This window comes from Saccopteryx leptura, chromosome 2 (assembly GCF_036850995.1).
Source record: "Saccopteryx leptura isolate mSacLep1 chromosome 2, mSacLep1_pri_phased_curated, whole genome shotgun sequence".
In the NCBI taxonomy this organism is placed as follows: Eukaryota; Metazoa; Chordata; class Mammalia; order Chiroptera; family Emballonuridae; genus Saccopteryx; species Saccopteryx leptura.
Genome location: NC_089504.1, coordinates 238,548,183 through 238,756,888, shown reverse-complemented (window position 1 = coordinate 238,756,888; position 208,706 = coordinate 238,548,183). Strand labels below are relative to the sequence as shown.

General features: G+C 46.7%; 1 protein-coding gene across 2 annotated transcripts; it reads left to right on the top strand.

Moving 5' to 3' along the window:
• Positions 1 to 60,310: 60,310 nt before the first annotated feature.
• On the top strand, positions 60,311 to 204,016 carry CCDC60 (coiled-coil domain containing 60). 2 transcript variants are annotated; one of them, XM_066365977.1, is made up of 15 exons: positions 60,311 to 60,540; positions 60,652 to 60,814; positions 121,787 to 121,866; positions 163,415 to 163,525; positions 168,251 to 168,358; positions 179,519 to 179,609; positions 183,311 to 183,358; positions 184,530 to 184,764; positions 189,829 to 189,913; positions 192,857 to 192,928; positions 196,613 to 196,675; positions 197,330 to 197,452; positions 199,801 to 199,932; positions 201,737 to 201,926; positions 203,699 to 204,016. In XM_066365977.1, exons 2-15 carry the CDS (start codon positions 60,725 to 60,727, stop codon positions 203,798 to 203,800), a joined length of 1,530 nt encoding a protein of 509 aa, XP_066222074.1. In that variant the 5' UTR covers positions 60,311 to 60,540; positions 60,652 to 60,724; the 3' UTR covers positions 203,801 to 204,016. The 2 variants fall into 2 exon arrangements, with proteins under 2 accessions (XP_066222074.1, XP_066222075.1); XM_066365978.1 differs by lacking the exon at positions 168,251 to 168,358 and having other exon boundaries at positions 60,311 to 60,814.
• The last annotated feature ends 4,690 nt before the right edge of the window (positions 204,017 to 208,706 follow it).

Here is a 208,706-nt window from a genome sequence, read left to right as displayed (position 1 = left end):
TTTTCAGGAGTGCAAAAGGGTCCAGAGGCCACAAAGTCTGAGAAGAAGCTGGGGTTTTTATGTGCCAGCAGCCATTCTGGTGCTCATTCTTCATTCATTCTACAACAGATATTTAATGAGTGCTTCCTGTGTGCCAGGCACTTCTAGGTGCTGGGGATCTAATGAGGAACGAGACACAGTTCCTGGCAGGGGACAGACTGACATGACTGTCCGTTGAGTGACAGGCACAAGACCTTATGATAGTCCTTAGAAGAGGGGGAGACGAGTGTGGGCTTGGGGGCAGGAAGGGGATGGCACCACAGGTGGGGAGACCGGTGTCGGCAAAGCAAGGCCATGAGAATGCTCGGTTTGGTTTCTGAAACACACTTGGCGTGCAGAGGAAGGCTCGAGCAAAGAATGAAGACGAGGGTGGCAGCTCCACATAGGACAAGGGTCCAAACAGCTCAGGTCTTGATTCAGGAATGATGATCTCTGCTTTTAGGCCAGGTGACAGCAGTGCCTCCGAGAGTGGCGACCAGAACAGATGGGGGTTACCTGGAATATCACAGACTAGGCAATGTAAACAGCAGATATTTATTTCCCACTGTTTTGGAGGCTGGGAAGTCCAAGGGCAAAGTGCCACTGACTTGGTTTCTGGTGAGCTCTCTTTCCCTGGCTTGCAGACAGCTGCCTTCTCACCATGTCTTCACATGGCCTTTCCTCCATGCATGTGCACCAAAAACCAGACTTTATAAGGGCACTAATTCTGGCCTGACCAGGCGGTGGCACAGTGGATAGAGCATCAGACTGGGACACAGAGGACCCAGGTTCAAGACTCAGAGGTCGCTGGCTTGAGCATGGGCTCACCAGTTTGAGCATGGGGTCACAGACTGGAGCGTGAGATCATAGACATGACCGCATGGTCACTGTCTTGAGCTCAAAGGTTGCTGGCTTGAAGCCTAAGGTTGCTGGTTTGAGCAAGGGGGTCACTTGCTCTGCTGTAGCCCCCCAGTCAAGGTACACATGAGAAAGCAGTCAATGAACAACTAAGGTGCCACAATGAAGAACTGATGCTTCTCATCTCTCTCCCTTTCTGTCTGTCTGTCCCTATCTCCCTATCTGTTCCTCTCTCTCTCTCTCTGTCAATAAATAAATTAATTAATTAATTAATAAAGGCACTAATCCTGTAAGATCAGGGCTCCACCCTTACGACCTCATTTAATTTTAATGATTCCTTAGAGGTCCCATCCCCAAAGGTAGCTATGCTGGGGGTTAGGGCCTCAACATATGAATCTGGAGGAACACAAACCCTCACCCCATAACAGAGCCATTTCATTGCCAAGTATCACTACCGCCCCGCTCTGAGAAAGAAACCACTGGTGGTGGACACGAAGCTTCCTCCCTCTGACAGGGCACAGAGAGTAAAGACAAAAGGAAAAAAAATATTCACCCAAGCAGCAAATATTTACACACTTGGCAAAGCCTTTCCTGACTTCCCACACAAATGCAAACAGACACTGCTGAGCTCAGTTTTTTGAGCTAAAAATATTTGCTGCCGAAATACTTTTTATTGTATTAGTACTGTGATTACAATGTTGTTGTTTTTCAACCAAGTCATTACAGGAGCGGGAGCCCGTGGACCACAGAGACACCACAGAGGAAGCCAGTGCTGGTGGCCTGTCTTTATATCTCTCACAGGATCTACATCAATTCCCCCCCCAATCTTGTTACTTTTCCAACCACATAAAAATATTTTATTGAAGGAGAATCCGAAACACAGAAGAAAACAAATATTGCCCGCATTCCTCCTCTACAGAGAAGGAGATAACTTACTATTACATTTCATTGGTTTCCCTTTAACATTTATATGTTGAATATACACAGACGTTATTAGTATTACTACTGTTTTTATTTTAAAGAAAAAAAATAGAATCATGTTTAGGTTGTATGCTCCTCTTCATAATTATACACCATGAGTATCCTCCTATGATGACAAACGTCAACCTTGTTTTTAATGTCTGCCTACTCGACTATTCTATACATGGATGTCTTAACATTTCAGCACCCTCCAATTGATGCACATTTAAATGCTTTCTAATTTTTTTTCCATTTGTATTAGCAAAGCTGAGGTGAGCATCCTGGTAACTAAATACGTATCTCCTTTCTTTCTTTCTCTGGATAAATCCTCAGAACCAGCATTTCTGAATTAACGGGTCTACATTGTTTTGCTGGTATTGGTGCATGTCCATAAATTACATGCATATATATTTTCACAATTAAAATATAGAGTCCTTTTCTCTCTTTCCTTACATTCCTTGTTAGGAGAGATCTTTAGAAAGACACAAAAAATAGAGGTTTTTAAAAATATAACAATACCTCAATGCTATTCCGTGAGACTGAATCGATCATTAAGTTGAAACAGCATCACACATATTTTACACACTTGAATTCAATGCCCTTTCATGAAATGTGAAACATCATCGAGTTTAAGATCCACTGTTACCTGATATAAAATGAAGAAGTTTAAAAAAAATAAAACCTTTCCAGTTAAGACTACCCAATGCCGGCCCTGGCCGGTTGGCTTAGTGGTAGAGCGTCAGCCTGGCATGCAAGAGTCTCGGGTTCAATTCCCGGCCAGGGCACACAGGAGAAGCACCCATCTGCTTCTCCACCCCTCCCCCTCTCCTTTCTCTCTGTCTCTCTGTTCCCCTCCTGCAGCCAAGGCTCCATTGGATCAAAGTTGGCCAGGGCGCTGAGGATGGCTCTGTGGCCTCTGCCTCAGGCGCTAGAATAGCTCTGGTTGCAGCAGAGCGACGCCCCAGATGGGCAGAGCATCGCCCCCTGTTGGGCACACCGGGTGGATCCCGGTCGGGCGCATGCGGGAGTCTGTCTGACTGCCTCCCTGTTTCCAAGTTCAGAAAAATACAAAAAAAAAAAAAAAAAAAAAAAGACTACCCAATGCCTGCAGAGTGCTGTCCAATTAAGTGACCTTAATTGGTTACCACCTTTTTTGTTTAAAATTTCTTTCATCTATTTTGAGTGATGTGACGATTTCTCTTGCCTCCCAGAGCCTGGCTTGGTCTATGACAGGGAACCCTTCGGTCCTTTTCTCAGAGACACTGTGCAAAAAACCTCATCTACTTGTGTTTCTCTCTTTCCTTCCGGGGAGTTTAGTAAAGATTTGGTTGTTACTTCACGCGAAAATACTGGGGTCGTTTCCCAAAGACAAGGGTTTGCTCCGCTAATACCCAACTCCCGCCCCATTGCTCTGTTACGGGGGCCTTTCTGTGCACACAGAAACCTTCCATTACAAATCACATCACATCACAGGGCCATCATTCTGAAGACATTGTAAGTAGCAGTTAAAACCAACATGTGAAAGACTGGCCATGTGTATAACGCATCTGAAGTTATGGCAGGAGGAACAGCTATGACCAAGTGTATGCACAACACAGAGAGCGACCACAGAATGTCAACTCTTTGTCAGCTATTCAGAATGTACCCACCTACACTGGCTCATCAACTGTAACCAATGTACCACACTGATGCAAGACATTAATCATAGGGGAGATTGCTGGGGTGGGGGTGGATGGAAACTCTCTATACTTTCTGTTCAACTTTTCAGTAAATCTAAAATTGCTCAATACTTGTCTATTAACTTAAAAAAACATGTAGCCATAAAACCTACTGTGTAGGCCCTGGCTGGTTGGCTCAGCGGTAGAGCATCGGCCTGGCGTGCGGGGGACCCGGGTTCGATTCCCGGCCAGGGCACATAGGAGAAGCGCCCATTTGCTTCTCCACCCCCACCCCCTCCTTCCTCTCTGTCTCTCTCTTCCCCTCCCGCAGCCAAGGCTCCATTGGAGCAAAGATGGCCCGGGCGCTGGGGATGGCTCCTCGGCCTCTGCCCCAGGCGCTAGAGTGGCTCTGGTCGGCAGAGCGACCCCCCCCCCCTGAGGGGCAGAGCATCACCCCCTGGTGGGCAGAGCGTGGCCCCTGGTGGACGTGCCGGGTGGATCCCGGTCAGGCGCATGCGGGAGTCTGTCTGACTGTCTCTCCCCGTTTCCAGCTTCAGAAAAATACAAAAAAAAAAAAAAAAAAAAAACCTACCGTGTAAAAACTACTGTTCTACTGTTGCTGTTCAATGGCTAAACTTCCAGTCTTGCTTCGTGCAAATACATTGTATATTTAATAAGAACATCATCAATAAGGACATGTGCATTTTTAAAAGTTTCAGACCATGTGGCTAAGTTTTCCTCCAGCAAGATGCGGGTTTCACACACTCATACACACTCACACACACACTCACACTCACACACACACAGCAGGCGCAGTCTTCTCCCTGCACCCTGACCAACACAAAACTCCAGTGGGGCCCAGAGGCAACCACATGGCCTCTCCTGTTTGTTTTATTTCCTGCAGCAGGTGGCAGGGGCTCAGGGACGCCCTGCCGCTGCCAGCTCTGCACGCAGTGCAGGAGATAAAGTTCGCCTTGGCTGAACCACCCACGCCCCAGGCCTGGCTGTCTCCCATGACTGTAGCCGCAGAAAATCCGAGGAGGGGAAGCCAAGAGGGCCCTGAGACAGGATGAGCTCTGGCTTTTCTCCAGGGTATGACTTATCGATAAAGCTGTTGAAAAATCTTGTCAAGTTCAAGTCCTCATGCTCCCACGTCTGCCCCAGACTCTGGCCCTCATGAGACAATACCAATCAAAGTCAGTTCTACAGAGGGCCATACAGACCAAGGGCAAGACAGCCCACAGGTTGGGAGAGCAAGCCGGGCATCAGACTCACATTTTGGGATTGCAGACCTAACAATATAATCTTTCCCAAACTGTCAGGTTAAAAATAGTCCAAAACCTCATGAGTACTGATAAGAAACCTAAAAACAGAATAATGGAGACTGTAAACTCCATTGCTGGTGTCCAAAGCCTGACCTAGCACTCAGCTGTGTCACCTGGAACAAGTTGCCTAACCTCTCTGAGCCTCAGTTTCCTAATCTGCAAAACGGGCTTAATAACACTTCTTCGGATTCTTGGGGGGGAGGGAATTATATGAGATAACCCACGTAAAGTGCTCAGCACATCACAAGCCCTCCACAGAAAGAGCAGTGAGTGCCCCCCAATGTCCACCAGTTTGCAGATGGGGTGACTAAAGCCCAGAGAAGGAAATATCTTACTGTGACAAAGTCACACAGTGAGTTGCTGCTCCTGCCTGGAAGTTTGGCTTTGGAAGCCCCAGTGCAATGGCCTTTGGCCTGAGGCCCCAGGCCCCTCTTGCAGGATGCAACCTGCTCAGGCCATGACCCCTTCCCACTTCTTTGGCTGTTTCAACTCTGAGTCTGTTCAGCATGAAAGTTAATCACTCGATCAATATTGTGACATAACTTGCCAGGAAGCTGGTTTCTCCTTTGCCTCTTAAAGCGCCAGTCCTGCAGTGGGGACCAGGGAGGTGTCCACGCCCTGGGAGGGGCAGCTGGTCTCCAACGCACAGAAAACCCCCAGACCTTCCTGTGCACTCACCTCTTGCCACTCCCTAAAAGGAAGGCGAGCTATTCACAGTCTCTGATGATCCCTGGGGAGACCTACTTCCGCACCTTTGGTGACAGGGGTCCCCTACCTGGACAGTCACCCCCCGCCAGATCTTTCTAGCTTATCTCTCTGCTTCCACTGTGACTCCTTCCCCCCATCCATCCATAGAATGGCTTCATTGCGGCCACATGAAAAGGAGTTTATTTTCTGAGCTACAGTGGCGAGCTGCCTTGCCCAGGGTCATGCTCGCTTTCCAAGCTGGCATAGAGACTGGTCATTGTAAGAGCCTCCTCGCCCCATGTGGAATAGCTCCGAGGCCTGGTCCCTGGTTCAGAGCTCCCCGTGGGGTCGGCTGAGCCCTCTCTGTGATGTATCACAACCCAGCTTCTCCCTCTGTCCAACCCCACTTCTGTTGCTTCCTTCGTACCAGCGTGGACCCCAGAGCACCCCCTAATACATTTCCTGTCCTTGTTCTCTGTCTCAAAGCCTGCTCCTTCAGAACCCAACAGCCAGAGTGATTGATCCTTCTAAACACAGGTCCAGTTGCGTTGCTTCTCCATTTAAAATCCTCCCATGATTTCCCCTGGCACTTAGGATAAAATTCAAACTTCTCACAAAACTCATAAGAGGCTCCAGATAAGCGCTGTCCAATAGAACTATATTGCAAACTGTATATGTATGTAGTATATTTTAAAGGTTTTTTCTAAATCAAGTGACATTAATTTCAATAATATATTTTATTTAACCTAATCTCAAAAGTATTACCATTCCAATGTACTTTCAAAATAGAAATGTGAATATTTTACCTTTTTTTTTCATACTAGGTCCCTGCAATCTGCCATGTATGTTGTAATTATAGCACATTTCATTTGGATTTGCCACATTTCAAGTGTTCAATGGCCAAAGTGGTTAATGGCTATGAGGTAGGCATGGGAGTTCTGAATGATGAGGTCCCTTGCCGCCTCCCACCCTCATCTCTTCTGCGATCCCTATTGCTACCTATGCCTACACCTTCCTGTTTCTCCTTCCATCCCTCAAATACACTGATCTCATCTGTGCCTCAGGGACTTTGCACCTGCTGTATCCTCTGCCTGAAATACCATGTTCCCAATACTTCACATAGCTGGCTCTGTCTTACCTCCTCAGAGACTCTAAAGAGCTTCCCCTCTTCCACCATCACTAATTAACAACTTATGCCAAGTTATTTCCCATGCAGCACAGATCCCCTTCTCAAATGATCATACTGAATTTGTTTAGGTGTGTTGCTATCTGCCTTCCTCCAAAAGATAAGCTGCAGAAGACCAGAGGTTTGGGGCCATTCTTTTTTTTTTTTTTTTTTTTTTTTTTTTTTGTATTTTTCTGAAGCTGGAAACGGGGAGAGACAGTCAGACAGACTCCCGCATGTGCCCGACCGGGATCCACCCAGCACGCCCACCAGGGGCGACACTCTTCCCACCAGGGGGCGATGCTCTGCCCCTCCGGGGCGTCACTCTGTCGCGACCAGAGCCACTCTAGCGCCTGGGGCAGAGGCCAAGGAGCCATCCCCAGCGCCCGAGCCATCTTTGCTCCAATGGAGCCTTGGCTGCGGGAGGGGAAGAGAGAAACAGAGAGGAAGGAGGGGGGGGTGGAGAAGCAAATGGGCGCTTCTCCTGTGTGCCCTGGCTGGGAATCGAACCAGGGTCCCCCGCACGCCAGGCCAACGCTCTACCGCTGAGCCAACGGGCCAGGGCCATGGGGCCATTTTATTCATCGTTGCATCGCTGCTTTGGCCCAGGATAGTCTGTCATTTGTAGGAAGGAGGTTATCAGTTTTTGTAGATATACACATGTGCCACACACACACATGAACACTCACACTTGGATCCAACAAAAATTTCTGCCTTTGTGGGGCTTACATTCTAATGGGTGAGAAGGACAATAAATTAAATCAAACACACCACATGTATATAGTACTATGGAGGAAAATCAGAGGAAGGGAGTTAAAGAGGGTTAAGGGATGGAATTGCCATCTTAATGGGGTGGTGGCACTTGAGGAGGGGAGGGGATGGATACCTATTGTAAGAATATTTCAGGCAGAAGGTAAGCACATGCAAAGGCCCTGAGGTGAGAGCATGCCTGACATGTTTGAGGAAGACACAGGCTAGGGTGGCTGAAGAATGAGCAAGGAGAAGAGTGATATTTGAAGTTAGACATGGGTGAGAGCTGGGAATCAGGTAGGTCCTGCTGAGTGATTCCAAAGACTTTAGCTTTTACTCAGAACATAAGGCAGGCCAGTGGAGAATTTTGAGTAGAGAACATGTTTCTAAATACTGATATTCAGAATATACTGATGGGAGCAAGGGTACCTTTGGGAGACCATCACAATAATCCAAGTAAGAAACAATGGTGGCTCAGACCAAGTCTAAGACTGCAATAGATGCTGTTAGCTTTCTAACAAATTCCATCCCCCCTTTCTTCCAGAGTAGGAGCTGAGCACATGGCTGCTCACCTGGGGACTACATTTCCCAACCACTCCTGGGGCAAAGTGGGACCATATGACTAATTCTAACCAATGGAATATGAGCAAAAGTAATGTGTTTAACAGGGCTACTTTTGCTTAAAAGAAAATTGTACCTTGTGTTCTTTATCTTCCTTCTTCCTTATACAAAAGCACGTGGATGTGCTTGGATGCCCCTGAGTGAGGGTATGGAGAGCAGCCCAGCAGACTCTGAACCACTCACCTCAGGGCGGTTTTGTGAATAAGAGATAAACTTGTCTTCTTTAATCCACTGCATTTGGGGTTCTTTGTTACAGCAGCTTAACCTTTACCTCAACTAATACACAGACTTTTGTGGGAGGTATAGGGATATCCAGAGTGAGTTATGACACAGTGTGGGAAAAGAAACAACCGAAAATGTAATACTCAACCACCTCCATCCTTAAATCTCCTTAACTGAGACTCTCAGGGGACTCTCCACACACGTCTTTCCCCTTAGGCCCCTGCTGTAGCCCTGCTGTACACACCTCCCCGACTCCCTGTGCCAGAGGACATCTACGAAATTTTATTCTATTAAGCAAATGAATACTTTTTCCCAGCTCTACTGCAGGCAAGCTCCAGTTACTCCGCGTTACTCAAAATTCTCGGTGATGCATCCTCAGAAAAGGAAGATGCATTTCATCCAGGGCTCCATCTTAACCCAAGAATGAGCAGAAATCTCACAACCACAGTTTTCCTTTCATCTATCTCACAGTATACGTGTTGGTCGTTTTTTTCCTTAAAAATACCCTCCCATAAGCAGAAGGGAGGGGAGGCAAAATGCAGGAGAAAATACATTTTCCTCTGGCCTGGGGAAAACCTTGGAGTTTGCTCCTGGGGTTTTAGATTTCCTCTCCCATTTACTCGGACACAAATATTTACAGAGTGGGCCCCCCCCCTCCCAAGGTAGGCATGCGCATGGCTGTTTCTCACGTATGCGCACTCAGGCACGTGCAAACACGGAGACAGCTGAGTGGTACGTCCTGGGTTGTCCTTTCTGTTCTTTTCTGCTGTCACACCCCAGCTGCCAAGCACACTGCCCTGGGCACCAGCCTGTGTTCTTCCCGCCCACTGATTCCTCGGGTGTCTCACCAAAACTCACAGTGAGGACATTATGCAGCCTCATTGCCTTCCTGTTTTTACGGACTGTTATACTCATTAACGACACTGTGAAATGTGTTGTAAAATGAAAAGAAACAAGACCTCATCTCGGGACCTCCGGACGCCAAGCCTGAGTCGGGCACAGTCAGGCTTTGCTATCGTATTGGAAAGGGCCACCTTCTCCCCGGGGGATGGCCGTGGTGTGCTCGGAGATGGCCCCAGCCCACCTTTGAAGCGAACGGGGCAAACCCGGCACATGGGGTCATGGAGAAGGTTCCCCAAAGCCCTGCTCAGGTCTGACCAGAATTCACCTTGCTGCCTCCTGAGGTGTGAGGGCATGGAGGGGAATTAATTAGTAGGCTTTGACATGTAGTTCTTTTGTGTCTCTGTATGGATAGATGTGAATGCGTATTGTATGTTGACTGGGTGAGGTCTCTCTCTCTCCCCTCCACCCTGTTACAGGTCCCTGATTATGTCTCCAGCCCATCTCACACCATTCCTCTAACAGTCTATGTTCTAAACACATGCTCTTATTAAATTCCTTAATTCTCTCCAGTCTGTCCCTCTCTCTGACATTCTCTTTACTTCTTTCCTTCTCTGCCTCCGTTGCTGTCTATACCTGTCTATCCTACCTTCCTTCTCTTTTCCTCTCTCTCTCTTCCCCCATCTTCTGTCCCCAGCCCCCTTTTTTCCTCTCTCTTCTCTCTCTCTGGCTCTGCACGCTAATTTCTTCCACTATGCCCACCTCGCCCCATGTGGCTCCTTCTTCCTCTCCACTCCTCAGCTTAGCCACTGCCTCTTTCTGCCTGAGCTCCTAGACCACCCTGGCTGCCCTGCTGGGCGAGCACCCTGAGCCCCCCCCCCCCCCGTCCCCTTCTATACCCCTTATATCTGTACTGTCCTCCCTACTTCACTCTGTCGCCCCTGTCTGCGGGAACTTTGCACGGTGTCGTCTTAGTTAATTGAAACTATTTCCCCAGACTGCCCTCCCTGCAGAGTTTGACATTTGAGTTGGCCCCAGGAGACATATGGGTGAGCTTTGGAAGGTGGCCGCGAAGAGGCAGCCGACAGTGTTTATGCTCAGAGGGGCCGTGCAAGTTCGGGCACTGTCGGCTTTGCTTTTCAGGATCCCGATCTGCATATTATCGCAGAGACCTGGACCCCAGGTCCTGTCCCAGCACTGGCACTGGGCACTGTCTTTCACACCACCCTGCACCCTGCCTCGGTGTCTGTGTCACAATTCACGCTCCTCTGTGTTGCTTTTCCTACACCTAGCTAGCTCCAGAGGTAGCAATGAATAGGAATTGTTTGTTTGTCTAAAAGCAGAGTGGAAATGAACTGTTTTAGACTGCGAGGGAGTGTAACTGTGCCTGTTACATTCCATTTTATGGTTTTATAGCAATTACATTGCATTTGATGGTGTCATAACATATTACATTTTATGGCTTAATATCAGCTTTAATGCAAGACCACCATGGCCCAGAATTTTAACAAGGAGAGGCTTCTCCTGGTGGGATGGGAACGGGCTTGCCACATGACCACATGCCTTGCAGTAAGAGGCCAGGAAAGGTGAAGCAGGGACTGATCGCCATTGGGCCTCACCACCACCCCATCCTGTGCCTCCTCAGGCCAGCCCGGATCTCTCGCTAAGGGTCCTAGTGCAGACTAGTTGGCTAGAGGCTACTCTGAGCTCCCAGCACCCCCAACTCTCCCTCACCCCACTTTCTTCTCCATACCACAGACAGTATGATCTTTCTATAGACAAAGGACCTTCATGTTCTGATCCCCAGCCCGTGAATGCTGTGCTAAAGCCCCAGTGAATTTCCTGCCATTCTCAAATGTGCTGTGTGTATTTTTTTTTTTTTACCTCATCTGTTTGTACATGCTGTTCTTTTGGCCTAGAATCCCTTCCTGGACCTTTATTTTTCTATGTATTCACTCAGTAACTAGTTATTGAGCATCTACCTACAATGCTGGGCATTGTTCTGACTGTTAGAGATGTAGCAGTAAATGAAACACTTAGTCTCTACTCTCATAGAGCTCACCTTCTAATGGGAAGGGGTGATATTGTATCAGTTCAAAACCCAACTCATGTCACCTCCTCCAGGAAGCCCACACTGATAAGCCTAGGTAGGGAAGTATGCATTCCATGCTGGTACAATAACACTTATCACCACAAGTGTGGTCTGTGGTCATCAACTCATTGTTCTACCTAATTATTTCACCTAGTTGTTCCAATGATTGCTTCTCATGTGTGCCCTGACTGGGGCTCAAACCAGCAACCTTGGGGATCAAACCTGCGACCCCAGGATCTAACCAGTGACCCCACAATTGAACCAGCAACTCCAGGCTCAAACGGGCACCTTGGCACTCCAGGCCAGCACTCTATCCACTGCGCCACTGGCCAGGGTCGCTCTTAAATATTTTTCAATCCCCACCCATCTGCCTCTCCCGCAGCGAATCCAACCACACATATCTTACACTGCTTGATGTCCCATAGCTCACTGATGTTCTGTCCTTTTCCAAAAAATTATTCTTTCTTCTCTGTGATACACCTTGCACAGTTCCTATTACTAAAATTTCAAGTTCACTAATCTTTTCTCCTGCACTATCTTATCTGATGTTAATCCCATTCAGTGTATTTTTCATTTCACACATGCAATTTTAATTTCCAGCAGTTAATTTAGGGTTTTGGGGTTTGTTTTTGTTTTTTTTATGTCTTCCATATCCCTACCTAACATTTTCTATTTATGGAGTACAGTTAGAAGGACTGTTCTAATGTTCTTATTAGCTCATTCTAATTCTGTATCTGTTCTGGGCCAGTTTCTCGATATTCCTCCTCACTATGGTTTTTATTCTCCTGCTTGTTTGCATGCTTGATAATCTTTGATTGGATACCAGTCAGGAGTGGTCATGTGACCCAATTCTGGTTAACGAACCACTGGTCTAAGCAAGTCACAGAAATTCCATTTGCCTAGCAAGTGACCTGTTTAGAAGTAAGCATGTGACCCAATTCTGGCCAATGAACTGTAAGAAGAAATCTACAGGGAGAATTTTGGGAAAGATTTCCTTTTAGGAAAAAAGGCCATTTCATTTAGATGGGACCATTTTTGGATGAGACACTAGGAACCTTTGCTGTTATTAAACACAGCGCCCCAGGCCCTGTGCTAGATACATTAAGTCATGTGATCATGACAGCACACCTCTGAAGTATCGATTATCATAATGCCCATTTCACAGAAAAGGAAACTGAGGCACAGAGTGGTGAGTAACCTTTCCCAAGGTTACCTGGGTAGCAAAGGGCAGAAATGGGATTAGAAGCCAAGTCTCTCTGCCTGCAAAACAAATGACCTTAAAAATCCTATTCTATACTGTCTGTTTAAAACATCAAACCCAGATGAGCCTCCTTCCTCTCCCTGATCCATATTCATGCTGCTCAGAGCCAAGTAATTGGGGCTGCCAGAGGATACTGCTCTGCCGTCCTAATGAGTTTGCTCAGCTCCCCTTCTGAAACTGCATCCCCTGCTGGGCCGGGGGGCCTCTTCTGTCAATATTGACGCCTGCCTGAGACGCTTGGAACCTGCCATGGACAGCGGAGCAGCTGCTGCTGAGATTTCAAGGGAGAAATGGGAAGAAAGGTACAAATCCCCTCCACAACACTGCCACTTGGCACTGCAGGCCCTGCCACCCCATGCCTCCGGGGGAACCGGGGAAGAAAAGGCTGGATCAGATGCCAGCCGGTGTGCGAGGTGCATGGCTGGGCTGGTGCCCTCACGGCCTGCTCCCTGCCCAGTCAGCAGCACATTGGGGAGCGAGGGAACCGGCTCTGGCAAGGGGCTGGGGCCTCCCCGCCAGGCACGCTCCTGGGGGAGCTGAGAGGCTGACAGTTACTGCCCAGCCCGCAGCCCCTGGAGGGCCACAGTCACACTCCAGGAGGACATTTGGGGGCAAGGGGGGCTGGCGGGGTGGCACAGGAAGCTAAGAAATCAGGGCTTGGAGAAACAAGCCCTGCTCTTCAAGAAGGATGTTGTATGGCTGTGAAGTCATAGAGCACTGGGTTTGAATCTCACAATAAGCGAGCTACCCACCCTGGTACATGAGATTTATTCACTGGGCAGGCACTCAGACTTCTGGAGACACTGGCAGTACCAGGTGATGGGGATATAAGTGCAATGCCACACACGGGAGCCGGGCCCCTCGGATGTCCTCAGGAAAGGCAGAAGCTCCAGCTGGGTCACACAGGTGTCACCACCCACGGCTGTCTTGTCAGTAGAGGCAGTCACAGGGCTGTGTAAAAAGAGCCCTGGAGACAGTCTGTACTCCGGCTCTGTCACAGACACTGTCATGAGACCTTGGGCGATTATCCCATGTGGTGGTTAATTTCATGTCTACATGCCTGGGCCACAGGGCGCCCGGATATTTCACCATATATTATTCCAGGGGCGTCTGTGAGGGTGTCTCTGGATGAGGCGAACATTGGAATGCATTGGCTCAACGCAGCAGATTGCCCTCCAGACGTGGGTGGGCCTCCGTCAATCAAGTGGAGACGGAACAGAATAAAAGGCTGAGTAAGGAAGGAACTTGGGCCTGTCTGAGCCGGGATTTTAGTAATTTCTATCCAGCCTTCGAACATGGGCTGAAACATCAGTTCTTCTTAGATCTTGAGCTTAGTGGCTTTTGTTTTTTTAATTGATTGATTTGAGAGAGAGAGAGAGAAAGATTCATCTTGTTATTCCACTCAGTTGTGCATTCACTGGTGGTACATGCCCTGACCAGGGACCGAACCTTTGAAGTATCTATTATCATAACGCCCATTTCACATCTTGGTGCCTCAAGATGACACCCCAACCGACTGAGCTAACTGGCCAGGGCTGAACCTAGTGGTTTGGAACTGGAACTTCCACCCTTGGCTCCTCTGATTCTCATGCCTTTGAACTCAGACAGGAACTACATGTTGGCTCTCCTGAGTCTCTAGCTTGCCAACCATAAATCATGGGACTTATCAGCCTTCATAATTACTTGAGTCAGTTCTTATGATATCTATATCCTATTGGCTCTGTTTCTCTGGAGAACCCTGATGAATACACTCCACTTTACTGATGCTGTTCCTTCACCTATACCCGATGACAATCATCCCTACTTAGTGGAGTTGTGAGGACAGACAATTACAATATAAGTTACCATCTAGTTTGCAATTTGCTATGAAATGGGTAAGTACAAAAAGTTGGGAGTGGGTCGGGGTGGCAAAGGAATATATGACCCAGTCTTAAATAATAGCTTCTTAAAGGAAGAAAGTGGATGGATGAGTACCTGATACCAGCAGAATATATGGAAGGGCATTTCAGGAAGAGGAAACAGCATGTGCAAAGGCCAGGAGGCCAAATAGTAGGTGGTGTTATTGGAGCACTAAACACAGCCCGATATGCCTCGTGCCAGACCACAGATCCCTTTTGCATCACATTTATAGCTTGGCCTTTATCTTGAAGGCAATGGGGAGCCATTGAAAATTTTTTTAGGCACAGCAGTAACATGAGTCTATGGGACTTTAAACAATTCATTTTAAGCTCTCCAGTTATTGGTCTCCTTACTACTGATATCAAATAAGTCCACCTGCCTCACTGCATTTTTGTGAAGACAGGATCAAGTTATAAACCTTAAAGAACTTTGTAAATCATTGAGTGCTTGGCAAATAGAAGGCAGGGTTATCAACCAATAAGTCAATATTGTTACACCAACTTCAAGGTTTTTCCACCCCTAGCAGTTTCCCTAAGCAAAGCCACAAGCCAAAGAAGACATTGGGTAAGAACATTTTTGGCAAACCCTAGAGTTTTTGATTAAAGGTGGAGATTCGTTAGTTGCCTGCCTCGCATCTGGGTTAACTTGGGTCTTCCAAGAAGCTGATGTCAAATGGGGTTAGTCATGCAAGAGGTTTGTTAGGGACGTGGGAGAGGCTAGGCAAGCCACCACCTCAACGCAGGTCTGATTCCAAGTGAAGGGTAGAGAGAAGAAAGAGAGTAGATGGAAGCATCTTAGATCACTATGCCAAGCCATTCGGCAAGGCCCCTAGGGAGTCTGTGAGCCAAGAGTACCTGTCAGGGGATTCCTATGGTCTCCCAGGAATGAGCTCCTGTTAGTATTCTTTCTGCACCAGCCACTAGCCGGGGGCATCCCAAGGGAGGTGTGACCCCTGCACAAACACAGTGATGGATTTCAGGGCTCAGCAGCTGAGACCCCCCCCAATCCATCATGCTTCCTGTGGAGGTCTGAGAGGTGCATTATTGTGGTCACTGCAGTATATATTACCCTTCTTGTGACTACGGCCCTGCTTTTTTTTTTTTTTTTTTTTTTATCTGTTTCTTTCCTGTCCTCACCCCAGATGACCCAGACCGGAGTCGACTAGAGCATCATAGTCTCCTGGCTGCATCTCAAGCTTGGAATAAAGCCTGGATGACTTCGATATTTGTGCGTCGTAGACTCAACACCTCCACCCCCCAAAATTATGTGAGTTAGGGTATCACCCCAAAGATCAGTGAGGATCAACAATGGCCTAACTTATTGGATCAGAGCAGAGAACAAAGACATAGATAGAATCTGGTTCCCATGTGGATATGTGGGCCCTGGATTATTCAAATTATTTTACTAGACTGTTGTGCAGAAGATGTCTATATCATTGTGACTGCCTAAACCATACAGCCTCATAAAGGGAAACATTTCACCCCCCACCCCCTGGTGAAAAGATGGGCCTGGGCAACCTTGATCTTGGCCCACTATTGATTGGACCACACCACATCAGACCTAATCTGCAGGACTGCATGGTGATTTGGTATACAACAGGCACTCAACGTGCTGGCTGACCCAAACCGAAGTCACAGGGAGTGACTGACGAGCCCTTCCCTTCTTGAGCTAACTCAAGGGGGTCTTGTGATCCTTGCAGTCACTATCTCCCAGCATGCTCTTCTTTGGGGAAACAACCATTTCTAATTTCTCAGGGAACACAGAATCAATAGGCAGCAAGCAGCTCTAAGCCAGAGACCCTGCCCTTTGAGTCCATGACAAGCGCCCCAAGAACAGAGTCTGTTCTTTCCTCCCTCTGAAACCTTCAACTGAGTTGGGAAAGAAGACAACGAGACAGATGGAGAGCTCATTAAAACAATCAATTATTTCGACGCACTTGGACATGACGAAAGTATACCAGGGCGTGTGTGGTTTTAATAAGGCTTGTGCCGCGGGACCGGCTGGCGGAGAGCGGGGCGCCGCTCTGTAGAAGGCGCCTACTGTGATAATGTTACCTGCCACTCGGGCTGCGCTGAAAATAGACACGGAATCAGAGAACGTTAAATCTGAGATAATGGGTTTTTTAATTGTTTTCAAATTTGGGATGAGCGTTTTAATTGAAGTGGTTGGGAGGTTAATATAACTTTTGCATTTGAGGATCTGGCGAGGAGAGGGGAAAAGGGAGAAAAGTAGGGGAAATTGAGGTAGTCTTGGGGAAAATAATTTCTCATAGCACGTTGCATGATAAATTCCATTTCTCTTACAATCGTTTTCATTATATGTGGCAGAGGCAAAGTGATTTCTGTACATAATTAGCACCAAGATCAGAGAAATGCTGACAGCCTGGGGTTCTAAGTTAACCCTCTGTGTACAGAGAAGGAAGGGAAATCGTCATTCTTCCAATAAATTTGTATTATGAGTCGAGAAGGACCTAGTGCTTTGGAGTGGCCACTGTCGGCAGACACGATGCGGGGCACTTTCCGTGTTTTCTTTTATGTATCTTACAACAGCTCTATGAGAGACTGTACTATCTCTGTTCGGTACGATCTCTGTTCCACAGACGAGGGGGCTCAGGCCGAGAAAGGATAAGTGACTTGCTCAAGGCCATACAGCTGGTAAGAGAAGGCTGGGGCTCTCTTACCTAAGTGACTTGAGTTCAGCATAACGTCAACATAACAGGGTGGAGCCACATATACCTACGTTCAAATCCCCTCTATCATCGCCTCAATTTTATCTTCTATAAAACAGTAATAATAACCTAAAATAAAAATAGTACTTACCACCTGGGCTTTGTTTCTCACTTTTTTTGGTGGTGGTGGGGGTATTTATTTGTTTGTTCTTCACTTTTTATTTGGGGCATTTGCTGAGATGTTGATTATCAAGTACTGAGCATGGTTCCTGGAATACAGTAGATGCTTAATAAAACAACAGGAATCTGCCTGTCTCTGTACCAAGCTTCTTTCCAACGTCCTGTGGGGTCAGGAAGTTTTTGAAGTTCTGGCTCCCAACCTGAGGGACTTTACCATCTGTTGTGTCAAGGTAATGGACCAGGATTGCCAAATTCCCAAATGGCTCTGGTCTGTGCGTAGACAGAAGGCTGGTGAACAAAACACTCCCATGCCCCTAGCCGTCCAGGATTTCAAATATTCTATCTTAACATCAAAACATGTCCATATGCCCCTCTTCCCACATCTGCCATAGATCACAATTCTTTATTTTGAAAAACACAATCACTTTTATCACTGTCCTAGAGAAGTATCTAGAGTATCAGACTTCATCATCTGTAGATAGTGACATTCAACAGTGAAATGGAAAGGCTTTAACAACCATGGAAGGTTTTACATTAATTACTGCGTCTGAAGAGATTTTCTCTGGCAGGGCTTAAGGGAGCAGCAGATGAGGAGCTCTGCCAACTCGCTGGGGTCAGAGGACCACTCCATATGTAAAAATTTAGGAGCTTCCTTTTTCCCCCAAAACTGATGCCTCAGGCAAAGGGGGTTCAGGGCAGAATTTTTATCTTGTTTTTATACTGAGGCTCCATGATCCACTCAGTAATAATAGTGGTCATTTATGGACTACTCACCCTGCGTCAAACTGTGGCCCCATCTATCCAGTGCTAGACACCAGAGAAAATATGGGTCACTAAGCTGGTCACTGGTGAACATGGGATTTGAACCCCTTTTTGCCTGACACTACAACAATGCCTTCCTGCTGCTGCTTCCACCACTCAAGCACCAATGAGTCAAGGATTAAGTCCCATTTCCTACTCTATCCCTTCCTCTTAAGGGGTAGCCCAGAATCCCCTCCAAATACCCAAAATGAAATAGAACCCATCTCTTTACTCGTCTGTTTCCCACGACAGACAGTGAACTCTTTGGCCTGAGATATATTAGGTTCTCAATAAATGTGTGTGTTGAATGACTAAATGAATGGTTACTTCAGATGCAGCCCCAGTATGTCCAAGATTTTAAATACAAATGTTCCAATGTTGAATATTCTGCACCAGGTGTCCCCAAACTACAGCCCCGCAGGCTGCATGCAGCCCCCTGAGGCCATTTATCTGGCCCCCGCTGCACTTCCGGAAGGGGCACCTCTTTCATTGGTGGTCAGTGAGAGGAGCACATTGGCCATCTCATTAGCCAAAAGCAGGCCCATAGTTCCCATTGAAATACTGGTCAGTTTCTTGATTTAAATTTACTTGTTCTTTATTTTAAATATTGTATTTGTTCCCGTTTTGTTTTTTTACTTTAAAATAAGATATGTGCAGTGTGCATAGGGATTTGTTCATAGTTTTTTTTATAGTGCAGCCCTCCAACGGTCTGAGGGACAGTGAACTGGCCCCCTGTGTAAAAAGTTTGGGGACCCCTGTTCTGCACCATTATTAATCATTTCATGTCATCTTGGATTTGATAAAAATGGGCACTGTGGGACTAGGGTCTTCATGTCACAAAGGAAAAGGTGACACTAGGGGATTTGAATGCAAAAGCAATGGTCCTGGGAAAATCACGAAACCTTTATGAGATTCCATGGAAACAGATAACAGCATTAACTGGTCCCCCTGGACCTGAGGCCTGGAATGAGCCCCTAGGCTTGAGAGAATGAAGGCCCAAAGCTGATGGAAACTTATGAAAGCTCGTGTTACCTGGGGGCACAAGCAACCAGCTAAGAAGCCCAGTGGCCTTTCTCCTCACCACTGCATGGCACGAGGTACCATCCTGGCATCCCCAAGGCTGGAAGCTTTGGGAGCACCAGGAGCTGACTCCCTGGTGAGGAAAGAGTGAAGACACAAAATGGAGCCACTATAGTCAAGCTAACAAAACTACTTAAATCAGAGTGTACTGGAACATGAAGAGACCATTTTACTTTACTTTGACTAGCCTGAGGACTTAACCTCCTGAACTTTTCAGTTGTGCGTCAATGCCTGGATGTACATAGATTCCACAGATAACCATCTAAAGAATTTAGGGAAGAATGTTCCAATCCAGATCACCAGACATCTGGAGTATCACCGTCTTGGACCAATCCAGAGACCAAGAATGGCAAGGCTGGTTTTTCTTAAGAATATACTTTTTAAAACAAAACAAAAAAAAACCACTATAAAACCTAAACTTTTTTATTATTATTATTCATAGGAACACTATTTGGGTTTCTTCCTGGATCAGTGCTTCCAGAATAGCTATCCTTTGGGTCTCAAATTGATGCCTGTTGCCTCTCTGACCTTTTATTTTTAGGTGGCGTGGCCATTGTTGTTCTCATAATGAGCACAGTGGTGCCCAGGTCACTATTCCCAGGGGCTTTAGTGGCCAAGGACATACAGAGTCAGAATAGGAGACAAGAACAGCCTGAAGCCACGTGGTAAGGGCACCTGCCTTCTGGCTTCCTGGGCACCGGGGAGAGCTGGAGGATATGTGGGGGAAGCAGGGCGCGGCTTCCTATGTAGATAGGTAGGTTGGGACGTGGGCTAATCCAAACTGGGTATAAAATCCCACCGCTTTTGCCCACCTCACTGTTGCCATCATCTGTCACCTGGATCCTTGCAGAAACCTCCTGACTAGTCAGTCACCCAGCTTCCTCCCTTGTCCCCAACAGATTCCTCTCAACAGAACAACCAGAGGAATTGTTAAAACCAAAGTCAAGTCAAATTACTTTCCCGCTCGAGATTCTGCAAAAGATCACCATTTCCTTCAGAAGAAAAGCCGGAGCCCTTACAACGGCCATGGGGCCCACATGATCCGACACCTGTGCCTTCCTCGCCCTCAAACACTTCTGCCCTGGACGCTGGCTTCCTCTCTGTTCCCCGAACACACCGGCCATGTTCCCGCCCCGAGCCTTCACACTTGCTGTTCTCCCTTCCTGTTACACTCGTCTCCCAACCACAGACCCGGTTTTCTTTTTTGCCTTTTCCAGGTCTTGTTCAAATGTCACCTCTTCGGGGAGGCTTTTTCCTGACCATGCTTCTTAAAACTGCATCTTCCCCTCCCCCCACACTAACACCCCACCCCCTCGTGCCTTGTTTTTCTCACAGCACTCCTCCGCATCTGACATTATCAGATAGACTTGTTTATCTGTTATTGCTGGTCGACCTGCCGCCCATGAAAATGTCAGCTTCCTGTGCAGGGAGTATGGTCTCGTGGTCTGCTGTTCTGCTGTAGCTGCAGTGCCTAGAACAGCACCTGCCCTGTGCTAGGTACTCAGCGGACAGTTTTGAATGAATCAATGAAATGAATGAATGTATGCATGAATACAGAAAGTGTGACCTTTTATTTATCAACGACAGGTTGATGAGGGCTGACACACATGGGTTATGCTGCCAAATAGGGTCGCCGTGAGCATTAAACGAGCTAAGGTGTACATAGAGAACCTAGTTCACCGTAGGCACTTACCATGTTTCCCATGTATAAGACGCAGCCTTTTTGAAAAATTTGGGGTTTAAAAACTGGGTGTGTCTTGTACAGTGGTTATAGATTTTTTTTACTTGCATTTCTCACTTTTTCACACGGATGAGGAGTTGTATGAATTTTATGATGAATAGAACTTGAGTTCAGTAACTTTATGTAATACATATTTTTTTAGATTTCGGGCCCCAAAATTAAGGTGCGTCTTATACATGGGAGCGTCTTATACATGGGAAAATATGGTATTTGCAGTAGCTATTATTATTGCCATTGTTGTTGTTACTCTCGGCCTTTTAGGCACTAAACCTCTCTGTCCCTCTCTGATGCTCTCTGATCTCTTGCTCCTATTCCCAGCCTGTCTTCCTCCCTGATTGGATTTAACTGGGTCTTCTCTCTTCATTTCTCAATTCCAATCAGCCTCTTGATTTTCTCTTTTCCTGCTACTCAGGGGAGCAATCTCGTCCTGCACGTCCCCTACTCTGTCCCTCCACTGGGTCTGCTTCACTCCCTGGAAAAGCAAAATCATTGTGGATCACTCCCTCCCTGGACCAAAGACCAAAAGCATCCTTGACAACACGCACTGGTTCCGGCAACCGACAGACCTTTATAGATGGGACGAGCTTCAGATCAATTCTCATTTCTTCCAGGTGAGAGAGAAAGGCTGTTCGGTGACTCCAGGGTCGCCCCACCCCCCGTGAACCTCCCACAAGAAATCACTTTGGTTTCTACTTTCCTGATCAGATGAGCTGCTGGCTTCTCCGCAAACTTGGATTTTTCTCCAAACGATTCACAGAAACAAACACTCCCAGAGGCGGGGGTAGGTCCACCCCGGTGTGCTGACATCCGTGACTGAGTGGCATCGATGAAAAACAACAGCCAAGTGATGACGGTAATAATAATAGCTAATCCAGATGAGCACTAACCAAGTGCCAGGCACTGGACAGGATAGTAGCTTATTTAACCCTCACCACAATGCTTTCTGGTGGATATACTATTCCTTACTTTATGGAGGAGGAAAACGAGGCACAGAAAAGTTAAACACTTTGCTCAAGGTCACACAGCCAATGAGTAGAGAAGCCAGGATTTCAACTCAGGCAGTCTGGCTCCAATTATTTAACAGATGCCATCTGGTCTGACTCTGGACTGGGTAGTGGGAATATAGCCAAGAACAACAGGAGACATAGCCCCTGCCCTCATGGAGTTCACGGGTGGGTGCAAGTATTCAACCATTAAATGTATAAATCAGTACATTTCAGTACAGTCCACGGAGGGAAAAGAGCATGACAATCTCTTCGGGTTTCCTCTTAGAGTAAAGGACAGCTTTGGAATTCACTTTTACCAGGCAGGACCCATGGATCGCTTTTATACAGAAGCCTGGGCTTAGAAAAGTCAAGTGCCTCTTGTTTCTTGGGACCACTGTGTGACGGGTACCAAATGGCATTATTTATGCCCAAACTCCCTTCAATCATTACAAAGAGGGAACTCTTTTTGTCCCCTCTGATAGACAGTAAACTAAAACTCAAAGAGGTGGACAGACGCACTTGAGGCCATCTGTCAGGGACAGATAGAGCCACCACGGACACAGTGGAGGCCAATTCTTTGAACCTCAGTCCCGTTGACATATTAAGGCAGATAATGCCTGGTTATGGGGCTGCCCTGTGCATTGGAAGATACTCAGCAGCACCCCTGGCCTCCACCCACTAGATGTCAGTAGTAGCACCCCCCCTCCCCAGTTGTGGCAACCAAAAATGCCTCCAGATGTGTCCCCCGTGGGAAGGGAGAAATCACTCCTGTTTGAAAAATCACAGCTCTAGATGCCTACCCATCCCCACCCCCAAACTGTTGACTCATCTCGGACTGCCTCACACCCAGCTCAGTGTCCAGCCCGTAACAGGTGCTCTACTAAAGTTTGTTAAATGAAAGGACGAAAGAAAGGAGGGGGGATGGAGGTGAGACAAGAAAAGAGGAAGAAAGAGAGGGAAGAAAGAAAGAAGACCTAAGTTCACTCAGTGTGTGTCTTTACTGGGAGTCTGTAGATAAATCAACCCAAATTGATTGTTACACAAATTGTATTTGAAGTACCCTGAAGGAAAGGCAGGGCTTGGGGGAATCTTGTGAGAAATTCTTACATGACATGAGCAGTCTTCCTGTGATATGATTCTGGCATCACACACACACACACACACACACACACACACACACACACACACACACCTGGTAGGTCTAGCTTTTCTACACTAATTTTACCTAGAGACCACCACTCCAAGTGCTCCCTCCTAGAAGGAATTCAATTATCCATTTGACAAAACACCCCAGTGACTCCTCGAAGCTTTTTCATGAATAATATTTATTAGTGATTGCTTGTTATGTTGAAGAGAGTCCCAGTGGGGAAGCCACCCAGCCTCTCCCATTTCCAGCTCCGTGGGATGTGGCTGATGATATTGTAATCTCAGCTCAGAATGTCCCCGAGCTCAAGGACAGCTCCTCCATGTGTACGTTTCAATTGGCAGCAGCACTGGTGTTTCCAGGGCAGATGTTTCCTGTCGGGACTTCCTGTGTCCTGAGCAGGTGGCCCCGTTAAAGCTCTATTGCTGGACAAGCCCTTCAGTCAAGGCTTTTCTTCCCAGATTGGATCCGAGCGATGGGTGACAGGAAGGGGGCACTGATGTCAAATCCAGGCAGGAGAGAACTGAGCAATCTACTGTCTTCCACATGCTCCCAAATAAAACCAAAACGTGTCCTTGTGTTGGGCGCCAGCTAAAGAGCATGATCCACACGTGGCCTCAAACCCCACCTTCCACACTTACTAATTGAGTGACTTTGAAGGAGCTACTATCGCTCTTTGGGTCACAGTGTCTTCGTTTGTAAAACAGAGATACTAACATTACCTACCTTGTAGAGGGCCACATGTTATTGTTGGCCAGTTCCCAGCACTGTAGTAGTAGGCAATTCCTATTAAAGTGAATGGGAATCCTAGAAAAAGCAGTGTGATGGAGGAGGTGACTGTGGATGGACTTTTAAGTCACCCTGACTTAGGAGGGTGTAGGACCGTGAAACTTCCTTCCGCCTAGCTGCTTCCATGGGAAGGGAATTCCTATGAACTCAGGACAATGTCAAGTACGATCTCACTTCCTTTAGTGTCTGGACTTTGGGCTCTATGTTTTGAATGTTCATGGACAGGAAGTTCCTGGCTCAGAATGATGCTCATTTGTTTGCCAATGTTTTTCTAAGAACAGAGCTGGGTTAGTGAGGTTGAAGGATTAGTGGGGAAATTCTTCAGGTTTCCAGAGAAGCCTGGTGTTTATAGTACAAGATTTGAGGCAAAACACTGAATCTATTATATATCTTGGTGCCACGAGTCAGAGTCCATGGGACTTTGCACATGCCTCTGAACCCCTTCAAATCATCGGGCAATGGACACTTTGGGGTATTTCTCCAGATCACGTCCCCCTTTCCCAACAAGAGCACTCATTCACATTTTCCTGTGGGTACCGCCACCCCCTTCCCTCACTTTCAGCCCTGTTGTTTGCAGTGAATTCATCCCTCCCTCTCAGCTCTAGAGTGGGCCCTGATTGACTTAAACTTAATAAGTGCTTATATCCATCAACCATTGTGATTGGTTGAGGGATGAGCACCAATGAGATATGAGGAGAGGATTCTGAGACAGGCAACGATTTTGCCCTCCATAAGACCTGTCAGAAGAGGTCATCTGCCTTGCTTTTGGGTATTGTGATTGTGAGGATATGAGAATAGAGGCCGCTATGAGTTAATCTCAGGATGAAGCCAACAAAGCAGCAGAGAGAGTCATCCAGAAACAAAGCCAGCACCTTCATGACAGCATGAACCCCTGGATCAAACCATTCCTGAAGGAGAATATCCCAGGGCAATTCAATTATGTGAACCAGCAATCTTACCACCACCAACAACAACCCCAATTTACTTTTCCTTATGTTGATGGAGATTGGGCTTTCTGTTGTTTGCAACCAAAATGTTCTCAACTAGTGCACTGTTTTCTCTGCCCTGCTCCCTCTCTAAATTCCTGGAAGAATAAAATGAGATAAAAAGGGATGTGGACACGACATGTAAACTGTAAAGCACTGTACCAATTAGATGTGACAAAAATCAGAACAACTATTATCGCTACTTCAAGGACTTCCTAGCCAAGAGCACTGGTGGCCAATGTGGAATATTTCCGTCCATTCCTGTGAAATACATTAGTTTCATTATGTTGAAATTATTAGATCACACGTTGATAATGGTGCTTAATGGCATTAACAGTATTATTCTCCTATAAACAGAAAGGTATATAATTAATAACTCCATTAAGATTTTTTATACTTGCTGGTGGTAATCACACCCCAGCCCTCATCGGAATGAGTCCAAGCTGAGTGGCCTGAATGACAACGGACGCACAGTTGTTGTGGAGAGAATGATGGGGCCTCAGCATCTGCAGTGACTACCAGTCGGCAACCCTTGTTTGGAGAAGAGTGCTTCCTCAAGGTCCCTGTGGGTGCTGGACAATCTCCCCTCTCCATCTCTACCTTGACCTCTGACATTTTACTACATGACTTCTGTTGACCTGGACAAGCCTGATCGTGTTGGAACATTCGCACGCTCACCTATGTTACCGATGAGCCCAACACCAGCTCAAACAGTGAAGGAGTATCTCGAGGGTCCCACAGCTAGTGAGTGGCAGGATCAGAAACCAGAGCTGAGGTCTTTCCTACGCTCTGCACACCAGACTGCCACCATTGTGTGGCTCACTACTCTCTAACAAGCAAGGATGGACAGAGAGAAAAAAAGCTCCAGTCATTCCGAAAGCCGAGTCCAGTGCAGGGTTTATTAAACCCACTGGACAAAAGCCTGCCCATCACTCCTTGCTGGGCCCTCCCTCCCACCTTTTCTTCCCACTTCCTAGAGGAACTTGATTAATCCATTAGGGTTAACCTCTCTTTAACTTCCTGATTAGTTACATTTATAAGACTCCATTTGTTTTTGCCTTTTCATCAAGTCAAGTCAAGCCAACACCCCCAGAATAAAAAAAAAAAAAAAAATAGGCCAATTTTCAGAGCCACTGATTTACTATAATTTCTGAAAATCAGACCGAACTGAGGAGAGACACGACTGGAATTTCAATTCTTCCTGTTCACAGTGCGGGGCATCTTGGCGGCACAGGAGAGAAGTGTGACAGGGAGGAAAACTCAGGAATGGCAGGCTCCCAGACGCGACCAAGGTGGCAAAAACACCAAGCCTGCTAACAAAGCAGATTAATAAATCCTGTCATTTCCATTCCCTGGTCGAGTCATGAAGCCACCGAGTACAATGACAACAATAACAAAATTTAAAGCTAAGAGATTATACATTTTTATCGGCCAAGTGAAATACTCCTAATGATAGTATCAGTTTCCCTGCTTCCATTTCCTGCCCCACAGACCATGGTTCACAACAGCCGCAGGAAGGGATATTTAAACAGTAAATTAAGCCCTGGCCCGGTGGCTCAATGGATAAAGCATCATTCTGGCACACTGAGGTTGCAGGTTCGATCCCCAGTCAGGGCACATACAAGAAGCAATCAAAGAGTATAGAGCTAAATGGAACAACTAAGTGGAACAATGAGTAGATGCTTCTCTCTCTGTGTCCCTGCATCTGTTTCCTCCTCTCAGAACTTCCCAGCAGCAATTAAGTCCCATCTGGGGACCCGTATTTCTCTGGGAAAGATGACACCATCCCTGACTGCTGGCATACATGACCCAGGAGAAGCCAATGAGTACATTCAACCCTTTAACTTCAGTGACTGATTCCAGGGCTGGCATGTGACCCAAAGTGATCCAGTCAGCCAACTGGAGTGAATCTCAAAGCATTTCCTTGAAATGTAGGGGGAAGCTACTCTCTTCCCCTGGATCTGTGATATGTGGATGTGGGCCTGGTTATGCAGAAGTGAATTCTGATACCATGAGGCAAGCCACCCCTGAGGATGAGGACACTAGGGGGGATAGGGGTGAGAAAACTGTAATCAAGTGAAATCACCACCTAGATCACATCATGAACCTCTAAACCAAAACATGTCACAGCCCACCTTATTTCTGAACACTTAGCTTTTTCCTGAAGCTACCCGTAGATGGATTTCCTCTCCCAAGTCACTGAAAGTGTCCCTTTTGATCCTTTGCTTCATGTGTGTTTTTCAAGAGGCATCTGTTAAAGATCTATGGTATCTCAAGCTAAGTCTAGGAAGAGGACGTCTCACAAAAGCAATTGTGAATGAATCCACTGAGGGACGGGTGGCCGATGTACCTGGAAGTCTTCACAGGTAGCACCAGGCTCACTTCAAGAATTCTACATAATTTTAAGTCCCTGGCCAGGTAGCTCCATTGGTGAGAGCATCATCCTCATACACCAACGTTATAGGTTCAATCCCTAGTCAGGGCACATACAAGAAACAACCAATGAATGCATAAATTAGTAAAACAACAAACTGACATTTCTCTCTCTCTCTCCTTTCCTCTCTCTAAAATCAATTAAAAATTAAAAGAAAAAAAAGAATCCTATGTGATTTTAGGATAATATTTAAAACACAGATGTTTGGGCCCTGGCCGGTTGGCTCAGCGGTAGAGCGTCGGCCTGGCGTGCGGGGGACCCGGGTTCAATGCCTGGCCAGGGCACATAGGAGAGGCGCCCATTTGCTTCTCCACCTCCCCCCTCCTTCCTCTCTGTCTCTCTCTTCCCCTCCCGCAGCCGAGGCTCCATTGGAGCAAGGATGGCCCAGGCGCTGGGGATGGCTCCTTGGCCTCTGCCCCAGGCGCTGGAGTGGCTCTGGTCGCGGCAGAACGGCGCCCCGGAGGGGCAGAGCATCGCCCCCTGGTGGGCAGAGCGTCACCCCTGGTGGACGTGCCGGGTGGATCCCGGTCGGGCGCATGCGGGAGTCTGTCTGACCGTCTCTCCCCGTTTCCAGCTTTGGAAAAATACAAAAAAAAAACCACACACACACAGATGTTTGCAAATTATTAGCTTTGCAAAAAAAATAGAGTGATCTTTAAGGCTGTCCCTGGAAGACAGCCTGACATCTCTGTATTACTATACCTGATAATTTCATGATATTTGCCATTTTCGCCTAACATCTACCCATTTTTATTTTAACATTTTAAAATTGATTCACTTAACAGAACTTAAGTTATTTTAGGAGGAAACTTATATATACAATACCACTATCCATGGAAAACTAGTATCATTTTACGTGGATAGAAAGTAATCATTAAATAAATAACAGTGAAATGATAAAATGTTACTAAATTCTGAGTATTGCAACTCCATCAAGACGTTGACTCTATGGAGGACTCTGTCTTTTGTGAAAAGGGAAATTAGAAAGCATTCAAAAGGTGTTAAAGAAATGTTAGCACTGAAACTGAGGCTTATTCCTTGCTGTGTTTGAAAGGATTAAAAGGAAATTGAAAAAAAGGGGGGGGGTCAATTAATCATCAAGCAATTCGCTGTAATTTAGTGATGACTATGTGTATAACCGCAAATTACCCCCTTTACACAAAAGGGGGTACTCTTACACTCTCTGAGAAACACTGTTCTGGCCAAATCCCATTCTGGAGCTGAGCAAACTTCAAGCTTAGGCAAGGGGGCTCTCCTGATTCCCAGCCTGCTCAGCTCCCAGCAGTCAGTAATACTTGACTACTTTCATTGGATTCATATTGTCATTACCTTCTAATTATGGCAAGTGACTCTGGATTTTTTAATTTATGGTAATGCTACTGAATTCCCTTTGGTGATAAGCTTTGATTATTGTCAAAACATCCCACTGTTGAGACGAACTTGAAACAAGGCCCTTAACAATGGCAATGGCTCTGTGTGTTCCCACAAACACACACACACAACTGTCTGACCCCTGAAGCAAAAACAGACCCAGAGGATTTCAGTGTCCTCTGCTGCCCTGTGCTAGAAGCCCCAGAAAGGCCCCATGATCTGAGTTCTTCCCTCCCCAAGCCCGGGGGACAGATAGAAGCTGGGTGCAGAGACTCGCCCAACGCAGGGTCTCCCACTACTGATCCTGGGGCTGATCGCCCTGTGTGGTGCCCCCGCCCTGTGCACGCAGGAGGCGGAGCAGCGTCTCTGGCCTCTGCCCACTGGTTGCAGCAGCACTTCCCTCTGTCATGCCGAAAACATCTTCAGACATTGTCCGGTGTCTCTTGGGTGCAAAGTCACCCTTGGTCGAGAACCACAGGGTTACTCTGGGTGGCTGACATGTTCCTATCCCAGCCCTCCAAATCTTCCCAATAAACATAAAATATAGAACATTTCTTTGCCACTAAAGTTGGGGTATTTGAAGGTCACTATTTTTTTTAAAAAACACCAGGATATTGTTTAAAAAATAAAAAAGTTTAAAAAAACCCTCAACTCCACACCAGCCACAAAGCTCACTCCCTTTAGACGAATCATGAGCACACGCCGAGGCCACGGAAGCCTAAATGTTGACACCTTCGATGAGCCCTTGTCCTTGCCCCCAGCACGGATCAAGGCTGACGGATGGGGCCCCCTGGAGTGGATACTCCATTTGCTCAGCACCCTCTGTGTCTTGACTTTGGACATTTAAAACCAGGGGCAGTTCCAAGCCTCCCCTTGGCATGTGGGGTCTGCTCATGTCAACAGTGTCGATGACTAAACGCTCCACCTGAGAAAGCTTGAGTAGGACTCGGGGTCCCACTGAGCTATCTACTCTTTTTAAAGGCCCATTCGTGTGAAAAATACAGTACCAGCGTATAACATGAACGGATGAACATGTACGTGTATGCGTATCCAGTCAGTGTAAGATAGAATGATAATAAAATGCCGTTGCCTTGTTTTGGGTGCCTCTAAAAACAGGCTGAGAGAAGAATTGGACTGCAAGAAATTTATTTGGAAAGGACCCCAGGATGCACCATGAGGGCGTGGGGCAAACGGGACAGGAAAGGGAGGACGACAATCGAGGACACCATCATGAGCCGATGACGACTGGGCTGCTGTGGTCTGACCCCACGGGGGACTTCCAGCAGACATGGTAGAACACGCTTCAGAAGTGTCCCACTGTGGGGCAAGGTAGCTGGGGTACTTGCCCTATTCCTGTTCCTCACTGGTCAACGGGTACTCCTAAGGCGCCTTCTCTGAGGGGTCCCAAGCACACTGCTATAGCCAGAGGACACCCTGAGGCTGAGAGGGACAGGTAGCCATCAGAGCACACAGGGGCAGTCTGCAGACGGTCTAAGGGGCAGGCCTAGGGGAGACAGGTGGGCACCCATGGCATCTGCCCAGAATAAGCACAAAAAGCTGCAAAGCCTGGGGGCATTCTGCACCTGGACCACAACCCCGCCCCCCCTCCAGCACAGGCTACTCTCTGGGAGGATTGTCACAGCCTCCTAGTCTTCTTGTCTCTGTTGGTCCACTCTCCACGTGGCAGCCAGAGCGAGCTCCGGAAAACACAATCGGATTATTTCACTCCCTCCTCTTAAAGCTCCGCAGGGCCTTTAAGATGAAGCCCACACCTTCAAGAATCAGTGTCAGTTCCTCTGTGTACTCATTTCTCAGCACTCCCTCACTTCTCACGGAACTACCTGAAGTCTCCAAACAGAGCCGCTGTGCCCAGAACTGCGCTAGGTAAGAAGAGGTGGAGAAGACAGGGAGATAGCCCCTCAATCTGGGGTGCAGTCCACCAGCGTGGAGCAGGATGAGGGGGACAGAGATGAAAACCAGGAATTCCCATACTGTGCGCCCGGATGTCACCCACAAACAGAGATGTGCTTATGCTAGGATTACCCCTCTCTCCTCTGGAGCTCCCTCACAGAAGGGTGGGGGAAGGGGGTACACAGGGCTGCTACCTTTGAAGAGAGTCTCTCTTCATAGGGGCCACAGGTAGCGCGTGGAGAAACGGCCGGTGGCTGCAGAAAAACAGAGGGTGCCCAGTTTTGCCCCTTCCGACCGACCGCCTCCCCAGAGCCTGCCACCCTGGCTCAGCCCGCAGGGGACCCTCACAGCCCTGCAGGGCGCCCAGCAGGGTGCCAAGACCTTCCACTGATTAGCTTCTGAGGTGGCGGGGCAGCCCTAGGCGGAGAGCGGAGAGCGGGGGAGTAGGGGTGGGGGTGGATGGGTCTACTTATATGCAGAAGCCATGTTCTGTTTACATAAAAATATCTTGAGTAATCAGCAGTGATGAGAGAGAGGAGGAAAGAGCCTGCCTGAGAGGCTGAGCATGTTATGATCAATTAAATACCGTCTTGCCAAGCATTTGCAGAGGGGAATTTTAAGGTGGAATTGACTTTAATTTGGCAAAGAAAACGTGAAGTGCTTTTCCTTGGGCCTCCAAAATACATGCATGCCAGCTCAGCCTCTGTCACTAACTGGATATTCCCTGAGTATCGTCGCCTCTATAGTTTTTAGGCTGAATTTAAAAACAAAAACAATAAAAAAAAAACCCAAAACTTCTCTAAGTGACGAGGGCCTACTAGGTGCCAGGTGATTTGCAACTATTATTTCTAACCTCATAGACATCCCATAGAGATGGGCATCTTTAACTCTATTTTACAGGTAAAAAAAATATTACTAATAATACTAAGGCTTCATGAGTGACGCGACTTGCCTGTGATGACCCCGGACGTCCGTGGGGGAGGGTCTGTTTTCACAGCTGGGCGAAGTTGGTACTACCTCCGGGTCTCACGTCCAAAGCCAGAGACGGGGCTGGGGAGCTGCAAGCTCACTGCTGTCCCAGAGGACAGAGCTGGCTTAGAACAAGGACACTAAGGGCCCGGCCAGACCCTTCCTCCAGCTCCACCGTAAGGCCAGGCTGGATGTAATGATTCATAAGCCCTTCCACACTCCCATGACCTCTGCTTACCAGTGCGGTTGGCCACGGCCTTGCTGCTAAGAAGAAGTAGGTATTCTAAGGGAGAGCAAGGTGAAAAACATAGGCATTTGGAGCCAGATGAGCTCCGCTTATAAGCTAGGTGACCGTAAGTTACTCAGCCTCTCTGAGCTTCAGTGTTCACACGTTTGGGTTGGAGGTAACATCCACTCTGCATAATCAGTGCAAGAATAGTCCATGCGACCACATGTCTTAAGGGCCGGGCACAGAGTGGGTACTCATCAAGGTTAGGCACCTCCCTGTCCCTTTTCTATTTTTCTCAGGTCAGCCACATGTTGGGGTCCTTCTCGCCTTCATGCAGTAATAGTGGCCTCATGGGACTGTGCTGAGTTCAAAATGGGTCGGGTCTGTGAATTGAGCTGAGTTGAGCTTATTATTAGAACAGCCACACACACAGCTCATAGTAAGAGCACAATGAGAATTATTACCATCTCATAAGAGCCTATTGGAAGAGTTACTCTAATTATTATTGCTTAAAAATGTACCCCTATCACCCGACGATAACCCTATGACATTTTTACATACATCCTTACAGACATGGAGTAAAAGACAGAGATCGTGCCACATGTATTCGATTCACTGCATTGTCCCCTTGGTTTCTAGATCGCGAACCCCTGTCTGGGTCCATCAATACCGATCTGCATCGTTCTTTCAAAACACAATGTAGAGCCCTGGCCGGTTGGCTCAGCGGTAGAGCGTCGGCCTAGCGTGCGGAGGACCCGGGTTCGATTCCCGGCCAGGGCACACAGGAGAAGCGCCCATTTGCTTCTCCACCCCTCCGCCGCGCTTTCCTCTCTGTCTCTCTCTTCCCCTCCCGCAGCCAAGGCTCCATTGGAGCAAAGATGGCCCGGGCGCTGGGGATGGCTCTGTGGCCTCTGCCTCAGGCGCTAGAGTGGCTCTGGTCGCAACATGGCGACGCCCAGGATGGGCAGAGCATCGCCCCCTGGTGGGCAGAGCGTCGCCCCTGGTGGGCGTGCCGGGTGGATCCCGGTCGGGCGCATGCGGGAGTCTGTCTGACTGTCTCTCCCCGTTTCCAGCTTCAGAAAAATGGAAAGAAAAAAAAAAAAAAAAAAAGGAAAACACAATGTAGGATTCCAGTGTGTTCACACCTCCAAACCCTTGTTGGACATCTAAGTTTCCGTTCTTTTTGCCCTTTAAAGAAGGCTGCAATAAAACTGCTGTAGCTGCACCTTCTAGCTCTCCTTCATTGAACACACTGTTTGAAAACCCAGGAAATAGGCATGCCATAATGCTCAGATCCATTCACAGATATAAACCTATGTCCTACCCTTGGATATGTAGGTGATATACACTTTCTTGGCTCCTATAGATGATATCGATATGAGCCTCTGGATGTCATCTTTCCACATCTTATCTGCTTATTTCATTAGGATAGAGTCATAAAAATGGGAATGGATGAGGCCAGCGGAAATCTGAATGTTTAAGGCTTTTGACACACTCGGGGAAACTGTTCCTGGGAAGTGTTATGAGAATGGATCCGCCGACCATCTTACTCCATCACCTGCATTCATTCAACAAACATTGACTTTTCTGGGAAGGGCTCTTGGCCTACCCTTTCCTTCTCAGCACAATAATACAGTGATGCTGCTTGGATCTAGCTACATGTGTGTTGGAGACTGCCCCTTGGAGGCTGTGTGGCCTTGGGCCAGTCGCTTAACTTCCCTGATCCTGGGTGGCCACCCCGTTCCCAGCCTCCAGGTTTGTTGGGACAATCGCATGAGATTGGAAAGAGCTTTGAGGATGCAATACATAGACGGGACTCACTGCCAACACCAAGGGAATTTCTCATGCAGCATTCTCATTATTTTGTTTTCTGCAAACACATTAAGTTTGCCTTGAGACTCTTTATTAGGTTTCCTTAACTCTCCCCTGCTGTGGTTACCAAGACACAGCCTGAATATCATTTCTTAGGGAGAAAACGGGCCCAGAGAGACTCCGTGGCTTTCTCGACACCACATCAGTCTCAGCACTGCTACCCAACTCATCAGCAGCCTGCTCCCTGAGCCGTATTTCCTTTTGAGATTAGTGGCATAAAAATGGCTATTATCCCAAAAAGATACACTTGTATTCATATGAGTTGGATGGTGCCAGCAATTTACAACGTAAAGGCAATTTACCATCTCATGCTTTGTAGCCAAATAAAATGCAGTGATCATTTCTTTTGCTTTCCAGAAGGTTTGGGATTCTCTCTGAGGGTTGGAGGGGAGGAGAGAAAGGAAATAAGACTGCAGGTTCCTTGGGCGTTGAGATTGGTACTGACTTCCGCACTCACCATGGCATCCGGCACAGCTCTAGGCCCTCCTCAGAAGCATCGGCGGCACCAAGGTTTAAGCATTCGTTTTAAAGCCTAAAACCTGCAGCCTGAATGGTTTACTAGCTGATCAATCAACATATAACTTGTCAGTTGCCTATTAGATGTCAGACACAAGCTGGGAAGCATTGAGCAAGTCAATTCACCGCTCAGAACCTTTGTTTCCTCTTTGAGATGCCTAAAAAAGATCACTTCAATGATAAAGCAACATCTCTGTGCAGATATGTAGTTGTCATGCTATATGGAGGCATCTGTGAGGTACAACCCAAACCCTCACAACGGGAAGTGTGACTGCCCTCCTAGAGCACCACTTCAAAGCATCTAAATAATGCAGGGTCCGTGACATGTGTCATACATGCCCATCTGCCCCTCCCCTCGCCCACAGCAGACACTGCTAATCAAACACATTGGTCTTTGCCAAAATCCTTCTCAATAAAGATTTCCAGCCACAAACAACCAACAGAACAAGGTTGGTGATAAACCCTAACCAACCCTAGATTTCATTGATCAGAGCACAATTATTTTAAATAATTCTCCTAGGAGGATTTTCTTCTTATGGTTGCTAAGAACACAATATCCCTTTAAGGAAAACGCCAGAAAAATGTCATTTCCTCCACATGAAGATCATGAAAGCAGCCCTTTCAAGAGTGACTTGGCAGCCAATGGGTCGCAAGAGCAGCTTCTCACAAATGCCATGAAATGCCGGAAACTCCTCAAGCCAGAAGCCACCCACGCTCAGGCTTCTGACAGACTGGGGTGTGGTCCAATCTCAAAGTGGCCCTCTGTTCTGCCTCCCACCCCTCCTGCAGGGAATGTGCCCAGCCCCAAGAGAGACTAACCTTTCTATTAGACATTTGACCTTGGATACCTTGCGTAACCTCTCTGCCCCTCAGTTTCCTATAAAATGAGACAATAAACAGAACTCACCCCTTAAGAGTTGACAAGAATATTAAGTGACCGGATGGATCGAAAGCCTGGAACATGTTATGGGCTCAGGAGAGCTGTGCTGATCATTAGCTATTATTATTATTAAGTGCTACCAACTGCAAGGCATCATTGAGCATTGTCTTAACCATCTTGGAAACAATCGTGGGAGGCAGGTGTCACAGTAGAGTTTTTTTAGACTAATTGTTGTTGATTGATTTGCACAAGCATATGGTGCTTGTTGCTATAAAGCATTTAATGATGAGTCTGTTTGGTTCCCGTGCCCACACACTCTTTCCTGGCAGTCCTAGCCCAGCGCTGCAGCAACACGGCGCGGTAGGTAGGACGACCTGAAATTCACATGACTTTCAACAAGTGGCACAGCAATGACCCACTGGAGTCAGAACTGGACCCACCCGTGTGGTTTCGGTTCTGTGGTGCCACAGGGCCTCCTCTGGTGTTCCAACTACCCCCCACGCTTCACAAACGCTCAGGAGAAAACAAAGACAACAAACAAAACTAAAAACAAACACCGATGTGGGGAACCTAGCATCTGTGTTACTACGTACCAGGTCGTTGCCTAGGTGTTTATCTATCTTCTCTGCTTTACATAGTTGTCACAACCACCCCATGGGGTAGCTACTCTTACCATCTCCACCTTTCGGGAGTCCCAGAGATGATGCCAGCACTCGAGGAGGTAACGGCCCTTGAAAGCAGTCTCCCTGGTGTCATCTCCTTCCCCACTCACTGGCTGTGGGAGCCTGGGTCGGGCAAGGTTCCTCCACTTCTGGGTCATAAAGATGGGAATAATTACGTCTACCCCACAAGACTGTCATCCAGTCAGATGTTCACTAAATGTTCACTGAACGTCTACCACCAAGAATCATGCTGCGTGCTTGGTGTGTACTATAAAACCAAATGGGTATCATCATCTCTGACTTCAGGGGGTGCCTATCCAGGCTTAAATGAGATAATTTATAATCAGACTCCTAGCCCAAAGCCTGGAAAATAAAACACGCTTAATAATAGTCTATGTCATTATGATTACTGTTTTTGTTTATTTTTCTTTCCCAAGTGAGAGGAGGGGAAAGACAGACAGACTTCCACATGCACCAGTACTGGAATCTACCTGGTAACCCCTGCCTGGGGCTGATGCTCTGCCAGGCTAGGGCCATGCTTACAACTGAGCTATTTTTAGCACCTGAGGTGGAGGCTCCATGGAGCCATCCTCAGTGCCGAGGCCAATGTGCTCAAAGCAATCGAGCCAAGTCTGCAGGAGGAGAATAGAAAGAGAGAGAGAGAATAGGGAGGGGTGGAGAAGCAGATGGTTGCTTCTCGTGTGTTCCCTGACTAGAAATCAAACCTAGGACATCCACACGCTGGGCCAACGCTCTACCACTGAGCCAACCAGCCAAGGCCTATGATTACTCTTAGAGTGGCCCAGTCAGGATCGGAACAAAAGTCTTTTTGACTCCAAAATCCTTTCCATAAAGATAGGGTTTTGTAGGGGGTGGGGCAGCATGAGATAAGACTAGAAGGGGACTTGGAACTGGCCAGGGGAGACTTCAAATGCCAGATTCTTATTACGCACGATGGCAATCTGTGTGGTTTCTTATACTTACTATTATTCCAAAGCATTCTGGGTCTTCTCATTCTCTCTCTCATCTACCCCTGTCTGACGTACACATGTCTTTACATTTCCATAAGCATACCCCTCTCTGTGGGAATAAATGCACGTTCCCTTGGAAGTAGACCCCATGTGTTTGATTCTCCTGGATAGGTGTGGAAACCACCCAGACATGGTGCTAATGGGATGTGACAGAACTCACAGCTCCTCCAGGCCTGGAAGGAAGAATGCTAAGGAAAGGGAGCTTAATGAGCTTCCACCCACATTTCAATTATCCTAACAAGCTGCCAGAGGAAGCCCTGCTTTCGGGACAGGAATCTGGAAAGTTTTGACAAGCCTAGGAGCGATCTATCTGGGTGGCAGCTGAGAATGCTTGAGGGAGAGAGGTATACAGATGACAAGGCCAAGCTGGCCATCAGCTCTGTCACCTGCAACTGGAGAGAACCCTTTGCTCAAAAGCACCTCCCTCATTAGCGATGTTGACAAATTGTATCAGCTATCACCTGCTACCTTGATGTTGCATAACAAACAAGCATAAAGCCTGCGTGGCCTATGATAACAATTATTTTTAATCACAAGTCAGTGGGTCAGCTAGGCATATCTGATTATCTGAGCCGATTTCAGTGGAATTAATGCATGTCACTGTGGTCAGGTAGGTGGCTTTACTGATCTACATTGGGTTTTGTCACACGTCCAAGACAACTGGGCCGACTCAGTTCTTCTCCACCTGGACTCTCATCCTACTCACAGGTTTGTTCACAGGGCAACAAGAGGATGCTGGGAGAAAGGCCACAATTATACAAGGTTTCTTAACCCCAGGCTCAGAAAATGTATAATGTTACTTCTGCCACATTCTATTGGTCCAAGCAATGATAAGGTTAGCTGCAACCCAAGGTCTGGGAAACAGACTCTATCCTTTGATGGGAGGGGCTGCAAAGTCACATAGCAAAGAGATTGGAGACAGGAAGGACACTGATTTGGGCCCATCAGTGTATTCAATCTCTCAAAACAATGTAAAAATAACAACCACCATTGTTGAACAGCACCTCTATGCCTGTTTTATGTATAGAAAAGTATGTCAAAACGTGGTGCTTGAGATTTGGTTTCAGCTGAGATGTTCAAATACCCGATATTTCCCGTCGAGACACTGGCCTTGCAGAGGCTCCAGGTGAAAAGGTTTCTGTGTCCCTTGGTCCAACACCCACCCCTGGGGAATAAAAAGATTGAGGTTGGGAACTGGGGAGAGGGCTTTTTGGAGGAAGTAGCCCAGTGTGAAGTGAGCCTCCTGGGGAGGGGACGATGACTCCTGGCCACAGCCTTGTGAGAGGAACGTCAGGAGATGCCTCTAGCTTGCGGAATGTTCCCTGGATCTGGGAGGCTGATACCTGACTCAGACCTGACTAATGTATAGATTAGCAGATGGTGGCTGGAGGCTGTCAAGACCAGAGGGTGAGGGCGGAGGGTAGCAGTAGAAGCAGATGCCATGCCCATCTTGGGGTACCAAGGGTATATGAGTTTCCCGGGAGTTGAATAGATGTGTAGATGTGTAGAAGCTGGGATGGAAACATCTTAAAAAATATTCTTCCTAAAATGAATAGAAAAAGACACTGACATCTATCACCTGGCCCACCCTGCCCACCATGTCAGGGGACTGGGCCATGTGGAAGCCACTAGAAGGGGTCTCAAAGAACACCTAACACACTTCAAAAAACAGACTCAGCTGTGAACACCTGCCAAACCCAGAGGAACTTTAAATTCCTGCCAAGCCGAGAGTGCCAACACCATTCCTGCCCGCATCATTCTCCCCGTTCCCTCAGGCCTTGAGGGAGATAGGCAAGCCCCTTTCCAATGCCTGAGCTGAGAGAGAGGCAAAGCAGGGCTACAAATACCCCCACTAATACTCTACCTTTGTTTGAACGAGGAAAAGGTGCCCCCCACTATAAGAAACTTTACTTCCCTCTGTCTGAAGTTTGTCCTAATACACTGTATGAGTGATCTATCACAGCATAAAATATTCCCAAAACCTAGTAGTTAAAAAAAAAAAAAAACAAAACAAAACACCATTTATTACCTCCCAGTTTTTATGGGTCAGAAATCTAGGCACAGCTTAACTGGGTCCTCTGGCTCAGGGTTTCTCACCAAGTTACAATCAAGATGCCAACTGGGCTGTGGTCTCAACAGAAGGCTTGACTGGGGAAGGACCCAGTTCTAAGCTCACTCACATGGTGGTTGGAAGGCCACTGGCCTGAGGCCACACTCTTATTTCCTGCCATGTAGGCCTCTCCATAGAGTGATTCAATATGGCAGCTTGCTTCATCCACCAGAACTAGCACAAAAGAAAAGCAGAAAGGAGAGTATCAGCCAGATGGAAGACTCTTATAATATCATCTCAGAAATGATATTCCATCACTTTTACTGTACTCTATTAGTTAGAAGCAATTCAGTAGGTCTAGCCCCAAAGGTTAGGGATCAGACAGGGTGTAAATACCAAGAGGAGAAGCTAACTGGGGGAGGGGCAACACAGAAGTTTGCCTACCACATCTACTGATTTTACTAGAGCAGCACACCACTGCGATTGGCCAAAGATTGGTTATAATTAATACTTACATCTATGTCTATGACATGAACAGTACGCTTTAGTCTTATGTACAATACAACCTGCTGTATGTGGTTGCCTGGAGGAGATGCTTCAACAGCTTTTTTCAAATGTTTCATTGTAGAAGTTTTCAACCATTTATAAAATCAGAGGAAATAATAAAAGACACATGGACATTCTTGTTTCACATGTGCCCCAACCCCTTTTCCGCAAGCCAGAAGTTATTGAATGTGAATGAAAAGCCACTCTCAGGCCATCGCTGGGTGGCTCATTTGGTTAGAGTACTGTCTCGATATGCCAAGATTGGGGGTTCGATCCCCAGTCAGGGCACAAACAAGAAACAACCAATGAATGCATAAATAGGTAGAAGAACAAATTGATGTTTCTCTCTCTCTCCCCCCTCTTCTCTCTCTCTAAAGTCAATAAAATTAAGAAAATAAAAATGAAAGCCAAATCTCACACATCACATTATCTCATCTTTAGTAACTCAATCATTATACAACTAGCAAGAATTCCTTAATTTCACCTACTATTATTCAGTCAGACTTCTCCAATTTTTTCAGAAAGGTTTCTGTTACAGTGGTTTGTTTGAAAGAACCTTTAACTTTTGACAAAACCCCAACTTTTAACCATGAGTTCAGAGCTGGCATTTTAATTACTGAGATGGAACTATTCTGTGCATAAGAATGGCACAGGACAGTTTAGTCTCTAGAGATGACCACGATTTTACCCAGGGGCAGAGAGAGCTTTCGCCTACCACGGCTTATCTCTGATCCTCACTACCGTCCTTGGAGGTGGGCGCTACAATCCCCATTCCTACCGATAAGATGTAGGTGCAGGAGAATGACCTTGTCTGAAGTCACACAGCTATTCCTGGATACTGCTGGTACTTTGACTCAAGTCTGTCTGACCTTCCCAAGGGACTCAGGGAGCAAACGAAAACTGACACTGTCATCGCTCCCAGGACATGGTGATACCATGAAAGCTTTTTTACCCGATGTTGGCAAAAACGGAACCATATCTGCTAACCACTTTTGTTTCCTAGCACCTGGCACAGAACTGGGCACACAGAAGGTACCTAATATATGCAGCCTGTGTAAGGCCTGGCTGGCCTGCTTTCAGCCCTGCCTGACGTCACCATCACACGGAACCCTTCATGGAGAAGCCCCGGTTTTGACAGCTGGACCACCTGTCTGGAGAGCGGCCACCCTCAGCTTCGTCTCAGCTCTTATCCACCTGACAATGGTGGCGGCTGCAGAGGGAGCAGCAGATGAGGCAAGGGAGACAGCTGCGTGCCCACGCTCGCAAATTCTGAGAACACTCCATTTTACTGGCTTGCTGGAAATCAGGTCTTGAGAAGAGTCTGGTGGAGGATTTCCCAGAATTACTTCTTTGGATGGGGCAGCGATGGCCAAGTGAACTGCATTCTTTCGTTTTGTGAAACCTTCTCAAAAGCCATCTGAATCTCTCCATACACCCCGCCCCCTTCTCCTCGCCTGACAAGCAGGATCCTGAGCCTTCAGGCCTGAGCACAAAGCTTCTTCAGTCCCTCTGGGCACCTATCATGTGCTCAGTCTGTCTTCCCCTCAGAACTCTAAGCCCAATAAGGCAAGGACAGCGTCTGTCTTGCACCTGGAACATAGTAGGTGCTCAATAAATACTTATTCATTGCTTGATTGGTTATCTTAAAAAATAAATAAAGCCATTTAAAAGTGCATTTTCTGAAGTCTCATGAAATACTCACAGAGACCAGAGGCATTCCATTCATAAAACAGAGCAAAACTTGAAATTCGCTTTTTACTCTCCATTACTATTCCCCCTCCACCAAATTCCTCTCCTCTCTTTTGTAAACTCCCTCCATCTGCAAACCGAGCTATGCAAGCTGTTTTGTTCTCTTGCTCTATGTCAGTGGTTCTTAACCTTTCTAATGCCGTGACCCCACAATACAGTTCCTCATGTTGCAGTGACCCCAAACCAAAAAATAATTTTGGTGGCTACTTCATAACTGTAATTTTGCTACAGTTATGATTTGGAATGCAAATACCTGATATGCATTATGTATTTTCCGATGGCTTTAGGCGACCCCGCCGGGGTCACGACCCACAGGTTGAGAACTGCTGCTCTATGTTGACTGTTCTCTTAGAATTAACATATAATTTCTCTGATAATCCCTTCTGTCTCCTTTGAGTTTTTGTAGCCACCCATCACCCAGATTCCAGAAATCAAAGGACTAGAGATGCCCCAGAGTGATGTGACCTCCTTAGAATGTGGGGCAGGACTGTAAACTTCTGCAGGCTCGGAGGTCTGCCCACTCTTCTCTGCTGCGTTCTCCACGCCTGGTTAGGATACTGCCTGGCCCACAGTTGGTGCTCCATCAAGATTTATTGGTTGAATAATATACATTCTTTTAAATTTGTTGCCTATTTTTGTAGTTGTTAAACAAATGGATGGATAGGTAAGCAACAAGAGGTGTTTCCAGAGAAAAAAGAAGCAAGAAAAAGATGAAAATATAATAATAATAAAAGGAAAATGTTTACTCAATTTGGAAGTCTAAGATGGAAAGTTTGCCTGAAGAAGCTAAGAGCCATACCAAGGAGAACATGGCCCCTGGTCCTTCTCAGACTAGCAGGGCGGCCTCAGCCCGGAACAGCACTGGGGACACAGGCACGGTGCGCTCAGCAGCATGGCAGCAATGTGGCCGCCAATCTCCTTCTATGTCTCAGCATAATTGAATGAGCATCCATGGAGACCGGCTCCCAGACATCCGCAGACGCGATGCCACGAAGCAGGCGCCACAATTCATCTGGCATTATGAGGCTCTGAATTGCCTTCCAATCCCGCACCTCTCCTCGCCGTGGCTTTTGTGTGTGCTCGTTAGAGGAAATTAGGTGGCTGCGACAAGCCCGGAAACAATTAAAACCTTCCCACTTAGCCGACTCCCAGCACAGCAGTAGTGCTCAAGTTCTCCAGATAAGCACTCGGGCTTGTGGAGCTAGTGTGCCCGGCATTCTGGAGGTGCTTTCAAATCCTGAGCAATGGACAACAATTCATTTTGCTCCAACCAAGGGTATGGAGTGATAGGGCGTTGAGAATGAGGGCAGCCATGATATGAACCAACCAGAACAGCATCTAGAAATGTAAGCATTAGGAGGAAGATTTCTTTAGAGAGAGCTGATGGAGTGCTGAGACTCCACGGGGAAGAGAAGGGGTGTGCTCCCCTCACCTGAAGCCCAGGTGGGGGGCTTTGAAGAGAACACTGGGAGCATGATTTGTATCCTCTGAAGGTTGGAGGACCCTATGGACTGGAGTCTGACTTGTGCCTAAGAAATCTAAGGGACTCAGGGGCTGCAGTCTGGCAAGCAACTACACTCTCACTAAAGGCTAGTCTAGTGTTTTCCTTGGGGGAGGAAAGGAAGAAGGAGATGGGGAAGGAGATGGGGTGGGGAAGGAGGATAGGAAAGGGGAAAGGAATGGGGATGGGGAAAGGGGAGGGGATGGGAGGGGATAGGGATAGGGATGTGGATGGAGGAATGGGGAGGGAAGGGGAAGAGGGGGGAAGAAAGAGGGAGGAAGAAAGAGAGAGAGAGAGCAGAAGCAGCCAGCTGACCTACAGATAAATGAAAAATGCCCTGCCTAAGCAGACCTCCAAGAGGGGTGATGAGACCCCAGGTTGGGGTAGCGGGCCACAGAGAACCAAGGTCAGAGGGAACACGCTTAGCAGACAACTGGAGAGTGCGTCGCGAGTGCCAGGGAACTAACTGCAGGTGAGACGTGCACCCAGAGTCCCCGCAGACAGGTGTCACTCCGTGCACCGAGCAAAGGCTCTGGCTCAGGAGGGCGTGAGTTGCAGACACCCCACCCTGTTCCGCTCTCAAGTGTACACACGCACATTCCCGGGAGGGGCTGAAAATGCAATTATGTCTTGGTTTGTTGTCCTGAGAGCAACCGACTCCACCTTGTCTCTGTTTCTTTTTCTTAACCATCGTCATTATTTTCTACTGACATCTTCTCATTTCCTCACAGTCATGTTCAGACAGTTGTGGTTCTCGCACAGAATTTAGTGCCACAACAGCCGGATCATTTATCGACTGGAGACACTTCCCATTTTGGGTCCAAACCCTTCATTACAAAGCCTGTAGACATTGCCAGGGCTGAAAATAAATTTTCCATGATCAGATAAGATCTGTTGTCCCTTCTGCAGTCTCCTCCAGCTCTCATTCTGTTCCCAATTGGTCCTGGGGGCAAGTAATCTGTGACACTCCAGCTTTAAAGCCAAGATGACATTTAGCATTCCAGTTCCCAATGGGGTAAATTAGACATTTTCACATGCTTCCAAAATGCCAACAAGAAGGGGCACATCTTCTGTCTCAAGCCAGTTTCTTTCAAGTCCGTTTACTACTGAGTAATTTATTTGAGCCTTAGTTGTTCTATCTGTAAAATGGAACCAATGATACCATCTTCCCTCTTAGGGTTGCTCCAAAGATGGATGAGTGACCAGAGAATTCGTGTGATTCCCACTGTTCCTTCCATAGACCCTGTGTGTTCATGGAGGACATCAGTGGGTCTAGTCCATGACAGCTAGTTGCCAACATTACATCCAGGCTGAAATGATCAAATTTGTTCTGTTGAGCAAAACTAACCAACGATGACACTCTGCATGAATTTCAATCAACTACCCCATCTGGTATGACTGCCAGGTTCAGTTTTGTTTTGGCTGTTCAACCATTTCCGAACTCTGAAAGCTATAGAAAAAACATGAAAGGGTGGCAGGGCGCTTTAGGGGAGTGGAGGGGCCAAGCCGCAGGTTTGCTGGCGAGAGTGGTTACAGACAAGGCTAAAAGGAAGCAGGACAGCACTGTGAAGGTGAAGAGGCTGGCTGCCAAGTGGAGGTGTCCGAACACTCTCCCCATAGCATCAGAGAATGCGGAGGGAAATCAAACAAGACAAAGAGTGCCTGTCCTTTGTCTCACTCAACCAGTGATCACACGAGGAAAATGTGCATTTATGGTGTGGAAAATCCCAAAAGAAGGAAAATGGAGAGGTAAGAAGACCTCACCCCCTGGAGCCCCAGGGCCCCCCTCTGTAGAATGGGAACTGTATCCCAGGGTGATGGTGAGGACCTCACAGGGAGCCTCATACACAGGAAATGTACACAGGAAATGCTGTGTACAGGGGGCCTCATACACAGGAAATGCTGTCCACACACCTCCCCTCTGTGGGGGGGGTGGGGTGTCTCCCACCCCACCCTCACTGCTTTGTAGGCAAAACAAAGACCCAGAAGGCTCTGGAATGGTGAAGGGCAGGCCACTAGACTGCAGGACCCAGGGGCCATGTTGGGGTCTCATTCGTTATCCCTTTCCCAATTCTTAAAACTCGCGCACACACGGACGATATGAAAAGGAAGCGCATCAGCACGTTCCCCGTCGTCTCTGAGCTGTGGCACCTTCTCTTTTTATTTACTTATTTTTGCTTCTCTGCATTTCCTGACTTTCCTAGGACACACGTTTTGTGTTCTTTGTGGCGTTATTCACAGTCTTGAAAGACACATGCCCACTGGTGCTAGAGGGTACCTCGGGGACATGGGCTGGGAAGACTAATTAGGATAGGTTTTTTTTGTTTTTTTGTGTTTTTTTTTTTGTATTTTTCTGAAGCTGGAAACGGGGAGAGGCAGTCAGACAGACTCCCACATGCGCCTGACGGGGATCCACCAGGCACGCCCACCAGGGGCAACGCTCTTCCCACCAGGGGGCGATGCTCTGCCCCTCGGGGGCGTCGCTCTGCCGCGACCAGAGCCACTCTAGCGCCTGGGGCAGAGGCCAAGGAGCCATCCCCAGCGCCCGGGCCATCTTTGCTCCAATGGAGCCTTGGCTGCGGGAGGGGAAGAGAGAGACAGAGAGGAAGGGGGAGGGTGGAGAAGCAAATGGACGCTTCTCCTATGTGCTCTGGCCGGGAATCGAACCCGGGTCCTCCGCACGCCAGGCCGACGCTCTACCGCTGAGCCAACCAGCCAGGGCTAGGATAGGTTTTGTGGTTTGGTTGGTTGGTTTTGTTTTTGTTTTACTTTACGCGCATCCTTACTTTTGTAATTTTTTAAAAGATAAAAATTAAGCAATGCGCGGATGATGGCAGAAGCAGCATCTGCGCTGGCATGTGAAAGACCTGCCTTCGAATCCCGGCTCATCCACACGGCGACCTCTCTGAATCTCCGTCCCTTGTCTGTGAACTGGGGGTCAAATGCTGCTGTGTCAAGTTTGTTGTAAGAATTAAGACGAAGTGTGTAAAAGATACTCAGCATATACAGAAAGTGACTGACAACTTAAAGCAGTTATCCAGGGTTTGTTCGGGGGTCATGATCTTGTCTGTGCAAAACAGGTGTGTCTCTAGGGGCTGATGTGATGGGAAAATAAACCTTTACCGGATACCTCATCGAAATGCTACATCTCACTGTGGTGAAAACACAGTAGAAAACGTCAGGTGCACCTTGGGCCTCCTTGAGGCTCAGGAGTGAGTGACAGATCTTGGATTTCTTCTTCAGGATGGGCAGAAAAACCGGGCATGTTGTATTTTGTTTTGTTTGCGTTTCTTCCTTCCTTTTTTGATTCCACCACAAAGTCTTCCTCTGGCAGGAAAATTCATCAAGATCCTCTCCACCATCCACAAAAGACCACCAGGAAATGAGCTTTGTCCCAGACACAATGGCAGAGCTGAGCTATTGTCTCCGGGAATGTGCTTGCCTGCTCTCCCGGTGTCCTGCACACGCTCACTAAAGCCTTCTACCAAACTTTGTTTCCCATTTAGGCTTCTGGGATGCTATTCTGAGCCTCTTATCTTCTGGAATTGATCTGAAACATTTCCTCACCTCTGTTGGCAGGCTTCCATGAGTTACAGGCTTACAAAAAAGAACTGCGACAAATTTTTGTCACAAATTGCCTAAACTCCAAATGTTTGGTTCCATTTCCTATTTCATTTCTAAATGATTAAGCTGTAGCTGCCTCTTACGCCTGTTAGGAAGGACTCTGAGACCATTTCCAGCCTAAACAAAACAAATAACAACAACCAAAAAAACACCACAGACTTATCAATTGCTGTTTTCTACTAAAGAATGACTGATGTCTGCCAAGGGCTAGTGACATGTCTGACATCCCAAATCTAATAAACCACTTTCTCTGTTCATCACCTCAAAGAAAAGAACTGGTGTGGATTCCCTGTGATACAATATGGCAGTAACAACAGCTGTTATTTATGGAGTGCCCAACAAACCAGGCATTTTCCATATACAATGTATCTTATAGTAACTCCCAGTTATCAGGACAGTTTTGGTAACAAGTGTCAGACAACCAACTCACATGAGCTTAAGCAAAAAGGGAATCTGTTGGGCTCATGTAACTACAAGAACTGAGTTAATGCTTAAAATCACAGGAAATGTTTCAGAAACCAATCTCTGAGACTGGCTCCAGAAACTTCCTTTCCCCATCTTCCCTTTTTACTTTACCCTATTTGTCTTTGCCTGTCAATCACATTGTCTGCTACAAACAGGCCAATTCCATGCGAAGAGGAACATGGCTACCATCCTCCCAATGAATATAAAGTGCTCCTTTCTCCCAACATGTATATAGCAGTCCCAGGGAAAAACTCTGATTGGACCATTTGGGTCACATGTGCATTCCTTGGACCAATCGCTATTTGTTGCCAGATTAATTGGCCAGAACTGGGTAAAAGCCTCATCCTTTTGGCCAAGGGGTCTGTGTCTGTTCATAGGAAGAATGTTTAAAAAGCTTAATGGGCAGATAAAAAACAAGATCACTATGAATAGTTGTGTAGGTTGCATACTGCCCAAGGGTGCCAGCTCAGGGGCTAAATAGGAAATAAAATCCTGCCTATGATCCGCTCAGCAAGCCACGCACCTGGCCCCAGACGCATCCACTAGAAGAAGGGAATGCCTTTTTCTAGCTCACACCAATGTATCATATGGTCCAGCAGCAACCCTGAGCAAAAGCAACAGCAACATCAGGCCACTACAGTCTCTAGGGAGCTAATAATAATTATCCCATTTTCAAGTAAGGAAAACAGAGGTCCACATAGGCAAAGTGATAAAGTGATGTTCAAGGCTAGACAAACAGGGAACAGTGGAGTCAGGACTGGAACTCGTGCCTGTCGGGCTCCAAAGCCCGTAATAACCCACTCGGCTGCCTCTGGCAAGAGTTGAGCTCTCTGGGCTCCTAAAAGCATGAGGAAGAAGTGATAAAAGTGAATTCTTTGTGCCTCTTCTCTCTTCCCAACTAACTGCACGGGGACAGACCATCTAACGAAGGAAAATAAGCCAAGTCCAAGACGAAACACTCCACAAAAACTCTGTTTGCAAGCAGCTGGAAAGCCATGATGTTTCCCTTAAAAAGGTAATTTCTTGCTTGGAACAGTGAGAAATTAGATGCAATCTGTTTTGATTTTTTCCCAGTTTAAGACACGCTTTGGTGACCAATTTGAAGACATGTCCGCGTCCTTGTGTCTGGAGGATACATTAGCTTAGTTTATGTCTCTGTTCATAAAGGACATCTAAATCATCTCACAGGAAAAGTGGCCCAGGATTTACACCGCGGGCATGGAGGCAGGTCGAGCTGCCTCCTCCTGGATATTATTATTAATAATAATAATTACTGTTCACTGGGCATTTACCGTGTGTCATGCCTGGTGCTGAAGACATCTATCACCTCGCAGTTCTATTAGAAGGTTTGGACAGGGGGCGGAGGCAGGGGCAAGGTTTTGCTATTCAGCATCTGAACACGTCCTTTTAGAAAATTCTTCACTGGGAGATTCTTGGTAGGAGCCGGACCCATTCCCCCCACAGAATCAGAAGAGACCAGACCCCGAAAGCCTTCCAGAACATTCCATTCTGCTTAAATGTCTATTTCTGTTGTTTACATCCAAGCACCTGCTACCTAAAAGTGTTGTTAATGATGTTTTATAGAGAGACTGAAACTCGGAGAGCACAAGACTTAGTCAAAGAATAAAATATGTAGTTGGGCAAAGCAGAACTACACGAAGGGACTAGGGGCATAATGCCTTCAACACAGTGCAGCTTCAGAGTCAGGTCGACTTGGCTATGTATGAATGTCAGCATCATCAATACTGCTGGGGGACCTCTCTGTGTGACACCATCTCTTCATCTAAAAATCATTCAATTACTTATGTCAATAACATGGGATTCCTGAGAGCATTAAAAGAAATCATGGCTGTCCTGCTCTCAACACAGTGTCCAGCATGTAGAAAGCACTTAACACATTAGCTGTCATAGCTGTTATTACTATTAGTGTCCGTGTTCATTAACCCCTTCCTAGCCCATCGTGTTATGAGTGAGGGTCATCTGATCGTCTAGTAGGGTGGTTGGCTTTATTTTTGTCCTCCCTTCCACCTCCCAGAGACGCGGTTGAAGGAAAGCGGAGGGCGAGGAATAATCCTACTGGGAGTAATACTCCACCTCTTGACATGAAGGTGACTTCTGAAACCAGACCTGTTCTCTGGTTCTCTTCTACGTCTCAGGAGGACTCCGGCACGGACCGGCAGAGGTTTAGCCTGAGCTCATCCATCACACTAACGACGATGGATTTCCACCCCTTTGCCACGGATCACCGGCAGCCTAGGGTTTTATCACCATGTCCCAGGGCAGAGCAGACCCCCCCCACTCCTGCTCAGGAGGGATTTTTTTTTTCCTTACTCCATGTCACCCAGAACAGAGCCAATTAAAGAACCCATTCATTTCTCTACGTTCTGCCCCTTTAATTACAAGCAGTGCTGAGAGTTGAATAACACAGAACAAAAGGCCGATTTATTTACTCCAGAATACAAACAAGAGATGATCTGAAATAAGCATTCAGATGCCCTGAGCTCCTGTGAGAATTTTAATTTGCTGACCCCTGCCTTACAGAAATCTCAGGTCTTTTCACATAATTATAAAACCCCAAGAGCTTCGCCTGCTTGAGTTACCTGTTGGCACACATCCATCACACTGGCTCCTTGCTCTCATTGGCCAATTATGACCCTCTCTCATTTTTCTAGCCTCAGTCTAGGATAAAGGTCCAGTAACAATATTAAATGCTTCCAGATTCCAAGCACCAACAGTTTAACCAGCTCCCTACAATGTCCTTTTCCTGTATCACTGCTATTCCTGTCCTCAACTCAATGACCTAAGTATTATCATTATGCCCATTTTACAGATGTGAAGACAGAGGCTTGGCAGGAATTTCTTATAATAAACAGATGCTATTGGTTCTGTTTCTTTAATAATACCGAGGTGCACAGGACAACATCATCAACCTGATGACAGGGCCAGGTTTTCCCTGAAGCGAGTGGAAATTTCCACTGAAGGACATCCTGAAAGAAGGTCAGACCATGAGGACGTAGAGAAGCCGGCCTAAACCTGGTTGGGTGGTGGGTGTCAGCTCCCAGGCAGGCAAAGCCCCCAGTGCTGCAGGTGCCAACAGGATGGGGGCACCTCTCTAAATATGGGGTCTCTGGGCTCCGAGCCCGTGACCTCCCTTCACAGTTAGAAGCCACATGCTAACCTCTGCCTCTCTCCTACCATCCTGGAACAGGCAGTCAGCATAAAAGTTGTAGCCTGGTCTCTGCTGCCGCCATGGGTGGCAAAGTTTGTCCCGCGCTTGAGGGGCGGTGCCCAGGGCAGAGTGGCAGCTGCAGCAGAAGGAAGAGAAATGAGGCAGAGAGAGCAGCACCCTGTGGGAGCAGGGACCCGCGGCCCAGAGACCGCAGCAGGCTGAAGTGCTAAGCAAGATGAAGCTGGGAAACACTCATGTGCTTCCCCGGTGGGGGAAACCTGGTTTTACAAAAGAAAATAAAAACAAGAGAGGAGAGGAAGAAGAAGAAAAAAACAAAACAGAAAGAAGGAAAGGAGAGAGGGAGAGAAGCTTCTAGAAACTGCGTGGGATGGGAGCTTGAATATCACCATTAATTAATTAACCCTTTAAAAGGAAAGCAGCACCACAGACTAGTAAAATCTACTGGCAAATGAATGAATGAATGACAAATCTGTGTGTCCAGGTGCTGACACCCTTCCCATGGCTCATTTAATTTACTCCTCACGACAGCTCTGAGGCCTATACGATGATCTCATTCAGCCCCAGATGCCAGGGGAGCAGATAGAGGTCCCACCCCTCAGGGGAGGAGTGTGAAAGATTTTATATCCCAGTTATAAAACCACCCTAAAGCCCCTATGAAATAAAGACATCTGTTTGATTTTGCTTAACCCAACTTTTCTCAAGATCCCACTATTACTAAGGGTCGAGCTGCATCTCCCCAAATTCATAAGGTCAAGCCTGACCCCCTCAGCACCCCAGAATGCGACCTTATTTGGAAATAGGGTTGTAGTAGATGTAATTAGTAGTAGTTGATGAGTTAAGATGAGGTTATACTGGAGTAGGGTGGGTCCCTAATCCAAAGATTAAGCCCTTTTTATAAACGAGAAATTCAGACACAGACACAGACACGCACACAGGGAGAATGCCATGGGAAGATCAAGGCAGCTAGCGGCTTATGCATTTACAAGCCAAGGAGCATCAAAGATCGCCTGCAAACCACCAGATGCTAGTTGACAGGCACAGAACAGATCCTTCAGCCCTCAGACGAAATTAACCTTGCCAACACCTTGATCTTGGACGGCAAGCCTCCAGAACTTTGAAATATGTAATAAATTTCTGCTGTTTTAAGCCACCTAGTGCATGCTACTTTATTACTGTGGCCCTGGGAAACTAATGCAAATGTTAATTCCATTCCCTCACTTGATTATTCAGCCAAGTTCAAGGCCCTTCCCAGCATGGCCCCTCCTGATTGCCACTCCCTTCCCTTCCCCTCACTTGCTGTTTTCTAAAATTAGAATTTTGTGGCCTGACCTGTGGTGGCGCAGTGGATAAAGTGTCAACCTGGAACGCTGAGGTTGCCGGTTCAAAACCCCAGGCTTGCCTGGTCAAGGCACATATGGGAGTTGATGCTTCCTGCTCCTTCCCCTTCTCTCTCTCCTCTCTCTCTAAAAGTGAATAAATAAAAATTTTTAATTAGAATTTTGTGAAGATGTAATAAATAATATACTCAAAATGCCTGGTAAATAGGCAAGGTACAATAACTTATTACTCCCCTTTCCTTAGCTGGTTGTCCTCTCTCGGTCGTTCCGGCTGGTTCCACTGACCCTGCTAGGTCCTGCACAGTGGGCCTCTCTTCCAGACACCTGAGCTTCCAGTCTCCTAAAGAGGCTGGAGCTGGTCCATCCCTCCTCATTGCGAGCCCCTCCTTCTGGCTCCCTGCAGAGCCCCCAGGCAGGCAGCCCCAAGGACTGCAGAGGGCCCTGCTCACAATGGCAAGTGTCCTGGGAAGGCTGGGGCTGGGCGTGGGGGTGGCCGACAAGCCTTTGGGACATACTGGGTTTGGTGGAAGCAGCAGAGAGAGAGAATGCTCCATGAGCCACATGGAAGGAACACCTCTGAGCTGTGGCAGGAGACGGTACCCAGTCCAGGCTCTAATAAAAGTTTAGCTGTGTGTCTTTGGGCAGGTCTCTGAGCCTCTCTAGGCCTCAATTACCACATTTAGGTAACCCGGGTATGAGCAGGGATCCTCTTTCCCTTAAAGTCCAGACAAGATTGATACAGACACCTTTTGTACAAACTGTAGGAAACTTGGCGCCCTCCCCAAGATTTCGGTAACCTCCTAGGAGGGCTTTCCTTTAGTACTAGTTTTATTTGAGGGTCTCATTAATGGGGTCCCTTTCAGCTCTGGGGCAGGCAGGGAAGGAAGTCAGCTTCTTCCTTAACCTGCACCAACTTAACTGCCCACATGAGGTATTTATGTGAACAGACACATACATTGTGTTTGCTGCTCACCACTGATTCTCCCTATGTGAACCCAATATTCTGGAAAAACCCCTCGTCCACCTCAAACCAAGTGAATGTGGACATGACACCCTCTCTGATTCCAAGGGTGACCACGTGATCCAGTCCTGGCCAATCAGAGTGTCCTACTGCTCTGGCCATCATGATTGGGTCAAAGATGGTCATCTGATCCCAGTCAATCATATGCGAATTCATCCTGAGTCATTTTTGGAAAAACTATTGGAAATTAACACCTGAGAATGAAACAAAGACAAGAAAAGAGGTGTAAAGACATCAAGTGTCAATGACATTATGTAAAGCCCTGGGATCCAGTCATGCCTGGTGTATTGAATTTCATAAGCACATAAATACTCCTAGCTAATTCTTTTCTTAATCCAATCCGAGTTTTATTTCTATCACTTGCTCCTGAAAGAGACCTAATACGAAACCAGGATGAAACCTTGAGAGGGCAGATGAATTTACAGCACAGCAATGCCAGTAGTATAAATCCAATATTAGCCACGCTTATTTCTGGAAGTTTCTTATTTGTTTTGTTAACTCAGGTTCTACCCCCTCTGCCATGTGGCTTAAGTACTCCATTCCAAGTTCCTATCTTGGGCAGAGTGGTGTGTGGCAATGCCCACTGCAGCACCCCAACCCCCCGACAAGAAGTTATAAAGACACTTCTCCAAAGAAAATTCCCTTCCCGCCAGGAATTCTTGTACCAGCTATTGAGAAAATACCATTTCCACTCCTCTGCATGTAAAATGAAGAGGCTGGATGTGACCTCCGCCGAAGGTTCTTGCAACTTAAAAAACTACGGAGCTTGAGATACAATGAAGACATTAAAATTGTGGCCTAGGAGACTATTTTTTCAAAATGCAAGTCACAACCCATTAGTGGGACTGAAAATCAATTTACTGAGACCTAGATGCCATTTTTTTTAAAAATGAAAAAGAATGAAACAGAAAATAACAGGGTACATCCTTCATAATAGAGGTGAGCAGTGGTTCATGAAACTTTTATTTCAATTACAAATATAGAGGTATTGTACATACACTGTACTGGACCACAGTTTAAAACATAGTTTTCACTGTGGTCCCACAGTGTGAAAGCTAAGGGCATATGTCAGTACTCGCTGACAGGGGAAAACATCAATAAGTTAAAAATTAGCATATTTATTTACTGTTTTAAAGATTTTATATATTCAATTTTTAGAGAGAGAGGAGAGAGAGAGAAGGGGGGAGGAGCAGGAAGCATCAACTCCCATATGTGCCTTGACCAGGCAAGCCCAGGGTTTTGAACCAGCGACCTCAGTGTTCCGGGTCAACGCTTTATCCACTGTGCCACCACAGGTCAGGCAAAATCAGCATATTTAATGGGATTTAATTTCTGTCAAGCAACAGAAGGGATAAGACATACCTGCACCTGGAAAAACTATGAAATTGTGTATACCAAAAAGCTAAATTATTAGCCCTGGGTGGAGAGAATATGGTGTTGTTTTTTTCCTTTTTTTCTTTTCTTTTTTACAGAGACAGAGAGAAAGAGTCAGAGAGAGGGATAGATAGGGACAGACAGACAGGAATGGAAAGAGATGAGAAGCATCAATCATCAGTTTTTTGTTGCAACCCCTTTGTTGTTCATTGATTGCTTTCTCATATGTGCCTTAACCATAGGCCTTCAGCAGACCAAGTAACCCCTTGCTCGAGCCAGCGACCTAGGGTCCAAGCCGGCTTTGCTCAAACCAGATGAGCCTGCGCTCAAGCTGGTGACCTCGGGGTCTCGAACCTGGGTCCTCCACTTCCCAGAACGACGCTCAATCCACTGTGCCACCACCTGGTCAGGCGAGTTTTTTTATTTTCATGTGAATACTCTTTCTGTTATTTTTTTTTTAAGTGAGAGTAGTGGGGAGAGACAGACTCCCGTATGCGCCACAACCGGGATCTACCCAGCAAGCCCACTAGGGGGTGATGCTCTGCCCATCTGGGGCCCTTGTTCTGTTGTATCCAGAGCAATTTTTTAGCACCTGAGGCAGACGTCATTGACTCATCCTCAGTGCCTGGGGCCAACTCACTTCATGGCTACAAGAGGAGAAGAAGAGAGGAAGAAGGAAAGGGGGAGGGGGAGAGAGATTGAGAGAGAGAGAGGGAAAGAAACAAGAGGGGGAGGGGTGGAGAAGCTGATGGGCACATCTCCTGTGTGCCCTGGCCGGGAATTGAACCTGGGACATCCACATGCTGGGCTGACACTCTACCACTGAGCCAACAGGCCAGGGCTTAATTTTTTAAAACAAACATCTTATTTCTACGGTCAAAATTTCTTCCAGCTTATTTTTATTAGTAAAGGTAAGTATACCTCTAAAAACTCTCTAAAAAAAAATCTAAAAGAAATATTTCCAAATATATTAACCATGCTGTTTTGGCTTGGTTTAATTTCCTAATTCTTCAGTGAGAAAAACATTCACAAGCAAAACCTGGAAAATCGGAAAACATGATGAGGGGTGGGTCGAGGTGAGGAGCTTCAGTTGGGAGGATATGCTAATTCTCTGAATGGATTTTCCACATCAGTGTGTTCCTTTCCTTCTCTTAGCTACTGTCTTATGAAGGTATACACGAGAATGCAGCTATTATATATTCCAAATGTCATATACCTCAACACCTGTTTAAAAGAGCATATTTGAGTGAGCAAGAAGTGTCACTGAAGCTATGAGAAAGAAAGACAGTTTCTACCAAAGTGGCAGGAGTCGGGTGATGGCTAGACAAGAATCCATTGTGTCTTTCTGAGGCTGCCCTTGAAGAGGATGCAGACAGCCACAGAGGACAGAACCAGAAAGGAGACAGAGAGGAGAAGTCTCTTCAGGGAAGAAATTGTCAGGAAATTGAAAAATTGAGCCACCCTGTCCAGACTATCTAAACAACGACGCCTGAAAGAAGGCAAGAGGGGGGAAATTGCCTTCCAAATGGTTAGCTGAATTGCAAGTTCAAAATTATAAGTTATATAGAGAAATTATAGGGAGAAAAAGTGGTGGGGTTGGTCAGACAGAAAGGAGGGAAAGAAAGAGGCAACAATATTGGTGAACGAAATTCTTAGCTGGCGCTTCTCAGAAGAGCAGAGAGACACGCACGGTGGGGAAGAGGGGACTCTGGGTCAGACAGACACGAAGAGATGGACACATCAACCTTGTCTTGGTAACGGCCCATGCAGCCGCCTCATCGAGGATGTTCAAGCTTTGTGCCTATTTGTTCTTGTCAGAGAACACTTTTTCTCTTTGCTTCTGTGTGCAAAGTGGGGGAAAGAAAGGACATTTAGTTTCATTTGTATTTTTTTAAGTAAATCACCTACATGGGTTAGCGGGGGAATGTCAAACTGTACAAAAGGCTCTCCGGGGTAAATGAGTTACACTTTATGCTAGACATCTTCGACTTGCCCACCCCCAACCCAAGCCAGTTTCTACCTCTACTGCACCAACGGGCTCCCATGCCCTCTGGTTTGTCGGTGAGTTGAGCCAATGGGAGGCACTGGCAGGTCAGAGTCAAGAACCAGGGCATGTTGAGAGCATCCTTCCTGCAAGGTTGCCTCAGATTGGCTGTATCCCTCAACTGCACATCACTGCTTCTTACCAGGACGCCGGCAAGACATAATATCTCTGTCCTTTTAAAGGCTGGTAACCACTCCCTCCCCGTATCCCATAGAAATGGTCACAGCATCATTGGTCCTAGCCCTTGGTTACCACACGTCTGCCTCTGTTCCACTTGCCCCACACCCTGTCAGTGGCCCCTTTGTAAATAAACCCTTCTGATATCACTATAACTTGAGTCTGCCCTCTGTGCCCTGACTCTACACCCTTCGGTTCTCAATTCCTCCCCCATGCTACTGTTCCCCCACGTCAAGGTGAACACTGGCACAATTTCCAGCTCTCTCTCTCTGCCCCCTCCTTCCCTTTCTCTCTCTCCCTCCCCCCCACCTTCTCTTTCTAGTAAAAAGCCAGCACATAACATACAGTGTTTTCCTCTCTTTTGCTTTTTAAACTTAATATATCTTGAAGATAGTGCTGGATGCTTCCTAAATGCACCACTTCTGCCCGATCCACCCCCACCACCACCACCACTTCTCCATGCTGCTCGGCACGGATGGGCTCCCCCGCCCCATGGCACGGAGGTTGCCTTGCCCATGGGATGGGAGGGAGGAAAGTGAGCTCTGGACATGCGTCCCCCTGGCTCCCTCCATGCCAGGTTGCTAGGCTTGGCGGCTCCCCTCTTCAGAAGGGCACAGCTCTGTTGTTGGAGGCCCTCTTTGCAGCCTTCCTCGTTCTGCTAACTGCCCCACCCTCTGCCCCCCCCCCCATTCTGTCCTGCAGCCCAGTATGCTGTGAGACAAAGCCATGAAAGACACACAAAGTATTACGCATGAAAATCGCTTGGACCACACCCTAGATTTCCAGTGGGGGAAATTCACCAAGAATATTCCTGGAAGCACCAACTCCTTCCTGCACCCAAGTCCAGAGAGAAAGAGGAGGGGAAGGTTAACATCACATGTTCTTCTCTTCCTTTACAAAGACCCAAAGTCACCTCCTCTTGGGGTGTGGTCTGCAGGGTGGGCTAGGAATGCTATGTGGCACCACAGAGTCTCCAAGGGGTAAGGAAGCAAGGAGTTATCCTAATCTGAGGAAGGACAGGAACCCGTCTGTGGAGGTGGTGCAGAAACACATTACCCGCTGCTGTTCCATCTGGGTAGCAACTCATCACCAGGCTGCCAGTTACCAGGTGTCAGGGGAGCCCCAAGTTTTACTCTTGCCCTGGGCTACATAATTTGCAAACCCAATGCTGACATTTCAGCAACAATACCCAGAAGGAGTTCCCTGGGTGCTAGATGCAACACAGAGAAGTATTTTAAAGATTTTTTTTTTTTAAATGATGACTTTTCCAATAGGTTTTTAATGCCAAACATATGTATTATTGACTGAAACCCTCATGTTGGAGCAGAGTTTGAGATTTCACTTCAGCTACCCCAGCTGGTGTCAGATGTGTTCCAAAAGCTTTCTTCCACTCGACACATCCATTTCTAATGCAGTTGGAAGCCTTTCCTTTTGGCAAGTTGGGAGGAGAGAACGCCTGTCCCTTCATGTCTTTCAGGCTGAATTTTTGCATAAATCAACTAGGAATTAAGAATTAAACAATCCCTTCCTATTTTAGTTGTCAAATATTCTGCTGTTGGGGGGGGGGGTGTTTGCATCTCTGAAAACATGTTGTCCTTGCGGTGTTTAAGGAATGTGGAGAATATCAAGAAATTCCTTGAGATAACCAGGAGAGCAATGGTGAATGCTGATTACGGGGCTGGGCAATCAAAGGCAGCAAGTTCCTGAACAAGATGAGGGACGGGCAAACATCAGGGCCTGACTCCGTTTTGCTCTTCCTACTTACTCCAGTCAGCGCTGACCTAGGTCGAGTTCTCCAGAAGCAGACCCAGGAACAAGATTTCGGATTTCAGTGGTTTATCTGGGAGGCCACCGGGCAGTACCAGGAGGGGGTGGGGAAGCTTGACAGGAAGAGGGACGGAGCCCAGGCTGGGCCGCTGGTGAGGAGGCCGTAGGGCAGTCCTGAAGAAGCCTCTGGAGAGGATCTAGAACCTGTCCAGACATGTCCTACCTGGTGGGTGAGGAGGTGAGGACTCTATCCACATACTCCCAGTAGCCTTCACTCAATGCCTGCTCCTTTGGGTTTTAACTGCTTGAGTGACCAGGCTGCTCAGCCGAAGGATGGAAACCATGCTGATAACCCTGTGGTTCCCAAGCTGTACACCAAGGTGCCCCACGATGCCACAGAAAATTCACAGGAGAAGACAGGGATATTTTAAATCTTTGAGGGAAACATAACAACACCTATCTAATACTGTGTGCGCTATTAGCTTGAGATACCTCAGTCCTGTGGGTTGATCTGTGCCTTCCACTCTACCCCATTCATATGTTATGACTTAAGACACTAAGTCTTAACCCTTAGTGTCTCAGAATGTGACCTTGTTTAGTTAAACATTTCTGGTATCTGACTTTGGGTGATGGGTATGCAACATAATTGAACGACAAGATAACCTGGACTTGTTATCTTTGAATATATGTATCCTGATTTATTGATGTCATCCCATTAAAAAAATAAAATTATTTAAAAAAAAAAACAAAAAACATTTCTGGTGCTGGGAGCTCATTTTCTCCATATGGTCTGTATCCCTTCATGAACAGAAAAGGGAAGTAGTACGCTCTGAGCCCTCAGAGATGCTGAGCTCTCTCCATTCATCCTTTTCCCTAGTCCTCCCCACTGTCACAGGTGGGCATAACCATCATTATTTATATACATGATGAAATTGAGCCTCAGAGAAGTGGAGTGACTTGACCAAGATCTCCCTAACAGTAAATGGCAGAGCCAGGATTTGAACACAGGTCTTTTTGATTCCAGAGCCCTTTCTACTTCCAATGCTTACCTGGCTCTGACAGGTGGGTCTTAGTAACAAAAGAAATGAGTTAACGCTTATTGAGCACTTTCTTTTTGTTGGGCACTGTACTTCTCGTGGGTTATCCATTTGGTTTTCATCACAGTCCTCTGAGACGAACATTGAGGCTGCTCAGTGGCCGAGTCAGTCTGACTCCAGAGCTCCGACCTTGGAAAGTCATGCTCTGCTGGGGATTTCCTCATCTTGAGCCAAAACCCTCTCCCTATCCGTTGGGCTCATATAGAACTAGTTGATTCCTTCTTCCCCAAGCCTGTCCTTCAAAGCCATGGGAAGACAACTCTTTGTGTGTTCTACTCAGGGCTAAACATGTCCCATTCTGTCTTGTTTTCTTATCTTTTCTCTCCCCAGCCTCATCTTCTGAACACGGTTCAGTTTATCTGCAATCCTTCCAAAAGCGCTGGCTGATTTCTAATGCTACCCACCAAGGACGCAGGAGGGAGTGAAACTTCCCATGAAAGGGAAGGTCAGACTCAGTCTTCAGACAAACGCATGAAAATAATGACTCCCAGGCATCAGCCTCTGGAGCTGTGTGGTAGGCATTCTGCATTCTGTGGAGGGTCACCTTGCAGCATTCGCCTTCGAAAGAGGTGAGCTCACCATGTGGCCATGATGACATCATAATCCTCAGCAGTTCAAGGTTTCGAGAAAAGCATGAATCAGACTGATCAGTGTAAAATAATGCCAAGGATAAAGCATGCAAATCAGAGCATTGTGTAATAAATCCTCCCCAAGCTGGCAGCCTACCCCACAGGGTTATTGGAAGCATTAAATAAATTAATGTATGTAAAGTGCTCAGTAGAGCACCTGGCACAGAGCGAGTGATCGATAAATATTAGTATTAATATATGCTGTGAAATGAACACTGCCCTGTAAAAATGGCTAATTCTTCCAGGGGATAGGGTGTCCAAAGATGATAAGCGTGGCCACATAACAAGGACTCCTCATGATCTGTTTGAATCCTCGACAACCTGGAGTAAAATTGTTTTCCCCATGTTAAAGCTGTGGAAACCAAGGATCAGGAAAACTAGGCCTCTTATCTGGAATCATGTAGCGAAGAGGTTAAGAACTTGGGTTTTAGAAAGCAAACAGGTCTGGCTTTGAATCCCAGCGTGGGCACTTTTTGTGTGACCTTCCGCATGTCATTCAATCTCTCTGTGCCTCGGTTTCTTAGTTTGTAGAAGAGTCATAAAATAGCATCCTTAAAAGCTGTTTAGTGAGGACTGAGTTAATAATATGTTTAAAACAGAGCAGTGTCTAGCACAATCTAAGCACTCAATAAATGTCATACACACCTGTGTGTGTGCGTGTGGTGTGTGTGTGTGTGTGTGTGTGTGTGTGTGTGTGTGTGTGTGTGTGTGTAAGTTTTGAAGAATGAATTGGAGTTTGTCAGCTTGAAAAAGAAGAGAAATAGGCACCTCCAGTTAAGGTCATTGCAGAGCTAAAAGCATACATTGAGCTACTCAACCCAAGACACAAGAAATCACTAATGGGTTAGTGGCGGGACAGAACAGAGTGCAAAAGGAATCAGTCACGTGTAGTTAGCAAAGAGTTGAGGTACTCAGGCCTAAGAGGAGAAAGGAGAATTTGGAGAATGTGGCTCCCTCGCCAACCGCCTGGTTCCCCAGCATCATCCCAGCAGCCGGTTAGCGTTCATAGCCCCGCCCCCACCAACCCCAACCAATCAGGAAGCTCTCAATGGCGTCCCATTGCCAGGCAACCAAATTGGCCCAGCCTTGTAGCTTGCGGCCTGTTTTCTCTCCCTTGGAGTGGGAACCTGAGCCGCACCCTGGAGCCGCCTTAAAATGGGGATCTGGGGGCCCCTCCGTGGGCCCCCCTTGGACTTTATCAGTGGAGTTCTGTTGTTTTAGTTCATATTTTATTTATGTTTATAAGAGATAAAGATACTCCTTTTCAAAGAGGGAAAGAGCTCATACAACTTTGTAACTTTCTAAAAACTGAATAATTCCAGGCTCTCCTTAACCTCTCCGTCTGGACTTCCTTTTCCTGTTGGTGAGAAACCCAGATGACTTGTTTTCCATTATTTCTGGGTCAGAAACCAGTTTGGAGTCTGTAATTGGCACTTGGCAGTCAGGGTGAAATTGCTGGATCTTCTCACACCAGTGGCTGCAGACCTGGAAGATTCTGGAGAAACTCTTCCCTTGGGGGAACAGGCTATGCCTGAAGGCTTGCCAAGATGAGCAAGTCACAAAGCACCAAGAAGATGCAGACTTGCCCCGACTTAGGGGACCTCTGGCCCTTTTACTCCTCAGAACTTCCATCCCAGGTAAGTCTCCCCTCTCAGGCAAAAGCAAACCCGTTTTCAAGACCAAGTGAAACGGGATGAGCCTCCAACTTGACAAGGGCGGGGGAAAGAGGAGAGTTGTGGTGTAATTAAAGTGTCGAGACACATCCCAGTCGCTATCAGTGGTTGGCTTCTCGTGAAGAACGAGAACAGCAGCCAGAATGGTGAGCTAGGCCATCCTATTAGCCAGTAATTCTGAAATGATGGGATAAATCGGCGGCAACACTGTAGAACATCAGGGGGAAATTAAGATGAATTGTAGGTTGGCCGCCGCAGAAATGATTTGCAGAGATCCGCTGGGCTTGAGGTGCGTAAACCTCCTCTCTCTTACAGAGAGAGAGTGCAGAGTGCCACGCTTTGGGTTTTGAAGCCTGACCTTGCTACAATAATTGGTGACAATTATTGACAGGAGACTAGTTGCTCAGCATCCCTGAACCTTTATTTCCATGTTTGCAAATGGAGTACAGGAACATCAACTTGGGCAGAAACAGGATGAGGACTAAGTAAAGTAAGATAGGAAAATTGTTTAGTGTGATACTGACACTTGGATAATGTGTACAAGTGACATGAGATGCCAATGTTGATTTGAAAGACAAAGAAGAATCATTGGTGTGTATTTAAGGACCAGAGTCAAGTGTTTCTGTTTTTAAATGATCGTAACTGGGGAGACCAGATATGTCTTTGTTAAGTGTGTTGGTTATTGTATCCACAAACCCTGATATCACCATTGATTGGCCAAGGTAGGTGAACAGCAGGGGAGAGGGTCAAAAGCCACAGTGGCCCACTGTGGTTCACTCAAAATCCTGTCCCAGGGAGGAGGACCTGGGGGTAAGTCAGTGCACAAAAGACAGCCTAAAATTCAGCCATGCTTTCGTGGGAGTCCAAAGTGTTCCTGAGCTTCGAGTTTCTAAGGATTAACACGCCTTTATGCACCGCTCATAGTGAGCTTGCTCAGCAAGATGCAGTCTTCACAGGCCTCCTTTCATCTCAAAATGCTACACAGAAGCGGGTTTCATCCAGAGCAGCCCCTTCAGGGACTGAACTTCCTGGCACAGTGGGCGGAGGGGGGGGGGGGATGAGGGAGAGGCTGAGGAGCAAAGGTGGCCACTGAAGAGGCAGAGGTGAGTGTGAGAGCATGGGCAGTGGACCCAAAGAGCCTGGGCCTGCTTCCTAGTGTCCAGTGATCTTGGGCACATCACAGCACTCCTCTGCTCCTGTGTTGGCATGTGTAAATGACCAACAAGACCTCCTCGTGGGATGGCTGTGAGCATGAAATGATATCCCCAAAGCTCCTAAAACAGCTCCTAGAACAGCTCCAAAGCTCCTAAAACAGCTCCTAGAACAGCTCCTGCCACATAGTCAGCATGCCCTACATGTTAGTTATATTGTGATTTCATTCATTTAGCAAACATTTATTGAACCCTTGTTATGTGCTCTTGTAACAAATAAGACCTGCCTTTAAAAAATTCATACTCTATAGTGTGTATGTTTGGGATGGGGAGTAAAAGACATAATAGGCATGTACTTACAATGCAGAATAACGAATGATGCTGGGGATGTATCATTGGGTGTCATGGGAACTCAGAGAAAGATAGCTAACTCAGTGTGCGTGCATGTGTGTGCATGTGCATGTGTGTATGTGTGTGTGTGTGTGTGTGTGTGTGTGTGTGAGAGAGAGAGAGAGAGAGAGAGAGAGAGAGAGAAACCATGTATTCAAGTAAATGCAAATGCAACAGAGTTTCCCATCTTGAGAGAAGAAAGTTGAGGAAGATACAAAGGTTGGAATGCTATCTCTTTCTTGGGATGAGGGTAGCTGAGATTCAGGCAGGGAGCCAGGAGAAAGGGAGAAGGCAAATGAACTAAGACCTCAGGCACTAAAGCCTCATTTTAATCCTGCTGACACCGCACCCTTTTTTAAGGAAATAATGAAGACCTCCAGGTGCCCCCAGTTCACATCTGAAGGATATGGTTCACATCACAAATTTCAACTTTTTGAGCTACTGTAAAGCACTGATTAACCGAAACCAGGCTAACTAGAAACTGACAAGCCACAAGGAAACATGCAAAGATCAGGATCAACTTCTGGTGCGAATGAAACCAATAAATATGATAGTTGGTGTGTACTGAGTATTCACCATGTGCCAGGTTCTGAGTAGTCATCTTTATGGGTGATGCTTCAGAACCACCTACAATACTTCAAGATATGAACGGTCACCTCCTCACCAGAGACATGGCAACCCTAAGTTTTAGGGAGGCCAGGCCCCTTACCCAAGGACAACCTACCAGCAAGGAACTGAGGAGGGACTCGAACTCTCCATTCTGTCTGGCTCCAAAATTTAAGCCCTTTCCGCCTGCCATGCTAACGAGCAGTGATTATTTGCATATGCCATGATGCCACCAGCTGAGGGTGGGGGAGAAGGTATGAGGCACAACCACTGGCTTCAAATAATTTTTATGTTTGTTTGGGGGGGTTAACATGAAAATGGGGAATAACAAAAGTCAGGCAGCTCAGGTAGCTGTCCAGTGAGAATTGTTCTGGAGAAAGATCTGGCTTCTCAGGAGAGGAAACTGAGGTTACACTGAGCTGCATGGTAATGTCGCTTACGCTGAGAACACCATGCATTAGTGTCATAGGTGACACTTGGGAGGGGGACTCCAGAATGGGTCTTGAGGCCCCCTGCTGCTCTCATCTTCTTTCTCCAGAGACGGAGGTTGCAATAGGTAACTAATGTTGCAGTGGCACCTGCCTTGTACAACATCTTCAGGTAGTTTTTTTCTTCAAGGGAAGGAATAGGAATAATATATGTAAATGCTCTGCTTGAATGTCTTCTCTTGATGAAACCGTATGTGGGGCTCTGGCTCCCTAATCTGTCACCCAGTTCCCTCTCCCTTTGTTTCCCAAGGCAGCAAACGACAAGTCTAATAGGATTGCTACAGAGGAGGGAGGGCGTAGGGGATGTGGAGATACCATGGACCCAGAGGTGGATTAAGGTCAGTTGAAGCCCCGGGTGCAGAAGAAAATATTGGGCCCCTTAAAAAAGAGAGAGAGAGAGAGACAGGGGAAATAAAAATACATGCTAGCCATATTTTTAAATAAATAAAAAATATTATGTACTATTAATATTAAAATTGCACATATGAAACCAAAATTGGTGTCATTAGAATAAAGCGTAAAGTTGGGGTTTTGCAGGGCCCTTCAGAAGTTGGGGCCCAGGGCGCACACCCAATGCGCCTACGATTAAATCCGCCTCTGCGTGGACCCCCATTTTCTTCCGTGGGAACGGGGAAAAAAGTGTGACAGGGGCACTTAGAATACCACCTCCATGTTCTAGAATGGAAATGCAGAAATGAGACTTGGCAAAAACTTTATAAAAGTGTAGAATCCTTTATACAAGCCCTGCCTCTTGGTGCCTGAAGTTTCTATATTGTTGTCATTAAAAACCCAGACAGACAGAGCTTCCCCAACTGGGGGCAGCCAGGCATCATATTGAGTGCTTTGTCATATCCTGGCTTGGTGATTAAAAGAGCAGGTTCTTCAGACAATGTGGGGTTCACACGCCAGCTCCACCTCTGTACTAGACTGTGTGACCCTGGAGAAATCAGTTCCTCTCTGCACCTCAGTTTCCTCGTGTGTGAAAGCAGCATGCCATATTTATCTCATCTTAGACACCTTCTATCTCAAGATACATCACAGTTGCTTTATCTTTGGGGGGTGGGGGTCCACTAAGAATAAAAGGGAAGTCTGACCTGTGGTGGCGCAGTGGATAAAGCATCGACCTGAAACACTGAGGTCGTGAGTTCGAAACCCTGGCCTTGCCTGGTCAAGGCATATATGGGAATTGATGCTTCCTGCCCCTCCCCCCTTCTCTCTCTCCTCCTCTCTAAAATGAATAAATAAAATATTTTTTTAAAAAAAAAGAAAGAAAGAAGGGGAAAAAGCTCTACTAATTAAACTGTAACCTGTTTCAATTATCAAATGTACCCCAGTTTTCAGAGGTGTTAGAATGTGGGGAGATAACGGGCTTCTTGGAATAGATGAAATACAGCTAAAAATACTCCTCTCTCACGGGTAGTTGTGAGGATCTGGTGAGCTAACGTGGGCAGAGCTCTCAGAACAGAGCCTGGCACGCCGTAAAGACAAATGTGATGCTTTAGTTCAGCCTTTCATCGACCCTATGGTAGAGGTGTTATTATTAGCCCCCTTTTGCACCTGGGTAGACTAAGGCTTAAAGAGCCCCCAGGGTCTGGTGCTCTGCTAAGAAGTTCGGGGAGAAGGAGACCCAGGCGTCAGGATACTCAACATGGAGAAGACCTTGGCCCGAACACCTCTGGCCCTCAGCCCGTGGGGAGAACGGCGATTCTCCCGGAAAGTCACTGTCGTCCCGCCCACTGTACACCTCCCACCACTGTCTGCCCCGCCCACTGTACACCTCCCACCACTGTCTGCCCCGCCCACTGTACACCTCCCACCACTGTCTGCCCCGCCCACTGTACACCTTTCTCCACTATCCGCCTCCCCCGCAGTCCACCCAGCCGGGCCACCTAGAGGCAGAAAAGGAGAATCAAGGTATTTTAGAAAGATTCCCCCTCAAAGAAACTTTGACTCCCGGCACAATATGTTTCCACGGCAAACAGGAACCGATTTTCCTCCTTGTCCAGATAGGAGAAATTGTGGCCTGAAGAGGTAAGCAGGAGCCACTGGCCTTTGTTCAAAGGGAGCTGGGGCTGGGCGATTTTTCTGGCCTCTAATCAGCGAGGCCACGCCCCCTGCACTGAATCACTGATCACCCTAAAAAATAAAATTCTATCCACCTCGTGAAATTCCATTCTGAAGAATCTCAGCCAGCCTCACCTCATGTTTACATCACTCAAGACTTAGGCTGGAACACAGCAGTGAGTCTTTTTCGCTCCCCTGTTACAGCCTGAGACAACTGCAGAAGTCAATTTGTTGCTTTCTTTTTAACTTTAGCCCCTTGCTTTCACTGGTAATGCTTTGCCTAGGCAAATCTTGCTGTGTCTAATTGCAGGCCCATGACAGTCCTGGCTCCCCACTGGGATAAATCAGGATGCAGGCAAGGCTCGTGTTCATTACCTCCCGACACAGGAAGAGCAACAGGCAGTTTCTTCATGCCAGACAGAAGACTGCAAAGAGGCCGCTGGTCCACACGGGGTGAGGGTGGGGAGGGGGACAGAAGAAACACATCAAAGAGTACTGTGGCTGTGATGGTGACTAAGTAGGGGTTCCGCCCTTGATGTCAGACAGAGGTGGGTTCAAAGCCCCTCTTTGACACTCTCTAATACAAGGTTCTGTGAAATGGGTTGATAATAATAGTAGGATCTACTACATAGATGTTTTGGAAGGATTAAATAATGGATGTGAACTAGTGAGCACAATACTCGGTATGCAGTTAACACATAGTAAGTAATGACAGTGACTGCTGTTATGATTCAGGCTCCTCTCTCTCCTCTGACTGCACACGAGTGCCACCATATCCATTCTGAAGACACGGTCAAGCCCAGAAATGAAGTCTGGAGGAAACTGAGCATTAAACTGACTGTAAAGTCACATGAGGAGGGTAGAGTCCATCATTAGAGAGGTCATGCCCCAGTTGAAGGGTTGGAGGGAAGACACAGGTCTAGGGATAACTTTCAGAACAGGTACAGGAGTATATTTGCATGAAGGATGTGGTACCTTGCAGGAGAGAGTTCATCCTGATGGCAAAAATTCTTGACCCAGTTAAAAACCTTGATTATAAAAAAAGGGGTGCCCCTGGGCATGATTTTATTCCCTTGGAGTTAACTCTCTGCCCAGTCCCATTACTCATCTTTGAATCTTATGGAGAATCAGAAGGAAGGGAGAAATTAGGATCATTTTTGGCTGTGTATCAATTAGGATCATTTTTGGCTGTGAGAGAAAAACTGAAAAGCAGGGACATAAACAAAATAAATTTATTTTTCTCATACAACAAGTCTAGAGGTGGATGACTGCTGGCATTGGTTCAGGAGCTCACTAATGTCAGGACTGGCAGGACCTTTTCTCTCATGATCACAGAATGGCTGCCCCAGCTCCAGGCATCACAACTCATTCCAGCAGAAAGAGGAAAAAGTGAGAAGTAAAAGCCATGGTTGTCCCTTTTATGGAGCAAATAAAGGCTGTTGAGAAACCTTCACAGCATATTTCCTATTATGTCTCACTTGCCAGAATAGTGTCACCTGCCTTTTCTAATTGCAAGAATGACAGGGAACGGGTGTATCTAACATGATGGTGGAAGGCAGTGGCAAGGGGGAGAAATGAAGGTACTGAAGAGGAGTATTAAACTGACTAATCAGCAGTGACTGGCACAAATGATTCTACAGAAACTCACACATTGGATGTCCCAAGCAATACACTGACAGCGACCTAAAAAAGAGAGACATCCCTTACCCTACACAACAATTGCTTAGTATTCTCAAGAGCGTTTATGCATCGTGGTATTTTAAAAAACAGAACAGTATCCATCAGAGAGAATATAGAGGCCCGGGAACATTCATTCATTCAACTAATACAGGGTGGAGCAAAAGTAGGTCTACAGTTGTTTGCATGGAAGATAATACAATAATTCATAAATACTAATACAAGAATAAATTCTGTTTCACGTACTCACAACTGTAAACCTACTTTTGCCCCACCCTGTATTTACTGAGCTCCAAGAATGTGCCAAGCATGATGTTAAGTGTTGGGGATACTGACATGAACACAGAACCCCCACCCCTTCTGGAAACTTTGAAAAATATGTACTTAGAGCAAATAACATGAAGAGCTGAGACCGTGGAATGGGCACCATCCATATTCCTATGACTTCCATCCATTTCCACTGCGTGGAGGGGCTCTAAGAAACTGTGGGTAGACAAGCATTTGCACAACTATAGGAAGAGACCTATTCTTGAACCCCTTTCAGCATTTCCACAGCCTCCAAAGACTCAGCTGTTGGCTGTTAAATTCAGAAGCTGCAGAACCCACGTGGGGTTCAGTGGCAAGGGGCACTTACATAATCTGACAGAAGCCAATTAAACCCTTCTTGGACTGAATAAACCAGCATGTTTTTCTCAGAGAGCTTTCTGACAGCTAAATTCAAAACCATCATCACCGGTAATGGGATACCTTCTATCAGGAGATGGTGGCATTTTCCCTTCTAAATCCCTGTTTTCAAACTATGCCGAGAAAATTTCTTACGAGGCTCAGTTTTGATCTAACGCATTTCTGCCTACATTGGGATGTGTGCAATCGGTAGTTTTATTTAATAACTTGAAAATTAGCCACATCTAGTGATCTGCAAGCCTGGAAGTGCCTTGGGGTTTTAGGATCTCATGAAGTGGGAAGATTATACAGCTGGGATGGTTTAGGGTTGTCACGGGATTCAAAGGGTACATGGTGGACTGAAGCTCAGTGGTGGACATGACAGAAAATAATGTCCACTGTAGCCTGGTACATGGTCAGGGTCTATATTTAACAGCTACTGTGACAGATGTTGGGGGTGCTAATATGACTCAGACCTGAGGTCTTCTCCTAAAGAACCCACAATTCCATTGGAGAGAAAATTCATAAATAACCACAAATCAAGATAGCAAATAGGAAGTACCAAAAAAATAAAGGTGAAAAATATATAGGAGCTATATAAGTTCTATTATTTACACATATACAAATAAGAAAGTATAGGTTATATAAGTTCTACCATGGGAATGTGCTGTGATGCCATGAAATCTGAATCTTCAGCATTGCTGGATGTAGACTTGTCTCCTACCAACAAGACATGGAACCAAAGCTAGAACTTGTTTTCTAATATATAAGGGATGGGTGTATATTACCATTCTCCTGCAAGACACAAGTTCTTTCTTGGTACCCTGACAAAATGCTCCCCTACAGAACTCCAAATTAATCTTTTTAAAAAATTGGTGGGAAAGAGGATGAGGAGAGGGGGAGGGGGAGGGGAGAGAGAGAGGGAGAGGGAGAGGGAGAGAGAGAGAGGGATCAATTTGTTGTTCTACTTGTCTATGCATTCATGGGCTGATTCTTGTATGTGCCCTGACTAGGAATCGAACTCGCATCCATGGGGTATAAAGGTGATGCTCAGATTAACTGCACTACCTGGCCAGGGCCAGATCAATTTTTTTTAATTTTTTTTTTTTTTACAGGGACAGAGAGAGAGTCAGAGAGAGGGATAGACAGGGACAGACAGACAGGAACGGAGAAAGATGAGAAGCATCAATCATCGGTTTTTTGTTGCAAGACCTTGGTTGTTCACTGATTGCTTTCTCATATGTGCCTTGACCGCAGGCCTTTAGCAGATCGAGTAACCCCTTGCTCAAGCCAGCGACCTTGGGTCCAAGCTGGTGAGCTTTGCTCAAACCAGATGAGCCGCGCTTAAGCTGGTGACCTCAGAGTCTTGAACCTGGGTCCTCTGCATCCCAGTCCAATGCTTTATCCACTGAGCCACCGCCTGGTCAGGCCAGATCAATCTTTTAATACTGTTTCTCTCTCCATACACAAAGTTGCCCAAGTTTTCTACCCCAAGAGGTTGTCAAATGAGGGAGGCCTTTGCTCCATGAATTCCCACTAACGTTTTCCATAACCAGAAGGGTCTAATGTGTTATTTCTTTCAAGGCTTTGCATCTCAGCGGGGCAGGGTTTCTCAGCCTTGCGCCCCTGACATCTAGTACCCACAGGCTGCCCGGTGCATTGTAGCATGTTGAGCAGCATCCCGACCTCTATCCACTAGATGCCAGTAGCATCTCCAGCTGTGGCAACTAAAAATGTATCCAGATATTGCCAAATGTTTCCTGGGGGCAAAATTATTCCCAGTGGAGAACCACTGCAATGGAGGACGCCTGAAGTCCTGAATACATTTCCCTAGTTAAATGCATATCCCCTTATAAATAAATAATGCTATTGTGTATCCAAATGTTCAGGCAGAAACCTGAGCTTCCTCTAGACCTCGCCTTGTCTATCATCCCTTATGTCCAATCAGCTGCCTCCCAGTAGCTGTTTTGTGGACACTGCCTCCTTCCTTAAGGTCACTACCTTGTCCAGGGCACAATCATCTCTAGCCTGGACTATTATATCTTCCCCCTAACTGTCCTCTTTACCTTCAATCTGACCTTCTTTCAACCCATTCTCATTCAATGCCAATATGACATCATTCCCCTGGTTGTTGGGAGGATTGTTGAGATAATGCCAAAAACAGCCCCTGGCACATAGTAAGTGCTCATTAAATGTTATCTCTTCATATTTCCACTTAGGGAGGGAAGCTATTGGCTCCCAAATATCAAGATCACAACATTTAAAAACTGACATTTCCAGAGATGATAACTCTCGTGTCGATTATGTTTCATGCATTCAGGAAAAGGCAGCCGAAAGGGTAACATGACTAAAATGTTGCCTTTCCAAGAGCCCTTGAAGAAAATACCCAAAAGGCAATTACACATGACTGTCGCCTATGTTGCTATTGCTCATTAGCTGATTTTATCCTCTAATCAACCTGCTCCTTGATATTTTTAGACCTTTTAGAAGAGGCCTTTCAAAATACATGAAGCAATGCCTATTGACAGGTAGCAAGGAATTTGAGAGAGCATGAATCTGGCATTTTTGGAGGATAAGGGAAAATTATAGAGTTGGGGGAGAGCGCTGAGTTCCGTGGGAAGCAGGGAGCGCAGCCTGGATGATTCTATAGCCCCAACCAGCCACCTTGCCTGTTCCCTTTCTGCCCCAAACCAAGAAATAGCCCTTTTCCTGATGTTCTGGGGCTTGAGGTTTAAACAGTCTCAATGAAAGATAATTCCCGAGTCTCCTTGGCTGATCAGACAGACTCTCATCAGGGCTGACTGACACAGCACCTGGGCCACGGAGCATTCCAGGGTCCTGCTGCTGCTTGCCTGGTCTGTGACCATAGTCTCTCTGCTTCCTTTTCCTGATGCTGCGTCTTCTCGCCTGTGATTGAATCTTGTGAAGATTTAAGAGAATATCTAGGAAGATTGGATTAAGAATAATAACTGAGGTGGATTTATGATTAATGTTACTGCAGCTTTTAATGTTCTATGTACATCCCACCCACCCCACCCACACACACACATGTTCTTTGTGTGTAATGCCAACATTAGTTTTTTGCTTAAAAGAAAAAAAGATGGTATAGTATGGAGGAAAAAAATCTATCTCTTCGTGAACTGTCATTCTCTCAAAGTTGTCCTGGGATAGCAAAATGAAGGACGCTTTTGTATCCTCCATGAGGTTAAAAAAGATGTCGATGTTCTAAAATTAACTAAATGGCACATTAGATATATAAATGGCTTGTGATGATAATAAAAATAGCAGGTATTACTGGTTGAGTACTTAGTAAGGACCGTGTGCCCTTATGTGAATTATCCAAAACCATTCACTCTACAAGGCTAAGAGACGGATACTATTAACCCCAGTTGGCAGGCGAGAGAGACTACCTTGTTATCCTTCCATTTTCTGAGGCTTCAGTAAGCCAGGTGACTTACAATTATTACCTTATGACCTTGTGACAACCCTTTGAGGAAGGTGTTATCATCTCCATTTTGCAGAAAAGAAAACCAAGCCTCAGAGACAAAAAAATGACTTGTGTGATGGCGAAGCCGAGACTCAAAGCTAGGCCGGTGTGGCCACAAAGACCCATTCCTCCCACCCCCTGCACCACGCCGGGAGCCGCTAACATGGGCTGGGAGGGAGGCCTGGCTTCGTTCTCAAGTGTCCAAATTCAGTTCAGATGGCTGCGTCCAGCATTGCCAAAGTGTCCTGAGCTCATCAGCAGTTACAAGAGCATTCTGGAGGAGGGCATCACACTGTCCTCAGAAGTCGCATAAAATCAGCCATCTCATGGTTACTCACAAAACAAAGTGTCCCTTTTCTTCCTTTTTGATAGAACACGGTGCTACTGCAAACTGACTTGAAAGAAAGCCAAACCCCATTGTCCCTTGTCTACCTGCGATGGAAGATAGCCACTTCTGTCCCCTAAAGGACCTGTATTTAATCCTTAATGGATGGTGGGGGTGGCGGTCAGAGGTCAGACACCTCCTACCTAGGCAGACAGCCCTGAATCTGGAATCATCAAAACCTCTCTCTCCCCTCCCCCCGCACTTACTCTCCCTCTTCCTCCTCCCTCTCCCTGTCTCTCTCCATCCCTCCCCTTTGCATTATGACACACTATTTGTTATCTCTTCCTATACTTCCTTTTAGCTTCTTTAATTGTTACAACAACTTCATCTGTATCAAAAGAGAAACCAAACACCCTGGACAGCGACAGTGCTGGCCACTTGGACAGCAGGAGAGGCAGCTTCTCAGACCAATTGCTCAGCCATCCAATCCCAAAGACTCAGCACCCTCAGTGTTCTCCTGTCTGGTCTGCCCTGGGTGGTAACAGCCTGTTCTGTCATTTCATACTTTAGGTACATAGATCGTTAGATAAGATTGATAACAGAGTGGCCCAGGTAATGTTTTAAACCAAAAGCAGACGAGCGTGAGGGCGTCTCTAGCTGCAAATGACAGGACCGTAATTCACGCAGTTTCAGTTAAGGGCGTGTCGGGGGTTTTCAGCATAAATTGCCATTTTCTGAAGGCTCACTTTTCTGCTTTAACAAAGAATTCAGAGGCTTTCTTTCCAGGTATCCACAGGGCACAGGGCTTCGGGCACATGGGGGTTCTGTTTTGACAGTGAACTTGACATTGAGTTATAATTCATTAATATAGACCAGACAATGGCATTGCAGCTAATTTCTTCATTTTACAAAGCCTGGGTCTCAACAAAGCACAGTATTGGCTTCAAATGGATTTAAAAAAAGGAGTAGATGCAACAAAGGCCCAGCGGGGTTCAAGGCAGAAGTGGTGCAGCCATGTGGAAGGATGAACTGACCGGCACGCAGTTGCTGCTGATTCACCGGCGTCACAGAGCACCCAGACACAGTCTCTGTTTTCACAGAGAGCTAGATTCAGGCCACTGAGCCCAAGCCAAAGGATTCCCCTGTACGGTTCAGGAGGCAAGGCAGCCCAGACCAACAGATGTCCCAGTTCGGAGAAACTGAAGATGAGGACCCACCACCTAGAGCCCAGAAACACCCTAAAGGGCGTCTGAGTGGCTTTTCATCCAAAGCAGGAGAATACCATGGTAACATTCCTGACTCTGGAGTCGGACACAGGATGAGCCCTGGCCCTGCTATGTCCCAGCTGTGTGACCTTGGGCAAATCACCTTGTACTCCAAACCTCAGTTTCCATATCAGCAAAATGGATGGAGATAAAAGTAGTCTCTGCTTTTAGGATCCTTGTCATTTAGGTAGCCTGAGTATCCTGTTCTCTCTAACAAAAGACTGGGGAAAGAGAGAGAGAGAGAGAGAGAGATAAAGGGATATGTTTAGTTTTATCAGAAACTGCCCGCATCCGAAGTGTCAGTCATAGATGAGAGTTCCAGTAGCTCCACGTCCTCATCAAAACAGTCTAAGTTTAGCCCTCCTCATGATGCACAGTGATAGCTGATTGGAGTTTTAATTTCCATTTCCCTGATGAATAGTTATCTCGATCATCTTTTCATATCTTGATTAGCCATTTAAATTCCTCCTTTGTGAAGTATCTGTTTGAGATTTCTTTTTTTAATTCATTTTTTTCGTCACTTTATTATTGACTTGGAGGAATTCTTTATATAGCCTATATCATACATCTGTCACATGGATGAACCCATCCATCCAGGCTCCTTTTATTCCTTTAACGTCTTTTGATGAGCAGAAGTTCTTAAACTTAACAAAGTCAAATTTAGTAATGCTTTTATAAATCACAGTTGTTGCTTTTTTTCCCTATGCTTATTATAAAGCCACAATACACAGTTACTAGTATTGCTTTAAACAGCCAATTTTCTGTCAATTTAAACACGCATTTATTCTCCTGGTCTCTTCATCCTTTCCTGTGGGCCCTATTTCCAGCTGGGATCAACTTCAACAGCCCGGAGACTAGTTTCAGTATGTCTCCCGGTGCAGAGCTGCTGGTGAGAAATCCCCCAGCTTTCGTACACCTGTAGTTAATCTGCTGTCATTTTTGATGGATATTTTTATTGGATATAGAACCATAGGTGGTCAGGGTTTTTGTTTAGAGAACTTTAAAGATGTCATTCTATTGTCTTACTGGCTTTCATAAGGATCTAGGAAAGATCTTTCCCGCTGTGGAATTTTAGTTTATCTGGTCTTTTATTTTCCATAATGTTCCAGTGTCTTTGAAAATATGATTTTGTAATTTACCTTTTTTTTTTTTGACAGAGAGAGAAAGAGATAGAAAGAGGGACAGATAGGGAGACAGACAGAAAGGGAGAGAGATGAGAAACATTAATTCTTCATTGTGGCACGTTAGTTGTTCATTGATTGCTTTCTCATATGTTCCTTGACCGGGGGGCTACAGCAGAGCAAGTGACCCCTTGCTTAAGCCAGCAACCTTGGGCTCAAGCCAGTGACCATGGGGTCATCATGTCTATGATCCCAGGCTCAAGCCAGTGACCCCGCGCTCAAGCCAGCAACCTCGAGGTTTTGAACCTAGGTTCTCTGTGTCCCAGTCCAACGCTCTATCCACTGTGCCATCACCTGGTCAGGCTATAATTCACCTTTTTTTCTTCTTGTTGCAATCAGACATGGGTTCCCACTAACTGCTACTCCTACTCAGGAAATGAAGTCAAGCTCTTATTTGGAGAGAATTCCAGCTAGTACCCTCCCTCCCTCCTTCCCTCCCTCCTCCTCTCCTTTCTTTTCTTCCTTCATTGTTTATGCTTTTTGGTTTTATTGATTTGTTTTTTAACCAATTTTGGGGGGTACATATCATAAAATGCACACATTTTAAGCCTCCAGTTTCATCAGACTTGTCAAGTGTGTGCATCTGTGCAGCCACCACCCCATTCGGGCTAGAAAGCAGTTCCTTCACCCCTAAAAGCTCCCTCCTGCCCCTCTGACATCAGTCCCTTCCTCTCACCCCCGCTCCAGGTAACCACTGACCTACTTCCAAACACTGCCGATGAGCTTCGCCTGCTTTCAAATTCCCTGTGAATGGAATCACACAGTATATACTCTTCTGTCTCTGGCGTCTTCCACTCAGCACACTTCTGAGACATCCATGTTGTTGGGTATACCAGTAGCTTGTTCCCTGTGATATTGAATTGTGTCCCATCGTGTGACTCGATCAAAGCTGATCCATTCACCTGTTGATGGACTTCGGGGTTGGTTCCAGTTTTTCTTTCTTTTTAATATCTGAGCTGCTCTGAGACATTTGCTGGTGCATCCTATAATTGCTGCACAGCCTGATGAACAAAGCACAGTCCCCATCCTCGCATCAGCCCTGGCGGAGAGATTCATGTCAGACAAGTAATTTCAAGCATGATGAGTGTTGCAGAAAGGCAGGCACAGGCTGCCACAGAAGCAAACCACAGGAACACCTGGTGTAGGCCAGGGCTTCCGGAAAGGCTCCCCAGAGAAGCACGTGAACTGAGCATCAAGGATGACGCAGAGAACAAAGTGAAGACTGAGGCCAGCTCTGAGGCAGAACAGAAAACCCGGTGGACACGGAGGGAAGACGAAAAATTGGTACAGACATTGCTGAACATCTACTCAGTGAGAGGGACATGACAGACATAAAAAAAAAAAAAAGCATATTAAGCTCCATTTTATCAACGAGGAGCCTGAGATTCAAGGAGATTGGATAACTTGTCCCAGATGACACCAGCAGCGGTAAATCAAGACTTGAACCTGGTTCTGTCTGGCTCTTCCTGGTCATGCTTCCTCCCTGACCCGAGGCCACGCCCTCCCTGGTTAGACTCATTTCCAGGGAGGTGGAAAGAAAGAGACAGAGAAGTACCAACACGCCCCTGGCATGTAACGGACGTTAAAAAATATATACCTGTTTATTAAATGAATATATGTCTAAGAAAAGGAAACCCTTTAGCGTATTGTTTGCATTTCCTCCCTTGTATTTACTTAATTGCTTAAAAGTAAAAGAGGCATCTCTTCCCAATTGATCAAATGCAATCCATTCTGCCCTCACAATGTCCCATTATATTATATAAATGCGTGTGTGTGCGTTTTGTTTTGAGAGGCAAGAGCCAGAAGAAAAGTGGGATCAGAGAAACACCTAGAGGTGTTTACAAACTAAAGGGCAGAGGGGATCTCTCAGTTATTTAAAGTGAGATAAACAGCTCTGCCAATTAACTTGCCGTTTTCAGAAGCACGGAGCAGAGGACGCTGCCGGAACAATGGGAGCGTCACTGGAAGCTTTCGTATTTGATGCTGACTGCATGTAATTTGTTCCCCTTTACATAGAAATATGTGGCATTAACTGAGGGGTGTGATTAGGATACGGGCAGAGGCTCACTTTGATGGGAGGCACACAGGCAGGCGCCTGATAGCCAGTGGAGATCAGAGACCGTCTCCCTTCAAAAAAATCACAAATTGCAGGCCCCCCAGTCTGCTTACTAAGTGAAGGGGATTGGGGCCGAGATCACAATGTTGAAAAGACCCAGACCTCCCATCAGGGGGTCCTGGCTTCACAATAATAATAATAATAACAGCTAAGAGGCATCGAGAGCTTACCAACTGCAGGCCGACTGCACTGAGGCGCTTGACGTGAACTCTCATTTCATCCTGAAACAAACATAGAAGGGAGGTGCTCTTATTATCCCCATTATAGAGGCAAGAAAACTGAGGATAAGGAGGGTCAATGACTTGGTCAAGGAGGCCCTTGATTTTGACCTTTGCTCCATCCTTCATCCACACACTGTAGGGCAGAGGACTCGGGCAGAGATGGGGTGGGGCACAGGAGGACAGACTTGCCCCGACTGGAGGTCCTGAGAAACCCCACTCCTGGGTAGGCAAAGGAATCTGCTCTGCAGGGGGGGGGGCACTCCATGAGGAAATGTAAGTAGTCAGAGAGAATCTTAACATTCCCATAAAAGGGAACACACTGCATGCAGGCGGCACCGAAGAGCACCGCTCCCAGAGACACTTTCATCGTGCAAGCAGTGTTCTCTGTTCACGGCTTTGGAGAATGTGAAACTAATTGGCAGAGAATGTACCCAGTCTCCTAATTGTATATACAGGAAAACTGAGGTCCAGAGCAAGGACAGTGAGGCCATGAGGGTCTCTTGGACACATACAGTCTCCAGGGACTCAGCTCCATGTACTTGTGGGATCAAAGTGAGCCACCCCAGGAGACGTCCCCTAGGTAATATCAGAAGTAACAGCAAACACTCCTACCGTACTCACTATGAGCCAGGTTAATACCTGCACAAGTAACTAACCTGCTCAAAATGAACCACCTGCACAAAAATGAACTCATGGCCTCCAAACAGCCCTAAGGGGGTAAGTACTATTAGCATCTCCCTATTACACAGGAGGAAACAGGCACAGAGAGGTTAAGAAGCTTAACCAAGGCTCATGTCCCACTCTCTGGAGCAAGTCCATCCTTCCCCATTCGCACAAGAGCCTTCTACCTCTCCAGAAAGAGCCCCCAAGTCTCTTTCTTTTCCTGTTCCCTCCACACCCACAGCTTTCTTTTCCTACATGACCATCCCACATCCCACATCCCCAGAGGCCCCCAAATTCTGTGTTTGTTGTATAGGAGCTTCACATCATTCCTCAACAATATGGCACAGAGGTCCATTTCTGTGTTGTGTGCATGAGCTAAGGAAGAAGACCTGGGTCTGAGTCCCAGGCCTGCCCTTAACTGTGACCCTCAATCAGCTTATTCAACGCAGAGGTCAGCACGTGGGCTCTGCTCAAATGTCCAACAGCTGACAAATGGATAAACAAGCTGTAGCATGTCCATGTGATAGAATATTACTTGACCATGAAAAGGAATGAAGTCCTGACACACACTATGTCATGGATGCACCCTGCAAACAGTCTGCTCAGTGACAGAAGCCACAAACTAAAGGACGCATATTGTACCACTCTACTTACATGAAATCTCCAGAAAAGGCAAATGCATAGAGACAGAAAGATGAGCAGATTCCAGGGGCCGGGAGACTGTAGGATAATGGGTTGATATCTAGAGAGTTTCTTTTTGAGCTAGTGAAAATGTATTAAAATTGACTGTGGTGATGGTTGCACGTATCTGTGAATATACTAAAAACCACTGAATTGTACACTTTAAATGGATGAATCATATGGTATGTGAATCGTCTGGTATATCACAATAAAGATGAGAAAGAAGGAGGATAAGGAGGGGGAAGCGGGGGAGGGGGAGGGGAAGGAGAGAAGGGGGAAGGAAGGGGGGGAGAGGAGGGATGAGGAGGAAGAGGAAGGAGAGAGGGAAGGGAGGGGGAGGAGAAGGAAGCTCTAGAGCAAGACTGCTGGGGTTCAAACCCCAAAGAGTCCCTTCATAGCTGTACAGCCTGGAGCTAGTTGCCTGAGCCTCCCTTTTCCCTTCTATGTAGTAATAGCTGAGGATGGGTAAAGAACATTAAATTATTTTACAGTCACCGTAGCAGGCACTCTGGACCAGCTCTTAAACTCATGTGCTGCTGGACTGTGTAGAAGTCCAAGGAGGCTAAGGGGGAGGACTGGGGTGGCGGGCGCCACAGGGCATAACTCTTTGCCAACTGAGAAAGAATGACACCTAGGTGTAGGAGTCTGCAACCATGAGAGAAGCCACCTGAAATTCGGTTTGTCATCGGCGGCAACCAAAGCCTTGACTTGGGCGAAGGCATCAGGGTGGCCAGAGCACCATTTTCCAGTGCGGAGATTTCCCTGTAATTAACACAAGTTCATAAATGTGCCCAACTTGGGTTTCCATGGAGACTCCCTGCGCTTAATTAACCTGGCCCAGGCTGCACCTGTTCCTGCATCCCAGCTAACCTCACTTGCTCATCATTTTATTTTTCATACCTCAAATTTGATCTGCGCTAATTATTCCTCCTGCTCTATGCGTGTTACCCTGATCACTGTGCCATTTTTTCGCCTTCTTCCTTCTTGCTTTTCCTAATTAATATCCTGAGAGGAGAAAGAAAAGAGAGAGGGAGGAAAAGACAAAACCTGTTCTCTTCGGAGACAGAGGGACCCGTGGGGAAAGGGGAAGTGTCACCTCCCAGCACACACTGACTTCTCGGCTGGCTGAGAGAAGTCGCCAGGCTGCAGGCTGCAGAATTAGGGAATCTGGGGAGCAAACCAGGCAGGCAGGTTTGCACAAGGAGATGAAAGCTACATAAGCATGACCTTATATGGGCCCTGCTCGCCTCTGCTGGAGGAGCAGACTGCTAAATCCAGGCCCGAGAAGTCACCATATTTGGAAAGACACCAGGAAGGTGTTAAAAAGATTTACAGTGCACCAAGGAACAGCCTCCCTTCACATCCAGAAAGGGGTGAAAATTACACACAGAGGGCTGACAAATGGCATCCCTCCGTGGAAAAGAGGGAGCAGTTTTCCAGTCTTCCTGGGCTAGGAAACACATGCATCACCCTGAACTTCTCAAATCTGCAGAGATTCAGGGGGTGTTAGGAGTGCAAAGCCAGACTAATCCTGGAAAGCTAATGCAAGCTCCCCTGGGAATCGGTCTTGCCAGAGAAAGGGATATGTGGTGTTTGAGAACATGGTCTCGCCAGCTGTGCAACTCTAGGCAAGTTTCTTTGCCTCTCTGGGCCTCAGCGTCCCCATCCATACAAGGAGGACAATACTAGGACTTATGTGAGGGGGTCGTTATGAGGATAAGTGGGTCGGTGCTGAAGCAAGGAGAACCATCACTGAGCGTTAATTACCATTGCCCTCTCCCTCCCTGGTGCCCAGTACCAAGGCCTAGAGTAGGTGCTAGTAAATAGCTATCGAATGAATGAACATGATGGAATGGGCATCCAGAGGCCAGCCAAGGGCATCAATAAGTGCCTCTGTTGTGCAGACTTTTGTGTGTTAATCCACTTCCTGAAAGCAGGGATTTCAAATCAAAATGCCTTCAAAGTCCAAGCAAGAAGTACAAATGAGGAAAGTTGGCTTGGGGATGTGGACACGCCCCTCTCTGTCAAATACTAGGCAAGCCCAGGCCAGACCCAGCCCTGAGAGCCCATCAGAAGCCACGGTCACTCAACCTGTCCAAACCTGCCTGAACCTGCTGAAATCCGCCTGACGTCTGCCTCCATCCCACACCCCACCCCTGAACTTAGTCCCACACAACACAATCCATTTTTAAAGTTCAACTTCTCTCCAACCCACAGTATCTGTAATGAATCAAGAAAAGCATATGAAATGTAATCACGCATTGTTGTGAAGTTCCTGGCAAAGTTGCCAGACATTGGCAATTGCGTGCCTGTGGTGCACTCCGCGTCTGGCACCATGGTTTTAGTTATCGCGATAATGGACTGCCACGGTCACTTAGGCTTGGGAATGAATCCAGGATATCACGTGAGGTTGAGAAAAGAAGCCTGTTGCAAAGGTGACACCTTGTGCCTCATTTACAAGGCAATAATCCGAAACATGAATCACAGTTGGATGGGTGACAGAGGTTCTTTTCAACACCTAAGGGGTCGCATGGGGGGAGCCTTCTGCTCCTCCCTGACCACCTCAGCAAGGTCTCTGACATCCCACCATCAGCCTAAGACCTGAAGGCTGAAATGCAGATGTTGGTAATAATAACGTGAGCCTGGAAGTATGCGGGCAGCTTTTTAATCAGCTAGAGTCCTAGAACCTAGAGGTCGGGCGCTTTGACTCTCCCTACCTGATTTCATTTCTTGAAACATCCTCATATTTCTTCATTAAGCAGCTGTCACTGGGAAATTGATTCCTTCTCTACAAGAGCAAGATCATGAGGTGTGTCTATATTAGCAAAATAGATACTTGAGAAAATTAACAAAATATCAAGACATACCCTCCTTCCGGAAGGAAGGAAAGGAGGGAGGCAGGGAGGGTGGGTGGGAGGATGGACCTCTGTGTCAAGAAAAAAACTGCCTTTATTGTCCGACCTAGCTTAGAATCCCAGGTCTGCCACTTACAAGCTATAAAATCTTGGTCGAGCCACTTAACTTTTCTGAGCCTCAGTTTTCCCACTGTCAGAATGTCAGCATCTCTCCTAAGCTGCTACTTAGATTTTCTAAAACAAACCCCAGCATCCCCAAGGTCATTCATCTCTTCAGGAGTTAATGTGTCTCCAGACCTTAGGAAAAAGACTGCCTTGGAATTCTTCCTCTCCCTCCTGCAGAACCTGGCTGGGTCCCCACCCCACCATCTCTAGAAAGATCCCAACAGCTACACTTTCAAATGTGATCTGGGAAGATCCCTACACCCACTTTTCAAATGCGCTTCTGCTGGGTTCCTGTGATGGTCCCACCCAGAGACCCTCCCAGGTCTGGTGATCCAAGGTGGGCGATGACATCAGGACAGGGGCCAGGATGGCTGCTAAGCACAATACTATCTAAGAGCCTGGGTTTTGATGTTGGGCTAACCTGGCCAGAAGCTGGGCTCCTCATCTTGCTAGCTGTGCCACTGTGGCTCATGAGTTCTCATCTGTGAAGTTCAGGGTATAATATTAATCTTTCAAGAGGCTGTGCAGTTTCGAGCTTATGCATAAGGAGTATGGTGACTAGGAGACATCCTCCCATTGCCATGACCTCCAAGGATCCAGGGTAACGTAATCAAGAGACTATCATCTGGCAAAATCTGAGATCTGCCACACGAAGAACCCTCCATACCATGGAATCAGGCAGTGTCCTAATTTTAACCTCCTTCTTGAAAGTCTTCAACGATCATCAAAGAATCCCTCCTCTAAGAGACATCTTGGTGCTTGGCCCCTTCCACCTTGTCAGCAGGCATGACATCCAGGCCATGTTGCCTAGAGTTTGCTATACAAGCCACCAGTGGTAAACAGGATGGTTTTATATGTTAATGATAATATGGGCCTGACCAGGCAGTGGCACGGTGGATAAGAGCATCGGACTGGGGTACAGAGGATCCAGGTTCAAATCCCCAATGTCGCTGGCTTGAGCTGTGGCTCATCTGGCTTGAGCATGGGCTCATGAGCTTGAGCACAGTGTCGCTGGCTTGAGCATGGGATCATGGACATGACCCCATGGTTGCTGGCTTGAAGCCCAAGGTCACTGGCTTGAGCAAGGGGTTACTCGCTCTGTTGTAGCCCCCAGTCAAGGCACACATGAGAAAGCAATCACTGAACTAAGGGGCTACAACGAAGAATTGATGCTTCTTATCTCTCTCCCTCCCTGTCTATCCCTATCTGTCCCTCTCTCTGTCTCTTTGTCACAAAATGATAGTAATAATAATAATAACAATAATGATATGGTAATTTTGCTGGTGCATCAGGAAAACTCCAATGAGCACTTCAAAGGCACAGTGTCTGGCCCTGGCCGGTTGGCTCAGCGGTAGAGCGTCGGCCTGGCGTGCGGGGGACCCGGGTTCGATTCCCGGCCAGGGCACACAGGAGAAGCGCCCATTTGCTTCTCCACCCCCACCCCCTCCTTCCTCTCTGTCTCTCTCTTCCCCTCCCGCAGCCAAGGCTCCATTGGAGCAAAGATGGCCCGGGCGCTGGGGATGGCTCCTTGGCCTCTGCCCCAGGCGCTAGAGTGGCTCTGGTCGCGGCAGAGCGACGCCCCAGAGGGGCAGAGCATCGCCCCCTGGTGGGCAGAGCGGTTGCCCCTGGTGGGTGTGCCGGGTGGATCCCGGTCGGGCGCATGCGGGAGTCTGTCTGACTGTTTCTCCCCGTTTCCAGCTTCAAAAAATACAAAAAAAAAAAAAAAAAAGGCACAGTGTCATGGATATTATTGCTTAGGAAGAAACTTAAGTAGGTATGGTTTTTGGTTTAATGTCACTGTAAAGAAAAATATTAATAGTAAAGAGGTGGTATATAGATAGCACAATAGATTAGGATGATTTATGTGAATTTTGGAAAATTTGGAATCGGGCAGAGGGAAAATGTGAGGTTTAAGTGGCAAAGTGGGCAGTGGTGCCTTTACAAAGCAAGCAAGATGACTGACCTTGACCCAACCCCAGAGCAACCTTAACTCCCCAATACTAAATGGGGAGCTCAGACTATGCCTCTCACTTCTTTTCAGTCATGAAATGCCTAGCACATAATCTGCACTCGATAAACAATCATGGTTCTTATCCTGGTGCTTAAGAGGAGGTGTTTGCAGTCAATTGACCTAATGCAAAGCTGGGTTCCAATCCCATTCAACCCCATCAGCAGTTTTGTGATCCTGAGCAAGTGACTTAACATCTCTGAGCCTCAGTTCCTTCATAAGCAGATGGGGGTTTTCATCAGACCTGCTCTGCTTATCAGCGTTAAGGCACTTTCATGAGAAGCTTGCTCCCAAACCATTCATGGCATGCTTATTCATGTGGGACCATGTGCCTGGCACCAGATTAAGCAATTTCTGCCAAAGTCAGGCAGTGTGGTGGACTCAAAACCCCACTGATGAGAGTTTAGACTGTCAACCAATGGTCATTGGTGCCAATTCAAAGCCAACGAGTATCTCCAATTTGGGGTACAGAGAAGGATACTTTATTCAGTGCAAAACAGCTCAATAGTGATACAGCATAGCTGTGAACACAGCATGGCTGAAGAACAGCTCTGGGGCTGGCTAGGTGGCCCTGGGGCGACGCACCTCTCCAGCTAGATAGCTCTGCTCCACTTGCTCCATGCTAGTGCGCTTCACTCTTCTCTGGCCAGAAACCAGTGTGTCAGCTCCGCCAGGGAGAGCTAGGGACACGCAATCTTCACTCTTTGGTGGGAATGGAAAGGGTGCTCCTGGAGCCAGATGGGAGCTGGCTTAAAGGGACAGAAGTCCCCACCCCTGTTCCTGATTGGTCCATCCTCATGCAAATGAGGACTCCAATTCTCTCATTTGATTGGTTAGGAATAGAGACACTCTGATTGGTCAGAGATGCACATCTCTGATTGGATGGGAAAAGTCTCAGTCCTATTGGTTGAAATAGAACTCCAGAAACTCCTTTATAAGAGCTGGCTCAGATGGTAGAAACACAGTACAGGCAGACATGAAGGAGGCAGTGTAATGTAGAGGCTTCCCTGTAAAGTGCAGTATGTATGGAGAGACCCCTGGGCAGAAATGACTGCTAGGCTCTTTTTTAATTTGAGCCCAGTTAGCCACCAGGGGCCCTTCTTAGTAAGTGTCCTTTTTTTCTTTATCCTCAATGTTCACAAGACCCCAGCTGTGCCACCAAAAATCAATGTAAATTTAGTCAAAGTATCTCGGTTTGCTCATCTGTAAAATGGAGGAGGTCTCCTTCATTTCCACAAGTTCTCATTAAGAAAAGTTTGGCTTGACCCCTTTTCTAGCCATCCAGATGTTTCTATAATATACCAGTTCTGACATTGCAGGGACCAAACATGTGGGTGATGGACGACATTTTCCACATTGCATTTGTCATCTAGACAGGCTTTCAGGACATAGATAATGAACTCAGAATTCCAAATGAACTTAAACCAATTCCTTTCTCATTATCCCTTTGAGGCAAGAAAGGTTTCTTTGAAGGAAATGAGGAAAACTTCATCTTTTTTCTGCTCCTGGCAGAACACCTGTGCTTGCCCATATATGAGTGGTGGGAAGCTGACTTGCCAATGGGAGAAGACAGATGCTACAGAGGGAGCTTAATGCGGTGGTTAGACACAGGGCCTGGAATTCCCAAAGGCCCTGAGTTCCAATGCCGCCTCTGCCACTTACTGGCTGTGACACTTTCATCTGGTTACTTAAAATTCTGGGGGCTTCCTTTTCTCATGTGGATAATAATACCTATGTCCTTGGGTTATTGTGAGGACTGGATGTATTAAAACATTGAATACAAGAAATTACATCACTCCTCCATGGCAACCATGAAGAAACTACCTGATAAGGTTTGAAGCTCTTATAATCCCCACTTTATAGATGAGAAAACTGAGGCCCAGAGAGTTTAACTAATTTACCCAACTTCAGAGGTAGTACATAGTAGAGCTAGGAAAGGAAACATTGTAGAAATAATAAATACAGGGTAGGGCAAAAGTAGATTTAAAGTTGTTTGTATGGAAAATAATACAATAATTACTAATAATACAAGAATAAACTGTGTTTCACATACTCACACTGGTAAACCTACTTTTGCCCCATCCTATATATAGATGATTACAATTTGGGAAGGAAAGGGTGTGACAAGAAATGCTTTTAAGGGATGGCCCAGTTTAGGAATAATGCATCTTAGGAATGGGTTTATACAGACAGAAATATTTGCCCCGGTGATGTGCTGGTAAATGTTTAACCAGCTCTCTTCGAAAAACAAACATACAAATGACGACAACAAAAAAAAACACCCTTCTTTGTAGTGCCTGCCAATTTCTGTGGCATAAATACTCCCACTGTGACTCATTTTAAATAACCAGTGTGACATCACTGAGCACAGAGTCGGGAAGGAGATGGGTATGGTCACTCATATACAGTTGCTCTCATAGCTGGTACCTCATTTTCTGTCCCCACCTGACTCTTGACCATTTCCCTTGAAAGAGCCCCTTTGCTGTATGCCCTGGGCCGCGTCCACCTCAGCTAGCAACCATCACAGAAGGTGCTGATGCAAATGAAATGTGCCCACAAGGCCCGCCCTGGCTCTCTCTGGGCAGTCACTGAGGGTTGTTGGATTTTACCTGTCAGAATAATGGGGGGTAAACTCAGGGGGCGGGGGAACAGCGTCCTTCCTCGACCTGAACTGCTCTTTGCATATGACAAAGAGGTTTTTTGGCAGAATGGACAGCAATGGAGCTGTGCAGAGAGGTGGCTCTGATGTGATTTAAATTTCATGTTCTCCTTGGGGCACGCAAAATGCAGTGTTAGAAGGCCCAGGGACCAGTCTTCAGAATGAATCAAGTCCATAGCTCTTTCATACCATGGCTACCCTCTCCCTCAGAGCACTTAACGTAAAGCCTAACAAATGGAAAGCTGCCTAATTAACTTGCCTATTGTCTCCTAAAAATACCTCTTCCCCTGGCTTTCCTTTGGCAAAAAGAGCAAAGTGGTAATCAGAATGAAAGGTCACATTATACCAAGAGATGTGACTTTATTGGAAGAAGGCCAGAACACTTCCCTCCCCAGCCACCCCTGTGTGTGTATTGGACACATGTCCTCTCGTATTTCATTAGTAACTAAGGAAGCATGGCCGCCTTCACAGAAACTCACTTGCTGCTACCCCAGCAGAGCTTAGCAGAGGGACCCCTCTCCAAGCTGAAGACTGGGGTTTCCCAAGCTCCCTTATACCACGGGGGCTCTTCCTCAACCACCACCTTGCTTCCGCTTGTCCTGCATTTCCAGGGTTACCTGCAGGCATCCAATAAACCAGAATGAAGACACTGGCTCACTGCGCCTAAGGAAAATGGGCAGCCATGTCCACTGGGTTCTTTGGGAAGCACCAATGATCCTCTCACTGTTGCAACAGGGATAAGGGCAAGAGATGTGTTGGAGTTAATGCATGTGGTGGTTTAAAAATGGGGGAGGGGATTGAGCAGGGAAGGCATGATGAGGTCTGACACCTGGAGCAGAGGGGAGGACGGGGGATTGAGTAGAAAGAGCCCTGGGTTGTACTGCAGCTTGGAGAAAGTCTTGGCCAGCCCCGGTGGAGAACCCCCAAGCAAGGACCGCCCTCTGGAGGAGGACTGACCTAAGTACAAAGCAAAGTCATCTCAGGGTGCTGGCTCTGTCAGGTCCATTCTCAATCCTCCTTAGGTTCTTGTCCTTCCAGGAATTTTCCCTGTGTATTCCCAACAGTGGAGCCACTCGATAAGCAACAGGCTTCCAGTAGCTGGGGGTGGGCATGACCTCCCCGTTTCAGAACATGGGGGTGTTCTGTAGCTGCAAGGACTTGCAACCAGAGAAAGACCTGGCCGTGCTCTGGGTGCGGGCTGCCACCAGACTGGCGGGGTGGAGACCATCCTCTCTATATTGAACCCAAGTCACAAGAGACGTAAAAGTAAAATCCGAATGATTTCTCAACTATCCTAAGCCTTGTCTATGTGGCCCATGAAAATCTGGGAAACTCAAATAACCAGATGTGTTTTCTTTTCATTCTCTGTGTTTTATGTGCACAAATAATGTCAACACATTAACCTTATAAACAGGTACAGTATTATGAATGAGGATGGCATGTCTTTGACCATCATCCCCTACCAGTTCTTACCCCAGAGGTAGGAGTCAATGACTGCGCAGTGCAATTTCTTCCCTAGCCCCCCTTTTACGCGCAAGTAGTAAATGGAAACACTTGTACTCAAACCTAGGTGATTTGGTTCCAAAGTCTTTCCACTTGACCTCTCCACGTTGTCTTCTACATCAACTGAAACTGACTGTGAACACAGGCTCTTAAACACTTTGCCAAGTAGCATAAAGAAGTGCTTGCTGCCTGCCAGGCACTGTGCTTAGTACCTGAATTAATCTTTATAACAATCCTGTGATGGGGTGGTGATGTTTTCCCATTTTATAGATACATAAACTGAGGCTCAGAAAGATCCAGTAATTGGTCATAGAGCTAATAAGTGCCAGAGGTGGGATTTGAACTCAGGTCTGTCCATGCTCTTAACAAATACTGCACCAGCCTTCCAGGACATGGCTGAAACTTGATCTCCCTCCAACAAGGGACAATACATTGCTGAAATTGATTTCTTTTGCCAAACTCCCAAGGCACAAGCCTAGACAGCATCACAGGCAAAGCCGTATGCACGGGCCAAGCTTGACACAGGCTTGTCAGGTGGCAGGCCGTGGGCTTGCTGGACGTGGGCAGACAGCCAGGCCCAAGGATGAAATCCTCCCTCTACCTGATGACAAGCCACTAATCTAGGATGTCGGTAACAATTAATGCTCCACCCATAGTCAACACATGCTGGTGAGTCTGGGACCAGCGGGCACAGCCATCAGACTGCCTGCTTTAACCAACAGGTCCCCATTCATTCTGGAAACCCCCAGCTTGGTCTGGAGAGGTCATACCAGAGAGCGGCCAGTTCCAGCATTGAAGAGGGAAAGAAAAAAATAATAACAGGAGCTGGTCCAAACCTTTGCTAGGAAGCTAAAAATAGCTGTGCCTTCGGATGGCCACAGATCACAAAACACATATGCCAACATAATATGCCGGTGTAAAATCGCCCCATGCGGTGTGTCCTCCAAGCCACTCACAATTAAGCTTAAGTGATGATACACAGAACATCATTTTCCAGGTGGAGGACGCCCAAATGCTTTGTGGCCTGGGTACCCAGGGAGGTGTTGGGAGGGCCGGGCTGGACTGAACAATGGCCAGGGCTTGCATCTGGAGCCATTGGCAGCCCCACTGCCATCAATGAGCGTTGACTAGGGGCCCACGGGACCCACAGCACCATTCTGGGCTTTGTTGATTACAGGATTAGCACAGGATAGCATGGCAGAAGTGGGTCAGCATCTTATTTCATCCTCCCCGCAAACCTGTGAAACACACTCTAATAATCACATAGTGCCTGGCACATAGTGGGTCCTCAATAAAATGTTATTGAGACCTGAGTCTTCCTTGAAAATATTAACAGTGAAATGTGCAGACAGATCAGACGAGGATTTAATTGCCATAGTAACGCCCAGTCATTCACCTGCATCTAGATGCAGATGGTGATTGACATGTGGGAGATGCCAGCCTTGAAAGGTGATGACTGGTGTGAACTGGCCCAGGGAGGCTACTGGAGGGGGTGATAACTTGAAAGCTAAGCAGGCAGGAGTCTGAACACCTTCCATACATACAAAGCACAGCTACAGCTAAGAATGTACAGAAGGTGAAATGCAGCTGTGAATTAAATACAGATGTGTGTAAAGTGGACAAATGCAAAGTCAAGCCCAACTCTGGCGGTTATTCGAATGTCTGTACAGGGTGAGGGGAGGCAGGTAGGAATGTACCTCTGAAATGGGCATGAATGAACCCATATAGTGAAGTGGGGCAACAGGAAGTTTTCTCATTTCTCTCTCTCATACTCATGCTCTAGGGCAGGCGTCCCCAAACTATGGCCTGCGGGCCGCATGAAGTCCCCTGAGGCCATTTATCCAGCCCCCCACCACACTTCCAGAAGGGGCACCTCTTTCTTTCTTTTTGTTTGTATTTTTCTGAAGTTGGAAACGGGGAGGCAGTCAGACAGACTCCCACATGCGCCTGACTGGGATCCACCCGGCACGCCCACCAGGGGGTGATGCTCTGCCCATCTGGGGCATCCCTCTGTTGCGACCAGAACCACTCTAGCACCTGAGGTAGAGGCCATGGAGCCTTCCTCAGTGCCCAGGCCAACTTTGCTCCAATGGAGCCTTGGCTGTGGGAGGGGAAGAGAGAGACAGAGAGGAAGGAGAGGGGGAGGGGTGGAGAAGCAGATGGGTGCTTCTCCTGTGTGCCCTGGCCGGGAATCGAACCTGGGACTCCTGCACACCAGGCCAATGCTCTACCACTGAGCCAAACAGCCAGGGCCAGGGGCACCTCTTTCATTGGTGGTCAGTGAGAGGAGCACTGTATGTGGCAGCCCTCCAACGGTCTGAGGGACAGTGAACTAGCCCCCTGTGTAAAAAGTTTGGGGACCCCTGCTCTAGGGAGTGGCCAAGTAGCTTAGAGGCATTTTGGAAATTTCCAATATTGGATCTAAATCTCTTGGTTGCTTTACCACAGTGAAGGTTGTGAGAGAGGAGGAGGACAGAGTGAACCAAGTGTGGTGAGAGCGCCTAACTGGTGAACAGGTGCAGGAAAAAGTGTTCCTGGCACGGGGAATAGTATCTGTTAAGTCCCTGAGGCATGAGAAAGCAGGAGAAGCTGGAAGGGGACCAGGATGGCCCACACTGCAGGGCTGGCCCACAGCAGGCATTCAGTAAGGAGTGGGTGAGTGAGTGAATGAATGAGCAGAGAGCACAGGAGGAGCAGAAGATAAGGCTGGAGATGTGTATTGGGCTAACTGTGTCTTTGAAGTCTGCTACAAAGAATTTTGACCTTGACCATGACTTCAAAGAGAGGCCATGGAAACATCCTAAGCAACTGTGATGTGATCATATGCATGCTTCTCCAGAAATACTGGGACACTGAGCTGTGACTACTGTGTCACCACCCACCTGTCCTGACACCGTTGAATGTTAATAGAAAGCTTTATTTCTCCCCTGGGCCACCAGGCAGCTGACAATGCCACTACCCTTGGGAACAGTCTCTCCTTTGCTACAAGCCATCCTTCAACAGCCAAAAAGTTTTACATGTGGGGGAATGACCTTGCACCTGCTGTTAGTCATGTTCCCGAACTTCTGCTGGCAGATGTGGCTCTGGGTGGGGACTACACTAGACCCTTCTCATAGGTCAATTAACCAAGTAACTGAACCATTTGCTTTAATTTTTGTTTCTGCAAAACAGAGCCTAAGATTTGAGTGCCGAGGTGTATTTGGCAGGTGACCCAGGAAACAGGAATGGAGGGTGGGAAGAGAGCGAGCGGAAGACCAGCCAATAAAGGGTGTGTCCCTGAGCCCTTTTCTATCGTGGGCCAACTAGAGTGCACGCTTTCTGGGAAAACACCATGGAATGGGAAGCTGGAGTTTTTATCCACCTGCTTCCATCCTCCATTGGCTGGGGGTTGCTCCAGAGATGTTAACTCCTGCAAACTTGCGTGCTATGCCTGCCTGCAGGCTCAGCAGACTCCCAAGGCTCTGGAGAAAGACTTGAGGAGTTGCAGATGCTGGAGGTGGGGTACTGCCAAAGTGCACAGGAACTGTCCCACTGTAGCAGCTGAAGTTGGAGGCAGGCCGGAGGATGTAGTGTGTGCCATTTACTGAGCATTTAGCACATGCCAGATACAATTCACCCACATGTAGACGTGTCGAGCCATTCAACCCACCCCCAAACATAGTAGAGTAAAATCTTAACACCTCCATGTGTCCAATGAAGACCTTAAGGCAGGGGTCCCCAAACTATGGCCCCCGGGCCGCATGCAGCCCCGAGGCCATTTATCCAGCCCCGCTGCACTTCCGGAAGGGGCACCTCTTTCATTGGTGATCAGTGAGAGGAGCATAGTTCCCATTGAAATACTGGTCAGTCTGTTGATTTAAATTTACTTGTTCTTTATTTTAAATATTGTATTTGTTCCTGTTTCGTTTTTTTACTTTAAAATAAGATATGTGCAGTGTGCATAGGGATTTGTTCATAGTTTATTTTATAGTCCGGCCCTCCAACGGCCTACGGGACAGTGAACTGGCCCCGTGTAAAAAGTTTGGGGACTCCTGCCTTAAGGCTTAGAGAAATTAAATAACTTATCAAAGGGCACACATCTGCAAGTGGTTTGACGGAAAGGGATTGAAATCCAGATCTGTTTTGCCACCATGGCATCTCCTCCTGGAACTTCTAGAGAAGGCACTCAGGCTCGAGCCACACATTCCCTGCTTCTGAGTTGGGGAGCTCTGCAACCAGAGTCCCACCCTCAAAGTCACACATTATTGGACCAGAGGAAACCACCTGATCCAGGCTGCACCAATCAGTCTCTTATCTGGGAATTTGGACTTTGGACACTGATCCAGATAGCCACCGAGTATCCAATAATCTCCACAGTTGGGAGCTCCATGCTGGCACAGCTATTATGAGTTCTGTAAGGGAACAGAAGGAGCCGGGATGCAGAGAGAGAGATTAAAGAATCAGAAATAGCAGACCTGAATGCCCGTGCCCTTTTTGAAGAGCCAAAGAGACAAAGCAAGCAGCTGAGCTTTCCTGCCATTAGATTCCTTTTCCGTTTTTTGTTTTTTCACTTGAGTTTTATGATTGCATTTCCATTTCTGCTAACCTCAGATCCCTGAATAAAACACAAGCTGAGAAAGACGAGCTGTACGAGAGGGCAGTGCTCATGAGATGGGTGACCGGTTTGTAGGCAGACGAGAAGATCTGGAGCCTGTGGATTTCTCTGTAATCTCTCTGCCTGGCCGCTTTAAAGAGACAAAGATCACATGCAGACGCACGCGAGAAAAAAAGTAATGAGATAAAGCTGTCAAATGCCCGACTGCAACATGAAAGATGCTTCATTAGGAGTTCGGTGTCTGCTTCGTAAAAAAGAAAAGAAAAGAAAGGAGCACAGCCCGGGCCTCATCTCTCACCACAGCTTTACCATTAATAAACGCAGCCGCGTGATGGGTTGCCGCATTCGGTGATTCCCACCCCATGTTTCGCCCTTCTTCTGGCTGCCACATAAGACAGCTTGAGAAGAAATTAACACTCGGAGTCGCTGACCGCCGATCGAGGCTGACAGACAAATTGCTCACTGCCATTCTGGGGAGCCGGAGCCAGGAGAAGACGGCCCCACCATCCCCACCGGGCCAGCTCCACATGGTTCCCACCAGGGACTTCACTTGGGCTGAGGACCCAGCCTGGCTTCTGCCTGCCTGTGAGGTCCAGAGGGGCTGGTTCTGGACCATCAGCCTGTTTGGACCTTCTCAAAGCCCCTATTTGTATCACATCATTGGTGTGGCCAAGCCTAAAAGGTTGGAAAAGCTGCTTGTGTGGGTCATCTGTCACCTGCTCATCCTGGGTCATGGTGGTGACCCTCGGTGGCAGCGGAGCTACCAGGAAGGCAGAGGACACTGGAACAATGAGAACGCAAACGGGGACAGAATCCCCACAGTCTCCCCTTGCCTTGTGCTCTCTATCACCCCCTCTGATGTCTTTATTTATGCCTCCCTGACTACTTGGCAGGGACATGGTGTTTGTGGGTTGAGTGCCACAAAAGCCCCTGACCTAAAGGGCAAATGAGAGCTGATGTCCAGCCCATGCTGCAGGCAGGAACCACATGCCCTGGCACAGGGCTGCATCTATTTGCAGAGAGTGTGGCTTTTTAAATTTTTCACAAAGGGGCTTCTTAGATTTATGAAGGTCCCAGCAACATCATAATTTAAAGATGACGGCTGACATGTTTGTCTCTGCCGAGTGGAACATAAGCTGCATGAGGGCAGGGATGATGGTGGAACTATTTCACTTGCCTCTCTAGGTCTGACTGCAGCTCTCTCCTCCTAATCTGCTTTGCTCCCTGAAGGGTGACTCAACCAAGGGCCGCCGCCCCTGTCCCTCAGAGCCCCCTCCTCAGGCCTAAGGGCAGGAAGGCTCCCTACTGGCACGAGCCCAGGGCGCTGCACTGTTCATTTCTCTTCGGTTTCTTTACATCCTGCTCATATCTTTGCAAAGAGTCCCTTCAGTCAACTGTCCTCAAATTTGCAATTTAAATACACCATCTCTTTCCTAGGATGCCCAACTTGGGACACTTGCCCAATCCACTGCCATACCCCCAGCAGCTCGAAGAGTGCTGGCACAGAGCAACCGCCTGATCCCCAAAGCAGGGACAGGCCTCAGTCCCTCGGTGCTCTGCCCAAGGCTCACCGCTTCCTCTATTCAGCTGGGCTATTGGAAATTGGTCACCGGGACCATCCCTGCCACCTCATTTTTCTGTGTTCAACAGCCCCCAAATCCCCCTGTTCTCAACCATTTATTTCAGATGACAATTGCACCCTGTCTGGAAAATGTTTGCTTTTCGCTCTTGCTGGAAGGTAAAGAGAATAAGTGATACGCTTAACAGAAGCATCCGTCCTAATTTTCAGAAAAGTATTTCCTCTACTATTCTTCTTTCCTTTGTCCCTGTTCACCAGACCGCTTTTCCTGAATGACTGCTAGTGGGTGCTCCCCCACCAGGACCGCCTTGCTCTGAACAAGCGTGGGGCCACGCAGCGCAGCGGAGCTGTTTAGCCTGGGGAGACGCTCACTGTGCAGTCGCCACAAAGGCACGTGTCTGCCCTGGCAGCCGATCAAGGGCTGTCGGGCATAATGACCAGGCGGCGGCATTCCAGTCCTGCAGACTCTGCCCTATCCTCCCACCAGGGTTTGACAGAAATGACGCTGTCAAAGAAAACAACGATTTAATGGCCGCATGACAGGAGCCTTAAGACAAATAGTACCCAACCCAGCAATGAGAGCTGAGCAAACACAGGCAACAACAGAAAGGCAATTACGACACAGCCTGTGCCTACCTTTCTGTCATTACTGTAGGAAGCCTCTCCCCTCTGCAAGGTCAAGTTTGTACGGTGCCAAATAGTGGGGGAAAAGAGTTGGTATTGAGAGACACAGGGCAGATCTTTCTATACAGAATTCTCTAGAATCACCCATCTCTACCCCTCTCTCCCTCTCCCTCTTTCTCTCCCTCTCTCTCTCACACACATACACAGACAGACACACACACACACACATTCAAATGATACAGCCCTTCCACTCTGCACACCCAGTTCCCACAAGGCTTTGTTTAGGCAGGAGAGGAAAAATGACCCTGCCTACCAGACCAGTAGCTTTTGATGAAAACCACTGAACTCTGCCCAAGTAATTGCACCACACACAAGACAAACATTTGAGGGCCTGAGAAGAAGCTCCTCTTTGATCCCAGGAAGCCTGAAATAGTGGTTAAACACAATAATAATAAAAGACCTCTGGCTTGCATAGTTTGAAACTTACATCTGTACCTTCTAGCGCTTGCAAGGTTTTTCTATAATGAGCATGTGGAATGTTTCCTGTCTATGATTTTTCATGACAAAAGTCATGAACGAAAGCCATTCGTGTTGTCAAAAGGGCGACTGCTATACATACATTTAATTTTTTTTAAAAAAGCGAAGTCTCTTGACTCTTTCTTCCTGTCCATCTGCCATCTCTGGAGTTAATACTTTTATGTATTAATGTGTGTGTGTGTGTGTGTGTGCACGTGTGTGTATGAATCTTTACACATACTTTATTTTTAAGATTATTTTACTTGTCATAAATGGGGTTCTACCACATGTATTATATCACAACTTTTTGAAACTCAAGAATATGCTTTGGAGATCTTTGCATGATAGAGTCAGTACATAAAAACGTAATTTATGATTTTTAACGGCCGCCTAGAATTCCATACTGTTACCCAACCATAGGTTATGGTCCCTCCCAACGCACATTCAGGTGCCTCTAACCATCTCATTATTACTTTCAGTGCTCTAATGAAATACCTGTGCATTGTTTACTTGGACATGTGAGCCCCTACTTCTATACGTGAGAGGCAATTATATGAGTTAGGATATGCTGAGCTCCAAATAAAAGAAGACCCAATGGCTAAACCAGCAGGGCTTGATTTCCTCGTGTTATTGAGAAGTCTAATGTAGATGAGGCCCAAGGATAGTTCATTGAGGGCTCGGGGCCATCATCAGGGCCCCATGTGTAGGATCTGTCATCCTTAGTGAGTTGGGAAGTCCTCCCCCAGTGGTTACGTGATAGCTGAAGATGTTCTAGGTGTCACATGCAGGCACGTCCTCAGCTTCCTGTGGTCCCATTAACCAGGACTGGGCTGCAAGCCAGTGCACCAGTCCCTGGCGCGGGGAGTGGAAACACCCTGATTGAATAAGGAGACAGAAACCTGAGAACCATTTTCTCCACACAGTCACCTACTCTTAGTAAGGTGTTTAAATTTTTGCCAATATGATGAGAAAAGAAGGCATCCCATTGCTGTGTTCTTGCATTTACCTCATTTCTAATGAGACTGACAATCATCTACATATCTGTTGTCCATCTGTATTTTCTCTTCTAAGAATTACTTATTTTTTGTTGGGTAGTTTGCTGTGTTTTTGTTGCTTTTAAAAGGCTGTGAAGAACAAAGAGCACTTAGATCGTCTACCTTTGTTCTTCCTTGGAATCTCAAGGGCTTCTGTAACGTCTCAGGAAACAAAGGAAGAAATGCGATTTCATAGAAAAGGTTACAGTGACATGCTTTGCAAACCGTGTGCTTCAGAATGAAAGTTCCTCACCAGATGGTACAATGCAATTTGGAAACACCACATAAAATGTCTGTCTATCTTTCTGAGTCTCACGGTGCATAAACAGCATAGGGACCGGTTCCGTCTTGACTGACCACCTCGCTGTGCAACCTCTCTGAGCCTCATTTTACTCCTTGTAAAATAGTGCTCACCGGGCTGGTAGGGGCTGTAGCAGGTGCATCCATGTTCATCCTGTATCCGCGTGCCCATGTACAACTATGGCTTCCTGCAGCAGCACCTGTGCTCCCCACCTGGGGCTTGGGGCTGCCCAGAAGGGGCAGGAAGGGGAGCAGCCCTTCTTCAATGGCAGGTAAATGCTGGTGGGTAAGTACCTGGGTCGCACTGGCTGCCAGATACAACTCTTGAGTCATGTTCTATACCAGAAGTCTATAAACTATATTTGCCAGCCCAATCCAGCCCTCCACCTGCTATTATAACTAAAGTTTTATTGGAAAACAGCCACGCCTGTTTGCTGGCACATGGTACATATTGTCTGTGGGGCTGTCACACTACAAGGGTGGGTTGTGTAATGAACTGTCTGCCCTACAAAGTCTAGAATATTTACTGTATGTTCCTTTCCAGACACGTTTGCCGACTCCTACCCTCGGCTACCCTACAGTGGTCCCAGCAGGATGTGGCCAGATTGCCCGCAAAAGTAAACGCCTGCACATTAACACACATCCACTCCTTGTCTCACTGGCACTCTCCGGAATCACCTCCCAAGCACATTACTTGTGCTCATAAAGCTGTCACGCTCCAGGCAGACTTGGAAAAGAAGTAGACAGAATGGGAAATAGCAGGGGATTCAGATGGTGGGTCTGAGGTCCAGGGCCAAGACATCTGAAGGGTTAGGGGGCCTCCCTCACTTCCACAAATCACACATACACATGCACACAGACGCATGTACAGCAAGCTTGCCATTTGTTTGGGGGGCGATGCTTCTGCTCACATTCCCAGTAGTAGTTGGGAATGCAAACTAAATGGAAAACGCAAATAGGAAGGAGAAGGTGCCTTTCTGTCCCCTGCTCCAAGGAGAACAACCCAACTCCCATCTGGTGAGGAGCCACGTGAAAGACGAGTTTCTCCATCGGAAAGCATGTCTGTTTAGTCTGTAACTGCACATATATTTTTAACTTTATTAATTGACAGATTGATTTTAGAGAGGAAGGGAGGGAGAGAGTGAGAGAGAGAGAGCATGACAGAGAGACAGAGAGAGAGAGACGGAGAGAAATATCAACATGTTGTTCCACTTATTTATATGATACATTCCTCAAGTTGATTCCTGTATGTGCCCTGACAGGGGGGATCAAACCCACAACCTTGGCCTATGGGATAACACTCTAACCCACTGAGCTAACCGGCCAGGAATTTACAAATATTTTTATATACAAAACAGAAAGTTCGTCAAACACCTCTCCAGAGGGGTAAGGGCTCCTAATATCTCACTCTTACATTCAATGCTACAAAAATGCTACTCTCCAAATTCAGGGGACAAGGTGATAGTGTCTCAAATGCACCCATCATGTTCCAACCTCCAGACATCAGCACGAGCTGCTCCTGCTGCTAGGATGTGCCTTTAATTAAATCACAGTTGTCATTACTGGGGGCCCAGTTTAGAATTCTCTGCTCCAAAGAAACCCTCCCTAGTCCTCCCTCCAGGCATCAGAAGCAGGCCTGGCCCCTCCATAACACCGTGCTTATAGACTTTTCCATTGTGCTACTTACCATAATAACTAAGAAATGTTTATTATCTCCCTCTCCCACAAGACTATAAGCATTTAAGCTTCTTTGGGGTATATACCCAGGGGTGGAATTTCAGGGTCATACAGTGATTCTAGTTTTAATTTTTTTAAGGAGCCCATCATACTGGTTTCCACAGCCACTGTCCCGTTTCCGTTTTTACATCCTGTTTATTTTAAATGCCACCATCTACATCAGAGTGCTTTCAAGATTTATCAAAGATATTCTGAGCTCCTGTCCCAAGGACTTGGATACTAAACAACTAATTATTGGAACATCAGACCACAGCTCAATGCTTCCAGCACAGAAATCAAGGTTAGAGCGTGGACTCTAGCCTCAGACCCATCTGGACAGGAATACCGACTCCCACACTTCATAGCTGTGTGTCTCTGGGCAAGTTACTTAAACATTCTGAGCCTCAGTTCCTGCCTATGTATGATGACAGTGATAATAATCACTGCCTGAAAGGGCTGTTGGGAATGTCACATGGAAAAGTGTGCATAAAGTGCGTGGTGCGGGGTCTGACACAGAACAAGTGTCAGTGACTGAGAGCTGCTGTTATTGTACCTCTTTCCTCATTGTCGGGGCCCCTGGAGAAAGCTAAGAGCATTTTGAAGTGGAGGTTGAAGCAGCCTTTCCGCATTAGGATAAGTGAATGTCTGGTGTCTGTCTTTCAACCTTGAAACATTGGTCAGTTTGGGGTGGCCGCCACTAGAAGCCTTAGGCAGTGGGTCCTGCAGCGTGCCCAAGGCTTGCTTGGCATGACTGAGTGCTCAAGGCACCCACCTGTGCACTCTGCTGCTTTGCTCCACGAGAGGGCACAGTACTGCAAAGGGTAGAGGCCAGAACTCAGAAGATGGTGCTGGATATGCTCAGAGAGCTGCAATTTCAAGATCAGCCAACCCAGGCCCTCCTGGCGAGTAACACAAACTGTTTCACAGATGCTTGATCAAATGGGGGGACTGCACTCTAAGAACAAGGGAGGGCCTGTGGAGTTCAGTGCAGAAGGTGCAGTGGAGGCTGCTAGGAGCGGTCCCAGGACTGGCAGGTCCTGGTCTCCTCCCAGCCCTTTGCCCCTCCCACATCCACTCTCTGCAGACCAGCGTGTGTGGCAGAAGGTGGACTGCTCCTGGACTCCACGCTTTTGTGGAGAACTGCATTCTCCCAGACTGCAGCCAACTTTGAACTATGGGACACAGATCCACCCCCACTCCCTCACCTCCATCAGTTCTTTTTTTTTTTTTTTTTTTTCTGTATTTTTCTGAAGCCGAAAATGGGGAGAGACAGTCAGACAGACTCCCGCATGCGCCCGACCGGGATCCACCCGGCACGCCCACCAGGGGGCGACGCTCTGCCCCTCCGGGGCATCGCTCTGTTGCGACCAGAGCCACTCTAGCGCCTGGGGCAGAGGCCCAGGAGCCATCCCCAGCGCCCGGGCCATCCCTGCTCCAGTGGAGCCTCAGCTGTCGGAGGGGAAGAGAGAGACAGAGAGGAAGGAGAGGGGGAGGGGTGGAGAAGCAGATGGGCGCTTCTCCTGTGTGCCCTGGCCGGGAATTGAACCTGGGACTTCTGCACGCCAGGCCAACGCTCCACCACTGAGCCAACCAGCCAGGGCCACCTCCGTCAGTTCTTGCCTAGGAATTTAGAATTGAGCATGCATGGCTGGTTTTCTCCTCGGCAAAATGGTGATGGTAATATTAATACTTACCTTGTAGGACTGTGGTAAAATTAAATAAGAAAATTCATTCTAAGTTCTTAGCCCAACACAGGGCACCTAGCAAGTACTCGGTAAAGTATGACTGATACAACTGTCATCCCTAACCAAACACCCTAGCAGAGGACCTAGCACATAGTAGTGTTCAATAAATATATATTGGATGAATCAATCAATCAACCAACCAACCAACAAGAGAATGCCATAGGCTGCAGTCACCCAAGCAATTTTTTTTTTAATTTTTCCATTGATTTGAAAGAAGAGGGATTGGGGGGAAGAAAGAGAACTATCAACTCACTCCTTTAGTTGTTCCATTTAGTTGTGCACTCATTGGTTGTTTCTCACATGTGCCCTGACCAGGGATTGAACCCACAACTTCAGCATGCCCAGACAATGCTCTGTCTACTGAACCACCCAGCCATGGCCCACCCACGCCATTTGATGATGCTCAGTTACAGCAATACATGGACTGCAAATTTATGCAGACTTTCTCTCTCCCAAACACAGACTTTGTCTCCTACCTATAGCCAAGTCGAACATCCCACAACCCAGGACCTTGCGTTGGGAGGTGTGGGTGCTAGAGAAAAGTTTTGATTGCTGCCAGGTGCTCGTGGTACATTTTACAGGTCATTAAACCTCTAGTTAGACAAACTCAATTGTGTGTATTTGTGACAATGAGATTTGAGCCATTTCAAAGATCAGGCTCATCGTGCAGGAAATATGGTTTAAGTTCTCCTCTGACAGGGAGGAGGGAAATGCATTCTGCAGTCACAGCGGGGAGTTCCACAGCGCCTTTCTCATTTTATTGTTCTCGCAATTGTTCCCTCTCTCCTGAATGATTCGTTCTCTGCTGTCGCTGTTCCTACATAGTATTTATTTTGTCTGTGTCTCCACCTACACCACAGGTTCAAAACTGCACATCCTGGAGATGTGTACCGCACTAAACGGGAGAATGTTTGTATTTTTAAAATGTGGCTGCAATAAACGACATTTGGAATGTACCTTGAATGAACACAGACAAGTGTGATTAATTGGCTCGTCCTTGGAGAGCAAGTCCCAGGGAAGTTCTGCAAGTGGGACTTTCTCCCAGGGGTTTAGATGAGAGCATTCGATGTAGCATTTGTGTCCATACCTGGGCAGGTTTCCAGAGAAGAGAAATGTCAGCTTGGAGCTTCCTGCACCTGGCTGACATTTTCACTGAAGGGATTCAGCAAGGAAAACAGGACTCAGTGGAACTCCCCTCAAAGGAGCAGGCAGCATGAGAAAAGTCAGATGGCCTTCTCTGGGCCAGCCGGGGCACAATGAAGCCATCAGGCATCAACAAGCACTTTGAGGTAGACAGCGCCCAGATACAATTTCTTTGGTCTTGCAAACAGTGTTTACCAGCCCAAGGCACCTTAGGCTGAAACAGCTTTGAGCCCCAAGACCCTGGAACAATGGCACATCCTTAAACAGAACCCCAGAAAGGATTTGTTGAATTATACTTCCATTACACACACACACACACACACACACATACACACACACACACACACACACACACACACACACACACACCCTCTTCACAGGTGAGGACGGAGAGGCCCAGAGAGGATGAAGGGCTCCCCCAAGGTGACTCCACAGGAAGCAGGAGCTTGAGGGTTTGAAACCTATGTCTGCGGGACACTGAAGTCCATACTCTTGCCTCTTGTCCCCCCCCCACACACACCTCTTTAGCTTCTTACATGTGTTTCCTCCAATTCTCTCTGCCTGTCGTGAGAAGGTGGGGGAGAGGGGTTATTTCATAGCCAGAACAGTCCACAGTCTTAGCATCCACGCACAACCTGGTAGTTCATGCAGGGACCACACTCCTTGGTGCTTGCAAAGCCTGAAGAGGCCTCCAGTTACTCTCTGAAAAACACAGTGTGCTTTCTAATTGCCCGTAGAGGCAGTAGGGTTCTGGCTGTGCAGAAAACAGTCGTTCTTGTGGACAACCAAGTTCATGGCATGTGTGACAACATGGGCAACTGGTCTCCCAAGGCCGTTAGGGCACTGGCTGTCTTGATCCTTTATGTCCTTTTCATCTTTGCAAATATCCTGCCACCTCCCTGCTGTTGCATCTCCTAGTAAATGACATCAGTTCCCTCGGTCTTCTCTGATATGTTCCATAAAGTCCTTTAGTCAAGTCACAAACACTCACTGATCCCTTACAAAGACCCGACCATCTGATCTCAGGAGCACACAACTGGTACAGAAGCAGATGCCTCAAACAAATAACTGTGGTGCAGGAGCTGTGTTCTAAGGAGAGAGGCTTTCCCACTATGCTATGGGAACAAATAGAGGCACAACTGACTTGGCCATCAGAGGGAGACGTGAAGAAGGGGGTGCTTGGGAAGGCTTCCTGGTGGTGTTGACATTTATATTGGGTCTTGAAGGATGAGCAGGAGTTTTCCAATGGGAGAGGAGAGAGGGCATCCCTTGCAGGGGATATAACATGTTCCTAGGCGCACAGGTTTTGATGGTGTTTAGAGTGATCAGCACACAGGGTGTGTGTGGGAAGAGTTGCAGCCAGCAGACTGAGTTGTGAAAGGCTCTATTGAATACCTCTCCCAAATCAGGGCTTTCCTTTGAGGTCAGTGGGCAACCACAGAATGTTCTGGGTAAGAAGGGGTAGTCAGGTTTACTTTATAGAAGGATGGTATATTAGTTTCCTAGAGCTGTCATATAAATTATCACAAACTCAGTGAAATTTTTCTAAACAACAGAAATTGTTTTTTTCTTTTACCACTCAGGAGGTCAGAAATGCAAAATCAAGGTGTCTGAAGGGTTGGTTTCTTCTGGAGGCTCAGGGAGAATCTGTCCCGTGCCTCTCCTAGCTCCTGGTAGCTGCCAGCAATCCTTGGCTTGTAGACACATCACTCCATCTTCACATGGCCTTCTCCTCCACTGTCCTCTCCTTTCTTATGAGGATACCAGTCAATGTATTCAGGGTTCACCCCAATCAAGTATGACCTTATCTTATCTAATTACGTAGGCAAAGACTCTAGTTCCAAGTAAGGGCACATTCTGAGGTTGCCGGTGAACATGAATTTTGGGGAGCACACTATTCAGCCCGTTATAGACTGCGAAGCGATGAGAATGTCAGTGGGAACCCAGCCAAGAAGCCAGCCCCACAGAGAGAACGAGGCCTGAATGTTACAATGAAAGAGGGACCCATCGCCACAGCAATGACTTGTTCACATGAGTCTTTTCTCAAGTGGAGGGAGGAGGTAATGGCATAGTAACTCCTGTCAGAAGGGACCTTGAGGATCGAATCATCCCCTTTTCCTCTGTTTACTGAGGAAGGTGGCCACAGACGCCATTAAGTGGCAGGACCAGTACTATGCAAATACAACCAGACCAGCTGTCTTGAGGATCCCTTCGCATTCTTAAATTTGGCTGAATGCGTACTGGCTATTTCTAGTAAGGTTTCATTTGGACGAGGTCTTCAGGAGCTGAGGAGCTTATTGGCAGAGCTCATAATTACCTTAATAGTTAACATTTATCAAGCACACACTAAATGCCAGGTGCTATGTGACATGCCCTAAATTCATGAGCTGTGGTTCTCACAACATCTCTAGAAGAGAAAAGCCGTGTTCTGAACCTCGTTCTATAGTGGAGGAAACGGGTGCCCAGGGAGGCTGGCACCGCCCAGGGTCTCAAGGTGGTAATGCTGAGCTGCAAGCCAGGGCCATGTGATGACAGTTTTTAAAATAATAGTAATAATAATAACCCTGCATTAATTAAAAAATATATAGAGGAGAATGGGTTGTGAAAATTTGATCAATTCCAGTGGTCCCAATTTATCTTGATCCCAAAGAAGAAGTCTCCGTGTCCCTTGCTTGGGATTAAGGACCAGCTCTAGAAGCGTGGATGACAAACTAGGGCCATCCCCCCATTTGTGGGTGACTCAAAAGGAGATGTGCGCAGGTCCCTGGACGGGTATCCTCCTGTCAAGCGAGTGGCGGAGGCTCCAACTTAATTAATCCCCATCTCCCTCTCAATGTTGGCCTTGCCCTCCCGTCTGTTCAAAAGAAGCCTTGTCCTTCTCCGGGGATTAAGGGACATTTTCAGTTCTAGCTCATTCAGAATAACGTTCCCTCAAACGGGTGGCGAATTTCCTTTCTTCCTTTGAGCCCGCCGTGCAGAGCCAGCTGTTGAATCAGGAAACTCTGCCAACAGAGCCTGTTGTGCCCAGAGCTCATCTGGTGTCTGTCTGCTTGAGTGGGTATGTTTTTTCTTTTTTAATATTTGCAAGGGTTTTTTTCCTTTTAATTATTCTTCTTCTTCAAAGGGGACCTGGGACTGGCAAGTCCAAAGATCAAAGCCCCAAGAAGCACTCACTGTGTCCCTCCCTAACGGCCCCAACAAGACTCTGAAGACACAGGGAGGAGGGTGACGCCATCAGCCTGAGTGACATCAGCCCGGCCTCATCCCACAGCTTCCTCTGCTGACCTGCCTGTGCCCATGATACTGCCCCTGGACACCCGGGTCAGCCCTGTTGGTCCCGTCGGTGTGGCCAGCCTGGGAGCTTACCTATGGGGTGTAATCTGAGGATAAAGCCAGTATGGTCTCACTCGAAGACATTCCCCAACACACTAACCTGGCACATACCTGAAATTACACCATTTACTAAGCATCCCACTGGGTTAAGCACTGCCTGCTCCCTGCACGCCCATTTTCAGAATGAAAATGCTACTAGCCCGAGCGATACCTTATGTCACTCCCACCTTAGTGTAAATTTGTCTGCAGGTTAAGCCATCTTACAAACACAAGAGAAAGATATCCAAGAAGGAAGCTGGTTCTGTGGACAGCTGACTCTCTGGGCAGCTCAGTGAGATAATACAACCTCTAAGCCAACCCTGAACCCTACCCTGGACTCCCCCCTTCACGAAATCATAAATCTCCTAGTGCGTAAGCAATGGTGGATGGAGTTTCCTGTTACTTTCTGCTCAAAGCATCCAGGCATTCTCATTTTCAAAATAAGAAGGGTTCAGTCCAAGCCCAAGGTTACACACCTGGTAATGCAGGTCTGTCCAATGCCAAATATGTTTCTAATTTGTCACACTGCCTAAGTGGCTTTTTTCTCTAGTACCTGAGGTGATTCCCCACTGATGTTAGTCCAAGTATTTGGGTCCATAGCCATCTAATCTCCTATCACCAAGAAGTTAACAATTCCATCCATCCATCTGTCCATCCATCTGTCCGCTCACCCATCCACCATCCATCTATCCATCCATCCACCATCCATCCATGCATCTCTTCATCAAGCATTCATTCAGTGCTTACTGCACATCAAGCTCTGTGCTCCATGCCGGTGGTCCACTGGAAGACAAGATTCAGTCTTAACCCTGAAGGAGCACAAATCTAAAGAGACAGCCCCACAATCTCAGCTCCTCCTACATTTCCGAAATGCTGGCGTTGCACTCTGCCCACTGATGCCCAGATGCCCAGTCCTACTGAGCTGGCAGATAACAAAAAACCATTCTCTTACACAGCTCGGATGTATACACCTTTGGAAATCTGGAATTTTTTTTTAAACATCACTAAAGCAATTCAAAATCTCAGTAATAGAGATTATATAAATATTCAGCCATCGCATTTCCATGTTTATAGAGCATCAAAGTGCACCGCACATTATAAAATTTCTAATTAATCCTCCTAATGCTCTGGTGTCATGAGTAAAGGGCGGATAATAACCGTTTTACCAGTGGGACCCATGGCCACTGTAATTCAGCGACTTCCCCGTGGTCCTGTGGCAGCTCACCTGCATTTTACACCTTCATTAACAGCATAGCTTATTAATTATAACAATTACAGTAACAACTAGCATTTATTGGGAGACCCCATAAACCAGCTCTGTCCTGAGACCTGACACTCATTAACGTGTTGAATCTCCATCCCCACCGTATGAAGCAGGCTCTGTGCACTGGGAAACTGAAGCTCACAGAGGCGTTGTAAATACAAAGACCTGGCCAGACAACTCAGGTCTATGTGGCTCCGAATCCCATACACTGGCCTTCAACTGTACCTGCTGGTGGCATGCTGGGGAGTGAGCACCTGGGTCTTCTTGTCCTAAGCCTTCTCCCGCTTTGCTGTGTGGCCTCAGGAAAAGGCACAGCCTCTCTGGTGTTTGGGTTGCTCACCTGTTCATGGAGCAGGGAGAGTACAGATTTTGGAACCAAACTGCAGTTTGGATCTGAGCTCTGCCTCTGTCCTTTGCCTGTCAGGAGACTGGGGAACTGAACTTAGCCTTTCTGTAACTCCAGTTTCTATCTGCGAAATGAAGTTAGTAACAGTTCTTATCCAAACCCTGGGCCGGCACCCTCAGATGGGCTAAAGTCTTTTTTGAATGAAAAAATATCTAAATATGCCCTGGATGGTGGGGATGACTCACTGACAAGTCCAAGGGGCAGAGGACCAGGAGCAAGGCCCAAAGAGTGAGAGCAAAGCGAGAGGACCCTAACAATTGTCAAGAGACACCCAACGCTGATAGAGACAGGGAGGAAGGTCAGCACGAGGTTAGGCAAATAGGGCGCACTTGAATCTCAGCTCTAGATCGGGTCTGAATCCAGCCCAAATGCCATGTCCCAGAAAGATCTAGAAGGTGTGCCCAGTAGGGATCCTTTGGAACGAGGATCTTCCCCACGTCCCCACCGAAGGCACACCCAAGATGGTTTTACAGACATCTTTGCAGTTCCCACACAGAATCTTGTGCTCTGAAAACACATGCTCGCTCCCCTACCTCTGCTCCGTGGGGCTCACCTCCCTCTAATTTGCTGGCTTCTCCCATGCTTAGCCCCAGGAAAACATGAAAATGAACATCTGACGCCCGCCAGGGCATCCAATGCTTTCTTTGAAGACAGGGCTCTCTGTTCAGGCTGTCACATTTAAAAATAATAAGCAGGCTTGGTTCATTATCTCCCCACCCCATGCTGCCAGCCAGCCCTCTCCCGCCTCTCCTACCCCAGGAACAGCGCTCACTAACTATGAGAAGGAAAGTGTTCTGCTTTTCCAAACAAGCCTGAACCCCAATTCGTTTCTCAGCAACCTGATACTCGGTGGTGGCGGCCGGCTGCGGTTTCTCATCTAGTGTCGTTATTGATTTGGTCAGAAGTAATTAAGGAGATAATTCTTACTCAATTACATTTCCCTGAATTTCCCGAGGTTGCTAACTCAGCTCCGCGGCTGTATAGTTTTGTGGGTTTTTTTTTTTTTTTTATCCAAATTAATTTTGTCTTGACTCCGAAATGATAATGGATTATTGGTGTTTGTTATTTTCCATGGGAAGGAAGTGGGGCTCTGTATTTTTATTCTAGCTAGAGCTCTCACACTCCTGCAATTTCTTTTTTTGTTGTGGTTGTTTTTTAAAGTTCATATAAAATATACACAGGTTAAAAAAAAAAACAGCCCAGAAAGTCTTTTACCAAAGAGAAGGGGGTCCCTCTTTCTGGACCACTTCTTACTTGTAATACAATTCCCTGGGCAGCCACTTCTCACGCTTTTCTCTATTTCTTCCAATGATCCGCATTCTCAAAGTGTTTAAGTTTTACCTCCATGTCTCAGTGTACACATTTAAGACATTAATGACTGTCTGTTCCGGAAGAGGAGGACCTGGCTCCTTCTATCCTTACACCTGCCCCACCCCCACCTCCCATGGCCACCAAAACTCCAAGTTCCTCACCTGCTTAATTATGTAACTTTTAAGAAAATATGTTAGCAGGGCAGTGAGACAATTCTGTACGATACAATCACAATGGACACATTATCTATGTGTCCCAACTCACAGAATGTACACCACCAAGAGTGAACCGGAATGTAAACCCTAGACTCCTGATGCAGGCTCGCCCGTGGTCACAAACAGCGCGCCCTGGCGGGGGATACTGATAAACGCGTGGAGGTCAGGCGCCTGTCAGAAACCTCTGTACCTGCTGCTCGATTTTGCTGTGAACCTGAAACTGCTCTAAAAACAAAAAAGTCTACAAACCAAACAAAACCAAAAAAAAAAAAAAACCCCAACTGTGCTACACTTGCATTTTGCCCCGCCCACCACAGAGAGTGTCTTTGGCCCCTTCCTTTGTAGAAGAGGAGGCTAGCTAGCTCCTCATCATCTGTCTGTGTGTCACAACTGCCACCTTTGCATTGTCAAGGCTGAGCTCCGGCCCCGCAGTTCAGTTCTCCAGCCTTTGTTTATGAGCTGAGTCTAAAAGTCAAAAATCAAGGCGTGCTGTGGTTCTGTTCCCACCTAGCTGTCCACTCCCTCAGCAAACAACTGCCAGGAAGCCACTCTGTGGTCGGTATTGTGCCAGCGACCAAAGATGCAGCCAGACAGGTCACACTCCCTGCATGCACCACAAGGCTAGAATTTAGATAAGAGGGAAAACACACAATTTACTACGTAAGTGTAATAGCTGCTTAAATCAGTGGCTTTGAACTTTATGTTAAAAATACGAAAACTAAACATCATCAAGAGGCAAGCTGAATACAACAACAAAACATTTTTTTAATGGAAGCTGCTTGATTTTCTTTTAACCTTGTGATTACAAGCAGAGCCCTGCTGCTCAAAGCTTGGCCCACGTGCCCTCGCCACTGACCCTTCGGATGCAGCCAGAACCCCAGGGGCGCCTGCACACTGGGGGGTTTGTCCTTTCCTCAGGGACAGAGAAACGGTGAGAGGCATCATGGTGGCAGTTTCGCTTCTCATTTGCAAAGCTCCTCCACCGAGAGGAAGTCTTTGCAGCATTGGACACATTTGTCCAGAACGCAGTGACTGGAAATGTCACCCTGAGGACAGCTGGGAACAAACATCAGCTTATCATGAGAGGGGCCAGACCAGTCACCACAACGCCCAGAGGGCCAGCGTAGGACACCAAGGAGAGCTCCAGGGCCATGGAGGAGAATATTCTGAATGTCCCATCCAGATGAGTGTGTGTGTGTGTGTGTGTGTGTGTGTGTGTGTGTGTGTGTGTGTGTGTGTGAGAGAGAGAGAGAGAGAGAGAGAGAGAGAGAGAGAAGAGAGAGAGAGAGAGAGAAAGAGAGAAAGAAAGAGTTGGGCATGACAACACTAGAAGCCAGATTGCCAAGTGCACTGGGAAAATTCAAATTATGAGACAGAGTCTCTATCCAAACATACATACCTGTATACATGCCAATTAAGAAAGTCCCAGATTGTTCCTTTATTTACTTACCTTGCAAACAACTCAGTAGTTTGGTTTGCACTTTGGATCATCACCACTGGGTCTCTTTCCTGACTACATGGCCTTGATCTGTCATTCTACCCCTATCTGCTTTGGGGTGTTTTTTAAACCTGTAAAATGAGCGTTTAAGAGCATGCATTTCTTATGGCTCTTGCCTGAAATTAACAGCAAGTGGCAGAGCTGGGATTTGAACCCAAGTCTGCCTGATTCTAAAGTCTGTGCTCTTCAATAATACAAGCTACGGCCACCTGCGGTCACTCAGTTATGGAATTATCTTGTTGCAACCAAGTTATATGGGAGCCAATTCACACCTTGCAATGGGCCAATGCTTTTTCCTCGCCAATGGGCAAGATTGAGTTATATGGTCAAAGCAATTCTATTAATTCTATGACCAGGCCCTAAAGAGAAATTAAATGAGTTTGTGTAACCTGAATCACCCACTGTGTCCTTTGGCAAGTGGACTCCTCTATGGATGGACATTAGTTATCTATTGCTGTGGAACAAGTTGCCCTGAAACTTAGCGGCTTCAGACAGCAAACAGCTATTAGCTCAGTTTCTGAAGCTTAGCTAGGGACCACGGGCTCAAGGAATCTCTGGACACCACAACCCAGATGCCTGTGGGGATCGCAGTTCTCTCTTAACCGTCCTCTTCTCTCCACCTCCCTCTCTGACACTTAATTCAGCACATCACACCTGAATCTCCCAGTCCAACCTCTTCTCCGAACCCCAGTCCGGGTATCCGCTACCCGCCTCTCGGCCACCACTCACGGAGACTCAAGAGCTTGTTGTCGTCCTTGTTCCGATCTCCTCATGTACCCACAGCACTCAGACACTCTCCCAGACATAATGTGACATGGGAGGAAATTGAGGCACAGATAATACTGCCATTTGTACGAAAAGGAATGCTTGTGGTGGGGAAAGGTGTGTGTGCATGTGTGCGTGTATGTGTGCTAATTAAAGTATACTGCTCACAGAAGTATTTTACCGCTTCATATTCATGTTGAAGTATCCCCTAGTTTTTGTGAGTGGTATATAAACTCTCTCTGGAAGGACACACAGACCTTGGTAATGCCAGTCATCTCCACGGAGGGAGAGGAATGGCTTGGGGACAAGGTGCAAGTAATACTTTTTAAAACTGCACACCCTTCTGTGTGTTCTTAAAACCATATGAAAACACCCCCTGTTCAAAAAAAATAAAATAAATGAAATGAAAACTAATGCTTCGTCTTTGGTCCTTAGCTAGGACCCTCACCTTTAAGCCAATTTTGCTGAAGTGGCTTCTGGTGGCTTCTCAGCAACATTACCAGGCTTAGGATGTCTCCTGTGTCCGAAAGTCAGCGGGGCCTTCATCGCTGCCCCCTCCCCGTCACCCTCGACATTGCAAGTCCTCACGATCCCCTCTGAAAGACTTTTCCCTCCCCTTTTCCATTCAGCTCAGTCTGAACCTCTGAACCGTCAGCCCCAGGCTGGGTCTGATGCCTGCACTTAACCAAGCCACACTGTGGAAAGACCCATTTCGTACATGTCTCCTCCACTAGCCTGTGAGCTCCTTGAGGACAAGAATGATGTCTTGCTCAGGGTCCAATCCCGCCCAGTTTCTAACTCATGGTAGGTAACTAAGAAATGGTTGAGGTAGTCTTGCCCATCACCCAGACTCGTGACATGGTCCCTGTAACAGGGCATCAAATGGCTTCCTGAAGACAGCATCACAGAGTTCCTATCACAGCAGCCTTGGGACGTTCACTCCCAGAGGGACTCAAGCCACAACCTGACCTTCTGCGCCTTGGCTCTTCCCCTTCACCATTGGCTTAAACTTGGCTGTTTCTACTCCTCAGGTGGTAAATCACATTAATAGTTACTAACCAATGGGGGCCTGGGTTTCTTTGACCTCCAGGGACTTCATTTGAATTCTGCAAAGAAGTCAACTTTATCTTCTCCAAGGAGAGAGAAGCTGAAGCCACATGAGGACGTAGCCCCACCTCAACCCACACACACTCCCCACAAGAACTCTGACAACCTGGAAGGGGACTGACTTTCCTGGGTGACGACTTGTTTCATTTCTCTGCAATGAATTGTTAAATAGCTTGTTTTACTTCCAAGAAAGGAAGTCAGTTGTATGATAGAGGGAGCCCCACAGCGACCTAGACTGGCCAGACCTCTCATTCCCCCTCCTACCAGCTGGGTGACCTCAGACAAGTTAGTTAGTTAATCTGGGTCTCAGTTTCCTCAATCATAAAAAAGGGGGGGGGGATAATAATAATAATTACAGCACTTAGCTTTGGGGGTGGTCATAAGGATTCGATGAGAAAAGACAGATAAAGTGCCCAGCATGGGAACAGCAGCTGTATGTCATGATGCTGCCTTCCCTTCCTGGGACCATGGCAGACATTGCTAATCAACCAAAGAACTCTTTTTCTGATGAGATTGGGCTGCAGGGAGCTCCAGGCAGCTACTGCCACTGATGGGTAGACTGATGCAGGCACTCAAGTTGGAGCCCATTTGCTCCAGCTAGCCTTGCACATTTCCAGACATGCAGGAGATGTTGAAAATTTAGGCGCTGATATTCATTGGTCATTCAGTGGAAGTGCCATTGGCAAAGTGGTTGTTACATACTGGGGCCCGTGTCCTGAAACTAGTTCCTCCAGGACTTAGAACACCAGCCCATACGGATTCTTATTGGCTACTGGTGCTCAACAGCTGGACTGCTGGCCACGCATATCAATCTTTCAAAGGAGCTTATGAGATTAATGTATTTGATTAAAGTTTCTCTCTCCCTCCTTTTTTTTTTTTTTTTTTTTTTTTACTGGGTGGATAGTACATTGGCTGCTGCTTAATCCCACAGCTAATGGGAACTTCTTGATGCTGACAGCCAATTTCCATTTCAATCAAGTTAAAGAGAGGTGGTAAACCAGAACTTGATTGAAAGCTATGGCATCTAGCGCCACCTACTGTTCTACTGCTGCATCGCTACCACTGCTGAGGAGTTTGGGGTTCGTGTATCTGGTACTATTTTCCTAATCTCACTCACGCTATATTTTTCATTTATAAATTGTGACCCCAATTTTGTGAAAACTCCAGAGACTTGATGTAGTGACAAGGACAGTAACACATTCAGTTCACAAAGCCGTCTGTATCAAGCATGCCTCTTCCTCTCTGCGCCCTCACAGCTGGTCGGCGAAGACTGGTCCAGTGCCAGGTGGGAGCCCTGGGGTACAGAGGAAGTGACTGACCTGATGTCACACAGCTAGTGGAACAAGAAGCTGGGACTCTGAATCCACATCCTGCTCTCCCCCTGCACCTGCCCCTCCTCCACCTCCGGTTCACACCCTGTCAAGCCCCTCAGCACACAATTCCCATGCCTGCCAGGAACGCCAGCGCCTAATGTAGATCTCACTAGAAGTGAGGAGGAGGTTGAGGGGAGGGCGATGTCGCCTCCCACGGAAGAAAAACCAGTAATACAGTCCTTTCAACTTGGACTTGCTCTGCACCTGGATGTCGGTTCCTCCTCCCCCAGGTCCGAGGCGCCCTGCCCACCCACCATCCATAATAACGACTCTGCCTTTGTCAGCCTGGACTATCCGCCCTCTCTCCATGTTCCTTCAGTACCATCTTTCTCACTCATCTTCCTTCTCAGCACACGGGGATGCTGTAAGAAACAAAGAATGGGATAATGTCTTTCCCGCTGATGTGAAGGATTGGAAAAGACCGTCTTTTCAGGGAGGCTAAAGAGTTAAGAACCCAAGTTTTAAATACAAAGAGGCTGAATGTACCAGTCAGAGCTCTTCAGAGAAACAAAACCAACAGCATGCGTTTGGATGCTAGATATCGACACAGACACAAAGAGATTTATGATAAAGAACCGGTTCCCACAGTTACAGAGGCTTCACAAGTCCCAAGATCTGCAGGTGGCAAACTAGAGACCCAGAAGAGCGGATGGTGTAAGTTCCAGTCTGAAAGCTTGCAGGCTCAAGACCCAGAAAGAGTCAATGTTTCAAGTTCAAGTCTGAAAGCAGGAAAAACACTGCTGTCCTAGCTCTATCTCAAAGGCAGTCAAGCAAGACGAGTTCCCTCTTATCCGGGGCAGCCTCGGGGACCTGGGCTCTCCCCGTATTTCCCACCTCCGCCCATGCTCCCACTCTGAACGTCAGCAGGAAGCCGGGCCCTGCCTGTACGCCCAGAGCACCCAGTCCTCGAGGTTCTCCTGTTTTCCTCACACTGAAAGATAACCCCAAGGAAATCAACTGCAGCGAAGAAAAATTTGAGAGCGAGCTTGCAGCCATTTTGTCCCCCCTCCAATTTTATATTATATACGATCCCAAATCTATATATAAATTGCAAGACTAGTCAATGGACAATCATATAGATTTAACCTAAATTCACTGTTATCATTTTGCCTTGCTTTCACATTTTGCCATGGTATATATATATAGATATTTAAGTGTATATGTGTGTTTATATGTGCATATATAACATATATATATGTATATCATATATTTTAACTGAGCCCTTGGAGAGTTAGTTGCAGTCACTTCATACCTAAATACTTCAGCATGTGTTACCTAAGGACCTCTTCTTCATAAACACAATACAATTAATACAGAAATGTCCCAAACCCAATACCCTTCCCTAATATTCAGTTCATATATGAATTTCCCCACTTGCCCCAGGAATGCCCTCTCTAGTTTTGTCTTTTCCGTCCAGCATCCAATGGGGGGAGGGGGTTACACATTGCATCTTCGTCTCATGTCCCCTTATTTTGCCTTTTTTCCTCTTTCATGACACTGTGGAAGCCACAGAGGTGTGTCCCTTGGATCTCTCTCCAGGAAAGCAGTTGACATTCAGCCACAAGGAGTGCAGGAAGCCGAGAGCTTCCAGCTGTTGGAGCTTCTGGGATCCGCTGTGGCTTTGATGCTGAGGCCAGGGTCCACCTAGCAACCCCTGGTCAGTGAGCTCTGGCCACTTCTGCCCTACGCCTGCGCTCCCACAGTGGGTGACCGTGCTCTGAGCTCCCTGCTGCCTTGGCTGAGAGTTCTGTCATCTCCCCGTCACGATCCCGGTCTCCCTCTGCGCGACCCTGCTCTCTCCCTCTTTTCTCTCTCACAGGCTTACCCAGTTAGCCTTTGCCTTCCCGCCTCAGCGCCTGCGTCCCAGAGGCCCCAACCCTTAGGGAAAAGGTTGACGTTTTCTAAGAGTCCAGGGCATCTGTTCTCCAGAACAACCCTCACTTTTTATTTCTCGGGTTGTTCCCTCGTGATCCGATCCAGACTGGGCATTATGGGCAGGAAGATTGTCAGGGGTCACCAGGTCCTCCCCAGTACATCACTTGGGGGCACGTGGCGTCTGTCTGTCCCAGTCACTGGCGATGCTAAGTGTGCTCACATTAGTTCAGGTGGTGTCTGCCAGACCTCACCATTATGTACACAACTCATTCCACTCATAATTAGTAATTAACCTACAGAGTTTAACCCTGAGGCTGTGACGCCATCACCTCTTCACTCATTCAGTAATGACAAGCTGAACTCAGGGCCAGGCACCATGCCAGGAGTTAGAGGTGAGCAGCTTCTGTCCCAGGGGTCCCCATAATCACCTCTCTTCCCCCAGAGGATTCTCAGCGAAGGACCCAGTGACCTTCCCCAGAGGAGTCCCCTTTTCCACCACCCCTCCCCACCAATCCCTAACCTCCTTTCTCCTGGGTCCACAGGACAATGAGAGAAAGACAGAGTGTGACTCAGAGTACTCTCTAAAGGATGCAACCTGCCTTCAGCAAAGAGAGTCTTTAAAGAATTCAATAGCACACTCCATCATATTTCCGCCTGAAGGGGCTACATATGAGCAAGGTCACTAGTTCCAAGTTATCCCTACAGAGGTAGGGCCCTGCCTTATACCCTTATGAGAACAGAACCGGACTCTCCCCAAAGGAAAGTGACCATCACCACCATTAAACCAACAAAAGCTTCAATATCAGTGCGCACGCTCAGCTCTCCCGGCTGGCGTGTAGATCTTTGCCTTGGAGATCCGGCCCACTCTCTGCCTCATTCTGTTCAGCCTCTCCATAACGAGTCTGAAATTTGTCAACAACCCTACTGCTCGCTCCCAGTTCTCTCTTGCAAACACTCTCCCCTCCCCCTCACCACTTGGCAGAACATCCCAGCTGTTCCCCTGATGTCTGTATCAGCCCGAGTACATTTAGCAGGAATTCATTTCCATCTTAATCTGATTCTGGGAAGTAGATCATATTATAAGAAATAACAAAGATGGGTTTGGAACAGTCTCACATAAAAGACAAGAGAACAGCAGATATTTAAAAGATTGGCTTTCCGGCCATGACCTCCGACAAGTCATTCTGATTTTCTGTCGTAGGAAAATGGTTGTGGCGAAATCTAACAAAACTCAGCAGGCAAGCTTTGGAGGTAATGTCTGTAAATTAACAACTAGTAACCTCTGCCCCTTATTTAGTTCCCCGTATGCAAGATGCTGGGGGAGGGGTGCAGAATGAGGTAGAATTAAGAACACATGCCTTGATGCCACTTGAACTTGAGTGCAGAACCAGACTCAGCCTCTTGACAGCATGTTGCTTTTACCTTTAGAAGCCTCAGGTTGCTCCTCTATAAAATGGGAAGAGTAAGATGGCAAGGGCTGAACAGAATCATGCGTTTCAAATACGAGCACACTCAGTAGGACCATGGGCCACGTAGATGAACAATAGGGTTACCGGTAGACAGTCGTAGCTCCATTTCACAGATGGGGAAACAGACTCAGGAAGGATATGTAACTTACCCAAGACTACCGAACACATAAGTGACAGAGCCTGGACCCCAACCTGAGTCTTTCCGACAACAAAGCTCTTTCTGTTTCTTCCCGCCACCCCCCACTTCTCGGCCGTCACGCTAAACCAGATCACTTCCAAATGCTACTGTTTAAACCAGGGGTCTCAAACTCAACTCAGCATGTGGGCTGCAGAGCAAGATCACAGCCATTTGGCGGGCCGCACTAGGTCTACAAAAGGCAACTGTTACGCAACACTTCTCACTGCAGTTGAAAACAAAAAAAAAAATCAGTACAAAATTGTTTGGCGGGCCGTGAATTTGAGACCCCTGGTTTAAACAGTCCCAGCATATGAATATTAAATGTGCATATACCGCCCCCCCAAAATCATCCCCACCTAAGTCTTCACTGTGAGTCTGCGCCCTTCCCGTCCCCACACACATATCAGCCTGTACCCAGACATGGCACAGAGCGTCGTGTGGCCCTGCTCGCAGAGACCCACTCACAGGTCAGTCGGAGAAAGGACACATGCTGTGGGGGAAAGCAGGGAAGGCAGGGACTTGACTTTGTTTTCCAGGAAACAAAAAAATGAAGGCATCCCCCACGCTTTGCAAAGCATTGGAGAAATGGAAAGCTCTTAAGGCCAAGGACACTCCCACAGGAAGCAAGGACAGAAAATTCAAGTCAACCATACTATGAAGGCTTTTATGAAACCCGGCTGGGAGCAGCCACAGAATGCAAGACAAATGCAAGACAAAGGACAAAGGAAGAGATGGTGATGGAGTTACACTGAGCTTTTTATTTTCTCCTAATTTATTTTTTAAATCTTTTCCTGATTTTCTACAACGTCCATTCGTTAGTCTCAGAACCGGAACACAATCTGAAATGCAGAGTTGAACTGCAAGTGTGTTACCTGGTCAGAGAGACGCATATATCAACATCAGTAGGGAGGAAATACGTAACCCCAGGCTCCTTATCAATGATAAGGACCCAAAGGGCCTGAGACATGCAACAGCCAAGTCCTCAGGCACCAGGAGGTGGTCTTGAAAGAGCTGCCATATACAACGCTTCCCAGGGAAAGAAACTGGCAGAAGTCAGAGGATTCTGGATCCCGGGTTTTATTAATGAGGTTGGGGGTTAGGAGGAAGGTAGAAGGGAGAAAGAATTCTGGATATGTACCACAGCCATGGAAAATTCTGGGAATCTCAGGCTTAGCATCAAATGATAAGACATACACAAAGTGTAAAGGTGTCCTTCATTAAAGAAAGAACCAGCTTGATAGCCCAAAAGTAGCTGGTCAGCACCTCCAGCCAAAGAATTTGCATAAGCTATAACCATGGTCACTTGTTTTTGACCTTCATTTCCATTTCCTGCGCCACACGGGGGCTGATCCTTGTGAGCTGCATTTCCCAGGCACCCTTGCAGCGGGCTTCCAGGGAGGTGGGAGCACCTGCCCTCTTTGCTAACATCTAGCTTGTCCTGCCATCCCTCACTGGGCCTTTCAGCTCTTCCAACACCTTTGGAACTGCTCCCCTGTGTAAAATTCCCTGTATGGAACCCCCTTGCATGATTTCCTGCATAGACACTGCATGATACAGTGTCGCAAAACCATCATTCCAAACACGTGGATGACTCAATTTAAAATCGCATTGAAAAACTACATTTTGCTTATAGTGTTAGAATTAGTCAGAACTGCTTTACAAACATGAAAAACACTATTATTTTATTACAGAAGTAATACATATATGTAAATTATATTAAAATTAGGGAAAAAGGATAACCAAAATTAAAAATAATTTATGTATAACTCAAACACCTGAGATAATATCACTATTGATAGTTCGTTACATTTACTTCCAGCTTTTTAAATTACACATATACTTTGCCATATGTCAATATTTTAAATTATTTTGATTGATTGATTTGAGAAAGAGAGAGAGAAACATTGATTTGTTGTTCCACTTATTCTGCATTCACTGTGGCGTATCGAACGACACTCTAACCTACTGAGCTACCTGGCCGGGGCCACCATATATCAATGTTTCAAGATGTAATTTGTATCAGGTTATATAAACTTTTAGAAATTTCTATAGCTTTTATAAATATAAATTTTAAAACTCTCTATTATTTAAGTTCTTTATGTTTTGTAACATGTACATTGATAGCAACATTAAATAGTCACACCAAATTCGGCCCTGGCCGGTTGGCTCAACGGTAGAGCGTCGGCCTGGCGTGCGGGGGACCCGGGTTCAATTCCCGACCAGGGCACATAGGAGAAGCGCCCATTTGCTTCTCCACCCCCCCCCTCCTTCCTCTCTGTCTCTCTCTTCCCCTCCCGCAGCCAAGGCTCCATTGGAGCAAGGATGGCCCAGGCGCTGGGGATGGCTCCTTGGCCTCTGCCCCAGGTGCTAGAGTGGCTCTGGTCGCAGCAGAGCGATGCCCCGGAGGGGCAGAGCATCTGGGCAGAGCGTTGCCCCTGGTGGGCGTGCCGGGTGGATCCCGGTCGGGCGCATGCGGGAGTCTGTCTGACTGTCTCTCCCTGTTTCCAGCTTAAAAAAAAAAACAAAAGAAAACAACAAATAGTCACACCAAATTCAAAGGCATCGTAGACCGTTGTCTGGCTAGACCATAATCTATCCCCCCAGTGCCTACTGCTCAGCATTAAGATGTTTTTCACTATTGTTCACACTGCTGTAATAGACATCCTCATGGCGGTCTTTTCATCCTTGCTGCACAATTCCCTTGGATAGAAGTAGAATTGCTGGTGCAAAAGGAAGTTATTTTTAAGGCTTGTCATACATATGGTGAAAAGTGCCACCCAGCAAGGCTTGTAAAGACAGTGATTCTTGGATGCTCTGTAAACTTTTCATTGTGTTAGCATCAAAGGTTGCTTGTAAGTGTCCTGGCAAGAAGAACTCCCTCACTCAAAGCCAGTTATTACTGCTGGCTTGTTATAATGGTAATTAAACAGGTCATGACACAAATGGTTTTCTGAGAATCCAACGAAATGCTGATATAACTGCAGGGCTGGAAGCTCTTATCCCGCTAAAGTTTTGTGCCACATCGAGGACACAACCTGGCTTTGCTGCTATAAATTGCTCAGCACCACTTCCAGCCAATACAAATTCACTCTCTTCCAATTGTGTGAATTCCTGGTGCACAGGCAACTAAAATTAGATGGGATTTGTTGGGATGAGGTGGGGGAATTGCTTGAAATTTGGACAGTGTAGTAGTTTCTTCATGAGGGTAAAACTTGGGACATTTAAGAGCCTGATGGGTTCACAACCACGACATCAAGCAGGGCTTGCTTCGGTCATGTATTTTCAAATTATCTGGCAGGGAAATTTGGCTGTGTTTGTTTTTTTCTTTGTTCATAAATATGTTTTCTCATTGCTGTCCCTACAAAATGCACCAGGCTAGGGGGCATCTGCTTGTGACAGCCTGAGAGGGGAAATGGAGGGGAAAGAGGACTAGTTAAAATCATTCTTGATCTGTTGACTGCCTCAGCGCACCAGGGGACATATTTCAAAGAGAAATTTTATGGTTGCAGAAAATAGAAAAGCCACTTCAAACTGGCTTAAATAATAAAGGAACTGTTATAAAAGGTCCAGGTTCCAGTGAAGCCTGACCAGTTCAATGAGGTACCATATGACAACCTCTCCTTTGGTTCTCCTCTCTGTTTTTCCCGACATTATTTTTCAACTGGGGGATGGCTCCCTTCATGGTCACAAATTGGCTGCCAGCAACTCCCATAAATGTCTTCCCCTCTCTTCATAGTCAATAATGAAAGAAAACTTCTCTGGCTGTGATTCCATACCATAGCTAGGAATTGTGCTTCCTAGAAGCCCCTGGCAAACGTCTGCTTACATCTCATTAGCTAAACTGGGTCACATGACCATCCCCAGACCAATCACTGGATGCTTGATCTTTTTGGCAATGGGACCCTGGTATTGGTACCATGGGTATCTCCCTAGGTGCAGAAGGTCTCAGCAGGGAACTGGTATCAAGAGGGAGGGTGAAGGGATATTGGGAGCATGAGAAAAGCAAATGTCTATTACCTAGAATTTTTTAAAAGGTACTCATGGAGATCTTTACATGCCTCCTTGGAGGTCTGTCTCTGCACCCACTTCATCCATCCCTCAAGTGAAAACTGATGGTTTTGCCATCAATTTTCAGCCTAGGGTTCAAGTTGAAACACCTTGGTATACTGAGATGAGCAAGATGTATTACCTATGTCATTTCTAATAATAGCTAAAGAGATAAAGTTTATAAACGATTTCATTGTTTCATATCTAGTTCCACTTATGCAAGGCGATCCCAGATACTTTCTTTTGTATCCTATCTACACTATTTAGTGGAGGAAAAGGAGCTGCAATTATGAGACACTCTGGGGAACTGCCACGGACTCTACACCAGTGATCTGAGCTGCCACGCACAGGACTGGGTGAACCAGGAATAAAGTGGCTGAGAATCAAACAGCTCCCTCCCCTGCTGCAGACTCCAAGCAACCCCCACACACACACACACACACATCATTCAACTCTGACACAGCTACACGCCTCACCTTCCATTGAAAAGCCCAGAGAAGCAGGCAGCATGCCCAATCTCGTTGCAGAGACCATGAGCAATGACAGCCGTGGGGAAGACACTGTGTCTCCTGACGCATGTCCACGTTATGATCTGTTAGTGAGTGCCTGACCTCCCTCTGATCTTCAGGGTTAACACAACACCGACACCCTCACTACAGTACCTGCCATCAGCCTTTGTCAAATTTCACCTGGCCATTTACTTTAAAAAGTCTTTTCTCTTTGTTATACAACTGATTAATACCTGTTGCAGACTGATAGGAAACTCACATAAGCGAAGAAGAAATGAAATTTGTCATAATTTTACCCCAAGAGATAATCACTGCATTTGGGGGGCCTGGGCTTTCCATATCTTTTGATATGTGTACATCCACATAGGTCATTAAAAAGAAACCAGAATTATCTGATATATATGACTTTGGAACATGTCTTCCCACTCAAAAACTCAAACAGCTCTGTTTATATCAGTGGTAGTCAACCTGGTCCCTACTGCCCACTAATGGGCGTTCCAGCTTTCATGGTGGGTGGTAATGGAGCAACCAAAGTATAAATAAAAAGATAGATTTAACTATAGTAAGTTGTTTTATAAAGATTTATTCTGCCAAACTTAGCGAAAATCCGACATAAAGTACTTGGTAAGTAATTATTATTATATGCTTTAACTTGCTGTAACTCTGCTTTATAAATTTTATAAAGTAAAGTTACTTCCCTACTTTATAAATCACCATTACTGTGGAACCGGTGGGCGGTTAGAAAATGTTACTACTAACAGAGATACAAAAGTGAGCGGTGGGTATAAAAAGGTTGACTACCCCTGGTTTATATCAATAAATATACTTACATAATCATACTGTCATTATATTTAATTGCTGCATGCATTCTATTGTTCAGATGCAGCATGATTATTTAAAGTAAATAGGTGGCTTCCAGGAGTTTGCTCTTACAAGCAGCGTCCAGCGAGCAGTTTGTGGATGCGCCTCTGTGCCCTGCGGGGGTACTCCCAGAGGGCGCCTGACAGCAGACTTGTTTGTCCACGGGCAGGCACGCTCTTACAGCATTTAGTTCGCACTGATGGATCATCCTTCAGAAAAGTTGTTGCAGAGTAGTCTCCCACCAGCTTCACCTGAAAGCACTAATTTCTTGGCATTTCCTTTTCTTAAAAAGAAAATAATAACCCTGCCCTGGCCGGGTACTCAGTTGGTTAGAGCATCTTCTCGATATGCCAAGGACGTGGGTTCAATCCCCATTCAGAGCACAGACAAGAATCAACCAATGAATGCATAAATAAGTAGAACAATAAATCAAAGTCTCTCTCTCTCTCTCTCTCTCTCCTTTCCTCTCTCTAAAATCAGTCGATCAATAAAAATTTTAAATCCTAATGTTGTAGGAATTAATCTCAGGACAGAATAATCCAGGTAATAGTTTTGTTCTTGTTTCACCAAAATGGTGGCTGAAAAAAGTGACTTATATTAAAATATGGCTAATTTAACTCTCTTTTTTTATGGTGAGCTGGTATCAACTTCTGGGTAATGAAGTTAAGTCTTGGGAGGTTTCCCCTACGACCAGGCAAGGGGAAAGGGAAAGATACACAAGGAAAACCCATGAGCAACTACCTGGATGATTCGCTCATGCTCATTAAGTCCTGGGGGGGGGGGGGGGGAGAAAGCCTATTTGCATTTTTACAATAAGGAGCTTCAGCTCTGAATCAGCTGCCCTTGCCACCAACAATGACTAACCTTTATTTGCATATTACACTAATAATAGAAGCCTTCATTTTTCAAATGCTTGCTATGAGTCAGGAATTCGGCAATTCATCTAACTGTCAAAACAGGTGGAATTAGTCCATGCCCCCCACCCCACTCCCATCCTGTTGATGAAACTGAGACCCAGAGAGGTTGAGTAATTTGTCCAGGGTCACACAGCCAGTCACCAGACAAAAACAGGGTCAGAGTTCAGGTGTGTCAGTCTGCAAAACCCTTGCTATTTGCACTGCCCCACATGGCCCTTCTGTGGTGTAGACAAGGTTGCTGGGCTGCCCAGGACCCCTCCAACCTCATCAGACGGGCTTCACGCAGCCTGGCTCCGCTCGTGACAGTTGTACTGACACTTTTTTTCTTTCACTTCTTGGCTTCCCTTCAGGTCCCAGAGAAGCCAGTGAAAAGCATCAGGTATACAGAGAAGGAAATACTGAACCTCAAAAAGAACCTCATACGAAGCCGGTAGGTGAGCCCAACATGGAATAACCCATAGACAGCCTGGCAGAGAAGAGCAGGCTACCGGGTGGTCCCTACAAGTCCTTGCCAAGCCCTGTGCCCTGCCCCCCAACCCTGAACATTAAGCAGAAGACTTTCAAGAGGGTCATCCTGTAAGGATCCATTTCCTGTTAGGACTTTTCAAAGAGTACTTGTACCAGACTTATGTCCCCGCTCCAGCACATGCCAGTCCCCTACCCAGAATCCCCTCTGCTTTCCCTCCTGGAACCTAATGCAACTCAAGAGAGTCCCAGATGCTCCAGAAAAGTCTGTCCTCTTCACCCAGGCCCACAGCATGGTAGACGAGAGTCAGGCAGGCTTGGTCTCAGATATCGGCCCTGTGACCTACCAGCTGGTGACACTGGAGGAGTTCTGTACTCTCCCCGAGTCTGTCTCCTTACCTGTAACATGAATATACTGTACTGTGAGGCTGTCAGAAGGACTGGGTGTCATACCGCAGCTCAGGTGCCCTGGTGCAGCCTGCATCCAGACAGTGCCATTAGCGTCTCTCCCAGGCCCACACTTCCTTCCTCCGCGATCATGTGAGCACATTCCGGTCTAGGACCATATTCAACTCATCCCTATGGGGGGAGATGGGACTTGTTTTCCTCTCCCCTGAACTCCTTCCCAGGAGCTGGAATGATCCAAAGTGGGATCATAAATAGGACCTGGGCAAAGCAACTCAAGGCAGAGTACGAGACAGAGACTCTCAGCACAAAATGTGCAAGGCCGTGCTCAGGGGTTAATGCAGGCAGCGCGGAAGGTCTACGCCAGCACCCCCCTCCCCCGGAGCCAGACCACAGTGAAAATCACAGTGGGACGTTGACTCCCTTCACCTCCATCATTTGGAAGCTCCTCCTCCTCCACTGCCCACCCGCACCCCGCCCTTGACCTGTTCAGCGGCACAGCCTGACGGACCTGGATGACTAAGCCCAAGAGGAGGTGGGAAGGTGTGGGCGAGGGTGGGGAGAATGTAAGGGGGTGAAAGGGACAAAGACAGGACCCCAGACCACAGGAGGAATGGCCATGTCAGCTCCTGGATGGTCTCTGGACACCCACGGTCCATCAGAAACATAACACAAGCCATACGTGTCTTTTAAAACTTCTGAGTAGCCATACTAAAAAAAGTAAAAAAAGCCTGACCAGCCAGTGGCGCAGTGGATAGAGCATTGGACTGGGACACAGAGGACCCAGGTTTGAAACCCTGAGGTCACCAGCTTGAGTGCAGGCTCATCTGGTTTGAGCAAAGCTCACCAGCTTGAGCCCAAGGTCGCTGGCTTGAGCAAGGTGTCACTCAGTCTGCTGTAGCCTCCCCCCCCCCCCCAGGTCGAGGCATATATGAGAAAGCAATCAATGAACAACTAAGGAGACTAAGGAGCCGCAACAAAGAATTGATATTTCTCATCTCTCTCCCTTCCTTTCTGTCTGTCCCTATCTGACTCTCTCTGTCTCTGTCGCAAAAAAAAAAAAGTAAAAAGAAACTGGTGAAAATCATTCTAATAATATATTTTACTTAGTCTAATAAGTAATATTATCAATCTATCATTCATATCAATATAAAAATGTAATAAGATACTTTATTTTGTTTTGAATACATGATAAAAAGTGATTAAAAATGACAATGAAAAATTCACAGCATATTTTACCCTTAAAGCACATCTCAGTTTGAACCAAACATATTTCAAGTACTCAATAGTTGTTAATGAATTGAATTGTGCCCCTTTTAAAATTCATAGGTTGAAGACCTAACTCCCAGCGTGACTGCATATAAATATTGGACCATTAAAGAGGTCATTAAGGTTAAATGAGGTCATAATGTTAGGGTCCTAATCTAATAAGACTGGTGTCCCTATAAGAAGAGACACCAGGAATATAAGACGCAGAGGAAAGGCCATGTGAGGACCCAGCAAGAAGGTGCCCTCTGCAAGGAGAGAAGCTTCAGGAGAAACCAACCTTCCTGACACTTCGATCTTGAGCTTCCAGCCTCCCACAGTGCGAGACGAATGTCTGTTGTTTAAGCCACTCAGTCTGTGCTGCTTTGTGACAGCCTGATCACACTAACAGTCAAGATTGAGATAGTATTGCAGAAAATGTCCCCAGCTCGAGGGGTCTGATGCACCATCTCAGAGTCTTACACAAAGCCAAGCTCGGGACTGGCATGAGAACTAACTACCTGCCCATCAGACGAGAGCTGGGACCCACAAGGACTTCTGTTCGTTGTGGACATGTTGGCCTCTACAGTGTTTGAAAGCAGGCTGGAGGGCTTTTGAGGCTGATGCCTCGGGAACCTTAATGCCCCAGGGACAGGCAAGAAGTAGGGTCAGGAGGCCAAGAGTTATCTGAGTGGGGACAGCATTCATGCTAGGCAGCAAAGAGAGAGGACTGCATGGGTGAAGATGAGCCTCCCAACAGGATTTGTACTTGGAGGATATGCCAGGCTTTAGAACAGGGGTCGGGAACCTTTTTGGCTGAGAGAGCTATGAACGCCATATATTTTAAAATGTAATTCCATGAGAGCCATACAATGACCTGTGTACTTTATACATTATCCAATAAAAAATTGGTGTTGTGGCCCTGGCCGGTTGGCTCAGTGGTAGAGCGTCGGCCTGGCGTGCAGGGGTCCCGGGTTCGATTCAAGGCCAGGGCACACAGGAGAAGTGCCCATCTGCTTCTCCACCCCTCCCCCTCTCCTTCCTCTCTGTCTCTCTCTTCTCCTCCTGCAGCAAGGCTCCATTGGAGCAGAGATGGCCCAGGCGCTGGGGATGGCTCCTTGGCCTCTGCCCCAGGCGCTAGAGTGGCTCTGGTCGCAGCAGAGCGATGCCTCGGAGGGGCAGAGCATCGCCCCCTGGTGGGCAGAGCGTCGCCCCTGGTGGGCGTGCCGGGTGGATCCCGGTCGGGCACATGTGGGAGTCTGTCTGACTGTCTCTCCCCATTTCCAGTTTCAGAAAAATACCAAAAAAAAAAAAAAAAATTGGTGTTGTCCTGGAGTACAGCTGTGATTGGCTCCAGCCACCCACAACCATGAACATGAGTGGTAGGAAATGAATGGATTGTAATATATGAGAATGTTTTATATTTTTAACATTATTTTTTATTAAAGATTTGTCTGCGAGCCAAATGCAGCCATCAAAAGAGCCACATCTGGCTTGCAAGCCATAGGTTCCCGACCCCTGCTTTAGAAGAAAAGGTGCAGAGGAAAACTGGATTAGAGGTTCTGAATACAGAACTATTTGTGTGTCATGAACATTAGTCAATCAGAACAGACACTGGCCATACACAACTACTATGACCATGACAGTTCTTAATAGCTGAATTTTGTCACCCTTAAGGTACATGATTCTAACCCAGATTCCCCACCTGCGAATGCATACCAGAATCTCTAGAGCCTGGGAACTGAGAGTTTCGCAATAATCTTTATAGCAAACAGGAGCTGATAAGGGAGGTACCAACTGATACATTGATCGGTGTTAAGTCCTAGATACCAAGTCTCATTCGACCCAGCCCGAGGAGGGCAACAAGCAGTGGTGAGTCAGCTTATAACCAGAACCCACTGCTAAATTTTTAGGGCATTTGCAAGCTAATCATTAAACATAGCTATTGTTAAAAATTAAATTACATAAACTTACAATTAAATACATGATATTAAAACAAAGGTAATAATCGTTTCTCAGTCTTTTGGCTAAGATCAACAAAGGTAATAAAAACTCGAAACTCATCACTTCCTAATGATTTTATAAAATTTACTGTTGTTCTCTATGCTCTTGAGGTTACTTCTGGTTACAGTATCAGTGTGGCGGGAACAGTATAAATGGGGGGCCACTAAAAATCTCTTCCAAGCACCCCATTCACTGACACTGCGTTGGTAGCTCAGAATTAACCACGGAGGGAATAATTATGTCATCAAAATCAGCAAACACAACAAATCAGGGCTTACTTGTCCCCCACCCCCACCACACCCCACCCCAATACATGGCTGTTAACCCCCAAAATAACCAAGGTTGAATTTCCCACTAACCCAGAATAATGGAGGGGGCTTGATTCAAAGGTGATGAAGACAGCCGCTTTTCCGCATCCTTGAGTTGGCAAGGTGAGTGTGTCTCTCCTGCCAGACACACTCACCACGGCTCTAACACGAGCTCGAATTTAGCATCCTTATCGAACAGGTTAGCCTGTCCAAGGTCTGGACACGAAAGAAAATGTGGGGAAAGCCAGACAGAAAAGCCACAAGCAAAACACACACACACACACACACACACACACACACACACTCACACACACAACAACAACAACAAACAAGAAAATGTTCCACCTGGCCACTCGCCCGAATTCCACTGACATTTAAGGAATGGGCAATCCCACTTCAAAAAGAAACAACCTGTTTTCCAGCGGAAATCACCTCTTGAAAGAGATGCAAACCCCATGGCCCCATCTCCCGATATTAAATGAGGCGAATTATTAGCAAAGAAGATGTTGTCTTTTCCATTTAATGTTTTCCAAATCTGCTTTGCCTTCTCTTAGAATCTAGCCAAACACCTTGACTGTCTACAAGACTTTTATTTAATACTTCAGCCCTCTTATGATTCAATCGCACCATCCCTGGTTTCATGGCCAATTTAACATGATGATAAGAAGAATAAAAATCTAACTGCTTTCCTCTTCGCCTGTTCCACCAGATGTTCTGTGGCACTGAGCAGCACGCTGTGCCCTTACTTGCCGAATTTCTCCTAGCTGAGGCTCGCATGGGGGCATCTGCACATACCTGGTTCTTTGACTGGGTTGACTGCTGAAGCCAACAACATACCTTCCTCCAAAGCTGCCCAGTGCTTTTTACTGGGAGTGTTTTAAAGAAAATAAATGCCTCTGCAACTGAAACAGTGAAAAGTTGAGCCTGAAGCCATAGTTAAGATACAGGCAATTGCAAATGAACAGTAATGAATGAAGCCCCTCCCCCAGTGGACCCTAGCAGGATACAGACCATGCAAGTGCTTATGAGGTCTAAGACTCTGCCTTCTAGCTCATTTGATAGACAGCTGAAGCAAGGCAATTAGAAATAACAATGGTGGGTTTTGGCAAGGGAAGAAGCTATTTCCTTTGTATGAGGTTGGACACTTCTCAATTCCTCCTTAGTTTTCTGTGCTCATTAATTTTCTTTAACAAATATTTATTGAGAACTAGGTATCGCCAGGTGTGCACACCAGGCATTACTGACTGTATATACTGGAGACACAGCACTGAACAAAACAGACAAGCTTCCTGTGAATGAGAGCCAGTGATGTGTGTCATAATGGGGCAAAGACAACAAACATGACAAATAGACAGGAGTGGGGGCAGGGGGGGAGATGTTGGCTCTAGATTGTGACACAAGATGATGTGACAGTATGGTGATGTGGAGAAAGCTGCTCTTCAGTGAGAGTGGTTGGGGGCGGCCATTCTGTAAAGGGTACCCAGGACCTGGTACTTGAATCGTGAGAAAAAACCATTCTCATAAAGATATTGAGGGGAGAGAGAGAATATTTCAGAAGACAAGAGGTCGGTGGGTGCCATCGTTGAAATAAGATGGAAACATTGGAGAAACTGAAAGAAGGCCGTGTGGCTGGAGCAGAGTGAGAGAGGGTGAGAGGACCAGCAGATGAAATTAGAGAGATGGGCAAGGGACAGACCATACAAGGCCTTGGGCCTCCTAGGCCAAGGTGAAAAGTTTGGGTTTTGGTCTAAGTGCAATGAGAACCCACTGGAGGGATCTGGACAAGAAAAGGAGAGAATCAGATTTTTATTTTATTTTATTTTATTTTTTTGTATTTCTCCGAAGCTGGAAACGGGGAGAGACAGCCAGACAGACTCCCACATGTGCCCGACAGGGATCCACCGGCACGCCCACCAGGGGCGACGCTCTGCCCACCAGGGGGCGATGCTCTGCCCCTCCGGGGCGCCGCTCTGCCGCGACCAGAGCCACTCTAGCACCTGAGACAGAGGCCAAGGAGCCATCCCCAGCGCCCGGGCCATCTTTGCTCCAGTGGAGCCCCGGCCGCGGGAGGGGAAGAGAGAGACAGAGAGGAAGGGGGGGGGGTGGAGAAGCAAATGGGCACTTCTCCTATGTGCCCTGGCCAGGAATCGAACCTGGGTCCCCCGCACGCCAGGCCGACGCTCCACCACTGAGCCAACCGGCCAGGGCCAGAGAATCAGATTTTTAAAAGAATATTCCACCTGCCGCATAGAGACCAGCTGGGAGGATATGGTATGAGCTGACCATTGCTTGCAAATAGCAGTGAACTAGACAGTAGTAGATGAATTCAGGATTTATTTGGAGCCACCAGACTAGCTAACGGATTGGATGTAGGAGATGAGGGAAAAGGCAGGATCATCGTGCTACCGCGACATGTTTTTCTTCTTTCTGCCTCCCCTCACTGGGATATAAAATCTGTCACCTCCTAGATTATACAATGTCTACTTTCATGGTCCCCGAGATGAATTCTTTTGTCCATCCGTAGAACTTAGTTAACAATAAGGGGGAAGCCTGTATATTAACTTAGAGGGGAAGTGAGTAAGGGAGATGGATTAGATATAAATCTGTGGGATGAATCAGTTGATGAGATGGCTGGCCCATTGCTATCTCTATCAGACTTTTTAGGTGAGCCCACTGAGCTCTCCCTTCCCACTGCATGCAAGCAGGACTGTCCACTCAGGTTTATTGGTTAATGGCCCTACAACAGAGCCTGCCTGGCCTCTGAATATTTGGTCATAAAATAGGCGCTCAATAAATATTTGCTGACGCTTCCCTGAGGGAGGCAGGAACGGTCTTGTTGACCCATTTCCTAGATGAGAAAACTGAGACCCAGAGAAGTTCAGAGATTTGCTTGAAGTCATTGTATCAGTTAGTTATAGCCACACAACATCACTTCAAAAGCTCAGGGACTTAAAATAAGCATTTATTACTGATTACGAGTCTACAGTTTAGCTGGGAGATTCTCCGGTCTCAGTTGGGCTCCCCTGAGCGCCTGTAATCAGCTGAGGGCTGGGTAGGAGACTCAGCTGATCTTGGTTGGGCTCCCTCATATGTTTGGAGGACACCAGCCAAAGGCAGGTCTAGGATGGCTTTGGCCCAAGCAACATAGTCTCTCATTCTCAAGCAGGTTAGCCGGGGCTTGTTCTGGGGTGGCAGGATTGTGGGAGAAAAAGGAAGTGTGTTGGTTCTCTTGAGCTTCAGGCGAGGAACTGACCAAACAGCACTTCCACCATACTCCTGCAGCCACAGTGAGTCATAGACCCAGCCCAGATTACAGGGGGGAAGACAGACCCCACTTCTTTGGCAAAGTCACACCGCAAAAGGGTAGAGATTTAGGGTCTTGTTTCCACCAGAGAGCCAATCTGAGCTGGCCTTTGACACAGGAGCTGGCTGGTATCACAAAGATAACCTGTTGAAGGCACTCTAGGGAATGTAAAGTGGGAAGCACATCGAGAACCAAGCAGGCAGCAGTGAGAGTAGAAGCTGCACGGCTAAGAGGAAGGGAGGCCAGGGGGGCTGTGGGGAGTGGAGCGGAAGCCCAAGGCGGAAGGGTAGAATGGCTGCCCGTGATCAGACACTACAACTAGAGGAAAGACAGGCAAGAAACCAATGGGAAGTTGGAGGAGAACAGACCAAGCACAAAAGAAGAAAGCCCTTGAGTAATACTCAACTTGAAGACTTTCAAACGCCTGCTACTGAGCTTCCTGCAGCTTCTGTCTTCTGGAGGAACTCTCCTTACGGGGTGCCTGATCTTTGATCTTAGACTCCCATGCGGTATCTCAGATCCTCTGTCACCCTCACATGTACTCTTACAATAAACCCCCCTCCTGACTGTGCTAGCTGCCAACCATGGAGCTTGACTAAAATGATTTCTTAGTCCACAAAGACAGAGAAATCAAGAGGCAATGTGACACTTTGATCACCTCACCCTATTTCTTGGGCTGTTCTATGAGCTAACGGTGTGTTAGAGGGGACATTCACTTTGAGATGTGGTTGTATCTGAGCTAGCAGGTAGACTGAGCTTCTCCCAACTAATTTTTTAAACCAGAACACATGAAACTAATAATTTCATAAAAGTTAGGTCCAGAATGATAGCTGAATATATACTCACACTCCACTCCTGTGCCCCATACAGACTAATGGATCGCAGCACTCTTTCCATTTGAACCCAGAGTTGGTCTCACAATTTCTCTAAACCCAGCACTCCAAGCAGCCACCACTATTGATTAGAGTTGTAACATGGGGTTTAATTTATTTGTCATCTCTAAATTAGAAGACTCAAAATACACTTTGGTATCTGTAATGACACCTTATTAACCCAAATTGAGGGTTGAAGTATAAGAGACCAGCAGGAGAAATAGACCTAAGTCAAATCCCTTTATGAATGAGGCTGCTTTTAATTAGTGAATTTAAAATAGTTGGAAAATCTGTCAGCTTTTTTTTTTTTTTTTTTTTTTTTGGATTTTTCTGAAGTTGGAAATGGGGAGGCAGTCAGACTGACTCCCGCATGCGCCCGACCGGGATCCACCCGGCATGCCCACCAGGGGGCAATGCTCTGCCCATCTGGGGCGTTGCTCTGTTGCAACCAGAGCCATTCTAGCACCTGAGGCAGAGGCCACAGAGCCATCTTCAGCACCCGGGCCAACTTTGCTCCAATGGAGCCTTGGCTGCAGGAGGGGAAGAGAGAGACAGAGCAAAAGGAGAGGGGGAGGGGTGGAGAAGCAGATGGGTGCTTCTCCTGTGTGCCCTGGCCGGGAATCGAACCCAGGACTCCTGCACGCCAGGCCGACGCTCTACCACAGAGCCAACTGGCCAGGGCCGAAAATTTGTCATTGATCTCAGACATTTACTGACTGTTCTCAGTCACTTCTACATCTCGTCATTCAACACCTAGAACCTCTGCATCCATAGCCTGTAAGCCAGAACTTTGTCATTTAGAAGTTCAAACCTGATTCTTCCCACTGCCCCCTACCCTACCTAGACTTGCCTCAAAGCCCCAGCATGGTTGAAGAACATGGATTTATATACTGGTCAATACCTTGGATGCAGGCATAGCAAAGGCTTCTGAATTGTGCCTTATGAATCATTCAAAGACCTTAGTCTCCCCACCTTGCATCACCCCCACAGACTGCAGCCAGCAGGCAGACATCAGTACAGGCAAATGCTCGACCCCACATCCTTAGCCCAGAACTGATAAACACAGCCACACACCCAAAGGGTAAGTCACTGCTGAGGGCTGGAGCAACCTGGCTCAAGTTAATTGCATTTTTATCATCTTGAATGTGACCTGGGTCCCTGCCCATTTTTTCTTTGTTTCTGGTGTCATCCTGTGTCTTTGAGACCTCTAGTTAACCACAGTTCCAGGGTAAGTTTCTGTCTCCGCTCTCCCACTGAAGGCAAATATCCTTCTAATTCCTTTCCCTGTGGCTAGGGCTGCCTAGGAGGACCCCACATAAAAGAGAATTTAACTAGGAGATCAGGTATTCAAATTTAAGCATCAAGATATCTTGAACATCTTGAGCTCTTTGCCACATATAAGGGTTTACACAAAATCTTTCTGGAATTCTCTTCCAGATGACAGGCTTGGAGGACTCACGTAGTACAGCTGAAAATTCACTGGCTTTGGAGTCAGCTGTGGGTTCAAGTCCCAACTCTACTAGTTATTAGTAGGGTGGCCATGGAGCAAACCAATTCATTTCTGTAGATCTCAGTTTCTTCATCTGCATCATGGGATATAACCTACTGGGTGATTAATAGCTATTGTTGTTTGAATGAATGAACAGATGCATGCCTCAAAATTCCTCCGCCACTTTCTAGGCATCAGGCTAAGGGGGGGCAAGGAGGTGACTAGATGCAACCTTGAAAAGATCACGTGGCCAGGCTGGGCCAGGAAGGAACCTAGCTCAGAGCAGCAAGCATAGGCCGGCTTCTGTTCCACAAGCCCATACAGGCTCTGGGCCAGACTGCCTGGGTTCAAATCCCAGCCCCGCCATTTACAAGCCACATAGTGGTGAATGACCTGACTAATTTCTCTGATCCCCAAAGTGGGGATTACAGAAATGCTTTCTCCCTCTCACAGGGCTGTTGTGAGGATTAAATGTGTTAATATAAATAAAGCACTTAGCACAGTGCTTGACCAGTGGTAAGTTTTTAGCTGTGTATATTATATCATTCATGCTCCCTAAGTGACTGTAACTATTTTACCGATAAGATGATGAGCTCATGGATTCCTCCCTGTCCCCAGTCATGGGGCTACAGCCAGCATGTCATACCTGATCCCAGATGCTGAACCTTGGAAGGCTATGCTTCAGGCACAAATGGAACAAATATGATGGGGGTAGAAAGTCAATTTCCTAAGTGGAGGTTGTTGCAAATGCAGCTGTTAGTACTGAATTTCCATATTCACTTTAAATCTCTTCCTATCGGGATTGTTTAGCAAGCCATTACTCTAATGGACGGAACCACAGGCTGGACAAGAAAGCACTAATCCACCACTTAGCACAGACGCCACATGCATTAAGCCCTGTAATTTTTTTTTGAACTTTTTATTGAAATATAACATAATACAGGAAAGCACATAAATCATTAAGCATACAACTCAACAGATTTTCATAAAATGAACACACCCACATCAAGAAAGGGAGCATGACCAAGGCCCCCCAGACAAGCTCCGCAAATCCCCCTTCCAGCACTCCCCCCGCCAAAGATAACCACTATCCTGATTTCTAAGACTTGGGTTCGTTTGTCCTGTTTGGAACTTAAAACACGTGAAATCGTACTGTTGGCTTTTCCTCACTCAGTATTGTTTCTGAGAGTGACCCACACTGTCTCGTACAGTTCAGGTTTTCTCTCGGTTTGTGTAGTTTCCGCTGTGTGAAGACAGCACAGCATATCCATTCTAGTATTGATGGACACATGGGCTGTTTCCACTTTGGGGCTATTATGATGAAGCTGCTATGAACATTCTTACACGTGTTTTGTTTTTTTGTTTTGTTTTATTTCGTTTTTTTCTGAACATATGTATGCACTTCTGGTGGGAATACACCTAAAAGTGGAATTGTTGGCTCACACAGTTTGCATATGCTGTTTCCAAACTACCAAACAAGACTTAGGGGTTTTGTTTATTTTTTTATTCAGTGAGAGGAGGGGAGGCAGAGGCAGACTCCCGCATGCACCCTGACCGAGATCCACCCGGCAAGCCCAATAGGGGGCGATGCTTTGCCCATCTAGGGTGTTGCTCCGTTGCTCAGCAACTAGCTCTTCTTAGAGCATGAGGCAGAGGCCATGGAGTCATCCTCAGCACCCAGGGCCAGCCAACTCACTCCAATCGAGCCATGGCTGCAGGAGGGGAAGAGAGGGGAAGAGAGAGAGAAAGAGAGAATGAGAGAGAGAGAAGCAAGAGAGGGAGAGGTGGAGAAGCAGGTAGTTACTTCTCCTGTGTGCCCTGACCAGGAATCAAAACCGGACATCCATACACCGGGTTGATGTTCTACCACTGAGCCAACTGGCCAGGGCCAAGACTTAGGTTTTAAAGAACTTTTTAAAATACACAAATAAAACAATCTAGAAAATTCAGATAAGTAGACATAAATAAAACCCCTCTCAAATTACTGAGCCACAGACAGAGCCAGCTGCATCAGTGAGACCATTTCCTGCCCCAGGGTCCTTCGCATAAAATCTTTGTCCTATTCAGCACTTCTTTAATCCCAGCCCTTCCATAAAGCAATTGTTGTGATGGTTTTCATGCAGCTGAGCCTATTGCCAATGGCTATAATCCGTTCACCTTTTTCAGTACAGGTGGAGGCTTCCATTTTTCCTGAACAGACTAGAGGCTTTGACCACATCATTGTCTGGGTCTTCTGTATAATATTAACCAACATTTTGCAGTCCTGATTTCACTTAAAAGTAAAATAGAATAGCCTGGCCAGGAGGTGGCACAGTGGATAAGCATCGGACTGGGAAGCAGAGGACCCAGGTTCAAAACCCTGAGGTTGCCACCTTGAGTATGGGGTTACTGGCTTGAGCATGGAATCATAGACATGACCTCGTGGTTGCCCAAAGGTCACTGGCTTGAGCCCAAGGTCGCTGGCTTGAGCAAGGGGTCACTCGGTCTGCTATAGCCCCCCCCCCCCCGGTCAAGGCACATATGAGAAAGCAATCAATGAACAACTAAGGTGCTGCAACAAAGAATTGATGTTTTCAATCTCTCTCCCTTCCTGTCTATCTGTCCCTCTCTCTGTCACAAAAAAAAAAAAAGAGGTAAAATAAAATAAACTTATATTAAAAAGTCAGAAACCCTACAAGTTTGCCAAGCTTATCTCAGAACACCTGTGCAGTGCTCAGGAACAACATAGATGCGAGACTGAAAAACTGTCTTGCAGCCCACCAAAAGTGACACTGTCATCTGTCCAGCCCACGACCCACAGGAGTGCAGAGCAATTATAGCAATAAAATAGCAGGCAGTTTAAACCCTGTTATTCCAAAATTAATGCTTGTAAATATATTTCAACAGGTATTAGTTTCCTCATGTTTCTATTCCTAAAGTAATTAAGAACAAGTATCTGGCCCAGGCCGAGTGGCTCAGTGGATAAAGCGTCATCCCAATGCACCAAGGTCATGGGTTTGATCTCTGGTCAGGGCACATACAAGAAGCAATTAATGAATGCACAACTAAATGGAACAACTAAGTGGAGTGAGTTAATGCTTCTCTCTCTCTCTCTCTCCTTCCCTCGCCTTTCTCTCTCTCAATGGAAAAATTTTTAAAAAATAAACAGGAACCATCTTTAAAGCCAGTTTCCAGGCCCCTATCCCTCACCTGTTCTGACAGGTAGTATGCTCTATCTTGGCTTTTGGAACCAGCCTGAATCCTGGCTCCACCATGAACAAGCTGTTTAAACATAGGCAGGTCCCCTCATCTCCCTGAGTCTCATTGTTCTCATCTGTAAAATGAGGATAATAAAATCTACCTCACAGGGGCTTGCGAGAATTAAATGAGTTAAGATGCATGTGTCTGGCACTTGGACTACATCAGTGTTAAACACATAAATACAACCAGTAGGCCAATCCCAATGGCTGGTATCTATACCTCACCCCAGATGCGTGACTGTGCCACTCTGCAAGGGAGATTTTCTTCTCGTCTGTTAGGGGACCAAAAGTTGTGTCATTGCTGTCTGACTGCAAAGTCAGATGTGGGGGAGTATAGAGCTAAGAAGCTTAGTGTGCCGTAGTCTGTTCTTTGCCTTGAGAGACAAAGGACTATAATAGATACTTTTTTAAGAATATTTTTATTTTTTTATTTTAGAGCAAAGGAGAGAGACAGACAGAGACACACACACAGACAGACAGACTTCTATTTGTAGTTGCACTTATTTATGTATTCATTGGTTGATTTTTGTATGTGCTCTGACCAGGGATTGAACCCGCAACCTTGGAGTATCAGGACGACTCTCTAACCAGCTGAGCTACCCAAGCAGGGCTAGATACATTTCAGATGCTGTTTTTAAGGTAACATTAAGTCAGTATCTGGAAAGCATTTAGAATAAAGTTTTCACAGTGACTGTTGACTCTTGTTATTAGTGTTTTTCTTATTACCATTGCTTTTGTTGGAGGTACAGTCAACAGCTTGACTCAATGGGAAGAGAAAAGGCTGGAAAAGAGCTGAATCAACCTATGTCCCTCTTGCATACCCACAATCTCACCATGGAGGAAAAACTGAGCAGCTACATCGTACAGACCATTCCTTTTTTTTTTGTTTGTTTGTTTTTTTGTTTTTATTTATTTATTCATTTTTAGAGAGGAGAGAGAGAGGGAGAGAGAGAGACAGAGAGGGAGAAAGAGACAGAGAGAGAGAAGGGGGGAGGAGCTGGAAGCATAAACTCCCATATGTGCCTTGACCAGACAAGCCCAGGGTTTCGAACCAGCGACCTCAGCATTTCCAGGTCAACGCTTGATCCACTGCGCCACCACAGGTCAGGCAGACCATTCCTTTTGTAACATGAACGAGGCTACACATTTAAGTCACACTTAGAAAACCAGTTACCTATATGAGCCATTACATGAACTATTTACAAGAAGACTAGTATCTCCTCCAAGGAGTCTCACCTCCCCTTTAACTGTCTCATAAACAAGTTTATTGCTTACCTTCCACACCCAAAGGAGAAGTAAAACCACCCCTTACTTTTTGTCTTCCACTGATATTGCTACTCACTGCCACAAGGTGTCACTGCAGAGAACAAGTCCTTCAAGATCCTAGAGACCATACTGGCCTTTCTTCACTGACATCTCACTGATCCACATTATTATAGCTCTCAAAACCCAGAGGGTTTGATTAGATGACTTACCCCAGACAATGAGGCTAGCTGCATCTGGGCAGTTATCTTTAGGGGCTCTAGAATGCCTTATTCATGTTCAACCTGAGAAGCTGCCCTACATCTAATCCAAATGGTTTTCTGGCTCTTTTCCTAGAGAAAAACTTGCAAGGAGGAAGAGTACTCTTTTTTTTGAGACACTCAGATATAGCATATAGATCATTTCAATAGATTGGCAATGATGTGAACTGAAATGTTTCCCCAAAGTCAAACCTCACCACAGCCCCACCTTGCCATACCCTACTGGACTAGAGAGACCCCCTTACAGACTTGTTTGGGCTCTGACCTCCCCAAAGTTCTCAAACTAATGAGAACAAAGCCAGCAAGAATGTTCACAGAAGTGTTTATCTGTCCTGAGCTAAGGAAATTCAGGACAACCAACTCAAACAGCCCAAGAAGTGTTGAGAACGATGCTTCCGCGAATTCCCTTAGATTGCATCTGAGGCAGACAGAATTTCAGGATCAGAAAATTCTGCCTGTCTTGGTGCTGCTGTGTCAGCCCATGGGTCGCATTTAAAGAAAGTGGGTGGCCTGGCCCTTCCACATATCTGGCTGTGGGTTTAGCTTTAGGAATCGTCCTGAGCTGGATTGGTTCCAAACAAGAGCTTCCTGGCAGAATGTGGGTGCAAAGTTAAAAAAAAGCCGATTAGAACACTGTTTTTTCAAGATTGTCTTTAAATCAGAAGAGCTTAAGCAGGAATCCATTCAATAAAGCCAGACCCAAACAACTAGTTACAGAAGAATCTGAATCTCCATCTCTGCCCTGAGACAACCCCAAAGTGCCTACTAGCTGCAAAGAGACCCTGAGAATCTGTGAACTGTTGCTAAGGTCTACTATTCCCCACATACAGGACTGGCTGGGGCAGTATATGCTCGGAGCAGGGCGGCCCCTTCGCACAATTCCAGGGGCCACCATTCACAAAGGGTGCTGCTCCTGGCTCAGTGATGACCCCAAAATGCAATTTGTGCAATACAATGTTAATAGTGCTCCTGGAGTTGTACAGTTGAGCAGCCCTTTCGTGGAAGTGACGCAAATATAAAGTAAGAGCTTAAAGAGCTCTGGGGAGAGGGGAAGGGAGAGGAAATCACAGGCCAAATGATTGGTGAGAGTGTCTACAGTAGTTTGCAAACTAGATACAGCCTTAAAAGGTGTGTGTTCAGGCTCCGTGTTCACCTTTCACTAGCAATATCAGTTCTTCGAGTTTGCACCTGTTTGGTCTAGAAAAGTAAACAGGAAATGACCAGGTAAAAGGCATATAGGGAGTTAGGAGGAGTGGGGGGTAGTATCCCAGGGAGAGAAAACAGTCTACACATGATCATGGTCAGGATAAGACATGGAAGGCTGGGTGACCACAGACGCCTTTTAGCAAGTTCCTGCTGTGTCAGGCATGGGGCGGCTAGAAATTGATATAAGGGTGTCTCAATGGGAGAGGAAGATGAGAGGTGATTGCCTAACTTGGGGGACTAGACAGTTAAGAGAACCGTTTCAGACTGATACAGCTCCGTGGGCCCTGGGGGGATGGGAGGGAGCTGGTCAGCCGTCCTGGGCAGAGGTTTTGCATCTTCTGGGATCCCTCTGAATGTACCGTGACAAGGATAAGCCGTCGCAGATGGCCACCCCATGTTCAGGAGGCATTCAGAAGCTTCTTCTCACGGTGACAGGCAACACCCAAGTTGTAAATTCAGAAAGGAAGCCTTTAGCCACACGCCCCCTCCAACTGCACTGCGTGTCAGACCTGCCCCCTTCAACTTCCCCTGTGCTGACAAGTAGTGACAGTGCCATTGCCGACTCCTGAAGCGTTCTGAGTCTCCCACGAGTCCTCCCCGCCATCCATCAAACACAAGAGCATGGGCCAAAAGATCACAGGCTGGTGGTCTTGTGCCTTATTCCACTGTCTGCTGTCTCTCTCGACATTATAAGCTAGGAGTGCTCTGCAAATTGTCGGTGTGCTCTAGCCAGAGCCGCCCTCTCTGCTAATGCATTTTTTATGTCCCCACTGGCAGGTCCATGAAGAATAATCCCGTTCATTCCATTTAGCCATTAAGCACAATAGGTATTGATGGGTATCACAGGGTGGTGGGGTTTGCATTCTTAAAAAAAAAAAATACTCCACCAATTTATCTCAGAACTGCCTCCAAACGCCATGCTCCATCTTCTCAGGTGGCATGACCGTCTGTGTGCTGACAGGTGACCTAAGGGGCAGTGGTGCAGACAGACCAGAGTGCAAACACTGACCTTGCCACTGTCTTATTTGGTGACATTAGGCAAGTGGCTTCAATAGTGTGAGCCTCAGTTTCCCCATCTTGGACACTGCAACACCTGCCCTGCAGGTCTGCTGTAGGGGCTAAATGAAGTAATGGGTGTGGGGCACCAGGGCCCTGGCAACACAGAGTAAGTGTTCTGTAACTAGTGGCTATCATTAGGATGATTTTATAAGTCTGAGTCCTCCCCGAGGCTTTTGCCCTCAAGGATAGTTAGTGCTTTCCGCAACCTCTCTAAGCCGTAATTTGCTACTAAGTAAGATGGGCTAAACAGACCAGAAGAGCGATGGAGAGGTGAGGGGGGCGGGAAGGGGGCACATCGGACTCCTCCGCAAGGCAGACGTGCCAATATTCCCTTTCCAATCAGGTCCAGCACTCCTAACAGGAGTTGCCTAGAAACCGGAGCTACAGTGGGCTTCTGCGGCCTCCCAGAGATCACCCTAATTGGGCTGCATGTAGAACTGTTTGTTGACACTTGGCAGGGTTTCATTCCTCTTCTTCCAGAAGAGATGCAGCCCTCTCACACAAATGCTGACTCACATTAATTAAAGAGTCGCCCTGAGCCGGGGCACCTTTCAGTCACCCTACAAGCCAGTGGGGACGGTGGCTTCGGTCAGCACCCTCTGACAAAATGGCCATTTTAGGTCACCGTCACTATGTTTGCATATCAGGATGTTTACAAGGGCTGAAACGGCTGTTGGGGGGCAGGATGGTGTGTGAATAAGGGTGTGAATGTGTGAACAGTGAGGGCACATAAAGCTTTTAAAGTCCTGGAAATGTAGCACCAATCAAAGTACAACACGTGCCCTACTGTGCAACCTGATATTAAATGCTGGATCGGTCGGTCCGAGACCACAGTAGAAGCTAAAGAAATAACTTTCCTGAAAGGCACATGGGGAGCCTGTTTCATTTGATCACGTCTTCCAGAACACAGCTATATTCTAGTTCCCAGTTGAAAAAAATACCTGTTTGAAAGGCATCCATTTATCTCCATCCTGTTTGGATGATTCAGTTCCTGTGTATATGGTCCGTACCTGCTCTCTCCAAAGATAACTAAATACACCACATCAAAGGAAGGTGGTAGCGTAGTTGTTACTTGCTCTAGAGTCACATAAATTTAATTAGGGCTTGAAATGCAAAAATTTGGAATGGTTTAGGTATGCATGCAATAAGTATTCTCTGAGGACTCCCTGCATGCCGGTTGTGGGGACACAGAAACGAGTCAGACATTGTTCCTGCCTTTGAGGGGCTCAGTCTGGGAGTGGAGGCGAGAGGATGGAGTTCATGGACACACAATCAACCAAGAAGCTCAGGGCAGCACTGACCAAGGGTGCTGAATCCAGCCTGGGAAAAGCAGAAGTGACTTCCGGCATGGCGCGGGGCTCACGCCTGAGCAAGTTCCAAAGGATGAATAGAAGTTAGCCAGAGGAAGAAGAAGAAAAGGACACTGCAGGCCGGGAGCATGACAAGGAGAGCCTGGTGATAAGACAGAATCTTTGGCTTTGCTAGGGCGTCACATGGTAAGGAAAAGGCTAAGGTGCGGGGACACATCAGCCCACTCAGAGCCCTGCAGGCTATCCCGGGAGTCTGCAAGCCACGTGTGCGGTATCGGGAAGGATCAGAAGGGGAAAGAGAGGTCCAAGGCAGGGAGGCCAGTGAAGAGGGAGCGGCGGTTCTCCAAGGGAGAGATGAAGGCAGCCTGGTGTCAGAGCATGGCGGCCGGAAGGGGAGACTTTTGATACTTATCCCACATGAGGGTAGAGAGCCCTGAGACAAGGCAGGGGGGTGCAGCCGGGATGGAGGGGAGACACTGGAAGACTTCCAACAGCGAATGGGAGTAGAGCTAAGGGCGTAAAAACGTTTGGGTCATTCCATTGCCAAGATTTTTCAACCTCCTTGATGGTACCTAAGGTGGGAGAGGGTTGAGAAGGGAGGGCATCGGACTGGGAAGCCAGAGACCCCACTATTGTCTCTGGTCTCTCACTGACTTGCCATGTGACATCTCTACTCTCTGGGTCAGTTTCTTCACTTGCAAAACGGGGACTCGGGGCTTTCCCCATGGGTCTTCTCACCTCCAAAATGCTCAGTCTAGTCTCTGCGTCAGGTCAGGACAATGCAACCCAATGCTAAGACATGGAGTGAAGGGCTCTGGTCCCCAGATGCCAATGAGAGACCGCATTCTTTGAAGGCAAAGAACCTTTTAAATGTCTGCATCTCTTCTCAGCCTCACAGAGTACCTTGTACACCAGTGGTCCCCAACCTTTTATGGACCACAGACCGGTTTAATGTCAGAAAATATTTTCATGGACCGGCCTTTAGGGTGGTATGGATAAATGTATCATGTGACCGAGACAAGCGTCAAGAGTGGGTCTTAGATGGATGTAACAGGAAATCTGGTCATTTTTTAAAAATAAAACATTGTTCAGACTTAAATATAAATAAAACAGAAATAATGTAAGTTATTTATTCTTTCTCTGCGGACCAGTACCAAATGGCCCACGGACCGATACCGGTCCACAGCCCGGGGGTTGGGGACCACTGTTGTACACAGTCAATGTCCAATAGAAACGTCAGGAAAGAAGCAACTAAATGAGTTGCGTTCAAAATTAGGTGGGGGCCCTGGCCGGTTGGTTCAGTGGTAGAGCGTCGGCCTGGCATGCAGAAGTCCCGGGTTCGATTCCCAGCCAGGGCACACAGGAGAAGCGCCCATCTGCTTCTCCACCCTTCCCCCTCTCCTTCCTCTCTGTCTCTCTCTTCCCCTCCCACAGCCAAGGCTCCATTGGAGCAAAGATGGCCCGGGCACTGGGGATGGCTCCTTGGCCTCTGCCCCAGGCGCTAGAGTGGCTCTGGTCACAGAGCGACGCCCCGGAGGGGCAGAGCATCGCCCCCTGGTGGGCAGAGCGTCACCCCCTGGTGGGCGTGCCGGGTGGATCCCGGTCGGGCGCATGCGGGAGTCTGCCTGCCTGTCTCTCCCCGCTTCCAGCTTCAGATAAATACAAAAAAAAAAAAAAAAATTAGGTGGGACAAGCAGTGAAGAGATTCGCATCAGACACTTCCTGACAGGACATGTGTGAATCATGAGACGTGTTGCCTAAAGATGTGGTCTCTAATTTTAGAGATAGATAAGAATAGAAATGACCTTCAGCAGGAGATCATATAATCAACATAATCCTTTTTCTTATTTTTTTTGTCTTTCATTAAATCAACTCATCATTTTCTTAAGCTGATAATCAAAAATAATATTAGGTCCCCACTATATGCCCTGAAATGGGGAGAGGGGCAGAAGCAATGAGTATAATATGGTTTCTGCCTTCAAGGAATTTAATCTCTAGAGATTTGTTTAGCCAAAACTCTAAAGCTGCTTTGCAGAGAGAGAAAGAGCTACGGCTTTTAAAAAATATTTGATTTATTCATTTTAGAGAGGGGAGAGAAAAAGAGAGAGAGAGAGAGAGAGAAGGGGGAAACAGGAAGCATCAACTCCTATATGTGCCTTAACCAGGCAAGCCCAGGGTTTTGAACCGGCGACCTCAGGGTTCAAGGTTGATGCTTTATCCACTGCGCCACCACAGGTCAGACAAGCTACAGCCTTTTTGCTTGTTAGTTTCACTCATTTCCTACTCGTCTGTGCGTGCACCCTGCACTGATGAGAGGGCTTACTTTTCCGACTGTGGTCCCGGCAATTAGCAATAACTAATTAGGAAGTGAGGAGCAATCCTTCCTCTTATGAATCAGTTTTCAATATCGAGTTTAGAATTGTACTTTGGCCTGACCAGCTGGTGGCGCAGTGGATAGAGCGTCGGACTGGGATGTGGAGGACCCAGGTTCGAGACCCCAAAGTCGCCAGCTTGAGCGTGAGCTCATCTGGTCTGAGCAAAGCTCACCAGCTTGGATCCAAGGTCACTGGCTAGAGCAAGGGGTTACTTGGTTACTTGGTCTGCTGTAGCCCCACGGTCAAGGTACATATGAGAAAGCAATCAATGAACAACTAAGGTGTCGCAACGAAAAACTAATAATTGATGCTTCTCATCTCTCTCCGTTTCTGTCTGTCCCTATCTATCCCTCTCTGACTCTCTCTCTCTCTCTCTCTGTCTCTTTAAAAAAAAAAAAAAAAAGAATTGTACTTTGTGTTTGCACATAACAATTTTTTAAAAGCATTCGTGTCTATTTCCTCATTTTTCACCTTTCACAACAAGTCAGATAAGACAATATTATCTCAAAGAGCTGATGAGGAAGACCGGCTCAGGTCTGGGTACCAGCCCAGAGCCCACCCCATCTGGGCAACCTTGCATAAATCACTGAACCTCGCTATACTTCAGCTCCCTCACTGTGAAATGGGGCTAACAATTCTACTAGTAGCTGCCTTGTAGGGTTATTTTAAGAGGTTAAGGAGATCAGTAACCATAATGCTTTTTTCACAGTTACTGCCACATGGTAATTATTCATCTTCTAGTTGTGATGGTGATGGTGGTGGAAGAGGAGGAGTGGTGGTTGTGATGGTTATTCCTACTTAATAGAACAGAGTGGTTAATTATTCTGCCTAGATCACACAGCCAGTTGTTGGTAGAGTTAGAATTAGAACCTGGCTAACTGACATTAATGTACGTCCCGCTTTTGCCTAAACCCGTATAACTCACTGTCATCAGCGGGGTCTCCCTCTGAAACACCTAGCAGGCTGTGATACAGGTTCTCTCCATCTTCTTCCCCTCTTCTCCTCCCCCTCATTCCCTCACTTCTCCTCCCCCTTTTTCTTCATTTTTCTTTAGTGAAAATCAGAGCTAGAGATAAAAGAAGAAAAACACTTAAACTAATTAGAAGTTTTCTGCATGTAATTTCTTATTCAGCAGAGCAGAGGTTAATTCTCTGGCCCTTTTGCTTAATAAATTTCATTACTTACATGATAACCAAGCACTCATTTATCCTACCAACACCATGGACGGTAGATTCATAAACCTTTATGAATTACTGAGTAGTGCAATTTACCAAATCCCAAAATAATTGCAGTCTAATTAGACTGTTTTGGCCACCACCCTCAGAGAAGAGAGACTCCTAAGCTCACCACTTGAACCAAGTGCCACTTCCCAGAAGCCTGCGGGGCTTAGAGCCAAACCACCATCCTGGCTGTGTGCAAAGCAAGAGAATAGTAACAGCCGTCATTCATGGCTTTGATTGTGAGGACGGTGATGACAACTATGATGATAACTGTCACAATTTATTGAATGCCTCCAATGTGCCAGGCACCATGCTAAATGCCTCTCCTATGTGATTTCCACAATATCCTAGGATGGCCATTAATTTGTCTTAATTTTACAGATGAGGAAAGGGCATCTCAAATAAGCCAAAATGATTCACCCAAAGTCACAGACACTCAGTGACAAGGAAGCGACGACCAGTTGAAACAAGGACAGACCTTTTCCAAAACCAGTGCATTTTTCTCATGCAACACTTTGGAATCAGGCTAGCCAGGTTTCAATTCCAGTTCTACCAGTTTTTTTTGTTTTGTTTTGTTTTTTGGTATTTTTCTGAAGCTGGAAATGGGGAGAGACAGTCAGACAGACTCCCGCATGCGCCCGACCGGGATCCACCCGGCACGCCCACCAGGGGCAACGCTCTGCCCACCAGGGGGCGATGCTCTGCCCCTCCTGGGCGTCGCTCTGCCGTGACCAGAGCCACTCTAGCGCCTGGGGCAGAGGCCAAGGAGCCATCCCCAGCGCCCGGGCCATCTTTGCTCCAATGGAGCCTTGGCTGTGGGAGGGGAAGAGAGAGACAGAGAGGAAGGAGGGGGGGTGGGGGGTGGAGAAGCAAATGGGCGCTTCTCCTATGTGCCCTGGCCAGGAATCGAACCCGGGTCCCCCGCACGCCAGGCCGACGCTCTACCGCTGAGCCAACCGGCCAGGGCCCAGTTCTACCAGTTTAACCCTAATGGTCAGACTACTTGACCTCTCTGAGCCTTAGTTTCTCATCAGCCAAATGGGGACAATGGTACCTAATTTGTAGGGATGTCATGAGGATTCATGGAGTTAATGCAAAGAGAGTCCCTAGCTCAGTGCATCGCTCAACTCACTACTATGCATGCACCTGTTCCCACCACCCCAGGCAGCACAGATCTCTCCGACAGCACCCACACCTCTGCTCTCCCAGCCCTTACTCCTTAGAGACTCACATCTTCCTGTTCTGTTTCCCAGCCGTCCAGGCACCCTCCATGGGGGCTCCCCCAGACCTACTTCTCTTGGCAGAGTTTCATGCTTCTAAGTCCCCTAGCCCCTTTCTTATTATCCAAACCAACATCTCCCACTATCTTTCCCTAGACCATAGCCATTGATTTAGCCAAAGAGGATGGCGTTTTAAAGGTGATGATCATGGCAGATGGGACAAAGGACGAAGAGACAGAAGGAGAACAACAGAGACAAAGGGAACAGAGACTTGTCAGCTGGGACTGCATTTTGCTGCAGAGAAAACGAAGCCCTGAAATTACCATGACTTAAAAAACAGAGGCCTACCGTCCTCACAGAAAAGAAGTTTACCTTCCAGAAGAAGCACTGGTATGGTGGCTTCATCCAGGGACCAGGTTCCTTCCATCTTTTAATCCAATGCCCTAGTATTTACTTCCATCTGCAAGTTTTCCTCATACGAACACAATGGCTGCTAGAGCTGCAACCATCACAGCTAAATTCCAGGCAGCAGGAAGGAAGGAAGTGGGGGGGGTGAAGGTCCAAAAGGCATATAGCATCCAGCTGTATTAACTCCCTTTAAAGAGTTTGCCCAGCAGCCCCTCCCAATGACTTCTACTTGTGCCTCACTAGCCTGTTCTATCTGTCAGGGCAGCTCAAAAACAGAGTTTTGTTTGTTGTTGTTTCGTTTTGTTGATTTTTGGGGGGAGGTCTAATAATGCACAAAATAACCTGGTCTATTACTAAGAAAGCCAGGAAAATGGACATTTGGTACAAACTGGCACTTTCTGCCATTAGGAGGAAGAGAGAGAGGTCAAATGCTGACCGCCTGCTCTCTGCACTCTCTGCAAGGAGTCCACAGTCTAGTAATAAAAGCAGACAATGGAGTACGCCATTGCCACATTGTGACGAGCATACTGATGGGGAACATTTAGGCAGAGGCAGTTGTGGGGACTGCCTCAAGTGCCAAGAGAAGGCACTTGACCTAGGATGGGGTTCGGGGAGGAGAAGGAAGAATGGAACTAAATGGTCAACAATTGTCCTTGTTTTCCCAAGCTTTGAAGGACACACAGAAATCAGACAAGTGAAGAAGTGGGGAAGAAGCAAAATTGTGGGTAATTTTAAGAAGCAAAGAGGCTCAAACAAATGACTGGGTACGTGGTTAGAGATAAAACCCAGCTCTCAGAGGACCTTCCTGCCATGGAAGGAGTCTGGACTTCATCCCGAGAACAGAGAGAAGTCACTGAAGGGTCCAGAGCACTGGGATGGGAATGAAGAGATGTGAGTTTTAGAAAGAGCCCTGTGGCAGCCAGGTGGACAGCGGACTGGGAAAGAGAAAGACCGCGTAGGAAGACACTTAGAGCAACAGAAGCAACATTGCTGGTTTCCGGCTAGGGCAGTGGCAACAGGAGGACAGACAGGTGATATTTACCAAACTGCATTGACATCACTCACAACTGATTGATAAATATGAAGGGGGTAAAGAGAACAAAAGTAATCTCTCCGTTTTCCAGGGGAAACAAATTGATTTTGGCCTTAACATCCTTAGCCGAAAAAACTCTCCAGGTTGTGCATTCCTCCATCCACTTCAAACAGCGTCTGCTAGATGCCTGTCTGTCCAGACCTCAGAAACACCACGTGAGTTTTGCAAAGCGACCAGAAATAAAAGGTGGGCAGCTAACGTGACTTCACCATCCAGAGTCACGTTTTCGGAGCCTTCTTCCTAGTCCCCGTAGCATCTTTCTCCCACCTGATTTATGAGCAGAAGGTATGCGCGAACAGAACCCTTTTCTCTTTGGGCTGAGTCATTCAGAAGGCAGGGAAATCCACCTGGAACTTCTGATCTGACAGGTAAAATCCTGACTCGGTACAGCTCCCATTGTTGGGCATTACAATTAGCAAATGACCCAGGGATGGGAAAGAGCTGTTTCAGTGTGATTTAGTAAGAGTGTGGCTGCAATAAGCACTCAGAATATGTTTGCAATCAATTTGCTGTATACACAATATGCTACCAGAGCAATCTTTTGTGTTTGCAGTTGACCTTTATCTCTGGCAATCCTGTCCTATAAAGAAGAGTGAAATCTCCATAGCAAATCATTAGCACTCAGGAAAAGACTAATTTGCATGCTGACAAAGATATTAACTTGTGGTGGTGAGGGGAACAATGCAATACGTCCTTTTGTCTGAAAGGCAGTTCAAAATCTGTGTTGTGACTACAGTTGACTGAAGTTCAATTACTGTAATAAATGTATTCCAAATTTCATCTCAACGGTATTTGCATTTTAATGAACGATTCTCACCTTCTTGTCAATTTGGCAGCCGGGCTAGATTTATTAAGTTATTGTATAAACAGGGCATTCTAATGCGGGAAATTAAATGCAAAATATTTGCTCAGTACCCATTTGAACTGGGGCCGCGTTATTAATTTGCCCATTGTATGGGTTGCCGGAAAATTCAAAAAAATTTAAGGACAAGCGGTTCAGAGCCCTTGGGTCCAGCCTGGCTGCCCTCAACTGCTCTGAAATCAGTATGTCTGGGTGGGGAGCTGGCACCACTGGCGCGGGGGACCAGCCAGATTAAATGGGCCCCTTAAGCCTCCAGCCTCCACAAACTGGCGAGAAACTGAGTTATTTGCTATTATTTGAAAACCATAAAATTTGTTAAGTGAAAATTTCCCATGTAGGCAATTCCTTCAGTAAGAGCAGGACATCCCTGAAATCGGATTGCTAGGAGTGTTTGTTCATTGAAATGTCATTCTGCCTTCTCCATCAGAGCACTCCAAGCTTTATAGCCCCATATTTCATGCCGGCAGAGACAGAAAATGTGGGTGAAAACGAGCTGGATGCAGAGCAATAAGACCATTAAAAGTTTTGTTGTTATTGTTGTTATGTGTGTGTTAGCTAGCACATTTGGGCGATTGGTTTTTAACAAAGCGATCTGCAGTGCTTAATCCCATACCCCACTCCCCAGTTACAGAAAGGTTGAACTTCAGTTCTTTCGTGGCCCCCAAACTCTTCAGTCCTTCACAGTTTCTTGCAAGGCCCCCGTGAAGACAGCAGGGATCGTGTTTTAGGTGAGGTTCAGGCCCAGTTTCCTGCCGGGCCTGAGGATGGAGGCTGACTCAGGAAGTAAAGCGCCCATTGCAAGCACGGTGCCCTCCAGGGTGAGACCGGCCACCTCCGAAACGCTTAGAGAACTTTCTGAGATGCTCTGACCGCCAGCATGCGGTCCAAGTTTCATTTCAAACTTGTAGCAAGGGAATCGGGCTTCTAATACAGCCAGTGGAAAGATTCCTTTCTGGAGCGTTTTATTTTTTTAATAGAGGGAAAGAGATGGCCAGATCAGTGCAACTCAAACTTCAAGGTGTATGTGAATCACTTGGGGATCCTGTTAAAATGCAGATTCTCATTCAGGAGGTCTGGGGGGGAGGGCACCAAGATTCTGCATTTCTTTTTTTTTTTTTTTTTTTTTTTTTTTTTTTTATATAATTTTATTTTTTTAATGGGGTGACATCAATAAATCAGGATACATATATTCAAAGATAACAAGTCCAGGTTATCTTGTCGTTCAATTATGTTGCATACCCACCACCCAAAGTCAGATTGTCCTCTGTCACCTTCTATCTTGTTTTCTTTGTGCCCCTCCCCACCCCCTATCCCTCTCCCATTCCCCCCTCCCCCCCCCCCGTAACCACCACACTCTTATAAATGTCTCTTAGTTTCACTATTATGTCCCACCTACTTATGGAATAATACAGTTCCTGGTTTTTTCTGATTTACTTATTTCGCTTCGTATCATGTTATCAAGATCCCACCATTTTGCTGTAAATGTTCCGATGTCATCATTTCTTATGGCTGAGTAGTATTCCATAGTGTATATGTGCCACATCTTCTTTATCCAGTCATCTATTGATGGGCTTTTTGGTTGTTTCCATGTCCTGGCCACTGTGAACAATGCTGCAATAAACATGGGGCTGCATGTGTCTTTACGTATCAATGTTTCTGAGTTTTTGGGATATATACCCAGTAGAGGGATTGCTGGGTCATAAGGTAGTTCTATTTTCAGTTTTTTGAGGAACCACCATACTTTCTTCCATAATGGTTGTACTACTTTACATTCCCACCAACAGTGGATGAGGGTTCCTTTTTCTCCACAGCCTCTCCAACATTTGCTGTTACCTGACTTGCTAATAACAGCTAATCTAACAGGTGTGAGGTGGTATCTCATTGCCGTTTTGATTTGCATTTCTCTAATAGCTAAAGAAGATGAGCATCTTTTCATATATCTGTTGGCCATTTGTATTTCTTCCTGGGAGAAGTGTCTATTCATATCCTCTTCCCATTTTTTTATTGGATTGTTTGTTTGTTTGTTGTTGAGTTTTATGAGTTCTTTGTATATTTTGGATATTAGGCCCTTATCTGAGCTGTCGTTTGAAAAAATCATTTCCCATTTAGTTGGCTTTCTGTTTATTTTGTTATCAGTTTCTCTTGCTGAGCAAAAACTTCTTAGTCTGATGTAGTCCCATTCATTAATTTTTGCCTTCACTTCTCTTGCCATTGGAGTCAAATTCATAAAATGCTCTTTAAAACCCAGGTCCCTGAGTTGAGTACCTATGTCTTCTTCTATGTACTTAATTGTTTCAGGTCTTATGTTTAGATCTTTGATCCATTTTGAGTTAATTTTTGTACAGGGGGAGAGACTGTAGTCCAGTTTCATTCTTTTGCATGTGGCTTTCCAGTTTTCCCAGCACCATTTATTGAAGAGGCTTTCTTTTCTCCATTGTGTGTTGTTGGCCCCTTTATCAAAAATTATTTGACTATATATATGTGGTTTTATTTCTGGACTTTCTATTCTGTTCCATTGGTCTGAGTGTCTATTTTTCTGCCAATACCATGCTGTTTTGATTGTCGTGGCCCTATAATAGAGTTTGAAGTCAGGTATTGAAATGCCCCCAGCTTCATTCTTTTTCTTTAGGATTGCTTTGGCTATTCGGGGTTTTTTATAGTTCCATATAAATCTGATGATTTTTTGCTCTATTTCTTTAAAAAATGTCATTGGAATTTTGATGGGAATTGCATTAAATTTGTATATTGCTTTGGGTAATATAGCCATCTTGATTATATTTATTCTTCCTAGCCAAGAACAAGGTATATTCTTCCATCTCATTATATCTTTTTCGATTTCCCTTAACAATGGTTTATAGTTTTCATTATATAAGTCCTTTACATTCTTTGTTATGTTTATTCCTAAGTATTTTATTTTTTTTGTTGCAATCGTGAAGGGGATTGTTCTTTTGAGTTCCTTCTCAGTTGTTTCATTGTTGGCATATAGAAAGGCTATTGACTTCTGTATGTTAATTTTGTATCCTGCGACCTTACTGTATTGGCTTATTGTTTCTAGTAGTCTTTTTGTGGATTCTTTGGGGTTTTCGATGTATAGTATCATATCATCTGCAAAAAGTGATACCTTTACTTCTTCTTTTCCGATATGGATGCCTTTTATTTCTTTGTCTTGTCTGATTGCTCTGGCTAGAACCTCTAGTACCACATTAAATAAGAGTGGAGAGAGTGGACAACCCTGTCTTGTTCCTGATTTAAGGGGGAAAGCCTTCAGTTTAGTGCCATTTAATATGATGTTAGCTGATGGTTTATCATATATGGCCTTTATCATGTTGAGATATTTTCCTTCTATACCCATTTTGTTGAGAGTCTTAAACATAAAATTGTGTTGTATTTTATCGAAAGCCTTTTCTGCGTCTATTGATAAGATCATGTGGTTTTTGTTCTTTGTTTTGTTGATATGGTGTATTACATTAACCGTTTTACGTATGTTGAACCATCCTTGAGATTCTGGGATGAATCCCACTTGATCATGATGTATTATTTTTTTAATATGTTGTTGTATTCGATTTGCTAGTATTTTGTTTAGTATTTTAGCATCTGTATTCATTAGAGATATTGGTCTGTAGTTTTCTTTTTTTGTTCCATCCTTGCCTGGTTTTGGTATGAGGGTTATGTTGGCTTCGTAAAATGTGTTTGGAAGTATTGCTTCTTCTTCAATTTTTTGGAAGACTTTGAGTAGAATAGGAACCAAGTCTTCTTTGAATGTTTGATAAAATTCGCTGGTATAGCCGTCAGGGCCTGGACTTTTATTTTTGGGGAGGTTTTTAATGTTTTTTTCTATTTCTTCTCTACTAATAGGTCTGTTTAGGCTTTCTGCTTCTTCTTGACTCAGTCTAGGAAGGTTGTATTTTTCTAGGAATTTATCCATTTCTTCTAGGTTGTTGAATTTAGTGGCATAAAGTTTTTCATAGTATTCTACAATAATTCTTTGTATATCTACGGTGTCCGTGGTGATTTCTCCTCTTTCATTTTGGATTTTGTTTATATGAGTTCTTTCTCTTTTTTCCTTGGTAAGTCTTGCCAAGGGTTTGTCAATTTTGTTGATCTTTTCAAAGAACCAGCTCCTTGTTCTATTAATTTTTTCTATAGTTTTTCTGTTCTCTAATTCATTTATTTCTGCTCTGATTTTTATTATCTCCTTTCTTCGGCTGGTTTTGGGTTGTCTTTGTTCTTCTTTTTCTAGTTCCTTAAGGTGGGAAGTTAAGTGGTTCACTTGGGCTCTCTCTTGTTTGTTCATATATGCCTGAAGTGATATGAACTTCCCTCTTATCACTGCTTTTGCTGCATCCCATAGATTCTGATATGTCGTATTGTCATTTTCATTAGTCTGTATATATCTTTTGATCTCTGCACTTATTTCTTCTTTGACCCATTCATTTTTTAAAAGTATGTTGTTTAGTTTCCACATTTTTGTGGGATTTTTTTCCTCTTTTTTGCAGTTGAATTTTAGTTTCAAGGCTTTATGATCAGAAAATATGCTTGGTACAACTTCAATTTTTCTGAATTTGCTGATGTTGTTTTTGTGGCCCAACATATGGTCAATTCTTGAGAATGATCCATGTACACTGGAGAAAAATGTATACTCAGTCACTTTGGGATGAAATGTCCTGTAGATGTCTATCATATCCAGGTGCTCTAGTGTTTTGTTTAAGGCCACTATGTCTTTGTTGATTCTCTGTTTGGATGACCGATCTAGAGCCGTCAGCGGTGTATTGAGGTCTCCAAGTATGATTGTGTTTTTGTCAGTTTTTGTTTTAAGATCAATAAGTAGCTGTCTTATATATTTTGGTGCTCCTTGGTTTGGTGCATATATATTAAGAATTGTTATGTCTTCTTGATTCAGTGTCCCCTTAGCCATTATGAAATGGCCATTTTTGTCTCTGAGTACTTTTCCTGTCTTGTAGTCAGCATTATCCGATATGAGTATTGCTACACCTGCTAAGATTCTGCATTTCTAACAAGCTCTCAGGCCATGAGGACGCAGCTGGCCCAGGGACCACACTTTGAGTAGGTAGCAAGGAGCTAGATAGTAGCACTCGAGGGAGAAATGATAGCAAAAGGTCAACAGCATTGTTACAAGTCTGATGGGCCACCTGTGTGGGTAAATCGAACACCCCAGGAAGAACTCTTAATCTCACTGGAGGAGATCAGATAATTGTTCAAATATTTCTTTACCAGATCGCCTAGAGACCTCTCAGAAGGGGCTGTTAATTACTTTATGATCCAAGTTCTGCTTAAGACCATCTTTCCTTAGGTCTGGGGCCATTCCTTTCTTTATGCCATATTTTATCTTATCTAAGAGGTGCTTTTTTTCCCCACATTTTAACATCTGTGAACTGGAGAGGAAACGTGTGTGACTTAATGTAACTAGCACAGGTTTTTCCTTCCTTGTAGTTCATAAAATAATGGTACATCTTATAATGGATGATGCTATCAGTCAGCTCTTGTCACCACCATATGCTGTGTAGCAAGCTGCCCCCAAAACGCAGTGACTTTCAGCCACTCTTCTTTGCTTATGTGTCTGTAGGTTAACTGGGGTTTGGCTGATCTAGGCTGACATTCCCCTGGTTCAGGTCTGTTCCGTGCATTTCTCATTCTTCCGGGTTGAGTGAAAGTGTGAGGTTTTTGTCTTGTCAGGGACGTAAATGAGCAAGCCTCTGTGCAGGTCTGATCTGCTAACATCCTACTGGCCAAAGAAGCCACCTTGGAGAAGAGGAAAGTTAGGGTGCTGGGAAGTAGGGGGTGGGGGACTGAGGATTTGGAATAGTGACTTGACCTGCCACAGGTGGTGTCTTGGACTAGGGGAAGCATGGTCCAAAGGGGAAAAGGTTTTCTGCTACAGGCCTGGAGATGAACTCCGCACAACAGCCCAGACACACACAACTCTAAGCTTTAGAGCTTCTTACTGAACGTGCCAGCAACATGCCAGTAGAGAGAGACAAAATGTGAAACCAGCCCTGCCGGTTTCCAACTCCTGCTTTGCCCTTCCGCTGTATGGTCCCCATCAGCCCTCTGAAGAAGAGGAGGCTGTGGTTCAGAGGGGTTTAATGCCTGCTGAAGGGAGTGGCAGAGGTGGGTCCCCGAGCCTCCCCCCCATGGCACACACCTGCCCTCAAGCCTCGGGCTCACGACTGAAACGTGGGTAGCTTCGCTGCCGCCCCTCTGGTGTGTCTCACCTGAGCCCTCTCAGAGCATCCCTGTTGCCCCAGTGAGCACTCTTCACGCAGCAGCTCGTGCACAGACTCCCCTACAGAGAACACATGTCCCTTAAAATTAAAAACCCACCCACCCCTACGCATGGTGAAGAGGAAGTCGCATGGAGTGAAGGAAACTTTTCATTTTATACCCACTCCTCTGACGCAGTTAATTATTTTACCCCCCACCGTTCCCATTGCCACGTGAGCCCGGGGGAGTTTTCTTTACATCGAGGAAAAGCTGTGAGCAAGAGGCCCAGGAGCGAGGAGATGTAATGGTGAAAACTGCTCTTCCCGGCAAATGGCTCCCTTCCCACAAATAGCCTGGTAATCAGCAATAATGATGAAGAAAAAGTAGGGAACGTATGAGGGAATTAAACGGGAATTTGCTAAAATATTAAGCATTTTTAAATGGGCCTCCGTGGCGCCAGGGGAGCATTTCAAGCTCGCTGAACGACCATCCCACAGCCTGAAGTTCCCAGAATAGATCTGGTGTGTCTGACATGAGGGCCCAGACCCTCCCCACCCCCAACTCTGTCCATCTCTCACCCAGGTCCTTCCGGAAGGTCTGGTAGCTGGGAGTCTGACAACACAGGCACTGATCACCCTATTTGCATCTCAGGGTTTATTATGGACTTGACTTTTCACAGCATCCTCCCTGTACAGATCCTTGAAAGAAATATCTTCCCAGTTGCAGCACCAGGAATAGCCAGGCATCACCTGGACCACCTTTTAAACATTTTACCGGTCACTAGGAATCAGGTGAGAGATTATTTCCTCCTTTGCAGCTGCCACTAGGATGCTCTGGGCCAAATTTGCACACGAGGTCACATGGCATAGGTCTCGATATTTGTCTTACCTAATTCTGTTTTCTTGATTTTCCTGCCTCTGCTATTTGTTTCTCTTTTCTGCTTCAAGTACTTTTTGGAATAAAGGCATAAATAAGCCAAGTCAAGAAATCTCTTACCACCCTCCTAATTAATATAAAAAAATTAGATAACTAAGACACAGAAGTGAAGACTGAATTTTTGGAGGGTATGTTCATCTTTGTAAAGCCAGAGCCTTAAATAGAACTTGAAACATAACAAGTCCCTAACACAAAATCTGATGTAACAGGTGTCCATCCCAGGGCCCAAAACATAATACTCAAGCCCTTTGGATTTACTGCGACATGGACCATCAGCCTGTCACTTACCACAAAGTTAATTAATGAGAGTGTTGTTAACATTCAAAGAAAATGAATTCAGCTACTTTGGGAGTATAGGCCTAGATATTTGATCGTCCTGAGTTCTTGTCCTACGGCCACCAGGACAAAGTACTACCAATCACAGGGCTTAATCAACAGAAATGGATTGTCTCACACTCCTGGATGCTAGAAGTCCAAGGTCAAGGTGTCAGGAGGGTTGATTCCTTCTGAGGCCTATGGGAGAGAGAATCTGTTCTGTGCCTCTCCCCTGGCTTCTGGTGGTTGCTGGTGATCTCTGGCATTCCTTGGCTTGTGGAAGCATCACCCCGTCTTTGCCTTCATCTTCATATGCCATTCTTTTTGCATGCATATCTGTGTCCAAAGTTCTCCCTTTTTGTAAGGACACCTGTCATATTGAATTAGGGGTCAGCCCTCCTCCAGTATGACCTCATTGTAACTAATTATGTCTATAATGACCCTATTTCCAAATAAGGTCAGATTCTGATGTACTGGGGGGGGGGGTTAAGACTTCAATCTATGGGTTTTAGGGCGGACACATATATTTCAAGATCTAAATGGTTACAAGTTCTACAGGGGAAGATGGAGGCCTCTGTCTAGTTGCACAATGAAATCAGAGCCTACAGCTCCCAAACTGGCTGGTTCCGCTCTGTGTCCCTAAGTTATCCCATGGCCATGTGTCATCATCACACACAATGAGTATTCTCCATGCCAGCCCCACTCTCTGCTTCTGAAGAGTGCGGACTGCCCCAGGACCTGGGAGGTCTCACTGAAAGTCTTTCATTCCATGAGAGAATCTAAATGACAGCAAAGAAGGCTTCAAAGCGAAAGGGGAGACCCTGACACCTGCCAGTCAATGACAAGATACTCAAGTTATCCAAGGACCTAGTGGCCCATAGAATCTCCAAAGTCAATGATTTGGGGATTTCAGGGACAGACTGATGAGATTTTCCAGTGGAAAGGCCAACCGGCCACATTCAGCGACATCCTGACATTGTACAAACCGGCCCTGGGCACAGCTGGACTTCACAAAGAATCCACTATCTGGGTTCAGACCCCAGCTCTATTCTTTTCCAGCTTTCTGAGCCTCAGCTTCCTTGTCAATAAATGGAATGCTAGTAACAGCATGACCTAGAGTTGTTGTCAGGATAGATAAGCTAATTCATGCACCCAGAAGGGAGGGGGTTAGGAGGGAACGGCACAGAAATATTGGCAGGCAGGGCCAAGATCTACCAGAGATGCGAAATTGCAGCACGGCCTAGTTCTCTACAAAAGCCTCTCTCAGGGACGAGGTTGGCTGTATCCCGAGAGCCCACCGGAAGCACCTAGAGATGTCACTGAAGGCCGATGGCAGAGAGGGACCTCGACAGCTCTGTTACTAGGGCCCCACATATGACGCTGCTAGACTGAATTATTAGAGATGAGCTTCTTCATTAAAATGATAAAAATCTACTGCCTCCCAGAGTACCACCCTAGAACCAAGTTGTGGGGAAGCGGGTGCCCAGAGCTGCAATGTCACCTGATGCGGTTGCCAAAGGTAGACCAGTTAACTAGCTACCTACTGTACCGATACTTCCCTATAGCTTTTAGTCTGGGATAGTGGAATGTCCTCCCGTCCTCCCTCCCTCCCTCCCTCTTTCCCTCCCTTCCTTCCTTCCTTCCTTCCTTTCTCCCTTCTTTCCCTCCTTTTCTGGCTGTGGAATTCTAAACTGGGAAAGCTTCTGCCCTGCAGCATCAGCGTACCCTTTAGCAATTATCAGTCCCAAGACAAAGCCATGGTGTCTTTTTATTTTTTTTCCTTGAAGTAGCAAATTCATTTGCATGAATGTTCATTAAAGCTCTTTGGTAAAGGACAGAAAAAAATTTCTATTCATTTCATTGCTGTCACTCTTACAAAAATAAATTGTGTTTTGCACACACGCATATAATTATATTCACTTACACACTATGACATAGATAACTGGAACCATCATAAATTGAAATATATTGATATTAATAAGACTAATCACAATTGATATGCACTTAGAACTATGCTAAAATTGGTACTATGTAATAGTAAAAACCATTACATAGTTAAATAGGTAGTTAAAAGAGGTAGATGATATTCCCTGTGGATAATCCCACCTGAAGGTCAGGGATGACAGTTCAAATTTAAAGCTATTAGTTGACATTAATCCTCCACAGGGGTAGTGCGCTAAATTGTTTACCACAAGAATATATGTCTAAGTACTAACCCCCTACCTGTGTATCTAAACTCACTCAGAAATAGGACCTTTACAGGTATAATTAAGCTAAGGACCTCAGGATGAGATCTTCCTGCATCTAGGTCAAGTCTTAAATACAATAGCTGGTGGGCCCTGGCAGGTACCTCAGTTGGTTAGAATGTTGTTCCAATGCACTAAGTTGTGGGTTTGATCCCTAGTCAGGGCACAAATAAGAATCAACCAAAGGATGCATAAATAAGTGGAACAACAAATTGATGTTTCTCTCTCTCCCTGCCTCTCTAAAAAAAAAAGAAAAAAAATCAATAAATCCAATGGCTGGTGAACTTATAAGAGAAAGGAGAGGGAGACTGAACAGACATAAGAAAAGAGGCCAGGTAAAAATGGAGGCTGCCCTGACCAGTTGGCTCAGTGGTAGAGCGTCAGCCTGGCATGCAGGAATCCCGGGTTCAATTCCCAGCCAGGGCACACAAGAGAAGTGCCCATCTGCTTCCCCACTCCTCCCCCTCTCCTTCCTCTCTGTCTCTCTCTTCCCCTCCTGCAGCCAAGGCTCCATTGGAGCAAAGTTGGCCTGGGCACTGAGGATGGCTCCATGGCCTTCGTCTCAGGTGCTAGAATGGCTCCAGTTACAATGGAGCAATGCCCCAGATGGGCAGAGCATCACCCCCTGGTGGGCTTGCCAGGCGGATCCCGGTTGGGCACATGCAGGAATCTGTCTGACTGCCTCCCCACTTCTCACTTCAGAAAAATACAAAAAAATGGGAGGCCAAGGTTGGAGCTCCACAGAAAATCTTGCTGGTCCTCAAATGTGCATCTTTCCCTCTCCTTCCCAGGTTTGTCTCTAGTTCTAGGCCTTTCCCAGGTTGTGCTTTGGGCCTTAAATGCTCTTCCCTACACTCTCTTCCAACAGAACTTCTACTTACCATTCAAGCCCAGCTTAAATGCCTCTCTCTGTCTTCCTAGATTTCAGACCAAACACCCCCCAGATCCCATCTGGACTCTGGGTTCTCATAACGTGTTTGTATGCTAGTTCACTTTAATCCACATCAATAGTCTAGAAATTCCACCTGAAACCCCAGATCCTAGCTCAGTGTCCAATAGGAAGATAAAAAAATATTTGTTGGTTTATTTAATAAAATAAACCCCCCCTTTTTTTGGTAAATGTCCTCCCTCTCACTGAGAAAGGACCATCATGAGACTGACCCATTATGAAACATCCATTCATATAACAATAGCAGTGAAATAATGGTAACCACACCAATAATTAGAATGTGTCTATTAGTTGCATTATGCACATCTTTCTAAATTTTAAAAATTCCTATATTATAGGTGCTATTATTGGCCCCAGTTTAGAGATTAGGACTAAGGCTTAAAGATACACAATTCCCCTTAGGACTCAGGTTCTAAATTAAAAGCATCCCTAATGGTGTAGTCCATGGATTCTGGTGTCACCATTAGGCATGGACAAAATCCTAGGATCCTGGCCCTGGCCAGTTGGCTCAGTGGTAGAGCATCGGCCTGGCGTGCAGGAGTTCCAGGTTCAATTCTGGCCAGGGCACACAGGAGAAGCACCCATCTGCTTCTCTACCCCTCCCCCTCTCCTTTCTCTCTGTCTCTCTCTTCCCCTCCCGTAGCCAAGGCTCCACTGGAGCAAAGTTTGCCCAGGCACTGAGGATGGCTCTGTGGCCTCTGCCTCAGGTGCTAGAATGGCTCTGATTGCGGCAGAGCGACGCCCCAAGATGGGCAGAGCATCGCCCCCTGGTGGGCATGCCGGGTGGATCCTGGCCGGGCGCATGCAGGAGTCTGTCTGACTGCCTCCCCATTTCCAGCTTCAGAAAAATACAAAAAAAAAAAAAAAAAATCCTAGGATCCTTAGCTCATGCAGACTGAATGGGGCACAAATCTGGGGCAGACAGGAGGTGCTGAGGCAAGTAGAGAAGAAATATAGTAGAAATGGCTGCCACAGTTGCCATCGTCCTATTAGAGCCATGGTGTCGGCCCTGCCTACCTACCCATTGCATCACCTGGAGAGGTTTTTATATACCAATGGCCAGGGCATGTCCCAGACCAGTTCTGCGGGTATTACTTGTGTGCAGTATTTTTTAAAGCTCTCCTGGCTGATTTCAATGTGAAGCCAAGATTAAGAGCCATTATGCTGGGGGTTATCTTCAGGAACCCAAATTGCCAGGTTGTTAGCGAAAGAGGAAATGGTGCCCACAGCAGATATCTGCTGTCTTCTATACCATTTCCCAGATTCTGCTCTCCAGAATTTTACCTTAAAAAAATATGAATATGTGTTTTTGTTGTTGTTGTTCAGTGAGAGGAGGGGAGACAGAGACAGACTCCCACACGCACCCTGACTGGGATCCACCTGGCAAGCCCACTAGGGGGCAATACTCTGCCCATCTGGGGCGTTGCTCTGTTGCTCAGCAACCGAGGTCTTCTTAGTACCTGAGGCAGAGGCCATGGAACCATCCTCAGCACCTGGGGCCAATTCACTCTAATCGAGCCATGGATGCAGGAGAGGAAGAGAGAGAGAAGCAAGAGAGGAAAGAAAGGTGTGTGGGCACTTCTCCTGTGTGCCCTGACCGGGAATCAAACCCGAGACTTCAACACACTGTGCCGATGGAATATGTGCTTCTTAAAAACAAGAGTCTTATCAATGGAATAATTTAATATGTGACCTTTTTGTGTCTGGCATCTTTCATTTACCACGTTGTATTTGAGATTCATCCCAGGCAGAAAGCAGACTGGTGGTTACCAGGGGCTGAAAAGGGGGGTGAGGGGGGTGACTGCATAATGGGTACCGGGTCTCCTTTGGCGGTAATCATATTTGGGAACTAGGTTGAGGTACAACTATCATTTCAAATTCTATTGACATGCACCCTTTAAAATCCTTTAAAATGTAAATCCTTTAAAATGTAAAGGATTTTACATTCCTTCAGTGTTTGTCTCCTCACTCTCTTACTACAAACACAACACCTTTGACACCAGATATGTGTGTGGGGGGGTTCCCCCACATCAAGCAATTCTCTGCAATACCAACTGGGTGTACTACCACCCCATTCAGTTCTGACACTTTCTACCTAGAGTTAGCATTAGAAGCCCCGGGTTAAGGCTTAGTCCCACAAGACTACCCCACATCAGACGCCAATCACAAGTCCCAGATCGTCACCTGTACTTCTGACCAACAGGCTATGAATAAGAGTTCCCGTGATCCCCTCTTTGGGTTTGATAATTTTCTAGAATGGCTCAGGGAGACACTGACTTACATTTACCAGTTTGCTATAATACAGGATACAGATGAACAGTCATGAAGGGACACAGAAGGCGAGGTCTGGCAGGGGCCCAAGTGCAGGAGCACCTGTCCCAGTGGTGTTGGGAGTGCCACCCTCCCATTACATGGAGTGTTCACCCGCCCAGGAGCTTTCTGAGGCCCATACTTTTGAAATGTTTACGGAAGCATCATCATGTAGACATGACCTATCTTTACATCTGAAAGTTCCAAACTTCTCATCAGGGCTTAGTCTTCCGGAAGCCACCCAGAAGCCTGCCAGGAGTTGCGTCATTGGAACAACAGACAATCCTACCACCCAGGAAATTCCAAGAAATTTAGGAACTGTGTCAAGAACTAGAGTCTAAAAAAAAAAAAAAGAACTAGAGTCTAAGACCAAATACTAGAACAAAAAAAAAATGTCCCTAGTGCTATTATCACCAAGGACATTCTAAGGGTTTGAGGAGCTCACTGAATGACAAAAAAAGAGACATGGTTAGACCTATTCCTATCCGCCCACCAGACATTCCTGTGCAGCCAGCATTTCTGGCTAGGAAGGCCAGGATTGAAAATAGAGGATATGGTGGTAGGGTTTTTTTGTTTGTTTTTTTTTAACCAAAAGTTAGTGACATTATTTTCAGGATGAAAATAGATAGATAAATAAATAAATAAATAAATAAATAAAGCCGGCAAGTCATGACCTGAGCCACCTCCATCCAGGCACTCAACGGGCCACCACTGACAGAAGTACCCTCATAGAACCTTGTGATACCGAGACAGCCACCCAGTGAGCAAGGGGGTCTTACCCTCTCCGTGAGGGTCCCTAGAACTCAGAGCAAATTCTGCCTTCCCTGAGCTGAGGGGCTCACAGAGTCGGCCACTCCCAGGGGCACTAGCCAGCCAGCTGCCTTTCCTGGAGGAATGAGAAAGAATGTTTAGCAGGGGCTGCATCCAGATTAACAGGCAAGCGGGTGAATGGGTACTGGCGGGGGGATGGTGTCTGTTCAAGACCCTCCCGTGGCATGTTTTACCTAGTTCAGCTGTCACGCTCTCCCTGTTTGGATGGGGTTTCTAATCCCTGGTCACAAAACACAATCCTCCCCTCTTCCATCCACACTTCAGTGTGTGAGACAGAATTTATTTAAAATTTAATAAGTTTAAATATGTATGAGGTTGCTCCTCTTGTAGACATTGGTCTGGTTGTGTCTGATCCGGTGAGTTCTCTGCGCTGTACAAGGCTGATTATTAAAATATAACTGGAGGCCATTTCTGCGATGCAGCTGTCAAATGCAGATCTGGAGGCAGGGGTTATAAAATAGCAGATAGGTTATCCTTACCAGTACAGAGTAGTGGTTAAGGGCACAGGATAGTGTTCAAGTCCTGACTCCCTTCCCCCCGTACAATTATATAACTTTGGGCAAGTTGCTGTACCACTCTCTAAACCTCCTTTTCTTTCACCTGTATGAATGACACCAAACTCCCAAGTTTTGTACGAGGATTAAATAAAATAACGCTTAGCACCGAGCCTGCCATATGAGAAATACTTGGTGATTGTTAGCTGCTATATGCAATAAAGATAATCTGATCTCTCTGGGCCTCAATCCCCTAAAATCCTCAGATTTATGGCTAAAAGTCTTAATTTCCAAGCACGCTTGAAAGCATCTCACATCTAGGAGCTATACTTCTTTAAGTTTAATTCCAATTGCAGAAGTATCAGAAATACAAGTGCTCGTCTTTAAAAAAAAAATTTTTTTTAAACAAGGTGTCTGATCTTGTGCATTATAAAAGCAAAAGGGATTATTTTTCTCCCCTCTGGATCTAAGGCCATAGGATCAGTTCTTTTAGACAAAAGTTCTAAGTCTGACAAACTATGCAGGAAAAAGAGAAAATCAAGGATGCCTGCAAGCAGTCTTTCCCACCGGCCTCATTTTTCAGATGCAAATTAAGCTGAAAAAGTGAGGAAAAAAAAACACAACAAGGGGTAGAATTTGTCTTATTATCTGGTTGAGAGAAGACATAAAACCAGAGATTAAGGAGTGTAAAAGCCAGGTTAAGTTCTACATACCGTATACTAAGCCACTGGGGTCAGAGTCGAGCCAGTAAGATCGGGCACTGCCATGGCAGGGATAATTGGTGCCGGAAGGAGACCTGACTTGGGGGGTGAGCACACAATACAATACACAGGTGATGTGTGATAGCACTGCACACCGGAAACCTGCATCATTTTATTAACCAATATCACCCCAGTAAATTTAATTTAAAAACTGTAAAACGTATATACTGAAAACTACAAAATATCACTGAATGAAATTAACAAAGACCTGAACAAATGGAAAGACATAAAAGACTGGGCCTTCCCAAGATACTTGCTCGTGGCTTTCTCAGCTCTAGGGTTGAAAATGGAAGCCAAGCGACCTAGACTCTGGTCCCATTTTTCAGTTAACTCGATGACCCCAGGATTGTCTTCAGATTCCCAGGAGGAAGGTAAATTCCTAATACGTGGCCCCACTTAGCCTCCTCTGCCCCCACTGCGGGCCATTCTCAAAACAGCAGCCAAAGGGAGCCTTCTCAGACACAAATCAGACTACGTATTCTCTCAGCTCAAAATCCTTTACACTCACATTCAGAGAAAAGGCCAAAGTCCTTGCAATGACCCCTAAGGCCTCTGTTCACCTCCCTTCTCTCCCTATTGCTCACTCACTCCAGCCACATGGCCTCCTTGCTATCTCTACAACACAGTTACACCTCAGGACACTTGCACATGTTATTCCCTCTGTCCAGAATGCTCTGCCCCAAGAATCTGAATGTCTCACTCTTTTACACAGATTTTCATCCAATGCCACCTTCTTGGTGACACCTTCCCACTCTACTTAAAATCACAACTCCCAGAGCTCCCAGCCTTTCCAAATCCCCCACTTGCTTGTGTTTCTCCCCACAGCATTTGTCCCTATCTAGTATGGGATGGGCAGGCCATGCTGGCCAAAATCCAGCCCCCAGGCTGATTTTGTAAATCAAGTTTTATTGGAACACTGCCATTACAGGTTGTATACATACCATCAATGGCTGCTTCCATGCCACTAAGTAGTTGTGACATACATCCTATGTCCCACAAAGTCATAAAGATTTGCCTGGCCCTTTAAGAAAATAGAGCCAACCGTATACTAGTCCACCACACAATTTACCTCTATATCCCGTTTATTCTCTTTGCTCCTCACTAGAATATGAGCTCCGCAAGAGCAGAGGTCTTTGTACGCTCTGTTCGCCAGCTACTTCTAGAATCCTCATCTCTCAAGCCATAATTATTCCCTGGCATGTAGTTGGCACCCAATCATATTTGCCAAATAAACCCTGGCGAAAGGTGTTTAAAACTAACTGCTGCTCACTGTTGGCTCTGCTTGTCTCTTTCTGCCCGTCCTCCAGCACCTACGATGCTGATGAGAAGAGTAAGAAGGTGGGGGCTGGAGCCATACTGCCCCCGTTCATCCCCATGCACTGCTGCATCCTTTCGCCCTTGCTGCCCGAAGGACACGTGTAAGTACAGTGTCCCCCTCCGGCTCGGCTGCCCTGCTAGTGTCCCAAGCGAAGCCAGGCTGAGATGACTCAACCAGCTGACGTGTCTTCAGGAGCTGAGGAGCTCTTCCTTTGTTTTCCTGAAAGGGGACATGGAGCCTGGAGTCAACAACACTATTTGGCATATAAAAATAACAGAAAGCAGACATGGCGGCTTAGAACTAAGTGGCATATCAGCTGGGACTGAGTCATTCCATTCCTTACCAAGCCAGATGCTCTAAATGTCAGATAGTTTGCAAAGCCTGATAAAATCTGTCTACAGCCCTCTCAGAGCACGTGCAACAACGTCTCAGCCAGGGCTCAGGGGACAGGCTTTCCCCAACACTCAGGAAGCTATTTCCCAGAGAAGCCCCGCTGTCTTCTGACCAGAGGCATGAACTCATCACTGCATGGCGTACTGGGCTCATCAACCCTCCAGAGAATACTCCGGCTTTCTAAAACCCTCACATCTTGTTCCCCTGGGTCTATGCCAGAGAATTTCAAGTCCGACTTTTTCTTTTTCGCTATTAGCACTTTTCAATGGGAAGACTCCAGGTACAGAGATAGAAGCTTTTGACTTTAGGGCAGGGTTTCACAATCTTGGCACTACCAACGTTCTGGGACAAGTCATTTCTGCTAGTGTCTCTCAGAAGCATGTGTTTCTGCCTTTCTCTGCCAAGGATAAGCCCTCTGAACCCAAATGGTGTAGAACAGTAGTTCTTAGGTTTCTACCTGCAACCCGTCACCTGGGGACTGGGGGTAGGTGAGGGGGTGGGGATGGAAAGCCTGGGAAAATGGATATTTGTGTGCCCCACCCTTGATTCATTTGATCTGAGCAAGCTGAGGCTCAAGTCATCTGTGGAAGTAACTGGAGAGTTTCTTGCTCGTCTTCTTTCAATGCCAGGGGGGAAACTGAAGCCCAGAGAGGGGGCAGAACCTGACAAACTTCCCTAATAGGAATCCTGATCTCTTAGCTCCTAAGTCAGATCTTTGTAGCAGGTTTCCTAGGTAGGCTCCTGCTGCTGCTGTTTATTATTATTATTATTATTAATATTACCTCTTATGCCCAAGGTTATTATTATTATTCCTATTATTACCTCTTATGCCTCAGACCAGGGGTCAGCAAACTTCTTAAGGAAGCAGACAGTAAATATTTTAGCCTTTGCAGACTAAATGGTCTCTCTTGCAACTACTCAACTTTGCCACGGAAGCATAAAAGCTCTGATGAATGGATGTGGTCGTGTTCCCCAAATGTTCTATTTACCAACACAGGCAGCAGGCCCACCAGCAGTAATTTGCCAACTCCTGCCCCAGAATGAAGGCTGCACCTTCTTCTCCTTGGCTGTTGCCAGCCACGAAAGAACCTGAATAGCCACAGCAGTCTTGAGAAAGAAAGACAAAGTTGGAGGAATCATGCTATCTGATATCAAACTATACTATACAGCCATAGTAACCAAAGCAGCGTGGTACTGGCATAAAACAGACATACAGATCAATGGAACAGAACAGAGAGCCCAGAAATCAACCCTTGCCTATATGGTCAATTAATATTTGACAAAGAAGGCAAGAACACACAAAAGGGTAAAGACAATCTTTATTTGATAAATGGTGTTGGAAAAATGGTTTTTTCATATATCTACTCAAGATACATGAAAAAAAAAACAAACAAACTAGACCACCTTCTTATACCATATATAAGAATAAACTCAAAATGGATTAAAGACTTAAATGGTAGACTTGAAACCATAAAAATCCTAGAAGAAAACATAGACAGTAAAATCTCAGACATTTCTCATAGCAATATTTTTTTAATTTTTAATTTAAATTTATTGTGTTGACATGGTTTCGAGCATCCCACTCAATATAACACCCTCTACCTCCTGCACTTTGCCCCATGCCCATGCAGAGTCTCTTCCCATTCCCATTTCACCCCCTTGCCACCCCACCCCCATTCCCCTCATAGCAATACTTTTTTTCTGATATGTCTCCTCGAACAAGGGAAACAAAAGAAAAACATGAACAAATGGGACTACATCAACCTAAAAAGTGTTTGCACAGAAAAGGAAACCATCAACAAAATGAAGACAACCCACTCAGTGGGAGAACATATTCACCCATGATGCATCTGATAACGGGTTAATATCCAAAATTTATAAAGAACTTCAAAACTCAACACCAAAACAAACAAACAATCCAATTAAAAATGGGCAAAGGATCTGAACAGACTCTTCTCCAAAGAGGACATATAGGTGGCCAATAGACATATGAAAAGGTGTTCAATGTCACTAATCATCAGAGAAATGCAAATTAAAAGCACACTGAGGTATCACCTCACACCTGTCAGAATGGCTATCATCAATAAATCACCTAACAACAAGTGTTGTCTAGGATGTGGAGATAAGGGAACCCTCGTGCACTGCTGGTGGGAATGCAGACTGGTGCAGCCACTGTGGAAAGCAGCAGTATGAAGTAACCTCACAAGTAAAAATGGATCTGCCTCGCGACCCAGCAATTCCACTTCTGTGAACCTATCCGAAAAACCTGAAACACTAATTCTAAAGAATATATGCACCCCTACATTCACTGCAGCATTATATACAATAGCCAAGATTGGGAAGCAGCCCAAGTGCTTATCAGTAGATACGTGGGTAAAAAAGCTGTGGCACATTTACACAGTGGACCGTAAAAAAGAAGGAAATCTTACCTTTTGTGACAGCATGGATGGACCTGGAGACTATTATACGATAAATGAACTAAGCCAGTCAGAGAAAGACAAACACCATATGATTTCACTCGTATGTGGAATCCAATGAACATAATGAACAAACAAACAAAATAGAAACAGATTCATAGCTACAGACAACAGACTGAGAGCTGTCAGCGGGGAGGAGGGTTGGGGGCTGGGTGAAAAAGGTGAAGGAATTAAGCAGAAACACCTCACAGACAACAGTGTGGTGACTGCCAGAGGGAAAGGGGTGTGAGGGGAGGCAGAAGAGGGTGTATGGGAATCAGTGAGGACGGAAGGAGACTTGACTTGGCATGGTGAACACACAATGCAATATACAGAGACGTATTAAAGACCAGTGCAGCTGAAACCTATATAATTTTATTAACCAGTGCCACCTCAATAACTTCAAAAAAAATGTTTTAAAGTAAGGAAATAGTAGGTGCTTACTAAATAATATGGGGGAGGGGAGGGGAGGGGAGGGGAGGGGAGGGGAGGGGAGGGGAGGAGGGGGCTCCAGAGGAGAACAAAGAGCTTGTGACTCTGGTTTTCTTCCTTAGACCCAGTGGACACAGCCACCCCAGCAACCAGGGATGGGTATAGGGTGCAGGGGGCAATTCCCCTTCAAGCTGAGTGAAATGGACACCTCCCAAGCGAGTGCCAGGAAAACCCTGGCTCAGCTCCCTACTTGAGCCCCAGGTTTGGGCTTAGGCTTCAGCTTCAGAGGAGATGGTGCCTTCTTGGAAGCAGGGAGGTGGATGCCGCCCTGCCCCTCTGAGCCTCAGGCCCAGGGCCCGGGGGAGGGCTGAGCAAGGCGGGGCACAGTTTCAGAGAAGAGCAATCACACACGTTAATAATGGAGGCATGGTGCCCATTAGTGTAAGAGGGGGCGGCACGGGGTGGGAGGCAGTTGCTGGTGAGGACTCCGCCTCTTTCCAGGAAAAGTGCAGCAGGTTAACCCTCTCCTGATCTCGAACAATCAGAGCTGAGGCCCACCGAAGCACCGTCTCTGAGGTTAAAAACTCTGGGTTCAAATCCTCACTGATCCTCAAGGTCAAATCCAAGCATGACTTCGGGGCAACTCCCTTTACTTCTCGAGCCTCAAGTCCCTTGTCCACAAGGAGGATGGAACCAGTACCCTCCTTATGGGGTTGCTGGGAGCATGAAATGAGGTAGTCACATCCCATCTCTATCACCCACAAGCTGTGTGACATAGAACAAGGTGACTGTACCTCTCTGAGCCTGTTTCCTCTTCTCTAAAGCATGGATAATGATTCACACCCCAACAGGCTGTTGGGAGAAATAAATACCATGTGTAAAGTGCCCTAGTGAGTGCCTGGCTCACTGTAATACAAGATGCACCCCCAAATCAGAAAATATAGATTAGACATATTTTTAAACAGTGTTTTAGGTGCACTTTGAATTAATATGTTCAAGATGTTTTTCTTCAATATTGAGGCAAAGGATTGATGCACTTAAAGCAATAGGTCCAACTTAATCTGAGGGTGGGGAGACTTATACGAAATACACTGTTTCCCTATGTTTCCAGTCGTCTTCAACACTCTGTATTTATTGGACTTTTATCAGGTGAACAATCAGATACCTGTGGGATGTTCATTTCCTTCAATCCCGTTTGCCCAAGTTGAGACTTCCAGCTGCGGGGCCCCCTCACCATCTCTCCCTCACACACACACAACCCTCCAGTCACTGGCACTGGGTCATCTTGTGGCAAACCATGGCTCTGCCACCTAGGAGCCCAGCGACCTGGCACAAGATCCTTCACTCCTCTGAGCTTCGGGTTCCGCATCTGTAAGATGGAGCCACTGCAATGGTTTAATGGGTTGATGCCTGGGAAACGTGCATGCCTGGAGCAGGGCAACCTGTCTAACTGGAAGCCAGCACAACTTCGGTCTCTATTGACATGATTGTGAAGAATGCTATTCTGACAGAGTCCCACGTGCTCCCTCTCTCTGTCTCTGCAGGGAACCCCTCTTCCGCCAGCTCTGTGCCCTCCACTGGCTTCTGGAGGCCCTGACGATCGACCACACCCACCACGCCATGAAGCCCTTGATCACTTGCTGGGATCCAAAGTAGGTCTCAGCCCTTCCACCTGCCATAACCAACAACAGACTAGGCATCTTATTCTTCCTATTTGTTCTTCCCTTGCATCTGCTGTTTTTGGTGGGTGGGTTGCTTAAGGAGTTTTCCTGTGTGCTCTGGGAGACCAAAACAGGGGTGAGCTGGAGCCCCAGAGCACATAGTATGGGGGCCAGCTGTGTGCCTTTCTTCCCAGCATCTCTTCCCAGTCCCACATTGGCTGCTGTCACATTGGGAGCTTAAAATCAGCCACAGTGGGAGTACTTACACCACAGGACTTGGCCAGCTAGCCAGGAACACCACTGGATGCACAGCCTGACTACTCTCCACTTCTCTTCTCGGACCATGTCTCCCTGCAACCATAGCTTTTATTTGCTCTTCTTTCTTTCCCTTCTCTTCCCTCCCTTTTGCTCTTTCCTTTCCCTTTGTTCTTATTTTTCTCCTTTCTCTCAAGGTTTTGTGGATACATACAAACATATATATGTTTCTCCACTTGGACCCAAGGAAATAGTCAGTGTTCTGGTCCCTGGAGCAGCGGGGTTTGCTCAGGCACAAGCTCCAGAGCATGGCCAATGTGTGTCCCCATCAGCGGGGAGGGCCCATGCGAAAGCCCCATGGCTACTGTTGCAGGAACCACACTGCACACACAAGGCAGAACGAGGGACAGGCAGGCATGGAAAGGCACCGGTTCTTTAAGGAGAGCCAGGTGGCCTGCAAGAATGGAGCTAAAAAGGTCAGGAATCCTGACTTGAGGGATTGGATTAGCTGTGTGAAAATCCCAGGCTGAGCTAAAAAAAAAACAAAACAAAAAAAACCCACAAAACAGTTCCCCTGCAAGTGGGAACCCCCTCTCTTACCCCAATAAACTGATATTGGCACCCTCTGTCAGCCCTGCCTTAGAAGTGGATTCAGTCTTCTCTCTCTTCCCAAATCCTGACTCTTAACCCCTTCTCCCCTTCTCCCAAATCCCCACACCATCTCCCACCCTACTCATCTCTGGCGCCAGAGCCCAGATAAACTAACCTCAGCTACAACCAGAAACACAAATCATGCGTCTATTGACAGACCAGTAACTCCAATTGATTCTATGTTCTTGTTTGTTGGGATAAATTTAAAACTGTCATTTCCTTTGAGGCAGTGGTTTATAACCTTTATTATTTTTTAAGCAGCAGAAATCCTTTTTTAAAAAAAATGAAAACACCAATAATATAAAACAAAAGTTTCAAAATGGAGCCTCCTACAGGAAACTGGAGGCTGGGGTGGGGGTCTGGGAGACGTGGGACCCCCTCCCACTCCCACCAAGGCACCCTAATTATTTACAAAATATCTTTGTGGCTCACATAATTTGCATGAAAACCACAGCCTTAAAACAATTGCCATAATTTTTTTAAACAAAACTGTTTAAGTAATAAATGCATCTATTTTATTCCTATTAAAATTTTTCCAAAAATTCAGAAGTATATAAAGTGCGAAAGCCTTTAATCCTCTGCCCACCCCCAATTCATTCTCCTCCCTAGAAGAAATTCATTCCGAAGGTCTAAGGTGAGTCCTTTATAAATATATATATCCATACGAAAATTTTTAAAAAGAAATGGGATCATATTATATATTGTTCTTTACGCAATTTCCTGCCCTCTTACAATGTCTTATGGACATCTTTCCATGATGGTATATATGAAGTTTTCACTTTTTTTTTTTTAACACTTTCCACATTCCTTTAAGAAAATACTTGTATTCTACAGTATGGATAGGCCATAATTTAGATAACCATTTTTCCATTGATGGCTCTCAAATGTTTGCTTTTCAAATAGGACTGCACAGAACATCCTTGTGCATACATTTTAAGCCCAGTTGGAAATATTTCTGTTGGCTGGATTCTGAGCAATCGAATTTCCAGGTCAAAGCAACATCTAATTTTTCTTCACACTTGATTGCTTAGATTCTAAGAAAAAGGGCCCCCAGCCAGCGGACTTCTAATAGCATTTCATCTCCCCGAGCAGGCTCCCAGCGGCAATGTTTTGCCTCTGACATTTGAGCACCCGTTCTCCAAACTGAGGCAAGAACATGGTGTAGCATGTGGATTGCGAAGACACAAAGGACCGTCTTTATTTCTTTTGATTCGTTTTAGAAATGTGTCCAGACTGTGACCAAAACAAAAACAAAACAAAACAAAAAAAACACCACAACCATTACTTGCAGTAAAAAAGATACAGAGGTCACACTGAGAGTAATGCAGGTTCTGCCATGATTCTCAGGGCCGAACCCAAGCCGGAACCTCAGCCCGACCCGACAGAAATATACGTGGCCCAGGAAAGATTCCCACAGGAAGTCAGAAGACTTGTTGGGGTTGGTTTTGCCCAGTGAACCATTTGCTCCTGACGGCGATTTTAGCTGGGGGTCAGCGTATGTGGGTCAATGTTTAATAATCAGCTCTCCAAGTAGGACAAGCCCTGGGCTGTAGTAACGCCAATGTCCACGGTGGAAACGGTCATGCTGTGGCTGCCTCCTGGCATGTCAACGTGATGTCACTGAACTTGCGGTTGGAACCATGGACAAGTTCAGTTCTCCTGAGCCAGGACGGGCCCACTGCAGCACAGCACTGAGACTCATTTTTTAAAAATTTGTGAATCTAGAGATGGGGATGGGGATGGGGATGGGGTCAGGGGGTTACGTTTCTTAGAAAGTAGCAGGAAGTATCTTTTTAGTTAGCAAGAAAGAAGAAGGGACTCTTTCTTCTCTTTTACATTCAATCCCCATTTGTGATGTTTCATCCTTATGCCATAATGAAAATTTCCCCTGATCTTCAATTGCGTTTTCTAAATGCCTGAGGGATTAGAGTGATTAAGATCAAGGACTTTGGCATCAGATAGACCTGGATGAGTCCAGGCCCTGCCATTTAATGTGACCTTGGGCAAATCACTTAACATCTCTGGGCCCTTCTGTTTCTGTTTCTTCATCTATCGAATGGGTCCCTGCCCTAGAAGAGTTGTTGTAAGGGTTAATTAAGAGGCTCAAGAACATGGAGCATTCAGCCCAATGTCTAGGAACACAATGAGTGCTCACTGTGTGATAGGCACTCAAGATTCAAATACCTGTTTTAAAGAGCAGTCATCTTGATGATTATCAACCACATTGAGACTTGAGGCTAGTAAAGAAATAAGCTTCAAGCTGAATTTTACCAGCAGATGAGAAAGCCTTGTTTATTAAGCAAATAAATATACAAAGCCACAGGAAAAAAAGAAGCTACACAAGGTCAACCAAACTCTGGTTACAAAGGTGAGTGTTCCAGGGGATGATCCCAAGAGGGAAAATCTAAATCTCCAATTCTCCTAACAGTGCTTTTCTAGGTTTCCACCATCACACAGCCAGCGTCTCCTGTTATTAAAACCCGGGTACTGACACCCACCATTCATTTTCCAAAAGGAAGCATCCATCCCCAGGGACCTATAGGTCCCAGAAGCTTCATTTCTATCAGGCATAATGACAGTTCTAGATCCAATCCCAACCCTATGGATTATACAGCAAGAAAATGGCGTGGTCCAAACCTCAATGTGGGCTTTTTCCAGGCAGCAGAACTTTACTAATTGGCAGGTAGTGTGTTGCAAACAGAAGATGATCTTTGTGAGCTGCAGGATGATCCTCATATTTGGATGGATTGGTGGCTGGTTGCGTGAATGGACAGATGACAAATTTTAGGATGTTTTGTGAGTCACACCTGACTTTCTGCTTTATTTGCAAAAAGAAAAAAGAAAAAATAGAAGAGGGTAGGGAAGAAGAGGAAGAGGAGGAGGAAGAAGAGGAGGAGGAGGAAGAGAGGGAGGAAGAAGAAGAAGAAGAAGAGGAGGAGGAGGAAGAGGAGGAGGAAGAAGAGGAGGAGGAAGAGGAGGAGGAAGAAGAGGAGGAGGTAGAGGAGGAGGAAGAAAAGGAGGAGAAGGAGGAAGAAGTGGAGGAGGAGGAGGAGGAGGAGGAAGAGGAGGAGGAAGAAGAGGAGGAGGTAGAGGAGGAGGAAGAAAAGGAGGAGAAGGAGGAAGAAGTGGAGGAGGAGGAGGAAGAGGAGGAGGAGGAAGAGGAGGAGGAGGAAGAGGAAGAGGAGGAAGAGCTTCCCAATGTCACCATGTGGCAATTCAAGTACATTATTATTTTCCAGCATCCTCATTAATTCTGCTGCTAGCAGGAGAGTTTATTTCAATTGACAAGGTGATTGGGTCCACAACAGAGCAGAAACTGAGCCTTCAGTAACAAAGTGCTTATTACTCAGAGCATGAGATGCAAGCCACTGATTAGGCAAAGTGAGACTTGCTTTATCTACAAAGACCCACAAGTCTTTCTCCAAACCTTTGGGAAAACCAGCTGTGTTTCAGAATTCTGACTTTTTTTTCCTTTTTGGTATGTTAGAAAGGAAATGTGGGGATGTATATCAAATGGAACTTTACAGTCCCTGAGGGTACTGGGGCAGCACCCTGTCATCAAACACTATTCCTACAGAGAAAAAAAATGAGTATTTATACAAAGTGTATGAGAAAGGTAAATAAAGGTCATCAATAGCCTCCCTTCAGTTCAGGTCATGTTTTGCTGTCAAATAAGCTATTAAAATTATTTTGGTGTTCAAGACCCTTTGGATTTTGGAACTGTTTAAGGGGTCGTGACTCTGTGTTGGTATCATTGTTATCAGAGACTAACTTCCTGAGTAATGACTAGAAATGACTGGACCTTTACAGAGAGGCAGACGAGACCAGACGTGAACAAGCACTCCAAGCCTAGCGCCACCTCTCCCGATTCCACTCACCCCACCCCATCCCCTGCCACGTTCCCTATCCCAGTGGGGAAGAACAAGGAAGACCCCATCCAAAGAGGGAAGTAAAGAGTTACTGGCTTGCCTTCCCAGCAGGGTACAGTACACACTGATGGGGTGAAGGCGGGAGAGTTATTCCAACAGTCTCGCGTCTCCAAAATCAGTTAGTCCCATGCTGTCCCCTGCAGGTACTTCGGGCTGTCCCAGGGAGACATCATTGGAGTCCAGGGCGGTATAATCCAGACACTCAAGGGTCGGGCTGCCGAGGCACAAAGAACCCACCCCTCCTTTAGAAAAACATAAATGGCTAAAAGGCAACCCTCTCTGACACCGCACAGGCACCTAAATCCAATAGCTGTGTTATAATGAAAATAGCTTGGCCTGGCCCGGGCCAGTTGGCTCAGCAGCAGAGCGTCGGCCCAGCATGTGGAAGTCCTAGGTTCAATTCCCGGCCAGGGCACAGAGGAGAAGTGCCCATCTGCTTCTCCACCCTTCCCCCTCTCCTTCCTCTCTGTCTCTCTCTTCCCCTCCTGCAGCCAAGGCTCCATTGGAGCAAAGTTGGCCTGGGCGCTGAGGATGGCTCCATGGCCTCCTCCTCAGGCACTAGAATGGCTCCGATTACAGCAGAGCAATGCCCCAGATGGGCAGAGCATCACCCCCTGATGGGCATGCCAGGTGGATCCCAGTGGGGCGCATGCAGGAGTCTTTTTGTCTGTCTCATGCACCTGCCCCCAGTTTCTCACTTCAGAAAAATACAAAAAAAAGCCCTGGCTGGTTGGCTCAGCAGTAGAGCGTCGGCCTGGAGTGTGGGGGACCCGGGTTCGATTCCCGGCCAGGGCACATAGGAGAAGCGCCCATTTGCTTCTCCACCCCCCCCCCCCTCCTTCTTCTCTGTCTCTCTCTTCCCCTCCCGCAGCCAAGGCTCCATTGGAGCAAAGATGGCCCGGGCGCTGGGGATGGCTCCTTGGCCTCTGCCCCAGGCGCTAGAGTGGCTCTGGTCACGACAGAGCGACGCCCCGGAGGGGCAGAGCATCGCCCCCTAGTGGGCAGAGCTTCGCCCCTGGTGGGCGTGCCGGGTGGATCCCGGTCGGGCGCATGCGGGAGTCTGTCTGACTGTCTCTCCCCATTTCCAGCTTCAGAAAAATACAAAAAAAAAAAAAAAAAAAAAAGCTGGCCTTTGAGTGCTTTCCAAGTCAAGTATCACTCTGGGTATATGAGCACAGTTGAGCCTCATTCTAACCTACAATGAGGAAACTGAGGCACAGAGAATTTGAGTAACTTGCTAAAAACTGCATAGCTAAGTAAAAGCTAAGGCAGAATGTGAACTCAGGCAGCTCCAACTGCAAAGCACACGTGCTTAACCACCACACAATTGCTTCCAGTTTCTAGCTAAACCCCAATAGTCTTCGATTAATTTGAGGAACAATCTGGTGTCAAAAGATAAAAGAAGGAACTCATTAAAAAAGTAATATTTGCCAGGGGACCCCAGGATACAAAGCGGACCTTAACTTACCAAGATAATATGATCTTATAAATATATAATTTTCTTTAGAAACAACAACAAAGAGGCATTCTACACGTATTGCTTTGCAAGTAAATTTTGCTACTTAATATGTAGGGAACGTCTCTCCATGTCAAAACCTCTTTTAATGACTGTGGAGTTTATCAATATGTTTAACCAATCTCCCAAAGACCTTTAAGTGTTTGCCAGATTGTCGCTCTTGTGAAAAAATAAAAAAAAACCTAGCACTGTTCTGAACGATACACATAATAACGATTATTTGGGGTTTTTTGTTATGTGCCTACCCCCAACCCTGGAATGTCTCATTTTCCTCAGACCTGATTTTTTTTCAGGCACTACTGGGGGAAAAAAAAAGACAGCATCCCTGCTTTCTGGATTCTGATCTAGGGGAGGTGGGAGAGGCAACAGATAAACATGCAATAATTGAGAAACTTTGAGATATTAAGTGTCAGGAAGAAATTGAGAGGGTGATGTGATTGTGACAAGGGGGGGTAGGCAACTTCTAAACTGGGTCGTCAGCGGAAGACTCACTCCAAAGGCGACACCTGAGTGAGATCTCGGCCCTCCTCCCTGCAGCAGTTTGCTCGCATCCCTCCACTCCTTCACTTGAGTGACATCTGTACAGGCGTGGGCACCTGGAGGGATGACAGGCATGCACCCATCACTCGGGCGGGGCAGGAGACCCCCAGAGCTTTGTGCTCTGCCCCCTTCCCGGTGCAAAATGAGTAGTTGCCTCCGTTCTCCATCTTGGTCACGAACACGAGAACATCTCCTGAACCAGACAACGAGTTTTCCACCCCGAGAATCGGATGTTTTACCCCAAATGCGGGTTCAGAAAGAGAGTGAAGTATTTGAGAAAAATCACTCTGATTGCCACTGTGGAGAGACATCTTCAAGTGACCACTGGGAACAAAATGTGCTCAAGAGAGATGAAGAGTGCTCAATGTCCTCTTCCCTGGATTTCTGACAAATAGGATCACCCAGAAAGCCGCAGCAGGTAGAAATTATGGTCCAGAAACCATAACCACTTCTCCCCCATGGATCTGCCTGGGTGTCTCTTTCCCACCTGCGGCCCCTCCCCCAAGCCACACTGAGATCTCTGATGAAAAAGGCATGTTGCTGTTAACAGTCTAACTGTATCCAGTTCTCTGTACAAAGAGCCTCACCAAGTTCTTTCTGTTCCATCATTCCAATGCATCTTCACAGCACAGCTAACATTATCCCCCCTCATTTTACAGATGTGGAAACTGAGGCTCAGAGAGTCTCAATAACTTACACAAACACACATCTATGGAGCAGCGGGGGGGGGGGGGGTGTCGATGACTCAAACAGCCAGTCTGCCCAATTCTTAAACCATCAACTGTCCTGGTTCTGATGCTTGGAGCGACTCATCTGTGGGCGTCGGTTAGGTAAACTGGGTTAGGCTTCCATAACAAACAACTGCGAAATCTCGGTGGCTTCGCACACCACAAGTTTATTTCCTACTCACCCTTTGTGCCATCAACATGGGGCTCTCTGTTCATTAGAGTCACTCAAGGTCCCAAGGTGGTGGAAGCTCCAATTCAACGCAAGCTCCCACCAATCCACATGGCAGAAAAGGGACTCTGCCTCGAGGACTGGCCCCCTAAGTGCAACATGTCACTGTCACTCATGCATTTTTGAACAAAGCAAGTCAGTGTTACACCTGACTTCAAGGAGCACAGAGACCTGGATCATTTGAACCACACAAACGACCCACCGCCAGGCTCTGGGAAGGGGTACCCACTTGCTCTGCCCTTCTCCAAAAGGTGTGTATCAGCCCGCAGGGGGACAGGGAAGCTCGGGTCCTTTGTTTCTGTTCCTCCCCTATTGATCTTCCCTTCTGGTTTATTTGCTACTGAAAATGAAACAGAGAGACCGATGCAATCTAACTATGCCCTTTCTTTATCAATGGCTTTGCAAGAGCCCGGTGCAGGGCTTTTAAGATCTCTGCGAAGGCTGCTGCATTTTTAGCTCACTTAGCCCGCTGCCTGAAGCTGCAATAGGTTTCGGGTCATCTTGGAAGTCAGCAGAAAACCTCCACCTTCCCGATCCGGCCTGAATATTTAAGACTTTGAAAAACTTGGCTGGGACCAGATTTAATTTTAAAAGGGGAAAGGGGCTGCTTTTGAACTTCAAGAAGAAGGCTGGAGGCACAGCAGGGGCTGCATTAGCAAAGGGGAAAAGCAAAAAGCCCTGAGGTCTTGAAAGAAATGCTCCAAAGCGGAAACGCTAAAGCTGCCAGTTGCTGAGCCTTAAATCAGACTTCAAAAGTGCCGCTAGTTTAAATATTGTTTATAGGACTGATGTATTGCTGCTCCTTCCTCTGGCTGGATTTTAAATATTCCCTAATTTGATTACTCGGGGGAGAGGCAGGCAGAACCAACGTTAAATGAGTTTCACTGTTAATTATTCAGAGGGCTTTTTATTGTGTAATCAAACATAAAGTCTTACAAAAAGCTCCGAGGCACATCCTCACCCAGCCCTCCCCTCCCAGCCCGACTTCCACCTGGGTGTCTAGGTACATTTTTTTTTTCATTGTGGCTGTGAGCTGGCAGTTGCTCAGCAAAGTTCTGCCAGTGAAGAGCACACACCCCCACCTCCCCATTTAGGCTGGTCAAGGCCTTTGTTTCCGCTGCTCAGACCCCGATGCCCTGGGAAGCCAGTCTTAAGTAAGGTTGATCTTAATCACCTTTTGCCTCCTATATCTGAGCATCTCCCCCACCCCCATCGCTGGCACTCTCAGCCCCTAATAGCTCAGAGCCTCCCCCCATCAAATGGGTTAGGCTATCTCATTTCTCAAGTCCCTTGTCTACACTAGGTGACAGCCAGCCAAATGATTTAAAGGATCCCAGCCATCTCAAGTCTTTCTATAGAGAAAAGGGGATAAAGAAAGAGATGGTGGTGGCCCTGGCCTGTCGGCTCAGTGGATAGAGCATTGGCCTGGTGTATAGACATCCCAGGTTCGATTCCCTGTCAGGGCACACAAGAGAAGCAACCATCTGCTTCTCTCCCCTTCCCTCCCCACTATTCTCCTCCTTCTCCTCCAGCAGCCTGTGGCTCGATTGATTCGAGCATCAGCCCCGGGTGCTGAGAATAGCTTGGTTGGTCCGAGCATCAGCCTCAGGTGCTAAAAATAGCTTGGTTGATTTGAACATCAGCCACAGACAGGGGTTGCCAGGTTCCTCCTCACTTAAAAAAGAGAGAGAGGGGCCTGACCTGTGGTGGCACAGTGGACAAAGCGTCGACCTGGAAATGCTGAGGTCGCCGGTTTGAAACCCTGGGCTTGCCTGGTCAAGGCACAAATGGGAGTTGATGCTTCCAGCTCCTCCCCTTCTCTCTCTCTGTCTCTCTCTCTCTCTTCTCTCTCCCTCTCTGTCTCTCTCTCTCCCCCTCTCTCTCTTCTCTAAAAAAAATAAATAAATAAAATTAAATTAAATTTAAAAAAAAAGAGAGAGAGAAAGAGAGAGTGATGGTGGGTGGGTGGGTGGATGAATAGATGCAAGAAAGGAAAGAGGTCAATATATAATCAATCACCCAATCAATCAACCACTAGGACTGGGTAACTGAGAGAGCACACACTGAGTCTCCTGGCTTGCTCATCAGAGATCCACCACCACACAAACACAAGTCCAAAATCCAGAAGGCTCTGAAAACTCAGTTTCTCCAAAACTCATTTGGCAGCAAAATCTGAGATAAACTAAAGTGATTTGATGGTAAAGCCTGACTTGAAGCAATTTCTAGTCTTCATGTACCCGTCCCAGGTTGAATATTCATACATATCATTGCAGAAATAGTATATTAATGCATGATTACAGCATGCTGTCTCCGACCTCACTGGAGGGATGATATCAGCATGTGACTTATGCAGCATAGTTCCTTTCCAAGATGCCAAAATTCTCAATTTGGCCACATTCCTGGTCCCGTGGGTTTCGGATAAGCAATTGTGGGTATGTTACAAACAGAGCCGGCTGGAACTTCAGGCTTATACCCAGAAAATTCTCCAAACATGAGGGGAGGATCCAGGTTTTGTGGGACTTGAAGTATATTTAACTGGTAAGGGAGAGGGATACTTTAAGAAATAGAATACAAAATTACAAGGCCAAGTTAGGTACAGGGCCCCGGAGAGACCCATGCAAGCCAGGGTCATTTGATTCATGGTAAATATGCATCATGCTAAGACTGGCTTAAGCCCCGCCTCCTCGAGTGTGTTTTCTCATCTGTAAATGAGGGCGGTAATGACTATATCTCAAGGCTTTGTTGTGATGAATTAGTGAGAACACAGAGAAGCATCTTGCATATCACATCGTGTAGAACTTTTGCTCAATGAATCCAAACCAGTGATTTTCAATGTGCAACTCACCCATAAGCTGCCCCCAGCCCCACCCAGTAATTCTCTCTGTGTGTTACTTAGAAGTGTTCCTTATGGTGGGACCCTTAGGCATTAGGGCGGTCAGAAACCCAGAAATGAACAGGCTTTTTTTCAATTCACCCCCGGGGAGCAAGCGCAAACCTGCCCTAGGGTCTACGAGAGGAAGCGCATCCAAAACGCAAACAGGTGCAGAATGCACACGTGTATGTTCCACCTCCTGCAGCCCGCTCCCAGTAAGCAGCCATCTCTCCCAGCCTTGATTCTCACTGGCAAGACCCAGCTATGGAGAACGGTCCCTCCCGCTGCCTCACGAGTTCAGGATGGGGGTGTGGGGGTGAAATATAAGTGACCAGTCACCATCCATCGCCTATTTATTGCATTTCTTAAAAGAACTTGTAATAAACTGAGACTCTGGAAACGGAAAACTCATTAAGCTGTTTCTCACTCAGGGACCCTGGCGGAAGCAAGAGCACGATAAAAGAAATCAATAAGGACAAGTCTGTGGAGCAGAGGTGGGAGCACTTCATCACGGCGCCACAGGTAACGGACAGCCCAGCCCTGCCGCCTGGCTAACAGCCCCAGCTGGTGTCAGAGGCGTTTTTGTCAGTCTTTTCTCTTGGGGGGGGGGGGGAGGTGGTGGTGTCTTTTTCTCGTTGGTTTTCTGAGTAGGAAAAAAGTCAGAACCACATGCTCCCGGATACTTATCTGGGGATTATAGGAGAAAGGACATTTGTCTGGATACCGATTCACAGGGAAGGGGTGGGATGGCTGAGGTGCTGCTTACTAGGATGTCACCAGGAGGAAATGAACCCACCACTCTCCATATTTTTAATCAGTAACAGTCATCAATCTATCTATCCATCTATCTCAAACACAGTCAGAAAATAAGAAGTGAGTGGGGCTCACTTCAGAAAATAAGAAGAGACAGGGCTTTCTACTGTTAATCCAAATTCGGAGGGACCCGAAATATGGAAGACAGGAAAAAGGTCCATCGTTTACACATCAAAGCTTTATTGTCTAGCTTGGCCAAGCGGCGGGAACTCCGACAGAAATCTGACAGAGAGTGCGCCGGCCCTTTGTTCTACTTAGTTTTTATAGTTTTGTAAGTGGGAAGTACAGAAGCAAAAATTGCAATTAGGAGCCCCTTACCGCTATTGGTTATAGTCATATGCCCTTTAACATGATAGGACCACGTTCAATTTGCAAACCATACATCATTTTGGAGAAAACAAAATTTACAAGTCAACACAATGGTAGAAAGATGTCTCCTTACATATTAAAGGCTTTCCTATATTATCTAGTGTTTATCTGCTATCTCTCTGTCCAGAGACACACACACATTTACATAGGAGAGGTAGTTTCGGTGGGGACAAATGCCCGCAAATGGCTCATTGCTATAAGAAAAGGTTTTATTTTGGCTTTTCTCTTCCTGCACCTGGCTAGCCATTCACTCCTTTCCCCACAGGCATGGTGGAATGTCTGGGAATCCATGTTTTCCTCCCCTTGCATTTACAATACAATGCCAAGGGCCATCCTGGTTATGCCGATCACACAGTACAGAGACTATTCTCACAATTTCTCTGCACACCTTAACCCAAATTAATAAAATGTTCTCCAAGCCTCCTAAAATATTAATATTAAATCTGTAGCCTTTGGTACTTTACAACACCTGTGGGTGAAATGGCTCAGAGGCTCCTCATCTACAAACTAGATCATGTGGTCATTAAGTGAATATCAAGAGGTCTATTCTTTCCACCCAAAACTATTCCTACCCAAAATGTCCCAAATTCATCTATGCAACAAAGCACTAAAATAATAATGAAGGCAGGCAATAGTTAGCTGTATAAAGGTAGTTGGGAGAGCGTACAACTAGAGTGCTTGCTGAACCTCTCCCCTTACCCACAAAATGGGTGTGATGCTCGTTTCTACTTCATAGCGTTAATAAAGGATCCCAGGAAGCAATATGCAAACTCACCTTGAAAATGTTGAAGTGCTGAGCATTATTGTGGTTATATAATTTGTAGAAGCCACTTGTTAACATAATTGCAATGGACCAGATTCTGTGCTAAAGGAGTTAGTCTGTCCTCTTAATAATCCCATGAGGCATTATTCTTATCCCCAGATGGGAGAGGAAGACATTGGGGCTCAGAGAGGTTAAGTGATTTGCATGAGGTCACATAGCTGGGTAATGGCAGAACTGAGAGTTAATTCTGGTCTGCTTATTAAACACTGTTTATTGAACACTGAGACTTCAAAGGCATTCTCTCCACAGTGTATAATTATAATTGCCCAGTTTCAGCATTTTTCTTGCCCTTTTATCAGGGTGCTCTAGCTCAGAGAAGTTTGAATGCTTGTTTTTATGACAGAAACCTGCCATGAAGATATCATGTGCATCCGTCTCCAAAGATGCACAGAAAAAAAAAAAAAGAACCAGCAGGAGCCACAAACCTTTAAAATATGTCCTTCAGGAATATATACAATGAATACTGGAGGAGCAGAGAGTGAATCAACATATTTGCATGCTCACAAAATTGAATTCCCTTCATCAAGTTTGTGGCTCAAACTCTGGGCTGCAATGTGGTCTTCTCTGATGGTGGGAGAGCACAAAATTAGGGGTCAGGAGACCTAGTCCAGCCATGTGACTCAGTTCACTGTGTGGCATTGGACAAGTTCTTTCATCTGTCCTGCCCTCAGTTTCTCCCCCTGTAAAATGGGCACTGTGAAAGAGAGGCTCTAATCAACTCATACAGCAAGGGATATCCTTCTGTATGTGTAGACCTTGATGGTACCAAGGCAGTGGTCACAAGAGCCTGGCAAACTGAGAAAACAAAAAAAATTAGGCTGAAAAAGGCAATAGGGAGTGATGAGGCTTGTGGCAAACAGTAATACTCCTTTATAGCTAAAGGGAAGAACCTCTTCTGCTCAGCTATGTGAGAATGGAAGCCCGGGGCATAGCATATCATTTTCAACAGAGACCAGTAGTCTCTCTCAATCTCTCTCTCTCTCTCTCTCTCTCTCTCTCTCTCTCTGTGTGTGTGTGTGTGTGTGTGTGTGTGTAAATCTCCCCAACTGGTAAAATCCTGGGCAGCTAAACCTATTTCCCCATAAGCCACCAGTCTGGATCCATTACTCCTCAGAAAGTATAAGGAATCGTTGCAATCCCTACCGAGGTGGAACACAGCAGTTTGGTTAACACCACTCTTGAGTAAAATACAAAACATCAGAGAAGAAGCAATGGGAATTTAAGTCAAACCAGAGAGAGCCAGTTCAATGCTGAAACTGCCTGTCACATTTCCTTCCCCACATTTTATTTGTCTGCCACTCTCAACTAATCAGAAGTGTCAGCCCTTCATTTTGGATTTCCTGGCTGAGGTTGTTAATTGAATTTTAATTGATGGCAACTTCAGAAGCACAAAATGAAATACACAGAAATGGCACACGAGATATGAAAAGCTCTTCTCAGATGATCTCAGTCCCTCTTCTTTGTTTGATAGATGAGAAAACTGAGGTAAGGCAGGGTGACTTGCTCAAGGCCCCCATGAGGTTCCCGGAGTCTGAGCCCAGCACTTACTGCAAGATTGCAGGCCACCCCACAACACAATCTGCCTAGCCTTCAATAAGGATGTTGATGTAAAGAGCCTGGTTGGTAGGGTCGGGAGTTCACCCTGTGCCAGATAAAACAGGAAGAGGCGACTTCTATGTGGATTAGCCTTGAGCTTGGACATCAGTGTGGTAGGGAGTAGAGGGGTTTTCTGTCAGTCTGGCAAAGCTTCTGTATCAAGCTCCTAATTTACCCAAGGAGAGAACATGCCAACCTTTGGCATGTTACAGCCATTTTGTAACCTGCATGTCCCCTTGGAGATCCAGTTAAACCCAGCTCAAATGCCGGTTCCCCGGCCTGTCAAATTCTGAAGTATTCCATAATCTGTGCAGAATTTCACTAACGATTGAGGGGGATGGAGAGGCACAGGAGAGATCACACCTTAAGCCTGACAGCCTTCCCTCCCCTATTCCTCTACCTTCTACTTCCTCCGGTGCAACCAAGAAATTCCTCCCCTTTTCTAATGCGGGGAAGTTCCACCCAAACTCAGGGCCCCACAGGGTAGCCAATCAAAAAAATTACTTCTGATCATATACAGTGGACTCTGGGAAATGAATCCTGCTGGATACAATTCTCTCCACCCTGTTAGATATTTATGAAATGCTGCTGTGGCTACAACTTCTCCTATCTTCTTTCCTAGGATAGAAAAGTCTGTGAGCTTCATGAAAAGAAGACTTCAGACTGCCCTGTAAGAGTTTTCATTTTAGATGTTTTCAAATAAAACTGTTTCTATTAATTAAGGGCAAACTATAGCCCAGGCCCAGAGTGAGCCCTTACTCTGGAGCAGCTGAGGTCCCACTCTTCCCCACTGTAAACCTGGTATTTTAAAGGTCATGACAAATCCCAGCACAGCACCAGCGGCATTTTCAACACTACCGAAAAGGGCTTTTAAAGTAAGCAAGGCATAATAATTAGCTTTGGTGTTAGCCTGGCCTGGGTTTGAATCCCGGCTGTGTCTCTTGCTAGCTGTGTGACCTTGGGCAACTTATGAAGCTTCCCTAAGACCTGGATTGTGAGTTAAGTGAGGTCATGACTTCACAGTGCATTCTGAAGTAACTCCAAGGGTGTGTGAGTACAAACACACACACACACACAAACGCACAAACACACACACAACCAGTCCTCTCTGACTCCTTTCCTTCCAGAAACCCACATTCCCCTCACAGGACCTTCCCTGCCTACCCAGAGCTTCCAGGACTTGTCGTCTAGACCTTCCCGCCCATCAGAGCCATGGGTCTTCCCCCAGGAGTTCCACCACACCAGACAAACCTGCTTCCCCCTACTCCACTCATAAATGCCAGGCTTAGAATTTTCTCTGTCTTGTGTTCTTTGAAGAAACCACATCAACACAATCTTTATTCCTAGCCTCAGGTATTAGCTTGTTGAACAAGAAGTTGATATACGCAATCTGGGTCAAAACCAACATGTAGAAATTAGACCCATCCTCTTCCACAGGTTAGAAATCAATTCTGATGATTATTACAAAAGAAAAGTCAAAAGCTGTTTCAGGCCATGGTAACATTGGAATCCACAAGTAGTTTCCTGTGATGGCTGCTTGGGTAACCACAGGACTCAGTGACTAGAATGAGTCTGCTCACAATTTATTTCAAATAATACACATTTGTAAATGATCTCCACTAGTGACAGAAAGTCACCACAGACCGAGGACACATCCCATAGCGTTTGGAAAGACCAAATGGAATTCATATTCAGAGCCAAGTTTTCACTTTCTTTCCTTCTTTCTTCTCCCTTCATCCCTCCCTTCTTCCCACCCTCCTTCCTCCCTTTTTCCCTCCTTCCATCCTTCTCTCCTTCCTTGCTTCTTTCTAAAATCACTCTTTCTTCTCCCTTTCCTTCAGACCAAGAAATTAAAATTTCCCACAGTACATGCGGCAAACCACAAACCAAGCCAGCGAGGCCTCACACTCAGTCTGTCTCGGGCCAGTGGGGGATCATCGCCCGAGAGCAGCATGGTCTCCATGAACCCTGGCTCCGATGAGCCCCGTAGTGTGACCACCCAGACAACAGGCAGTAAGGACATTGAGGACAATGAATCGTCGTCAACCAAGCCAGATGAAGAACCTCTCCATATCAGTAAGTCCTACCCAAGTCTGACCAATCTGCCCTGACACTTTGCCTTGAAGCCAGATAGCAAGGAAGCCTCCTGCTCTACTTCCTCCCCCACTCAATTAAGAGACACGGGGTCCCCTAGCCCTGTCCTATTTCCTGGACCCCTTTCCTTGAGTCCAGTGGGGCTCAGCAATGTACCCTAAGACCTGGCCTACTCTGAGCTCTTTCTCCTTGGGAAACAGCCAATGGTCATCAGTTTCTCTGTATAAAATGTTAATAATGTATTTCATTTAGCCCAATTTATACAAAACATTATCATTTCAACATGTAATTAGTACATAAAACATTGATAAGATATTTCATATTTTTTCATACTAAGTCTTGAAATTCATTGTCTATTTTAACAGATTTTGAGGTATAATCTACATACCATAAAATTCACTCATTTTAAGTGAATAATTCAATGACTTTTAGTAACAGAGTTGGGTAACCATGATCTAATTTTAGAACATTTCGATTAACCCAAAAGAAAACCTCCTAGCCATTGGCAGTCCTCTCCTTTCCCACCCCCGCCCCCAGCAACCACAGATCTACTTTCCGCCTCTAAAGATCCACCTTTTCTGAACGTTCTGTACATAGAAGTTGTGTCACCCTATGATCCCCACTCTGGAACACACCTTTTCAGTGGTTGATAATTTTGGAGACACAGGTTCTTCGGAAAGTCTGTTGAAAGCAACAAGTCCTCTCTCCAGAAAAGAAATTCCAACATACACAAATATGCAGTTCTGCAGACTCCTTTGGGGGGAGCCCATGGACTTCCCCAGACAGAATTGGGAGTGGGCTCCATACGTCATATAGAAAGTTCATTCTCAGACCTCTCTGGCTTGAGTGTAAAGGATGTGGGAAAATGAAGAGAAGGAAGTACACGGAAAGATGGAGAAGGCGAAGGAAGTGAAAGGCCGCAAGGGACTGCTGCAAGGGACCCCTCCCTGCCATGCCCTCATCTGCTGTGTCCCCCTGTGGCACCCAATCTGGGCCGGTGTTCTTTCACACCCGCCTGAACACCTGTAGCAGCCTGGGCTGGGCTGGGTTGGGCTGACAAGGATTGGATGTTATGTAGATTCAGGGAGGCTGAACAAGAGGCCAAGGTAGACCAGAAAGCCTGATTGGGCCCATCACTGCCAGAAATGGGCAAAAGTGCAAAAGTCTAATAAGTGGTCAGGATTCAGAGCAATGACTGCCAGTGAGAAAACTTCCTGACATCCCCCCTTGTCGACAGGGAACCAAAAAAAGCCCAAGCCCAGTAAAGCTGTTTACTGAACAGGGGTACTATCGGAGATGGAGAGGATCTAAGAGAAGCCACCAGCAGATGTGTGACTCACGGATTTCTGGAACCTCCTTTCATTCCACACATATCTCTTGATCAGCTAGTGAACGCCTGGAACTGAGAGTTACAGTGCCTGCCCTCCCTCAGCTTACATTATTGAAGGAAAAAGCAGACACTAAGAAAACCATCAACAGCAAGATCATTGCAGATAATACATGATCAAAAACAACAACAGCCTGACCTGTGGTGGCGCAGTGGATAAAGCGCTGACCTGGAACGCTGAGGTTGCCGGTTCAAAACCCGAGGCTTACCTGGTCAAGGCATTCATGGGAGTTGATGCTTCCTGTCTCCCCCCCCCCTTTCTAAAATAGATAAGTAAAAACTCTTTAAAAAACAAACAAAAAAGCTTAAAAAAAAAACAAAAACAAGAGGTCAGGCTAGAGAGAGAGACTATTGGTGGGAACGGGGCTCATTTAGCCACCTCTCCAGGCACCTAAGACAAGGCGCCTCTCCCAGTGGCCACCTTCACCCATATCTAACCAGAGAGGTCTGAGAATGAACTTTCTATATGACGTATGGAGCCCACTCCCAATTCTGTCTGGGGAAGTCCATGGGCTCCCCCCAAAGGAGTCTGCAGAACTGCATATTTGTGCATGTTTATGAATGCAGTCGCTGGATGCTAGGAAAGGGCGTTCCCCTTAGTGACCTTGGGGCCATCCTGACTGTGACAAACATCAACACTTACCCGTTCTTACTCTAAGCACACCATTGTCCTTATTCTCAAGCAGCTTATTTTCCTAGTAATTTTTGGTCACGGTTCCATTTGACTTGAATCTGACCTTCACTGGGTCTTGTCACACACACCTCTCCTACCTCCATGTGTCCCGGAATCCGCGGGGTGTGTCCAGAAGCCTGTGAGTGAGGGAGCCGAGGCTGGGCTGGTTACTCCCCTTCCTTCCCTTCAACTGGAAACCACTGCAGAACACCTGGCTTCTCACCTACCTGCCCAGGGGTGTATACCAGCCAATGACTCCAGTGACCTGGTACATTGGGCAGCTCTCTGAGAAAATCATGCCTAAAGCTCCACACATCAAGCAGCAGCCCACAGTTTTTTCTCTGCCTGCCAATGATGCCTCTGGGCAGAAATGGTGCCCCCAGGACCAACCTCCATCCATCATGTGGCTGAGGCTGGATAGATGGGAAACAGAACTAAGTCTTGGGGCTGTAGGGCCCCGTTTACTCCTCAAGGCTACCCGGGAGAAGAGACTCGTTTGGAAAGGCGCCAACGCCACGAATTCTCCCCTCTCTTCTCCTTAGTCATTCATTTATTTAACGAGCAAACACTGACTGAGATGCCTGCCCCACAAGCACAGGACCAGACACTCGCAAGTCTGTACTACATCATTCAGAGCTTCCACTCTCCCACTTTCCATTGCTATTAATTGATTTGAGAGGGGGGGGGAGAGGGAGAGAGAGAGAGACATCTATGTCTTGCTCCATTTATTTATGCAGTCATTGGTTGATTCTTGTATGTTCTCTGACCAGGGATCAAACCCTCAACCTAGGTTTTTATCGCGATGATGTTTTAACCAACTGAGCCACCCAGCCAGGGCCTCTCCCACTTGCCTTGAAGCACACAGCTTCCTCCAAATGCAGTTCATTTTTAAACTTCTGAACGTGTCCCTGATTAGCTTCCTAGGGCTGCCATGACAAAGTGACACAGACTAGGCCACTCCTCACAATAGAAATTTACTGTCTCCCAGTTCCAAAGGCTGGAATCCAAAAACAAGGTGTCAGTAGGGCTAAGTGTCTCCGAAGGTCTCAGGGAAGCATCCTTCCTTGCCTTTTCTAGCCCCTGGAGCTTGTCTGCAATCCTTGGCAGTCTGGCTTGCAGATACGCCACCAGCCCTATCTCTGCCTTATCCTCATCACGCGGACATCTTCTCCTTTTGTGTCTCATCCTCTTATTATAAGGGCACCACTTATCTCAGATTAAGGGCCCACCCTACTCCAGTGTGACCTCACCTTATAATTAGCTAATTATATCAGCAACATCCCTTTTCCTAAATAAGTATGTGGCCTGACCAGGCAGTGGCGCAGTGGATAGAGCGTCGGACTGGGATGCGGAAGACCCAGGTTCGAGACCCCAAGGTTGCCAGCTTGAGCACGGGCTCATCTGATTTGAGCAAAAAGCTTACCAGCTTGGACCCAAGGTCACTGGCTCGAGCGGGGGGTTACTCAGTCTGCTGAAGGCCCGCGGTCATGGCACATATGAGAAAGCAATCAATGAACAACTATGGTGTCACAACGAAAAACTGATGATTGATGCTTCTCATCTCTCTCCATTCCTGTCTGTCTGTCCCTGTCTATCCCTCTATCTGACTCTCTCTCTCTGTCCCTATAAAAAAATTAAAAAAAAAAAAAAGTATGTGACTAATTCATATTGTGAAGGGCTGTGATTGGGGCTTCAACATATCTTGGGAAGACACAAGTCAACCCTGAACAGTCAGATTCAAAGAAATATTTCTATACTATGTAAAAAGCAATAATGTTAAGCATGAAAAAAAAGTCAACTACAAATATTGATCGACTTACGACCTATGCCACTTATGACCATTCGACTTTACAACCACAATCACTAGCCACGACTGCTCCGCGTCTGGCAGCACAAGCGTTGCCCAGCTGGGCATACGACAGTGCGGACCAGCTTCCGGCAGTAGTACCATCTCCGCGTGCACCATTTCAACTGTTATCCCAGACTCGGTACAGCAATTTGTGTTTTGTGTCTTGGATATTTTTCATCAAACCCCTCCCAAGATGTCTACCAAGAGGAAATTGTCTTTGCAAATATTAAACCAGTTGTACTGGTAATGCAGTGTTTTACTTAAACCTGACAAATGTAAAAATAAGAAACAAAATGGTGTAGAGATGATACAAATGGCATAAAATGAACAAAGAAAATTATGATATGTAACAATAATGAAAGAAAATTATGATAAAATATGACTTAAAGATTATTATAACATCATTTCACAGTACTGTACATATAGCCTACTCAACTTACGACCAAATCATGTTACGGCCGGTCTGTCAGAACCAATCGTGGTCGTAAGTCGAGCACTAGCTGTAATACAATGAGGAGGGGTGGGCATTACGGGTCGCTGGAGCGTTAAAGGCCTCAGCCGGCATGCCACCAGCATCAGACTTGAATCAGATCCCCCTCCAGGGAAGCTGGAATTTTCTGTGAAAGCTTCCCATTGTAAAAGGCTGGCATCTACATCAAGTCAAATCAAACAGATCTGTGAGCGAGATCCGGCCTGGGGGTGAGCAGACTGGAAGTTCAGGTGTATGGGATCAGGAAAGGTTCCCTGAACAAGCTGACTTCTTGTACTTGGAAACAGTCTTCTCTGGCTAGAGCCAAGTTTAAGGTGGATTCAGGGTGGGGGGTGGTGATGCGAGATGAGACAGGAAAGAAAAAGAGCAGTCAGATCCTACAAGGCCTCAGAGGCCACGCCAGGGGATTTAGATGTCGCACAAAAGGGAAATGGAGAGTTATTGAAGGGTTTTAAGCAAACGAGTGACATGGTCAGACTTACAACCTGCCAAACACCATGTGAGCCACCTCTTCCAGACCCCGGCTAATCCCCCTCCAGCTCCCCAAAACTCAGAAGCAGAGGCGACATTAGGCTGGGGGCTGGGCCCTGACCTGCACAGTCCCGTCCCGAGAGCCCTCAGACAGTGACCTTGCATGTTCCCGTCAGGCCTGCAGAAGCTCCTAGAGATGGTTCAGAAAGAGGCCCAGAGGACGATCACACTGGAGAACGGGATGCACAGAAATGCGCCCAGGTATGTCCCCTTCACTCCTGGGGCACAGAAAGGACGTCGAAATAATGACGGTAACATTGCCAATAGCAGTTCCCAGTTACAGGCATTTTCTCTGCGACACACACGGGGCATTGTCCTTTTTATTCATGCGTATCATCTACCTGGGTTCTTACAACCACCCTACAAGGCAGGTACTATGGTCTTCATTTTACAAATAAGGAAATGGGGCTCAGAGAGCCGAAGTAAACTTGTTGGAGGTCACCCAGCTGACGTGTGTAAGACCACAGCTTGAATCCAGATCTTTCAAGTTCCAAAACCGTTGTCTGTGAGGTTTTTTTCATTCATTCCGTTAGTGAGGAGATATGAACATGTATGGGCTCTGTACTCATTACAGAGGGATGAGTTCTGGCAGGAAAGCTGAGACCCGTGTTAGTATTAGGGGTCTCAGGTCTCATCTGGGATGGGGATGGAGATCAGAGAAGGTTCCTCCAAGGAAGAAACATTAAGGAGATTTGGAATGAAGTATGAAAAGGAGCTAGCCAACCACAGTCAGGGGCAAGGAAGGCCATTATACACAGCATACACAAATATGCAAACATGGTCAGAAGGGACCATGGCACCTTCAAAGAACTGAAATGCAGCCAAAATGGATGGGAAGAGACATAAGCCTGTCTGGGACCTTGGAGGCCGCCTCAAGGATTCTCGTGTCTATATTAGGAGCAACGAGAATCCTTTGAAGTTTCAAGCTGGCAGCCAATGTGATTGGCTCAGAGTGTCAGAAGTGGACCTGACGTGTCTTCCTCCTGATGGGACACCTTGTTCACAGAGCTTCTGGCCTCTCACGGCCTCCGAGAGCCCACAGGCTAGAGCTGGAGTTCTCTTCCAGTGCAGATCCCTCTGAAAATAAATGGGTCACTAGAAGAGGCTCATCATCGCCTTCAGCCTCCTGAGATGCTGGCTATGACTTACTGGTTACTGTTATTACCATAATTACAGTTCACCGAGTGTTTTCACCTCCGCTTGTAATGAAGGATTTTGCTGCTTCCTCAACTCACATCAGGGCTCCGAGGGGTAGCCCTTGCTGGCACCCAGAGACAGCATTGGCCCTTACGGCCCTGACTGCTGTGCCTGATTCATCAGCACTAGAGACAGACAACGCCGATGAAGATCAGCTCTATGAGGCTCACAGCACGAACACTGGCTTTAGAGACATAACTGCCATGGGTTCAACACCTGATGCCCTTGAACAAGTTCCTCAGCCTTTCTCTAAACTTCAGCTTTCCCATCTATAAAATAACATCAGGTAGCATCAAAACATTGTTGGCCTTGGAAGCCAAGGAGACAAGGGTTCATCTCCCTTCTCCTCATTTCATTGCTGTGTGATGCTGAGCAAGTTGCTTCACCTCTCTGAGCCTGATTCCAATTCTGTAAAATGAGGCTTGTTAACAACCTATTCCAAAGGGTTGCAGTGAGATTTAAATACTATCCTGGCAAAGTATTATCATTATTGTTATGGAAGTAATGTCTACTCCAATGAATCATGTTAAGCATTTAATGAGATATAATGTGTTTAACATATTAGAATGTGCCTGGCATATTGTAAGCACCAACAAACGGCAGTGGCGGTCAGGGTGGTGGTACTGGTCATTGCTATTACCTCACATATAGTGTCCCACAGAGTCTCCACAGCACCTGGCTGAGACCAGCTCATACCCATTACCTCCGCTCCATCTCATAGACTTAGAAGAATGGTGAGGGGTGACTTGCATAAGGTCAAAGACAAAAACCATGCAAGAAGCTGGTCTTCACAAAACTCATCACGTGTCCTCTACATTCACTTAATGATAAAATAACCACAGTTGCAGAGCAAGAACCTGTTGGAATTTCACATCCTCCTCACTTCCTCTGGAAGGGACCTCTCCCCAATCTCTTGCTAAGGCAGCGGAGCTGCAGAGAAACAGGGAGCCCCACGGGCACTCTTCTGCCCTCCTCACTTTGGAACCTGGGTTCCCACTTCCCTTTGGATATCAAGTCTGCTCCCATCGAGGCAGATATAGAATTCTGGGGGTTACTCTAAAAGACAACTTGCCCAGTCCCCTACCTCAAGGCCAGACCTCCCTCCAGCATCTACCTCAGGCCATTTGGGCCGCAATAACAGAATACCATAAACTGGAGGGTGGGGGTAATAAACAACAAACAATTACATCTCACAGTTTTGGAGGCTGGAAATGCAAGATCAGGGTGCTGGCGGATTTGGAATCCGGTTAGGGCCCCCTGCTTCACAGATACCTCTTCTCACTGTAAACTTGCGTGGTAGAAGGGACAAGCTAGCTCTCTGGGGTCTCTTAGGAAGGACACTAATCCCATTCATGAGGGTTCCACCCTCATGATCTAATCACCCCAAAGGCCCCACCCCTAACCATCACCTTGGGGGATTAGGATTTCCATGTATAAATTTGGGGGGACACATTCAGACCATAGCCTTTTCTTAAAGTCCCATAGCAAGTGTTTTCCAAAGGTCCCTGAAGATCAGAATCAGCGGGAGTGCTCACGAGAAATACAAGTTTCTAGTCTTCATCCCAGACCCACTGCATCAGAATCATCAAAGGAAATCATATTTTTTAGTAAGCATGTCCAGTGGGCATTACTTCCCAATATGCTGAGAAATTCTAAGGTTTCAAAATGTGCTCTCAGCACACATGCATCAGAAGTGTGTGCATGCGTGCGTGTGTGCGTGCGTGCGTGCGTGTGTGTGTGTGTGGTTTCAAATGCAGCTTCTAGGGTGGGGCCCCACTCCAGGCCTAATGTATTCAAAGCCCTGGGAGCGTGGCCCAGGAGCCTTTGGTCTCAGCCATCTCTCCCGGTGACAGCTATGCCCAGTAGAGCCTACGGCTCTAGAAAGAGAACTCTTTGTCCTTCCACAGATAATAACTGCTTTATTAAGAGACTCGGCTTGCTTTGCAGTATCTTCTCAATGGTGAGACAAACCAAGAGTGATTCTACCTACAAAGACATGCAGACCACCCGCAAATCCAGGTAGGAGGGCCTGGGGCCTGCGGCAGCGGGGTCGAGAGGCATTCCACCGTACAGGGGCCATCGTGGAGATGCTCCTCACCAGACCATGGAAAGAGGGGCAGGGAGGGGTGACATTTTTCTTCTTCACTACAACTCAGCCCCTTAACTCCCAGGGCTGGGTGTGAGAGTCCGGGCATCTCTCCCCAATGACCGTATACTAACCAACCACACAGCTGGAATCCTCCAGTAGTGCAGGGACCTTCCCTCTTTTTAAATTATCTTTATATCATGCTCTGGTTTCTCTTCAGATCGTATAAATCTTTTGCCTTTTAAATTATCTTTATTTTTATTTGTTGATTTTAAAGAGAGAAATGGAGGAGGAGAGAAAGAGAGACATCAATATGTTGTTCTACTTATTTATGCATTCATTGGTTGATTGTTTTTATGTTTATTTATTGACTTTAGAGAGAGAAAGGGACTGTCCCTGTCTGTAGCCTGACCAGGAGTTGAACCAGCAACCTCTGTGCTTTGGGATGATGCTCTAACCCAGTGGTAGTCAACTTGGTCCCTACTGCCCACTAGGTGGGCGTTCCAGCTTTCATGGTGGGCGGTAGTGGAGCAACCAAAGTATAAATAAAGAGATAGATTTAACTATAGTAAGTTGTTTTATAAAGATTTATTCTGCCAAACTTAGCAAAAATTCGACATAAAGTACTTGGTAAGTAATTATTATTATATGCTTTAACTTGCTGTAACTCTGCTTTGTAAATTTTATAAAGTAAAGTTACTTCCCTACTTTATAATCACCATTACTGTGGAAGCAGTGGGCGGTTAGAAAATTTTACTACTAACAGAGATACAAAAGTGGGCGGTAGATATAAAAGGTTGACTACCAGCCTTGGCTGGTTGGCTCAGTGGTGGAGCGTCGGCCTGGCGTGCAGGAGTCCTGGGTTCGATTCCTGGCCAGGGCACATAGGAGAAGCACCCATCTGCTTCTCCACCCCTCCCCCTCTCCTTCCTCTCTGTCTCTCTCTTCCCCTCCTGCAGCCGAGGCTCCACTGGAGCAAAGTTGGCCCCGGCACTGAGGATGGCTCTATGGCCTCTGCCTCAGGTGCTAGAGTGACTCTGGTTGCAACAGAGCAATGCCCCAGATGGGCAGAGCATCGCCCCCTTGTGGGTGTGCCGGGTGGATCCTGGTCAGGCGCATGTGGGAGTCTGTCTGACTGCCTCCCCGCTTCTCACTTCAGAAAAATAAAAAAATAAAATAAATAAAAAAGGTTGACCACCCCTGCTCTAACCAATTGAGCTATCTAGGCAGGGCTGGTTGATTCTTGTATGTGCCCTGAACAGGAATCAAACTGGCAACCTTGGTATATCAGAATGATACTGTAATCAACTGAGCTACCCACCAGGCAGTCCTTCCCTCTTTATTGGGTGACTTACAATGGGGAAGGGGAGATCTTCCCCATTTCATTTCTTCATCCCGAGAATATTCACTGAACCACTATGTGCCAGAACTGTGCCAGGTTTGGGGGGATTCAGCAGCAGTAAGACAATCACAGTCTGCCCTCATGAATCTCACTGTCTGTACTGGGTCCATCATTTTTTTGTGCCATAAGCCTTTTGAGAGTCTGAGGAGGCCTATGGATCCTTTCAGAAAATGCTCTTAACTGCACATTACAAACACCAAGGTTTATAAAGAAATCTGTAGTAAGCTAGGCTATACTATTACCACCACATTTGGGGCATAGCCACCTGTGAGCTTCTTCCACAAACACACTAGATAACAAGAATTAGCAGCAGCTCTAGGAGCGACTGTAATTTTGGATTAGTGTCAAATGTAAATGATTTTTCAGAATATCTCTCACAATTGTAACGTGATGTGCAAATACCTGTGATTTCCATTTCTGCTAATGACTAGTTAAAATAAAAATGTAACTTTTTCCCATCTGCATTCATGGAGTCCTTGAATCCTGCTCACAGTTAAGAATCAACCGCTGGTCTAACAGGACAGTCATGCACTTATCAAATAAGTGCACAGACTCAGCTCTGCAACCATGACTATAGGAAGGATGCTGAAGGAGAAATGTGGACAGTTGAGTGACTATTGAGCACGAGGATTCTAACCAAGACTGAGTCTGACCTTTAAGCTGAGACCAGAAATAAGAAGAAATTATCTAGCCTGTGACTGGGAAAGATGGGAGCAGTGTTCCAAACAGAGGAAACAGCATGTGCAAAGGGCCTGAGACAGCAAGCAACTTAGAGGCACTGAGCAAACACCAGTATGTCTGAAACTCAATGAGAGACCAGGGAAGGGTGACTGAGACAGGCAAAAGGGTATTTTCTTGTTTATATTTCTGTTTGTTTGTTCATCACAGCTAATAACAACACTTCCCTCACCTCTCACCTCCTCTCTGAGTCAAACTGTCAGCTCTACAAAAGAATGCCATTTATAAGAGAAAGGTTAAAGCCAACGCACTCCCCGCAAATAATTCATCTGTAGGGGTTGAGGCAGCTGGTTGGAATCCAACAGAAGGCCTTCTGGGTATTATTATGGGGCTCTGCCTCCCAGCTGAGTGGGATATGCATTTGCTCCATCACCTGCCAGGCCTAAGACCGCCAGGTCCAGCCTCGTGAGCCTCTGGGAAAAGCAGAAAGGCCAGGCCCTTTCCTGTGGAGAGGGGCCTGGGAAAGTAACAGAAGTCCCGGACATCACAAGGCCCAAAGGAGAGGGTCAGCCACACACCACAGAGATAAGAAAAAGTCTTACCCTCTAGATCCACACAGAAAAAAAGCAGTCAAGTCAGTTTTCGAGGTGTTTGGAAGACACAGAGGGTGAAAGAGAAGGTGCTAGACCCTGTGCTGAAGGCCCAGGTTACTAACGGAGGACCTGGGAGAAGGCGCAGAGGAGGGATGGGTTCAAGCAAGGGAGAGTCTCTCCCAGGAACCCTGGCCAGACAAAGTCACAGGAAGAAGTGGCCACACAAAGAATTCCATGAGCCGCTATGTGAGAAAGGGTCCAATGGTATGAGCAGTTGACAGGTCACAGATAGGAAAGCTGACATGCAGAGCGGAGCTCCGCGTCCACAGACCAGAGTTGGGCTCTGCACCCTGCTCTGTCTGCCCCCAAAGTCAAGTGAAATGGTGTTTAGCTCAAGGGTCCAATTAAGAGAACAGAGCCCTTATGTGACAAGGCAGTCTTGCGTCAGAAACACCCAAGACAACATGACTAGGAGGATACGACCCCTAGTCCTTCACCAAATCTGCCCTTAGCCCCAGGTTAAGTGCTGACAGGTGTAGGCAGGAGGGTGAAAGGGTCCACAGTGAACTTCTCCTCCAGGAAGAGAAACCCATTCTATACAAATGAAACCGGGATCCAGAAACTGTCATCCTGCTGATATGCAGGGACAGAAGGTCAACCTTGGGCCAGGAGGGTTAGAGCAAGCAGAACTTGCTGTAGACCACGAGACACCAGGATTTGAGTAAGGGGAGAAGAAACAGGACTCCCAGGCAGGGGGTGTGGGAGAGGCAAGGACGAGGAGGTGGGGGAATTCACAGTGAGCTCTACAACCACTGCCTTGATTAGAACCACCTCCCTTACCTGAATTCTGGAGGCTGGCAGGCAGCTGTCGAGGGGACCCCGAGAGTGTCCTTTGTGTGAAAAGCAGGCTCTAGGCAACTCAAAACCATCCCTCTGCGTTTCAGTGACAGACCCAGCAGTACAAGGGGAGAAAGCCACAGCCAGCCCATCCAGGAGAAGTCTAAAAGGTGAGCCAGGCAGGCCATGGCAGGAGACGGATGGGAGGGACCGCGGCGACACACCCTCCCTCTTCCCAGGAGTGTGGAAATAACCCCGTGCCAACCAGACTCCCCGCAGCACAGACACTGCTGAAGGACGAGGGACTCCCAGGGCAAGGGGCTCAGGGTCACGTTGCGGAGCCACAACAAGGACAATGGCAACAAATTCCTCCTTGGGCCAGGGCCTGGACAAAGCATTCCATATTCACCATCTTGCTGATTCCTCAAAAGCAGTCCAAAGAGGCGGCAACATTATCCCATTCTACAGAGAAGCAGGCTGGCACCTGGCCTTGGAATGCCTTGCCAACCCACCAGCTAAGAGCGTGGCACCGGAGTCTGAACCTGAATCTCCCTCTCATGGGCCTTAACATTGGTTGGGCTCAAGTGGGCAGATGTCTCACTGTGGGCTCGTTTAATAAGGCCCGCACCACTGGCCTGGTACTGTAGGGAAGATGTGTCCTCCCCACGTCCAGGGGGTTGCGGGGCCGGGGCTCCAGGGGAGGGCAGAGAGCCCAGGTGGGTACAGGGAATCCCCACTGCAAAGCACCACGGGGCCCAGAGGCCAGCCTCATGGGTCTGTCTCTTGGGCCTGATCCCCCATGTCCTTCTTGTCTTTGTCTACAGCTTCACCAACTGTGACTTGAGCCTCTACAAGAGGGGCGTGTGCAACACCATGAAGGCTGAGTTCGACAGCGTGGCCCAGGAGGCCAGCTTCTGTCTACAGGACAAGATAGAAATCTTCATGAAGTAAGGGCACACGCCGACACGTTCACTCAAAGGCATGCATCAGGCACCTACTGTGCACCCATCTGATGCCAGGTCTGGCACTGAGGCCACCACAGAGGACAGGAAAGACAAGTTCTTCGCCCTCAGAGAGCTCATAGCCTCTCCTGGAAAATACGGGCAGAAACAAAATCACTGAAGGAGTAAATAGATAGGTAGAAATGATCATCATTGCTCTAGAGGAAAAGAACAGGGGTCTCTGAGAGGGAGAGAAACCATGGGGACCTAATGTAGGTCGGGCAATCCAGGAAGACCTCCCCAAGGAGGTGACTTTAAACCTGCGCCCTGAAGGATAAAGAGGAGATGTTGGTGTGGTGAGGGGGCAGAGGGACAGTCCAGGCAGCAGGGTAAGTACATACAAAGTCCCAAGGTAGAAGGGGCACGGAAACTTTGAAGAGGACAGAGAAGTGGTGTGTCAGTGGCCCCATGCACAACCATAAGTGTCATAACTAAAACTTGGACCTGGATTTTAAGAGTACCAGGAAGTCTGTCCAGTAGAAACGTTCCTATTCTGACAACACAGTAACTGACCCCTGTCCCAGCCTACGCCTTGACTGCAATGACCATTCACCCCAATGAACTCATCCTTTTAACAAAGGTTGCATGATGACCCTTTGCCCTCTCACACTTTCTGGGCCCCGGTTCAAAGGTGATTTGGCCCTGCCTTCTGGGACCCCCACCCCTCAGTCTAGTTAAGGAGACAGAAAAGTAAACAGGCAAGTACAACACAGGGTGATGAGGACCAACAAGGGACAAGAGCAGGGAGTAAGGGAACACAAAGAAGGACATCCTGCCTAGCCTGCAGCAGCAAGCAGAAAGGTCTTCCTGAAGGAAACATTTTCAGCTTAATAAAAATAGGTGATATTTCCAGGACACTTAGTGTGTAACAGTCATGGGTGTAAGAGCTTGTGTTTATTTATTGTTTAGTCCTCACAACAATCCTGTGGAGAGGGTTTGATAATTAGACCTATTTTATAGATGAGAAAAGTGAGCTCAGACATGTTTCTTATTGAAGGTCCACCCAGTAGTTACGCAGTAAAGGTGGAAATCAAACTCAGAGAGTCACACAGGAAAAGTAGAAGGGAAGGAAGTTCCAGGGAAAAGAACATCGAAGTCCCAGAGGCCAGAAGGGGCACACTGGGCCAGGACATGCCAGCAACCAGATGTGGCTGGGGCTTAGGTTGCTGACAAGGTAATCAAAGACAGACAAGGGCCAGATCATAAAAGGCCTTATTAGCCCAGCTTTGGAGGTTAAATTTTATCTCAGAGACTTTGATTGTGAGCCAAAGCATAAAATTCTGGGTGAGAAGAAATAAGAAGGATAGGGATAAAGCTCGACTCTGTCATAGGGGCTGAATAAGCCAGAGCCTTAGAGGGCAAGCCATTCAGAGGGATTTATTCAGCGTAAAATGGGAAGTCATTGAAATGCATACATCAGTGAATGGCATAGTTATATTTATAATACAAAGTCTCTTTGGGGAGACAGGACATGTGCACAAAATGAAAGGGGGAGTAGAGAAGAGAAGAACCAACACGAGTTGAACACCCACTATAATACTGGGACTAAGTTCAGCACTTTAAACAGATTATATTATTTAATCCTCACCTCTGAGAGCTAGGAACCATTATTAGCCTTCATTTTACAGATGAGAAAGCTGGGTACATACAGTCAAAAGTAGGGAGAGAATGAAAGCTGACTTTAAAAAGTTACTGGATTTAGCAAAAGAGCATTTCAGGACCTTGGAGAGAGCTGTATCCTCTTCTAGCCAAAGCCAGATAGAAATTAAACGGTGGGTGGAAGGGTTAAGAAGAACCTCATGCCCTGGCCAGTTAGCTCAGCTGTAGAGCGTTGGCCCAGCATGTGGAAGTCCCAGATTCGATTCTCAGTCAGGGCACACAGGAGAAGTGCCCATTTGCTTCTCCACCCCTCCCCCTCTCCTTCCTCTCTGTCTCTCTCTTCTCCTCCTGCAGCCAAGGCTCCACTGGAACAAAGTTGGCCCAGGCGCTGAGAATGGCCCATGGCCTCTACCTCAGGCACTAGAATGGCTCCTGCTGCAACAGGAGCAACTCCCCAGATGGGCAGAGCATCACCCCCTGGTGGGCATGCTGGGTGGATCCCGGTCGGGCGCATGTGGGAGTCTGTCTGACTGCCTCCCCGCTTCTAACTTCAGAAAATTTTTAAAAAATGAAATACAATAAAAAACCCTCATGAAGGAAAATTGTTTAAGTCAGATCTCGGAGGGCAACTAGGATGGTTAAAGGAGACAGGGGTCTAATTCTTCTTCCTTTTTCTCATACAACCCGGGATATAGGCACGAGGAAGAGAGAGCTCTCCAGAAGTTCCACTCTTTACTCTTCGTCTCAAATTTTCAAAAGGATATCACAAAGATGAGACATAAAGTCCCCACCGTGAAAAATGATGCAGAGGAAATTGCAGGCCACTGGTAAAGGTCTTGAGAGCAAGAAAAGACAATCCTTGGAGGGGCTGAAGGTGGGGGGCTGTTGTTACAAGATCACATTTGACCTCATGAGCCTTCAAGACACACAGAGGTATCACTCCACAACTGCCCTTGGCCAGCAACTGAGCCCCCAAACAGGCTATCTCCAGTACACAGTCAGGCAAGAATTCTTCAGTTCCTTAATTACAAATAATCCAACCAGCTCTACTCTCCACACTTATGGTATCTTCTGTTGGGTTCAGACTTGCAAACAAGGACTAACTCACCAGCCCTGAAGGAAGCAGCAGATGAGACAAACCAACTTGAAAACTCCTACAGAGTTAGGGATCTATGAGGCGATCACTGTATTCTCCAAATAATTTAACCCCTTAAGGATACAAAACCAGGCAGGCGTATCCCAGGGACACTGTGCCCAGGGGTGACAGTAAGTACAACAAAAGGCGATATAAACTGAGCGATTCTTGGGTGGCAGACACCACCCTAAGCAACGTTTATAAGTTATCTATTTTATTCCCCACAAAAATCCTGAAGGGTACACATTAATCTCCACTTTGCAAACAAGGAAACGTTAGGATTTAAACCCCTGCCTGAGCCCAGTCTCTGTGCTCATCTGTAACACAGGATTGGAGTCAGATGAATGGGGATTTTACGAACCTAATCCTGGCAGGGTGAGTAAATCAAGCTCTAAGACTTAAGATCCGAAAGTCTAAAAAATGTACCCAGAATCTTTTCCATGATTTTAATAATGTGGAACGGAAGCTTACAAAGAGACATGAATAAATATGAATATATGTCATAAAAGATAAAATACAGAACTGTATGAGGGGCCCAAAAACGTATGGTGGATGATCGATTTCTTCCAATTTTTCCACAATGGGTACAGATATATCAGAGGGGGGGAGACCTTTCCTTAAAGAGATGCCACCCCCCCCCACACACACACACACCTTTTTTTAAAGAGATACCATAAACCCTGATCATACCTGAACCACCTCCTGGTTAGAATCATGTTGCCCCCAATCCAGATTACCAAACTACCCTCATACTCTCTGTCACAGCGTTCAGAAAGGTTCTTGGAATCCACGGAAACACCCGGAGCTGTGGCCCAGGCCTATTCGCTACAGACACAGCAAATGCACACGCACTTCCTGGCCCCCATCCTCTTCCTCCTCCTCTTCTTCCTCCCTCTCCTCCTCCATCTTGTGTGTGAGAGCCTCCTGCACTCAGGAATGTTACCCCACAGATGTGTCCGTGTCCCCCCTGGCCTGATCAGCTCTCAAAAATGAAGCTTCAAAATCTCGGGGTCCCTCCCTTTCTTGTAAGGCTTCCACATCGTCAGCTTCTACAATTACAAACGCATCTCTTTAAAGCATGTCCCCAATTTCTTTCCTTAATGAGATGCAAACCATGCTCCAGCTTTTACTGCCCTTAAAAATCAAAGATTTGCCTGATCTGTGGGCCTCTTCCAGTTAGGATGGAGGAGAGTCCCCCAGATAAAGGCTGATACATGCCTAGCCTGTGGTGGTGGAGTGGATAAAACATCAATCCGGAACGCTGAGGTCGCCGGTTCGAAACCCCAGGCTTACTCATTTGAGGCACATCCAAGAAGCAACTACTATGAGTTGATACTTCTCACTCCTACTCTCTTTCTCTCTCTCCTCTCCCTAAAATCTTTTTTTAAAAAAAGACATCACATGAGAGGGAGAAAGAGAGTGGAGGTGGAGGGCCTGAGATGTCAGACCCACCTCCCAGCCGCTCCCTAACTGGCCCTCTCTTCTTGAAATTGAAGGTACTTTGATCTTCTTTCCAAACTCCCTGAAGATCTGAAGAATTTCCGCCCTGCCAAAAAGATCCTGGCAAAACTGCAGAAGTTTGGGGAAAACCTGGACCTGAGGATCCGGCCACACATCTTCCTGAAGGTGCTACAGGACCTGAGAATCTGGGAACTGTGCTCCCCAGACATCGCCGGGGCCATCGAGGTAACTGGCACATCCCGTCCCCTCACAAAGCCTCGGGTACCCCGCCTCGTGCCATCACATCTTTCCACATCCAGGCACCGTCTAAATGCAGGGAACACGATTTAAAAGACAAAGCTCTCCGCCTTCACGGAGCCTGTCATCTAATAGAAGACAGATCATCTCATGAACCTTGATTGTTCATCTCGGGACATTGTATTCTTTGCAAATGGTGCCCCTGGAAACTTGGGAGGTTTTGGAGAGACAGTGATAAATAGACGCATGAATAAAATACCTGGCAATCATAACAAGAAGCCCTCTAAATCTACCTGGCTGCTAAAATTGTGGAGTGAGGCCAACAGCATGGGCCTCGCCTGGGTGCTTGTTAGAAATGCAGACTCTCAGGCACCAAACCATACCTACCAACTCAGAATCTGCACTTCCATGAGATCCCGGGTGATTTTTATGCACAACAAAGTGTGAGGAGTACTTACTTGTTCAAGGCAGAGGTAGAGGGGACCTATCTTAAGCAGGGGGAATGGGGAAGGTGACTTTGAAGCTGGGACCTGAATGACGAAAAGAGCACCATGAAAAGCAGGGGAAAGGGCAGGGCAGGAGGAGGGAAGAGCACGTGCACAGGTCCCAGCACAGAACTAGAGTGTCCACCGAACTCATCGGCAGGTAATGGGTTTGACAGAAAGCGAGCAAGGTGGCTCTTTCAGGAAGGACTCTAGCTGGCTCAGCCAAAGCTAACTCTAGGGCATCTGTCCACCATCAACCTGCCAGTTATGGGGCCATCTCTGGATGGGTAAGGGGAGGGGGGGTTATGAAGGCTCTCCTCATTCTCTGAGGTGAGTCCACGGCCCCGGCTAGTAAAACTTAGCATGTGCCTCTCCCAGCAAGAACATCACAGAACGTCTGATACCCTGGACATGGGGTGTCTTAATCTAGAATCTATTTGAAACTGCATTCTGTGTCTTAACCCATTTCCTAAAAGCAAGCCCATAGTTGTCATCAATTGTCAAAGTTGTCTAGGAACCAATAGAAGTTTAAAGACAAATGACTGCCCTGGCCGGTTGGCTCAGCGGTAGAGCGTCGGCCTAGCGTGCGGAGGACCCGGGTTCGATTCCTGGCCAGGGCACACAGGAGAAGCGCCCATTTGCTTCTCCACCCCTCTGCCGCACCTTCCTCTCTGTCTCTCTCTTCTCCTCCCGCAGCCAAGGCTCCATTGGAGCAAAGATGGCCCAGGCGCTGGGGATGGCTCCTTGGCCTCTGCACCAGGCGCTAGAGTGGCTCTGGTCGCAACATGGCGATGCCCAGGATGGGCAGAGCATCGCCCCCTGGTGGGCAGAGCGTCGCCCCTGGTGGGCGTGCCGGGTGGATCCCGGTCGGGCGCATGCGGGAGTCTGTCTGACTGTCTCTCCCTGTTTCCAGCTTCAGAAAAATGAAAAAAAAAAAAAAAAAAAAAAGACAAATGACTTTTTTAAAAGATGTTAAGGAGTAGGGAAAAAATGTCAAGACAGCTGGGTTTTCCTGATCTCCCCAAATGTCTATGGGTTCAATAGAAGAGGCTTAGAATAAGCCTGCTGAAGCAGAGGCGAGAAAGGGGTCTTGTTCTTGAGAGAACCCCCTCCCAGCAGGATGCTCAGGCGTTATGAATGCCTGAATGGCGGGAGGCATCCTGGAACCACCAGCCTCAATCACAGATATTCCAGGATCTTAAGGGTGGCATTGGCAGGGCCAAGGAGTCTAGTGTTCTGACCAAAGCTGAGACGGCCACTGTATTTGCCCTGCAGTTTGTGCGAGAACACATTATCCACATGCCCCAAGAGGATTATATCAACTGGCTGCAGAACCGAGTCAGCATCCCCATCTGGCCCCAGAATGCCCAGACATAGCCTGGGCGGGCCAGGGTCTCCAGCTGTCCCAGCGGAGGAGGCAAGCTCATCTACACTTTGTGCCTGCTGCCTGCCCACCCTCAGGGATACTCACTGTGATCTAGTTGGGCCACCTGGAGACTGGCTTCCGGTAACGTTCTGAAGGGATGATACTCCGGAGAAGAAACTCCCCCCACCCTCACACCCCAGTCTCTGTTCCCCATTGGTCCAGCCTGATTCTACCCACCCCTTCTCCAGATTCCCACACTGTGTTTCTCTCCCTCAAATTCTGGATAATAAAATTGAGCTGAACGTTTGATGTCTGGCTGGGAGGGAGCTGGAGCTGTGGGATTTGGGTGTGCTGTTCAGATGCTAAGGATAACAACAGGAAGCCTCACTTCCTGCCATTGCAGAATGCGTGTGTACTTACCGCTATTTAATTTCTTTTCCTGTCTTGGTCTTAACCTTACCTTCATTCTCACTAAGTTATAAAACCTGTCGTCATTTTAACTCTCCCACTGGTGGCTTAGCTGAATTAACAACTACACTACTGGACTTGATTTGCTGTCATGCCCAGATCATCAGAAGGCTCACACGGGCTGGGCCTCAACATCTGTCCATGATAATCCGGAAGGGAGGGACGGGACTTGAACGGGAGCTATTTTTCAGTCTAAGCCACAACTCACTCATCTAGTCACCTGGTCAGTCAGTCCTTTACTCCTCCATTCAATGAATATTTGCTGAGAGCCCAACATGCATCCACCAAGTCCTAGGTTCTGCAGACACAGTGATGACCAGAGTGGACAAGGTCCCCACCCAGCTCATGGAGTTCACATGGAAGCATACAAGTCAACAGAAGCAATGGCGAAGAGGGGACAAAGGGACTGCCTACCATCACAGGTCCCCACACATTCATACCCTTTGTTTATCATGATGCCCTGACAAGCCACTGGGGTGTAAAGGCGAGATAAAGTCTATAAGGAGTGTGCAAAATTAAGAGACTATACACATCTCCATGTTAAACAGGAGTTTGAGCTCCAGAGAGCAGAGACAAAAGGAGGGGGAGCAAAAAAAAAAAAAAAAGAAGAAGGAAAAGGGGACTGAGTGAAATGTGAGCATAAGGAACTCTGGAAGAAGACCAACCCAGGAACAGTTCCCAAGGCGGGGCTGGCGGAAGGGTCCCTAGAACTCCTGGGCAAGCCAACCCCTCCGTTTCATCGCCTTGAACCCTCAGTAGTTTCTGCCACACACTCAAGTGTCCCTGTGAGTGAGGTTGTGATGAAATGAGAAAAGGGCCCTGGCTGGTTGGCTCAGTGGTAGAGCATCGGCCCCGCGTGTGAAAGTCCCCAGTTCGATTCCTGGTCAGGGCACACAGGAGAGGTGCCCATCTGTTTCTCCACCCCTGACCTCCTCCTCTCGCTCTGTTTCTCAAGCCATGGCTTGAATGGCAAGAAATTGGCCCCAGGTGCTGAGCATGGCTCCATGGCCTCACCTCAGGCACTAAAATAAAATAGCTCAGTTACCTAGCAATGGAGCAGCGGCCCAGATAGGCAAAGCATTGCCTGGTAGGGGGCTTGTCGGGCGCACCTGGGAGTCTGTCTCTGCCTCCCCGCCTCTCACTTAATAAAAAGAAAAGAAACGAGAAAAGCCTGTTGTACTTGTCGGTCTGCCTCAGGTCAGAGACAGGGCTTCAGGGAGCAGAACATCAGAGACAGGCTATGTTACGCGAGCTCTCTGGATTTACAGAAATCTTAAATGCACACTTGGCTTCCCATGAGACACAGGATGGGGACTCTGCCAAGTTGATATATATTGCATATATATCTCAAGTGTCAGGTGACCACCGCAGCTGACATTTAATTGCACTAGAGAATCCATACAGTGGTGCCAAATTAAAGCAAGTGCAAGAACATCCCAGGGGACACAGGGCCGGGAATGGAAGGGGGGGGGGCACCTACTCATATTTCAGATGTCAGCAAAGGCTTTCTAGAGAGGGTGATACTACCTGGAAGCTGAGCAGGAGCCTGGGAGAGAAGGGTAAGTAGGGAAGGGGGCGGAGGGGATGTTCCTGATAGAACAGCATGAGCAAAGGCCTAGAGGCAAAAGGAAACTTGATGTCATTTGCAGAACTAAGCCTGAGCCTGGCTGGACTAGGCGATCAGGTCGGCAATGCAGGGAAGGGGAAGAGGGAAGCTGGGGAAGGAGAAAGAAGATTTTTAGAAGCCTTCCAGGCCATCTTATGAGGCTTAGACCAATTTACTGGCACTAGGGAGCCATGGAAGAATTTAGAGCAGGGGAATCATCAAATTGGCATTTAGAAAAAAAATGGCTACTATGTGAATGCGAGGCAGTGAGTAGGGAGCCAAGGTCAGGCCGAGGCAGTGACTGTGGGCAGAGGCTGGCAGTGAAAGGTAGAATCAGCAGAACTCAGTGTGGTGGGTAAAGGCAGGCAGAAGGCAGGCATGCGCAGAATCATACTCAGCTCAGTCCTCCAGCTCGGACCACTGGGTGGAAGAGCATAGGTGCAGGTCATTAATGCACCGGGAGGAGAGGAAGAAGAGAGAAATCGGGATGAGCAGGTGAGGAGTGCTGTTTTGAGCACACAGAGTGGGAGACGTGGGGCAGCAGGGGGAAGGAACCTGAAACTCAGGGGAGAGGGCTGCACTGGGGACAGAGGCATGACACCGAGACCCCAGGAGCAGGATGGTTAAAGTAGGAAGCGAGAAGAGGGGTTAGGAGAGGAGTGGGAGCCCTGAGGACGGAATCCCCAAAAAGCATCAAACAGCCCACTTACAATTCAGCCTTGACCAAGGACGGCTCTGCTCCAGACACTGTGCAAAACACTTGATACATATATGTATCTCCAGATTTTGCAAAGCAGGGCTCACCTGCTTTACAGATGATGAGATAGAGGCTCCAAACGGTGTTTTACACTCATGTCCAGCTGACCCCAGCCCTCACCATAGGAGACAAGGAGGTCACAAAAGTTATCTTGCTTTTGAAATCATGCCCAAGGAACAGCTCAGGTGGTGGGGCTCCCTGGCACCAATTAACTTCGATTTGCACGGCATTTCACAGTTTGCAAATTAGATAATATTCCAGCATTACCATAGGAGATGCTCACAGCATCCCTCTGAAGTAGGCTTTGTTATCATTACCATTTTACAAGCAAGGATACCAAACCTTAAGGTCATTTGCCAACAGGCACAGAGCCCGTAAGTGGCAGAAGCCAAGTCTGTCTTGGGCAGGGTTGAAGCTGAGGTCACAAGACTTACTCCACCCACCTGCTAGCCGCTTTCCAAGACTATTTCTCAGAGCTGTGGCACCACCTAGTGGTCTATAGTAGTATTACACTCCCATCATGCTTGCCACTAAAATCTATCAAAAAGAAAGGCAGCATTACCAGCAGCAAGATCTACTCTGCTTCGGCAAGGAATAGTTATTCAAACAAAAGATCTTTCATTACTAAAATATATTATGGACTAGGGGGAGGTAGTACAGCACCTCTCAGCTCCCAGGCTCAAAGAGGAGCCACAGGAAGACATACTTATTTAGAGGTTTTTGTCTTGTGATTCAAATTGGTCGTCTTTTGGTGGAAGTCAGAGCCAGAGATTCAGTCATATCACCCTTTTAAAACCATTTATATCCCCCAAATGGCAAAGTTCACTATGCCAAAACCTTCCCAAAGATGTGAAACTCTTACCAAAGATAGGAAATTCTTCTCACTAAAGAACTGAAGATTGTCCCTGGCCAGATGACTCAGTAGATAAAGCATCATCCCAGCATGCCAAGGTCACAGGTACAATCCTCAGCCAGGGCACGGATGAGCAATCAAACAATGAGGGCACAACTAAGTGGAACAACGAGTTGATGCTTCTCTCTCTCCCTCCCTTTCTCTCTCTCCTCTCAAAGCAATGGGAAAAATTTTTTTTTAAAGAACTGGAAGTTGAAGGGCATGACCCAGTCTAAGTTTCTCATGAGGCCCCTTCATGCCTGAAGTCCCAAGAACCAGGAACAGAGGTGGGAAAAAAACTATCAGGCTCAACTTTCAACTCCATGTGGGTTTGAAGAAGGTGTTCATGGAACAGGTGTGTGAAGGTGGAGGACGATTCCTATCGATTGGAAAACAAGTCCTGGGGGTAGCACCTGGGAGAAGGGAGCTAAGGGAGGAAGGGGTGCCGTTTGGTGGGTGCAGGTGGGTGGGCAGCTCGTGGATGTTTGTGGAGTGTTTGAACCAGGTGAGACCTTGTCATCTACTTGAATTCACTCGAGCATTCACTGAGCACCTACCATGTACCAGGCCTTGCGAGATATGCCAAAGGTATAAAATAGACACCTAGACCCTGTACTCCAGGATGGCGCAGAAGGATTAAACAGGGGTCCTATAGCATGATGGTTAAAAGAGAAGGTTCTGGTGTCAGATTGAGAAAATAAAAGGCCAATCCTGAACTTGTGTTGAAATTGATGAGAACAAGAAGCTTTTTTCTGAACAGTTGACCATAAGGATAAAACCAGCCTAGAGCTTCTGGGAACCACCCCATACAGAGACATTGCCAACAAAGAGAGGAAAACCAAGCCGGAAAATGCGGTAAGAGAGAGACGATACATCCTGGTGACATCATTTTGAACACCTGGATCTCGCCAGATCTTCAAACAGTTTGGTTATTAGGGCTAACAAGTCTCTTCTCTGCTTAAGCCAGATTCAGTTGGGTTTCCTTCACTTTCCACTAAAATATTCCTAATGTGCAGCGGGAGAGAGGCAAGGAATCTGTGAACAACCGTAGCCAAATTCTAGGTACCCCCGAGGAAGCGCCTGTCCTCTCACAGGGCTGTGGAGCAGTAGTGGGAGACTCTCCCCAGACAAAGCTAAACAGGTCAAGCTAGGGGACAATCCTGAGTTAACCTCATGTCATCCATCAAGAGAAAC

Excerpts from the sequence above, each read along its gene's own strand:
- CCDC60 (XM_066365977.1), top strand. The coding sequence starts at position 60,725 with ATGAGCAAGTCACAAAGCACCAAGAAGATGCAGACTTGCCCCGACTTA. Across the intron at positions 121,867-163,414 it reads AAGAACCTCATACGAAGCCG|CACCTACGATGCTGATGAGA; the intron begins GTAGGTGAGCCC and ends CCCGTCCTCCAG. Across the intron at positions 183,359-184,529 it reads AGAAGACTTCAGACTGCCCT|ACCAAGAAATTAAAATTTCC; the intron begins GTAAGAGTTTTC and ends CCTTTCCTTCAG.